Below are 275,049 nucleotides of genomic sequence, written 5' to 3' on the forward strand. Positions count from 1 at the left end.
AGGTACTCAGAGTAATCTGGAATCTTCCAAAGGCCAACAGTCCTGTAGGTGAGAAGGCTGCAAGTGTTCTCCCTTGCCTGAGGCTGTGTAAAGACAAGGGTGACAGGTACACAGGTAATGTCTTCCCAGGCTTGAAAGAGGATGATCAAACTAAAAGACACAGCAGAGATCACCACTTTCAAGGGTTTGAAATCTTCCCAGACATCACTTTCAAACATTTTACAATTTTAAAGAGCAAAGATCACAACTGCTGAATTCCACTTACACAGTATAATTTGACACTTGCATGACTTCTTTCAGGTGTTTTGACATATATTTTTCTACCATTAAAGGGAGCATTGCACTAATACGGAAAACCAGAAAAACACAAAAAAAATTGATGAAAATAAGAGTAATCCATAATTTCGTAAGGCAAAATAACTATTAATGTGTCACATTGTGTCGGAGATGGCCACAGTCATCCCTCCCCTTGTGCAGGCCCTTTTGTATTGACCTTGCCATTCTCCTCATCCAGAAGTGGAGTTTTAGTTTCCCTTCTATTGAATCTGGGCAGACATTGCAGCTTGTTTTGCAAAAAGAAAGTCACGGAATGACATGGTACAAATAATGATGCTAAGCTTTAGGAGGACTTACAGCTTTATTTTTGTCTGCTTAGAGCCCTGAGTCTCTGTATTTAAAAAAAAAAAAAAAATGCCTAAGGTACCCAGGAGGCTCAGCTGATTTAGTATCTGACTCTTGATCTCAGCTCAGGTCTTGATCTCAGTGTCATGAGTTCAAGACCTGCATAGGGCTCCTTAAAAAAAAAAAAAAAAAAGTCTTCTAAAATGAACTACTTAAATAAGACCCAGAGTCTTGTAACACTGCAGAAGTCCAAATTTCAACAGAAAATCAGGCATACCAAGAACAGAGAATATCTCAAATCAAATAAGAAAAGAAAATCAACAGACACCGACACCAAATGACACAAATGTTGGAATTATCTAACAAGGATTTTAGAGCAGTCATCATCAAAGCACTTCAATGAGCCTGTGAACATGCTTGAACCAAATGAAAATATAGGAAATCACAGAAGAGAAACAGGAGATATAAAGAAGAAGGAAATGGAAATTTTAGAACTAAAACACACGATAAATAAACAGTTCAGTGGATGGACTTCACAGCAGAATGGAGAGGATGAAGGGAGAATTGATAAAGTTGAAAATGAAACAATAGAAATTACCCATTCTGAACAACAGAGAGAAAACAGAGAGAAGAAAAAAAAAAAAAAAGATGAATAGAGCCTCCTCTGTGATGTGGAAGACTATAACAAAAGATTAACATTCATGTCATGGAAGTCTAGAAAAAGAGGAGAAAGAGAGCAGGTTGAAAAAATATTCTAAGAAATCATGGCTGAATAGTTCCCACACTTGGCAAGACATAAACCTACAGATACAAGAAGGTGAAAGAAACCCAAAGAGTATAAACCCAAAGAAATCTATGTCAAGATATATCATAGTTAAACATCTAAAAACTAAAGACAAAGGAAAAACAAAAAACAAAACCCTGAAAGTCTCCTGAGAGAAATGATGCATACCTGTAAGGAAAAAACAATTAGACAGAGTCCGACTTTTCCTCAGAATCCATGAAGGCCAGAAGGAATCAACACCACATTTTTCAGATGCTGAATGACAAGCATCAATCCAGAATTTTATAATTAGCAAAAAAATTCTTCACGAATGATGGAGAAATGAAGATATTTTCAGATGAAGAAACTAAACTTGGCTGCTAGCAGAGCAACTATATAAGAATGACTAACAGAAGCCCTCTAACCAGAAAGAAGATGATAAGGGAAGAAGTCTTTGAAAAGCAGGATGGAAGAAAGAACAGAGGAAAATAAAAAACATGGGTAAGTGCAGTAATATTTCCTTCTTAAGTTTTCTAAGTTCTGTTAGATGGTGGAAGCAAAATTGTACCAATGCATGCTGTGGTTCTCGATGTATATAAACGAAATATTTAAGACAAATGTAGTGGGAGAGAGAAAGGGGAGGTAAGGTTTCTGTGGTCCAGTCAAACTGATAAATGTGGACATGCATAGCCTGTGGTAAGTGATGTGTGCATCTACTGTAATACCCAGAGCAGTCACTGTAAAAACTATATATAAAGAAACACTCAAAAACACTATCAACAAATCAAAATTGGATTTAAGTAATTCCTAAAAAGGCAAGAAAAAAGGAAACAGAAAAATGAAAAATAAAACAAACAGCAAAATTGTTTAAATAAATAAATAAATAAATAAACACAATTATAGGGCTTCCAAGTATTCAGGTGCAAAGCCCTGTCCTCTGGAGTCAGACTCCAGGGCCAAATTCCTCATTCTGTCCCATTGGATAAATTGCCTAATCTACCTGTGCCTCAGATACTAAATCTATAAACTGAAGATAATGATATCCCCTTCATAGGATTTTGCTGAGGTTTAAACGAACTAATATTTACTTATAACAATGCCTGACAAATGATAAATATGATATCCCTATTTTTTAATTAAATAAATTAAATTGATTCCAATAAGTTAAATTGATTTCCCAACTCACAGTTTTATTCCTCTTTTTTCACCTCATAAATTTTTTATAAAGATTTATTTATTTATTTATTTATTTATTTGAGAGAGAGAGAGAGAGCAAGCCCATGAGTAGGGGAAGAGGTGTGGGAGTGATGAGCAGAGGGGGAGGGAGAGAGAGAATCTCCAGCAGACTTTCCACTGAGCACAGAGCCAGCTGCACAAGATCATGACCTGAGCCAAATTAAGAGCCTGAGCCTCAGCCAACTGAGCTACCCAGGCGCCCAAACCTCATAAATTAACACTGTGAAAGACAACCTTATACTTTTGTCTTATTCTATATTTCTGACTATTTTTAGGGTACCGGAATCCTCTGAAATGTTCTGATGTTCATGTGCAGTCCCACTCCTTTTTCCTGGCAGGATAAACTTCACAGACTTCTAGAAGAACTTGAATAACTAGAGCAGCTGCAGTTCTCACCAAATTTGTCTCGCCAGCCGGTGAAATAGAGAGTGGAGGTCTCTGTAGCAAGGAAACCCTATTAGCTTATGACATTACACTAAAGCAGTCTAATGTCTTGGTTAAGAGCATGGGCTCCGAAGTTTGGTTATCTCAGTTCAAATTCCAGCTCTTTTTGTTTGTTTGTTTTTAATTAATTTATTTGACAGACAGATCACAAGTGGGCAGAGAGGCAGGCAGAGACAGAGAGAGGGGGAAGCAGGCTCCCCGATGAGCAGGGAGGCTGAAGTGGGCTCGATCCCAGAACCCTGGGATCATGACCTGAGCTGAAGGCAGAGGCTTTAACCCACTGAGCCACCCAGGCGCCCCCAAATTCCGGCTCTTTATCATTCATGAGCTGTGCAACCTTGGGCACCTTGCTTAACCTGTCTGTGCTTCCACGGTGGTCTTTTTTTTTTTTTTTTTAATCTATAAATAGGGGGAAATAATGGTATCCTGAGGATGTTAGGAGGATGAAAAGAGTTAATACATCTGAAGTGCTCAGAGAAGTGCCTGCCATTAGACCACATAGAAAAGTTCAGCGAAGCATCCTTCCTGATGGCCGAAATCTGTCCTGCAAGCAAGCTGGTAAGAAATGGACCATGACCCTCCCTCCGGGTGAAACGGTGGCCTTCATTATTGGGCAATGTTGGCTGCCAGGAAGGTTGTGATGGGGTGCCTGGTTACGCGCCACAACTAGGATAGCCTACTGAACATCATCTCCGCCAGAAAACATCCCTAAAGAAGAAGGGAAACAAGTAATTTTCATAAAGTATTTTTTTCATCTGAGCTGACTCTAGCTGCTGGCACATGTGGGAGCTTAGCACAGTTACTGGATGACAAACAGATTGGCCTGTTCCATCGGGGTATCTGCAAGGCTTAATGTGTGGTTTGAAATCTTTGCAATTCTTGGTCTCCAGGAACTCCGTGACTCAAAAGGAGTATTCTTAGATTTCTTATGGCTATAAATCAAAGTATAAGATCGTGCTTTGGGAGATGTTGTTTATTGTGTTTTTAAATGGAGTTAAAAATAAACTGCTAAGATTCCCTCTTAAACTCTGAGCTTAGAGCAGATTCTATTCTGAGGTATTATTACTCAGTGTATAAACAGACTCTACAGAGATAAATTGTACGAAATTCCATAATTCCTTTCTGCCAAAGAATAGCAGCTGGTTGTTGCCAAAAAAATCAGCTTCCTATCTTTCCTTTCTCCTTTCCTCATTTTTAATGGCTGATTTTACTCTGGAATCCAGACAAGGGACAGACTACAAAAGCATTAATCCATCCATTGTATTTGAGTTTGCATCAGGATATTCAAGACCCAAAGCAATCACTCTCAGATTTCATGCATCATAGAAAAGGGAGAAGTTTGAGATTGATATATATGTCCCCAACTCATACTTAACTAGAATATTGACATAGATCCTGATTTCTTATCACGGTTCCAATGTGAAATATTCTGGCCTATTCTTAGCATAAGTTATCAAATTATCCTGAAATCCCAATAGCTAAGCATTCTTGTTTATGCCTCCTCTATAACCCTAAGGAGCCATGCGTCCTATTTTAAGGTATGAAAAATATGAAGACCATGAGCCCAGGCAGTTCCTCCTATTCATAACTGCTGATTATGGTCTGACCATTTCCAGGTTACAACGTTGGAGTCTGGACTCCATAAGTTGGAGAACTTGATCACTGTTCCAAAGCTTCAAAAGGAAAGCCTCTTACAATGTTTTTTTAAATTTTTTTAATTCACATAGAATGTATTATTTGCCCCAGGGGACAGGTCTGTGAATCATCAGTCTTACACAATTCACAGCACTCACTAGAGAACTTACCCTCCCCAATGTCCACAACCCAACTGCTCCAGTGTGTTTTGCAGGACTCACAGATTTTTTTTTTAAAGATTTTATTTATTTATTTGAGAGAGAGAGAGAAAGATCACCGGGGGTGGAAGTGGGGAGGAGTAGAGGGAGAGGAAGAAGCAGACTCCCTACCAAGCAGGGAGCCCTACAAGAGACTCCATCCCAGGACCCTGGAGTCATGACCTGAGTCAAAGGCAGACACTTATCAACTGAGCCACCCACGTGCCCCAGGCCTCACAGATTTAAAGGACCATTTGGTCTAAACAAGAAGACTCTGCTAGAGGATTTCCAGCTGGGGACTATCTGCATGCTGAGCCCTGTTCTCACAGGAGATAAGCTCAACGGAGCAAGGCCAAGGTAATTGGAACAGAACCCTAAGAGGCACTCTAGCCTCTCTTGCTTTAAGAGTGTGCACTCTGGAATCAGACAGCGTAGATCTGAATCTTGTCTCTACCACTTATTAGCTGTGTGACCTTAGATAAGCTAAACAAACTCTCTTTGGTGATAATAGTGCCATCCTGACAGGATTGTGGTGAGGAGTAAATGAGCAAAAACACGTAGACTAGTGCTTCTACAACAACATTTCCTATTTTAGTGTTCTTATCACTGATTATTAGCATTGTTACGTCCATATTGAGAGAGATTTACAATGGTTGCTTAGAAAACCAGAACCAATCAAATGTATTAAGCACCTACCATTCACTCAATCCTCAGCTAAGCACTCAGTCTTCAAGGGTATAAAAACATACGAGTAAATGGGGGAGAAGAGACAAATCAACCATGTAGAAGCATTTCAAATAATATATAGATACTCAGCAGAAACCACTCCTTGAGTGTGGGCTGCACACAATGACTCTTTCCAAAGAGCCATAAACAGAATGGACAGGGGTGGGAGGCCAGCCACTTCACAGTGAAGAAAGCTGACAAACACTAACTCAGCCAAACAATCAAGCTCATCGTAACACTGATAAATCATGTTAATTATATGCATTCCAGCACCGGGCGACTCCTGGGAAAAACCCGAGACAAATCACAACTGAGGGACGTTCAATACCTGGCCAGTTCTCAGAACTGCCAAGGTCATCAGAAACAAGGGACGTCTGAGAAGCTGTCACAGCCAGGAGGAGTCTAAGGAGATATGAACAACTACATGTAGTGTGGTTGGTCCTAGAACTAAAAAAAGACATTAGGTAAAAACCAAAGAAATCTAAATAAAGTATGGATCTAGTCAATAAGGTATCATAATGGTTCATCCATTACGGCAAATGTACTTTACCTAATGTAAGATGTTAGGCAAAGGAGAAACTGGCTGCTGGGGCATATGGGAACTCCCCGCACGGTCTTTGCAATTTTTCTATAGATCCAAAACTGTTCTGAAAAATTAAGGTTTAGGGCACCTGGGTGGCTCAGTCATTAAGTGTCTGCCTTCGTCTCAGGTCAGGATCTCTGGGTCCTGGGATCAAATACTGCATCAGGCTCTTCCTGCTCAGCGGGGAGTCTGCTTCTCCCTCTTCCCTGCCCATCCCCCACTGCTCTCAATCACAAAAATAAATAAAATCTTTAAAGTAATTATAATTAAAATTTATTTATAATAAAAAAGATATGGATTTGGCTCATAAGGATGTCCCAGATTAATGGGGAGACAAGTGATTAAGTCATGAATTACAAGGAGTGTGGTATGTGCACACAGCATGGAGAGGTTAACATCAATGTTGAAGGTGGTCAAGCATGGCATTAGGAGGGAGACCTTGTCTGAGCTGCAATTTTCAGGAATGAATCAGGCCTCCTAAGAAGAGGGAGTGCCTGAGTAAAGATCTGGAAACCATTGAGCCTTTTGGCGTTGTCAGGTGTCTAAGCATGAAGAGGAAGAGTCACAAAACAGGAGACTGACAAGGGAAAAGCCAGATCAGAAAGGACTAGAGTGTGTGCTTAGCTGGAGGGAGGCTGGCCCATCAGGACCATTCCAAAAGGGGATGACTGGAAGAGCAAAGCAGTGGGAAACACTCCTGACAGGCACCCCATTCTCTTAAAATTAAAATGTCCATCATCCCTCCACTGCCAGAAATAACAGCTATAAAGTACTGGACTTGACCTGTTTTAATCCCATTTGTCATTGGGCTCAATTTATTGATGGCTAATAGCTTCTTTCTAGGGGAAGATTCGTGACTCAAGAAAAAGAACTTACCGCTGTTAGTCTGAAGGCTTCTCCTGAAATGGACAGAAAAAATATCAAATAGGGGTTGACCTGGATGACCAGGTTTGGCCATCTCAGCCTGTGTGGTGGTCCATAGGAGCCAGCACCAAATCAGTGAGGGCAGGAAGGAGGCAGACATTGAGCAGGGGACAGGGATGGGAGTGGAAATGCCCTTTTATAGCAGGGTAGAATTCAAGGAAGTGCCCTGGGGATTGAGCTCCAACCTGGACAAAGACCAGCAGACTAGAAAGGCTATTAAAATAAAAACACAATTCCCCACCATTTTTTTGCAGAAGTCCGAGCATACTGCCACATCAATAAGAACAGGGAGTATGAGTTATGGGTTCAATGGTGCCAATTTAATTTCTAAATTATGAAATCCATGAAGAGCAAAATTTGTCCAATCAACTGTTCTGGTTGCCCCAATGATGGGAAGAGGCAGAAATGCCAGATATCCCACAACTCCTGGGACAGTTCCACCCAACAAACAACTGCCCTACTTTCCACAAACTTCACACATCACTTCACACAGAGGGCCATGAGGAATTATCAGAGCCAAGAACACAACTCTGTCTCACCTATAAATACAAAGTACCTTTTGCAAGATACTAATTTTGCAGAAACCCAACCACCATGTAAATCCAAAGAAAGAGTTACCATTGTTTGAAACTTCCCAGAGTTGTTCATTTTGGACGGTACCATGACTTATCTAATAACAGCACAAATGGTAGTTTTGGGTCCTAGATTCTGTGAGCCCATTTTTTTCAGCCTCTGCATTCACAGAGTTTCCAAATATGAATCCCAGTATGCAACACCTTCATGGAGGTTGTGTTTGAAAATTTACATATTGAAACACATCTCGTTTTAGTAGAAATTTCCTTCTTTTTATTTCTCACCTATATTACTGCTAAGATGCTAAATTAATGTTTTCATTGTGTGAACAGGAATTTCATTTTAGGATAGTACAGAGGACATGATAAGATGCTTGCTATAAGTAGGTGGTGGGTCTGGTAGGATTAAGAATCACAGTATTAGATTCAAGGGGGCTAAGAAATGGGCAGAAAGCCCCTCCCAGCAGCCTGCTCCTTCATTACATTTAGGAGGAAATTAAATGACTCTGGTGGGCTGTTAGTCCCCTACAAGGGATTCTGCCTAAGTAAATTCCTGGGGGGCAGAAGCCCAAGTGAGCTCCAGGGGTGTCTCAGAAGTTTAGAGCTGCTCCGAGACCCAATTAAATGCAATTAAATTAAACTCCAAACATGCTTCCAAAATGTCAGGGGAAGTTTAGTCTCCTGAGTGCTGAGACCAAGCCATGAATGGATTCTGATTTAAAAGAGTAGTATCTCACACACAGAGATAGAAGGAAGCCCCATTAAACTGTTTTCTATGAGGGGGCAGGGTGACCATATACCAGCTTCTCCCACACTGAGCGTCAGCACCTTAGCTGAAATCATTAAGCAAAACCCCTTGTTCCAATGAGGTTTTGTGTTGTTTTGTTCTATTTTGATCTGCCAGAGGATTTGGTGAAGAGGACAGTGTCAGTAAAGACAGAGCTGCTTGCTAGGATACGAGCTGGCACACTGGAAAGAGAGATGCTTAGTGTTCTGATGCTGGTCTCCAGGTCCTCCTCACCAAACAGCACAGAGATAGCCTTTAAGCCACAGAACCAAGGGGCCAGTTCTGACCCAGTCAGGCTCCCTTTTTGTGCACTGCATAGCATTCTTGATGCACACCACCTCGGGTCTTTGGTTCCTGCAGCAGGGTGAGGGGCACGGTGCTCAAGAAAGAAAAACTGGCAGACATCCAAATTCATGGTTTCTACCACAATGCCCCACCCAAGTTGCAGGAACAAGCTTCTTCAGTGTGCAATGCCTATTTCAGAAGATTTAAACATTAATACTAGATGAGAATTGGTGCCCTGAACAGAACTTCTCAGGGTACTTATGATTTTACTAAATTATCGGGAACACTACAACCCTTACCAATCTCCCAGGGTTTTATCTGACTCAAATACTGTTAATTTGTCTCCATTTCCCTTGGTAAAAATATTAAAATGTCATTGCTTGAACTAGCTGACGAAATCCATGTTGTACCCAAACAGTGGCATGCGTCCTCAACCCAGTGTGAGGGAGGACTGTCCACTGAAGTGCTTCCCACCAGACCCACATGGCTCATATGATCAGCACCAAAAGTCATTTGCAGAAAGCTATGGGACAGGTGTTGATCTCTTTAAGAATTTGGAACTTTGGGGGCAGGGTCCAAGGAATTCTCCTCTGAAGGCATTATAAAGAATAGCAAAATTAAAACACCAGTGCCAATCAAATGTTATTGGTTGGGTCCTAACCATATTTCAGATATCACACTAAGGGTGTGTGGCCTCTGCCCTCTCCTTCCTCCCAACTACCCTGCCATAGAAGCATTACCATCCCTTATTTCTAGATAAGCAAACTGAAGTTCACATATGCTAATTAGCTTTTCCAAGCAGTGTGGAAATAGATGTGAACCCAATATTAGTCCAAGGCTCTCATCTTCATCATGGCAGGAGAGGCAGCAGGGGTCATGGAGAGAATATGAACTCCAGCATAAAATATGTCCCCAGTCACTGGCTGTGTGATCCGGAAGAATCAATCTCTCAATCCTGGGCTTCTGTTTTTCTGAAATTCCATGGGCTGTATAAACTGACCCGTCAGAGGAGAGCATAGATGGGTGCAGACCATTGCCTGAGACCAGGCTGGCTTGTTGACTCTCTGAATCAGTGCCAGGAGTCAGCTGAAAGGTCACGCAGAGGATACTCCCAGGTGCACAATGACAGCGAGAGCAGGACCTTCACTTGAAGAAGAATGCTTGCAAATAATTTACAGATTTATGTTTTCAAGGCCAGTGCTTTGAAGCTTTTCATTTCCTGGTCAATCCCTTTGCATGAGGTGAGGAGTAGAGACAACTGTCCTCAGTTTTCTGTTGTCTTGAGTATTCTTAATCACTGCTATCCGAATACTGCTGAGATTTCCTTATCCTTCTGGATTTTGCTGCTATTGGATGCTGGAAACTGCTGAGAGCTAAACCAAAGGAAAAACATATAGACTTATTAGTCATACAGTATATAATATATAGGACAATATAGATAACATATATCATACACTTTATAATAAATAATATATATTTGACATTATATGTGTAATATATATATATATATCAGACCCCAATTACTGGATGCATGCACACCAAAGTACACAAAAGTTAAAACTATTCATATATGAAATCAATTATGCTATACCACATGATGGAACTAATACACGAAATACACATAAAATTCTCCAAAGCATATGTTTAAAAGGAATATAGATTTTATTTAATCATGAGGGGTGACATCATAACAAGAGCTTTGTTCCTTGTCCAGCTCAGCCACTGGCTAGCTCTGTAAACTCTGTAAGACACAACAAAGTCTGTAACAAGCTTAGAGGCCAGACAATTTAAATTCTGGTGTGGAAGGGCACTGATTTGCACAATATGATTGGATGTACAATACGAACAAAACAAGCAAAAGTTCTATTTGTTCCACAACTAACCCCATCGTTGTGAGGCTCTCATTCCCATGGTGGAAAGACCATAGGGGAAAATGAAATACTTAAATTTGACAAGTCAAAATGATCTAACCTCAAGTTTTAAAAAGTCTCCTTCAGTGTCACAATTTCATTTGAACAAACAGTCAGTTCAAACTCACATTCAGAGAAGTTTTTCCATCTTTTTTTAATTTCAATATTCTCCCTTTCCTTCCCTCTTCACAGTATAGTATCAGAGTAGAAGGGAAGTCTATTGTGTATCTGCTACTTGGTAGGGCTGAGCCATCTGGTCTACCTGCTTTTACTCACTCCCCTCACTGCTCTCCAGCATACATGTCATTGGCACAGACAGGTTCCTGGGCACTCTCTACTGGCATCTGTGAAGGTAGAGCTAATCCTGGAGATTCAGGGTGTTATGCTGGCCCCTGCTCCCTAGTGTCCTGAATTAAGCGGTCAAAACAAATTAAGAAATAAATGTCTAAAAAAGTATGGGAAGGACAATCTTACTCCAATTCCACCCACGATATCAATAACCATCTACAGTAGATGACTCAACATGTTTTATCTTTAGTCCTATTCCTTGAGCAGCTGACATATGCGGCCAACTACTACTTCATATCTCCATCTGGTGCTTGAAAGACACCTCAAATTGAATATATTCAACCAAATTCATCATCTTAATCCCCCAAAATATGGCCTTATTTTAGTTGTCCTTACAACAGTAAGGACATCTATCATCTACCAGTTATCTGAGCTAGAAATTTAGAGTTCATTCTTAAAAGCCTCTCTACTTCAGCCTCTCTATATAATCCATCATCAGGGGCAATTGTTTTAATCTTTTAATTACCACACAGATCTGACCCCTTCCTCTCAGTCTTCACTGCTCCCTGTTTCTCACTGACATCTTCGGTGGTCTCCTGACTGCTTTATCTGTACCCATTCTGGACTTCTAGTCTGCTTTCCACCTTAGCCAGAGAGGTGTTTGCTAAGGAAACACAGTGTCAGGAGCATCCACACCTCGTGTGTACACGTGCATGCACACACACACACACACACACACACACACTCTCTCTCTCTCTTCTCAAAACTCTAATTGGCATTCTATTATTCTAAAAGAAAGACCAAAATATTTCATATGAGTCTCAGAATCCTATGTCACCTGACCCCCCACTTACTTTGGCAGCTCCCCTGCTTGCCTTTACTCTCTCAGCTCCAGTGACACCGGCCCAATTTCAATTTCTCAGTCTGAAGGGCTTCTTTCCAACACAGGGCCTTTGTGTCTGCTGGTCCCTCTGTCTTGAAGCCTCCTCTCTCCACTTAACCCCACTTTGCCTGGCTAAGGGAAACTCTTCCTTCGAACCTCACCCTAGCATTATTTCCTCAGGGACCCTTTCTAACCTTCCTGACGATATCAAATCCCCTTGTCAGATGTACTTTCTCTCAACTCTCAGTTTACATGTATGCATATGATTTTTTGATTAATGGCCATCCCTTTCACTAGATTATAAGCTTCCCGAGAGCAGGAACCATATCTGCTTTTGCTCTCCATTTTATCCTCAGCATTCTGAGGCATGCAGGGCACACAATAAGGTGCTTTCATACTTATTTTTTTATTTCTACTCATTGAATGCATAACTGATTGAAAAAAATCCATCCAGAAACTCTTTGATGACTGTATTTTTTAAAAATATAATAAGTTATTGATACCTGTGGAATTGACTGTCAGCTGGAGAAATGGCTTTACTTCAGAGATTTTGACAGCTGTCTATGCTGCCTGTTAGCTCGGTAAGCTTTGGAAAATCATTTAACTCAGCAGGAGCATTAAAATAATAATACCTGTTTTCAGTCCCAAAGCTACAGATAAATAGTCAAGTATTATACAAATGTAAGGCATTATGATTTTATTAGCAAAGTTTAAAAGATTTCTATGAAAAGCTGCAACAAAAGCAAGAACACATAATTAATGTTGAAAAAAGCCTTGTGATTTCCCCCACAGACTTCATTTTTATATTAGTCAACATGATGTTTAATCAAATATTACCCTAAATATTTATGGAACATTCTTTAAGCACCCAATACCTTGCAAAAAGTATCTATTTCCTATCATGTAATCATTGTTATAGTTCAGTTCCATGGGTGGTAGCAGTTCCTTCCCCACAGATGAGGGACTTGAGCTTTAAACTGGTAACCACCTTGTCCAAAGTCATGAGCTAGGAAGGGATGAGGAGGATGCCAACACCTGGTGTCTGTGACTTCAAAACTCATCCACGCTTCTGGAGGTTTGGGCTAATTTAAAGGAGAAATTTTATCAAACAAAAGTAGCATTTCGCTTTTTTTGGTGGGGGAGGGGAAGATCATTATTGAAAGCCAGATTAGTAGCTTAGAAAATTGCCTGCAAGAAATATCTCAAAGACCTGAGAAAACAGTCTAGAAATAGAAATTAAGAAGGAAAAGTTTAGAGATTTAAAATCTCTATATCCAGAACACCTAACAAATGAGTAACAGATACTTGAGAAAGACAAAGGGAGATCGATAAGAGGAGGTAGTAGTTAGACAAATAAATAAATAAAATATTTGTGAGATAATGAAAGACTTAAGTCTACAAGATTGAAAGCCTCTCTGATTTCAAGCCTGGAGTATTTTTAGGCATGCTTCATAAAGTTTCTGATCTCTTAAGTAACGATAAAGAGAAAAAATCTTAAACACCACCAAGAAAAAAAAACTACCTCCATGGGAAGAAAACAAATCAGACTGGCACGTAGAACATTGGAAGTTAAACAATAGAATGAAATCTACTGATAAGAGCAAAGACTGCAACTGAATTCTATACCCTATGAACGTATGATCACCCTTCCATGGAGGTGTACAAGACTTCAGAGAGGGAATCATGCGTAGAGTCCATCTAAGGAAAATACTCAAGAACATTCACTTAAATAAAAAGTGAAACCAAAAGGAAACCTCGATGAAAAAAGAGTAAAATAAGAAAACAGTGAACAAATAAACCTGGTTGATTTGTCCATAAATCCTGGTACAGATACATGTAGAACTGAAGATATAGGTATAAAAAATTAGGGATAAATAATCTGATATTGTCCAACAGAAGGTTTAAGAGATATGCTTGAAATAGCAGAGGAGAACACCAACACATACAAATTCCCAGCAAAATCTAGACATTGAGAGTGACAAAGAGGGAAAGGACTCCAAAAGTTTTATGGTAGAAAGAGAGGAAAGAAAGGTGAAAGGTAAAGTAATTTAATAGTCTCATCCTGTAGGGTGTGGGCAGCTGCAGAAAAAGAACATCCCACAGTGAAAGCTTCATTTTCTTATAAATAGTTAGGGAAATTGTTTAATCTGCTGGGAGAGGATCATTAAGAAAAGGGAAAAATACAGGACCACTTCCAAATTAACAAAGGGAAAGAAACAGAATGAGTATCAACGAAAACCAGAAAAAGGAAACAGAGTAATGAAATGCAAAGACTGAAGAAATAAAGTCATTATACCTAACATGAATACACCAAAGTATCCTAGTCAAATACAAAGTCTGACAGCCTAGATTGTATTTATATTGCTAGTTGCAGAAAACACACTGTGATAAAGCATGATGGGAAATGAAAAGATCAGCAAGGAGATACAAGACAAATGCAAACAAAAAGAAAACAGATACGGCAATATGAATACCAGATAAGGTGAAATTTAAGGTTAAAACATTATAGAGAATTGAAAGAATCATTAAGTACTGATAAAAAGCACAGTTTAGGAATTCACTAAATCACTGTAGGGGCACCTGGGTGGCCCAGTCGGTTAAATGTCTGCCTTTGGTTCAGGTCATGATCTTGGGGTCCTGGGATCCAGCCTGAACTGGGCTCCCTGCTCAGCAGGAAGTTTGCTTCTCCCTCTCCCTCTTCCCATCCCTCCCCACTTGTTCTCTCTCTCTCTCTCTCACTATTTCAAATAAATAAAATCTTTAAAAAGGAAATAAATAAAAAGGAAATCAGTATAGACTATATGTACTAAAAAAAAAAAAATGGCAGCTAAACAGGTGGAGGAAAAACCACTATCTATATAAGGAAAACCAGACAAAAATGCAATTGTCATACAGTTGACTCAGAATCTAGTCATCAAGGGTATGTAAGGATAGAAGAATATAATAATACAGTCAATAAACTTGATTTAATAGACCTATGCAATGGGGCGCAGGAGTTGGATGGTACCAGCCTTGGAGAGCCAGTTGTAAGTCGGTCTACTGCCCCCACATACTGAGTGATGTCACATTGGTGGCTAGAATACAGGCTGTGGTGGCCATGGACATACCTGGAAACGCCAATGCTACCAATACTGCAAATGGTCATCTCCAGAGAGAGCTGGCTGTTCAACTTTATCAGTACACCACTGAGTCTATACATGAAAATTTATATTTAAGTAGAGAATATAGTTTTTCTCAGATACTCAGGGAACATTTTAAAAAAATAATCATGTACTTGACTCAAAGCCTTAACAGATTCTAAAACTGGAGATTTTTTACAAACTGCATTTTTCTGATCATATGCCAATGACACTTGAAATAAGTAATATAAAAGTGACAAGAATTACTACTGGCAATTTAGAAACATACTTCTAGTAAGTGCTAGATCAAAGGAGCATTACAATAAAAGGGAAATCAGAATCATCTAGAAAGCAAAGAAAAGGAGAACCATTCATGTAGAATCTATGGACAAATGTTAAGCTTTACTCCAAAGAAACTGCATGTTCTTAAATGTCTTTATTATTACAAAAGAAAGAGTAAGGACAAATAATGCAAAGAGTCTAAGAACTAATCTTAGAAACTGGAGAGGAAAAAAACACAACATGAGCCAAGAAACAATAGGAAGAGAACTAATAATAAAAAATGAAACTAATAAAGCAGAAAACACAGACTAGAGAGAATTAAAAAAAAAAAAGAAAGAAAGTTGAAACCCCTCTTTGGAGGGAAAAAAAATAGATAAATTTTTTCACCAGATCTTGAAAAAAAAAAAACAAGAGAGCAAACATAGAGCAATATTAAAATTAAGAAAAGAAATATAACCACAGATGTAGGAGCAATTACGATCATTTTTAAGAAAATGAAACTAAGGAGATACATTTAAAGAGGGTTTTCCTGCAAAACACAAATTCTTTAAACGGGTCTAAGAAGAAAAGGAAAGCTCAAATAAATATTCCAATGACCCTAAAATCAGAAAAGAAATTAAAAGTCCACCATTCAAAACAGCACAAGAACATCTGGGTTCATAGCTATGTTTTAGACATCTTTTAAAGAATAGACAAATATTTATTTAATCTATTCCATTTCTAGGAAGAAGATGAAAATGTCTCCAGTTAACTTTTGGAAGATAAAATTAGTCTAATATCAAATCTCATAAACAAACCTGATAGTCAGATTTTTCATTGAGAAAGAAAACTTTCTTCTAGATGTTGGCTCCATAAGAATGGGGATGTTTATGCTTAAATACTGTGGCCTCAACACCCAGACTACTACATGACAGAAAGCAGGTGCTCAATAAACAGCTTTTGAATGAATAATAGACCAATTTTCCTCATGGATATAGATGCCAAAACTAAAAACAAATGTTAGTAAATAGAATCTGACAATGCATCAAAATATTTATAGCATACTAACAGATGCTGAAAAGACATTTGTTATCCCAATGTCATAAAGTAGTTTAATTAAAATCAGACATTACAGATGGAATGATATATAATACCAAAATTTTTTTATTATTGCCATGAAAGTTCTAGCCAATTTGGAAATTTTAAAAAGGTAAAATAATGAATCTACACATCAAAAAAGAAAAAAGGAGTAATATGTTATTGTTGATAAATGCTCCTATACATTGAAAACCCAAATATCTTGGAGAAATTTCCATAGGAACCATTGAGTGACAAAAGCAAAATGCACAGAAGTGGGCATAATAGCTCATTTCTTAAAACAATAGCAAAAACCCCACAAATATCTAAGAGGGAGAGAGATTTGTAAGCATGGAAAGATATACAGAAGGTTATTTTGGATTATCATGTGTCAAAGAACTGGGTGAAGGAAGAAGAACAGGAAGGAAAAGCCAAGTAAAATTCAAAATGTATATACACATACACACATATGCAAAAATTATGTACTATATATGCATTTATGCAAAGTTATATATACATGCACATATGAAACATATAAAGAAATAAAGTTAAAATTTTATTTTTATTAACAATATAGTTTTTAAAGGATTCAATTTTTTTTTAAAGGTTCTGTTGCTTCAAAGGAAGGTACAGAATGAAATAATTCAGAGGTTAACTTTCTCAACTACAACTCAACGTGTTGAAAGGCAGATTGAGAACACAGAGCATAAACTCCAAGGCCATCTCCTTCTAGGGCACTGCCTTAGCACCGCTGGCCTGCTTTCTAACAAGGTCTTTCTCTGCAACTTTCCACAAGGAACGCCCTCTAACTGCTTGGTGATTTATTAGCCATAAGAGGGAATTAGCCAACAACGACGAGTGTGTCCAGCTCAACGCAATTTCTCCACCAATGGGCCCCATTAGAGGATCAGTTTCATTCCTTTATGTTCCTGCTCAAATAACTGCATGATTAAAATTTATAATTCTTTTCTCTAAGATTCTTCTAATCAATTATAAAATTATTTAACAATTATAAAACCAGGAGTAGATAAGACTGTCTCAAAGAGCCTTCCTTCTAAAGCAGCAGCCCCCTACCCCATTCATTTGACCATGGTTTTCTGGAAAGGGTAGCTTATTAAACATTCAGAGGGATACCCATGAGGTGTACTCCATAGTTGAATGAATGGTTCAAATGTGTTCAGTGATGCTAGAAATATTCAGTGTATTTTATCTTATAAAGTAACAAAAATATTGGAGAGTTTAAATCATCTTATTCATTAAGAGTAAAATAATACGTTTAATCTTACATTTTTGTTATAAAATTGGGATAAAAAATATTTTAATATAAAAAGTAAGGTTTTTATTCTTTATTACTTATCCTCTTAGGTATATTTTGGATCCTGGTACAGTACCAAGATTATTCTTATATTTGTTTACACTGTGGCATTATTTAAAAATCCCAGTTCACACAAGTCCATGAGAACAAAAGATGTACATACATGTTATGTCTTGAGATATTTGGATATTCTTTTTTTTTAATTTTTAATTTTTAATTTTTTATAAACATATATTTTTATCCCCAGGGGTACAGGTCTGTGAATCACCAGGTTTACACACTTCACAGCACTCACCAAAGCACATACCCTCCCCAATGTCCATAACCCCACCCTCCTTCTCCCAACTCCCCTCCCCCCAGCAACCCTCAGTTTGTTTTGTGAGATTAAGAGTCACTTATGGTTTGTCTCCCTCCCAATCCCATCTTGTTTCATTTATTCTTCTCCTACCTCCTTAAGCCCCTATGTTGCATAACCACTTCCTCATATCAGGGAGATCATATGATAGTTGTATTTCTCTGCTTGACTTATTTTGCTAAGCATGATACGCTCTAGTTCCATCCACGTTGTCGCAAATGGCAAGATCTCATTTCTTTTGATGGCTGCATAGTATTCCATTGTGTATATATACCACATCTTCTTGATCCATTCATCTGTTGATGGACATCTAGGTTCTTTCCATAGTTTGGCTATTGTGGACATTGCTGCTATAAACATTTGGGTGCACGTGCCCCTTCACATCACTACGTTTGTATCTTTAGGGTAAATACCCAGTAGTGCAATTGCTGGGTCATAGGGCAGTTCTATTTTCAACATTTTGAGGAACCTCCATGCTGTTTTCCAGAGTGGTTGCACCAGCTTGCATTCCCACCAACAGTGTAGGAGGGTTCCCCTTTCTCCGCATCCTCGCCAGCATCTGTCATTTCCTGATTTGTTAATTTTAGCCATTCTGACTGGTGTGAGGTGATATCTCATTGTGGTTTTGATTTGTATTTCCCTGATGCCGAGTGATATGGAGCACTGTTGGCCATCTGGATGTCTTCTTTGCAGAAATGTCTGTTCATGTCCTCTGCCCATTTCTTGATTGGATTATTTGTTCTTTGGGTGTTGAGTTTGCTAAGTTCTTTATAGATTTTGGACACTAGCCCTTTATCCGATATGTCGTTTGCAAATGTCTTCTCCCATTCTGTCAGTTGTCTTTTGGTTTTGTTAACTGTTTCCTTTGCTGTGCAAAAGCTTTTGACCTTGATAAAATCCCAATAGTTCATTTTTGCCCTTGCTTCCCTTGCCTTTGGTGATGTTCCTAGGAAGATGTTGCTGTGGCTGAGGTCGAATATTTGGATATTCTTAAATTGGACTAATCCAAAATGTATTGATTATTTCATTAGGAACAATTACCTTTTTCTTTTCTTTACTTTTTTTAAAAGAGAGAGAAAGAGAGAGCAAGTGGGGTGGGGGGTGACAGAGGAGGAGAGCAGAGGGAGAGGGACAGAGGGGGAAGGAGAGAATCTCTCTGTGAGCTCCACTGCTCAGTATGCAGCATGAGTTAGAATTTGATCTCAGGACCCTGAGATCATAACCTGAGCAGAAATCAATAGTCAGTCACAACTGATTGAGCCACCAAGGTGGCCCATTATCTTTTTCTTTTTAAAGAAACTATGGGCTTTGATTGTTCATCTTTAATTTTGCTATAGTCTTTTGTGTTTTTTAAATTAATATATAACTCTGTTTTTCTAGCTCAGAAGAGCAAAATGCTGAGTGAAAGTGTATAGTAGAAGAAAATTGGCCTTCTTCACAACCGAGTGAAGATGCTCTTTCTATGTTCTAACTCTTCTGATCTGGAAAACACAAAATTATGCTCTTTTGATAAAAACTCTTTAAGCTATACTAGGTTCATGACAAACTAGTTTGCTTAGTAAAAATATTTACCTTCAATAGCACAGTATCATTCATCATCTTTAACCACCCTCCCGAAATCAAGAGAGACCTATATGTAGATTACAGAGAAACTGAGTGGGAAACTGAGTCTAGAGCCATTTCTTGGCAGTTAGTGCATTACAGCAAAATAAAACTTACAGCTATAAAGTGGAATGTCTTTCTAGAGACACCTATAGCTTATCTACATATTTTTTAAAATTCCAATTTCTCCTGTTAATATGAATCTGGCCCGATTCCTCGCAAAATAATATCCAGGACATTTCACAGTAAAGATCCACTTGCCTTTCCTCATATCAAAAAGCAGCAATTCGTTGCACACTGAAATCACTCTTTTTCTAGTCCTCAAATTTCCCCTTTGTCCGCCAAAGGGGAAAGAGACCTCTCAGTCCATCCTGACACAACACATTACTGTCATTACTTGATGAATACCTACTTTTCCCCCACTAGAGTGTAAATTCTGTGCAATCAGTACCCTTGTCTATCTGGATCCCTAATATTATTTCTTGAGCTTTATATAGTTCCTGGAGCATAATAGGAACTCAGGATTTGTGGAACTAAGAGGAGGAGGAGTGGGGAGAGGAAAGAAGGATGTCAGAAAGCAAGCAGGCATATAATAATAAATTATAGCTTCTTGTTCAATAAGTGGTCATGATTTTTTTTTAAAGATTTTATTTATTTATTTATTTGACAGAGAGAAATCACAAGTAGATGGAGAGGCAGGCAGAGAGAGAGAGGGGGAAGCAGGCTCCCCGCTGAGCGGAGAGCCCGATGTGGGACTCGATCCCAGGACCCTGGGATCATGACCCGAGCCGAAGGCAGCAGCTTAACCCACTGAGCCACCCAGGCGCCCCAGTGGTCATGATTATTATTGCTGTCTCTACTCACATTTTAGGGATGGAATTCTAAGCCCAAAGACTTCATTAGTCCTTCAGACATTCTGTTGGGACTTCGTTATAATATAATCATATTTCCAGACTAACTTCTCTGAAAGAAATTTACTGGGGCTTCTGTTTTATTTCTAAGCAAAGCATAGGGTATTGACATTTTCCAACCCAACCAAACAAAAAAGTTTTTCTGAAGATATATGAACCAAGAAAAACAAGTTAGGTTTTCACAAGGAAATGGATTTTCTATTAAATGGCAAATCCCACTAAATGGTTGTTTCATAAGGTTCTCGGCAAAATGGTTTGTTTTTTTTTTTTAATTTACATGTTTAAATTTAGATCACTGAAAAGTCCATTTCAAGAATGTTTTCTGAACATAGAAAGAGCATCTTCACTCGGTTGTGAAGAAGGCCAATTTTCTTCTACTATACACTTTCACTCAGCATTTTGCTCTTCTGAGCTAGAAAAACAGGCAACGACACTCTGTTAGCCTTTAAAGTTTCTATTTCAGTCCACATCATCATCTCAAGAGCACTATTATATTTTAGCACTTTTCAGAAAGGTTATCATACTCAAAAAATATGGCTGTTTGTCAACATCCTCATTTATACCAAGATGAATTTTCCTTTCCCCTGCCTTTCTCACCTGGAATACTTTCTCAGTGTTTGAAGTAATTTTGAACTGAAAAAGTAATTCTCCATCTTTGTTGGTTTTATACAAAACATGGAAACGATGTGTCATTACTGTCCACACCCTCCGAGCCCTCACCCATGGCAGACATCACTAATTAATTATGGCAATTCCCGAGCCTAGATTTGAACACAGAGTTCATATAAACCTGGGTTTCCTGGCAGTTACCCACAATCATTTAGACTGATTGTGGCAAAATTAAACTTGTTTTGCCAGAGCTAGTCTAGAAGCTACCCGAAAGCAATTAGGGCAATTAGATTCCTTGAGATCCATTTCAGTTCTATTATTCATTCTTATCTACAAATCATTTTACCACCACCACCCCCCAAGTTGAGAGACAACTCAAGCAATCTTTCATACTCTAGAATAGTAAAATTCCAACATTTGTCATGTTGTTGTCAGGCATCAAGTAAGAGAGTAGCAACTAGGTATAGGTTTAATTAGTAGTGGTTGTGTCCCCTATGGAAAGTCTGTGGTTGTCTCTTTAGAGCTTATATAAATCAAAAAAAAGTAAACACATGAGAAGTTGGTAAGACACGTCTTTTTGGAAATGTGGAATAAAGTTGGTCTTGGACAAAGAGGAATGGAAAAGAGATCCCAAGATGAAAGGGAAAGAGTAGAAAACTAACCCTGCCCGTTCAGGTTGACAAAACATGGGACAAGAATTCTGCAGGATGGGAGGCCCAGAGTGTGAAAGAAGGTATGGCCACAATCAACTAGTCCAAAACTACCACATTTTACTTCAGAAAGTGTGGTGTCTGTGGCGCTTTTGTATCTGTGTTTGTATTTTGTGTTATGGTCCATCTGACTCACGGAAGTTTACATTTAGTGGTACAGCATGCTTTTACAATTGAAGCGATGGGATTGGGATGCCTCCTGATTATGAAGTAAACTGGGAGAAGGAGTGGGCAATTATTTGGGTTGATAACCTTCAGAGCCCAAACCTAAGCAATTATCACACATTCCCACCATTAGCTCCATGGAAGCTGCAAGAACGTACCATTGGCTAATAGCTTAATACTTTTAGCAGGCAAAATTTTACTAATTTATATGTTTAAAATGATTACATGCCCTTTATAAGATAAACACTCTTTATTGAACTACAATAGAATATTTGGGTACCAGAAACTAACTTCTATGTACATCTTTCTTTTTTTCAATCACCCAAGATCCATGATCAAGGCTGGTCTAAGAGTGGTAATACTAAAGGGAAGCATTACTTTTCTTGTACAGAAGGATGGTCTTCCCAACCCAAGATCTATGGAAAACATATCAGTGCTTTCCACAGCAATGGGAATAAGTCTATTCTGAGCCATCCATATCACTTCCCTGTGCCACATTACAGGCATATCTGTTAGGATAATTTGAGGTCATGGGCTCATTTATAAATTTTTTTTTTTTTGCAAAGCTGAGAATCAAATGTGTGAACTTGTTCTCATATGAATGTCATTTGTGGGAGCTCAGTGGAGATACATTGTCTTTCCTATTCTTCTGGAAATAATAATCCAGCTTCCAGCTACCTTAATATTATGTAAAGTTTTGGTTAAATAACTAACTAAATAAATAAATAGCCCTGCCCTGAGAACATGAGGCCCACCCTGACTCCTCTCATATAGGTCCCCTAGCTAATGCTAATAGCATAATACAATCTTTATAAAGATGGGGATGTGCCTTGGCATAAAATAAAATACAGTGTTATCAGAAGGAAGCCAGACGAGTTTATGAAGGTTCAAAATCTTCCCTGTATTTTTCTGTTTTGCTAAATATAGAACCACTGAATCATATGAATGGGTGTGCTCAGCATTCCTCTCCCCAGCTCCAAGCTCTTTTCCTTTTGGGAGGGGGCGGCTTGAAATGTGGAATACTGTCTCGGCTTGCTTTCAACCCTCTGATCTCCCATAAAGCAGTAGAAGTCTAGAAACTGTTACCAATTTCTCCCTGGTACAAGTGGAGACACAACTTGAGGAGAGAATGAAACACTCTGTATCAGGATTCCCCAGAGAAGCAGAAAGCTTCTAGTTATGAATATATATATATCCATAACAGATAGATGTAAGATATATATATATATCTAATATATAAATATATATTTATGTAAATATATTTATAATACATAAATATATAATATATAAAATAGGATATATACACATATATAAACACACACATACACATACATATATATACGTATATCTATGTATATGTATATATACACATAGTCTTGGGTCCAAAATCTACAGAGCAGACCAGCAGGCTGGAAGTTCAGATAGGATTTCTATGTTACAGTCTTGAGAGAAAATTCCTTCTTCTTCCTAAAAGCTCAGTTTCTGTCCCAAAGATGTTCAACTGATTGTATAAGTGCTACTCACATTGTCAAAGGCAATCTCTTTCATCTAAAATCAATCGTAACTGTAAATGTTAATCATGTCTACAAAATACCTTCACAACAACATCTAGGCTAGTGTTTGACCAAACAACTGGGCGTAATAGTCTAGCCAAGCTGACAACTAAAATTAACCATCATGCATCAGTCTTAGTGATATCTCAAATTGTTGATCTTCTAGAAATTAATTCTTTACCTCTCATTCTACCAGATTAATAAATATGTGATCTTTCTTGTTCTAAAGTAATTTCAAGAAATGTCAAAATGATGGCTTTATACAGAGCACAGAGCCTTCAGAAGTAGAGGGGGAAATTGTGTCACAAGCCTTAGAGTTGTTTAAGATAAAAGAAAAGCTCTAAGATATTGCAAGGTCTTTAAATATAGGAATAAATTATAGGAATAAATGTAAAAATAAATTGGAATTGGAAAGCATTCCAAGGATAGGTATCTGAGACTGTTATCACTTCAGAAGTTCACGACTTCCGGAACTGAAGCAACACAACTAAAGTCAACACACACTACATCAGAATCTGCAGGGCTTTTTCCTTTTATAGGAAAGAGAAGTACAACCTTTTGTAGGAGTTTACAGTCTCTCTCATTGCTTTCATTTCAGTAAATAAGATCAAGAACAAAATGAAGATGTTTTATTACCACCCAAATTCAACGATAAATAGACAAAATGTGGAACTGATTTAGTTTATGACATCATAAACTCAACATCCTATTGTACTAAAAGTGCCTCTCATTTGTTCATTAGTGTTGTTAACCAACATGAGTGCATGCCTGCTATATCCCAGGCTATTTCCAGCATCTGGGCAGTGGCCCTCAGAAGGAATTGCTTGTGTTTATAAAACACCGGTGAGGCAGAGAGATAACGTTTTTTTTCTGTGCATAAGTGCATAAACATTGCCTGAATGGCTATACCACCACCTGCCAGATAGGTGCATCAGCCAAGCTGGGTCAACGTTTGTGTATACTTAGTAACCATCCCTCTTGGAAGTATGCCTACCTCCCAACACACCTTTCACCCGTGCTCCCAAATCCATTATTTTTCTTTCTTTCCTGGCTCCTTTGTGTTTTTCCTCAATGTAGCAAGGATCATCATTTATTTGCTTGTATCTGTTTCTTGCTCATCATTATATCCCTTGTTCTTGGCACCATGCCTAGGAAAGGAAAAGAGATGAATGGTTATTTGTTGAGTGAATTAACAAATGACAATTCACAATTACATGAACTCTGCAACCTGCCCTGGGCCAGGGAATGAGGGAAATATATATCTTACTCCCCAACCAAACAGGCATTCCCACCCATGGGCTGTCCGTGTTACTATCTGTGAAAAGATACATCTTTAAGAATAGAAAAACCAGAAATGGACCCACAACTATATGGTCAACTAATCTTCAACAAAGCAGGAAACAATACCCTATGGGAAAAAAAGAGAGTCTCTTCAAAAAATGGTGTTGGGAAAATTGGACAGCAACAAGCTGAAGAATGAAACTGGACCACTTTCTTATACCATACACAAAAATACACTCAAAATGGATGAAAGACCAAAATATGAGACAGGAAACCATCAAAATCTGAGAGGCCAACCCACGCAGCAACCTCTTTGACCTTGGCCATAGCAGCTTCTCACTAGATATGTCTCCTGAGACAAGGAAAACAAAAGCAAAAATGAACTATTGGGATTTTATCAAGATAAAAATCTTCTGCGTAGTAAAGGGAACAATCAACAAAACTAAAAAGTAACCTTTGGAATGGGAGAAGACATTTGCAAATGACATATCTGATAAAGGGTTAGTATCCAAAATCTATAAAAAACTTATCAAATTCAACACCCTAAAACAAATAATCCAGTTAAGAAATGGGCAGAAGATATGAATAGACATCTTTCCAAAGAAGACATCCAGATGGCCAGCTGACACACGAAAAGACTCTCAATGTCACTCAACATCAATATCACTGATATCATAATATCACTCAACATCAACATCAACAATATATGTGTATGTCAGGGACATACAATATATACAAATCAAAATTTTTGATTTTGATTTGTACAAATCAAAACCACAATGAGATACCACCTCACACCTATCAGAAGGGCTACAATTAACAACACAGGAAACAAAGGGTGTTGGCAAGGATGCAGAGAAAGGGGAGCAAAGGGAGAAGAGGCTGCAAACTGCTGCAGCCGTTCTGGAAAACAGTTCCTCAAAAAGTTAAACCTACAACTACCCTACAATCCAGCAATTGCACTACTAAGTATTTCCTCAAAGGATGCAGAAATACTGAATCAAAGGGCCACCTGCACCCTGATGTTTATAGCAGCATTATCAACAATAGCCAACCTATGAAAAGAGCCCAAATGTCCATTGACTGATGAATAGATAAAGAAGATGTGGTCTATATACACAATGGAACACTACTCCGTGATTAAAAAAAGAAGAAGAAGAATGAAATCTTGTCATTTGCAATTACATAAATGGCAAGAGGAGCTAGAGGGTGTTATGCTAAACAAAGTAAGTCAGTCAAAGAAAAATACCATATGATTTCAATCGTATGTGGAATTTAAGAAACAAAACAGGTGGATGTGGGGGAAAGAGGGGGAAAAAGAGAGGGAAACCGTAAGAGAGACTCTTAACTATAGAGAACAGAGGATTGCTAGAGGGGAGGTGAGTGGAGGGATGGGCCAGATGGGTGATGGGGATGAGGAGGGCACTCGTGATGAGCACTGGGTGTTACATGTAAGTGAGGAATCACTGTATTCTACTCTTGGAACTAACATTACACTATATGTGAACTAACAAGAATTTAAATAAAAACTTGAAACACTAAAAAAAAAAGATACATCTTTGAAGTACAAAAATGATGGGGACCCTCTCTTAACCTGAGAGAATCAAGCTCTAATGCCCTGAAGCATCTACTCTACATCAAAAATGAACTTCTCTCTTATGCATCTAGAAGGTTCTATGTCATCATTAGGAAAACTGCAAAAATAGTCATCCAAATCATTTTCTGTGTTCAGATGAGAAATGTCGAGAGGAGGTATGCCCAAGTCTGAGTGGCAAATTTTCCATACTGTATCATTGCAAATATGCTGAGTAACTATATATAACTATATATATATATGTAACTATATATAACTATATATATATATGTATGTATGTATGTATGTATATATACATACATACAAACAACTAGATCACTCTTCTTTATTGGGTAGTTCCCTCTATTTCCCCCTCTTCTGATTAATCCTGACCAGTTTAAATCAGTTTAATTCTATATTGGTAGCAGGAACCTATATTTTGATGCTGTTATGTTAATGCATTGCTATTGGGTAACACTTCAGGTCCTATTTGTCAACTTTTGTACTGCACTAGCAGAGGGCCCCAGGTACAGGGAGTTCCATGCTTCTGGTCCCCCGTGTTCCTCATGCAGTGTCTGATATTCCTCAGCAGGCTACAGAATACAGTCAGTGCCAAGGATTTGGGGGAGATTGGGGCAGGGAACCCAGAATCCCACTGTCAAGTCTGTCGCAGAGCACAGAGCAATAGAAACTAATCCAGGGACAGCCAGAACAGCAGGTGGATGAGGGAGTGAGCAGGACTCAGCGTTCCCCATGCGCTGGATGCCTGCTGGCCTGCTGAATCACTGTCTTATTTCCCTCTCATCATTCTCCTGAGAAAAAGAGGACTCCCTCTCCCTATGCTTTGCTGCTCTTGGTAGGAGCCCAAACCTCAAAGCAGCTGGGAGAAGAAGGTGAAAACAAGGATTTTGGATCACATTGAGATAAGGAGAAAAGAGCCTACCTCTTTCTGTTTCCATGAAACAAAATATGGCTCAGCAGTTTGCTTAATCAGAATACATCTTGGCTTTTTTTTTTTTTTTTTTTTTTTTTTTGGCTCTTTTAGCACTTTAAGTCTGCCAACCATTCTTTTAAGACGAATGGTACAGGAACAGTGCAACCCATACGTCTCTCCAATAACAATAAGTAGAGAATTATTATAGATCCAGGAGAGGCATGCTTTTCATGTATCCTTATTGTGCTGCTGAATTTCTAAAGTTCAGACTCTCATCTAAAATTCCAGGTAGTATCTATAATAGCCTAAAATGGTTTTCTCATGTCCCTTGTGGGGATTAGTGATACTGATAAATGAAACAAGTCATTCAGCTAGGGTTTTTCTTTGTGTATGAAAGATGTTTGCTATCACTTAATGGGTTTAAAAATAAAAGATCAGCTCTACACAGACTATTCCCTTCCTCAAAGACCCAAGTTGGCTCTGGGTGTGTTGACCAGACCAAGAAGTTCTCATTTAGCATAAGTTGCTGAGGAAAATGAGATGAAGCATTTGTCCATGCTTCTTGATGGTTTTTCCCTCCAGAGAAACTATTAGAATAATAACACAGTACTCATGAAGCATAAGTATATAATGGAAATAAAAGCAGATACTGTTGACCTTGGAACAGCATGGGTTTGTACTAGGCAGTCCACTTAGATGCAGATTTTGTTCGATAAAAATGTATTTTTCTTTCTTGTGATTCCCTTAACAATTTCTTTTCTCTAGCTTATTTTGTTTAAGAATACAGCATTTAATAAATGTAACAGACAAAACTGTGCTCCTCGATGAATGATGTTATAGGTAAGGCTTCCTGTCCACAGTAGGATATCAGTAGTTAAGTTTTGGGGGGAGTGAAGGTTACAGTGGATTTTTGGAAGCTCAGGGATCAGTGCTTCTAACCCCACATTTTTCAAAGGTCAGCTCTACTAGACCACTTACTGGGAGGAAGCAGGTACTCTTCTAAGCATTTTGCATTTATCAGTTCATATAATCCTGATTAAAAACCCCATGCAAGACATGCCATTGTAATCTCATTTTACCTATTAGGAAACTAAGGCACTGAAGGAAAAGTAACCTTTGGTCGCATGGGAAGTAAGCTGAAATGATATTGAAATAAAAACATTTGGGAGAGAATGGTACTCTTGTCACTAAATTTTGTTTCTGTCACCACTTAATTAAAATTTAGCTTAGGGGCACCTATGTGGCTCAGTGGGTTAAAGCCTTTGCCTTTGGCTTAAGTCATAATCCCAGGGTCCTGGGATCCAGCCCCCCATAGGGCTCTCTGCTTAGTGGGGAGCCTGCTTCCTCCCTCCTCTCTCTCTGCCTGCCTCTCTGCCTACTTGTGATCTCTGTCTATCAAAGAAATAAATAAAATCTTAAAACAAAACAAACAAACAAATAAACAAAAACTTAGCTTAGAAAATTTTTCATTTCCTCAAACTAAGAAAATCAAACAAACAAACAAAACCTGGTTGTCTTAGCCCAGGCCTCCCCTCCTCGCTATTAGCAGCTTGCGTGTTATAACACATGGTGCCTCCTCCTGCTGACAGAGTTCAAGGGAGGCCAGTTCTCACTAAATATTCTTGCCGTGGGTAAAGCAAACCACTATCTGTCCATGGGGATCATGTTATCTATGGTGATATCATATTCTTTCTCTTTCTGCATCAGAATCAGAAGGACGGAGACTCCTGAAATCCCCCCGAGTCCCCAGAATGGTCATTCTAACCACTAGCAACTTGCTGCTGCAAAACTCATTAGGGAACCATGTCTCTGGTTCCTTCAAACAGCCATCCTCGCCTTGCCTGCAGAGCTTCTTGCTATGACACTGGAATGTCTCCGGCTAACTTGTGCTTAGCAAGGACGATTCCTTACTAGGGCCTTACTGAGCATTTAAAAAGAGCAGTAGGATTTTTTTGCTTTTTTGCTTTGTTTTAAAGATTTTATTTTATTTTGTTTTATTTGAGAGAGAGAGCATGTGAGGGGAGAAGTCAGAGCAAGAAGCAGACTCCTCACCGAGCAGGGAGCCCAATGTGGGACTTGATCCCGGGACTCCAGGATCCTGAACTGAGCTGAAGGCCATCGCTTAACCACTGAGCCACCCAGGCGCCTGAGCAGCATTTTTTAAATACAGTTACATACTGCTGCCTTAGTACCTTGTGCAAATATCTTGTGCATTTTAAATGAGCCTTTTTATCTAAACCCTACCTACAGAGACCTCAGACTTCAAAATAAGATTTGCCACATTTTAAATCCGAGGCAAATTCAAGGTAACAAATGGCCTCTGGTTCCGCTGTGTACAACACGGAAATTTTATAGTTCCTTAGGTTATGTTTTAGTTCCAGACTTTGCTCCCCAAATAATAAAGCTCATTTATTTAAGGATCTGGAAAAACAACCGCCCATTTAGTGCTGGAAACAGGAAACAGCGTATATCATTTCTGTCCCTTCCTGCATCCCCATCCGCCCTCGAACCTAGGGATGGGAGATACTCACAGAAAATTCCCTGTAGGTTTAAGAAACAGAGCCAGTCAGAGAATTCTCAGACTAATCTTAAGTGCATGTCTTACTGTAGGGACCCACAGGTACAAGTCTGAGAGGACACAGAGAGATAAGTCAGGCTGATCAAAGGCATCTCAGCCCAAGAAGCCCCAAGGTCAATGGCAGCTAACATTGGTTGAACACTCATCTCTGGCCAGGCACCATGCTAAATGCTTTCCATGTTTTTACTCATTTACCTTCACAGGGAAATGATGAAATGGGTACTATTCTTATCATCCATGTTTTACACATGAGAACCCTGAAGCACAGAGAAGTTAAGTGACTAACCAAAGTCACACAGCTAGTTAGAGGCAGAGGCAAATATTTGGATCCAAGCCTTCCAGCTTCAGAATCCCTGAGCTGAACTACTCTATTCCAACTGTTTCTCGGAAGAGAAGTTTAATGTTGACTGTCCTCCTCTTCCTGGCCTTGGAGATAAAGAAAGAAATGGTCAGCAAGTTACCTGAGGGTTCATGGAGAAAGTAGATTTCAGAAAACCCTGTGTTTGTGTTTCCCATTTGGTTTTTTTTTGGGGGGGGGGGTGTTGTTTTTTGATACTGGAAAAAAAGACTCCCTATAATAATTATCATAATGTTTGTCTAGCAGAGGACCTTTGGACACATTTGTCTGATTTTTCAAGGAGAGAGCAAACAACAGTGAAGGCCCCCATTTGTGCTTTTAGTTATAATGACTTAAGAATCCAGTGAATACCAAAAGCACCAACCAAGGTCATCAATAATACAAACAGAGCAGCATACCCAAAGGATGAGGGATGCCTGAGCACATTTTATTCCACAATATCCAATCAGTATGGTTTTGTTGATAGAAACATTCCAGTTTCAACTTTCAGTATTCCTGTAGACCCAAGGAACAAAGAGGAAATTTCACTGTAGTCTACAAAAGCAATCAAGTCATTGGATCATCTCCACTGCAGTGTTTCGAACTAATGAAAGCCATTTCTCTTTGGAGAGCTGGGATAATTCTAGAGCTTTCAGGGTCTAGAACTAACCCAGAATGTAAGGAGAGCTGGAGCCTTATTTACCTTGCACACTTAACGTGTTGCTAGTGCCTAGAAGCCCAGCATAGAGCAGGCACCGAACACACGGAGTGAAAGTTGGTCAGTGAATGACTTGGAACAACAGAGTTCGATGAGTCTGGTTCCATTCTGGTTTGAGGGAAACCTATAGCACCTTTATGCAAATTTATTCTGATATTCCTTCTGCAGGACTTGCAATCTGAAAACATAACAGAAAAGGGAAATGTTGGCTCAAACTTATACTTCGAAGATTGTTGTAGCTGCCCCTGGACTTGCTGACTGTAAAACCAGCATTTGATCACTGGTTGAAGGGGTCCATCCACCCAAAGTATGTACCTCAAAGTCATTTGCAAAATCATACAGTATAATGATTAAGAATTTGATCCTTGGGGTCAGATGTACATTCATATCTGAGCTCCACCATTAATAAGCTGCATTCTGAATATCCCTCAACCTCTGTTCCCTTGTGTTTGAAATCGAGGTAATAATGCACTCCAAATCTTCTTGTTGTAAGAATTATATGCACCAACATACAATAGGTACTAGCTGGATGCCTGGGTATAAGGAAATGCTGAAGAGATGGTTGGAAAGGGTGTAACGGAAACATGCTGAATACTCCTTCATACTGAGGTTCATTTTCATGTAATATTTTTATTGCTAAAAACACTCAGATTTGATGATCACCAGTTTTTCTTTTAAACAGTCTATGTCCCCCACAGGTCAGTGACCCTCTCAGAGAAGAATTCTGATATCTTTTAGCAATGTGCCACACAAACCCTGGCAAGAGTAGGGCTCATCTCCATGGCGTTGGAAAGTCAATTGAGCTATGCTCATGAAGAGAATACATGTCACTATATGAAAGAATGTATGCAGTTTCTAGAAATACTTAGCTTGGTACAGGGCCAAGGATCCTCATTTTTGTTATTCTCAGACTGCCTTTCCAAATAGCTTTAATGAAAAGAACTCTTGACTTTTCCATATCTTGAAGATTCCAATCGCTTGTGTTATTCTAATCTCAACACATTCAAGTGCCTCCTGGACTCCCTGTTCCACTCAGGAGTTTTCCTTCCTGTACTAAAGGAATCTTCCTTAGTCACAGAAAATATGTATGCTTATTTGGTGAAATAAGTCATAAAATATAAAAGATGTGTTGCAGATAAAAACATTTAATTGGCTTAAAATGATTATTACACACATTAGCAATGTCATCCTAAGAGGTAGAATATTGGATGCAAGGAGGAAAGGAAGGGAAATGAGGCAAATATTTTAAAATTCATACCATATACCAGAAGCCAGGATGCCAGCATTTACCGGGCTTAACAGGCACCAACCTCTACACTAGCACTTTTATGCCCACTTTCTCTCATATAATCATCACACATATTCTTTGACCTGGTAAAGCAGATCCCTTTTTTCCAAATGGGGAAACCTTATCAGAAAAGGGATAACCTGCCCAAGGTCCTTTATCTAAGAAGTGGTGAGTTCAGAACTTAAACTCCCAGATCAAGATTCCAAATCTAAGATTTCTTATGCTACCATTTCATGTGCCCCACTGTTGACTTAAGCAGAGGGTAGAGTCTTGACCTTTATAATTGGAAAGAGTAGGGGTGTGGAATACAATTTTTGACCAGTTTACAGCAACAGGTACTATTATGTATATAGGAGGACAACTTCATTGCCCCTCTATACCACTGAGATAAAGATGCACCCCGAGCTTCTCGTTCAAATGAAGAATAAGCTAGATCTTGATCTTGCTTGAACCAGAGATCAACAGGTTTTAACAGAACTCTGAAATTTTGGAGTCTCCACTTATAATGATTTTGATGTGCTTGTATCGTGGGTCCAATAGCAGCTCAACTGTTTACACAGAGCAAGTTTTCCTTACTCACTCACCATCATCTCCTAGCTCATGGCTTTTCCTCCAAAACCTTCTCTGGGTATTTTCATAAATAGGCTTCATAATCAGAAATATAGAGAGAATCACAGCAATGCTAATTCCACCCCCGGGACTGGTTCCTGAAGGCAAGTTTCAGACCCTTCACTTGCTTTTCAGACAAGAGTAGAAATAATTGGGCTGCACTAGGTCTATTTTTATGAAATAATTCTGAAGAACAGTCATTAGGTAGAGAAGATCCTACCTTCTCCATCTCCACGGGCCTGCTAAATGAGGACAGCAGTTTGTGAAAAGGCGGTTGTAAGCTTTTAAAACCACCACATTTCATGCGATAGTTGGTTTCTTACATATTTCAATGGGCATGACCTGGAAACCCAAACTAAAAAGAAAAATATCCATCGTTAGCTTTCATTTATTAACAGTTCTTCTCTACAATGTCCAGGACTAGGTGATATGCTCAGGGGAAAAAAAAAATACATACATATATGTATATGTATGTATGTATGTATGTATATACATATATAAATAAATTTGTACCATAAAAGCAAATGTCATGATTATTAAACTATGGGAGAGTCTGTCAGTTGGTGGGATATTTGTTTTTATGGTGGGTCCCCGGGGTGGCGGGGGAGGTGGACCTGAGCAGCACCCGGTTCCCAAACTGAGCTCTGTTTCCCGAGATTTGCACTTACCTCAGTGTCTCTCACTTACACAAGTGGTTTAGGATAACTGAAAATGTCCAGGCTAAAGACGCTGTCTCTAACTAATCCTGGTCCTGCTGGCAAAATTCACTCCATTTAATAAATTCCCTCAACTCAAAACCGTGTGGATAGGACTAGGTGATTTCCAAGTTTTTCCAGAAGCTTCAAATTCTGAAAGCTGCTTCTTCTACTCCCTTCACCTTATCTACACACAGGCTTCTTGGTCTCTTCCCCTTCCCATGCAAATGCCACTGGAGGGAGGGGTGACTGTCTGAACTGGTCTGGTTGTCAGACTCCAGGACACAGAGGGGGCCATTTTCACAATGAAGCAGGGTCACTGTAAGGGGAACGCTCACTTGGGAGTGGAATGCACTTAGAAGTGGCTTTCCTTTCCTGCTCTCAGGCATGCAGCTGGAGTGGGAAGTGGACCCCAGGCTTGTTTTCTGAGCCGCTCTACTTCCTCTTCTCTGGCAACAGCCAAGCCTGAGCCCACACCCCCAGATGCAGCTTTGAGGCCATCTCAGGCACCGGGATGGAAAAAACTGCATTTTTCCCATAGTCTGTTTTTCTGTCTCTCCCTGTCCTTCCGTTCCTGGGAAGCTGGCAGCTGATGGACTGGGGGTGACTAGCTGGGAGGGAACTGAGACACTGGGCTCATACAGTCCTGTTGACTCTACTGGAGATCTATGGACGGAGACCTCAAGCCCGAAACCAACTGCCGAACATGTAGTTTTGGCCATTTACTCTTCATGAGCTCCATTTGGGTATGCTTTCCCAGAGAAAATTCCAGGGAGGATGGGAGATGGGGCTGGATAGGTGGGAGGCAGATGTTGTGAATTCCTTGGCTCTAACACTACTGTCACCAAGAATAGCACAACTACCAGTAAGATGGTTTGGAGAACACTCTTTGATTCCAGAAACAAATATACACAACTTTATCAGAAGTTAGCTTAGACCCTAATTCATAGAGTTCGCAAAAAATATAAGCTCTTACCTGACAAATATATGGCAAAAATTCACCTGTCTGAATCTATTCACATATAGCCTAGACCTCTATCTTTCTCAGAGTATCTCTAGTTCTATCACGTTCTTTCCCCATCTGTTCCTCTCTCACTCACACACGTACACACACGCACGCGTGCACACACCCACTCTACCGTGTGACCATGCAGGTGTATCCCAGCATCACATGGAGAGGTACTAAGAATCTACTCTTTCCCAACAAGCCATCTGCAGCAGGAAGCCTCCTGAACCAGAGCCCAAGAAGAACTAATATACTTGGTCTCAGTTTTCCCTCTCCGGAGCCCACACACAAGCCCACCTCCTAACACACACAGCATGTGGCTTATCCACCCCAGCATTTTCCCACCCACTGGGAGCTCTGCACCTCAAACACGTTACTGCAACGATGGGGAGTGGATTCTCAAGAACATATCCTGGACCGAGAAAACGTGCGGGCAAGAGGCAGCTACCCTGTGTGTCCAGTGAGCGCACAGTGCCCTCCTCTCCGGCGAAGTCAAACCGAATGTCTATCCCGCTTTCCTGGAGGGCAGTGACCTACTGATAATGCAACTCTCCAGGTCCTTGGCCTCCCATCCTGTCCTGAGAATCCTGTCACTTCCACACCGTTGACTGGAGTCTAAAGGCTGCTTCGGGTACAGAAGAAAAGGAAATAAAGTTGAGAGAGTACGCAGCAGCCATCTCCTCAGGCAGTTACAAAAACTGAGCTGTAAGGATGATGTCTGGTTTCCCAGAGAAGAAAGGGGAAAGAGGAACGACAAAAACACTCAAGAGTCATCAAACTCCAGAGTTCTTTCCACAGTGATAACAAGTGCAGGCTACATCAAAGACTTTGCGCTTTTCCTAATACGCCCTGAGCAGCTCGCAAGCTGTTGCCATTAAGCGACTCTAATGTTTTCTAATGCACAAGCACATTGATAGTAATTAGACATGGGATACTTCTTTCTGTTCCAGAACCTTAATGCTGGAGCCTAGCAGAGGAAGTCTGGCTGAGTCTCCTCAGTTACAATGGCTACTCTCCTGTACCATTTCCTTTTTTAAAGGGGGGGGGGCGTATGTGATGTGGGGTAGAGTGACAGGCTGGTGCCAAACCCAGGGTGGTCCCCATGGAGCCCAGAGAGGGAAAGCTGTACCAGGGGGCACCCTCTGCACCATACCACAGCAGGGCAGGGCTGTGGTGAGGGAAAGGGAGGGAGAAGGAAAGATGGGAATAACTTTCCTTGGCGACTTTCCCATTTCCCCACGGGGCAGACCAAAGGTGCTCAGTGACACTGCATTCCTTAGGACCGCAAGGGGTAAAGAAGTCCTTTCCGGAATGATCACGTGTGCTCCTTACCCCATCTGGCTTCCTCAGCCTCCAAGGCAAAAACACAAACACCTACGTCTCCCACATATAATTTGCTGCCCTAGCCAAGATTGCTCCCAAAGATTACATTTGATATCTATTGTAAAAATATTACATAGTCAGAATAAAATCTTCCTTTATGCAGAGTAGTATGCTGTGAAAAGTAAAATTCCTCTCCCGCATACCCCCCACGACGTGCCCTGGCCACAAGTAACCACACTGCACCGTTTATCTTATATCCTTCAAGAAGTGATTTATGCATATGCAATTGAATCTGTATATAATACTTTTAAAAATATTCACAGGGAATCACACAGAGCTTACTGTTTCATCACTTGCTTTTTTAACTTAATATATTTGGACATTTTTCCATGTCCATATACTCAGCAAATCTACTCAGATCTAATTTATTCTTCATAAGAACTGAATATTGTTTGGGCAGACCATAATTTAATGAGTCCTCTCTTTAGTGGTCATTAGGTAACTTCCAGTTGCTTGTTATTACAAACCATGCTGCAGTTAAATTATTTGTATATATATCTTTGTGAACCTGAGCAAGCATATCTTAGAAGTGGAATCCTTGGCTTAAAAAGTATGCACGTTGTAAATTTAGACAGATGAAATCATATTGCTCTCTCAACAATAATAATGGAAAGTCAAATGTTGGCTTTTCCACATTCTTGCCAACACGCAGTATTCATCAGTAGCTGAAAGTTGTATTTTATCGTCTAACTAAATTTTCATTTCTTTAATTATGAAGAAAATTGGGAATATACCCACTCATTATAAATCCTCAGTGTGCATTTATAATGCCCTATTTGCACAAACACAGATACATACCCAGAAACACATTTCCTTCATGAATTTCTTATTCATGCCCTTCAGTCATTTTCTTAAGAACATATCTGTATCTATGAAATTATTATGTCTTTATCATATATATCCACATTTTTTTCCTACTTCATCCTTTGAATTGTTCATACTTGGTTTACAGTATGATTATAATACTGAAGTTTCCAATTTTTTTAAAACATAACATAACATCTGGGTTTTATGTCAGACCCCAAGGGCTGGCTACCCCACTCCAAATTCTTTTTTAAATTACTAGTATTTTCTTCCAACACTATTATTACTTAATTCTTTCAGTGTAAACGTTTTAATCTCTTGGAATTTATTTTGGTGTAAGACAGGAGGTAAAGAACCGACTATATATTATTCCCAAATACAATTTATTACATAATCTAATTTTGGTGTTTTAATTCCAAATACTAACCTACATGTCAAATTCAAAACATATGCAGGTTATTTCTAGAGTCTAATCTGTTTTATTGATTTGCTACTTCTACCTTGATTATAAGCTGATTTAATTACTCTAACTTTATTATGCATTTCAATATCTGGTAGAGCTAGTCTTTCTTCCTAGCTTTTCTTTAATATGTTTTATTTTCAAGCTAGAAAAGTTGCAGGCAGATTCTCTCTTCCAGGATGGTGGCTTGGGTTTGCTTTGAGGGGTCAATGCCCCTGTTCTGTGAAAAACCACTTGAGAGGGTCCGGGGTTAGGCGATATTCACCCATAGCTGCGAGAGAACAACTAGAATGTAAACCCACATGCACTCTGTTCCATTTGAAGCCAAAGGTTCTATTTAGAAATGTAAATGGGGTAGATTTTTTTAAAAAGAGATCTAGGGGGATGCCTGGGTGGCTCAGCTGGTTAAGCAGCTGCCTTCAGCTCAGGTCATGATCCCAGCATCCTGGGATCGAGTCCCACGTCGGGCTCCTTGCTCAGCAGGGAGCCTGCTTCTCCCTCTGCCTCTGCCTGCCTCTCTGTCTGCCTGTGCTCACTCTCTCTCTGAAAAATAAATAAATAAAATCTTTAAAATAAAAAAAGAGAGAGAGATCTAGGTTTCTATAGTTTATATAGCCAACAGAGAAATGTTCCTTCCTAAGTGTGGCATTTTAACGTCCCACTCATATACACGAGCACACGTGGCACAGAGATGGGATGGAAGAGCCAGCCTCAGAGAGGGGGCTGTGTGGGGTCCTGATGTCCCCTCACTCTCCCAGGCCACAGAGATCATAAACAAGGACAGTCTGAGATTGGCAGTCCATCCTGGGCCTGGGCGCTTTATGACACAATTAGTGTCATAGACAGTGAAACACCCTGAATTAGGAAAAGGTATGCTGTTAAACTTCAGAGTTCTGATGTATTCTAGAGCCGTCAGAGAAAATTTTAGGCTGCTTTTAAGGAAACAGTCTGGAGCCATGGAAACTTGACCAAGGTTAAAGGGCCCACAGCGACCACAGAGCGAAATGCAAACAGGCTCATGAAGCGACTCACCTTGAAATGGCCACAGGCCCTAACCGATTACAACCAGGCACAGTTCCTCAGATTACCAAAAAGGGAAAATTCCATACATTTCCCATATTCCTTCACTCTGCTTGTAACTATGGCCCCTCTTCACAGACACCACCCCCTCTTCATAGACAGTCTCTCGTTTGCTGTCCTGCCCACTGTTCCCTTGCAGTGTAGTCAATAAACTTGTATCTCCTTTGCTCTGCCTTGGGTGAGTCCTTTCACTGACCCTGCTACTCACTGGCTTGCACCCAACTGGGTGGGTTGCTCTCACCTTGGGGGCCCCATCTGATCAAGAAAGACACCACAAAAACCTTATTCCTGTGGCCTCTTCTCTTTTAGGGAATGAATATTCCTACTCTCCTTGAAGGAGATGGGGAAACATGGATTTGGGGGTGCTTTAGGTTTGGGGAGTAAAAAAAGATGTGCTTGAGAGCATGGCCCCGGGGTTGGTTAAGCAGCAAGCTGGGGGCTTCACTGGAAGGGGAGTTGGGGAAAGAGACATACCTGTGGATGAGCTCATGGAGGGGCTTTGAAGGCTCCCGTAACTAAAATTCTTTTTGCATTCTCTTTCTTATTATTTCCTTTCGAAACCCCCAGACCTTCATAAAGCTTCAGACCATCTAACAGGCAATTATGGAGGGATTAAGGGACGTGACTGTGCCCACCTAGAGAAGAATAGTCAAGAGGCATCCAGCTACAGATGGACAAGATCCATGGAAACAGTGGGATTCAGAGGAGTCGGCAGGCAATGACCTGGCAGAGGACAGAGAGCAGCAGTTAGGTGGCTGAAGTGGCAACAACTCTGACCGATTTCTGTACTACGAGCATTTCCTGGGGAATCCCAGAGAACACATAAGTATTCTGGAATTTCTACAGGCAGTGAATTTAGTTACTAAGGGGGGAATGTGGGGTGCCTGGGTGGCTCAGTGGGTTGAGCATCTGACTCTTGATTTCAGCTCAGGTCATGATCTCAGGATCCTGAGATTGAGCCCCTCTCCCCCAGCCAGCTGCAGAGCTCAGTGGGGAGTCTGCTTGAAATTCTCTCTCCCACTGACCTGCCCCTTCTCCCACTCGCAGGCCCTCTCCTTCTCAAAACAATATTGAAATTTAAAAAAAAAAAAAAAAAAAAAAAAAAAAAACTAAGGGGAAATGTGGCTTCATATCTATTGACAAAGGGTCATTTCTGCAACAAATATTTGATTTTTGTAACCCCTTAAGGTGAAGTATGCTTTTACTCACTAATTAAACTACGTTTTTCAGATAGGCCAGCTGGTGTCTCAGCCTCACCCAGCTGACACAGTTTTCAAATAGTCCAGTAAATCCTATCAAGGCGGGAAGATTCTCTATCCTAAACAAATGAACAAAAATTAAGATCTGACTTATCCAGGTAGTTACCCCAATCCTACTCTTAGCAGACTGAGGACTCTTGGTTGCAGCCTTTGCTGGTGAGCAGGGAGAGCCCCCGAAGGTGGACCTGGCCATTTCCTCAGGGGTCTGGCCTGGGGAAGACTTTGCTCTTCCAGGTACTGCTAAATAAAAATAATTACAGAACTGAGGCTCCTCTGAGCCCACACTACCCTTTCCCTCCGATCTCCCAACCTAGGTGAGCAGATCTACCCCTAGAGCCTTCCTTGGTGCCCTTAAACTGCCTTTTGAGTCCTTGTGTTTCAATACAAGCTTCCTTTGATATTCCTTTGAATTCAATTTAAACCAGATATAAATTTGGATGTGGGGAGATACCCGTACCCCCCTACAGACAACTTTTAATGTGATTCTCACTTACAGCTATGCAGTCTTTAAGCAGTCATGGAAGACCATATTTTGACTCAGGTGCCACTGGTCCTTAGGAGTTCACTGATATATTTAATATGCATTTATAAGCATGTATCTTTTGTATTCACAGCCCTATGCCATGGATAATAGAGATATAGATGATAATATTAGCTTCTATTTCAAGAGTATTTTTTTAAAAATAATTTCCAAATGCATTACCTCCTCTAATCCTAAATAGAAGAATTGTCTGTGCCTTGAAAGATACATAGACTCCTGGGGAACAATATATCCCACACCAATGCAAAAATATAATGAACTTTATACTTTATGTCATGTTTCATAAAATAACAAAATTAACATGAGGTCAACTTACTCTTAGAAAGATTCTTGGAGAGAGCTGACTCAGAGTAGTTTGTGCGGGTTTTTTTTCTTTCTTTTTTTTAAATCTTGGGATGAGCATGAATGAATTTTTTTGGGTGTTGGGGAATGGAGGGGCACAGGGAGAGGGAGAGAGAATCCCAAGTAAGCCCCATGACCAGTGTGGGGCCTGACACAGGGTTTAATCCCATGGCTCAGAGATCATGACCTGAGCTGAGATCAAGAGTCGAACACTCAACTGACTGAGCAAGCTATCCAGGTGTTCTGAACATGAATGAATTTTTTTTTAATTTATTCATTTTTTAAAAAAGATTTTATTTATTTACTTGACAGAGAGAGAGAGACAGCAAAAAAGGAACACAAGCACAGGGAGTGAGAGACGGAGATGGAGGCTTGCCACTGAGCTGGAAGCCCAATGCGGGACTCAATCCCAGGACCCTAGGATCATGACCTGAGCTAAAGGCAGACGCTCAATCACTGAGCCACCCACAGGCCCCTAAAATTTATTTTTCATATAATCACAGTATAGAAATTTTGGAAAATGAAGATTAAAACACCCCTATCCTAAGTGATATTATTAGCATGCATATGAAAATGAAAATAATGGCATGGAAGCATATACTGGAGTGTTTCTTTCCATTAATTTTTTTAATATGCTACCTATCCGTATCTACATATACATTTTTTAAAGACTTTTTTTTTTTAAGATTGTATTTATTTATTTGACAGAGAGAGAAAGATCACAAGTAGGCAGAAAGGCAGGCAAAGAGAGGGGGAAGCAGGCTCCCTGCTGAGCAGAGAGCCTGATGCGGGGCTCCATCCCAGGACACAGAGACCACGACCTAAGCTGAAGGCAGAAGCTTAACCCACTGAGCCACCCAGGTGCCCCTGTATCTACATATACATTTTAACTAACATTAAGGTATAAGTACTTACATGCTACTGCGAGTGTTCATAACCACCATTTTGATATTTTTATCCTATTAAAACCAGTGAATATATGACAAAGTATCATATAACCATGGCTCTAGTACTAGAACTACAAAGTTTTCCAACTTCTCAACTATTCTGACCAAAGTAGTCTTCCCATATCATTGTTTCTTTAAGGTAGTTATCCACAGGAAACTTATTTTAAACAAATCTGTCTTAAGTTTGAGCTTTCTTGTTGAAACTATGGTAAATTCTTGCAAAACTAAGATGATTAAAACCCTAAAGATTTTTGTTGCATCTCTTACTTATTTAAATCTATGTTCCTTTTTGAGTGACTAATCCTTCCCTATAATTTTTTCCTGACTGCTTTGTTCCTCTCAAGGCAAACAACATATTTTTCTGTCAACTTTTTGTTACACAAATGCAGAACCATTAACATCAACAAAACAATCTAAAATAAAAGTTGTACTTTCTTTAAGAACAAAACAGTAAACACACACACACACACAGATCAGTAGATATCAAGTGTTCTCTTTGGCTTGAATTAAAGAGTAAACCATCTTGGACTTGTGGAATCACTTCAGCACACTTAAGATAGAGTTAGGAATACATCTTCTTCAGTAATACAGTGGATTATTTGTTTCAGCTTCTATTTATTTTCTGTCTTTTTCCCCCCAAACCTGTTTGCATGAGAACAAGAAATGTTCCTGATTTCCCACCTGCCTCACACCATTCTGCTATTCCTTTAATTAGTCAGTCTTCTTGAAATCACCTTTTCCATTCCTCCCACATTGTTCTAATTCTATGCACTGATCCCGCCCTTGAGCTGTTCACAGGGCTTGCTAGCATCCCATTGGTGGTAGATTATACAAGGGAAAGCAAATCCACATGTTCTATTACATTTAAAGGTTCACATCCAGAAATGTTTACTGTGGATTCTCTGCAATAACTCCTAGACACTTTTTTCTTACAGGGAATTTCAGTGCAGATCATTTGAAAAGTGGAAATGTGTGCACTTATGGTAGAAACAAAAGCTGCAGGACCAAATTCCTCCAGCCAGAGAAAAGAAAAGATCCACAGGACACATGCATTTCCAAATGCCTCAGTATAAATTTCAGCACGTCAGATATAACTAGGAGAACTTCATAAGATTGCTTAGCTATTTAAGCCCTATATACAAAGAATATTGGGAAAATTACAAACAAAAAAATGTTAAAGTCTTTTTATGTTTATGTTGTTTCGAAAGAAATATGTCTTCACTATACAAATTCAAAATTCACTGAAAAGCACAAAGAAGAAAATAAAATCCACCAGGGATAATTTAATCCTTTATGTCCAGAGAACCATACTGTTCAAATGATAGGATTTTTTTTTAATAAAATTGGAATCAGGCTCCGCATCATGATCTCCAGTCATGCTTTTTTCAATTAACAGTATACCAGGAATAATTTTCTATGTTATTGGTGTTCTAAAACATTTTGGTCTCATTCTGTAGATGGATATGCCATAGATTGGCTAATTCTTGTTTTTTCTTTTAGCAGTTGTGGGGTTTTATTTTTCTATTACAAGTAACAATAATTGTGATGACATAAATTTTTTGCACATTTCTTATTATTTTCTTAGGCAAGATTTTTTAGAAAAACTAGTTTCACTGATCAAAAAACACAAACAATTGTAGAGACTCTTAGAAAAGGTTGTGAGTTGCCCATGAAGGATATTCCCTTCTTTTAATCTATGAAAATGTACCATACATATTCTTTTCTACTTTTAAATTTTTAAAAATCAAGTGTGATAGGGACGCCTGGGTGGCTCAGTTGGTTAAGCGGCTGCCTTCGGCTCAGGTCATGATCCCAGCGTCCTGGGATTGAGTCCCACATCCATCGGGCTCCTTGCTCGGCAGGGAGCCTGCTTCTCCCTCTGCCTCTGCCTGCCATTCTGTCTGCCTATGCTTACTCTCTCCCCCTCTCTCTCTCTGATAAATAAATAAAATCTTTAAAAAAAAATTAAGTGTGATATTGTTAACCAACTTCTAAAATAATGTAAGTGGGCCTATGTATCCACCCTTTAGTCCCTTCACACATTTAATCCTTTTATTTCTGCAAAAATTTTTAACCAGAAAAATAGCGTTTGTCCCACCCTGGTAGTACCTAGAAGATGACCATAGTTCCTTTCAACCTTATTCCTTAACCCCTTCAATCAAAGCTTTCCCAGAAAGAGAATCTTAAGATTGAAATAGAAAATTACTACGTCTGATTGAAAAAATAACTACAAAGACTTTGAGACTCCAAGGTGGTCACCTAATGTTCTAACGGTCCAGCACCCTTCTCTCTCTTGATCTATTCAATATTTTTGGTGGGGGTGGGGGTGGGGGTAACAACAGCTGCCTCATTTCACCTGTTTACAGTAAAGCTGCCAGTTAGCATCTTGCTCCTGTCGCAGTAAGTCATTCATCCCTTCGATAATTATTGAGCACCTTCTTTGCACTATGCACTAATCTAAGATCTTGAAATTCAGCAGTGAGCAAAAGTGAAAATGTTCCTGCTTTCCTGGAGCTTAGGTCTGTGTTGGGGAGAAACTTAACATGTCTGTCTTCATATTGCTTCTGTTTCCCTTGGTGCTGGACAGCTTAGAAGCTTCTGATGGGCCCTCCACATAGGCATGTAAATCACTGAAGGAATTTTGCTTACAGCCAAGATTTGTAAAGGCTGCTTTTTTGCCCTAAACCTTCCTCTCTTGGGGAGAGAAGGAAGTACATACAGATATGACTATGTTATATCTAAGATTTTACAGGAACAACATGACCAGATCCCTGTACCCAAAGATCAGCTGACCAAGGACAAAGAAGTCACGTGACCTTCCTTGGACGTCTACAGACGTCAGTCACCTATTGACTCAATCCTCTTCCACTTCTACTTTTTGCTGACATTAAAGAAGCTTTAGTTTCAGGCTGAGGGGAAATGGTTTTTGGGGATAATAGTCTCTAATCTCCTCGGTGTGCTGGCTTTCCACGCAAAATCACTTTCCTACCCCAACATCTTGCCTCTTGACTTACTGGCCTGTTGTGTCACAAGCAGAGGAGCTTGGACTGGTTCTAGACCCTAGTTGGAAGAGTTGGCCAAGTTAGACTAAATGGAGTTGCTTTCTAGAATTTTATATGCAGATGGTGAGAAAAATATGCTTTCTTTCCCCCTTGATTGAGAGTTGTAAAGGTACTATTTTTTAATTAATTAATTAATTAATTAATTTTAAGCTCTATGTCGAACATGGGGCTTGAACTCACCACCCCAAGATCAAGAGTCCCAAGTTCTACTGACTAAACCAGTCAGGTGCCCCTAAAGATACTACTGGAGAGCTCCCAGAAGCCATGTCCTCTGCTATGTGAGGACACCAGAAGAATGAAGCCAATAAGTACTGTAGAAGCTGAGAAAAAAAGCTGGAGAGCCACAGTTCTGGGGCTATTTATCATCCCCAGCCATAACCTTATGTTTCCCAGTTATGAGAGACCTTATAACATGCCCTCTGCCTTTTTGTCCTTAACCTATTTGTCTAACACAGACTCTGGTCCCACGTCTTAGAAGATGGGATCTGGGAGGACTAAAAAGCCAGCAGCAGAAGAGGAGATGCTAAGCTTCTATCTATGTGCTTCTTTTTCCTTTGCTTCTGGAGGACTTTAAGTATTTCACCTCCCCCCACATTTCATTCATTTAACAAACATTTTTTCAGCAATGACTGTGCATCGAGTAGTCTTCTAGGGACTACGGACGGACGCAGTGGTAAACAATACGTATGGAAATTCCTATCCTTATAGATTTCAGTTTCCAGTGGAGCCAGCTAGACAATAATTAAACTAAGAAAGAGAGTGGTGACACCAAATAAACGAGCAGGAAAGGAGACTCGAGTGCTGAGGAAGGGGAGGTAAGGGATTGTTCTTTTATGTAGAACAACTTGGGAGGGACTTGCTTTTAAGGAGTGGAGGGTGGAGTGGAGGAGACCAGAAGGCCAGGTGGGAACAAATAAATTGGGGGAGAGTTGAGGGAATGTGATTAGGAAATAGAGAGGAGCAGCTAGGAAATGCCTTGACCCCACACAGATAAGTCAGCTCTTAGTGCCCAGTCACTGGGAATAGTCTTGACTCTAAGACCAGAACTAATTTGAAGGGAAACAGAAAAAGGTGTTAAAGGATATCACAGACTTAGTTTGCCCTGTTCTTTTAATAAAGAGATGAAATGCTGTAATGAAGGATGGAGTGTCAAAATTATCCTTTTGAGCATACTTAATAAGGGATCCCCATCTAAGTCAGCCCTGGTATCCAATCGACCTGTACCCACCATTGTTCTTGCCTGAAGAGTCATGGTAGGGGGTCAGATTGAAATCTAGAGCAAGGAATCCTTAGCTAAGATTCCAGGAGACACAAATGCCATAAAATTAGGTAACAACGACAACTCTAGGGACAGACAGACACTTTTAGTACACACATACATACAACCACCATCTACCATACACACATACATATAGATACACACATCTATTATATATACAAACATCTATTTTATATATGTACACACACACACACACACACACACACACACTATCACTGAGACCCAAGATAAATTGAAATGAGGCACCTTTCTCTGTCAAGGAGAAACGATACCACTATTAGCTAAAACCTCAACCTCCTCTCTTTAAAAGATAAAGTAAGTCACGAACGTGCGGAGGATTGCTGCCCTTCTAAATCAGGGGCCCTCCCCTTCTCTATATCACTTGTTTGTGAAACAGGAGATCGAATTAAGGGGCTCAGAAAAGTGATAGATCACCTGGATTTAAAACCCAAGAATCTCAGAATCAGCATCTTGTGGGCCTACGGACCCCAGAGAAGCAAGCCTGGGAGGTTGGCTCATCAGAGAATCACAAAGACCTTGAAAGGTAACCTATCCCCTCCTCTTCCCACCTGGATGCCCCCCCCCGTCTATTCATAGGCACCTAATCCACCTTTATTCTGCCGTCTCATGCTTGGCCTTCCTTTCCTCACTTATAAAATATTATAAAGGTTAGATCAAATTTTCATTAAAGTCCTCTCAGCGTAAATTCATCCAGTCCTCAGTGTTAGGAACCAAAGGATCACCCGCGCAAGGACAACTACACTTCACAAATGCTCACTAAGTCACGTGTTGGCATCGATCCCAAGGGGATGAGACAAGTCATATAAAACTTCTGTCCCCAAAGGGCTCTCTCTCGTCTGTAAACAATACTTTTAAGAAAGTTTTCTACTTAATTTGAAGGCTTTATATAGTTAGAACACAATCCAGTCTCTTTAAGGGGGGAAAAAAAAAGATCCTTTAGTTAGAAGAAAGAGGAACCATTTTTTAACAGTACTGGGAAATTCTGTGGTAATAAAGGCTGTACTAAGTGATAAACTACCAGTTCCTTCTGTGGCGGCCTTTGTGGAAAAGGTGCTAGGAAATCCAGGGCCAGGCTACAAATAGCCCCAACCACAGAGGCTTAGAAAGGGACCAACGGCAGTTCCCAACAATATGACTAACTGGGACTGACCCTGAGCGGAAGTCCAAGGAGCTGTGCAGAAGATCAGTACCCTGTGGGGAGGGAGAACTGACTGAGACCTCAGGGCGCCATAGCCCCACCCCCAGACCTTTGTCTGGGCTTCTCTCAGATCTACTTGTGGTGGTTACTGTTTCTAAGTAGAGGGTCCATTTCAAGAGCCTCATTCTGTTCCTTTTACAAATAACTAACATTTCTATAAGAAGTACATCCCCGGCCCTCTCCAACATTCCCCTCTTATACAAGCCTAACTGACAGACCTCAGGTTACCCCACAGACTCATGCATGAGTTCCCTGAGAAAGGGAATGGCGGTGCTCTGATGAGCTTAGCCTTTCATCTCCTTCCTGCATCATGAAGCCCCAGAGGATGAGAAAGTGTGGTGATTCCCAAGTCTGCAGAGACCTGCTCGGAAGACCGAGGGTGGGGCCCAGGCAACTACATGGGGAACGCACGCAAAATTCCACACATGGGGAACTGAGAGTGACCTCGCTAACTGGTCATGGACTCACAGCCCAGGAAGCCTCAGAAACCACAAGCCAAGATCCCTGGGTTCCAGCCCAGCTGGAAACTGTATGGCCTAAGGGAAAGCTCCTTTGAGAAGGAGCCTCTGCTTCAGTTTCCTAAAGAAGGGATTTAAACCTCTTCCGGGCCACTTACACTTTTGTGGTATTTGGCATTTGAAGGTAACACCTTAATGGGATCAGGACTGTAGCGGGGAAATACCATACTCGGGCACAGTTCCAGGCATTTACAGCAGACGGAGGGAGAGGGAACTTGTTTGCCCCAGCATCAGATCACGTGGCTAGCCCCTCTGCACAAGCAGGCAGGAGCTGAGCCGGCCATCGGACCTGCACTGCCACAGCATCCTGCACTGTCCGAAAGTTCTCGAATCCCTTCAGCTTCTGGATGTGCGGCACTGTTATCCCTGATGAAGGCTTAAAGGAACTTGTCTGGGATACCGTGACACCTCAGACAATCTCTTTGTAAGTTATAAAACACTACAGCAACATCAGCTGGCTTATTATTACTCTTATTATTGCCATCAGATGAGGTGTTGGGCTACTCACCTGGCAGGTATGAGTAGTTTAGACCAAATCTGTCTTCATTACTGAGGTCAAGCCCCAAACCCTAACCACTCACTTAAGGTGAATTACTCTTGTGTGTCATCTTCATACTAGAAGGATATTGGTGGACGCCAATGAGAGCTTAGAACAATAATTTGTTCCAGTGCTCATTGTGCTTTGTTAACCTTGGATGGACATTAATGAACAAGTGTCAGTTTCATTCCAACTTGTAGAACAAGTGGAACAATGAATGCAGTGGGACCCTGTACTATAAACTTGACATGTCTCATTATTTAGAAACTGCCTGAAGAAAATTCTAGGAAGAAGCTTGGTTTATTCGTAAGAACTAATGTGTTCACTTCTATTTTTCTCCTAGTTTATGGCATTTCTCAATATGTTGGTAAATCACCTGATGTAATGGTCTGAAATTCCATGTGGGTAAAATGGGGTTAATAAATCATAACTGAAATCATCATTAGTGAGCTCCCTAACAACCCCAGATTAGTCTTCGGTTTCCAGGTTTTTCCTAATGCTCCAAAATAAAAAGCTCAGCAACATATCAGTGTAACTGGTCATACTAATGTTCTCTGCTACGTCATCCCATCCTCAAGAGAATATGCTAAGAAAGGAATTGATTATAATCAGAATTACATGCCACCATAGCTTAGCTGTCCTCTTATACTAACCTCTAGTTCTAAAATAATGCCTCCTATTTTTAAAATGTGGTTGGTATTTTTAAACAAAACATAGAGCAGCAATAAGATGACAAGAGTAGCCAAGACCAAAATGAATGAATAATTCTTCTATCTCAAAGAATAGCCACAAGTAAGGACATGCAGACTGTTGCTGTCTCAAAAGCACTGCACATCTATCTTAGTGACGGAAGAATCTAACAATTAACTAAATGTTTGATGTGGGTGCGCCTGCATGGCTCAGTGGGTTAAAGCCTCTGTCTTCGGCTCAGGTCATGATCTCAGGGTCCTGGAATCAAGCCCCGCATCGGGCTCCCTGCTCAGCAGGGAACGTGCTTCCTCCTCTCTCTCTGCCTGCTTTTCTGCCCAATAGTGATCTCTCTTTGTCTAATAAATAAATAAAATCTTTTTTAAAAATTCTGGAAAAAGAAAGAAAGAAAGAAAGAAAGAAAGAAAGAAAGAAATGTTTGATGAGTACAACGTACTAAACTTTCAGATCACGGCTGAATTTCCCCTCCTTTTAGTCAAAATGTATTGGACTCATGTCCACCTAGGCAAAGGCAGATAGGGAAGGGTAACGAATGTAACTGTAATATAATAGTCATTAATCAAGTCATTTTAGAATCACAAATTATAGTTGACGAGAGGGAGACATCCGTGTCAGCAATATGGTTGACTCGACTTGTACAGAAACTGCTCTAGGAACAGCCCTAACACTTAAAAATGCTGCATGAAATCATTTTAAACCCTTTTTAATTCATGGCTGGAGTCAGTGGGGAAAGAAGTATGTAAGAGCTAAAAGGCAGGCGTTAGCTTACCATTAACCCTAGGAGGTTTGGAGCCTGGGATTTAACAGACATAAGGGAGACTGGAAACAAATCTGTGAAAACAAGGGGAGAAGTCAGTCAGAGACTCTAATTGAAACTGAAACTCCTTCCCTTACCAAGGATTTTCATCCTTGAGGGAGACAATAAGAATACATGACTCTCTTGATCTTGGCTGTGGAAGGAGTTGGGAAAAAGGCTCCCCTTAGAATTCCAAGCTATGGAAGCAATCTAAGTGCCCATCAATAGATGAATAGATAAAGATGTGATATATACATAAAATGGAATATTATTCAGCCATTAAAAAAGAATGAGCTCTTGCCACTTGTGACAAAATGGATGGAGCTAGAGGGTATTACGCTAAGTGAAATAAACCAGAGAGATACAGACAAATACCGTATGATACCACTTACACGTGGAATCTAAAAAATAAAACAGACAAAGCAGAACCAGACCCATAAATACAGAAAACAAACTGGTGGTTGCCAGGAGAGGTGTGTAGGAGGATGGGCAAAATGGATGAAGGGGAGGGGGAGGTATCGGCTTCCAGTTATGGAATGAATAAGTCAGAGGGATGAAAGGTACAGCATAGGGAATATAGTCAACAGGATAGTGTTGTATGGTGACAGATGGTTGTTATACTTCTGGTGGGCATAGCATAATGTACAAACTTATCCAATCTTTATGCTGAACGTCTGAAATTAATGTACCATTATGAGTCAGCTATACTTCAGTAAAAAAATGGCATGTCAAAACTCACAAAACAACTAGAGACAAATGTATAATTTTAAAATGTCTTAGCAAATAAGACTAAAACTCAGTGAAATAAACATCCGTCTCAAGAAAGTCTAAACACATAGCAAATTAAAATAAAGTAAGAAAATGTAAGATAATGAAGAAAAGAAATTAATGAATTAGAAATAATACTTACAACAGAAAATATAAACCAGGCCAAAACCTGTGTTCTTAAAAAAACTAATACGATTTATCGATTCTTGAAGACACTAGCTGAAGAAAAAAGAAGAGATGAATTAGATAAATTCCTAGGAAAATAAAATGTACAAAAACAGATACAGAAGAAATAGTAAATCTGAACAGTCTATAACAATTTGAAAATCTAAGTCTATAATTAAAAACCTGTACAAAAAAAATCATAGTTTCCCAGAAAGTTGACTTTATAGGCTAAGATTACCAAAGAATGTACAAAGACTTCAACTGTACACACAGTATCCAACACAATTTATGAAGTCATAGTAACTTCACTATAAAGTTTGCTAACTACATTGCAACAAAAGAAAAGTTATAAAATAAACCTCACTCAAGAAGGTAAATGCAAGAAATCTTAATATATTAGCAAAACAAACCTGGTAATTTATTTGAGAAGGCAGGGAAGATTTATGCAAGAAACAAGGTAAAAGACTTTATTTATAAAGATTGAAAACTACATTAAATTAGATTGTGCCTAATAACAAAATAAACAATCCACACCAAAAAATAATTAAATAAATGACCCAATTAAAAAAAAAAATGGGACAAAGACCTTAATAGACACCTTGTCAAAGAAGACACACAAATGACAAACAAGCATATAAAAAGATACTCTATATCATAGACCATCAGGGAAATGTAAATTAAAACAATGAGATACCACTACACACCTATTAGAATGGCTGAAATCCAGGACACTGACAACACCAAATGCTGGCCAGTATGTGGGACAACAAGGGCTCCCATTCACTGCTAGTGGGAAGGTAAAATGGTACAGCTACTTTGGAAGACAATTTGTCTGTCTCTAACAAAACTAAAAATATCCCTATATGTGATTCAGCAATTGCACTCCTTGGTATTTACCCAAGGGAATGGAAAACTTTCGTGTGGTTTTGTTCACCCAAAAACTTGCACATGAATGTTTATAGCAGCTTTATTCCTAATTTGCCAGAACCTGGAAGCAACCAAGATGTCCTTCAGTACACAAATGGATAAATTATAGTACATTCAGAAAATGGAATATTATTCAGTGCTAAAAATAAAAGAGCTATCAAGCCATGAAAAGACATGGAGAAACCTTAAATGCATGCTGCTAAGTGAAAAAAGCCAGTCTCATAAGTCTGTATACTGCATGATTCCAACTATACCACATTCTTGCAAAGGCAAAACTATGGAGACAGCAAAATCATCAGTGGTTTCCAGGGGTCTGGAAGGATGAATAGGTAGAGCATAGAGAATTTTTAGAGCATTGAAACTACTCTGTCTGATACCATAATGGTGGTTACATGTCCTTACACATTTGGCAAACCCATGGGATATATAACACAGAATGAGCCCTCATGTAAACTATGGACTTCAATTAATAATAATTCATCAATTTTGGGTCATCAATTGTAACAAATATACGACTGTAATGAGTGATGTTGTCATCTGTAGTCATGTGACAAGAGAGATTTGATGAACCTGAAAGAAGTCTTCCGAGTTGATCAAGGTCTAATGCAATGGGGCATAGTAGCACACGTCCTGGGAACTGGGAGGACAGGTAAGCTTTAGAATCTAAAAAAGCAGCCTTTGATTTGCTTTTCCACCTCCTCCTAGGTACGTGTCAGGGAATTCATCCAACCACTAATAGCCACAACCTTCTTCAGCAAAAGGAAATGTTCATTAGGATAACATCTTATGAGTATTTAAATCATAAGACAAGATCCCCTCTGTCAATGGGAATTAGAAGTCTGAGACCAAATGAACCAGTAAAAATATCTTTTATGGTTCCTTTTCTGAAATCTGTTTAGCACATCTAACGACACTTTTGTAGGGAGACTTCTCTAAAAACCACTGAGGAAATGAGCTAGAGATGAATAGCCAATTGGTGAAATGCTTCTATTGGTTGAATTTTCATATTTTTATTCTTATCTTTTTATCTCTTAAACTAAGTAAACTGTAAACTAAGAACATAATTAAGACCTATGTCTAAACAGATGGCATTATAGACACTGTGAAGTTATTCCTGGTCAGAGCTTCTGCCTGGCAATTTGATACAGTGTTAAGACAATTTCAGTTTCTTAATTTCCTTCATATAGCAATCACTTAAATAATTGAAACAAATTTTCTAAGTCATATCCCTCCCTATTTATTCATAATTATCCAATCAATTGAAGTACTTTCCTGTAACTTCAACCATAATATAATAAGTGCTATAATCAGATAAGTTTAAAGTTTAATCAACTCAGACTTCTATGTCTATGGAAATGTTTTAGTAATCTAAATTAAAATCACCTACGATAATTCACTCACTCCTCTCAATGATATTTGGTAGTTCAAGGAGACACACATGTCGTGGGGTTAGCATTCAATGGCTCTGTATTGTATTAAGCAAAAGTCATTTTCTTTAAGTACAATGTAAATTGCATTTTAATATCTCTATAGATTTCCATGTTGGCAAGAGGAAAGCATAGCAAAATTTCTAAATAAATTTGAACAGAATTGCCCAGTGCTATTAATAATTTCATCTCCATATTTTAAAGATATGAATTTGCTTGCTTAAAAGCCATCTGATGAAACTTGTATTTTGAAGGGGAAGTAAGCTCAATTTCATTAAAGTCCATGGTGGCATAGGCAAAGTAAACATATGCAAGTTGTTTACGCTTTGGGAATACTTCACTCTGTTGTAAAACTCCGATTAGATTATATATATAACACATAATAGATTACACACATGCACAGAGGTCTATGGAGCTATTGGAGGCAAAAGTCTACAAAATCAGGAGGCCACTTCTGCATCTCTCAGTACACGGTGATATCAAATACTGTAAACTGCTGCTTTTTTCCAATTATATACTCTATTAACATTTTTAAAATGTAGGAAATTATAGGGAAAGAATAACAATAATTTATAAACCCACTATTAAAAATTTACTTATCTTTAACACTTTGAAAATATAGAAAAGTATAAAAAAGGAAATAATAAATAAATAAAATATTATTTTATTTATAATAGCTATATTTATAATAAACAAAACATAAGAATAAATAAAAGAATTTAAAAATAAATAAATAAATAAATCACCTGTAATGTCAATATCCAGAGATAATCACTTTTAACAGTTTGATATGCACACTTACACATATATGTACATATACATATATATATAAGAACTTACATATATCATTTTTTAAATTGTGATTTTATTACTATATATGCAGCTCCTTACCTGGAGTTTTTCCACTAGATATTGCACCATTAGTTTTCTTTTCATATTGTTAACTATATTTTCAAAACATGTTTGTTGTTGATGGCTGGAAAATATAACCCCTATGAGCACAGGGACTCTATCTTATTCATACAGCCTGTGCCAAGTATGCCATAATTTATTTAACCACTTTCCAATTTTTTAACATTTAGGCAGCTTCCAAATTTTCGCTGTCATAAATGTTACAATATTTTTTTATATATTTAATTTTTTTGTTAACATATAATGTTTCATTAGCCCCAGGGGCACAGGCCTGTGAATTCCCAGGTTTACACACTTCTCAGCACTCAGGGTAGCATATACCTTCCCCAGTGTCCATAACCCAACCACCCCTCCCCCCCCCTCCCCCACAACCCTCAGTTTGTTTTGTGAGATTAGGAGTCTCTTATGGTTTGTCTCCCTCCCAATCCTATCTTGTCTCCTTTATTCTTTTCCTGCGCCCCAAATCCTCCACATTGTATGAATTTTCCCACTATTTTCCTTTTGCCGAAAGCCGTTTAGTTTCTTTCTCTCTCCCACCCTCAGAGGAGAGTCCTATTTCGCCTAATGATTCTTTGAGATTTTGTGAGGCCGGTCTGGAAGGAAAGCAGTGAAGTTGAGGTTGAAGAGTAAGAGGCTGTGTGGGCTAGGACCGGAGGAGGACTCTTCCGAGATTTCGAAGATAAGATGCGGGAGAAGCTATGTGAGATAAAGCGACGGGAGAGGAGAGCTATTGCAGTGGTCTCTCTTAACCTCCTCACTGTGCTTTTAAAAATGCCAAGCATGAAAACAGAAGTGGAATCAGTTTTTTGTTTTGTTTTGTTTTGTTCTGTTTGCCTGCCCAACATTAATCTTTGACAATTAGGGCCCCCTAACTTCTGAAACAAACAACCCCCCAGATTTCATGGAAGCTTATTTCTTGCTCGTGTCACCGTCTAATGGGTGTTCAGTGGGTGGCCTTCATGAGATGATGTAGGAACTCAGCAACTTCCATGTGAGGGATTTGACATCCCCCAGGGCCTCTGAGTCCTACGCTTGTCCTTCTACATCCTGTGGGATGGAGAGCAAACAGAGAGAAACACCAGTCCTGCAGGAGCTTTAAGGGGCTGGAGTGATGGCATCCATCACTTTCACCCATTCCATTGCTGAAAATTCAGTTACTTAGTCCCCACTCAGCTGCAAGGGAAATCATGAATGTGGTCTATGCCATCCCTTCCGATTTTATGGATTTGTGGTAAAACCATAACAAAACAAAACAAACAAACAAAACTGCTACTTGGGGTGGCGGTGTTGTCTCGATCAAACGATGGACAAATAATGCTGTTCAGAATCTTCTTTCTAGGTATTTGAATATTGAGTAAAGTGACAAAAGGATAGGAAGCATGTGGGACTAGTTCATCCTGAGCTGGTGCCCTGCGGGGATCATTCATTGTTCCTTTGGCCCATCTTTTACCAGAACTAGATATCCAACGTTTCCTTCATATCCCACGGTTTATCCACATCCTTCCAACAAATACCCTTTTTTGCCTAAGTTAGCCACAGTTATTTTTTTGGTGCTTATAATCAAAGGACCTAATGAATACAGAACCTGAATTATTTTGAAATTGTGTCTGGTTGTTATTGTGATTAATCTGTGTTTCTTTGCTCATATAACCACTTTTGGATGGTGGCTCTATAAAGGTTACAGAAATAATGTTGAGATAAACTGATTTGTACACAAATCTTTACCTTATTTCTGATCATTTTCCCAAGCCAAATGCCTAGATCAACTCTATTTTTAAAAGCGTTTTAATACTAATTATATATTTCAGTCATTTAAATATCAATGCAAAATCTTTTCATATCATCAGCATTCCATTTCAACTTTAGAAAATTGTGTTTTCATCATTACGAGTAATAGCAAAGCACAAGAAAGCACTTACCACATAGTCTGACATTAAAGTTGGATTGCTGAATCTCATCATGAGTGAGCAATTCCTTACAGAAAGACTAGATCCTGTACAAGCTTTCCTGGAAGCTGTCCTGAGTTGCAAGAGGAAGCTGGGGAAATTGTGGCCAGATCAGTAGTGTGGGCTTCTGCAGCTTATTATTCTCTTATTCTTATCTCTTTTCCTCTAACCTGTGATGTCTCTTAGCATTCATGAAGCAACAGGGCACTAGCGGTTCTTCACCCAGAAGCCAGTCAGGTTGCCTGTGAGGTCTTGCTGTCGCATGACAACAAATTCTTTCAGAGAAGGTGGGCTTCTCTTCTTGGCTTAGGAAAGGGAATAAGAATTGTGAAATCAGATAACCATGTATCCCCAAAAGAGAAATAGGGAAAAGTTTTTTGTTGTTGTTGGTTTTAAGATTTATTTATCTGACGGGGAGAGAGAGAGAGAGAGAACAAGCAGGGAGAGTGGCAGGCAGAGGGGGAGGGAGAAGCAGGATTCCTGAGCAGGGGAGCAGGGAGCCTAAGGCAGGGTTTGATCCCAGGACCTGGGATCATGACCTGAAACAAAGGCAGACACTTAACCAACTGAGCCACCCAGGTGCCCCAAGGGAAAAAGCTTTAAAAAAAATATGTAAAAAGGAAAGGTTTTTTTGAGACTTACATACAGAGGGCAATTCTTATATAATAATACTCAACTTTGAAATGAGAATAACTGTCACCAGTTAAAATTTAACTCCATTATGGCCAACTCAGCCCTATATTTTGTTGTTAGAGTTATTGTGCTGCTTGAAAAATACACCCTTTATCAAAATATTAGCATAAAATATTTAATTAGTACTTAACCCAAAATATGATATAATAACTACTCAAAGAACAAGCACAAAATTAGCTAAAGATAGACATTTTTAACATGCAATACAAAGGTGTGGATCAAATACTTTAAATAAAATTTAAATTGGATAGTGTTTCTTTTTTTTTTTTTTAATATAATTTTTTATTTTTTATAAACATATATTTTTATCCCCAGGGGTACAGGTCTGTGAATCACCAGGTTTACACACTTCACATCACTCACCAAAACACATACCCTCCCCAATGTCCATAATACCACCCCCTTCTCCCAAACCCCCTCCCCCCAGCAACCCTCAGTTTGTTTTGTGAGATTAAGAGTCACTTCTGGTTTGTCTCCCTCCCAATCCCATCTTCTTTCATTTATTCTTCTCGTACCCACTTAAGCCCCCATGTTGCATCACCACTTCCTCATATCAGGGAGATCATATGATAGTTGTCTTTCTCTGCTTGACTTATTTCGCTAAGCATGATATGCTCTAGTTCCATCCATGTTGTCGCAAATGGCAAGATTTCATTTCTTTTGATGGCTGCATAGTATTCCATTGTGTATATATACCACATCTTCTTGATCCATTCATCTGTTGATGGACATCTAGGTTCTTTCCATAGTTTGGCTATTGTGGACATTGCTGCTATAAACATTCGAGTACACGTGCCCCTTTGGATCACTACGTTTGTATCTTTAGGGTAAATACCCAATAGTGCAATTGCTGGGTCATAGGGCAGTTCTATTTTCAACATTTTGAGGAACCTCCATGCTGTTTTCCAGAGAGGTTGCACCAGCTTGCATTCCCACCAACAGTGTAGGAGGGTTCCCCTTTCTCCGCATCCTCGCCAGCATCTGTCATTTCCTGACTTGTTGATTTTAGCCATTCTGACTGGTGTGAGGTGATATCGCATTGTGGTTTTGATTTGTATTTCCCTGATGCCAAGTGATATGGAGCATTTTTTCATGTGTCTGTTGGCCATCTGGATGTCTTCTTTGCAGAAATGTCTGTTCATGTCCTCTGCCCATTTCTTGATTGGATTATTTGTTCTTTGGGTGTTGAGTTTGCTAAGTTCTTTATAGATTCTGGACACTAGTCCTTTATCTGATATGTCGTTTGCAAATATCTTCTCCCATTCTGTCAGTTGTCTTTTGATTTTGTTAACTGTTTCCTTTGCTGTGCAAAAGCTTTTGATCTTGATGAAATCCCAATAGTTCATTTTTGCCCTTGCTTCCCTTGCCTTTGGCGTTGTTCCTAGGAAGATGTTGCTGCGGCTGAGGTCGAAGAGGTTGCTGCCTGTGTTCTCCTCAAGGATTTTGATGGATTCCTTTCGCACATTGAGGTCCTTCATCCATTTTGAGTCTATTTTTGTGTGTGGTGTAAGGAAATGGTCCAATTTCATTTTTCTGCATGTGGCTGTCCAATTTTCCCAGCACCATTTATTGAAGAGGCTGTCTTTTTTCCATTGGACATTCTTTCCTGCTTTGTCGAAGATTAGTTGACCATAGAGTTGAGAGTCTATTTCTGGGCTCTCTATTCTGTTCCATTGATCTATGGGTCTGTTTTTGTGCCAGTACCATGCTGTCTTGATGATGACAGCTTTGTAATAGAGCTTGAAGTCCGGGATTGTGATGCCACCAACGTTGGCTTTCTTTTTCAATATTCCTTTAGCTATTCGAGGTCTTTTCTGGTTCCATATAAATTTTAGAATTATTTGTTCCATTTCTTTGAAAAAGATGGATGGTACTTTGATAGGAATTGCATTAAATGTGTAGATTGCTTTAGGTAACATAGACATTTTCACAATATTTATTCTTCCAATCCAGGAGCATGGAACATTTTTCCATTTCTTTGTGTCTTCCTCAATTTCTTTCATGAGTACTTTATAGTTTTCTGAGTATAGATTCTGTGTCTCTTTGGTTAGGTTTATTCCTAGGTATCTTATGGTTTTGGGTGCAATTGTAAATGGGATTGACTCCTTAATTTCCCTTTCTTCTGTCTTGCTGTTGGTGTAGAGAAATGCAACTGATTTCTGTGCATTGATTTTATATCCTGACACTTTACTGAATTCCTGTATAAGTTCTAGCAGTTTTTGGATAGTGTTTCTTACCTTGAAAGCAAAGTCAGAAGAAAAAACAAAACCTTTTTTTTTAAGCCACCTATCAAAAAGATCCAGTATAATCATGTGAGCAAATCCTTTTCTTTTCTTTTCTTTTCTTTTTTTTAAGATTTTCTTTTTCTTTCTTTCTTTCAGAGAGTGAGAAAGAAAGTAGGAGTAGTGGGGAGAGGTGGAAGAGGCAGAGGGTGAGGGAGAAGCAAAGCAGACTCCTTGCAGAGAGTCTGATGTGGGACTCAACCCCAAGACTCTGGGATCTGAGCCAAAGGCAGACACTTAATTGACTGAGCCACTCAGGTGCCCAATCTTTAAGAGCCAAATAGGATAAACTTCTCTACTGAGCCCTGGAACAGTTTAAAGGAAAAGGATACATTCCAAATATATGTTAAAAGCAACATGATACTATTGCCAAACCTTAACAAAAAGAAAGCAACTAACCACGCTTATGTTGACCAAGAAAAACCTTAATAAAATATTAGAAGACATAACTGAATAGAATACTGAAAGCATAAGAGATCATGAGTAAGTGTAATTCATTCTAGACTGTAAGGATAATTTGATACTAGTAAATAAATTAATATACCATACTCTCTTAGCTGCCAAAAACATTTGTTTGATTCCAAATGTATTTGAGATTAAAAAAAAAAAAAAGAAATGTGACGTAGGATTGAATGGATATTGCGTGAATATTAAAAAATAATATACACTGTAACTGTAAAGCTGGCATTATGCTTAGTGGATAAATAATGGAAGTATTTCCTTTAAAGCCAGAAATCAGATATCTCAGACCAGTGCAATTGTTCAGTATCATTCTGAACATTGAAGAAAATGCAATTAATCAAGAAAATGAAATGAGGCATACATGTTTGAAGGGAGAATGCAAAATTATTAGTATTTCCAGTTAATATAATTTTCTACTTGTGTACTCCAGGAAAACAAACTGCAAAACTTTTAGAACTGTTAAGAGAATCAGTAAGAGAGCTAATTTCAAAATAAAGATACAAAAATGCAATTGCTCTTTTCACATATCAACCATAACTAGTGAGAAAATTGCCACATTTACAATAGCAACTAACAACAAAAACCCAAATAAAAAAATAAAAAAATATATATTCATCCCTATTGTATCCAGCAATAATAGTAAGGACAACCACAAGAACAATATGCATGATACTGGCACAGGAAAGACAGACAGACTGCCAAGGAGCAGAGTCAAAAATCCCAGAAACGCTCAAGTATCATGAGAATTTAGAGAATAAATGTGCCATTTCAAATCACAGGGGAAGGGATTGCTCACTAAAGTAATTTGGGACAACCAGCTAGCCAGCTTAGGGAAAAGTCCATTTCGTAAATTAAATTCCAGTTAATAAAGCATGTTAATAAATGGAAAAAAGAAAAAATGTATGAGAAAACACTCCCAAGAATAATAGACTGGAATGCTTCTTTTTTAACTTGACACCAAAGACAGAAACCATAGAAATTTACATAGAAGTTAAATATTTCCTGGCAGTGAAAACAAAAACAAAATACCACAATTATGTAAGTTTAAGAGACTTAGGAAAAACCATTTAGTAACACACATGTTGGACAAAGAATTACTACCACTCTATGAGGAGCTCTTACAAATCAATTATTTTTTTTAAATGGTCAAAGACTATAGCCAATTTACAAACAAAATAAATTACAATGGACCAAAAAAATGATACATACAGTTTATTTTCTGAAATGCAAGTGAAACTATTTTTATGGTAAACTGGCCCTCACCTCCCATTTTTTTGTTGTTGAGGCATAATTGACATACAACATTATATTAGTTTCAGATATAGGACTTGGTGATTTGATATTTGTATATATTGTGAAATAATCAATACAATAAGCCTAGTTAACATCCATCACCATACATAGTTATAGAATTATTTTTTCTTATGATGAGAGCTTTTAAGATTCACTCTCTTAGCAACTTTCAAATATGCAGAACAGTAATATTAATCATAGTTACCATGTTGTACATTACATTCCCAGGACTTATTTATTTATAACTGGAAGTTTGTATTTTTTGACCACCTTCACCCATTTCACTCATATCCCAACCTCTACCTCTGGAAACCACCAAGCTGTTCTCTACATCTGTGAGTTTGTCTGTTTTTAAGTTGTTTGCTTTTGTATTTAGATTCTACATATAAGTGATATTATATAGTATTTGTCTTTTTCTCTCTGACTTAATTCATTTAGCATAATGCCCTCAAGGTCCATCCACATTGTTGCAAATGGCAAGATCTCATTGCCCCCCACTTTCTTTTAAAAGATTTTATTTATTTACTTGACAGACAGAGATCACAAGTAGGCAGAGAGCAGGCAGACAGAGAGAGGGGGAAGCAGGCTCCATGCCAAGCAGAGAGCCTGATGCAGGGCTCAATCCCAGGACCCTGGGATCCTCATAACCCACTGAGCCACCCAGGCACCCCTCATTCCTTTTTTAAATGACAGAATAATATTCCATTGTATATATAGTCCACAGTGTCTTTATTCAGTCATCTGTCCATGGACATTTAGGTTGTTTCTGTATCTTGTCTATTGTAAATAATGTTGCAATAAACATAGGAGTACATGTATCTTTTTGAGTGTTTTTGTTTCTTGCAGATAAATATCCAGAAGTGGGGTTGCTGGATCAGATGATAGTTCTATTTTTAATTTCTTAAGGAACCTCCACTACTGTGTTCCATGATAATCATATCGATTTATGTTCTCACCTACAGTGCACAAGGGTTTCCCTTTCTCCACATCCTTGCCAATATGTGTTGTTTCTTACCTCTTTGACAGTAACTATTTGAACAGGTACATTTCCCTGATGATTAGTGATCAACATTTTTTTCACATATCTTTGTTCATATACCTATATGTCCTCTGTGGAAAAAAGTCTTCAGATCCTCTGCCCATTTTTTAACCATGTTTTCTTGCTTTTGAGTTGCAGGAGTTCTTTCTATATTTTGGATATTATCCCCTTCCCAAACTCATAATTTTGCAAATATTTTCTTCTACTCAGTAGTTTGCCTTTTCCTTTTGTTGATGGTTTCCTTCGCATGCAAAAGCTTTTTAGTTTGATGTAGTCCTACTTGTCTATTAGCTTTTGTTGCTTTTACTTTTGGTGTCAATCCAAAGTCATCATCTTCAAGACCTATTCAAGGAACTTATTGCTTGTATGTTCTCTAGGAGTTTTATAGGCCTTATGTTCAAGTCTTTACTGTTTTGAGTTTATATTTGTGTATGGTATAAGATAGTGGTCAGTTTCTTTCTTTTTGTGTATGTGACTGTCCAGTTTTCCCAACACCATTTACTGAAGACACTGTATATTCTTCACTCCTTTGTCATAAATTAATTGACCACACTGACATGGTCTATTTCTGGATACTCTATTGTGTCGAATGGATCTATGTGTTTTTTTATACTAAAACCATATTGTTTTGATTATTATAGCTTTGGAATATAGCTTGAAATTTAGGAAAGCACTGCCTTCAGCTCTATTCTTCTTTCTCAAGATTGTTTTTGCTATTTGGGGTCTTTTGTGGTTCCATACATATTTTAGGATTGTTTGTTCTTGCTCTGTGAAAAATGACATTAGAATTTTGATAGGGGTTGCATTAAATCTGAAGATTACTTTGGGTAATATGTACATTTTAACAATATTAATTATTCCAATCCATGAGCACAGAGTATATTTTCATTTCTTTGTGTCTTCTTCAGTTTCTTTCATTAATGTCTTATAATTTTCAGTTTATAGGTCTTTCACTTACTTGGTTAAATTTATTCCTAAGTATTTTGTTCTTTCTGATGCAACTATAAATGGGATTGTTTTCTTAATTTCTCTTTCTGATAGTTTGTTATTAATATAGAAACACAATGAATTTTTGTATCTTGATTTCGTATCCTACAATTTTTTAAAAGAAATCTTTTAAAACCATAATATTGGCATCAGATGAATGACAACCCAAACATTTTTGTAGGGGGGTAAATTTTTACCTCTATCCTCTTAGGGTTTTCCAGCCGGGCCTGAGAATTAAACTGACATAAGACATACTAACAGGAGAAAAACACACACATTTATGTTAAGTTTTACATGACATAGGAGCCTTCCTAAGGAATGAGGCCCAAAGAATTGGTAAAGCCTACAGGCTTTACAGTAGGTTGAACAAAGAGAGGCAAATGCAGAGAAGTAAGTGTATGGGGAGCCTAAGGGAAGATAAGATGTATTTTAACAAGGTCTGCTTGAACAGATTTCTTTCAACCTCAGTTCCCTGTCACTGGTGATAAGAATGTTTTCCTTCCTTCTGGTATACAGAGGACACCTTTCACATGGGAGGTTTATCTCCTACCTTCAGGAATAAAAAGGAGGGTCAGAGTGCCCATCTTGAAACTGCCATTTTTCAAGTGCCTTTAATTCAAAATAATCAACATATTAAAACAGCACACTTTGGGGTAATATGCTCTGCACTGCTCCTTTGGCAAAGGAGACAGAAAATGGACATTTTCAAAAGCTGTTGATAGGAATATGAATGGATACAACCTTTTTGGGAGGCATTTTTATCAACCACAATTATAACTGAGCAACCCATTCAATCTAAAAATCTTGTATCTAGAAATTCTCCACAAAGAGATAGTTACACAAGAGGGAAAACATATGTGCATAGATGTACCTGGCTGCATCATCATATAGGCAAAATTGAACAGATGAAGCAGAACAAAATCTCCATCATTAAATGATTGGTTAAGTAAATAAGATATTCTATCATTAAGAAGTAAGGTAGTATCTTATCTATTGAGGTAGAAACATGAAATCAACATGTTTTCAAGTGAGACAAAAACAGGCTGTCGTGTAGGATGAATTTATTTATAAAGCATGCATATGCCCACGTTTCTATATGTGTATTCATGTACATTTAGAAATCTAGGAGTTTATCTCTGGATGGTGAGATTTGGGTGATTTTACTGCCTTAGTAAATGTTTTTGCACTTGTTCCTATGTTTTGTTTTGTTATTTTTTGTTAATGAGCATGTATCATCTTAATGACAAAATATTAAGTTTTTTTCAAAATAATCCACCTTACCTACCAGTTGCCTCTTTTCACTGCCTTTGTCCCTCTGTTGCACCAATTTTACCACATTTTTTCAATGCTAAGTAGCATAGGCTTTTTCCACTGCCACGCATCTTAAAATAGATGGCATTTCACAACTGCTGTTGGCCAGGGGACCAACATGACATCGTTGTCATTGCCTGTGCACGTGCAAACTTGGCCATGGTTATTCATATTGCCATGACTTCCCTAATTATGCACATTATTGGTTCTACATCCGTTGAGTGTAATTGACATTTAAAATTGCTTTGGTTCATTGCTGTCGTATCACTTCATCACCTCAAAACTGGGTGGCTTAAAACAACAATCCCTTTGTTATTTCTCACAGTTTCTATGGGCCAGGAATTCAGCAAGGGCTTGGCTCGGTAGTTTTGGTTAAGAAATATTGCATGTGATCGCAGCTCCTTAGAAGCTGGAATGGACACAGCAGAGGTGGGGGAAGCAGGAGCAGCTGGAAACGGGCAAAGCTTCTTTCTCCCTTCATGCAGTGGGCTTTTCCATGTGATTCCTCAGGAGTTGGATGGGTTTGGGCTTCCTCTCAGCATGGCAGCCACAGACCACTGAGACTGTTAACACGGAGGTCCTGGGTTCCAGAACAAACATTCTAACAAGCCAAGTGGCACCTGCATCATCTTCTCAGACCTAGCTTCAGAAATCATTCCAGAGCTGATGCTTTCTATGCATTACAAGCAAGTCACAAACTCTCCCAGATACAAGCAGGAGGAAATAGGCTTTCCTTCTTCATGTGGAATTAGTAAGGTTCTAGAAGCCCATATGGGACAAGAACTATTATTGTGGCCACTGGAAAAAAAAAAAATAGCTGGCACAAAATATTTTTAGAATGATTAAACTATTATATGGCATTGACATGTAAAGTTATTTTATTTATTTAACTTTTTAAAAAGATTTTATCTTTTGAAATAAAGCGAGAGACAGTGAGAGAGGGAATACAAGAAGGGAGAGTAGGAGAAGCAGGCTTCCTACTGAGCAGGGAGCCCGAGGTTGGGCTTGATCCCAGGATCCCGGAATCATGACCTGAGCTGAAGGCAAATGCTTAATGACTGAGCCATCCAGGCGCCCTTGTAAAGTTATTTGAAATTCATAAATAAAATAAATCCCTTTCTTTATATGTCAAACAGCGTTCTTTAGTTCAGGAAGTATAAACTAAAAATCTAGGTGGTTAGGGAGCAGTGTCTCATAGTCTAACCGGCTTCCTAAAGGTCTTTTGTACTGACTTCTTAAAGGTCTCCTATTTGTCCATCCAGGTCCACCTTCCACATTTCTTGTGATCTTGACACCATGCAGACATGCTCCTGTGCCCTCTGCTTCAGCTCCAACAGGACCCATGGGTAGGCCTGGTGGGGGATGGGAAGAAGGAGGAGAGAGAGGGCAGAGCGCGCACTGCCTTGGTGTTTCCCTGGCCCGTACCTGACTCAGGCAGCCTGCTCTACCATTCTCTCTCCCTACGGGTTTCTGTAACATCTCCCACTTCTCATCCTTTTCTTGAGGTGGTGTCAGCTTCTCTGATGTTTGCCCTGGGTTTCTGAACTTGCCTTTGTTGCTCCCCGACACCTTTGTAATCAGCGCCTATGGAAACAAATCCCCGACCGGGCGAGAGGCCCGCCGAATAATCCACATCTTGTAACCAGGGGCATATTAGAATAGAAGAGGTAATAGGTACTGCTTCAGAACGGACTGATTTTCCTTCACATTACATGCCAGCAGGATGAACAGAGCCTGGCCTGTCCAAGGCCTTCCCACTGTGGGGAGAGGCCGGTGGCGCTGGGAGCTCGGGAAAATTCCCGGTGGTAGACAGGCATGGCCAGGGGACTGTGGGGCAGTGATCCACTGCCATATTTTCTATCTTGTAATTCCCTTGTTGACAGACACACATGCAATGTTTGCTTGGTGTGACAGCCTGATCTCACCTGTGACATAAGCCAAGGTCCAAACCCGCCTTTGCTGTGTAGCAGAAATAGAAGAGGAGGAAGAAGAAGATGGCTACCGAGCGTCAAGAAGCAACCTAAAAACAGTGGACAGTTGACTGAAGTGATGAGGAATGATCGACACGGGGTAAGGAGAGACGTGGATGGTTTTTCACTTTGGGCATGCTGTAGAGCTATTGGCCATCTACAGGTTTTTTGCACATGTACCCCCCATAACGTCATTTTGAAAAACTAAGCAGCCACTTGCAAATTTCTCAGATACCTGGGGAGGGAAAGATAATGAAGACAGGATTCCCTGATGCCCCATGTGACTCAGGGTGTCCAAGGAGAGAATCTGTGAAGACTGGGGACTCCTGGGTTTCATACAGTTTTAACCCTATTTAGGTGAACCTATTTCTTGAACACTGGGTGCATGAGGCCAATCTTAGAACACGCCTACAAGTCAGCAGTGAGAATCTTAGTACCTTCTTGCATGTCAGTGGTCAGAACCTCAGCACATTCCTGCATGTCAGTGGTGGGAAGCAAGCCAGAACTTCCCCAAATCATTAGAATCTGACTAACAATTTTCACGGTTTCAATTCTACCAGACACCGTAGAGACACACTGCATTGAAAACCAGGCATATTCTTTTCAAATAGGAATGGGTGAAGGGATATCCTTTTGCTTTCCTCTGATCAATTACGGATTCTTCTGAAAGTTATCAAAAAGGAGTGTGCTGACTCTAACTGGTTGTGGAAAAATTCAATTAAACTTTTTTTTAATAAAAACTTCATTTCAAAGATGTCTGCCAGGTGAATTTCAACAAAAAGAATCCTATTTTTCCCAATTATTGTAATTATTGAAATTTGTCAAGAAGGAAAAAAAAGTAGATTACCAAAAATAAAAGCGATTAAAAAGGATCACAAAGAGTCACTGCTTTGTACCCCATGTACTGTTTATACCGGAAAATCTCTAGCAACCCTCTCCTCTCTCAAACTCCCCTCCACTTCCCAGATTATAAGAACTGTTCTACGTGCAAAGATACCAGTTTCCAGGACTGTGGTAGTTGTTCTAGAACTTTCTCTCACCTGATTATCTGTAGTGTGCCCCTAAAGATCAGCTGTGATGGCATTTTGCCAAAGGTGCCCACCTCCCTCGAACAAGCACTTTACCAACATAATTCTTCAATATTTCAGAGTTAAAAATAAAATGCATTTAAAATGAGAATTGTCTGAAAAATAATCCCATTTTGAGGGTTTTCTACTTTCATTTGGTAATAGATTAATAAACATTGTTGTGGAAAATAAGAAACTATATTCATCTCTATATCATCCCCCCCACCACCACCCCAAATCGTTCAAGTCTAGAAAATCCCACTTACCTGCAATGGCAACCCTGGACAAATATTCCCAGAAATTTCTGTTGTCTGCATATGCAATGTTTGAGGCACACATTTTATGTCATACTTAGTAGGTAGAGTAGTATAAAGGTGCTTGCCCCAAAATAAGCGGCAAAAATCAACATGTTGTAAAAAACAAGTTCCCCATGTTACAAATATATACATTAACAATTAGAAAACAGTCAAAGATATGAGGAAGGCAGCAAACAGAAGAGGATATGACCGGTGGCCAAAACAAACACGATAAAGAAGTTCAACCCCACCAGTAATCAGGAAAGCACAAACCTAAAACCACAAAGTGATAGCATTTCACACCCTTCAGACTGGCAAAACCTTAAAAGTTGAGTATTTGTGAATGCCAAGTGTTTGAGAAAATGTGAAACTGTAAGAACTCTCATATACTGTTAGTGGGAGTGTAAAATGGGGCAAAGACTCAGAATTTGGCAAAATCTTGTTAAGGATATACACTGCCTCCTACACAGCAATCAGGCGAGCTATGGAGCTGTTGGGTTCCCACATTTTTTGCACATGTACTCCATAAGGTAATTCTGAAAAACTATACAGCCACTTGCAAATTTTGGACATGTAAAACTTTAAATCACAAATGTAAATAGTTGCAGAAGATGTAAGTTTGCAATTGTTAGAAATACTGACATTTAAAAAATAAAACAGTGATGTCATTCATTTAAATCTATTCAAAAGTGGTATCAGATAACAAATACTATCTATTTTAAAATTACACAAACTGCTCTTGTTTAACATTTGGAAAATTTAACTTTTTTTAAAAAACTTGTATTTCCATTGCACATCTTACTGAAGTTTATCTTAACATAATGTATTCTTATGTTTGAACATCTTATTTTGATCAACTTATCACCTGTTACAGATATGTGCAAAAAATTTTTATCTGCAAAAAATACACATAAAAATGTGCCTTTAAGACTCTGATAGTTAAGAATTTTTTTCCTCAAAAAAAATGTTTTTCTTGATTTCAAAAGTTATCAATAAATAACTATTTTAAGTAGTAATTCACATTACTAATTCTCATTATGTCTAATTACTATTACATGAGTTACTACTAAATTACTATTGGCCAAAACCAAAATGTATTGCACATATTGGTAAGTATTAAATGTAAAAGTGTAAATTTTGATTGGAAATGTTTATGATGGAATGAATGGACTATTTTTTTTCATTTAGTTCCTGTATCCAATTAAGAATATTGCTTATTGCTAAAATGAAACAGGACTCATGAAATTAACAACAAAATAAAAGTAATGGGGTTACTAGCAGTATGAAGCTTACCAATAGTATATTAATGATTAAGTGCATTTTTTATAATAAATTTCACTAAATATACCAAAGTTTCATAAATCTAGTAAGTACATGATAAAAATGAACAAATGAGCTGAGAATTGGTTAATTGGTGATAATGAGCAGGAAATTTAAGTCCAGATGAAGAGTGTATATGGATTTATAATGTCCAATAATATTTTTGTAAAAGTAATGGAAATATTTCTTCTACAAATCTGATTAAATGTTCGAAAAGATATAAAACACTAGCTTACTTGCAACATGAGTTTTTTCTACTCTATCTCACTCTGTCTGTCTGTCTCTCTGTCACACACACACAAACACACACACACACAGGATGCCCAATTAAATTTGAATTTCAGCAATTTTTTAATATAAATGTTCCCATGGCACTACTGAGACATATTATTTGAGAATATACTTGTACTAAAATAACACAAAACTACCTGCTGTTTATCTGAAATTCAAATTTAACTAGACATCCTGTCTTTTACCTGAATTTTAAATTTCACCCAAGTTTTTGCCTTTAACAGAAATATGTGCAAGGAAAGACATGAGGCTCTACTGCAGACTTATAGGCCCTTAATTAAAGCAGACTATGTGGGTCCCAAAATATTTTGAATTGTCCCTTTGAGGCACAGCACTATATTAAGTTCCTAGATAGGTAAAAGACCTTTCTTTCGGACAATGGAAAGAAGTGGTAGTGAATGAGGGGATAGACAATACAGGTGGCCCTCAGGCATGTCAAGTTTAGAATGTGGAAATCCATTATGCTAATAGCCATCATACTGGGGAAATTCCAGTGTGTGTGTGCGCGTGCGTGTGTGCCTATGTGCATATGAAGCCGAGACAGGGGTGGGGGGTTGGCATTGGTAATGGCACAGTGCCCATACCTTAATTTGAAGTCCAATATTCTGGGCAGGGTTTCCCAACACGTCTGCACTAAATGGGTAAATTGGGTTACGGTTGGGCCACAAGAGACTGACCTCTTCAGCTCTCAGGGTAGCCTTCATTTAGAGGCACAGTGACATCTGGCAGAGGGACCCAAGTGAAAAGGGCTGGGAAGCCCCATATAGCAGAAACATCCCCTAATATATGTAGCGTGGTACATCCATAAATGCTCATAGCAGCATTTTTTATAGTTACAAAAATCTAGACATACACTAAATGCCCATCAGAGCAAAAATGGAGGACTGAGTCCTCCACTGGCTATTCGACTAGCCAAGTGTTACAGTGCAATTAAAATGGATAAACCTGATCTGTAACTCCCAAGAGGAAGAGCCCTCAAAAACCTGGCACTGAGAAATAAGCAGGTTGCAGAAGGATGGTAGACACAGTGCGGCAAACGTGTAAAATAGATAGTTAAGGAAACTTTTAAAAAATGCAACCATCGTGTATTAAAAGCAGGCAAGCACTGATTAGAAGGATGTAGAAAGTACCTGCTTATGCCAGGGGAATAGGATGGAAGAGGATGGGTAAGAACAATGGCACAGGAGAGCACTCATGAAGCTCTGCTCCGTTCTCCATTCTTTACACTGTTAACTCATTCACGCCTTTCAACAACCCCAGAAGGTACTGGACAGTATTATCCCCATTTTACAGAGGAAAGGATGGAGGCACAGAAATACAGAGATTAGACAACTTTCCCAGTATCAGACACCTCTAATAATAAAAGGGACAAAAGGGGTCCTTTAGTATTACTAATTTTTTTATTAATAAGGACTTGAAAATGTGACAAAATGACAACATAATAGATGAAAGGGTGTTTATGACACTTCATTCTTTTCCACTTTTTTGAAATATCAAATCAAATTTAAAAGCGCTGCTTTATTTTTTCAGAAGCTCAGACTTGTCCAATAAGATCATTCTAAAACTCTGGTTATGAATTCTTTTCATGAAAACATAAGTCTTTTTCTCATCTGTCCTCACCAATGGTAGATAAATTACATAAACGGGTATCCTTTTTATTTCTGTGTGGTAATACGGAAGTGAAGACATTCTATCTCAGTCTAAATTACACAGTAGGGCCGTAAACTTGCGTGCCTCACTACAAATTATGTTATAATATTTAATATTTAAGGGATGGTTTCCATCCAAAAAGTCTGTGCTTTGCATGATCCAAATGGATGAATGGGAATTAGGTCCAATTTTCCCTTAACTGATTTAATTAACTAAATTTTTTTTTTTTTTGGTTGCAGATAAGTTAAAAGCCAATATTTAAAAGCCTGCTGCAATTACATTTCTAAGAGCCAGGAGAATAAACAGTATAAAGTGTAATCTTTGATTCATGTACCCAGAGTAGTGTCAGGTGGTAATTTTATCTCCACTTCCAAAATAGATTCCAACATTTCATACAGAGCCATTGATGAGGAAATTGATGGGAAAATGGGGATGACAGTAAACATTCTTCCCTGGAATTGCTCTCTTCCGGTGGAAGAGCAGCTGAAGCCTCCCAGGAGCATGTCTCCAGAGAGACCAGGCTGGGGGCAACTGGCCAAGCCTCCCTGACATAGCTCAGCTATTATTTAATTGCCCTCATTCATTTCCACTCTCAAAAGCTAATAGTCGTTGGGGTGCCTGGCTGGCTTAGTGGGTTGAGTGTGTGACTCTTAATCTCAGGGTTGTAAGTTCAAGCCCCATGCTGAGTGTAGAGGTTGCTTAAAAATACCATCTTTTTAAAAAATTATTTAATTAAATTACATTAAAAGCCAGTCGTTAGCTCCCTTGTGAGCAGAAGAAAGACCCGGCCCAAGTCACATGGATGGATCTGGAGAGCAGCAAGCTTTCAGGTGCAGGGGCCCCTGGGGTCTATAAGTAGCCATAGGATTGTGAATCCTAGACAATGAAGGAGGCACGCAGGTATGATGTGAGGGGCTACTGCCCCCACCAACTTGTCACGCCGTCTGAAGCTCCTACCCACACTCTCTCAGGTTCGGACACTGATCCAAGGAATTGCTTATCTCAACTCTGTACCTTGCAGGAAGGGGACATTGCCCCTGAATATGGATTCGTGTATTTGACTCATTGGCTTGACTGTTTAGAGACAGCAAAAGATAAAAGAGTTGGGCACAGAAGAGATAAGTTTTAATGAGCAGAATATATAAAGGCACATGTTATAGGGGCAATAGCAATTGGGGAAGCATATTAGGGCTCCTCAGACAAACAGAACCAGTGGGTTATTTTATATGTATTATACATAGGTTATTGATATGTCCCATATATGCTTTTATATAAATGTAAAACAATATTCTATTGATATAGTTATACATACACACATATAATCTACATAGAGAGTTTCATTGAGAGAGAGATTTATTATAAGAATTGCTCACGTGATTTCGGAGGCTGAGAAATCCCACAACGTGCTGGCTACAAGCTGGAGACCCAGGAGAAGCTGGTGGTGTAGTTTGGTCCAAGTCCAAAGGCCTGAGAATCAGAAGGCTGGTGGTCCCGGTCCAAAGGCAGGAGAAAACCAATATTCCGGCTCAGTCAGTCAGGCAGAGAGTTAATTCTCCCACTCTCCAATTTTTTGTTCTATTCAGACCCTCACGGCATTGGACATAGCCCACCCACACTAGGGAGGGTGATCTGCTTTACTCAGTCTATGGATTCAAATGCTAATTTCATCCAGAAACACCCTCACAGACACACCCAGAAATCATGCTTAGCCAAATCTCTGGGCACACTGTGATCCAGTCAAATTAACACATAAAATTAACCAACACAGGCAAGCTGCAATAGAATTACAAACCAGGAGAAAACACTGAGATGCTAGGTACCCAGATACGGAGGAAACCAAGAATAGGATTAGGAAGTAGGAATGACACCTTTGCCTTCTTCTCATTATCCAGGCTTTAACCTTGAACAACTACTATGGGGAATTCAGTGACCCAAGAGTTTCTCAGAGTTCAGATACATACTTCCAGTCCCACAAAACCAGTCGGTATCACTGGATGCATTTTGTGGAATGGAAGGAAGGATGTAAGGAAAAGTACACATCAGCCAGAGGGCTGTTCTGCTACTTACAGGTTAATGTCCTCGAATGCCATACGCATCAGGTCTCTCACAAAATGGAGATAAAAACCCCCTCTTAGGGCTGTTGTGAGGATTATCAGAATGACTGATGAGTAAGAAACACCCAACCTATGTGAGTTGTATTAGTCACTGACATTACACACACACACACATACACACACACACACGTAAAAGTGAGGACCGTGGTCAAGGTCAACGTCTCATTCTCAATGGCTAATATCCAACACATATTTTCAAAGATCTAGTCTTTGCTTTGTTGACAAACATTTGATCAGCTGCTTGGCATGGGGACAGAAAGGTGAGGCATTGATTCTCAGCTGATCTTGTGCTACCACCAATATTAATTAGTTAATTCCTGGAGTTACTCAATATTGTAAGAATTAATCAGGTCTGGACTTAAAAACAAAATCCATATGTCCCTACATATAACTGAAAACGATCTAAGGTGATCTGGGGGTTATTTTCTTCCACAAAACTGCTGGATTTCTGGTGCAGGGACTGAGAACCAAAGACTTTGTGAGGAATTTGTGTCCTGTGTGTTTCTCTGACAAGATGCTTGAACTTGTATACAAAAAATTTAGAAACGATTATTTCATATTCATTATGCTTTTCCACACTAACTGCACACAGAATCAGCTACATGATTCATTCTGCCAGCATGTTTGGGAATAGCAATTCTCAATGCTTAGAACCCAGCTCAGCTGTACCGGAATCACCCGGTAGGTTGGCTAATGGCCCTCTTCACCCTCCACTGCACCCCACGACATAATGAATCAGAATTTCTGAAAATGGGGCCCAGGAGTTTTCATGTTTAACAAGCTCCCTAGGGGTGCCTGGCTGGCTCAGTCAGGCAACTGAGTGACACGTAATGTTGGGGTCATGCGTTTAAGCCCCACATCGGTCACGGAGCTTCCTTCAAAAGAAAAAAAAAATCCTTAAAAAAAAACAAGCTCACTAGATAATTTTTACTTAGAGTAAAATTTTGACCATGGTAGGTTTAAGGCAGAAGGCAGAGTGGTTACTTCATATGAAACTTCACCTTTCCTTTATCACAAACTTTCACCTTCGAACTATTGTTGACACTGTCAAAATTTAGTCTCTATTTTTCTGGCCTATTTAAGCACAGTTTGGTTAATATAATCATTCTAAAACTTAAATACCTTTCGGTGTCTTCAGGGCAACATTCTGGGCTCAATTTAACTGGGGGATAATTAAAGAGGAGGAACATGCGTTGGTGGTATAGTGGTGAGCATAGCTGCCTTCCAAAGAGGAGGAACACAGGGGGAAAGCTGGGTTGTTTGCAGGCTCTGATTGGTTATTGCAGGCCACCCCTCTGCATGGCTCATAAGCCAGGCATTGTCCCCCCCTGGCTTGTCCGCACAGCACCTCTGCCTCACATACACCACAGCATGCTGGAGCAGAGCCTTGCGCACAGTGTCCTAAGCGTTTCATGATTGTGCTGGTCATTTCTTAGTCCAGGCATGGCTTGGTTTTCCCTAACTGTACATTTGCAGGAGACAATGGCCAGTGTTTGTGATTTTTTGTTTGTTTGTTTGTTTCTCCACGTTAGGTTTGTTCTGACCATATTTACTGAACTGTAATTTTAGGTCTACCAAACCTAGTAAGAAAAAAAATTGAACTTATATTTTGTATTTTTACCTCACTTCTCTTCTAATTCACTCTATTTTATTGTATTTTGCAAGCACACAGCTACACGACACCAAAGACAGCATGGCTTTCCACCACTCTCCTTTAAACAAATTCGGACAAAACCACAACTCTACTTCAGCACATTCTCACCTGCTAAACAGTAGGAGTTTACTCTAGATCATCCATGAGATTCTACAATTCTCTGTGGATATGGTTATATCTTTTTCCTAGAGGTGACAAACTTGTATGTTCACAACAGACTTTCTGCTCTCTTGTAGCTGCTCTGTGCCATCTCTCCCACTGTGAGACTGTGTGGATTAAGAGAACAAAGACCATTTTAATAATAGCCCAATCAAAATGTAATTAAGAAAGGTAATTTGGCATCATTAAAGTTATTACATAATATACATCAAAGATAAAGTCTAGATATTTCTTACCATCTGCTACTTTGGATGATCAGTTCTCTCCTCCAGTAAGATTGAAATGTTCTCATCAATATTTTGAAGTGTGCACTCCTTTCTGAACCTCCTTGTATTTGCCTTATCGTAATACATATCACACTGGATTAGAATCATTTGTGTAACATTAAGCTTCCTTTATAGATTTTTAGCTTCACAAGAATGGAAATCAGTTCTCTCTAATTCACCACTAGGTTTAGTGCTCCCTTTGTTCTATAATCTCTGAGCATAAATTTTATAGTTTGACTAGAACCTAAGCTTTCATGTGTGTTCTGAGAGCCATAGTTACAATATGTCTTAATTCTCTTCACTCAGCATTTTTTTAATGCCAAATACCCAATGTAATTGTTATCTTCAAGTCTACATCCAATGGCTGTCAACCTCTCATTTTCTGCTTCGGATTAGCGTAGTAAATTTTGCTTTTACGTTGTGTATTGATGATCACATCACATCTCTGTTGCTTGGATGGCATAAGCAATGTTTTTGTTTTTTGTTTTTTTAACTTATTTAGCCAGCAGGAGCTTAAAAGCAAAATTTTTTTAAGTAAAGAAATTACTTTCCTTCTCCAGAGAAGATGTAGATGAAGCAAGTTCAAAGAGATATCCAGTTAAACAAACTTTTGTCTCTGGGAACTGGATCCCCTGAGTTGGTTCTCAAGGTCTGCCTGTTTCACACTGATTGTCTGACCAGGTTTTCCTTTTGTGATCTACACTGCTTGAACTAAGGAAGGAATGACATCACAACATGCGTTTCTCCCAGTGCTTCCTAAATGCACTGACCCCTTGAAAATTTCAGAATGGTTTCTTTGTGCACTGGGAGGGACCATCTGGCTAGCTGTAGATAAACAAGTTTCAACATATGGGCCATAACACATACATGGCTCTGCTCTACTAGTGCAGAAAATTAAGAAAAGGTTGCTCTCTTGATATGAGAAGCTCATGCAAAAGGAGCAGCACCCTGTCGTGGAGGGCCTGCCCTACACTGCACACAGGAGAGCTTAATTCCAGCCCCTCCTGTCCCACTCATTGAACATGTCACTTGATCACACCAAGTTTCCTCGATAGTCTCCTCTGAAAATTAACAAGGATGCCAAGTAAACCCTGGCCTTCCTCTTTCCCTCCACCTCCTTCTTTCTTTCCCATTAAGAAATATTTTTTACATGCTTCCTACATATGTTGCAAGCACAGTGCAAAGTGTTGGACATATTGATGAGGGAAACAGACACTCTAATCACCCCTGAAGATGTACTAAACTATGATGGATATATACATTAAATAAATAATTGAAAACATGAAGAATATTCCAGACAGAAGGTGGAAAGCATGTGTGAAGGTCCTGAGATGGGAAGCATCGACTGTTGGAAAATGCAGGATTTTGTAAACATTTCTATCCCTTAAATGGAGGACTCTGCTGAGAGTCAAAATGCTGCGAGGAAAATGCCTGCCACCTCCAGATGGCAGTTCAAGCAATCAGTATATTAGCATAAACTATCTGAAAAATTGTCTGCATCTTCATTGATATTATGCCTATAATCAATGCATCTAATAAAACTACATGAAAATATGATCACTAAAAACATATACAAGCATGTCAAGCACATGACACTGTGGCAAAGGCTTTAAGAATGATGAAACCATTTCCAGAAAACGGGAACTCTATGCGTGCCCCTGCTTAATATGAACATAACAAAATCAAACACTAAGTAACCATCATTAAGTGACAGCTTACAAGTACTGTTTCCTAAGCACCATTTCCCAATACCCAGCCCTGCAGGCTGACAGTTGACACCCCTGAGTGAGAAGAGACGTGAGTCATCACAGCCATTCTTGCTGAACACTCATAAAATATGTGTAGAGTGTTTCTTTCAGTGATTTCCCCAATTCTGGGTTAAAACAAAAGCTGTACCTTTGGCACAAATTATGTCATGTGGGAAGCAGTATAAAGTGTCTGAGATTTCTCTCATTCTCTCTCAGTTTCTACTCCCTCCTTTCTTTTGGCAGCTATGCTCGTAAAGCACAGTGCACACTGGCCAGCCCCTGTAGCCAAGAAAGCAGAGTTCAATAACCAAGCATTCGAGTCAGGCATGATAAAGAGCCAATGTGAAGAACTAAGGTCATGACCAAAAAAAAAAAAATTAAACAAACTTATTTAAAAACCTGAGTCAACCCAATTAACCATAATGCCTTGTCTTCTACTACAGGAAAGAAACAGGACATTCCCTACACACTGCCACACCGTTCACTGTGTGATATGGCAACTATCTGAGAAACATATTTCTCTCTAATGGCACACTTCTTCAGAGTAAGGACCTGCTTTATCCATCTTTGCTCCCTTGATGTCCACAGTGCTGAATATGGCATAAGCCCAATAAATGCCCACTAATTAAGTCAAGGAATGAAGAGTCATTCTTTAAAAAAAAAAAAAAAAGTTACGAGCTGGATAAATCCTCATAGTGAAACGCAATAAATTATAGATGGTCTTAACTACGTGTTAGGATTTTAGCAAAACATACAAAACTTGGCCTTCTGCTGTTCTACGTAGAGCAATATTCAAGACAGCAGACCTTCCATTAAAAATCGTTACTTAATTTGCTTTATTACAGCTACAAATAAACTTTATTTGATGTAATGTAATAAAACATTTTTAAAATTTAACAACATTTATCTGACCAGAATTAATCATTTAAATTATGAATATAAGTATATACAGTCACTTTAGCAAATCCATGATTCAGGAATCTGTACAAGCTTTGTCTGAGAGGACAGCACCCACCTCCCCTCTAGACCCTTCCTTGTGTCTGGTGAGATGCAATGTTCAGTGAAAGCAGAAGATATCCAAAATCCACGTTGGAATTCCATAGTCTTCTGGAAGAGAACAGCTACCTTTCTTGTAGGAAAATAATTTTCTCTGTCAGTTCTCTTTTATCAAACGAAGCTTTGTGTTCACTTTCTCCCCTTGGAGGTACTCTTCCGATCCACCATCTTCCTGTCTTATTACATATTACTTGTACATTAAAAACAAAAACAAAACAAAACAAAAAAACCCAACAAACTATTTGCATCAGGGCCTTTTCTGGTTTACCTGCCTTCATGTCTACCACTTTGAGGAGGGAGAGGGAAGAAGAACAGAACTGGCCAGGCACACATTTGATTTAGGTTACAGAGAACACGAAAACAAATCCTCCTAAAGGAAGAGAATAGTGTTCTGAGTGTTTCCCAGTAGCAGCCCAGGTGACCTCCAAGTCACATGGTTCCCTTTAATACAATGCTGCCCAAGAATTAACAATGTTGATGCTCCATGTCTGAAAGCATCATAACTTCCCATGGAAACCTTTCTTATTCCCACACTTCCTCCCGCAAAACACATGGTTATTGTCCAGCCTGGGAGCCCACCACAGTTGTGTCAACCTCATATCTACACCTGAAGTTTTATGCCCACAGCCATGCTGGTAGACAGCACAGTTCAGTGGCCCCTGCTCTTCATCCAGGTAGGTACAAAGCCTACCGAAGGAACCCTCCTCCCCTCTCAGGACCCTTCAGAAGTGTGAGTACAAGAAAAAGCTTTATTTAGGTTTGATGATTCTCTCCATCCTGAGATCTGTTCCTGAGTGATACCATAACAATACAAGAGTTCACAAAGAAAAGTACATCGGTGGGGAAGTCACAGGGACCCTGCAAAAAAGCGAAACTATTTGACAGAAGCTTGAACCAGACACTGCTCTGGGACATCATTTGTATTAGCTGATGACGGGATTCTGTTTTCTAACACGGACATGCAACACATTCAACGCTACGCTTACCACAGTTTGCTTGGAAAAACACACCCTTCTGTCCTGCCACAAAATACATTCTGTCTCGTAAATGATTCCTGAATATTCACCACAATGCCTAGACTTGGAAGCATGGGAAGTGCGCATTGGAACTTTCTTCCATTTGTAGGGGCTTGGACGTATGCAAAGCACCAGAAACAGCTTCTTTTCTGGGACTCAGTTCTGTTTGTGTGCTTACCGCTGAGCTGATCTGGCCGTCTTAAACGGAAAACTATTTTCTTTGGCACACAACAGCACTGATCCACAGAAAAAGACAAGAGGTCACCATCTCTCTCACAACATGCTTTGTACAACAGATCACTCTGCTTGTCACGTCTCAGCCACCCCAGGAAAGGACAAGCCACGCTCCATTCCGCGGCCTCAGCAAATGGTTGAGTTCTGTTTCCACCTCTGTCTTGCCTTGTTGATTTCGATTTCATTATTCCACGTTTGATCATGAATCATGACTTTTTCTCCTACAGTAGTCAGAGTTTTGTCTATAAAGAGAGAGAAAGAGAGAGAGAAAGGGAGAGAGAGAAGACAAGAAAATGATTTAGCAGAACCGTAAGTGTGACTTTTCATTTTGTGGTGGGTAGATTTTATTTTGACAGCATTCAGTCATTTGAATCATGTGTGGTTTCTAAGGGGTTATATGAGCTTCTCTAAAAGGAAAGAAAGAGTGCTGTGGCTCTTTTCATAAATTTTATAGTGTCTCTAAGTTGCCAGGGCCTTAATATATTTGCAAATCAGCCCCCAGATAACCCATTTAGAAATTCACTTTTATAATACAGCTGTAGCCAAAAATGGCTCCACTCTCAAAAATCCTTGCAAAATACTACTGCACTTATCCCACATGAAAAGAATAATGACATCCACGTATGAGAAGTGTTCTTCCTTTCAGGCCCAGGAGGGTGCATCATAGAAAGACATGTGTGCCAAAACCAGAGAACCCCATCTCCCTCACTTCCTTCCTCCCAGATTCACAGAAGTGGCATGAATCCTGGAGAAGTCTTGGCCAACCACTGAGGGACAATCTCTTTCTCCTTGGTGCAGAGCCACATTCCCACCAGATCCACAGTCCCCTAACTCTGTACATTCATAGGACTTCACTTACCAAACACTATCCACAAGCTTGAGACTTAGGTCTGTTGAGGTTCCAGGGCCTGGCACCACCACACCCTCAGGCTTTGTCTCCCCAACCCAATAATAGTCCTACTCTCACTTGGCTCTCAGGACTGGATAGATGGGTTTTCCTGGTGAAAGGATCAGCTTCTCCATGAGACCCCAGCTCTCGTTTTCTTTGTCTGTCACTTCACAGAATGATGCCTAAAGAGAAGGACCATGCTTCGGCTCAAACCCCCTCCAGGCTCCTGGGTTTGTGGGAGTGGGCACCGGAAACAGCTGTATCCCCGATGATGCTCCCCAACTATTCTGAGGCTGGGGCCTCCACCGTCTCAGCACAGAGGAGACACTGCACTTCCCTGCAGCTCAGCGCCGCTCTACTTGGATTGGTTCATGAAATGCACTGAACCCCTTCACCATCCACCTGTGAGGACAACACTGAACGTTCAGACATCCTTGGCCTCTTTCCTGGTCTCAACGCCACCTTCCTTGTGTGGGCCCTCATGGCAGAAGACCTCATTTTCATATTGGCCTCCTAACCCATCTCCCTTCTCCTATTGTGAACTAGTCTACAACGCTGCCTTGGTCTCACCCCTGCTCCAAAGGCTTCATCTCTCTCTCCCCCACCCACACTGCCTAGCTGGCCCTCTGTGCTGACTCTAATCGGCCCAGATTCCAGGTACTGCTGAAGACCTGCCCCGCGTTCCTTATTTGCTCCAACCATATCTGTGCCCCTCTGTCCCTGCTGTCCCATCTGCTTTGAGTAGGTCCAACTCTACCTTTCCCCAAAGCTTATTTTTCTTATATACCTATCTATACTGCTTGATTTTTATTTATTTTTAAAGTTTTCATTTATTTATATTTATTTATTTGAGAGAGACAGAGACGGAGCATGAGCACCAGCAGGGGGAGGGGAGAGGAAGAGGGGCAGAGGGAGAGCAGTCTCCCCGAAGACGCAGGGAGCCAGACACAGGGCTCGATCCCAGAACCCTAAGACCACAATGTGAACCTAAGGCAAATGCATAACTGACTGAACCACCCGGACATCCCTGTGCTTCTTGATTTTACTTGGTGTTATCTGTATCTACTCAGAAAACAAAAAAGAAAAAGCACGTTCAAAGAAGCAAGAAAAGCCAATTGCCTGCCTTTCCTATTCTAAAGAGATATTGCAAAGTGAGAAAGTAGGCAACAGCAAAGCAAACAAGCTGTGATTATTACTCACTGATGATTTAATGAAAACAAGGAGTTGAATTACTGCTAGTTAATGAAGAGGAAAATAGAACGGGGCGTGGAGGGGGAACCCATGAAATAGCAAAGGTGTCATTTGTTTCTGGCTTTAAGGTGACATCCCAGCACAGATATTCAGAGCTTCAGGGCCTTGGTGCTTCCTCCCAGTTCCTACTAGGATCCGTTCCTTTTCTTTTCTTTTCTTTCTTTTTTTTTTTTTTTTAAAAAAACCACTGGTTTTCATAAAGAAAAGGTAGAATCACCCTGAACTCTAAAGCTTCAGCACAAAGCCAGGAGCAGCAGATTGACAGAACTCATAAAAGGAACCCAAGGTTACTCTGTCACAATTCACCACTGCAATCAACCGGGATTCTAAGAGGCTTTTTGAACAGAAAGGCAATACGATCACCAAGGAGAAGAAGGGAGAGGCGAAAGGAGAGCTACTTCAAAATAATTTCATAGAATTATTTTATATGGAAGTATTTCAAAAACGGCAACTTTTTCTTTTTAAAAAAAAATATTTGATTTATTTATTTAAGAGAGAGAGGGGAAAAGAAAGAAAGCTAGGGGAGGGGCAGAGGGAGAGGGAGAAGAAGACTCCCTGCTGAGCAGGGAGCCTGATGCGGGGCTCAATCCTAGCACCCCGAGATATGACCTGAGCTGAAGGCAGACGCTCAATCAACAGAGCCACGGAGGTGCGCCCAAAACTGCTTTTCTATATTGTTCACAATAACAGTGTCAAAGAACAAAAATCCTCACGATGTGACCCTTAAAAACAATTTATGGCAAATTGAAAGCAACTCCGTAAGAGAGGCTGTCAAATTAAAAAGAAAAACAGAAGAATCCCTGCTATATCACATTATCACACTTGGCTTTGTCTTACCAGATTCCGATACTTGCGAAAAGGTGAAAGAGGTTATAACTTAGAACAGACCAGGGAAGCAGGAACAGCTTTTCTCTCTGTCCACTGCCTAACCCAAGTGCCTGCTGGACTCCTGAGTCTCTCATTGTGCTGATCAAGAAAATGGGAAGACATGGGTAGATATTTGGAAGGAGCAATACACAGTCTAGTAGAGCATTTACGCAGAAAAGAAAGGAAACCATTATGCAGGGATAAAGCCAGGAAGGCGGAGTTAGGGGCATAAGTGAACAAAATTAGAACCCAAGCAGCCACAGAGGGAGGAAAGGGCTGGAGACACCGGAGGGAGGAGCGTCAAGTCTGTAGGCTGGCCAAGAAGCGTAGGCACAGGAGAGATGGGTCGGGGGCACAAAGGATCCTGAGAAGGTTTGCTGTGAGCTACGGGTTAGACACCAGTCACTCTTCCAGAGACTCCTGTAGAGTTACGAGTTGTTTGGGCTACCCAGCTGGTGTGTACTGAAATGCAAGTATGGGATATTCTTTTTTTTTAATTAATATACAATGTATTATTTGCTTCAGGGGTATAGGTCTGTGAATCATCAGTCTTATACAACTCACAGCGTTCACCGTAGCACATACCCTCCTCAATGTCCAGCCTCCCCAACCCCCTACCTCCCCAACCCCCAGCAACCCTCAGTTTGTTTCCTGAGATTAAGAGTCTCTTACGGTTGTCTCCCTCCCTGGTCCCATCTTGTTTCATATTTTCCCTCCCTACCCCTCACAACCCCGACCCTGCCTCTCAAATTCCTCATATCAGAGAGATCATATGATAATTGTCTTTCTCTGATTGACTTATTTCACTCAGCATAACACCCTCTAGTTCCATCCATGTTGTTGCAGGTGGCAGGATTTTGGGGTAGGTGGGCGTTGATGGCTGCATAGTATTCCATTGTGTATATACACCACATCTTCTTTATCCATTCATCTGTTGATGGACATCTAGGTTCTTCAGTATGGGATATTCTGATTACTAGTCTCTCACTAACTACGACTACCACATCATCCCCCCACCCAACGCACTGGATGAAAGCTTCCAGAAGCATAGACTGTCACCTCTTCATCTTTCCACCCCCTGACATGCCTGGCATTATACCTTGTACGTAGCAGGTCTCAAAGGTTTCTGGAAAAAAACAGCCACTGAAGAGACTACTTCCTGCCTCTGCCTTCTGATTCATCTCACCTGGAGCCCCTGGATCCATCTCCATCTCTTCAATGATTCCCATTCTCCTATTCACAGAGATCTAGTCAGAAGCTCTGTTCTGTCCACACTAGGGTTTTTCAACTTTAGCATTATAGAATATGTGGTGGGGTAATGCTTTGTTGTGGGGGAGCTGCCCTTGTGTTAGGCGATGTTGAGCTGTGTCCCACTGGATGCCGGTAGGTCCTCCCCTCTCCCAACTGTGACAACCAAACATGTCTCTAGACACCGCCAAATGTTCCCTGGCAGCAAAACCAACTCTGGCTGAGAACCACTTGTCTACACTAAAGTCCCAAAATCCTGGGGCTGGAAGGGGAGAGTCTTCACAATCTGATCTTATTTTACCTTCCCACTCTGATCCCCAAATCTTGCCCCACCCCAGAGCTTAGCGCCAGCCTGACTGTCCTCTGCAGAAGGCCCCCCACTGGTGCCTTTACATGGATGCTGTCTCTACTCTCCTTTAGCTACAAATGCTTGACTACTTTCAGAGACATACTAGAGCCCATATCCTCCAAGATCTTCCCTGATGAGGGTTAGGGTAAGCTCTGAGTTATTTTCCTCTGCTTTGAATCCTTTAGCTTTTATTTTTTCCAACTTTCCATTGCTCTCATTATGAAAAGGGTAGCTGTGCATATATGTGTGTTTACACTCAGACTGCCCAACAGAAATATATGCAGGACAGGAAAAACATCATGTATTTTCTGCGTCCTTCACAATGTCTGGCACAGTTAGGAGCAAGAATTTCAAAAGGAGTCCTCCCCTATGGAAAGTGAATAGAAAGCTACCTGGTGTCAAATTTTTTTAAAACAGCAGTTATTCCAACTCTCTTAATGGAAATTTCCTGAAGTTAATGGAGATTTAGACCAATCATTCCAAATGATTTTCATATTCTATTATTATTTTAAAAAATCAATAATTACAAATCAAACAGAGTGAGATGTAATGAGAGAACAGTCATTTTCTTACACCAGGGGCAGCAAACTATGACCTGTGGGCCAAATTCAACTGGCAGCCTGTTTTTGTAAATAAAGTTTTATTGGTACATGACCATCATCATTTGCTTACTTGTGTTGATGACTGCTTTCTCACTGAAAAGGCAGAGATGAGTAATTTCAAGTGACCCGCAGCTAGCAAAGCCTAACACACTTACTATGTGGCCCTCCAGAGTAAAATTTGCTGACCCCTGTCTTAGACTAACAGGAAAACAACACCTAAGCCTCCATACTAGCTAGCGGCCCAGAGGCAAATATACCTGGATGCTATGTTGGTGAAGTTAGAGAGCAGGTTGCGTTCCTAGAGGTATTCAGAGTCATTTGGGGGGTATCCTAGATTTGGAGCCTCTGGAGGCCATTGTGATCCATGAGGACACTTTGGCATTCACCTGAAGCAAGGCTGTTCTTCTGGGACAGCTAGAGGGAAGAAGGTGTCCTTTGACATGGTTGTTACTCATCAAGGAATCTAATATATGAAGAATTTACAGGGATAAGAGTCAGATGAGGTGGGATCTAGATCTAAGAGTGCTGCCTTAGTTCCCAGGTCTGTTACCTCTTCTGTCAAATGAAGGGCCTGGACAACATGGCTGACAGGCAACCCATGGTCCTCTGGCTGCTCCTGCCCACCAGGTCCAGTGAAGAGGAGTACCTCCCCCTCTCATGCCCGCCACTGCCCTCTCATCAGCACCTTCCATCTTCTCATTCCAGTTTCTTTGCCCTCAAACAGCTTTCAAACAGAAGGATGTTGCCTCTGCCTCATATTTAAAGCAAAATCAGGGGGCGGTGTGCTAACAACCCTAATTACTCTATTGTCTCCTTCCTTCTTCACCATGCCAAACTCACTAGTCAGTGGGTTGCATGTGACACCCCTATTCCTTATCACCACTGGCCCTCAGATCCCAGCCCCTGTTGCAACTGCTCCTGAGAAAGGCAGAGGCTTCCCAGACACACTCAGCAACCATGGGTTCCTTCCTCCTCCAAAATGGGCAGCGCCTCCTCAAAGCTCTGCAGCTTTCAAGACTTTAATTCTGGCTCCTCCCCGTGCTATCCACTCTCCTGTGTCCCAGGCTGCTTCCTGTTAGCTCGTGTGAATCTGCTTCCTTCCTCCAACGACTTGATCAGCAAAGGATGAGAGCATCACAAAAGCTTTACTGAATAGAAGAGTCACAGCAACAGAAAGCAATGGCGTTACAAGAATGGGAGCTGCGGGACACGGTTTGGACGCTATTTACGGTAAAGGGGTAGGAAACGCCACCTTCCTTGCCCATCACACCTGCTGCAGTCCCTAGACATACCAGTCCAGTCTCCCAGGCCCTCTAAGTACCTGACTTGGGCTCTGGGAACTCTGCTGGGTGGAGGGCTGGAGTCCAGAGTGTCCTGAATTCAAATCTGATCTGCTTAGTAGAAAGCTGGTTGGCTATGGATGCAGGGAGCCCTCTGGGACATGCTCAGAGAGGGTCCATAACAGGGGGAGAGGGGGCGGCGGTGGTGGTTGGAGATGGGGATAAAAGGAGAATAGTGATAAGTGACCTTACAGCACAAACTCAGGTCTCTCGGGCCTCTCGGCGAGCTTCAGGGCTTCGTGCATGCCTGCAGCCGACAGCTTGCGGTTGATGTTCCGGTACTGGCACTGGAGCAGGCTGCGGTAGGTGGTCCTCAGATCCCGGTTGAAGAAGGCATATATAAAAGGGTTAATGAGAGAGTTGGCGTAGCCCAGCCACAGAAAGGTCCTCTCCACCCACAGCGGGATGCAGCTGCAGGCCGTGCCGCAGATGAAGGGTCTGGCGGTGGAGAGAAGGAAGAACGGCAGCCAGCACACGGTGAAGGCCCCCACGATGATGCCCAAGGTGGTGGCCGCTTTCTGCTCCCGCTTGAAGATGGAGATGTTTTTCCTCTCGTGTTTGAGGAGTCTCGAAAGGTTGGCACACTCCTCTACCTCCTTCTGGAGCTTCACCATGCCGTTCAGGGAGATGCTGCTGTCTGGCTCCTCGGGCCGGGGGAAGCCGGGGAACTTGTGCTTGGCAGCGCTCTTCCGCGCGGCCTTGTAGATCTGGTAGTACATGAACAGCATGACGGACATGGGGATGTAAAACGCCACCGCCGTGGAGTAGATGGTGTAGCCAAAGTCCTGGCTGATCAGGCACACCTTGTCGTCGTTCACGTTCTGAGCCCAACCGAAGAGCGGGGGTAAGGTGATGGAGGCTGAAAGCAGCCAGACAGACAGAATCATTTTCGCCATGCACTTGCCGTTCTGCCTCACGGGGTACGTGAGCGGCCGCGTGATCCCGAGGTACCTGGAGGACAAGTAGAAAGAGAACACGTGACTCTGGGATCACTCCCGAGCACCAGAGGCCAAAAGCTGCTACCAGGCTTTCTACCTACTGAGCAGCTCCATTCCTCAGGACAGCCCTTCTAAGGAGATATCATAACGCCCATTTTACAGCGAGGTAAACTAAGGCTTAGGGATGTTATCTGCTTCCATCCAGGTCATAGGCTCAGCCAGAGGGACTGCTGCCCTCTGTCTGTAATGCCAGGCCATGCTTTTCTCGAACCTCGCAGGCTCTCCGATTCCCCACAGTCAGTGAACCAAAGGTTAAACATCCATTCCCCCCCATGACCACTGCCACTGAAATCAGCCAGGAACAAAATGTCAAGCTGAAGTGGGATGTGGTGACACATCCTCACACATTAACCAAGGTCTACCACACTCTAATATTACACACCCACTGATCTCCTGGGTTGTCTTAATTCAGACAGGCTTTTAATTCATTTTAACTTCCCTTTTGCACTGTGGTGAGAGCATTTCTTTAAGATCACAGAGATTTGTGAGATATTAAGGAAATTCTAGGGCTTTGGAATGGGAAGCAGCAAGTAATCATTTTTTTTTTTAACACCCAGAAAATTCTCACATAAGAGTAACGTCAGAAGAACAATTCTATAAAATAAAAACAGCCTACCTCGTCTCTCCTCTCCTGAGAAGGATCACAAAAAAAGGGCACAATTCTGAAAAATAGGAGGTGAAGCCAACATTTTTTCTGTGCTTAGTTCTATATAGAGAATAAATAGTTCTCCATCTCTGCCCATCAAGGATTTCCAAAGCAAAAGAGATTTAGCAAACAGAAAACATACACAGCAAGATGTTTTTGCTAAATATTTAATGGTTTTCAGCTTTCCAAATTTGTTTTCTTCTCTCTGTATTTAATGGTCTTAGCTTCTACTTTAGGAAGAATTCAAAGAGCCTGTAAGAAGCCAAGACAGGTAAAAGCTGTCATTTTGTTGGTTTCTTTAAATTCATGGATGTATATAAAAGATACAGTCTTAACACAGGAAAAGGAAAGGTAGAGAACCCCCAAATTACCAAAAGGTTATTTTCCAAAAGCCTCTCAGTTGGTGGGTTGGAACTTTAAAAATAATTATCTTGTGCTAGAAATAGCCTCACGTGTTTTGTCTAAATTATCCCACAAAAGTCAAAATAGGCATCACTGTAGCACTTACGAGAAGGCAAAACTGAAATATTAATAAAAAGCAATCGGCCATGTTTTCTTATTCACCAAGAATATTTACTTATTCCTTCAACAAATATTAATTGAGTTTCTTCTGTATGCCAGGTGCTATTTTAAAAGTTGGGAATGTGGCAGTGAATAAAGGAGATATAAATTTTGAAGGCAGGTGCTTGGGGAAATTGTGTTGGGTTGAATGGGAGAACTAGGGCTGATGCTTATGTGGGAGGGGCTCCTGATTCTTTCCAAGGATTCAGGTGTTAGTAGCACCTGAATTTTTTCACAACTGCTAGGTCCCTTTCCTCAATCAAGCCGACGCACAAGCACTATCCCTAGGCTTATCAGGTATAACTAGGATTAAGTCCTGGCTCCGGAACAGAATGAAGGATGAGAAAGAAGGCATTCTCCTGAGAACACTAGAATTAGAGCTGAAAGGGAAAGAAAAGAGAAAAGGAGGGAGGAAAAGGGGGACCAGGGAGGAAGAGGGGAAAGAGAAAGCAAGGAAGGTAAATGCAGAGTAGACTTTGCTGTTTGGGAATTTTTATCTGAGTTTTAAGTTATGGAAAAAATTGTAAGAAAATTAACACACACATACACAAAAATGGTAAATGAAGAAACCCCTGAAGCAAAGTGTTGGAACTGACTGAAGCATACAGTTAAGTTGATCCCTGCTCTGAGATGTTCCATTGCTTTTTTTTTTTTTTTTTTCCCAGTTCAGGCTTTTCCTGTTGGAAATGCTTTGCAGACCTCTCTTTTCACATATCGAATTTGCTCTTTAACAATTCCTGTGGATGCACACAGCCTTTTGGATTCTTCCTTGTTTCCAGCTCCCTCAGCAAGCCTTTTCCAGGACTTGGATTTTGATTATCTTCTCTCTTTGCCTGTAGCTACAGCTACAGCTGCTTGTTTCCAAGCCTAGATCTAGCTTCCCAGGTACCAACCCCAGCAAGAGGTCCAACGGGAAGAGACCAGTTCCTACAGTTCCCGAGGTGGCCACCAGATGGCATTGTGAGACCATCTTACATCTACTTATGGGGGGTTGGCATGTGGGTAGTTAGGGCAGTTGGTGTTTACTGGAAGGAGGAAGGAGGATCACTCTTGATGAGATAAGTTATATTTTATTTGCGGGATTATACAAAAAATTAGCATGGCTGGAATTCACAACCTCATAAACTCCTATTCTTGATTAACACAGTTCAGTTTTCCTTTCCATCCTTCAACAGACTCCTTACTCAAACAGGGAAATTCTATCTTCAGGCTTAATTAAATCCAGCCTTTCTACTGCTCCCATAAATAATATGGAATTCACAAAGATTAAGCCTGAGAGATTAATCGAGTACCCAAGGACATCTCACAATATTAAATAATCTCTTGAGCACAGCATGCTTATTCATATTCTAATATACTTAGTCTGACTTATATTGCATTTCAGTGATGTGGGTTGGCCCATATTTGGTCCTTCCTGGATGTATAAATTATAGTCCATAAACTCCTAATTTAGACTCCATTCTCTAGTGGCATCAAGTCATGTCCTACAGTAAGGCAGATACAGTTACTGGGTACCACCTGGTGAGACTTTCGGAGGCTAAAATCAACCGAGAGATGATTTTAAAAAATACGAGTGCTCATTAAAGTGTCTGGAAATAAAATAAATAAACAAAAGTCAACAGTTTTTTAAAAATCCATCAACTATTAGAAATATTATGAAAGGAAACATCTCTATTCATAGCAACCATCAAGGAATTAAAATATTTAGATAAATGTTTTAAATGCCAGAGCCTACATGAAGAACACATAAAATGCTACTGAAAGCATGAAGAGAATGCTTGAATCCATAAGGAAATTTTTTAAAAATACAACTCAGTATTATAAAAGTGCCAATTTCCCCTCAATTGATCTAAAAACAATATACAACTGTACTGGAAAATTCCAGCAGGACTTTTCCTCAATCAACCAAATGACTTTTTAGTTCATCAAGTAAATATGGAAAAAATAGAACGTCTGAAAAAGAAGAAAATTGAAGGGATACTTATTCTGTTAAAAAAAAAAAATAGTACAAAGCCACAGAAACAAAAACTCAGTAAGAATGACTCAGAAACAGACAGGTCAACTGAATAAAATAGAGCCCAGAAACAGATTCAAATATATAAGGGAATAATATAAGAAAATGCACCACTTTAAATCAGTAGTAAAATGGTGTATGTATTCTTGAAGTCTGACAACTGGCCAGCAACTGGGGTAAGTAAAAATAAAACTGGCTTAGGTTTCTCCTTATTCAAAAATAAATCCCAGATGGATCAAAGATTATCGTGTAAAAATGTTAAAATCTAAGGCTACTATGAGGAAATATGGGGGAGTGGTTCTGCAATCCTTGAAGGACAATGCTCATTCTTAACTATGATATAAAAGCTTAAAACTTTATATAAAATGATGTAATGATTAAATTTTTGATAATAATTTTACACACAAAAACAAATAAGTGATGTTTAGTTTAAATTAATAACCACTGTGTGCAGAGTTAAAAGTCAAATGACAAACTCCCAGCCCAAATAACAAAATCTCAATATTCACAGATCTCTTACAGGGCAATGAGAAAAAGACAAACGTTGTGATAAAAATACTGAAGCAATTAAACAAAGAAGAAATAAGCACTTGGAAATATGTGCAATTTCATTAATAATCAAAGAGATGCAAATTTTTAAGTGACTTTTGAGCATTTATCAATTTTTAAGAAAGACAAAAGCCAATATTAAGAAAGTATGAAAAAACAAGCACGCTTTTCTTATTTTGCTTAGTGGAAGCTGCAACTGGGACGACAGATCTGGAGCAGTTTGGTAAGGAATATACACGAACATTGACCTTTTGGCTCAGCAATCCAACTTCTAGGAATTTAAGAATATAACTGTACAAATGCAAAATGATTAATGTGCAAGGCTATTTAGGGGGGCGGGAGATGGAAGGATGGGTGAGCCTGGTGACGGGTATCAAGGCGGGCACAGATTGCATGGAGCACTGGGTGTTATACGCAAACCATGAATCAAGGAACAGTACATCAAAAACTGATGCTATACTGTACGGGGACTAACATAATAAAAAATGTGCAAGGATATTAATAAACATAATGGGGGGAGGGTGCAGTGTCAATGTCAATAGGAGGTTAGATAAAGTAGGGTATATATGCGTGTATATATATAGATACAGATATGGATATGAGTGTAGATACATAATGTAACCATTAAAAATTCTGACATATGTATCTATTTACTAGCATGAATACACAAAAAAAAGGGGATAGAAAACAATATCTAGTCCCAAAAGACAAATAGCAGAACGTCATATATTGTATTAATTTTTTTATGTAAAAGTAGGTGTTTGTGTGTGTGTGCTGAGATGTCTAGAAGGCTATCTACCAAATACGAATGGAACTTTTATCTGAGTTGGAGAGATTTGAGTAGTTTTAAATTTTTTCTTTGGACTTGGAATTTTCTATGCTTAATTTTTGTTAACTATAAAAAAGAAATGAACATCATTTTAATTTCATTTTAATTCTGAGAATAAAATAGAAGATTAAGGAGAATTCTGTAAATTCCTAAGCCACCTAAGTGATTTTGGCAATACAGATGATCTGGTTCATAAAACCTTTAAAAAGCTGATAATTAAATCTTAGGTTGGAGGAGTCAAGATGGCGGAGAAGTAGCAAGCTGAGACTGCTTCAGCTAGCCGGAGATCAGCTAGATAGCTTACCTAAAGATTGCAAACACCTGAAAATCCATCGGCAGATCGAAGAGAAGAAGAACAGCAATTCTGGAAACAGAAAAACAACCACTTTCTGAAAGGTAGGACCGGCGGAGAAGCGAATCCAAAGCGACGGGAAGATAGACCGCGGGGGGAGGGGCCGGCTCCCGGCAAGCGGCAGAGCAACCGCGCACAAAATCAGGACTTTTAAAAGTCTGTTCCGCTGAGGGACATCGCTCCAGAGGCTAAACCGGGGCGAAGCCCACGCGGGGTCAGCGTGGCCTCAGGTCCCGCAGGGTCACAGAAGGATCGGGGGTGTCTGAGTGTCGCAGAGCTTGCGGGTATTGGAACGGGAAAGCCGGCTACAGAAACAGAGCCGACAGTAAGCTCACAGCTCGGTGTTACCTTGAACGGATCGCAGGCTCGGTGAGCTCGGAGCGCGGCCGGAGGTCAGGCAGACGGGAATACCTGGGCGCTGTTCTCTGAGGGCGCACTGAGGAGTGGGGCCCTGGGCTCTCGGCTCCTCCGGGCCGGAGACCAGGAGGCCGCCATTTGTGTTCCCGTCCTCCGGAACTCTACGGAAAGCGCTCAGGGAACAAAAGCTCCTGAAAGCAAACCCGAGCGGATTACTCACCCCGGCCCCGGGTAAGGGAGGTGTAATTCCGCCTGGGGCAAAGACACTTGAGAATCACTACAACAGGCCCCTCCCCCAGAAGATCAACAAGAAATCCAGCCGAGACCAAGTTCACCTACCAAGGAGTGCGGTTTCAATACCAAGGAGAGCAGCAGAATTCCAGAGGAGGAGAAAGCCAAGCACGGAACTCATGGCTTTTTTCCTGTGATTTTTTTTAGTCTTGCAGTTAATTTAATTTTTTCTTTTTCATTTTTTTTTTTTTTTTTTCTTCTCGCCTTCGGGTAAAACTTTTTTTTCTTTTTTTTTAACTGTTACCTTTTTCTTTTTTAACGATTTTTTACTAGTTTATCTAATATATATATTTTTTCTTTTTTACATTTTTCCCAGGTGTTTTCTTTTTTAAAAAAAAAAAAAATTTTTTTTTTTTCTTTTCCTTTTTCTTTTTTTTTTCTTTCTTTCTTTTTGAACCTCTTTTTATCCCCTTTCTCCCCACTCACGATTTTGGATCTCTTCTAATTTGGTTAAAGCATATTTTCCTGGGGTTGTTGCCACCCTTTTAGTATTTTACTTGCCCCTTCATTTACTCTTATCTGGCCAAAATGACAAGACGTAAAAACTCAACGCAAAAAAAAGAACAAGAGGCAGTACCGAAGGCTAGGGACCTAATCAATACAGACATCAGTAATATGTCAGATCTAGAGTTCAGAATGACAATTCTCAAGGTTCTAGCCGGGCTCGAAAAAGGCATGGAAGATATTAGAGAAACCCTCTCGAGAGATATAAAAGCCCTTTCTGGAGAAATAAAAGAACTAAAATCTAACCAAGTTGAAATCCAAAAAGCTATTAATGAGGTGCAATCAAAAATGGAGGCTCTAACTGCTAGGATAAATGAGGCAGAAGAAAGAATTAGTGATATAGAAGACCAAATGACAGAGAATAAAGAAGCTGAGCAAAAGAGGGACAAACAGCTACTGGACCACGAGGGGAGAATTCGAGAATTAAGTGACACCATAAGACGAAACAACTTTAGAATAATTGGGATTCCAGAAGAAGAAGAAAGAGAGAGGGGAGCAGAAGGTATACTGGAGAAAATTATTGGGGAGAATTTCCCCAATATGGCAAAGGGAACGAGCATCAAAATTCAGGAGGTTCAGAGAACGCCCCTCAAAATCAATAAGAATAGGCCCACACCCCGTCACCTAATAGTAAAACTTACAAGTCTCAGTGACAAAGAGAAAATTCTGAAAGCAGCCCGGGAAAAGAAGACTGTAACATACAATGGTAAAAATATTAGATTGGCAGCTGACTTATCCACAGAGACCTGGCAGGCCAGAAAGAGCTGGCATGATATTTTTAGAGCACTAAACGAGAAAAACATGCAGCCCAGAATACTATATCCAGCTAGGCTAACATTGAAAATAGAAGGAGAGATTAAAAGCTTCCAGGACAAACAACAACTGAAAGAATTTGCAAATACCAAACCAGCTCTACAGGAAATATTGAAAGGGGTCCTCTAAGCAAAGAGAGAGCCTACAAGTGGTAGATCAGAAAGGAACAGAGACCATATACAATAACAGTCACCTTACAGGCAATACAATGGCCCTAAATTCATATCTCTCAATAGTTACCCTGAATGTGAATGGGCTAAATGCCCCTGTCAAAAGACACAGGATATCAGAATGGATAAAGAAACAAAACCCATCTATATGTTGCCTCCAAGAAACTCATTTTAAGCCCGAAGACACCTCCAGACTTAAAGTGAGGGGGTGGAAAAGAATTTACCACGCTAATGGACATCAGAAGAAAGCAGGAGTGGCAATCCTTATATCAGATCAATTAGATTTTAAGCCAAAGACTATAATAAGAGATGAGGAAGGACACTATATCATACTCAAAGGGTCTGTCCAACAAGAAGATTTAACAATTTTAAATATCTATGCCCCCAACGTGGGAGCAGCCAACTATATAAACCAATTAATAACAAAATCAAAGAAACACATCAACAACAATACAATAATAGTAGGGGACTTTAACACTCCCCTCACTGAAATGGACAGGTCATCCAAGCAAAAGATCAACAAGGAAATAAAGGCCTTAAACGACACACTGGACCAGATGGACATCACAGATATATTCAGAACATTTCATCCCAAAGCAACAGAATACACATTCTTCTCTAGTGCACATGGAACATTCTCCAGAATAGATCACATCCTCGGTCCTAAATCAGGACTCAACCGGTATCAAAAGATTGGGATCATTCCCTGCATATTTTCAGACCACAATGCTCTAAAGCTAGAACTCAACCACAAAAGGAAGTTTGGAAAGAACCAAAATACATGGAGACTAAACAGTATCCTTCTAAAGAATGAATGGGTCAACCGGGAAATTAAAGAAGAATTGAAAAAAATCATGGAAACAAATGATAATGAAAATACAACGGTTCAAAATCTGTGGGACACAATAAAGGCAGTCCTGAGAGGAAAATATATAGCGGTACAAGCCTTTCTCAAGAAACAAGAAAGGTCTCAGGTACACAACCTAACCCTACACCTAAAGGAGCTGGGGAAAGAACAAGAAAGAAACCCTAAGCCCAGCAGGAGAAGAGAAATCATAAAGATCAGAGCAGAAATCAATGAAATAGAAACCAAAAAAACAATAGAACAAATCAACGAAAGTAGGAGCTGGTTCTTTGAAAGAATTAATAAAATTGATAAACCCCTGGCCCGACTTATCAAAAAGAAAAGAGAAAGGACCCAAATAAATAAAATCATGAATGAAAGAGGAGAGATCACAACTAACACCAAAGAAATACAAACTATTATAAGAACATACTATGAGCAACTCTACGGCAATAAATTTGACAATCTGGAAGAAATGGATGCATTCCTAGAAACATATAAACTACCACAACTGAACCAGGAAGAAATAGAAAGCCTGAACAGACCCATAACCAGTAAGGAGATTGAAACAGTCATTAAAAATCTCCAAACAAACAAAAGCCCAGGGCCAGATGGCTTCCCGGGGGAATTCTACCAAACATTTAAAGAAGAACTAATTCCTATTCTCCTGAAACTGTTCCAAAAAATAGAAATAGAAGGAAAACTTCCAAACTCATTTTATGAGGCCAGCATCACCTTGATCCCAAAACCAGATAAGGATCCCACCAAAAAAGAGAGCTATAGACCAATATCCTTGATGAACACAGATGCGAAAATACTCAACAAAATACTAGCCAATAGGATTCAACAGTACATTAAAAAGATTATTCACCACGACCAAGTGGGATTTATTCCAGGGCTGCAAGGTTGGTTCAACATCCGCAAATCAGTCAATGTGATAGAACACATCAATAAAAGAAAGAACAAGAACCATATGATACTCTCAATAGATGCTGAAAAAGCATTTGACAAAGTACAGCATCCCTTCCTGATCAAAACTCTTCAAAGTGTAGGGATAGAGGGCACATACCTCAATATCATCAAAGCCATCTATGAAAAACCCACCGCAAATATCATTCTCAATGGAGAAAAACTGAAAGCTTTTCCGCTAAGGTCAGGAACACGGCAGGGATGTCCATTATCACCACTGCTATTCAACATAGTACTAGAGGTCCTAGCCTCAGCAATCAGACAACAAAAGGAAATTAAAGGCATCCAAATCGGCAAAGAAGAAGTCAAATTATCACTCTTCGCAGATGATATGATACTATATGTGGAAAACCCAAAAGACTCCACTCCAAAACTGCTAGAACTTATACAGGAATTCAGTAAAGTGTCAGGATATAAAATCAATGCACAGAAATCAGTTGCATTTCTCTACACCAACAGCAAGACAGAAGAAAGAGATATTAAGGAGTCAATCCCATTTACAATTGCATCCAAAACCATAAGATACCTAGGAATAAACCTAACCAAAGAGACACAGAATCTATACTCAGAAAACTATAAAGTACTCATGAAAGAAATTGAGGAAGACACAAAGAAATGGAAAAATGTTCCATGCTCCTGGATTGGAAGAATAAATATTGTGAAAATGTCTATGCTACCTAAAGCAATCTACACATTTAATGCAATTCCTATCAAAGTACCATCCATCTTTTTCAAAGAAATGGAACAAATAATGCTAAAATTTATATGGAACCAGAAAAGACCTCGAATAGCCAAAGGGATATTGAAAAAGAAAGCCAACGTTGGTGGCATCACAATTCCGGACTTCAAGCTCTATTACAAAGCTGTCATCATCAAGACAGCATGGTACTGGCACAAAAACAGACACATAGATCAATGGAACAGAATAGAGAGCCCAGAAATAGACCCTCAAATCTATGGTCAACTCATCTTCGACAAAGCAGGAAAGAATGTCCAATGGAAAAAAGACAGCCTCTTCAATAAATGGTGCTGGGAAAATTGGACAGCCACATGCAGAAAAATGAAATTGGACCATTTCCTTACACCACACACAAAAATAGACTCAAAATGGATGAAGGACCTCAATGTGCGAAAGGAATCCATCAAAATCCTTGAGAAAACAGGCAGCAACCTCTTCGACCTCTGCCGCAGCAACATCTTCCTAGGAACAACGCAAAAGGCAAGGGAAGCAAGGGAAAAAATGAACTACTGGGATTTCATCAAGATCAAAAGCTTTTGCACAGCAAAGGAAACAGTTAACAAAATCAAAAGACAACTGACAGAATGGGAGAAGATATTTGCAAACGACATATCAGATAAAGGACTAGTGTCCAGAATCTATAAAGAACTTAGCAAACTCAACACCCAAAGAACAAATAATCCAATCAAGAAATGGGCAGAGGACATGAACAGACATTTCTGCAAAGAAGACATCCAGATGGCCAACAGACACATGAAAAAGTGCTCCACATCACTCGGCATCAGGGAAATACAAATCAAAACCACAATGAGATATCACCTCACGCCAGTCAGAATGGCTAAAATCAACAAGTCAGGAAATGACAGATGCTGGCGAGGATGTGGAGAAAGGGGAACCCTCCTACACTGTTGGTGGGAATGCAAGCTGGTGCAGCCACTCTGGAAAACAGCGTGGAGGTTCCTCAAAATGTTGAAAATAGAACTGCCCTATGACCCAGCAATTGCACTATTGGGTATTTACCCTAAAGATACAAATGTAGTGATCCAAAGGGGCACATGCACCCGAATGTTTATAGCAGCAATGTCCACAATAGCCAAACTATGGAAAGAACCTAGATGTCCATCCACAGATGAATGGATCAAGAAGATGTGGTATATATACACAATGGAATACTATGCAGCCATCAAAAGAAATGAAATCTTGCCATTTGCAACAACATGGATGGAACTAGAGCGTATCATGCTTAGCGAAATAAGTCAAGCAGAGAAAGACAACTATCATATGATCTCCCTGATATGACGAAGTGGTGATGCAACATGGAGGCTTAAGTGGGTAGAAGAAGAAAAAATGAAACAAAATGGGATTGGGAGGGAGACTAAACATAAGTGACTCTTAATCTCACAAAACAAACTGAGGGTTGCTGGGGGGAGGGGGTTTGGGAGAAGGGGGTGGGATTATGGACATTGGGGAGGGTATGTGCTTTGGTGAGTGCTGTGAAGTGTGTAAACCTGGTGATTCACAGACCTGTACCCCTGGGGATAAAAATATATGTATATAAATCTTAGGTTGTTTCATTTGATAAGCTTTCCAAAAGTGTTTTATTAAATTCATAAATTCACACAAAGGAAACAGAACTCACTGGCATTTAAAATTCCATAATTAGTATATAAAGTAATATTGGTATTCAGGGAAGTGTTTGTTCAAATTATACACCCGTTCTCTTAAATAGTATAAATTCGTTCTCCTGTACAGTATAAATCTTACCTTTGAGGGGGGAGGAAATCTAGATTGATTCTGAAAATTCCCTAATATGCATGGTGAATATTTGTCACTCTACATTTTATGAACATTTATGCTCAGTGTTAATTAGAAAGCAGGGTGCTTATAAAGCCTTCAGAATTTAACTTTAAAATACATACAAATGTTACAATACAGTAAATCTCAGAGATAAAGGCACCAAAGTATTATATAATTGAGAAATGTATGCAACTCACAACAGGGGTTCTATTAAAAAAGGGGTTGTAGAAAAAGAGGGTTAGGGAGTTGTAATCTACATAAAGAGGGATTAGAAAGCAAAAGAATTCTGCTGCCTGCCTTCCATTCCAATTCTACAGAAATTACAGGTAATGGTTCTTCAATGAAATGGCTTCTCCTGAGTTTTGCTGCTATAGAATAATGATTTAAGAGGTAAAAGAACAAGGAGAGATTACTCTGGCAAGTGTTCGACTTGGAAAAGGTCTGCACACTTAGCACACCAATTTTCGTGAGAAATCTTCCCTCACAGGTGAAATCCACTGGACTCTCCAGCCCGAAGCTGTCAGAATATCGGAATCACAGAGACTCTTTGGAAACATACAGATTCCCAGACTGCCTTCCACATATTCTCTTTCAAGAAGTCTGGAGGCCCAGGACTTTGAATTTAGGGCTGTTCTGTTCCCTACCCGGTGTGCTGCTGTCAGAGTCACCTCCCCTTGCTCAGTTACAGAGACTTTACTCTTGTATGAAGACTTCACTTTTACTTTATATATTTCATCTTAATGGTTTGCTTACAGTTGGGCCCCGTAAAAGCATCATGAATCGTGTCTCTATTATGCCAGCTTATTACTCTGTCTTCCACTGCGCTAAATGCAAATGAAATAAGCATGGTTTTTTGTCCTAATCAAGTTGTAGATTTTTTTTTTTAACTCACAGAAGACAACAAGGCTTTGTAAACCTTTTTGAGAGTAAGAAATAAGAATACTTCCTTTTTTAAGATTTTATTTATTTATTAAAAAGAGAGAGAGGAAATGAGAGAGAAAGCATGAGAGCAGAGAAGTCAGAGGGAGAAGCAGATTCCCCGCGGAGCAGGCAGCCCGATAGGACTCCAGGATCATGACCTGAGCTGAAGGCAGTTGCTTAACCAACTGAGCCACCTAGGTTGCCCCAAGAACAAATATGTCTTATACTAAATTTCCACAGTCACTCAGTACACATATATTTATGATATAAATAAGAATTTAAGGCATATACATGTAGGTGTATAGATACAGGCATGCATATATTTATGTATTATGAAATGGAAATAAAGATTTCACAATACCAAGTTACCGTTATGATTTGCAATTTACTCTTTTCTATTCTACTTCAGATTTTTTTTTAAAGATTTTGTTTATTTATTTGACAGACAGAGATCACAAATAGGCAGAGAGGCAGTTAGAAAGAGAGAGAGGAGGAAGCAGGCTCCCCATGGAGGAGAGAGCCCGATGTGGGGCTCGATCCCAGGACCCTGGGATCATGACCTGAGCAGAAGGCAGAGGCTTTAACCCACTGAGTCACCCAGGCTCCCCTCTACTTCAGATTTTTAAAGTGTTGGTCTTACTGCAGGAAATTGATTTCATGACCTAATAATGGATCGTGACCCAAAGTTTAAAAAATTACTAGCCTTCAATGAACATATGGTAAGGTGTTGAATATTATGACTCATCAGGTGAAATGCAAATTAAAAGCACACTGAGATACCACCAATACCATCAGAAGGGTTACAACTAAAAAAGATAATGATTCAAACTGGTGCAGCCGCTCTGGAAAACAGTATCGAAGTTCCTCAAAAAGTTAAAAATAGAGCTACCCTACACCCCAGCAATTGCACTACTGGGTATTTATTCAAAGAATACACAGTGATTCAAAGGGGTACATGCTCCCCGATGTTTAGAGCAGCAAATGTCCACAATTGCCAAAACATGGAAAGAGCCCAGATGTCCACTAACAGATGAATGGATAAAGAAAAGGTGGTATATATATATATATATATATACAATGGAATATTATTCAGCCATCAAAACAGTGAAATTTTGCCATTTGCAATGACATGGATGGAACTAGAGGGTATTATGCTAAATGAAATATCAGAGAAAGACAAATACCATAGGATTTCACTCATAAGTGGAATTTAAGAGACAAAACATATGAACACAGGGGAAGGGAAGGAAAAATAAAATAAGAGGAAAGCAGAGAGGGAGGCAAACTATGGGGATCCGAGGACTGCTGGATGGGAGGTGGGTAAGGTGAAAGAGGGAACTGGCTGATGGGCATTGAAGTAATGAGGACTGGTGTTGTATGCAACTGATGAATCAATGAACTCTACCTCTGAAACTAGTAATACAGTATATGTTAATTAAGTTGAATTTAAATAAAATTTTAAAAACTAAAATGATGATGTTGTTGGGGAACCTGGGTGGCTCCATCATTTGAGCGTCTGACTCTTGATCTCAGCTCAGGTCTCGATCTTGGGATTGTGAATTCAAGCCCTGCATTGGCCATAAAGACTACTTTAAAAAACTCCAAGAAAAAATTAAAATGATGATGGTGGTGATGATGATGATGATGGTAAAAACTACAATGCTAAATGGTAGGTGAAGACAGGAAGCAACTGTCATTCTCATATACTACTGATGAGAGTATAAATTGATGCAATAACTTTGGGAAACTATTTTTTAACATCTATTAAACCTGATTATATATATATTTATTCTTTTTTTAAACATTTTTTTAAAGATTTATTTATTTACTTTAGAGACAGAGAAAAAGGGGGCGGAGGGGAAGGGCAGGGGCAAATGGAGACAGAATCCCAAGCAGACTCCATGCTGGGTGTGGAGCTGAACGTGGGGCTCAATCCCAGAAGTCTGAGATCATGACCGGAGCTGAAACCAAGAATCAGACACTTGACCAACTATGCCACTCAGGTGCCCCTATATTCTTCTAAATATATGATAAACATTTAACAAAATACCGAAATACATGTATCAGAATGCTCATAGCAGCATTACTGGTAATAGCCCCAAAGGAAACCAATCCATTCCACAAGAATAAAGTGCCTGCAGTTCCACAATAGAAGAATGGGTACATACATTGTGGTATATTCATGAAGTAAATTCTATAAAACAACAAGAGTGAACCAACTACTGCTCAACGCACCAACACAGATGATTCTCACAAACATAATATTGAACTAAAACAGCCAAAAAGAAAAAAAGAACACACACTTCCAAAACAAGTGAAACTAACCTATGGTGATAGACACCAGGATAGCGATTACCTTGAGAGGAGAGGGGACATTAATAAGTAGGAGGGACTCTCAGGAAAATTGAGAGCTCTGGAAATGTCTATTTCTTTATCTGGGTGTGTTGCATAAATACATTCCTTTGGTCAAAATTAAGTTAGCTGCGCAGTCATGATTTGGCAGTGGTTAGAATGTAAAGAAAGAAAGTTAATTTTAAAAATTAAAAGTAAATGTTTAAGAACACATCAAATTTACCATTTGCCATTAACCTATACATCTCTAAATCTACCACTAAAATGGGGTTCCATTATACTTTTAAACCATTTTCATCAATGTTTCCAGGCTGTAATTATAATTAGGACCAGCAAAAATTGAGATTCCCCATTCTGAGCCCCGTATTGAGGAAGAAACGTGGCCAGAGGAGAGGGGGGGAAAAGACAGCAACAAAACTCAACAAGATTTGGAAACAGAATAACAAAGGCTTCCTCTTTGAAAAACTAAATTAAAAAATAAGAAATTATAGTTTCCCTTTAGGGAGAAAATCAGGCTTAATTAAAATAAAGCAAATCACTTAAAGCCAAAAGTACTTGTTAAAAATTCATATACTGTTTTAGTTTACTGTTGTTACATAATTAATTACCACAATTTAGTGGCTTAAAACAACACCAGATCCGTAGGTGTCCTTACAGTTGTGTAGGTCAAAAGTCTGGACACAGTTCTACTGGGTTCTCTACTCAGGGTCTCACCAGGTTGAACTCAAGGTATTGGCTGGGGCTGAGGTATCACAGGAGGAGAACTCTGGCAAGAGTACATGGTTGCTGGCAGAATTCATTTCCTTGTAGCTGCAGAACCCATAAAGGTTGCATCTTCAAGGCCAGCAGGGGAACACCTGCTACACATCTCAAACCCTTGATCTTTAAATCCTCTTTGAAAAGCACTCACCTGATTTGATCAGGCCCACTAACATTGAAGAGGAAAGAATTATACCAGCATACACACAGGGAAAAGAGAATCTCAGGGCCATCTTAGAATCCTGCCTACTGGGGTGCCTGGGTGGCTCAGGGGGTTAAAGCCTCTGCCTTCAGCTCGGGTCATGATCCCAGGTCCTGGGATCGAGCCCCACATCAGGCTCTCTGCTTCACTCTCTCTGCTTACTTGTGATCTCTGTCTGTCAAATAAATAAATAAAATCTTTAAAAATAAAAAAAAGGAATCCTCCCTACCACTGACAGTGATAACAAAAGCTAAGGATACAGGAAACTTCCCACTAAGTGAGCTCAACAGAGACCTTTCTGCTACCTACTCAAGCTGAGACAAACCTTCCAATGAGACTATCTCATCTGGACTCTATCATAAGGCAATTGTTTTCTGCTGAATTTTTCCACCATTTAATGCAAAAAACAAAACAAAACAAACAAACCACAAAAAGACGATTAAAAAAACCCACAAAACAAAACAAAAACCCAAAACACAAATTTTCTCTTACTGCCAACTCAATTTTTAGCTACCTACTATGTAAAACTCTGTATCTACCAAAAACTATCAAAGAATTTTTTAGATAATTATAGGAAGTCATGCAAACAAATAATGTAAGAGATTAATAGTGACTCCTGAATTATACTTGGTGCTTACTTACTTCAGTTTTATCTGAACTTACAATACAGTCTGAATTTTCCCACCAAAGAATTTTATTCCTCAGAGAAAGAGAGAAATGAAAAGGCAAAGAGTAAGCCAAAATTTTACCAACAAAAACAAAACAAAGGAACAGCATAAAACTTTAGTTAAAATTTCAAAAGATTACAAGCAAGGAAAATATAGTACTAAGTGACTTCTAATCCCACATCACTCCGTAGAAGCACGTGAAGCAAAGGGTAAGTGAGTAAAATCGTTAAATTTCTGAGTAGTATTATTTGAAGTAAATTTGAGGTGATAAGGAACCAGTGTAAAGAAAAGCCATTAAAGCCATTAAGAAGAAAAGCCCCAAAGTATCATTTTAGCCAAGGTAAGAAGGAGCACCCAAATCTGTTATCTTTTAAGATACTGGCCTAAAAATGAGAGCTACACTGAGGTCCAGAAGGTGGGTAGTCCTTAGCTTAGTGGAATGTGCTCTGATACAGGACATTTAATGAAGATTTAGAATAAAGAACAGTCTTCCACTAAAGGCTTTCACTTAGTGGCAGTTACCCGCCCCCCAATCCTACACCTTCAGACTATGGAAAAGTAGATACTATGGAAAAGTACATAGAATAAATAGTACCTTAAAGCAGAAAAACAACTGCTATCAAAGAAGGAAGAATGACATGGAGAACTCAACCACACGATGTCAGAACAAACACTAACATTTAAATAACTCATATTAAGAATGAGCCAAATGGAAAAAAATAATGTTACAGCAACTATACAAACATATTACTATAATAACAGTGAAAGAAGAAAGCAACAGAACATGAATAAAACTATTGAAAAAAAAAAATCAAAATGAAAGCATGCCCTTAGGTTAGAAGGAGTTTTTTTACAAATAGTTTTCCCTGTAAAGGACCTCAACAAGTACATCTGACCCTTGAACAATGCAGGAATTAGGGGCTCTAACCCTCCATGCAGTCAAAAATCTGTATTAACTTTTGACTCCCCGAAAATAACTCCTAGCCTACTGTTGCCCAGAAGTCTTACTGGTAACATAAACAGTTGATTAGTGCATATTTTGTATGAAATATAATTATATACTCTATTCTTACAATAAAGCAAGCTAGAGAAAATAAAATTCTGAGAAAATCATGGAAAGAGAAAACACATTTACAGTACTGTATTAATTTTTAAAAATCCACATGGAAGTGGACCCATGCAGCTCAAACCAGTGTTGTTCAAGGGTAGAAATTTATGTAATCACTAAAGCAGGGACTCAAAGATGAGATGCTGAAACAGCGGAATGAGATAGAAAAAGAGACGTCAGAGTTAAGGAAATAAATTGAGGTCAAAACACTAGCAGTTCAGATCTAACAGATAAATTAGAAACAGGTAGGAATAGAATAACATACGTGAAAAGCAAATCAGTGGCATGAGGAGAAGGCTAGAGATAAAATAATGCAGAGGGGAAAACATATTCACATAATTAGAGGAGGACAGACAAGGAGGACACACGTGGATAATGCAACGTAGGTATGACTGGTGTTCCCGAAGAGATGAAAGAGCCCAACAAGGTAGCAACAACACAACATCACTTAGACGTGAAAAATGTAAAAAGTATACAGAGATATAACATAGAATATTTTCCCTAAATCCATCAAAGGGGTGAATGTCATGATCAGAAAAGGACATACTACACAGCTGGGAAAAGTGACCTAGAATTATCTATCATCAAGAAGACCTAACCAGGTAACATAACTGAAGTTCAAGACATGGAAAGACATATACAGGCATCTGGAATGAGAAAGATCAAGAAATGTCCAAGGGGGAAACAATCAGATACTCAGTGGCATCACTCCATGATGGAACATAACAGAAAAGTGTCTGAAGATGTGAGTGTGGAAGAACACGATACCCATTACTTAAGGTTATAAAATCAACAAAATTCTCAACAGGAAAGAATGTGGGGAATATACCAACCATAAACTCATTTGCAAGACAGGGGGACAAAATGCATCCAACCAAAAGATGAATGGAAATGAAGAATTTAGAAACAAAGAAGCCATGATTATCACTAAACCTGTTTAAATGCAGAACTAACACCTGTGGGTTATATTAGAAAAACAATATAAGTTTTACAAAGTAAAAATAGCATAAGCCACAAGAATCAGGAGCTGAGGTGTTAGAAGACTAATCACTTCAGGGCGCCTGGATGGCTCAGTGGGTTAAAGCTCTGCCCTTGGCTCAGGTCAGGATCTCAGGATGGAGCCCTGCATTGGGTTCTCTGCTTGGCGGAGAGCCTGCTTTCCCCCTCTCTCTCTGCCTGCCTCTCTGCCTGCTTGTGTCTCTGTCTCTCTGTCAAATAAATGAATAAAATCTAAAAAAAAAAAAAAGACTAATCACTTCAACTTTTTTTTTAATTAAAGATATTTATTTATTTATTTGACAGATCACAAGTAGGCAGAGAGGAAAGAGAGAGAGAGAGGAGGAGGAAGCAGGCTCCCTGCTGAGCAGAGAGCCCGATGCGGGGCTCCATCCCAGGACCCTGAGATCATGACCTGAGCGGAAGGCAAAGGCTTTAACCCGCTGAGCCACCCAGGCACCCCAATCACTTCAACTTTTATAGTAGGGAAGTACTAATATGGTCTATGAAATTTTAACATATAGTTTCTATAAATCCAACTTCTTGATGGTTGCATATTTTCCCCATAATTTTCATGCAATCTTTTAGGAAAGAATAGCATTAAAGTTAACAGCCCTTATTTTAAGTTTGTACTTCCTTCATTTTAATTTTATTTTTAATTTAAGTAAACATTGTTTTAATATTTTGTTAGAATAACAAGTATAATGTTATCTTATCTCCTTCTTTCAATTTTTCATCCATCAACTTTCTGTCTATCTATGTGTTGAGTCAGCCAACCAGAGAGCCAGCTGTCCTCCTAAGTGGACAGAAGCATAAAGAGATGTCTAAAATGGTCCTCACCGAATGTTAAGATTGTCATTTTTCCTCTTTGTACAGGAAGAGTTTAGACAATTTGTTACTTTCTTATTTATGTTTTTTATAATTGCTGGAAGTTTTTATGTGCACACGTATTTTTCAAGAAATTATTTCTCTAAAATAATGAAAGTCCCTTTTTAATAAAATAATGGTTTCAGGGGTACCTCGCTGTCTCAGCCCGTTAGTTAAGCATCCTGTTCATTTCAGCTCAGGTTTTGATCTCAACATCGTGAGTTCAGGTCCTGAGCTGGGGTCCATGCTGGGTGTGGAACCTACTTAAAAACAAAACAAAACAGGGGCGCCTGGGTGGCTCAGTGGGTAAAGCCGCTGCCTTCGGCTCAGGTCATGATCTCAGGGTCCTGGGATCGAGTCCCACATCGGGCTCTCTGCTCAGCAGGAAGCCTGCTTCCTCCTCTCTCTCTCTGCCTGCCTCTCTGCCTACTTGTGATCTCCCTCTGTCAAATAAATAAATAAAATATTTAAAAAAAAAAAAAAAAAAAAAACAAAACAAAACAAAACAAAAAAACTGGTTTCAACCAGTAATTTCATTCACCTTCCAGTTGGTTCCTCTTTACAGATCTATCAACCTGGCAAGTTTGGAATTAACTGCTGATTTAACCGTACTCAATTTATCAGAAAATTTTGCAAATTATCTTTGCACTCTAAATTCTCATTAACTTCTTGAATTGTGAAGTACCTCTTGGGAGGAAGCCAGTTCTAGGCATCCTAACAGTCTAATCTCCTAACGAGCGCTGGTGAACTAACAGGGGCTGCCCACTCTTTGCCTCCCTGTCTTTGAGAGGTAAACTCTCCCCCTTTCCTTTATTCTGGGCTAGGCTTGTGACTTGCTTTACCCACAGAAAGTGGGGTAAGCGTGTGTGACTTCTCAGGCCAAGCCTTAAGAGATCTGTAGCTTCTGCCTTCACAGCTTGGAAAACCCCCTCTTGGAAGCCCACCAGGCTGACAGGAAGCTCATGTTAAGCATGTTTACATATATATATTAAAAAAAAAAAAAAAAAAAAACAAAACAAAAACACCTCGTGAGGAACACTGAGCAGTCAGACAGGTGAGTAAAGCTTTCTTGAATCTGCCAGTCTGGCCCACACACCAGCTGAATGTGGCCAAATATGTAATCTCTTACGATGCCATTTGATGTTTTGATGTCAGTGGGCCACTCATGTGAACTCTGCCCAAATTCCTGACCACAGAATTTGGAACAATCATAAAGTTACTGGTGGTTTCTTCTGCAACAACAGATGACTGAGACAGTATACGGAGGCCATATTCTTTCTCCTCATTGACGTGTGATCTCAGACACTGCATTTGCTGACAATCACTTCACCTCACTCTTAGGAATAAATTACCACAAACCCCATGGCTTCATTTTGGCCTCTGCAGCCCCCAAAAGTGAGCCAGGAACACTCACTAGCTTGTTTGAAGCAACTCCAGATTTCACTCTTCGCTTTCTTTCACTTTGATTTTACCTTAATGGCTTCATTTATTCATTCAGAGAATATATCCTGAGTACTGGCAGTAGGGTAGGTCCTGTTTAAGGACAGGGGCTACAGCAGTGAACCTAATAGACCAACATCTGTGAAGCCTGAATGGAAACAACAAAACCAATGAACAAACAAAACCAGAAACAGAATGACAAATACAGAGAACAAACTGGGCGTGGTCCTGGGCGGGGAGGAGGTTGACAGGTGAAACAGGTAAAGGAGGTTAAGAGGTATAAACTTTATAACTTTTCAGTTATAAAATAAATAAGTCATGGGGATGAAAAGCACAGCAGGAGGAGCAGAGTCAATAATACTACAATAGTGTTGCACAGAAACATAGCAAATAGGGGTGAACACAGCCTAATGTACAGAATTGTGGAATCACTATGTATCATACCTGCAAATAATATAACTTTGGATGCCAACTATACTTCAATAAATAAATTATAAAGTTTTTAAAAAACCTATGAGGCTTACAGAGATCACAAATAAATAAATAAATAATGGACAGTAGGTCAGATCATTTTAAGTGCAATGGCGAAAAACAAGACAGCAGAGGGGAACAGAGAGTGGAGAACGGGCTGGGGATAACCTGCAGAACAGATGTACACTTTGGTCCCTGAAATGGGGTGGCAGGCTGGCCAGGATTTCTGGAAGGGCTCTCCACTCTCAACTTCCGTGGTCCGGTCTTCACCCACTTTTTTACCTTAGGCTGCACAGAGAAGCACCATCTTCATGGAGGGGCTTGACCATATTCAACATCTGGCTAAAATGAAAACCGCTGAAACCCTGCATCAGGCAGATCTGGCTTCAATTCTGGCTCTGTCCTTTTCACTAGCTCCAGCACTCTGAAAGGGATCCTCAGCCCTCCGAGCTTCTGCTGCCTCCCAGGACAGAACGGGGGCGGGTCGGGGTAGAGAATGGAGTCACTCTGATGGGGGAAATGGGATTGTGAATGTCAGGTTTTCACAGTGAATGTCAGGTTTTCACACCACCCGCTAAGTAGCAGACACTCAGAAACTAGAGATGACTTCCTGCCCCAGAACCCCATTTTAAAGAAAGGAACTGGCAAATAAGGCTGCCACCTGAGTCGATCCAATGGGAGAGCGAATGAGGGGACATATGAAGCATCTGGGAAAGGAAGAACGGAGGAGGGGGGTTATGCCCCACTCAGGAGAAACTGGCAGTGCCCAGCAGGTGTTTGTGGAATTTGTTGGTATAAGAGCTAGCTGGCCTTAAACTGGTGAAATGGCTGTATGAGGAGAGAAAAGACAGATTTAGAAGACATCGTCAGAACAGAGTAGATAGGGCTCAGAAATGATTTAGCAAAGACTGGGGGTAAAACGGGACAAAAGAGGAGGAGCTAAAGAAGCTCATCAGTTTTCAAGCCAGGCTGACTGGGAAGACGGTGGGGCCATTATCCGAAGCAATAATCGTCCTCAGTCTACCGTGATCCACCTTGCAGCCCGAGAGGCCTCTGGGGCAGATCCCGCTGACCTCTCCAGATCCAGAGGCCATCACTCCACCCTGGTCATACCTGGTGGCTCTGCAGCCTTCAGCATGCACTCCGTGCCTCCTTCTTGAAACTTTCCTTTTCCTTTTTTGTATTGACAGACTTCCCAAGCCCTCCCACACCTCTGGCCCACTCTTGCCCACTCTTCTTGGCCTTCTTGTCCTCCACTATGGGGCCTTCATGTTTTGGAACTCCTCCAGGCTGGGTCCCAACCCCACTGTCCTGACTCTGTATTCTCTAGCTGTTCCCCTCCATTACCAGTGCTTTAAAACCTTCTATTGACTGATGATCCGCAAATTTGAGTCCCTAGCCCAGACTCCCCCATGGAGCTCCAGACTCACAAATCCAACTGCCTCCTTCCCATCTCTACTTTGATATTTCTAAAGCATCTTATTCATTCCTTCATCCAACAGACTTTTGTGAAACACCTTATATGGGTCTGGCACCCTCTCAATGTGTCCAAACATATCATTCTCCACAAACTGAGTCTCCTTCTACTTCCCCAACTTAGTGAATCCATCCAAGGGTACATAGGAACCTGGGAGTCATTCTGGATTCCTCCTTCTCTAATTTACCTCCTCCATAGCTCTAAAACCTACCCACTTCTCTCTGCCTCCACTGCCACCATTCTAGAATCCTTATCTCACCATGGATTACTGCAGTGGCCTTTCAATTGGCCTCTCACATTTTATTCTTTTCCTTCCTAACCCATTCTCCTCATGCATCCAATATGACCTTTTCTTTTTTAAAATTTTTAATGTTAATGTATTTAATTGAATATGTAACATTTTTTCAGACTAAAAAATTAAATTATAAAAATTAAATTTAAAAAATCTTTTCAGACTACAAAATTAAAGTATAATAAAAGTGGATATTGAGAAGTCTCGTTTCAAATCTTGCCCCATCCTCCTACCCCTTACATTCTATATGTATCATTTTTATTAGAATCTTGTATACCCTTCCAGCTTTTCTTTGCACGAATGCAAGCATATAAAAATATATTTCTTCTCTTCAACTTCCTTATATATAAAATAGCATACTGGATATGCTGTGTTGTTCATTGTTTCTTTCACTTAAAAATATATCCTTGAGATACTTTTACATTGGTGCATCAAGAGTTCCCTCGTGCTTTTTTTAGAGCTGCCTAGCATTCTATTGTGGGGCTTTGCCATCATTTATTTATCCAGTTATAAATAAATAATGGTATAAATAAATGCTAATGGTATCCACACCATTTGTACTCTTCCGTCCACCAATCAAAGCCAAAAAGAAATCCACAGGTCAGATGCAAGCACCCAGGCAGCAAAATAATGAAACAATGCCTATGTCTTCCTTGTGATGTGAACTCTAAAACTTAGTGGCCACCTGCCTTCCATTGGCCTTTGAAGGAAAGGAAAGTTGTTGCTGGCCAAGGCTGGTACTCAGCTCCTACTGAAGATCCCACTGACACAGAGCTCAGAATGGATGTTTCTCTCTACTAGCCAACAATACTCCAATTAACTGAAGCCCGGAGTCTAGTTTGCAGAAATCCTACAATAGCTCAGGGTGTGTGTCTTTGAGCCATCCTTGCAGAAAGGACAAGAAGTCAGGTTTCTTCAATGACAAGTACCTCAAGTTGCTGCATTGTTTGAATGTAAACATTATTTTCCTCCTACTTTGAGAATATCATACACAGTAGTCTAAACCCACCAGTATTTGAGCTTCTAAAAAACATATACAAATATGGCACCTATAGCTTTGGGTAAGACATTTGTCTCTGTATTTAATATTTTGATAACATCACTTTCCTTTCTTAAGTGAATTATATGGAAAGTGATGAATTAAATTTACTCTATATTCTCTTTTCTATTTATTACTGTTATCTGGTAATTAATTTGCCCATTTCCATTAATCTTCCCCCAAAGCAATCAACTAGCAAATACATTTAATCTTGAAAAGCTTATTATGTATGCATAATTTCAATGTTTTCTTCATGAACTAAATGCTTATCTGATCTAGACCTATCACAAATGTTCATAAATTTTCACTGAAATAGAGTGGAATATAAATCAGCATATAGTTATCAAAATGTATTTTCTGGTTTAAGTTTTAACATAATAAGCTTTGGACAATATAAGCAACTATAGCCAAATATATATTTTAAAAGAATTAGAAGAACAAAAGAATTTTTAGGATTAGAAAACCAATTATATAATATATTCTAATCTGGAAACATGATTTAAAAGATTAGATTCTTAAAAAAAAAAAAAGATTAAACAAAAATTAAACCGTAACAGTTGGCAAAATAACCGACAGGAAGATTTAGTTGAACAAAATGAATAAAATCGAAAAGACCCTTTATAGACTGTTAATAAGAAAGAAATTAAAAGAGGAAAGAAATGAAAGAGAAAAATAGCATTTAAAAAGATCAATAGCTTTCAAAGTAAACTAAAACATAAAACAATATACTTTTTAAAAGCCATTGGTAAGAACTATAAATCACTGTATGTATAAAAAACAGTACTTAGGAAGACATCTCAATTGAAAACTGATAACAAAATTACTGTAAGATAATTCAATAACCTCCTAAATTCAGACAGTATTAAAACAAACTTCTAAAAACGAAACCCCACATCATAGTAGCATAGTTTTTGCTTTGATCGACATAATAATCTTACTATCTACTTATCTAAGCAAATAAGTATCAAGTATGGGGGTGGTTTACTCACCTCTAATTCGAATCCTTTATTCTCATATCCTTTGAGTATTTTTCCTTCAAATGTTATTATTCTACTGGTTTGAAAAGGTATTCGGTTCTAGTAGCAGGTATGAGTCAATATAGTCTAACCACTAAGCTGTCTTCCGCTTCTTCTTGGAAACACAAAATCTGTTGGTAAGACTTGGGAGATTTTCCTCCTCCTCTTTCTTACCCCTTTAGCCCATTAAACCATTAAAAAACTACCACAACTTGAGTCCAGAGGCTCCTGTTCCCTGTTGCCCTTTTTTCTTCCTTTTTCTCTTTCTTTTTTTTCTTTCTCTCTCAATCTCTCTCTCTCTCTTTTGGTACAAAATGGTGGTTTATTAAACCATGGGCACAGGACTCAAGGGCACAAAGAGCTATGGCACTGGGGTTTTGAGGGGTGGCTGATTATATGCTCTGGGATTGAGGAAGATGAGGGAAAAGGGATGTTTCTGAAAGAACTTTCATATGCTAAAGAAGACTCCCAGACTACCCTAGGCCTTGCTATTGTCAAGTCAAGGTTGTTTACCCCTCCAATAAGGCCTTAACAGTAAGATACTTGGGAGCTTCCTAGAGGAATGTTACATTCTTCCTATCACAGTCCTTAACAATGGGCTGCAGGTTTAAAAGAAATTAGTTTTATTTAGATTTCTTTCTGCCTCAGCTTCCCGCAATTTTATGGAGGTGAGGGCGATGTTAGGGCTTCCAGGTCCCTTAGCCCTTTTCCACGTGATGTATCTTTACACAGGGGCAAAACCTTTCCAGAGGGAAAATCGTAGCTGATAAACTTATTTTCTACTTGTATGGGGAAAAATTTACATTTCTTTTATGCACGTGTCTACCCAGAAACCCAACCTCCTTTGTGTGAGTTTAAAGAAATATGGCATGTATTTTTCCTTTTATCCCCAAAATGATCATGTTGAAAGAGTAAGAGCAAAAATAATTCTGCCTCATGTCTTCCTAGCATTTGAATACTACGAGCTAACATTTACTGAGCAAGCAAAATGCCAGGCCTTGTGATAAATGCGTAGACAGGGCATTGGACTCAGTCCTTGCAACCCTACGTGGTAGATACTAGCCACATTTCACCAATGAGGACAATGAGGCTCAACGAGGTTAACTTACTCTTCCACTGTCGCCCAGCTAACAGAGCTCAAAACTGGATGCCAATCAAGTTTTTTCTGACTTGGGAGTCTCCTCCTAACCAATACCCATTTTCTACCTCATCATTTACAAATCACATCCATATACATTTCTCTCATATACTCCCTCTTTTTCCATTTATGTTGGAGAATCACTGCAAGTCTAGCTGGGAAAAGCTCAGAAGCCCTGACTGAATATAGAAATTCCCATCTAGAACATTCCAAGCTTTGGGTTAAACTCATACATTGTCAGAGAAGTCAGAGCTGCCTAAAGCAAATAGCTACACTGTTGGATAGTGACCAGTGTTTATACTGAGTTCTACATCAGGTCTAAGACAAATGGGCCTTTTAATGTTTCCCCTCCCTGGGTGCCCTTCTTTTAGAGCAACCGAGAAGAATTCTCAAATCTTTTCCATACGGCAACTATTCAAATAGCTTCAGGCATTTATGATCCTTTCACTCTTCTGTTCGGTTAGGTCCTTTTTATTGGAGATGATGGAACCCTGAGCTCAAACAAGGAGAAGCAAGAGGACAAATGTCATGGCTTGTGATTAAAAAAAGTTAAGGTTCTGTTTCATGCATGTCTTGATCCAGGGGCTCACACGATGCCACTAGCATTTGGGTTCCGTGTGATTCTCATCTCTACACCCAACAGCACGGCTCCATTCTCAAGCTCAGTATCTGGCCATACTACTTCCAGCCCCTAGAGTTATATTTAGCAAGATTTAGTTTGATTCAAGACTGTGCTCTCTCCCAGCAAACCCAGGAAAAGTCTTTTCTTTCATTTTACTAGCTTTGATTGGTTCACAAATCCATCCCTGAGCCAGTCAAAGGGGCCAGGAAAACAATAACCCTTCTCACTCAGTGCCCCAGATGCGAGTAGCATCCACTCCTTTCAAACACACAGAGTAAAGCACAGGGTTTGGGTAGTTTTCCAGACTAAAATAATAGTTGTTCCAGGCAGCTTCCTTATTTTCAGGAGAATTTGTCCAAGATCTTACAACATGACTACCGAAGCGAAGTCAGGACTCCAAATGTGTCTACATCTGCAGAAATGACATGAAAAGGGGAATTGTTCTTTTTTTCCCCACATTTTTGTGTTATACTTATAATTCAAGTTTATATAATAATATTGATAATTGATAATATTGATAATTATATAATAAAATTGATAATTGATAATATGAAGATATTTCTTCTTTTTTGGAGTTGCTCTTCCCTTAAGTACTAAGCACTCTTGTGCTGTGTCCCTAGCTGGTTCCTTAGGGAGATGCTATTGTACAACAGCATCTCATTCGGACTTCTGCTCTTTTCTCTGACAGGCTTATACATGGGAGGCTGCTTCACTTAAATGTTGTTATAATACAGCATCAGGTAGGTACCTCTGGCTGGGAGAAACATTTTCAGAAAACCCAGCTCCACGTGACCTAAACAATGAGAATAATTTATCATCGCCCCAAACAAGAAGTCACAAAGTAGGACAGCTCTGAGATAGTTAATTTATCAGCCCGACAACATCATCAGGGACTGGGCTTCCTTCCAGCTGCTTAATCTGCCATTCTCTGGGTTCGGACTCAGCAGCTCCGTCTGGACCTAACGTGGCTGCTGCCACTTTGGAATGGCAGCACACACAAACCAAGACCAGCAGAACTATGACAGATCAGCCCTCCATCAGGATCTCTTTTTAAGCAGGGACCCCTTTCCCAGACGGCCTCTTTCTCAGAAGCCCTCTGCTCACAACTCACCAACAAGAAATCTATCACCTCCCTAGTCCTAAATCCAATCAGAGACAGAAATATGAGACCACCATGAGTGGTCCAATGAAGCAAGGAGAGGGAGTGCCTGGACAAAAGAAGGTTCTTTAACAATTGCTGGGTAGGTGGCAGAAATAACTGAAAATCATTCATCAGTTGGAAATAGACCTTATTTACATTTCGGTGTTATTTCCTTCCAAACTGTTCCCCACCCCCCTTTCTTGGTTGCTTCATTTAAACTGTTTTATTCATTTGTCTGACAAATATTTGTTGAGGACCTACTTTGTTTCAGTACTGTTTGAGGCAGTGGATTTGGTGGTGCTAGAGGCAAGGAAACAAATAATTTGCATGTTCTTTTCAGACCATGTTGATGCTATGTAGATGAATTTTGAAGGGTATAGGGCATATAGTGGGGAGAAATGACACAGTGAGTCATCACAGTGAGGAGGCCTATCTGAGCAGAGGTGAGAGAGTGAACCACCTGCACATCCAAAGACCGCACATCATATGTGCAAAGACCCTGAGAGCAGCACACAGCCATGCTCACAAACCAGCAAAAGGGCCAGAGTGGCATGGAACACTAGCAAGGAGGGGAGAGGCAAGGGATTGATTTGCAAAGTGGTCAGCAACCAAACTTTACGGCGCCTGGCCGGCCGTTATGGGACCTAGGGTTTTATTTTATTTTATTTTTATTTTTTTAAAGATTTTATTTATTTATTTGACAGAGAGAAATCACAAGTAGATGGAGAGGCAGGCAGAGAGAGAGAGGGAAGCAGGCTCTCTGCTCAGCAGAGAGCCTGATGCGGGACTCGATCCCAGGACTCTGAGATCATGACCTGAGCCGAAGGCAGCGGCTTAACCCACTGAGCCACCCAGGTGCCCGGGACCTAGGGTTTTAGTCCAAGTGAGGTGAAAAGTCCCCAGAGGGCTAAGCAGGGGACATGGGGCCTGAGTTACAATTTTAATGCTCACTAGGACTGCTATGTGAAGAGACTACGTAGAGACGAGATTCTAGGAAGCAGACGAGATTCTAGGAAGCAGATTTCTCCAGATTCTCTAACAGCTTTTTAAGTTCTCTTTGTCCTCACTTACAAGAACAATGCTTTTTATTCATTAGCTTTCTCCTAAATCTCTGGGAGTCTGTTTCAATCACTTCTTTTAGACCAGCACTGTCCAAGAGAAATATAATGTGAGATTCAAATGTAATTTAAAGTTTCTAGTAAAAAATTAAAAAATATATATACAGGTGAACTTAAATTTAATACTATGCTGCATTTAACCCATATATCTTAAATATTATCATTTATACACATGATATAAAAATTTTAATGAGTGATTTTACAGTCTTTCTCTTATATAAAGTCTTTGAAACCTAATGTCTATCTCCCATATAGGGCACATCATCATTCTTAACTAACTGTATGTCAAGCCCTCAGAATCCACATATGGCTTCTGCTACCACATTGGATGTGGAAGTTTGGGACAACAGTTTCCACCTGTTCTTTATTCCTTCAATTGCATCCCTTATGCTATTTCATGCCTTTAGTACTTGAGAGTTAATTTCATAAATATTTTAATTATAAAAGGTCTGACAGACTTTAATATCCAGTATCACTCAGATCTGTTGGATGGACATTGTCTTATTCTATTGCCTTTTTAGACTTTTTATTTTCAAATACTTTAATTCACACACAGACACACACATGAATGCTAGCCAGCTTCAGTTCAGAATATTTGTTTGAAAAGGCAAAATGTTGGAAATCTTAAACTTTTATTTTTTTTAAGATTTTATTTATTTATTTGACAGAGAGAAATCACAAGTAGATGGAGAGGCAGGCAGAGAGAGAGAGAGAGGGAAGCAGGCTCTCTGCTCGGCGGGAGAGCAGATGCGGGACCCGATCCCAGGACCCTGAGATCATGACCTGAGCCGAAGGCAGCAGCCTAAACCACTGAGCCACCCAGGTGCCCCCAAAATGTTGGAAATCTTAATATGCCATAAATAACTAGATAAACTCTATTAGTCTTAGAAAATATGGGAAACTTAACTATTTTTTCTTTCTCTTAAGTTTAGACCTAAATTTGATTTAATCATGTCAGAAATTTCATAAACTCCAAACCTCATACCTCACATAGGTTGAAAGGACATAACTTTTTAAAAATTTTAAAATCGACATTTAAGCAGAGTTAAATTAAATTATCAGGTATAAAAATGCTGATTAGTTAGAGTACTTAGGGAATAAGATGGTTTTGTTAATTGAATTCTAAAGTTAATGTTTGCTCCTTATTGTGAAAAATCTTCCTAAAATATATTAGGTAGATTTCCATTAATTAAGTTTAGTCTTCTGACTATAATAGATTCTCCTTTGATGATACCAGAAGTTATGCAGTCTCAGTGTTATTATTCTTAATACTAGCCATTGGAATACAGAGGTGCAAGGGAAAGAAAATCCAATTATTTAAGGTCTTAGTTTAGTTGAGGTCTGGCCAGAATTCCCTATAGCATGGCAAATGAGAATGATTACAGTTTTATAAAGTCAGTGAGGGTATACTAGGTAGGAATGCTTTTAGCTAAATATAATAACTTCTCAGGTTCAGGAGGAGTCCTAAACAGCTATGGTACCTCTACAATGCCATTAGCGCATTGTAAATTCCCAGTTTTAACAAACTTAATCTTGTGGCCTTAAGCTGGTGTCTACCAAAAAGTGGCATGCCATCCATGTTCTAGGCTAGAAGACAGGAGAAAGGCCAAAAGGCAAAAAAAAAAGTCAACATAGTCTGTCCAATTTTGAAGACTTCTCCAGGAGTCCCTCCCAAGAACTTTCATCTCAAGTCTCATCAGCCAAGACAGTGTAATCTGACCACCACAGCTCCAAGAGCGGCTGGGGGGTGAGTATTTCAACTGAAACCATGCCATCCTAAACAGAACCAGAGCCTAGTTAATAAAGAAAAATAAAAGAAGGGGTTTGGAAAGGGTAACCAGCAGTTTTACACATGGGAACTGGGGCATAACTGTGGGGGAAAGGGAATTGGTTCCCGAATTCCCTATGTCTCATGGCGGTGGGATGGGAAGTAAACAGATAGGATCTGAACATAATTTGTGTCAACAAATAATCTTGCCACTTCCTCACTCTCATCCCAAGCCATACGAGCCTCTTCATCTCTTCCTCCTCAAGCAGCACTGGACTCCAGGGACACTTTCAGGCATAAAATTTCCTACTGTTATTTCCTCTAAAGTGGAATCTAACAAGGTGACCCATAGATCCCAAGGGTAAGGATAATGACATGTGTCTCTCTGCTGGCCATTTGAGTCAGCAGGAGGAGACCACTGGACATGCTGAGTAATAATAAACTGAAAGAATCTAAATGAACATAAAAAAGGTTGCACTGTTTGGGCTATTCAAACAGGACTCCTTTAAATGAACTGGGGTCCCAAAGAAACACACACTGGATCCTTGGCCTCTATCTCTGTAATTAATCCAGGCCATTTCTATTTGCCGGCACCCACTGCCTCTCACACTGCGCTTTCCTGTTTCCTCTGCTGTCCGAAAATGGCTTCATACGTGGATGGCCACTGTCCATTGTCCTGGTGGTCTTTTTCTACCTGCCTCCCTCTACTCAATTCTCAACTTGATTTCTCAGCTTCAACTGCAATTACTGTCTCACCTACCAGACAGGAGACCAGGCACCCTCACTTTCAAACCAGCGTACTGACTGTAGAAGTCAATCAGCCCAAAGCGAGAGTTGCTGACCTGATTCTGGCCATGATGCTGGTGAAGGGCAAGTGGGAGGGAAGATACTAGACGTGCCACTTAATGGTGGTGCTGGCCTGCAGAGTCTCTGAGAGCAGTCCCTGAGGAAACGTGTATGCCTCTTGGAGATGTTTAAAAAGAATTCCAGCAAACGTAACCTCTCTTCCTCCTTCCCCGTCTTTGGAGCAGAAAATGCTACAACAGAGAAGTTAGGACAGACCAGAAGAAGAGGGACCAATACCATCATGAATGACAAGATGAAACTCTCCACATTTCTAAATCTGCTGAGAAAGAGATCTGATGTGATTGGAGGAAGCAGTCAGTGTTTTATCCCAAGAAGAAGAAACAAGAGACAATCAAGGTCCTTGGTGCTCTGACCCCTGCCTTTGGCTCCAACCTCATTGCAGGTCACTCCCTTCCTATACCTGCTTTCTATTCCTCACACATTGTGTCGGCTCAAAGAAGGCAGCTTCTGCCCTGATGAAAAACTCTGAAATTCCAACAAACATTCATTTTTCACTTGTGTCACATCTTCTGTGAGTTCAGGCAATTCCTCAGGCCAGCTCTACTCCTTAGTGACGGCTAAGCAGTACATCTCTGTCAAGCCATACTTCCACAAGCCCATAGCAGGGAAAGAGTGCTCTGGAGACACCACACCCACAGTTGAATCCCATCCAAAGAATAGTTGCCATTTCTACTCACATCCCATTGGCTAAAGCATCTTACAAAGTGGTGATTAACCCCAGTGGGACAAGGAAGTCAGTCCATCACAACTGCAGAAGGACAGACGGAAATACTGCTGGGCAATATAAAGAAGCAGTCACACTTTCCATGTTATCTTGGATCTCCACACTTTAGCTTCCCTGAGGGGCTGCTCTCCACAGGCTGCTCAGCCCCCAACCCCTTCCTTGGTTAACATCTATTCCTATCAGTTACTCCTCACTCTCCAGGCCTGCACCCAGGCTGTGAGAACTCTGTACTGTCATTTCATTTGTCACAGTATTTGCTTATCTTACTCACAAAATGACACACTTCTAACAGCCTATTACTTGTCTTTTGAAAATTCAAGTATGGAGACCATGTGTGGCACATGGTAACAGATTCCAAAATGTGTGAGAAATGATTAAATGAATAAGCATGTAGCAACCCAAGAAAAGCCAAGAGCAGCACGAGACACTGTGCCACAGGGAAATAAAACAGACAGACCCACATGCAGCATGAAGATCAGCCATCACCAAGAAGGACAAAATCAAACTCTCCACCTTTGTGAATCTGTAAAGAAATAAAATCCTGTGGAATGATGGGAAGTGATTTGTTTTTTTTCTCTTTGGTGTTGGGAGTGGGGGTTTGTTTTGTTTTGTTGTGTCTGGTCCCAGCAAGAGACAGATAGAGCCCAATGCCTGGAACACTGCAGAATTCCCTCTATCTTAGCTTTCTAGCCCACATAAGAATACCACCGGTTTGAGGAAGAACCAGAGAAAAACAAAATTCCTTTGAAAGAAATAAATATTCTATGATGGATGTGGCTTGAAATTTAAAGGTTTTCCTTGATGTATAATTAACATATAGTGTTCTACTAGTCTGAGGTATATAATATAATGATTCAACAATTCTATACATTATTCAGTGTTCATGACAAGTACTCTTTTTTCTAAAGATTTTATTTATCTATTTATTTATTTATTTATTTGAGAGAGAGAGAGAGAAAGAGAGGGAAGGTTTGCTCAATCTGGAGAGGAGCAGAGGAAGAGAAACAAGCAGACTCTGTGCTGACGGTGAAGCCTGACACAGGGCTTGATCTCAAGACCCCAAGATCATGACCTGAGTCAAAAATCAAGTCAAAGACGTTCAACCAACTGAGCCACCCAGGCACCTCAGGATAAGTAGCACTCTTAACCCCCTTCACCTATTTCACCTACCCTCCTAACTATCTTCTCTCTGGTAACCACCAGTTTGGTTTTTTGTCTCTTGTTTGTTCAATCGTTTTGTTTCTTAAATTCCATATATGAGTGAAATCATTTGGTATTTGTCTTTTTCTGACTTATTTGGTTTAGCCTTATACTCTCCAGCTCCACCAATGTTGTTGTAAATGAAAGACTTCATTCTTTATTTTGTGGCTGAGTAATGTTGTATATCCATTATATAATATATATTATATATACTGTATATATATATATATATATATATACACACAGTGAATAAAGAAGAATGGATAAAGTAGATATACATACAGTATATATACATACAGTATATATTCTTTATTCATTCATCTATCAATGGACACTTGGGTTGCTTCCATATCTTGGCTATAATAAATAATGCTACAATAAAATATGGGTGCATATATCTTTTTGAGTTAGTGTTTTTGTGTTATCTGGGTAAATACCCAGTAGTGGAATTACTGGATCATATGGTAATACCATTTTTAATTTTTTGAATCTCCATACTGTTTTCCAGAGTGGCTGTTCCATTTGGCATTTCCAACAGTCTAAGAAAGTTCTTTTCTCTCCACATCCTCACCAACACTTATTGTTTCCTGTGTTTTTGATTTCAGCCATTCTGACAGATATGAGGTGATATCTCATTGTAGTTTTGATATGTATTTCCCTGATGATGAATGATGTTGAGCATCTTTTCACATATCTATTGGCCATCTGCATGTAGTCTTTGAAAAAAAAGTCTATTCAGGTTCTCTGCCCATTTTTAATAGAATTATTTGTATAGTGTTGAGTTGTATGAGTTCGTCATATATTTTGCATATCACCTCCTTATCAGATATACAATTTGCAAATACCATCTTCCATTCAGTGGCATGTCCTTCAGTTTCATTGATACTTTCTTTTGCTATGCAAAGGAAACACAAAGAAAATTCCCTCACAAAGAATAAATGTTTACATCTATGACAAGTGTGGCTTGAAATCTGAAGTTTTTAAACTTTTCTCATTTTTTATTAGAAAATAGTATATGAGCCAAAACAAAAATTTCAAATAATGCAAAATGGTATGAATTTAAAAATGGAAGTGTCCTCCCCATTTCCACCGTAGCTCTCCAATGCCACTCTCAGAAGTAATCAGTGTTAGCAGTGTGTTCTTCCAGAAATCTCTATATGTATTATATTCCTACATGTTATTTAATCTTTTCACATAAATAAGATCATTTTCTATATATTCCACAACTTGTCCTTTTCCTGTGCAATTGGACATCTCTGAATCAGTGCATATAAACATACTTCATTCATCTTAAAGTTGAATAGTGAGAACAAGGAATTTGAACCAAACTCTTAACAAAGAGGCCAAAACCTTTTGGAGTTTTAAATATATCTTTCAAAAGAGTCTTAGGACAATGTCCTCATTGTCTCATTGGAAACAATGAGAAAAATGAGTTCATATTCTGCAGAAAATCTGAAAGACATCAGAAGGGTAATAAATGGTCAAACATTCATCTTTTAAGTGAAGATAAGAATCTGAGAAAGTAAATGTTTTCTTTTCCATAGAAAATATTGTGCGTGATTCTACCCCCCCCCCAAAAAAGGAATCTGATTTCTAATGTCCTTATTTCAAACATTCCATCCTGTTACATAACAAGGGTTCTTCTTTTATTTTTTCACAAGAAGAGAATCTGAATTAAAAGCCTTCCCTCATCAACTTAAAGAAATAATCATGTGTCAGATTTTCTGGATCAAAATCAGGATTTAACTGGGAAATAACCTCTCTTTGCCCTTCTTTGACCAGTATGGTGTTCCTGGCATAACTGGCCACCATGAGCGCAGGCAGCAGGAGGCTGCAATCAGCGCCTTACTCCAGAATTACTCCCACGGCCCTCTTCTGTGTTCTGGGCACATTTTCCTTTGGCTCCAGGCCTTAGCTCTCTCATGCCTCTCTCTGGGTTGGATCAAGCTGGACTCCAGGACCAAGCCATGACCTCTGGCTGTGCCCTGCTTCCCCCTGGAAAGCTGAATCCTGCCATTAATGGACATCACAAAAACAGGGAGGGGTGGTCCATCCCACAACCAGGAGAGTCTCCTAGACATTGCCAGAGCTGGGTCCACAGCACCTCCAATTCCACAGTCACAGGCAAGAAACAGTGCCCCCAGTATCCCCAGACTCTTCAGGATACCACACTGAGTGCTCTGCTTCTCTAAGAGGACACTGAACAGTTTCCAGAAGTGCCGAAGTTCAGGAATGTTAGCTCAGAAGTCAGGCTGACTGAGATCACACCCAACTTTAACTTTATTAGCTTGAGTAAGCCATTTTCCTAAGACTTCATTACCTCATTTGTGACAGAGGGCTAATAATAACACTTATACAATAAGATTAAAGTAAAATCTTATTTTGTAAGGTTAAATAATCCATGTCATGTACTCATCACAGAATGTGGCTTAAGCACACACAGAACATGCTTAATAAATGTTCACGGGGGTGCCAGTGATGATGCCAATGGTGAAGACAGCGACGTCTCCAAAAAGTGTTTGAAAGTCCTGACTTCCTTGAGCAACAGACCCCACCCCACCCCCCAACCTGAAATCATGTCCCATCACCTTTCCTATAGGAATGAGATGACCCAGATCCTTCCAGAGGAAAGGAACTCTGAAAAACCTATGACAGTGCCTTATATGGCCAACTAGACTTGGCCAACATCCTCAGAAACAAGGTAAACCCTTGCCCATGCCATGTTCCTGAGGCTCCTTAAGAATGTTTTTGAGGCCTGTATAATCATCTAGCACCCATCCCGCAGCCTTTCTTCTCCTTCCCACAAATCTGTCTGACCATCTTTGAGCATTTTTGTTCCCCATTCACACTTTTGATTCCACTTTTCTAAGCACAATAAACATGGGCATCTTATGTTCAATATTGAATAATGACATCTAAACTCTGCCGATCCAATTGTGCTGTGTGTAGTTTTTGCTGATAGTCACTGGTTTCCTGAGGAATTTTATAACGTGGTGATTATGAGCCCCTTCTTATTGGAACTTGAACTGTGGGAATTCTCCGAGGCCTGTGTGGAAGGTCTATTTCTCTAGAAACCATTTGCATCCGTTTCTGCCAGGCCGGGCAGCACTGCCAATCCAGGGCCCCTTTATGCCCAATTCTAGGTTGGAGATTCTGCTTGTTTGTTTTTTCAGGGCCTTCAGAGTAGTATGGGCATCCCCACTCCTCCACTAACTTCCATGCACATTTGCCTGTTAGGTCAGCCTTTCAATAGTCACTCTCTCAAAATTCTGGGTGGCAGCTTTGGTCTCACTCCCCACTTTGTAAAACTCCTGGGCTTACTTCTTGCCTCTGGGATGCACCCTTTATATTTAAGACTCTAGGTCAACAGAAATCAGCAGCTCTCCCCATGGGAGGCCGCCAGCTCCCGCACTGGTTTACCTCTCTGGCTGCTTGCTTCCCCTTTTGGCCTGAGGATTCATCTTACTTTCTTGGCAGCTCAGCCACACAATTAAAATGACATGTATTTTAAAAATTCTGTTCGGCATTTTTAGTGTTTTTCATTAAAAGGGTTTTATAGAATATCTAGTCCATCCATAATACTGCCAGAAATAGCTTGGATTTTCATGTGATTTTAAAAGTTACTCAGTTTTTTCTTCACCCTATTATTTGAATGGTTTATGTTTGCCTCTCCTTGTCATCTGCTTCAATAATCATGATGCTCCTGCTCGACTTTTGAGCCCCCACTAACTCACCTCTGAGTTTTTTCTTATTTTTCTTCTTGTTTTCCATTAAGTTGTGGCACTTTATCACGAATTTTTCCAACTAGGTCTGCCCATAGGAGAAAGGTTACTATATAATTATTATTTTTATACTGTGACTTCAAGCAAGATTTCTAGAAAATTTAGTTCCTGACAGGTACAATACAAGTACACAAATAAAGATGGAGATTAATTACATTCTTGCTAAGACAGAGCCTATTAAAGAGGCGATGTGGAATAGTATAGCATTTTATACATTATCTGTCACAAAACACACCACATACAAAACTGTCTAATCGTATTGCCAACCACCTCAGGAAATATTAATCATCTACCCACTAGAATCCTTCATTTTAAAATTAATCACAAAAGACTTTAGAAAGATCTGCTAATAATCTCTGTATTGCATACCAAATACCTCCATCTGGTTCCTTCCCTGAAGCTTAAGCAATGCAGTTCCATGTCCAGCCTCCGAGACAACCTGAGTTGAATCACCGCTCTAATCCTTACCAGGTCAGAGGGTAAGAACAGGTCACTTCATATCTCAGAGTCTCTAGTTCTCATCTGCACAGTGGGAATAACTGTTCCTCCCATTTCTGTATCAGGGTTTAAATATGAACGTCTGTAAAACCTTGGTCCAGGGCCTGACACACAGAACCATCTTTAATCATTGGCAGCTATAAGTATAAATTCTATTAATTAAAAAAAAAATTTCTAAATTATCCAACCAGCATTATCCCAACTAGAAGAGCGATCACTGCTGAGCCAGTATCAAAGTTTAGGAAGCCAAGAGGTTTGTTTAAGGAATTGGGATTAATGTGTGCTGACCCAACTACCTCCTCTACTTGGTACTCTGTGGGTAGGGCCAGCTCAGTCTCCAAGATGCTCAGTCAGGGTAAAGTCAATGGCACCCACCTTAATTTGGAATGTGTAAGTGCTAACTGTGTGACTCAGCAGCAATAAGCACAGTTCATACAGTTCTGTATTACTGCCCAGTTTGCTCATCAGCCATGACCACTCTGGGAAAGACTCAAGCTCCTGGCCACACACACACTGTTTCTCTGCCTGGAACACTCCAGTCTTCCTCGGGATAAGTCCTACTCATTCATTAGAGACTAACTTGGATGCCATTTCCTCCAGAAAGACTCTCCGATCTCACTGAACGCCCTGCTCGGCATTCCTGGGGCTTCTCCTCAACACACAATCAACCATCCTGGAATATGTTCTCCACTTATTTGTTTTGGATCATCAATAAGATAAGGTGCGTTGGGGTAGGAATCATGTTTTTCCTTGTTTAGCACTAAATCCAAATCCTAGTTCCGTGGCTCATATGATAGGCATTAAATAAATATTGATTGTATGAATGAAGGAAACATGCAGAGAACTGTAATCAAAGATGTATTTGTCCTCGGGACGCCTGGGTGGCTCAGTTGGTTAAGCAGCTGCCTTGGGCTCAGGTCATGATCCCAGTGTCCTGGGATCGAGTTCCACATCAGGCTCCTTGCTCGGCGGGGAGCCTGCTTCTCTCTCTGCCTCTGCCTGCCATTCTGTCTGCCTGTGCTCGCTCTCTCTCCCTCTCTCTCTCTCTCTGATAAATAAATAAAATCTTTAAAAAAAAAAAAAAGATGTATTTGTCCTGTAGACATCACTTAGAGGCATTCGGAGAGACCTAAGTATCTAATTGAGGTGATGGAATCGAAGAAGTGGCAGAACATACCCTTTGAACATTCTCTTCTTTGTGAAAGCCTAATAGAATCCAGGGGGTTTTGAAGTCCTAGAGGCAAATGCCTTTGTTAACTGTATAATGTCCCCCATCCATCTGTCTGTTCCTTACCCCCACACACACACTTGTCCATACAGTACATGGCTCAGTACCTGGTACATAAACCCTAAATAAATGCCACCTGAATAACTGAATGGAATCCCTGCCATGCTGTCCCTCACCCTCATTGATCCTAACATTTTGCCTGTAGCAACAAACACCAGAGCCAAGAGCCAGCGCTGAACTCCCGCAATCCACTTGGAGCCTCCGTTTTTGTGGTATATTTTAAATAACACTATGATTCACCTTGTTCTTTACGCAAACCTTAAAACTGTGTTTATTTTGGGGCGCCTGGGTGGCTCAGTAGGTTAAAGCCTCTGCCTTCGGCTCAGGTCATGATCCCAGGGTCCTGGGATCAAGCCCCGCATCAGGCTCTCTGCTTGGCGGGGAGCCTGCTTCCTCCTCTCTCTCTCTGCCTGCCTCTCTGCCTACTTGTGATCTCTGTCTGTAAAAATAAATAAATAAATAAATAAATAAATAAAATCTTTAAAAACAAAAACTGTGTTTATTTTCCCTCCAACACTTTTTGCTATTCCGCAAAGGGCGCCACAATGCCTGCTGACAAGGACTGAGCCCCAAACGCAACGACGCACAAGGTCCTAGAGCCCCGCGGAGCAGCTGCGCAGGAGAGCTTCAGGAAATAGTCACTGTGCTGCCTGCCGGCTGCCCAACGTCCAAATGAGTCTGCTTCTAGAGGGTGCTTTCTCACCCCAGAGCCCATGACCACAGGGATGTGGCCTTTCTGCAATGTGCTTCCACACCCTCTAACCTCTGTCTTCCATACGGCTGGTTCCAGGCATTTCTGCTGAGGGAACTTCCACAGGACACGGTGCCCAGGTTCATGTCTGACCTGTGTCAACCTTACGTTCTCACTAAAAACACAAAACCTACAACAGCAGGCAGGTTAACACCTGATCTTTGCTCAGCATTGGCCCACCCATCCAAGGAGGCTACCCTCCGTGGGAGGCCTTAGCACTTGGTAAAAGCTAAGTAGTGGCCAAGGCAGGCCGGGGCGAAAGAGGGTTCATCCGCTCCATCAGCAGGAAAATGCCTGTCACACTTGCCTGCTGCTAGGTACCCACTTCACGTTTCTTTATAAAGGTCAGTGATTCTTATTTATTTGTTTATTCACATGTTTACCACACGTGTTCTCCTGGGAACTTGGAAGCTAATGAGGTGGCCAGATGTGTCTGCTGGGTGATTTTTATTTATTTGCTTATTTATTTGTTTACTGCACATGTTCTCCTGGAAACTTGGAAGCTGATGAGGTGACCAAATGTGGTGCCTGGGTTCACATTTCTGTGTGTGTTTGTTCCTGATATTGGGGTACAGGCTAAGAAATGCTTAAACAGACGGAAAAGTTGATGAGACAAGCAAAGAGAGAAAAAACCTGACAGAGTTTAACTTCCCTTATTCTAGGTTATTACCTGAACTTTTATTTTTAAACTACAAAGCCTTGAAATTCATGAATAATACAGGAAATCTGTAAAATGCCACTTTTCTGGAATAAGCAGGACATTAAAATGCAAATTGCAGTTCCACACACAGCTGTACTCGATGTGACAAATTAAGCTCTTCTTATTCCTAGTCTTGACATTTGCCTTCAAGATGTTTGTTCAATGTAAAGAGAAAGAGCAAGGGAGAAGCAGACAAGAGGAGGGGCTACCACAATGCCCAGGAGGTTAGCCCCCCAATCAGAGGTCCTGAAGGGATGAAAGGTCACCCTGGGAGCTCCCCTCCTCTAGCACAAGACATGGAGAAAACCAACCTCTGCATTACTGCATTTTTCTCTATAGTGCATTTTTCCCTATAAAAATAGCATTCTTTAATAATACACGTACCTCTTTAGAACAAGCAGGTCAGAAATTGAAAACAAACTGAGTAAACAAAAAAGTTGGAGTCCCTTTTAGCCCTACAGTTGCATACTTCACTCACTCAGCTAGACCCACGAAGCTCATCCTCAAACCTCCCCTTATAATACATCATTAGGACAAGTGCCTACTCTGCCTGGTGCACTTAGGTTCGATCGGTAAGTAACTCGGACAGAGTTTACTGCCTTCACTGGGCTTACCTGTCACAGCTGTGTGTAAGAAGGACTAGCTAATGGTGCGATCAGCTGTAGTGCTAAATATGTATTTGGCTTACATAATGCCCACCGCGGCCCTGTGAGGGAGGTACTACTGTTACTCGCCTTTTACAAATGAGGACACCGAGAGGTTAAGTAATTTACCTAGCACACTAGCAAGTGGGCGAACTGGGATGTGAACCCCAGCACTCTGGCTCCAGAATCTGCCTACTTAACCCCTTCATTACATTGCCTCTCTCTTTTAACAGTCTCTCTCACTTGGCTACCCTGCTATCCGTGTACAACAGAGCGTACCCTCCCATGGGGAGGATCTGCACCCTAGGTATCTTTGGAACCCACCACTCACAATCCCTACCGAATTTTGTCCGTGAGTAATCATTACTATTTCTTGAATAAATGATTCATCTGTTATTACTCAGTGACCTTGGGCTAGAGTAGCAACAGCAAATATTAGCACCACCTGCTGGACAGAAGCCTGGCACAGAAAAGACCGCCGTTACTGAGGGCTTGACCGCGGAGATCAAAGCAATTTATCTTTGATCAGGTACTAGTCCTCATGCAGGGACCTTTCATCATTCCACAGACCTCTCACGCTCGATCTGATTAACCAAAAGCTAGTCACCTATTATATAAAGGTGCCAATATCCCAAACAGATCAATCGTTGGTATTCTTCAGGGATCAACAAAGCAGAAGTTTTTAAATAGAACTCTTCCAGAAAAGTCATGATCATGGTCATGAGGCGACAGGGAATATCTCAAACTCTTACAGGAAAGACCTACATATTTGTATCTACAAATAACTGCACTAATCTTGTTAAAGCAGATAAAACCAATCATTTGAAGACCAAGAATTAGATTGGGCCCAGATATAAAGCCTAAAAGATGATGATTGTTCCTGATCTCTGCTTCTACAGGAGCTCAACCCTTTACCCACTCTTTTACTAAATATTAGCAAATTTGTAAAAAAAAAAAAAAGTAATTATAATAAAAATGTATTAGTATTCAAATAAAGGGTCTACCTATATTTTGTTTCAAGTAAAACAGAACAAATAGAATTTCTTTTTTAAAAGACCTCTTAGCAAAACAGGAAAAATAAAAGAGTATTTTGTTATTTTCAGTCGCTTTCCCTCTTTGACCTAAAGTGAAGAAAAAGAAAGGAGAAAAAAGGTATGCAAAAAATGCAGGGAAACAGAGTTAGAGGCCAAAGCGGAAAAGTTTGGAAGACTTCAAATCCCCGCTTTGTAACTTGGCAGACTCCTATTCATCCCTCAAGACCTTGCTCAAGCGTCACCTCTGCTGTGTAGTTTCTCCTAGCTATGCCCCTCCTCCACTGCTTACTCTCATTATTGAGATCCCATAGCACTTGATATGTATATTACGATATAATATCACATCATAATTATGCACTGACCTGTCCTTGCCCCCTAGACACTATGAGGATTTTCTTATGATTTTCTTATGAAGTTTCTCAGTCAGCGAAATGACTACTGAAACCAGAAGTAAACAACGGTCATTTGAAACAAATATCACTTCCTTCTTTCTAAACTATACTTTGTATTACTACCCAACAAAAGCTCTTGAAAGTAGCTTAAAGACCCAGCAGTGCTCAAGGCTTTTGCTTTGACTCTTGTGATTTTGTGTGTGTGTGTGTGTATGTGTGTATGTGTGTGTGTGTATGTGTGTATGGTCTTCAACACTAGTCTTCCCAAACTACAAAATCGAAAATCATTGAAATATAAAGCAGGAAAAGTAACCAAGGGCTTTGGTTTCCAATGCTATTTTTGTCTGTTCTGCCTACGATAAAACTATGTCAGGAGGGACACCCCACACACATCAATGCATCTGCCTGAACTGAAAAGAATGTGGAAAGCCTCACTGGGAACATCAAACCAACTTTATATATCCAAGTGCCTGGACATGATCTGTTTATTTAAATGCTATTGGCAAATGGACTGCCGAAGGTTAACAGACAATTGAGAATCACTGTAGTTCTGTGAAAATGATAAATAAAACAGAAGGATCAACCTTACATAGTTTTATAAAATCAGCTACAATTTACACAAAAATAAATCACCAGGAAAAGCACTGTACTTGCTAAATGCATCTTACTGGTATAGTACAACGGTTAAAAAGTGTTTAGATTGAGGGATAACACAGAGCCAGAATTCAAATCCATGTTTGACTGTATATAACCTGGGTGACCTAAAACACATTACTCAATCTTTTTATGGCTCAGTTTTCTTATCTGTAAAATGGGAGTGATAATAGTACAATCCTGGGTCTGTTATGAGCACTTAGCAGAGCATCCGGCATATAGTAAACACTCAGCAGATACTGTATTTCTTTCTCTTTTCTCATTTATTTATTCACTGCTTCAAGAAAATAAACACTAAGTGAACACACTAGCTATTATGCTGGGGACTTCCACTCATATCTCTGCAGCTCCTAACTGGAAAAATGAAAGGGTCGGACACAATGAAAATTCCCCAGGCCAACATCTTTTATCCTAGTCATGCAAAGAGTCAAACTGTGCTCCCAGGCTTCTGCAAACATTTGATTCAAATTTCATTGTTAAGGTATATTAATTATTTTTACAACTTTAATGTGAAACATCAACCACACTCATTTATGTTCTCTATCAAAATTTCACGCAAAGGAGACCCCGAAGAACTTAATGTGCGCCCTCTGGTTGACTGCTTTATTCCAGAGTCCACACAATAAGCTTTTCTGTGAATATATTTGAACTTCCCAGGAATGTGACACTGATTGAGAAGACTGAAAGTCCTTTTTGGTTTGCTCTGTTTTGTTTTGTTAAAATTCAGACCTGCACGTGCCTACTCACATAAAATCATACAAGCAAATAGAATCCTACAACATATGTGTGCTCCACTCAATTAAATGACAAGACACATTCACATGGCATTTTCTGACAAATGCTGACTAATTAAAATGGCTGAGGAACCCATTAATTGATTCTTTAAGCTGAATACTTAATTAATAACCACATGCACTTGTTACTTGCTGTGATTTTAATTTGAGACAAGTATTTGCTACTTTTTTGAGTTACTGTATCCATTAAATTGAAGAGAACAATTTTTAAAAATACTGTCATTCACAACTACTCCTCAGTATGAGTCCACATTTTCTTGATACCATGCAAAGAGAGAAAGTATATGTGTGTGTGAGAGAGAAAGAGAGAGACACAGAGTGAAAGAGAAAGTTAAATTGGATGCTTAGATTGATGTGGCTGGAACTGTCTTCCATAAACAGAAATTTAATTACAAGTTTATTAAATGAGCCTCATTGCTCTTTTGGATGATTTTTTAAAAAATATTTTATTTATTTATTTGACAGAGAGGTAGAGAGAGAGCACAAGTAGGACAAGTAGGCAGAGCTGAAGGCAGAGGGAGAAGGAGAAGGAAGCTCTCCACTGAGCAGGGAGCCCAACACAGGGCTCGATCCCAGGACCCTGGGATCATGGCCTGAGCCGAAGACAGCTGCTTAACTGACTGAGTCATCCAGGCACCACTTTGGATGACTCTCTGATAACCAAATGTCACAAATTTGAAGTCACAAATGTATACTAATAAAATGTCCCCTTCATCTCATATTTGAATCCTACATGATATTTAAAAGGGGGGTTCAGAAAACTTTGTTCCGGATTATTCTCTTTAGTGAGCCATTATCATAGGCTAGTAACTATTAATGGTTTCTAGGTGGGTCACATGGAGAAGTATTACCAAATACCTGTCCACGGAAAGGTTAAAGTACCCATATTTAGAATAAGGCAGTATCTGTCAAGTGCCATCAAAGTGTGTAGATGTATCATTCATATATATATATATATATATATATATATATATATATATATATATATATATGGCTGTAGATTGGGGGATGATTCAATTCAACCAGGAAGTCAGAGGAAAGTTTCATAACTAATCAGTTTTTAAGTAGAACACTGAATACTGAATAGAATTTAATAGGAGAATTAAATAGAACATACCAAGGAAAGATAAAGAAGTAAAAGATTCAAGAAATGCTCTAGAAAGTTAAGTGGTCCAAGCATATGCATATACATTTTTGTTCATGTTCACTGAAGGAGGAGGTGGGGGAGAGAGTACAATATGAGATAATAAGGCTAGCCTAAACTGAAATAAGCTGTCACTCCCAAAATTGCACCTAGAATAAAGATGTACATTTTGCATTTACCCTAGGTCTAAAGAACCAAAGAGAATAATGTTTAAAGTGAGATCTGCTGATAGTCCCTTCCAGATTTTTCTGTCATTCAAGATACCCTTATCATTTCCAGTGAAGTGAGGTTTGATAATCCTCTTGTTTCTTGATCTTTCCTAACAATTTCTCACAAACATGAAAATATTATAATATTTGACAGAAGTTTTGGTTTTTTAAATTTGAACTATCTGGTCATAGTGGCTCCTTAGAGTTCTTTGTTATTTATCTGGGAAATCTCCAAATCTGTTTTCAGTAGAGTTTATAAAAAGATAGAATGAAATTAAAGAATTTTGAAGAGAAAAGGAACTGTAAAATTGTGTAACTCAAACTCCTCATTTTCATGGCATCTATGACCCATATAGCTCAGATGATTCTGAGGAAAGGATGAAATAAAACAGAACACAAAACCATTTTTTAACTCAAACACACTTAAAAATGCTTGTTTAAGTGTCACACAAGTTCCTCCTCCAAGCTCTCAGTGCTAGAAAGATAACCATGATATCGTGATCCAAATTTCCAAATTTCTTGACTTCTAACCCAAGCTTATCTTCATGCAGGGTACAGCGGGGGATCAAACCTAAGACATGGAGTCCCTAGTTCTAAGATTTCAGTGTCTAATTGGGGAGATAAAAGATAAAGTCTGTAAATAATAGGAGCTTTTTGTTTGTTTGTTTTGTGGTTTGTTTTGTTTTTGTTTTTTTACTACAGCCATACCAGATGGAAATTAATCATGACTCTTGGTTTACAACATATTGTCAACACTGCTCTAGGCATGACCCTCTTCTTATTTTATCTTTAAAAATAATATAATGAGCACCACAAACATACTATCTGTCCCAAGAATCAGAATACAGACAGCCATACCTACCCATGGGCCCCTTCCTGCTGGGTTTAGGAAAGACTCAGTGGAGCTGGTCAGATTTCATTCAGGGATGATCAGTACCATTTGGGTAGATAGAAAAGAATATCCAAACATGAATAAAATTTGAACAAAGGTCATACATAAAAATCTGTAAGGCAGGTTTGGGAAGGGACTAGGAAGAACACAAAGATGGATTCAGTTGGAATAACAACTTGTGTAAGGGCTTAATAAGAGCCAACAGAAGATACACCTATAGGTATCTATAAGTGCCACCTAAAGTATCTTAAGTGTATTCTGAAGACAATAGGGAGACTTTCAACAGAGAAAAGAATGATCAAAGGAGAGTTTTAGAAAAATCAGCAGGATGGAAATAGACAAAATAGACTGAAGGGGGGAAGCCAAAATCAGAAAGTTCAGTCCAGAATTAGCTGTACAACAAAATATCACTGAAAATGACATCTGGCCCACATGCCACTAGCAGCAACTCCCTGTTTTCCATAAAAAATATGGACTCCTTATGCAAACCAAAGACATAAAACTTATAAAAATCACTTAAGTGAATAGACTATTAACAAGTACCTTCGGATGATCTTTAAAAATATTCAACATGATAAAATTTAAAATACACACATTTTTAAAATCACAGAGTTAAAGGATAAACATCCATTGGGCAATTTTTAAAAAAGCACAGATGATAATAATAATTTCAGGTAAAGTAGGGAATATAATTAAGCTAACTTGAAACACATATGGGAAAATATAAATTTCCAAAGCTGATCCCCCCCAAAAAATGTAAACCAACAAATAATAATGAAGGAAACTGAAAGATTAAAGAAAATAAAAGTCTCCAGAACCAGATGTTATGAACCAGTGGATCATAAAAGATCCACTCATTTTATGAATCTAATATAATTCTAATATCAGAAAAAGAACTAGCACCAAGTAAGAACAAATTACTGAAATTAACTACAGACCAGTAGTTAATAGGGATTATACAGAACCTGTTATCTACCCTGCAATATGCTAAAACAGAAGAAAAAATGCATAGTCTCTGTCTTCCTGGTAATTATGGTTTAGCCATCAAGCAAGTAATTATAAGTGTAACGGGGTAGATATGCAATATGTGAAGATCACAATAAAATACAACATAATTTTATTTTAAAAGATTTATTTATTTATTTATTTGACAGACAGAGATCACAAGTAGGCAGAGAGGCAGGCAGAGAGAGAGGAGGAGGCAGGCTCCCTGCCGAGCAGAGAGCCCCACTCGGGCCTTGATCCCCGGACCCTGAGATCGTGACCTGAGCCGAAGGCAGAGGCTTTAACCCACTGATCCCTTTACTCCCTATTCCCTGGACAGCTGAGGAGTCACACCACAGTCGTGGTGACCCATCCCTCTGGTTAAAGGAGGAACACACTTAGACCTCCCTCTGCTTTGTCTCTCCAGGCCTACAGCTGCCCAGCTCACCTGTGCTCAGGGTTCCCAGGTGCAGGGGTGGGACAGGGCTGTGGCGTCTTGTTCAGAAATAAAGCAGCTGTCCGCTCCAAAAAAAAAAAAAAGAAAACAACAAACCCCACAACAGAATTTTAAAATAAACTAAAAGAAATCATTCATAATAACCACGGAGGAAGCAATCCCAGGAATACAAGCATAGTTGAATGTTAGGAAATTTATTTATATATTACTTAGTAGTATATCAACATATGTATATGTGGACTGTTTTGAATATATATATTCAGTAATATATAGATAATGAAAAAAATAATTATATTGAAAAAGAATTTTTTAAAAACTCAAAAGAAAACCCCCCAAAATAAGATCAGCTTAGATTACACAGCAGTATATGCTGCAGCCTCAGCCCTTACTCACCAATTCCTTATGTACAAAGAGAGCGTCTTAAAAATCTATAGTAGTATTGGAAAGCAAAAAGGGGTCCCTTCGGTGGACCAAAAATCGTAAGGAACCCCTTAAAGATAAAAAGTAGACTGGATCGGATTAAAAAAGGAACTGTAGTCCAACATGCTCAGAGACAAAGGCTGCTGAAATACAGGGGTAAGCCTCTGAAGGTACCAGGAAGTAGGACAGATACAGGAGGAAGCTCCAGGACAACCAACAATGTGGTCTGAGTAGGGACAGCAATCACAGCTGGGACAGATAGACAAGCCTGTCACTCTCCACTCACCCCCATGCTCAAACACTAACTAGCAGAACACACTATCTGGAAAGGCAAGATGAACCCACCATCAAGAACCACAAAACATCTGGGGACAACCAAAACCACCAAAATGAAGCCCCAAATTCAACCTTGAGAACTAACACCAGAGGAAGAAAAATTATTATAGCAAATACAGACTTTAAAAGAGCATAATTTTTCAAAATATAATTCATATCCCCAGAAGGATCAGATGAGATATTGAACCCATAAAAAAGTTAAACTTGATATAGTAAATTGTATCTTGGAAACACAACAGAGGGGTGCCTGGGTGGCTCAGTGGGTTAAAGCCTCTGCCTTTGGCTCAGGTCATGATCTCAGGGTCCTGGGATTGAGCCCTGCATCAGGCTCTCTTCTCAGCAGGGAGCCTGCTTCCCCCTCTCTCTCTGCCTGCCTCTCTGCCTACTTGTGATCTCTGTCTGTCAAATAAATAAATAAAATCCTTAAAATAAAAAGAAAAGAAAAGAAACACAACAACAGAGTATTTGTTTTCTTAGAATGAGTTGAGCAGTTCTAAAGCTCATCTAAAAGAATATTTAGATGATATTAGCCAAGGAGTTTTGAAAGCAAATAGTCTTAATTGTTAGATAATAAAAAATTAAAGCATCAAAATATTGGCATAAAAATTGATAATTAGGGGCGCCTGGGTGACTCAGTGGCTGAGAGCCTCTGCCTTTGGCTCAGGTCATGATCTCAGAGCCCTGTATCAGGCTCTCTGCTCAGCAGGGAGCCTGCTTTCCCCTCTCTCTCTGCCTGCTGCTCTGCCTACTTGTGCTCTCTCTCTCTGTCAAATAAATAAATAAAATCTTAAAAAAAAAAAAAATAGATAAGTAACCAGGCAGAGTAATAGCCCAGGAATAGATCTTAGTACAACAATGTATTTAGAGCAAAGTACAGCAAACCTTACTACAACAATGAAAATAACTCAAGAACAAAATGAAAAAACAAACAAAAAACCCATGAATTATCTAAAATAAATCACAAATATTTCAATTGTCAAAAGATAAAAAAGGTATTTTAAACAAAAAGGCAATATAAGAAATAAAAGATAGCTTTAACTATTAAAAATACAAAATTAAAAAGCAAATGATAACTCAGAAAATTATATCTACAATATCTATAACAAAAGAGGATTATTTTCAAATATAAAGAAGTCCAAAAAGTTAATCTCTAATTAATACAGATACTGAGATGCAAACAAAAAAGGTTATTTGAATATTCACCATTTTACTTTATTTTATTTTTTGCCATTTTAATGTGAATCATGTTTAATGTAATCACTAAGTGGTTAAAGTAAGAATTTTATTCCCTTTATATTTTTGAACACTCCAGATTTTCTACATGAACCCAGTACTGTCACAATCAGAACTAAAAATTATCTCTAAATCAGTAAAATGAAGATAAACACACTGGCAAAGACAATTAATTTTAAAAAAAGAAATATAAGGATGACAAATATATGATAAAAGCTAGACAACTCTAATCAAAAAGACAAACAAAAATAGGATGCCATGTTTGTTTCTTAAATTGTCAAAGTTTAAAAAAAAGTTGTTCTAATGATACTACCCAGGGTTAGCAAAAATGCAGGGAAACAGACACTTTATTTACATGGTCTTCTCGGGGTAGAACCTAAATTGGTAAATCTTTCTGAAGAATGTAACTACATATGCCATAAATATTAAAAATACACAAACTCTTATAATTTCCATTTATAAGAAATTACCCTGAGAAAATAATCAGAGCAGCATAAAAGCATTTTCATCTTATTCTTAATAACAGCTCAAAACTAGATACAACCTGAATATCAAAATATAGGAAAATTACCAAATAAGTTATGATAGATAATTATGCAATCATCAAAAGTCATAATTTTGAAAAATGACTTAAGGATGTGATGATTGTTCCCAACATAATTTTAAGTGACAAACAGTGAGATATAAACTTCTATCTAGAGTGGGGTTGTAAAATGATGCAGCTGTTGCAGGAAACAGTATGGTGGTTCCTCAAAAAATTAAAAATAGAATTAGCCTATGACCCAACACTTCCACTTCTCGATATATTCCCCAAAGAGCTAGAAATCAGGGTCTTGAAGAGGCAGTTGTATACCCATGTTTATATGCCCATGTTCATTTGCCCATGCTCACACAGCAGGATTCAAAACAGCCAAAAGGTGAAAGGAACCCAAGTGTCCATGGACACATGAGTGGATAAACAAGATGCCATCTATCCATAGAATGTAGTATTATTCCACCTTTGAAAGGAAGGAAATTCTGACACATGTCGCGACATGGATGAACCTTGAAGGCACTATGCTAAGTGAAAAACACAAAAGTGTGGTATGATTCCACTTCTATGAGGTACCTAGAGTAGTCAAATTCACACAGACAGAAGATAGAATGGTGGTAGCCAAGAGCTGAGATGAGGGGAATGGGAAGTTGTTTAATGTCTATAATCTCAGTTTTGCAGGGTGAAAAGAATTCTACAGATTGGTTGTACAATATGTGAATGTATGTAACAGTACTGCACCATACTTGAAAATGGTTAAGGTTGTAAATTTTATCACGATTTTTTAAATGGGGAAAAAAAACTAGGTATGAACCCATTTTTGAAAGACATTTATAAAAAACAATCACATCCTTCTACACCTCCACCATCACTATCTTCTAAGGAGAACCTAGATAGAGCACAAAGTTTTAAAGGCTCTTTGAATAGCAAACAATAAAGGTCACAAGATAGTAGAAGTCTAGGAAATGACTAAGAGAGAGAAGGTAGGAGCTGGCAAGATGGTAGTCCACAGAAGAGAGAAGGAAAGTAAAAGAGGAAGCCAAAACTCCATTGTCAAAGAAAATTTACAATATACTACAAATTGCTTATAAATGCTTTTACGCAAGTGGATTTTTCCAGGGAAGCTCAGAGAGGCAAGGCTGGTGGCAGCTGACAATTGGGTTATATGAAAAATGTCTACGGAAAAAGACTGGAAAGATACACCCTAAAATGTCAGTGATGGTTATTTCTAGACAGTGAGATTCCTGGCAGCTTTTTTCTTCTTCTCATGTGTACTCCTTTATGTGTTTTCTAAATTTTCTTTAACAAGCACAGGGGCATTTATTTTTTAGTGGTTGTCTTGGGTAGTGGTGATGGGAATGAGAAGAAGGTAAGCAACAGACATAGCCTTAGGAACGATGGATCGACAGGATTTAGCAACAGGACCACTGAGGGACTGCCTTCTCCTGTAGTTCATTCACTTACCAATTCACTGACCTGAGCATCTAACAGACTCATTATCAGTCGACCAGAGAATCATGTGAGAAGCCCACACGGACTTCGTACTAAGGATACACTCTAAGAAAAATGACCAGTCTAGTCAGAGTACTCACTGGAATCTAGGATGGTTGAAAAATGCTTTGAATTATGTAAAACAACAGATGAATGCCAGATACTGTCCCAATTACCTGAATTATTCTATCAAGGAACAAAAGCTCCATAAAACAATGAAGAATGTATCAAGGAAAGTGTTCTACAAAGCAAAATTTCCGAACTGTGTGTGCATCTTTATGAAGCATTTTGATAAGCACTGTTGAATGAAATCTTTGGTAAAGAATGTGTGTCCTGTTTTGCATGATGAAACAGCATCTACAGAACATCTAATGTTTTCCTGATGATTCAGTGTCATCATCAAAAGCATCAAGCCCAGCGCTGTCTATGTCACAGTTATGCCCTCAGGAGCTACCAAGTTCTCCAAGACTACTTCCCACTCTGGTCCAGATTTCTAGGTTTTTTCCATTCTTGTGTGTTTTTCTATAGCTTTTTATAGCTCTTATCTTAAACACATTGAGGTTTGAAGCTGGAAGTGACCTCAGAGATTACCTAATATGACCTACTCATCTCACAGAGGAGCAAACTATTTTCCTCCTCCACTCTGAGGCTCTTCTTCCAACGTTTAGCTGTGTCAATGTGCCTACCGTGAGCAACACCTCTCCGGTTTCCAATGTTCTGCTTCTAATCTGACAACTGGGAAAGCAGATAAGCAACCTTATTAGAATTATGCCAAAAATAACCATGATCTAAATGGAAAACTATTCTTAGAACACAAAGTAGGAGTTTTAATGTTGTTCTCTTGGGTCATACATTTCTTTGTGGGAATTTGGAGGCCTGTTTTCCATCCCTCAGGTTTGGGGAATGTGTTTACAATACAATACTACAGGCTTCTAGGACTATATATAGAGAACGCTAATCCTCTGAGAAGAAACCTTTCCTCTCATGAACTATGTGAGCTCAAGTCAACTGTTGTCATTCTGAGCCTCAGTGTGCTCACATGTATAATGGGAATGATGTCTACCTGGGATAATAATGAATGGATTAAGTGAGGTCAGGTGCTTTAAACAGTGCTCAAAAATGAGAGTTGATATTGCTGTTCCTCTTCACATTCCCTCAAGCACTACAAGAAGGCATGTTCACAAAAATTAACACAGTACCTTCAGCTCCTTCAGGACTGGGTACAATCTCACACAAAGCAAGAGTGGGAGCCTTACTTGCAGATACTCTGATTCAACCGGTCTGAGTTGGCACCTCAGAATAGAGATCCTCAAATGATTCCCATAGGAGCTCAGGTTGCAAATTAATGCTCCAGACAAAAACCTTGAACCCTGCTGAGGCTCCATACCTGCCTACATCAGATCAGGACCCCTAGAAGCCCTACTGTCTGCTGGTGAGACTCTAGCTTGGTTTACTCTTGGTACTGTCACACTGATCCCCCGGGGACCCTGCCTTGACTCAACTCCTATTTCCCTCAAATTGCTTGATAGTATATGGTGTAAGTCTCATCACATATTGGGTACATGAACTGATATGACTGTAACAATTGTTAAAATGTTATAATACTTCCATCCTAGCTGGCATAGAGTTGTTGCCCCAAATTCCCTGAGTGGCCTCACTTCTCCATCATCCAGTCCTGTGATCTACATCCACTCTGGCTGGTTAGTAACAATAATCAACTATTTTTAATACCATTCCTGATTTTCATGACCTAGGGCTTTGTACCAGGGCACTGAAACTTAGAGAATGAAAACACTGTAGCTAATGATATTTTTAACTTTATGGGTGAAAGAACGAAACAGCAGAAAAAGAAATCAAGGAATTGTTCCCATTTACAATTGCACCAAAAACTGTAAGGTACCTAGGAATAAACCTAACCAAAGAGATAAAAGATCTGTTCTGTGAAAACTATAAAACACTGATGAAAGAAATTGGAGATGATGGGGCACCTGGGTGGCTCAGTGGGTTGGGCCTCTGCCTTCAGCTCAGGTCATGATCCCGGGGTCCTGGGACTGAGCCCCTCATTGGGCTCCCTGCTTGGCGGGGAGCCTGCTTTCCCCTCTCTCTATGCCTGCCTCTCTGCCTACTTGTAATCTCTCTCTCTCTCTTTCTGTCAAATAAATAAATAAAATCTTTAAAAAAAAAAAAAAAGGAAGAAAGAAATTGGAGATGACACAAATAAGTAGAAAGATATTCTATGCCCATGGATTAGAAGAACAAATATTGTTAAAATGTCTATACTACCCAAAACAATCTACACATTGAATGCAATCCCTATCAAAATACTACCAGCATTTTTCACAGAGCGAAAACAAATAATCCTAAAATGTGTATGGAACTACAAAAGACTCCAAATAGCCAAAACAATCTTAAAAAGAAAAACAAGGAGGCATCATAATTCTGAACTTCAAGTTATATTACAAAGCAGTAGTGGTCAAGATAGAATGGTTCTGGCACAAAAACAGACATATAGGTCAGTGGAACAGAACAGAAAATCCATAAATGGACCCACAACTCTATGGTCAACTAATCTTCAACAAAGCAGGAAAGAATTTCCAATGGATAAAAGTTAGTATCGTCAACAAATGGTGTTGAGAAACCTGGACAGCCCCCATGCAAAAGGATGAAATTGGACCACTTTCTTACACCATACACAAAGACAAATTCAAAATGGATGAAAGACCTACATGTAAGACAAGAAACCATCAAAATCCTAAAAGTAACCTCTTTGCAAGTTCTTGCTAGACATGTCACTGGAGGGAAGGGAAACAAAAGCAAAAATGAACTATTGGGACTTTATCAATCAAGATAAAAAGCTTCTGCATAGCAAAGGAAACAACAACTAAAAGGCAACCTTCAGAATGGGAGATATTTGCAAACAGCACATCTGATAAAGGGTTAGTATCCGAGATCTTAAAGAAGATATTTAAGCCAACATCCCCAAAACACCCAAAAAAACAAATAATGCACTCACGAAATGGGCTAGAAGACATGAATAAACATTTTTCCAAAAGAAGACATCAGATGGCAAACAGACACGTGAAAAGATGCTCAACATCACCCAGCATCAGGGAAATAAAGATCAAAACTACAATGAGGTATCACCTCATACCTTTCAGAATGGTTAAAATTAACATCACAGGAAACAATAGATGTTGGCATGGACGGAGAGAAAGGGGAACCCTCTCGCACTATTGGTGGGAATGCAAACTGGTGCAGTCACTGTGAAAGACAGTACTGACATTCCTCAAAATGTTAAAAATACAACTACCCTCTAACCCAGCAATTACACTACTAGGTATTTACCCAAAGGACACAAAAATAGCGATTCAAAGGAGCACAAGCACCCCAATGTTTTTGCAAGCATTAACAACAATATGGAAAGAACCCAAACATCCACTGACTGATGAATGGGTAAAGAAGATGTAGTATATATGTATACAATACAATACTATTCAACCATAAAAAAAGAATAAAATCTTGCCATTTGCCACAATGTGGATGGAGCTAGAGAGTATAATGCTACAGAAAATAAGTCAGTTAGAGAAAGACAAATACCATATGATTTCACTCATATGTGGAATTTAAGAAACAAAACAGAAGCGGAGGTGGAGGGAAAAAGGCAAACCATAAAACAGACTCTTAACTAAGGAGAACAAACTGAGGGTTGCTAGAGGGGAGGTGGATGGGGTGGGGGGATGAGTTAAATGGGTGATGGGGATTAAAGAAGGCACTTGTGATGAACCTTCGATGTTGTCTCTAAATGATGAATCACTGAATTCTATTTTTGAAACTAATATTACACTGTATGTTAACTAACTGAAATTTAAATAAAAACTTCAAACTACAAAAAAATAAAAATAAAAAGATAACTTTTATGGGTGAGCACGTTCACATAGACAGTGACACAACTGGCCTCCTAACTTTATTCAGGTCTTTGTTCACCAAATGTCATACCACAGAGAATGTCCCACACCACTCCATCTAAAGCGGCACAGCTCTGTCTAACGTTTCCATGTTTTATTTGTTGCACAGCGCAAATTATTTTCAATTATATTTTTTGTTTTGTTTTGTTTTAATCTATACGTTAACTCTCTCTACTAGATCCAAGGTTCTGTGAGAGCGAGGACTGGTCTGGTTTGTTTGCTCTCTAATTCCCAATGTGTTGAACATTATCTATTCTACAGTAAGTACTAATAGAGATTTGCCAACAATAAATGAATAACATAATTCATATACCACTAAAAAAAGATTATGGATGGGAGGAAATATCTGCAAATCTTCTATCTGATAAAGAACTTGTATCCAAAATACACAAGAACCCCTACAACTAATAATAAAATCATAAACAACTCAATTAAAAAGTGGGGAGACTGAATAGACATCTCACCAAATAAAATACCCAATTGGCTAATAAGATGCTCAACGTAATTGATCAGTAGGAAAACACAAATTTAATGACAACAAAATTCCACTACACACCCACTGGAGTGGCTAGAATCAGAAATACTGGGGTGCACATGAAGAAACTGGACTTCTCTACATTGCTTTTGGGAATGTACAACTGCTTTGGAAAATAGTTGGAGAGTTTCTTAGAAAGTTAAACAGGGGCACCTGGGTGGTGCAGTGGGTTAAGCATCTGACTCTTGGTGGCAGCTCAGGTCTTCATTTCAAGATCATGAGATCAAGTTCTGCAACGGGCTCCATGCTCAGTGCAGAGTCGGCTTGAGATTCTCTCTTCCTCTGCCTCTCCCTCTCATGCTCTCTCTCTCTCTCTCTCAAATAAGTCTTTTAAAAAGAAAAGTTACTAGCAGTTCCACTTAGTTATCTGCCCAAGAGAAATAAGAATAATGTCCACACAAAGACTTGTCTACAAATGTTCATAACAGATTTATGACGGCCAAAAAGTAGAACAGCCTAGATGTTCTTCAACTGGTGAATAGATAAACAAAATGCAGTATAGCCATACAACAGAATGCTGTTCTGCAAGATATACACATACATTTTGGCGGGGGGTGGGGGAGAGGTATTGGAAATATTCCAGGACTGGACTGTGGTGAGAAATATACAACTCTATACATTTATTCAAAATCGCGGATCTGGGTACTTACAATGGTGAATTTTATGGTATGTAAATTATATCTCACTAAAGCTCTTAAACAACACACACACACACACACACACACACACACACACACACAAATTGATGCAATAAAAACCACTATGGAAATCTAAGAATTCATTTTTAGCCCTTCCCAGAAAATCTCTCCTACTCCCTTTTCACTAATACTGCCTCTTTATTCACAATGATAGGCAGATATGCCTCAGGCTGGGGACCCAAGGCCAACAGGAATCTGCTAGTTTTGGTGCCCTGTGACTGAACAATGTATCCTATTTCCCCTTAATCTCTCCTACATGTTCACGTGGATAACTTTTAGAGTTACAACCCCAGATTGCCCCATGAGGGCTTAGCCTAGTATGGGGTTTCTACTTCTGTAGTCTACCCACTTCCAACTATCCTCTTGGTTCCCAAGCTCGCTTTTGTCCTGGAACACTGATTTTAGTCCAGCCTTATTCCTCAATGCATAAACTTGAAACAAAAGCCCTAAAGGCCATCTACTACCCTGGGCCAAGAACCTCATTTTGACTGATATCAGCTAGCTTCCCCCTAGTTCTGGGGTGGGATAGAATTCAGGCAGTGGCTCATAATCTGAAGGGTATATCCCAGGGATTCCCATCCTTCTTCAAAAATGAGGACCCCTTTAGAATGTCAAAACATTTTTCAAACCCACACTTAGTAGTAATTGCACTTTTAGTATCAGTTGACTAAAAAAGTACAGAATGACAAAACGCTATGCTAGCTTAAATGCTCTTAAGTAAATTTGCATTTTATTAATCATAATCACATCTACATTTACCGGGAAGGAAAATCTTCTCTATTTTAAAAGGGAGAAATATTAGCTCTAGCTGCTTCTGTATCCTGAGAAAGTGTAGAATTCCCATTGGAGGGTGGGGGGAGAAGAGGTCATCTTTTCCCCTTAGGATGAGGCAGCCCTGAGTCATGAAAGGGAAGCCAGCCTCTAGACTGATCTGATGAAAGAGATAGAGGCTATTGGGAAATAACTTGGTTTGCATAATAAAATAATAAAGATCTTTCAAGTAGCTCTCAGGCAGCTAACAGGAGTGGTGGTGGCTTTTAGTATTGTTTTTGGTATGGGGGGCAGCAAAGGTGAGGAAGAAACCCAACATACTGAAAGAGATGTTGAGGGGAAAGGTGTCAATGGGAAGAGGAGCATAACACAAGGACCTGGATGTTGTCAGAATGCCCCAGCCCACAACATGAGAAATCCCCTATAGGAAATGGGGTTTCTAATCATTTCTTGAGTAATCTCTTTAGAATCATCAGAATCACAAGTGAGCATCACAGATACTGAGGGAAGATCACATCTGAATTAGTGAAGCACACAGATCAGAACACCAGCTTAGGACCCACAGTCCTACTAAGTCTGTCATTTCAAATACCTGTAACACCCTACAGGAAAAGCAGTACTCCACTTACAAAAAACACTCTTGTACATACAGTCTTACTTTTACCATCAAAACATCCTATGAGAAAGGTTTAATCAACCCAACTTTACAATATGGGAAATTGAGGCTCAAAGAGAATAAAATGATGTCTTACATCTGATAAGGAAGTCACCCAATGAGACCCAAAAGCGAGGCGTTTGGATTCCAAATGCAGTGTGTTTTGTACATCATGGGTATGGAAAATGAACAGAAAAAATAAAAAGAAGTCAGGGCAACTGAATTCTACGTAATAACAGACTTCAACAGCCAACAGAGACTGCCTCAGAAGTCAAAGAATTAAGCAGTGCTCTAAAAAGATTAGGTGCTCCTGCTAACTTTACTATTTCCCACTCATCAACATTATGAATATTCATTCATTAAATCATTCAACAAGTATTGATTGACTGTTTATCTTGAGCCAGTGCATCGGCAAAAGCCAAATTTCAGTAATTGCAACTTGAATACCATTCAATAATGGTATCGATAAACAGTGTGACAATATCCTTCCCTTGATGGTAAGAACCTGATTCGCTGCCATCGTGGTTTGTGGGTGTTATTAAGCTCATGAAAACCCCGTATTTCCCAAAGAACAAAAAACCGTTTGCCCCAAAAGATGCTAATTACACTCACACACAAACCATCAGCCTATACTGCTTTTAAATGTATAACCAGATAAACACAGAAGTCCATTCCTGGCATTTTTTATTCTGGAGCACCCAAAATAAGGCAAAAGTCATAGCCAACAAGTTGCCCAAGTACAGTTGAGCAATAACCTGGGTCAAAGTGATAACAGAAAGATGTGACTCAGTTAAGTTATTCTACAAGGAAAGGAAATAAAATAAACAACTATCTCAGCTACTAGAGTACTATTCACAGTTCTGTCCTCACTGTGGTGTATGTGTGCATCACTGGATAGGAAGTCAGTCCCATGTGCCTTCTAAGTTCTGGTCTTGTCACTTAGCAGTCAGTGGCTTCAAGCAGGCACTTCTTTTCTCTGTGCTTTGATTTTCTCTTTATAAAATGTGAAGGTTAGACTACATAAGCTTCAGAAGTTCATATCAATTCAAAATCTCAGCAAGAAATAAATTGCACCCTTAAATTAGGATAGTGAAGGAAACTGTGTACAGAGGTATGAGCAAGAGGCAAGGGAACGACAAAGGACAGTGGGGCAACAGAACAATTACCACATGCAAAGGGAGGAGGGCAAGAGGCAGTTAAAAGACCCACTGGGAAAGAGTCAGGCTGCAGGAGCCACCTGCAGAGGAACTGTGACTTCCGGTCAAGGGGCAGTCAGTGCAAGTTAATGTTCAGGAAGGGTAGGATCTCTCTTTGATATCCTTCCAGAACCCAACAAGAAGCTGGAGAGTGTATCAGTTTCCCAGGGAAGAAAACAGAGTGGAGAAAAGTAGAGGGAAGACCTAGAGATGTCAATTAGCACAGGTCTCGTCCAGTTTTCACATTCTCTGATTCTGTTCATCTGGTAATTTGTGGAGGATAATTTGACCTCACTTGACCTCTGGCATGTCAAACTTGGAACTCAGGACAATCAGGGATAAGTAGACCCTAGAACACACACCAAGGTCAACACCTATCTTATCATTCACTGTACGGAATATTTCAAGGTGCTGATATCATGCTCCTAGGTTAACCTCCCAGGTCTAGATATATTATTTGATTTTTATCTTTAAAAGAAGACCCATGATCTACCAGGAATAGACCATACTTTCCATTCCTTTCTTTGAGAAACGTGACAGTTAAGACACCAGCCTGGAATCAGATTCTGACCCTGAGTAACGTGATTAAATTCTTTAAGACTTTCCAGGTTTGTAAAATGGGGATAATAGAACCTACCGCACAGAGCTGGTTGGAAAGAGTGCATGAAATGGTCAGCATGTAGCACAAAGTCCTACAGATACCAGGTAACATTTAATCCTTCACTGGGTACTTATTTTAAAAAAATTTCTTAGGAGTTGCTAATGATTTTTACCTAGGTTACCTTTCTCTGCCTTCATTCCAACTCTAAAGGAATCCTTGACACAACTTTCTAGGGTTCCCGAAATGCCAACAATTGATCAGGGATTTTTATTGAAGCTACACATGAAATGAATTTGTTTGGAGATTCATCACCTCAGACAAGATTAAATTAACAGTTTTCAGTGGAAAAATGTTCATTTTGAAAATACAAATCCTACACACTGAAAATCAAATCAAATGTAAATAAAAAAAATCAATCATCGCATAATGCCATTGGAAAAATATAATCTAGAAAGAGAAAACTTGGATTCTTATCAAAAAGTTTCTTTTGACCAGTGTCTTCTGTCAGTACATAATCCTATTCTCTAAAAACTTGGGGGAGACTTTGCTATTACCTATAGACATACTAAGAAATTATAAGGATGGGTAAGAGACCACCATAACTTTAAAAGACAATGTGGAAATACAAAATGTCAAGAGTAGAATAAACATCAAGTGTTGAATACCCAGGGAAGTGGGGAAGAAAGAAGTAAAGAGGCTTCTGGTGAAGCAGAAGCCAATATTCAAAGACACTGCAGTTGAACTGCACATATTCATCTGGCCTGTCCACACTTCTGAAGTATATTCTTGGTCCCTGGCCCTGGGATAGTCCTTAGGTCAGCAAACCCTACCAGTCCTCCAGACACTGCTTCTGCTCTTGAAGTATACAAGGTCTCCTGGGGAGGCAGACTCATAAAAAGCCATTCAGAGAACATGATGGACACTGAACTGTAATATGAACAAATCAATATGGGAACATAAATTCAGGGAAAGAGGAGGATCAAGTCACTAATGGCTTGCTATCAGTTAGCTTCTGCTGTGTAACAAAGTACACTAAAACCTTGAGATTTAAACACCAGCTATATATTCAGTTTGCTGCTCTGCGGGTCAGCTGCACTGTTCTGGTCTAGGTTGGTTCAGTTCATCTCAGGTGGTTTTCTTATGTCTGTGGTCAGGCGAGAGATCTGCTGGTGCCTGCGTGGCTTATGAAAACCTCATTTGCCTGAGTGGGCACTGGGAAATAGGAGGACTAAGTCATGAGTCTCTCATCACCCGGTCTAGGCTTCTTCACGTGGAAGTAGTCACAGTGCCCCCCAAATTAACAAAGGCTGGCAAATACCAATGCATAGGCTCTTTTCAAGTCTCTGTCTGCATCATGTTTGCTAAAGTCCCATTAGGCAAAGCAAGGTAAAAGGCCACGCCTAGAGTCAGCATGGGAAGGGCTGTAAAGTCACACATGGAAGGCATGTATATACAGGAATGGGAAGAATTTGAGGCCATTTTTATAATCTATCACAAGGTTGCACACAAGTGACATTTGAGGGGAATGTAACAGCCTCCTAGGAATTTAGCAGAATAGGAGCTATTCCCTGGAAGAAGAATCAAGACAGGAACCAACATGTAAGTGTCAACATGTCTCTGACTCACCCAGGATAGAGCAAGGAGAGATTCTGAAGGGAGGTTTACACTTTATCATGGGATTTTCCATTTTGTGCAGGGGTATTTGAAATATCTGTAGCTGTAGTGGATCCCATTATATGATTTCTAGCATCTCATCTTGCCTCTGGGGCTCGGAAGCTAACCCAATAAGGCTGGCAGGGTTGTTCATGTAATGCACATAACAGGTAAAAATCCTGTTATACTGGCCGCCCTTACAAAGAGACCTTAAAGACAGAACATCTTGACAATGAAATCCACAGTGACTTCATAAACCATGGGAAGCAGAGCTGTGGCATCAGAGTCAGAAAAACAAATGCCCTGGCAACTATGATGATGTCCCCACTCAGGGAGAAAGGAAACAAGGCCCACCAAAGCAGAACTGGATCATAAATGGTGTGGCTTCTATGTCCCTCATTTCCCCTGCCTACTTGTTCCAAACCCAAGATCCAATTAAATAGTCAAGATTTGCTTGCTTCATTCATTCATTTATTCATTTACTTATCCATCAAATATTTATTGGGCACCTTCCACATGCCAAGAGAAGCTGGGAACAAACAGAGATGAGTAAGTGCCCCTGTCCCCAAGGACTCTCAACATTTGCTGGGGTGGCGGAAGAAATAGAAACAAGTACATTTCAGCATGATGATAATTGAGAAGGAATCTCAGGTGCTAAGGGAAAGCCTGGAAGGAGAACCCAATCCAGATCAAGGGTCAGGGACAGCTTCCTGGAGACCAAAATATGTTAGCTGAATGCTAAAGAATGTTTAGGCAATAGGCAGGAAAGTGGAGGGCATTCCAGACAGAGGAAACAATAGGTACTAGGACACAGGAGGAAGGATATGGTATAATCGGGAAAAATGAAAACAGCCCCTATACTTTCTGACACACAGGAAGCCGACAGAGAAAAGGCACAAGCAGGAGACAGCTAGGATGTCATCTGACAAGGGACAATGCCCCACAAGCTCTCCGCTCCCCAATATCTAGAACACTGTATCAGGTACCAGTTAGTCACCCTTCCTGACAAACTGAGCAGAACCCATCATGAAGGAACTCAAGTCCCTGACTTGCCTCAAGCAGTGTCTATACTGAATCATGAAATAGACTTTGGCCCCTATTTTTAGCATCACTGGATAGTTATGGTGATTTGGGGGCAGGATGCAATTCCCTGAAGCCTCATCAAGCCCCCATACAGGCTTTTTCTGCAGGCAAACTTGATTTACTTCTTCTTTTCAGGATGAAAGAAGACAGGAGAGTGAAGAAGGACACCAGGGAGTCCTCCCATCCAAACAGCTCTAATTCCAGAATGCTGCCTTGATTGGCTGGCAGAACTCAAGGCCACAGTGCAGCTCAGAGTTGAACAATATTAACAACAGTAATAATAACACGGGCATTTTATAAGAGACAAGCCCTTGGCTAAATTCCTCTTGGATATAATCTCATTTATTCTTCATATTAACTCTGTGGAGATATTTCTATCATAATGAGCCATGAAACTTAGAGATAAAGCATGATGACTTATGTCAGGTCACAGGAGTCACAGAGACAGAATTTGTGTCCTCTCCCATCTCTGCTATTTCCTAACCCAGGCTCCCCTATTTGACACCCAATTTTATCAGATAACGTTTATTCATTCAGGGATCTTTCTGCATCCCACCTGGTGTACTGAGCCTGCAGAGGATGAATCAGACATGGTCTTGAGCCTAAAGTTCTTCTGCCCTTATAGGATATTCCTGAATTCAATCATCCATTAATTTAATCAATATGATTAAGCACCTACTGTGTGCCAGGAACTCTGTAAGCGCTAGGAAATAGAAGTGAAAAATGAAGTCAAATTTCTTATCTATTGTAATGGGATTCAAGACATGTACCTAAGTAACTATCATCAGGGTACCATGCCACAGGGGCTAGAAGCTCACATTCCTGACTCCCAGCTAAGGAGTTATCAGCAAAACTTCTCGAAAGAGCTGTTTCTAGTCACCATCTCCACTTCTTTCTTCTTGTCTCTCTCATCTCACTCCATCTGGGCTTCTGATTCACTGCTCCACTGAAGCTGCTCTTCTCAAGACAACTAGAGTTCAAGGTCACCAAGCTGACTGGTTGCTTTTCTAGCCTTTTCTTACAATACCATTTCACAGAGTTGATAGTCTGTCTTTATCAAAATACGTTTCCCTTGATTTCCTTGATAGCACATTCTCTAGGTGTTCCTCATGTTTCACTGACCGTCCCTTTTTGAACTTTGCTAGCTTGTCCTCCCCACTTAACCTCTAAATATTTTATCTCCTTAAGGATTGGTATCCAGGCCCCTTTTCCTATCTATTCTTTCCTACCCTATGGCTTTAAATATCATTTATACTGGCACCCAAATGTGTATCTCTAGTCCTGACTTCTCTCGGGAACTCTAGACACTTAAATCCAAATGTCCACGGACACCAAACTCAACATTCAAAACAGAAACTCATGATTTTTACTACCAGTCCTACTACTTTCTCATTCAGTAAACAGCATCACCATCTGCTGGGTAGCTTGAGCCAAAAGTATGTCCTCCTTTATTCTTCTCTGTCCCTCACTCCCCACTTCCAACCTTCAGTGCTGCTGATGCACCTCCAAGGCATATCTTGATCCCTTCACTTCTCTCCATCTTCACTATTCCATTATTTCTTATCTTAATGACTACAGAAGCCTTTGGGTTGGTCTCCTGGCTCTGCCGTGTTATTTATATCTCAGTGTATATGTCACCACCTCAGAAGGGGCTTCCATGATTACCCACTCTAATTAATTCATTGCTCTGTTTTAATTCTCCATATGGTACATATTACCAATGAATGTACAAAAGTATATCTGTTTCCAGCCCATTTATTATCACTAGAATGTAAGATTCAAGAAAGTGAAGAGCTTATTTTTGCCTTGTTTAGGATACTGAGGAGTAACTAATGAAAATGGAGTAACCAGTAAAGGCTGAAGAAATGAAAAGATGAATTCCTAGGACTCCTGTAATAAGAAAAGATCATTCTGATACGTGAAGAAGTTGCTAATAAAGGTCTATCACTTTTGTGATCCAGGAAGGAAGCCAGAGGGTCAGGACCTGCAGCAGCCCCAAAACTATGAGGGATGGAACCACAAGGCAAACCATTTGTCAAAACGGAAGAATGGACAAAGACTTTTATTGAGACTATCAGAGACTTTTTCACACCAAACACACAGAGTATGTATTTCCCAAAATACAATTCTGAAATATTCAGGCAGCTGGACCAGATTGATTATAGCTAAACTAGAGCATGCCACTGAAGTCTCCCAGGTTGAAGCATTACAACTCATAGGTGCCTGTAAGTGGATAGTTCTGGCAGATGTTTGGGATGAATGAACCATTTAGAAAGAAGAAAGCCATCCAGCTGCCATTCTTTGAGAGTAGAAAATTCTATCAGAAGGCCCAGAAATACCGAATGCTCGGGAATTTGAGTCAGAACAGAGCCCATGATGACAGTGAGAATTCAAACTGGGTAAATGAGCAAAACCAAAGCTCCCCATATAAATGCACCATGAGGACTCCCCCCAAGGCCCACAGCTGCTCCGCCCACAGATGCTGGTGTCCAGCGTCTCACTACAATGCCGGAAGACTGAGCACATGGGTCGGACCCACAAGCCATCACTGTGCAGCAGTCCTTAGCAAAAACTCAGGCACAGAAAGGCTGTTCAAAAACAGACCACAGAGTACCTGAGTTTTTATTGATGGAAGCACTCAAACAACCCAATTGTTTGCAACCAGAAGCTAAATGACTCATAATCTCCTCCAGAAAGGTCATAGCACACAGGGATTGACTGCAGAGCAATATGGATAAGCTAGTTTTTTAAAGGTCCAAATTTTCTGATATGTGAATAAATCAACTTAATGGATGCTCAACCAGATAACTTCTTGAAGACGTGGGTATGTCTTTGTCCACCTTTGTATCATCACAGTACTTCAATATCTAGAGGACAAGAAACAAGGGTTTGTCTATTAAAGAAATCTCAGCTCCGTCGTCTCCTCTAACTTGCTCATGCATCCTCTCTCTCTCTCCTCACTGCCTCTCTTCCTCTCCCTCTTCATCCTCTCTTTCTACACACACACAGCCTCTCTACTAGGGCCTGGTGCTCAAGAGTCCTTAAACCGGTGGAGAATTGGATCATACTATTCCATAATGACTTACCCTAACCCTAACCCAAAAGCTAACAGATGGACAAGAGTGGAGGTGCCCTGGACCAACAATGGAGGAGAGGCTGCCAAAACACATCTGGCTCTTAGGATATTAGGTAAGGGACTATGGACTTCTGCTAACATAATTACTATCACAGTCACATCATCTCTGTCCTCTCTGAAAGGCAGAAGAAAATATCTAGTGTGGAATGTGGTTCACAAATGATGTTCACCAAGTCAAAACCCCTCTGGATCTCAAAACACCTGAAGTCAGACATTTCCCCAGCCAAATGTGACTCCACTACTTTCTTCCTAAACACCCTTGGGCAAGTTATTTAAGCTCTAACAGGCTCCCTTTGCTCATCACACAGGTGGCCATGATGAGAGTGCCCACAGAGTGGTTGTGGAAATAAAGTGAGATGAATTACATAAAGCCCTTGGCAATGGGCCTGGCACAAAATATGCACTCAACAAATGACATTGCAAATGCCATTTACTGTGCTCCCCTACTTGGCTCTCACCTTCATGCCTGACACCTGTGCCTCTCCTTTTGGGATGTGTGAACTTGGTCAAAAATATGTTTCTTCACCGAAAGAAAAAGCCTCTGGGATTGTCATTCAGTTTTGCCTGCATTTTCCCCCCTGTTCCATGGCACAACAGTGATGATAAGAAAGATCCAATCCCTGTCTCTAAACTGCTAAGCTTTTAATATCCCTAGGCCTTTAAAGTCAGTGTTCTGCCTATGTATGGAGAGCAGAAAGTGACTCAGCAGCCTACTATGCCTATGGATAGATGGGACAATCCCTTGGGGCTATCCCACTGCCTCCATGCTGTTTCTGTTCCATCAATCCTCAAATGCTAATTTGGTTTAATTCAAGGATACTTCTATGTTGTCTCAAGAAAGAATGTTGCACAGAAAGCTGGAAAATAAGAAGTCACAGCTAGACCTTTGGGAATCTGAGGGACCCACCGTCCTTCCTCAAATCAACCTACAACGATTAGCTAAACACCTACTATGTGCCAAGAACTACGCTGGGGATGGGGATATAGTCTCTGACAAGACAGACTCCTGCCATGAAGAATATATGGAAGATTCCATGCAGAATGTACAGGACCTGCTATGCAGAATATATGGATGATTGAGCCAACAAATCATGCATTCATTACAATTAATTTCACAAACTGTCAATTACACATTGCAGTGAGTGTTACTAAGAAAAAATGCAGTGAGTTTTAAGACTCCTTAAGGTGGTCTGGAGATTCTAGGATTGCTTGCATAAGACAGTAATATCTAATCAAGGACCTGTCTAGAGAGTGATAAGAATTAGCCAACCAAAGAGGTTGAAAGGGGGAGGGGGCAATAAAAAGACTTGTGAAAGCCCAGAACATCAAAAATGTCAAGGAACTAAAAAAAAAAAAAAGAATAAGATTTCCAGAATACTGGGGGCTTGGAGGAGATGGGGGGACTGACCAACAGACCAACAGAGGACTGAATTGAATTGAACTGAGCTGAATCGAATCGAATCGAAGCGAAGCGAAGCGAATTGAAACTTCGGCAAAAGTTGGCAAACTCCAGCAGGGTCAAATCTGGCCTGCTGATTTTTGTCTAGTACCCCCAGCTAAGAATGTTTTTTTATGTTTTAAAATAGTTTAACAAATAAAAAGAATATTTAATGAGATGTAAAAAATGACATGAAATTCAAACTGCAGTATTCATAAATGAAGTTTTACGGAACACAGCCACTCCCATATATCCACATAATGCCCATGGCTGCTTTCAAGCTACAGTGGCAAGTAGTCACAACAGAGACCACATGGCACACAAACCTAAAGTATACACTAAAATACTTACCTAGCTCTTTACAGAAAAAGGTTTGCCAACCCCCAATCTAGTGAGGTAGGCAGAGGTCAGATTATATAATCTTTTAGGTCACAATGAACATTTAGGATCTCATCCCAAGAAATGGGGAACTCATTAACTCATTCAAGAAGCAGGAGAACAGCATAATCTAGCACACTGGACTAACCCAGGAGCTTCCAAAGTTCGGATGCATGAGTCCTAGCCCCAAAGGCTATCTATGCATTAGTTGGCCTTGTGTGTGGCCTGGGTGTGGACTGTGGAATTTTTTTAAGATTCCTAGGTGATTCTAATGCGCAGATAAGTTTAGGAACTATGAATAAAATCACATTTGCACTTTTAAAAGAACATCGGAACTCCATCAGGTTACACATTAAAATCACCTGGAGGGTATTTTCAAACAAACTGATGCCCAGGCCCAACCAGGTTAATTAAATCAGGATCTCTCTAGAGCTGGGCTCCAAGACGGGCATTAAGAAAGGCAACCTGCAGCATCTGTCACAAGGGGAAAAGTCTGACAGACTTGGGCTTTTCCTGTGCTATTCCCTTACCCGGGATGCCTTCTGGCTCCCTCTCTGTACGTTTGCTCACAGACTGATTCACTGCCTCCAGACTCTTGGCATCTCTGTTCCCCTTGCCTGGAAACTCTCCTGCCTTTCCATCACCAGTCTAATTCAACATTTCATCTGAGACCTCGATCAGGATTTAACTCCATCATGGTCATACCCAAACTCCTATTTTCTTTAAATACATACACATTAATACATGACACTTGAACCAGCTTTGAACCCAGGTTTTACTCATACAAACTGTGTCTTTGGACAAGTCACTTTCTCCCTCCAGTTCCTCCCACACGGAGTGAGATAATAATGCCCACCCCACAATGTTGTCGGAAGGATCAAAGGAGATTTCTGTGGGTGGAAAGTGGTCTGTGAACAATAAAGCACTGAACACCGATTAGCTGCCAGCATTTCTACACAGCCAGCTAACTCATAAGAAGGAACAAAAGTAGTTTGTGGAAAGCGTCACTCACAAAAGTGCAAAAGATCTCTTTATTCTCCTCCCTCTCGCCTTCCCATAGCAAAGCTGGAAGAGGATTCTAGCAAGCCTTAAAGTATACCTACCAGCTGCAAATTAATTTAGTGATGAGTGAGGATGACTTCTTCAAAGAGAAAGGCGATCCAGAGAAGCCAGAAGGCTCCCTGCACTGCTGATCACAGTGGAATGAAAGCCAAGAGCACAGCTCAGATCATCGAAGAGAATGAGTCACAGCACCTGGCGAAGAGGCAAGACTTCAGCCAGACGCCAGTCAGAGCTAAGGAGCACGGCTCTTGCAAATAACTCAGACGAGTTCCTGTAACTGTTAACAACCCCAAGATGACCCCTGCCCTCATGCATGAAGCTAAAAATGAATGGTGGCGGACGGCACTGAAACAGTAAGTGTACCTGGTCAGACTGACCATCCATCTGATGTGAATCCTCACAGGATGTCATCAGATAAAGACTTCCGTCCTTTTGATGATAAAACAAAATGCAGAAGCAGGAAAGTGTCTAAAATATACATGGATGCTTTGGCGGTAATTTAAAAAGGGAACATTCTTGTAATTATCACTACAGTCAAGAGATAAAACATGACAGCACTTTAGAAGCCAGCCCAGAGGTAATCACTCTCCTTGTTCTCATGATCTGTATCTCTTCCCTTTTCTTTCTAAAATTTCCACTTACCTAAGTCTCTAAACAAATTTGTTTGTTTCAGACTTCTATGAATGGAATCACACTGTATGTGTTCTTTGGGATTCTGCTTCTTCTGCCCAGCACTACGTTTGTGACCCCAAAGTATTTATGTGAAATGACATGACATCTGAAATTTGATTTAAAATACTGTGAAGATGGAGGAGTCACAATGTTGAATAAATGGGCCATAAACTGATCACTATTGAACCTAGGCAATGGATACATTAGGTTCTTCATACTATACTCCTGACTTTTAGATATGTTTCAAACTTTTTGGAACAAAAAATTGTTTAAATTACTCTGAGATTCATTTTGACCACAGTTTCTTCATTTTTATTGTTGTATAGCAGTAGTTCTCTAGGAAAGGTCCCCAAACCAGGAGCGTCAGAATCATCTGGGAATCTGAAATGCAAATTATTTGGCTCCACCCCACACTTACTGAATCAGAAACTTGGGGTGGGACCCAGCAATCTGTATTTTAATATGCTCTCCAGATAGTCCTGATACATGTTCAAATTAGATAACCACTATTGAATAGTACTCTATTATCCAAATATACCACAATTATGTATTCATTCTACTACTGATGCACTGTGTATTATTTCAAGTTTTAGGATTCCAACTCTGTGGATATTATAAATATTCTTTTTTTTTTAAAGATCTTATTTTATTTATTTGTCAGAGAGAGAGAGAGCACAAGCAGGGGGAGCGGCAGGCAGAGGAAGAAACAGAAGCAGGCTCCCAGCTGAGCAGGGAGTCCTGATGTGGGGCTCGATCCTAGGACCCTGGGATCATGACCCGAGCGGAAGGCAGAGGTTTAACTGACTGAGCCACCCAGGTGTCCCCATATTATAAATATTCTTATACAAGACTTCTGGTGACAAGAGTCTCTCTGACACATACCTAATGGTAAGATAACAAAATCATAGGTTGAATTATCTTCAACAGTACACAATAATGCCAAACTATTTTCAGAGAGATTCACCAATTCACAACCCTATTGGTAAAGTAGGAAAGTACCCTTTGCTCTACATTCTTGTTAATACTTCGTATTTTTCAGATATTTTAATTGTTTCCATTCTAGAGCATTATGCACTATCAGGCTTTCCAACTTGGGATCAAAAAAATATACACTAGGGAATAGATATATTAGGGGATAGAACTCTAGACATGAAATCATAGTTTTGCAAATATGTTAGTTGATGGGTTTGCATGAAATGGGCCTGATTTCAGAAAGAATCTGGAATGATGGAGAAACTGCGAAGGTCATTGGGATTATATACTTTGGAAAGCAAGAGGGAATGTGGTATAAAATGTTATTGAGAAGTGAAGCAAGGACAAATCAGGGACCTTACAGATGTGCTAAACACTTTCAATTTTATTCCAAGTGAAATGAAAAGCCAATGAAAGGTTTTCAGAAGAGTAATTTACATAATTATACTTCTGTATTTGTATATATTTAAAATATTTCAGGCGCACATCCACTTGTAGCTATGATGAGGATGCATGATGCTTCAGACCAATGCTTCTGCTGAAACAACGAAAAAAGCTGGACAAAGCACAGAGAGGCACACACACACACACACACACACACACACACACACACACACCTGCTTGGAGCCATCAGAGTTACTGAGACAACCGGGAGATAAGAGGACAAAATAATCCTGGAGAAGAGAGAACCACAGAGAGGTAAGCCAAAATTCTGCTGCCACTCTTTCCCTTGGGACATTGGCCATAACTAGGTGAGGGGAAGGGGCAGAGGATCCAGGCAAAGAGCCTCCGCAGAACTACTTATGAAGAGGCAACAATACCAGAAGAAATTTTGGCAGTCTCTTGAAGATAGAAAGACAGAAATTAAAGACTTAAGAGGCCAAGATCCCAGTAAGAAGGAAGGAGCAGAAAACTAAGCCCAACACTTGGCTGGTACTCCCCTTAAGACGTTGGTTGACTTCTGAAGTTTTGCAGGGCAGGGGACTGAGAGGTCCAGGAGAAAGCTCCCAAAAGGCTTTCAGTAGGAGTTTTAGCAGTCTTACAGTGCTGAGGAGAGAACAGTTACAGTACTGAACAAGCCAGCAGGAGAAGACATTGAGAATAGCTCATGCTCTTAGCTGAAATCCCACGAAAAGCTACACCCCGGGAGGAGGCATTGGCCAGCAGCAGACAGAGCCCTATCAAAATTAAAACATCACCTATAGTTAAGCACAACTCCTAAATGGATTACAATAATAAGTCCACCAATATGCCTGCCTAGAAGCTATTTTCTCTCGAGAAAAATAACATCATCTACAACATCTATAATTTTGCATACAAAATGTTGAGCATATAGTCAAATGTACTAGGCTTGCCAAGATGTAGACCCAAAACCCAGAGGAAAACAAACAGATCACACACAAAGAAACCACTAGTGATTCAGATATTGAAATTTGTATAAAAAGAGCCTAGGTATACTCAAGAATATAATATCAAGAAGGAGAAATTACATGCATAAGGCAGAGAATTCAAATCAATGAAAAGGAACAAATCAGGAAAAAAAGGATCAATTGGAACTTCTAGGAGTGTGAAATTAATAATCAATAGATAAGGCTGAACAACAGATTAGACATAGCAGAAGAGAGGATTAATAAATTGGAAGGCAGGTAAAAAATTTTTCAAAACTGAATCACAGCATAAAATGGAAAATAAAAAGTATAAGAGACATGTGTGACAGAGTAAAAGTTCTAAATTATATAAATTTGAGACACAGAAGTAAGAAAGAATGGGACAGTAAAATTATTTAAAGAGATAACAGCAAACTGATCAGAGACATCAATGCACAAATACAAAAATTAAGAATCCCAGCAAGGTTGACAGCAAATAGACAGTAAAAAATAATCAATAACGCCACACCTGGGGACATCTTAGAAAAATTGATAAAAACCAAAGACAAAGAGAAAATCTTAAAAGCAACCAGAAGAAAAAAAAACACACATTATCTTCAACAGCATAATAATAATGTTGGTGAATGGCTGATTTTTCTCCAGAAATGACAGAAACATGAAGACAATGGAAGAATGTTTTAGAGTGCTGAAAATCCCTCAAACATAGAATTACATACTCAGAGAAAATGTCATTCAAAAATGATGGCAAAATTGGGACACCTGGGTGGCTCAGTTGGTTGGACGACTGCCTTCGGCTCAGGTCATGATCCTGGAGTCCCAGGATCAAGTCCCGCATCGGACTCCCAGCTCCATGGGGAGTCTGCTTCTCTCTCTGACCTTCTCCTCGTTCATGCTCTCTCTCACTGTCTCTCTCTCAAGTAAATAAATAAAATCTTTAAAAATAAATAAATAAATAAAATCTTAAAAAAAAATGATGGCAAAATTAAGACAGTTTCAGATAAACACAAACTGACAGTAATTGTTACTAACAAACACTCACTTAAAAAAAAATTTTTAAAGAAAGTTTAACTGGGCAGAAGAAAATAATCCCAGATGAAAACATGGTAATGTAGAAAAAAAATAAAGAGCAATAAAAAGATAAACATGGGGGAAATAAGAATGAATACTGACTGTCTAAAGTAACAAAAATAATATGATAGATTTTCTTTTTTTTTAAGTTTTATTTATTTATTTGACAGAGATCACAAGTAGGCAGAAAGGCAAGCAGAGATGGGGGGAGCAGGCTCCCTGCTGAGCAGAGAGCCCAATGCATGCGGGGCTTGATCCCAGAACCCTGGGATCATGACCTGAGCCAAAGGCAGAGGCCTTAACCCACAGAGCCACCCAGGCACCTCTCGATTTTCTAAATATGTAGATTAAAATGCATGACAACAGTAACAGAAAGGATGTACGGGGGTAAACAGAATTAAAATACAATAAGGAACCTTACTATACAGTATTGTACTAAATAAATAAATAAACAAAACAAAATAAAATACCGACAGACTATAAACTATGGGTCAATCACAGAAATATTATATTGAGCAAAAGAAGCCAGAATTAAGAGTACATACTATACTGTTACATTTATATGATGTTCTAACCAAGTGAAACTAATTCATGATGCAAAAAGTCAGGATAAGTTATCCTTGGAGTATCAGAAACTAGAAAGGTCCAGAAGGGGACCTCTGGGAGGTTGGTAATATTCAATTTCTTGATCTAGTGGCAGATTACATCAAAGTGTTTGCTTTATGGAAATTTATCAAACTCTATACTTAGGATTGTTTGTTTTCTATATGTATTTCCAAAAGACATTAAAAATATATTTCAGACTAACAGAAAGTTATACAAAAAATAACAAGACTGTATCAACCATCAAAAGTAGAAATAAAACATTACTGGTATAGTTGGTATGTGTGTTACTCCCTCATTATAACTGCCGCCCCCAGAGATAACCACTCCCATGAGTGAGGCGTTCATCATTCCTCTGCACTCTTATTCCCTTTACTCCTTGGACTCAACTAAACAATGTATAGAGCTCTTTTATATGTTTTAAACTACATATAAAATATAACTTGATCTCTATTTTTATTTTTTTAAAACTTATTTATTTAGAGAGAGAGGGAGAGAGCAAGTGGGGAAAGGGACAAAGGGGAAGAATCTCAAGCAGACTCCCTGCTGAGCACAGAGCCCACCTGGGGTTCAAAGATCTCAGGACCCTGAGATCATGACCAAGCCAAAATCAAGAGCCAGACACTGAACCGATTGAGCCACCAAAGTGCCCCAGTTTCTATTTTTAAAAGATCATTCTGAAAGGGGCACAAGGCAACTTTCTAATATTATAAAAAATATGCTATATCCTGATAGGAATATTGCTTACATGGGTACAAACATTTGTCAAACACATCAAGCTATGCATTTAATATCTGTGCATTTTGCTGTAGATAAATGTTATCTCACTTAAAACAAAAATTTTTAAGAGACCATTCTAGCTACTTCATTGGCAATGGACTTGCCAGAAAAGAAACCAACAAGGCCAGTTCAAATACTCCAGTAGACCTGATAGTGCCAAACTCATCTACTCATCTATCCAAGGAGGAAGGACATAAAGACAGCTTGTGGGCACAGTTCTTTGAGCGGTTTAACTGGGAAGTGGAGCAGTAACTGGAGAAGTAAGGCCAAAGGAAAATAAAAGATCAAGCTTGACCCAGTTGAGAGGAAACACTGAAGACAAAGAAGAGAAGTAGGATCAAGGACGAGCAAAATCCTTGAGATAAGAGGGGATGGGATATGAAGCGCAGGTGGTTTGGTCTTTCCCAGGACACAATGTCTTTTCGCCCTCTAACTGGGCAGAAATAAAAAGGGAACAGATGTAAGAAAAATGTAAAGAAAAGATGTAAGAAAGATTGTTTGGTAGTGGAAAGATAACGAAGCTCCCACAATACTCAAAAGCAGGAATACTATTATTTACCCTTGATTATACTTCACCTTGTACTCAAGAGGGGATGAATAAGTGAAGATTAAAATGTTTCATATTTTCTTAGTACATTTGTATGTCATTGGTCATAGTCTACAATGGGACTGAAAAAAAACAGTCTCTTCAGAAATAATTCACCTTAGATATCAAAAGCATTTTCCTTTTTCTCATTTTTATTTTTGTGTGTTCTTGGAAGAAAAGCAATCTGCATCTTCCAGTGTTATCAGCTCTTCATTTTATCAGAAAAAAAAAAATAAAACCTATGTTCATCCTCCAAAATAATTTTGAAGCAGAATTCACCAATGGAACAATTCTCATAGGAAATAAAGAGAGAGAGTCTATACCCCTATATTACCACAATTTGTAACAATCGTGAGGATATACTGGATAAAGAAACTGGAAGCTCTTGCCAAGAAGGATTAACCTCTGTCATGGAAACATTCCTGCTGCTTGTTGGTAAGTCACATGTATACCCTGAGTGACAAGCCTTTAGCTCATATACAGGAATCTCAGGGTGGTCCCAAGCCAAACCTGAATGCGCCCAGCAGGACAGAAGCACCTCCTGTGTTAGGAGATGAGTCAGTATACTGTGCTGTTTACATATCACTAATCAATTATGAAAGGAAGAAAAATTATAAATGCATTTCTTGCACCATAAATTGGCATGTGTTGTACTACACCAAGTTCCATTTAAAAGGACTCCATTCATGCAAGAAGTGCCGATTTGGTTGGCTTAGCAGTTCAATTTTTATGCTTACAATTCATTTATATACTCACTATGTATATTGAGTGCACGCTCATATTTCCTGTTGCCACAGCCAGACTGTGAGTGCATATGTTTTTGTCATTCTTCACTACAGTAATTCAGAACTTCAGCTGTCAAGTTTGGAGCTAATATTCTCGTATATGCCATTCGTGCACTACTCTTAAAAATAATTCCTTGTTTGCTCTCAGAGGCTCCAACCTGACATGATATATGAAATGGCAGGATCAATTCTTTAAAAATAACCTAGATCTTTATATGCAGCTACAATATATTTTTTTTTCCTTGAAAATATCCCCTTTCCTATCATTCCCTTTATTCAGTAATTATAAACCCTGGTCAAGCAGTAAAATAGGACAACATGTTAAACATCAACAAACCACAAAGAGCAGTGTTTACAGGGAGGAAAAGGAAGAAAATCTCAGCTTCCTGCTACACTATCCTTTGAGGCACTGTCATTTTAAGTGTGGAAGCATCAATTATTTCTTCTATGCTGAAGGATTTATACATTTAAAGGTTCCATAGGTCCACAAAGAAAATAAGCAATCGTTTCTCTGTATCATTAAACACAACAGGATACCAGTCCTGTGCGGGTTTTAAAACACCAGAAGAATTACGTGGGTGAACACTAAGGTTTAATATTTCACTTTCAAGAGAAACAGAGTTATTAGGTGGCCAAAGGACATCAGGACCATCCTTCAAGTTGTCAGTTGCACTGTGTTTCGGGGACCAAAGACTAGCTCCATTGCAGCATCTTGTAGTCCTAGAGTCTGAAGAAACCTCAGGGTCTCCTAGCCCAATCTGTCACCCAAGAATTTTACCGAAATTTTCCCCTCAATATCTCTGACAGATGGTCAGCCTCTGTTGCAATTACTCCACTGGGGAGTTCGTAAGAGAAGATTCTCAAGGGATGTGATGAAAGACTAGAACCAACCATTCAGACAGGGAGTAAGGCTCCAGTCAGCAAGGCTGCAGGATACAGACAGCGTTGCCAAACGCTAAAATCAGACTTCCAGGAGAATGAGATTTGAAATCAGCAATGATAGGGGTTCAGATATGTAGAACCCCAATTCTGGAACCCTCCTCAGTCCCCTCACTGGCCTGGGGAGGAGCTCCCACAATCTGGAAGCAAGGAGCCTTTTCAACGACTGATTTCTTAAAGTAAGAAATGACACTTTCAGACTCACAGCAAGGGTTTATCAAGCTCAGAAAGGATCAGATCCTTTCCTTCTAAAAACCAAGCCCAGGGACCCCCTGCTGGAACTGCTAATGTTTAAAATCTTAAACTTTGGTCTTAAAACCCTTACTAAAACATTTCGGGCTCTTCTTTTCAAGGTGCATATAGGCTCTGCTCTAACTGAAGTTGCTCGGTTGGTGTAGGGTTGATGTGTGGGGGTTGATGTTTTCGGCGCAGCCCTTCATCCCGCCTAGGAGTCTGGCTTATCCTCCCAAGAAAGGCGGGCGCTAGCGGTGGAGCGGTCAGCACATACCCAGCCGGACCCAGGACGGGGCGGCCCGGCCCTTACCTGTCGATGCTGATCACGCATAAGGTCATGATCGAGGCCGTGCAGCACATGACGTCCATGGCGATGAAGACGTTGCAGAAGAAGTGGCCAAAGATCCACTTGCCCCCGATGAGGTCGGTGACGCTGACGAAGGGCATGACCGCCACGGCCACCGAGAGGTCGGCCAGCGCCAGGGACACGATCAGGTAGTTGGAGGGCTGGCGGAGCTTCTTGACGAAGCACACCGAGATCACCACCAGGCAGTTGCCTGCGATCGTCAGCAGCGTGATGAGCGTCAGGATGGAGCCGATCACAACTTTCTCGGCTCTGCCATAGTTGATCTGCTCCCCGCAGCCGGAGGCATTGTCCGGCGGCGCGTCCCAGGTGGGCACCGGGCTGGCCGTCACCTCTGGGACCCCGCGCAGCAGGTGCGGCGCCCAGGAGCCCGAGACCGGGCCGGCGCCGTCGGGGCTCAGGTCCGGCAGCCCGCGCCCCACCTCCGGCAGGAGCAAAGAGCGGAGGTGCCCGTAGAGGTCCGGGCGGCCGCTGCTGTTAACGTCCATCATCGTGCCGCTGTGCGCTGCTGCCCATGGAGCCGGCGCCCCCGCCACGCGCTCCGGCCTCCGGCCCGGGGGCTTCACCTCGCCGGTTCCGCTCCGCCCGGCCCAGCCATGGGACCCGCGCCGGCCGCTGGGGGGCGCCTCGGCTCGGCCCCGCGGCCCCGCACGTCCCGGGGCCCCAGCCGCTGCGGACCACGCGGGAGCACGGCCGCGCCGAGACTCCCCGCGGGAGGCGCCCCCGACACAGACCGACGCCCGCGACGCGCGGCTCACGGGCCTGCGGGCGCCGCTCGGCTGGCCGCCCCGCAGCCCGCAGCCGCCGCGCGCCTCGGCCGAGCGCGCCCGGCAGGCAGCGGCAGAAGTTGCGGAGTGCGCCCCGCCCCTCGCGCCCGCCGCCGCCGCTCCCCTGCGGCAGCGGCGCCGCGTCCCCGCTGCCGCCGCCGCCGCTGCCCGCGCCCCTCCGGCTCCCGGGACGGGCTTCCCCGGCTGGGCCGGGCCGCCGCCTCTCCCGCACCTCCCCGCCGGGCGGGGGGCGGTGCTCCCCGCGCCTCTCGGGATCCGGAGCCGGTTTGCTCCCAGATCCCTCTGTGCGGCTGGAGGCGCAGACCCCCTCCGACAGACTCGAGCCTCCTCACAGAATGAACGACACTTGGATGGGGGAGGACAAGGGGACCGGCGGACGCTCGGACTCACTGCAAAATGAAGAACCTCAAGAGGATTTTTTTTTTTTTTCTTAATTAAAAAACCTTTTCGAGCACCACACCAAGCAACAAATAGATACTTCCGTTTCCCATTTTGACCACTTCTGGGAGAAAGCGAAGATGGAAAAGGAGAAGCAGCCGACTGGGGTGGGGGTGGGAGCTCAGAAGAAAGCAGGGAGAGGGTGGGCTGCCTTCAGGAGGAGCTGGGGGCTCTGGGGAAGAGACCACCACGGGGCTTAAACCCATTGTGACTAACCCTCCAGCGTCTAGAAACAGGCCTTTCGGGCTCTGCAAATAGATCCGGGGAGCTTTTCTATTCCGACTTCGAAGCCTAATATACTGAAATAAGGGTTAATTTTTCCCATGGTATTCTGGAAATCTTGCCCATAAGCGAAGAAATGACCGGTTATGGTGTTCTGCAAAAGAACCCTGGAGGTGTATGTTGACTTAGTGCCTATTGCCTAAAACCCCCTTGATATTCAAAGCCTGTCAGAGTGGCTGATTTTTACTATTTGACACTTACTTCACTCCATTTTGTATAAAGGTTTTATTGTAAACCAGCAATGATTTCTTTAAAGACTCTAAAAATAATCAAATCTGTTTTCTTTTCTAGATGGCCCTAGCAGATTATAAATAGGAAGAAAGGGAACACAAACCTCAAAATGTATTGATCTGAGAGCTGAATAATACTCTCATTCTTCAAGGTGGGTATTAGCCCTATTTTTCCAGATAAGGAAACACAGTTGCTACTGCAGCTGGAAAGGCACAGTTAGGTTTCAAACCGAGGTTTATGTGATTAGTATGTCCATATTCTTCTCTCTACACTTAAAAACAGAATATTTTTAAGTAAAAAAAAAAAAAAATACCCACATGGTGGGCTAATGGTCACTATTTATGACCATTTCAAGGTCTCTCTCACTGAGATAAGCAGATCAATACATTGAGTCAGAGGAAGAGTGAAAGCTACATATGCCACAAAGCAATATCATTTAGTAGTTAAGAATATGGATGAGGAAATGTCTTCAATCTTATGGTAGTATTAAACATAATTTCAGACAAAAGAAAACTAGTTTGGTGCTGGAAGGCATCGAAGAAACCATTTGTTTACCTTTCAAGACAGGGGAACAGAGGTTGAGAAACCGTTAATGACTGAACCAAGATCTTATACGACTTGGTTTAATTCTCCGGTTTTGAGTTTAGAATTGTCTCAAGGACTCTTGAAAATTCTCTAAGGTGGTAATTTCACAAGCTACGTTTGACTTTTCTTATTTTAACTCTTTAATCATTTTAACTTATCTTTTTTTAAAAATTAAGATTATTTATTTATTTATTTGACAGACAGAGATCACAAGTAGGCAGAGAGGCAGGCAGAGAGAGAGGAGGAAGCAGGCTCCCCGCTGAGCAGAGAGCCTGATGCGGGGCTCGATCCCTAGACCCTGAGATCATGACCTGAGCTGAAGGCAGAGGCTTTAACCCACTGAGACACCCAGGCGCCCCTCATTTTAACTTATCTTGACTTTCCTCTTTTTCCCCCTGAGTAATCAGGCCAACTTACATTACATTGTCTTGGCTCTCATAAACAATAGCCCACACTAATGAATTATACGAAGAATTTAAAAGCAATAGTTGTATTATTTGAATCTACAGTTAATATAATTTGCCGCCTATACTCCTACCAGCTCTTATCAGGCCTACTTATTTCATAACACCTTCTGATGTTTTTAGCCTTCATTTTTTCATTGTAGGATGCCAGATAATCAGTAAAGTACTACTTTCAAATTGACTTCCTCTTCCATTTTCTATACAGCATCAGGTCCAAACTCCCCTTTTTATAGAGCCGTCACCTCTATTACATTATCCTGGGTGATGGCTGGGTATATTTCCTTAGAGTTGCTAGGTTTTTAATTTATAAGCTGTCACAATGCATAAACATAGTTATTGAAAATCTCAGCTTCTGCAACATTACCTTGCTTATGTTGAGTTTAAATTTCATCTATCATTATTTCGAGATCCTGACAGAACTACCTGGAATTCTTTGTTTCTCTCTAACCTTGACTAACAAATAATCCTCTCGCCATAAAAACGCTAAAAATCTCATGTATACATTTCCATAATTTTCTTGTAATGAAAAGCTAAAGGTAGAGCTTTAAAAATCCACAAAATCCCTAAACACTCACCTAAATTTGATATTTGTTTTGTCCTTGATTTCCTAGTGTTTAAAATCCATACCAAGGTGTTGCTTCCTTCACCCTCCCCCAGCCCACCTACTCTTTGGCAGTTACACTGGAGAGAATAAGAGAAGTGTTGGCATTTAAATCAAATCGTGTTGTTCGTTTTCATCCCTTTTATTTCTTTCATTTAAAAAATAACTCTGCTGCTTTAAGAAGTATGAAACCTTGTTTAGACTCTCATTTCCTATAACAACGGTCTCATAAAATTGTCAGTGAGGGTACTTGAGACTACAGCTTTCTGATGCTTCCAACTGGTAATCTTCCTCTCTCAAAACTGCTCTGGGGTAGTAGAAAAGAGCCGCCGAGTTCTACAACAGGAATTATCGTCTTTTTATAAGCTCTTTCTCCCCCTAGGTACTCATAGCTCATCCAAAGCATATGCTTAATCATATCTATGCAGACACACACATACCCATCCATAGGACATAAACTTAAAGAGAGTTTTTTCCCCTAAAACCAGCATATTCTGGCAATCTAGATTTACTTTAAGAAACACAAGTAAGGGGCGCCTGGGTGGCTCAGTGGTTTGGGCTGCTGCCTTTGGCTCGGGTCATGATCTCAGGGTCCTGGGATCGAGCCCCGCATCGGGCTCCCTGCTCCGCAGGAAGCCTGCTTCCCTCTCTCTCTCTCTCTGCCTGCCTCTCTGCCTACTTGTGATCTCCGTCTTTCAAATAAATAAATAAAATTAAAAAAAAAAAAAAGAAAGAAACACAAGTAAAATAAAGCTTTCTAAGTCATAGGACCCACTGGCGACTCACCGGTCAGTTAAGCATACTAATGTCATGCTGACTGGGATTCCAGTAATTTCCAATGTCCAATGCTGCTGACTTCCTACAGAGTTACTCTTACTTTTCCAAAGTTTTTCAGTTCCTCAATTTAATACCCCATTGCCTCACTCAACTAAAATATTCACTGGGGTTTCCCTTGATCCCAATTACCAAATACTACCCTACCCTATGACTACCAGTTGGGCTGTGGGGCAGTAGCACAGGGACAGAATTCAGAACACTCATCCTCATGACAATGAAATCTGTCAACAGACATTGGGGAGGCTCAGTTTGGGATAAGAGCAGCTAGCTAAGCTGGAACCAGGAATACCCCTCTCTCTGTGACCCCTTTTACCATAGCTAGTTTTATCCTTTCTAGATTCCTGAAGCATTTTTTCCCCTATCTTTATTCTAGCATCTACCAGTGCAATATGCTTTAGATCTTATTTATTTATTTGACAGAGAGATCACAAGTAAGCAGAGGGGGGGGGGGGGACCAGAAGCAGGCTCTCTGCTGAGCAGAGAGCCCCATGTGGGGCTCCATCCATGGACCCTGAGATCATGACTTGAGCCAAAGACAGAGGCTTAACCCCCTGAGCCACCCATGTGCTCCCACATATGCTTTATATATACCTGACTATCCTCCCATTAAACTGTGAACTCCCCAAAGACAAGGATATTTTCTTATTTCTTCCACGTGTTAGGTGTTCAATAAACATTTGTCAAATGAACTGAGTGTATGTATGTATGTTATATGTATGCCTATAACCAAGTGTCATTCATGGTATAAAAGAATTCCTCAGCTTAAAAGTGAATTGTGAGTTTGGTTTTCTTTTAGAATATACATCCTTTAATTATGCTACCTTTGTTTGTATTAGCTCCCAAGGATGACGACAAAAAATGTACTTTTTTTTCTTTGGTTCCTTCCATTTAGAAAACTTCCATTCTCTTTACAAAATAAATGTAACCTTTAAAAATTGTCATAAGAAAAGATAAATAGAAAATCAAAGAACAGATAGATCCAAGAACGCTTATTTTTAAATTACTCATTTTTTTCCATACTAGGACTGTTTTTGAAATATAAGTGGTACGTGCGCGCCGCCTAGTGGGAAATCTGTTCCTCAGTATAAATTCCACAAAGAAAAACTGCCATGGAGAGCTTTTATCAGGGAACAAATTCAGTAATGTTGGCTTTCGATCTCTGAACCTGAAGGACGAATTAAAAGAAAAATTAAATTCTTCAATTTAGAGAAATGTAAAGAAAAACTGATAAAAGCAGCATTTCCTCATTGATTGAGCCAATGTTTACTGAGTCTAATAATACAAGTTGGAGTACAATGTGCAAATAGGTATGAGCTAAGGTTAAGTCCACAGGAAAGAGGCATTGGACCTGACTGGGGAAACCAAAGAATTCACAGAGCTAACATTTCAGTTAGGCTGCTAGAAAGAGGACAGGGTTCCATAAATATGGGGGATATTTTTAAATAAATATGTTTAGATTCTAATAGTTTAAATTAGATTTATTTTTTTAAAGAATTTATTTATTTGAGAGAGAGAGAGCACAAGCAGAGGGAGAGGAAGAGGGAGAAGCAGACTCCTGGCTGAGCAGGGACCTTGACATGGGGCTCAATCCCAGGACCCTGGAATCATGACCTGAGCTGAAGGCAGACCCTTAACCCACTGAGCCCCACTAAATTTAGACTTAAATTAACTAACTGAAAATTGTCAGTATTTCTAATTTACATGTACTATTTGTAAGTAAAGGCTAAATATATATACTTGCTTTTTTAACATGTATTAGATTTTATTTTTAAGATGATATACATATATGTATGTCGATAAAGGTAATTGCATATGTGTGTGTCACCATAAACGTGAGGGCTACAAATGCAGAGTGATGCAGGGGTGCTGTATTGTCAACCCAAATAACAGCAGCACTATTATTGCAATGACATGATATTTGAAATGAGGAACAACTCTTCTAGTTTTCTTGCAGTTCTAACCAACTCATAATTCCAAGCAAAGCAAAGCACAGGCCTCCCTCTGTTTACTCAATAGTTACATTCCTGGAAACTTCTGTGCATATAAAAAAAATTTTTTTAAAAGAAATTGCTGTGCATTTATATATAAAACCTGTTTAGGTTCTAGATTAAAAAAAAGAAAGAAAGAAAGAAAGAAAAAAAGATAAACAAGCTTTACCCATGCCGGACAAGGAGCGAGTGTTCATTCTACAAGATTTTCTCACACATTGCAGGATTGTTAGCATCCCTGGGCACTTCTTGCCAAAGCTAGTATCAGCCATCTCACCTCTCAATTATTGTGACAACAATAAGTCTAAAAAAATACTCACATAAATTTTCAAGTGCCCCCCACCCAGGGTTGGCTGGAAGGTGGAAGAGAGGGCAACAATACTGTTGTGGAACATTGTTTTAAAGAATGGTTCATGAGATATTTTCTGTAAAGTATGATATATGTATTTTATGTTTTCCAGGCTAAGATGCAAGATTGAGGCTATTATGTAGGTCCTTAAAGAGCAAAACTTCCTTGTGTAATTTTCATTCACAGTAATGACATAAATCGGAAAGGACAAGTTAAGCAGTATTATCATAACGTTTAAATACTTAAATCAGAGTACCTTTTTTGGATCATAGTTTTGATGCTAAGTATGAGGTTAGACCATAATTTTCATAGCTGGAAACCAGTTTCTGTGCAGAAAACGACCTGGGTTATCCCTAGCCAGATGAGTTTCCCAAAGACACAATTTTGCTATCTATGAACAAATCAGTTTATGTGAATTTTTTTTTTTTTTTTTTTAAGAGCCTGATGCGGGGCTTGATCCCAGGACCCTGGGATCATGACCTGGGCCAAAGGCAGAGGCTTTAACCCACTGAGCCACCCAGGCGCCCTGATGTGAATTTTTCTTTTAAAGGGAGATGGGGGATATCAGAATATTTAAAGGCGATATACCATCAACCAAAAAGACTATATCTGACCCAGTCTTCCCTGATAAGCCAAGGTAAACATATTTTCCTTGATAACATTAGCAAGGAAAGCTCTTTCTGCAATTCAAGATGTTTTCAACAACCACTATATCCATTTACAGCTATTTGGAGCATGAACTGCGTGGTTAACTACTACGACTATTATTTTTGTATAGTGTTTAAGTTTAGAGCTCAAAATGGTTTCTAGTCAATGGTACAATAAATTGACTAAGACTCTGTGTCTTGACAAAATCTTGTCACATTGTGCTTATGATCCATAAGTCTGATGTTAAAAATGACCCCTGCAGGAATCCCATCTGTAGTCATGGTTACCAGTTCTGACAAATCTACTTTAATATTTTCAAAATTCTTCTCCATACACGCAAAAAAAAGCCACTTCCTAATGATGTGCCTTTTGGGAGTAACTTTTCCAGATGATATTTAGTCATATCGAAATTTCAACAACACAAATAGCTTTTATATATCTACTTGATTATCAACTGCAATAGAAAATGCCCCAAAATAACTTGATTTTTAAAGGTCAATTTATTCCGCAAGTTCCAAGCTGTATTTCCAACATCCTGAGCAATAGCATTTATAGTTACCATGTTTGTAAACGCTAATTTCTGTTTAGGATCTGTTCTTTCTTTTGCTTTCAATAAACATTTTTTGTAAGCTTGCCTTCAGTTAAGAAGTTGTAGTTGCCTGAGCAATTTTTGTTTTCACTTAATATGCTCTAATTCCAAGGCAGCATCATGGTGATGAGTAATTTTATCTATCAACTTGACCAGTCCACAGAGTACCCAGATATTTGATCAAACATTGTTTGCTTGTTTGTTTTCCTGAATGAGATTAGCATTTGAATCAGTTGGCTGAGTAAAGCAGAATTAACCTCCCTAATATGGGGAGGGGGGGCTTCATCCCTAGTTGGAGGCCTGAATAGAACAAAAGGTCTGATCCTTCTTTAAGTAAGGAAGGATTCCTCCCCCCTGACTGCCTTCAAGCTGGGACAGTGTTTGGGGGGTTTTGTTTTGTGTTTTTTTCTGTCACTGGACTCAAGCTGAAAGATCAGCCTTTTCTGGGGCTTGAGCTTGCTGGCCTTCAGAATGGAAGCTACATCAGCTCTCCTGAGTCTCCAGAGGGCTAGATCTGCAGATCTGGGGACTTGTCAGCCTCCATAATCCCCTGAGCCAATCACTCATATGATAGACACACTTTTTGGCTTCACCAGCTCTGTGGCAAATGGGGGCAAATACAAGTCTGCCTAGAGGAAGGGTGCCATTTTCCAATCTGCACAAGGGCTCCTTTAAGTGCTCCATCATTGGGAATCAAAGAGGGGGTGCTTTGGGGGTTGCTGGTGTATCATGCCAGCATACCATACACACAGTTCAGTGAACTTCTGGCCGTGTGTTTAAATAAATGAATACGATCCAACAGCTACAGTTGTGATGATGTGGGTATGAAGGTGAACAAGAGCTCATGGGTTCATTGATTAAATCTGCAAATTTTGACTGAGCACTATCTACTTTGTGCCCATTGTGGATAAACCCCAGACTTCTGCATCTTGTTACTTTTTAATTCCATCCATCAAAATTTAAATCAAGCATTCCCTCCTCCAGGAAAACATCCTTTATCTCCTCCAAATCCCCCCAACCCCCCCCCCCCAATCTGGGACAGAAGACTCTGCCAGATGTACCTGACACACCTGTGCAAATGGTGTTATAATACTGCTTTCTTGCCTTGCCCCCCACCTCAACCATAAGCTGCCAGAGGACAGGGGCCCACAGGAGCACTCATTTACGAAAGGAGAACCAAGTGAAAAGAGGATAAGGCCAAAGATTAGCTGAACACACACTGACTTTTGGGAACAAGCTCAAGAAAGATAGGCCTTTGGGGAGAACAAGAAGGGCTTAAGGGTTGCTTTGGATACCAAAAGGCACCCTTTCTAAACTCCCCAAGGAAGAGGAAATGACTAAAGAGCCATCCATCTTCTCTGACCTCAGATATAATAGGAATAACAGTATCTCCTTCATTGGCTGGTTGTGATGATTATTCAGATAATGAATACAACGTGGATACAAAAATGGATAAACCAGATAATGGACACAAAGTACACAGAGTAATTATGCAGTACTATTATTTTCCAGGCAGATATTTTCAGGGTGTCCTTCAAACTCCAGATCCTTGCTGCCTCAGCTTCCCTTGCAGGCCAACTTCTGACCCTTCTTCCTTGTTCTTCTCCCCTATCACCATCCCATCCTATCCCTCCCTCCTCCTTTCCCAACCACCAAACTCTCTCCACTGCTTATTTTGTCCAGGAGACAATACAGGAAGGGAAAACTGAGCCAAACTGCCTGGATGTATATATAGATCTATCCCTATTACTTGAGCCATATGTTTCTCAGATGTAAAATGCAGATGTTGCTAAACAAAAACAAAAAGCCAGTACTTAACTCACGGTTGCTTTGAAAATTAAATAAGATATCCAAGTAAGTACTCACCAATTAGCTGGCCCTCAATAAAGTGTTCAGTGACTTTTCTCTATTCATTTTTTTTCTCCCCCTTTCGTTTCCTCCTCATCTAGGCCTGGGGGTGAAAATGGGAAAAGAAGTCTAAATGTACAGTTCACAAGAAAAGCACAATGACTTTCAAAGAGAGAAGCCCTCTTTCGTCTAATGCTGACATCAAAAATCAGTTATTTTATTCACCTTCACCACACCTTGGTCCTATTTCTGATCATTCTAGAACTGTGGTCATAGGTGAAGATGCCTGTATGATCTTGCAAAATTAGCCCTAGGTTTCCCCATGAAAAGCAGAGTTTGCTTTGCATGACCTTGTTCTATTTACAGAAGTAAAAAAAAAAAAAAAAATTGTTCTCACTTAAGAAATATCAAGTACTGGAAGAAGGCAAAATATTTCTTCTTTATTAAATTTAACCAAAAGGAGAATTGCATGCTTTCACATGGAACAGAACCCTCTTAAAATTGCCTTCCGAAATCAGGAAAGAAAGCATTTATAGAAGGACCAATCATGACGGTGTGGCCCATAGACCAGAGACTATCTAGGTACTGTTTGTTTTAAGTACAGAAATTGAAACTGTTTAGAAACGTTTACAGCACTTTGTTATTGTCGGGAAATTTAAGCCCCCAGTCAGTGGGCTCTTCTTATTTCGCGGAGTAGAGGTCGATCCGGTTGTTGTCAAACCAGTTTTATGCGGCCAGAGCCCCTGCTCACCGGTAACGCGGCCAGAGCCCCTGCTCACCGGTAACGCACAGGAGACCACGTACGGCGTCTCCGAACTCGAGGCGGGGGAGGGGACCGGAGGATACGGTAGAGGTGAGACTCCCGGTCCAGTTTGAGAAGCCCCGATGTAAACTGTAGTTCCACAATTTTACGTTGTCGGATAATTTATCAATCTTCGAGAGCTCATTAAAATGAAGTCCCAAAATGTGGAAACATCCAATGTGTGTGGGATATGTACCACTTTGTTCACTTCTCAGCTGGAAAACGGACAGATTTCAATTTTGCATCTCCCCTGTCGAACCTGTCTGGCTAACCCAGTCCTGGGCTCCCCGCTCGACCGAGAGAGAGCCCTGCCATCTCGTGGCCGCAGACGGGGACCGCAAGACGGAGCCGCGCGCCGGGGACCGCCCGTTCTGACTGGACCGAGAGACCCTAGACCTGAGGTCTTCTGCTCAGTTCTACGTCTTCCGGATCAGCCCGTTTCAAAGAACAGAATGGACTTCAGAAGGCGGAGGGACAAGGGTTTCTTAGGACTGTTTCAAAAGCCCTTCCAGCTCTTGGCAAAAGTGTCCGGTTCGCGAACGAATCACTTTCCACAGTATTTTCTGGACGAATGGTGGGAGATGAGAACGCCTCCGAGGGAAACCAAACATTCTCATTCAGAAGGCGGCAACGAAGGGCTGAAGTGAGGCCGTGGCTTTCAACACACTAACTTTTGCTGCTACTCTAGGCGAGGCAAGTGCCTTCGAACTTTAAAGCGAATACTTATCTAAGTGGAGAGAGGGGCGGGCGGCGCAGGTAAACTACAATTCCCAGCATGCCAGAGGGGGCGAGCCCTGCGGCTGCGCAGACGGACGCGCGACGGTCACGTGACTTCAGCATGGCGGTGTTCGCAGATTTGGACCTGCGAGCGGGTTCCGACCAAAAGGCGCTTCGCGGGCTGGTGGAGAACGCCGCTCACCGTGAGTCTCCCCGGCTTTGCGGGCCGCGGTGCCTGCCCACTCTCGCTGTTTCCCAGACCATCGGGCCAAGTTCAAGAGGGACTCGAGGGCCTGTCCTCGTCCAGGTCTCCTGAGATCTCTGGGATGTCCCTGGTAGCTGATGCCGCCGCGGTGTTGCTCTGATCCCGGGCGCGGGAAACTCGAAGGCACCTGGGAGTTATTACCCGGTCCAGCTCCTTCTTGCCTGCCAGTTGAAAAAACTGAGGCTCTGAGAGGATGGGAGACGTGCAGAGAACCCCACAGCTGAGGGATTGCAGAAGCCTGGGCTTCCGAGTGTACAAGTCACCTACGCCACTGCTTTTGGTATCACCCCTTTCCCCCTCACGGCACTATCAGAGCATTTCGGGGAATTGAGCACAGGCGGGTAAAGCTGTGGAAATTCAAAGAAAACGGGGGAGGGACGTGAGGGTGACATTGTGGGAACAATATTAAGAAGAGGAGGAGGTAGGGGGAGGAGGGAAGACGTACTAGGCGGGTGGGAGGGGGGCAGCATGGCCAGAATGCAAGAATGTTAGGCATATTTGAATCCAAGGGAAGCCAGAGCCCTGAGAGATCCTTTTTAATGGTTGTAGTTAATCATGAGTGTTGTCTTCTCAACACTCCACTGTAAAGTGCGAGGATAGAGAAGTTTAAAAATGAGGAAGTTTCTCTGGAGCCTGTCGAATAATGGATGCTCATTAACAATTTAAGGGAGAGGAAGGAAAGAAGGAAATCAAACAGATGAGAGAGAGAGAGAGAGAGCCATTCTTCTGGTATTAATATGCATGATCTCTTAATACTAGTATCCTGTCGTCCCCATTGGTATTTAAGTAACTTAAAAATAGGAGTCATGATCCAGACATATTTTCGGTAGTCCGAATGTCCAGAAAAATGCTGTGTTGAGCTGATACAGCAGGGCCCTGGCCTCCAGAGAGTTCCCAATCTACTGATGGTGGGCAGCTGGAAAGAGGAGGTGAGCAGTGGTGTGAAGGAGTGATTACTCCATTTTTTCCTAGGAAAAGGGCCTCTGAGGGAAGTAGAGAGGGTCAAAAGCAAAAGAAATGAGTGAGAAAAAAAAGTATCGTGCTAATAATACATCACAGAAGTCAAACAGAGCCCTGTCTCTGTGCCACACACTGCTCTCAATCATCCTGTGCTTATTATCTTGTTTTCTCATGACAGTTGTGTGAGGTTAAGTTCTGTTAACACCATTTGATAGTTGAAGACCTGAAGCTTGAAGTTAAGTAACTTGTAAGTGGTAACCCATAGATTTGAAGGCAGGTGGTCTGACACCAGAGCCCATATCCACAACCACTGTTCCTACTGACCCCTAATCTTGACATGAATTGAGTCTAGCCTGTGCATACAGGGAAAAGGTTGTCCCATTTAACAAGAATGTTCGATTTTTCTTTTCAGTTGGCTATTCAGTTGTTGCCATCAATCATGTTGTTGAATTCAAGGAAAAGAAACAGGTAAAAAACAATTTCTGAAGTTAATAACCAGCATTTACAATTGTCTTTGTTTATATTGGTAATATGGAAGCTACAGATGAGCATATTTCTTAAATGCACCCTCTTGTGTACTATCTTATTTTACATGTTAACAGTTGAGTCAGTGCAAAGTTTTTGTGAAGTATTAGGGCATGGTAGAAAGATTCTTAAAGTTGAAGTGATGTTAATTAAACAACTTTAAGTAATTTTTAAAAGTACGTTGTCATTGACTGAATTGTAATCCCAGTATTACTCCTTTTTATTTTACTGACATGGACTCATTATTAATTCCGCTCTTACACGTGCATGTAAATGCGTATATTTCTCGTCAGGCCCAACAACTGTACCTTTTAGATTTTTTCAGTCTAAAAACTGTTTTTCATCTCTCCTCTCCATTGATGTTTCAACCACTTCTCTGATTTCCAGCTTTCTTCCTTTTACTTTTTTTTTAAACTTAAGTGTTTCTCTATACCAGAAATTAACTTTTCTGAAAACCCCCTATAAGTTTTCCATTATGCTTCATTTCTTTAACATGTATGATCTAGGGTGACTGTTTATTGTTTTTTATAGGAAATTGAAAAACCAGTAGCTGTTTCTGAACTCTTTACAACTTTGCCAATTGTACAGGTGGGTCTTCTGTTGTTTAAGAACTATAATACTATTCAAATATGCCCAATTTTATGTAGGGTTTTCTAACGGGCACTGTTCCTTCCTCTGCCAGTCTTACTTTTCCACAAAACTCAGCTCTTCCCTGAAGTATTCACTTACTATGAATTCAGTACTTCTTTGATTATCTTTTTTCCTGAAGTCCTATAACCTTTAATCTCTTTATGTAGTTTAACACATGTACATCTTTATTTTACTAATTATATTATAAATTCCTTGGTATTGAAGACTAGCTTTTACTGATCGTCACTATCTTTTATTGCTGGTATCTTTTAATGACTACTTCCCACTGGTAAAGAGGAAAGTCACTCATTGGCATTTGAACTTTTTTTGATAGAATGTTTTTGATTATAGGGAAAATCAAGACCCATCAAAGTTTTAACTAGATTGACGATTATCGTTTCAGATCCATCTCACTGTAATGTTTTGGTAAGTTAATTTTTCTTCTTTTTGGCCTTTTAAGTTATACTGGTTCATGTTGAACCTCACTTCCTACTCTTTTTTTTTTTTTAAGGTTTTATTTATTTACTTGACAGAGGGAACACAAGCATGGGGAGCAGCAGGCAGAGGGAGATGGAGAAGCAGGCTCCCCACAGAGCAGGAAGCCCAATATGGGGGTCGATCCCAGGACCCTGGGATCATGACTTGAGCTGAAGGCAGATGTTTAACCCACTGAGCCACCGAGGCAGCCTGAACCTCACCACCTTCTGAATCCCTGAATCCCCTGCCCCCGGTTAGGATACCTGCCTACTCTCCTTATCCTCAGAATTCATATAACATAACAGTCCTTCTACTCTTGTCACAGATAGAGGGGTACCACAGTTAACAAATCCTTTGACAACTGTTCTTCATTGAACTCACATGAACCAGACATACAGTGGGTGCCAGAGATATTGCTGTGAATAAGACAGACAGGATTGTTGAACTTAGGAAGGTTATAGTTTAATTGACAAGACAAGCACCAAACAGATAATTAAGAATGTGAGGAATATTTGAAGAGTTGGAGGTAGTAAATAAAAGATACTCTGAGGAAGGTGATGTTCCACCTGGGACCAGAAGAATCAGTAAGTGTTATGTAGGTGCTGCGCGCATGAGAGAGTGTTCCCACAGACAGGATGGATTAGGCACAGGTTCTGGGCCCCAAGAAAACATGGCGTTTTCTAGGAAATGAAACAACACCAGTAGGGCTCACCCTTGTGAGCTGGCTAACCTGGGATGAGGTTAGGGAGCTAATCTGAGTAAGCAGTTGGAAGCTTTTGAAAGTTTTAAATGAGGGAGTGAAATTATGATGTTTCCATTATAGAGACTGGATCAGAGGGGTTGAGGGGATTTAAGAGGCTTAGCAGGGGCTGAGGATTGACAGGATTCCATGGTTGATTGGGTGTAATGTGGTGGCTCCCAGCACTGCCTGATCAGCCCGCTAGTAGATGGTGGTACCTTTTCCTGAGAAAGGACATGAAAAGAGAAGCAGATTTGAAGGCATTGTGTTAGGGACATGATGGGTTATTGTAAGGATTCCAGTGGCGTTTGTAAAATGGGTAGTTGGAAAAAGGGACGTGACCCTCAGAAGAGGGATCTGATTAAAGATACTGATTTGGAAGCGGTCGCTCTGTAGAGAGTAAATGAAGTCATGGAAATGGATGAGAATCCCTGGTTCACGTGTGGACCTGTGAAGAAGTTCTCGGACAGAGTCCTGAGGAACTTCAGCATTTAATGGTGGAGTAGAGAAGGGGAGCTAGAACTGGAGACTGAGGCGGGACTGTGAGAAATATGAAGACAATGGGCAAAGTGAGAAGGGAAATGTGAGGAAAGGTCAGCAGCATCTTCGAGCCCGAATAGTCCAGCAAGAGAGGGGCTCAGACATGTCTTGGAATATTGACAAGAAGTCATTGGTTGCCTTAGCAAAAAACCACCTCCATGGAAGTGATAGAGATGGGAGGAAATGCAGACAGTGTGTGATGCTGACTTCGCTTGCAAAGTTGACTCCATAGGGGAACAGAAGGCACAGGGAGGTTGGCAGACAAGAACCTGCTATCTCTGGGTTTTAGTAGCTGGGAGAGAGGAGTATGCCTGCTGATGGGAAGGATCTAATGAAGGAGAGAGAAAGACATCCTGAAAATGTGAGCAGTTTTATCTTGAGCTGGAGTGGACTCCTCTGCCATAGAACAAGAGTCATCAAGGAAGGGCTGGCCTCTTTTATAATGATTAACATTGCTTAAAAACAAAAGTTGAAAGCCAAGTTCTGATTCTCTGGGCCCAAGTAGACCTAAAGGGAGTTGACTTGATGGATCACAAAGATGTTCCTTCTCTCTTGTTATCATGAGCATTCTGGTAACCCCTTTTTGTCCCTTTTCAATTGGGAGTGGGCAAGCAGAGGGCACAGAATCCTAGGTCCTAACTTTTCTAAGACATGGGGTCTGCCCTGTGTCAGCATGTCTGCCCAGCAGCCCTTCGTGCCTGCTTCTGCTTCTCTTCACCCCTCCCTTTCCTGCTCTGATTTTTAGAATGCCTTTTCTTTCTACAAAATCAGAGGTAAAAGCTTTAAAGGTACAAACAGGCAAAGAAGAAATATCACATATTATCCTGTCATTCAGAAACCGTATTTGAACATACAGTTGAGCCTTGAACAATGCCAAGGATGAGGGCACAGACCCCCATTACTCCTACCCCACATAGTTAAATATACATGTATAAATTTTGACTCCCCCAGAACTTCACTACTAATGGCATCCTACTGCCAACCAGAAGCCTTACTAATAACATAACAGCAACATTATAGTAACAGTAATAACATTTACAGTACTGTACTAGATTTATTAAAAAAAAAAAAAAAAAGAATGTATGGGTGGACCTGTGTAGTGTGAACCCATGTTCAGGGCTCAGCTGCATAGTTTTCCAACCTCTTCAGAGACATACACATATGGTGTTAAGTTTGAGATTTTCATTTTTAAGCAATAACTGTTTAACTGATCTATCCCTTCCTATTCCTGTTTTCTTGCACATCTAGCATTTTAATTTATATTTAACAGTATTATTATTGTGAGCCTAATTGTATCATGTTTAGTGTGTGTATTTCTTGTCTCATAAAAAAATGGTAAGTTCCACTGAGAGCCCAGACATGCCTTGAATGAGTTCATATCCCCAGTGCCCTGCACACAGTAGGTGCTCAGAAATATCTGGTAACCTTCTTCACTCATGTGTAAGAGCACCAGCTATCCAGTTTGATTTTTATATCACAAGCACAATTTGGTATGCAGTTAAAGGGTTACAATGTGGGAAGGAGGGTGATGGGTGGGGTCTAAAACCTCGTATACAAAGCAAAGCAGAAATGGCATGTAAGAAATACTACGTGATTAAAATAAACGTAGCTAGACTACAAGTCAGAATTCCATGTGTACACTCTTGATTATTATACAATAATATTCTTTTTGTACTGCTAGAGAGCAACATCTTCAAGGGTCCGGCTGTATGATATCGTTGCAGTTTTTCCAAAGACAGAAAAACTTTTTCATGTGAGTACGTAAGTAATAAATAGTGAGAGAACATAGTATTTATTATTTTACGTAAGAAGTCTGATGTTCTGCTTTTGCAGGTGATCTGTTTCACTCCATCTGGAAACTTCTGAGATTTTTCATGTATGCCTGGGATTCTGAAATTTCACAAAGGGGTGCTTAGGTGGCATGTGTTGTTTTGTTCATCTTGCTGGATATTTGCTGGGCTCAAATTGAAAGAGTCTCTCAAGGTTTTTTCTGTTTATCTCTGCTTCATTCACTTATTCATTCATTCATCTGAAATGTCTCTTAGGTGAATGTTGTTCTGTCTCATTCAAAGCTCTGAAACCACCTCATTTTCTGCCCTTTGTACCATGCATTGCTACCCATGAGGGAAGAAAGGAGCAGAGTTCCGCTGTGGCATAAGAGATCTCCTCTCTGGTTTGGCTTTCTCCTTTGCATGCTCTGAGGTGTGGTCCATATGCTAGCAAGATCATGTCGGCCTTTAGTCTTAGAGAAGTTCTTCAGAATCAGCCATCTGCTGATTCTATTGCCCTTTGTGTTCTTTGTGCCTTTATGAATTTAATTCCTTTTGTATTTTTAAAATTGCCGTTTCTGTGACTTTTCAAGAGGCAACATTGTTGAGCATGCATGGTCATTTTGTCAAGTTGAAACAGAGCACACTGGGTATTTTGTTTTTTTCACTCTGCACATTTTAAATGATTATAGGAAAGAACAAAAATCAGCTGTAATAGTTTTTCAGGAATGTTTTACTGTGTAAAATAGGCATAGCTACTTTTAGGAAGTTCTTTTATCTAGATTGAAGAAAATAGCTTATACACTTCACAGCACTCACTGGTTTATCCAGTAGAGGGAGCTGTTAACTAAGGAGGCTGATGTGTGATTAAATTTAGTTTTTAGGGCAACTATCAATTCTTAATTGTTTATATTACTTCAAGGAAATAGCAAAAATTGTGGTGTTTTTTTTTTTTTTTTTTTACTTTGGTGATGCCCTTTATAAAATGCTCAACTATAGTAATTATCAAGAATTTTGTTTCAGAAAAAGGTGAGTGGGATTAAGTGGTTCTTATTTATCAGAAGCCCCTGTGGAACTAGTGAAAACCAGGCACTTTCAGATCTCCCCCACTGGAGATTCAGATCCATTAGGTTTAGGGTTAGAATATCTGGGGTTTTTTGTTTTTTTTTTGTTTGTTTGTTTTTTCCAAGTCCCATAGGAGATTCTCATTCAGTATTGAAACCCCAAGGAGGAATATGAGCATATCCAAGTTCATTGAATAGCAGCTTAGTTTTCTGACTAAGTAATAGCAACTCTAGACTGAAAGTTGGCAGTGTACCTAATTTTTTGTTGCCCATTTATTTTTTTAATTGATTCTGAAGTGCACATAATTTATATTTTTGATAGTTATATAACATGGTAGAGAAGCATATGTTTAAATATCTTCCCAGAAACTTCTGCATATTTATTTCTTTAACACAATAATCCTGGGAATAAATAGAACATATATACTTTATTATCCTCATTTTTTAGAAGAGAAAGTTGAGACTTAGGCTAAATGATTTGCTTTAAATCTTGGATAGTATATAACAGAGCCAGGACTTTTGGGTTTTAGAACACATTAAAATTTCATTTAGCAATTTTATCTTATTACAGTTGACCCTTGAACAGCATGGGCTTGAACTGCACGGGTCCACTTTTGTGCAGATTTTTTTCAATAAATGCAGTACTATAAATGTATTTTCCTAATGTTTTTCTTAGTAATATTTATTCTAGCTTACTTTGTTGTAAGAACACAGTATATAATATACAAATGTGTGCATTAGCTATTTATGTTTTCAGTAAGGCTTCTGGTCAACAGAAGTTAAATTTGGGTGGGAATCAGAAGTTATACGTAGATTTTCTGAGGGGATGGCACCCCTCAATCCTAGGTTGCTAATGAGTCAGCTGTACTTGTTTTTCTCCGATTGTGTGAATTCAAAAGCATGAGCACATGCTTTGTATGGTGGGTAGAACTGTCAGAAATACCCCTGAAGATAGAATAAAGCTATAAGTAACATACAAGGTATTTGTTTGGAACAGACTATGCAGAGAGTTACATGAAAAGTTACATGAAAACAGATTCTAAAATTGGAACATCTTCCTTTTATCTGTTCACATCTTCCCCATTCATTAAGGAGCAGTTAAAGTTAGCATTCTCCCTGTTTTCTATAGAAAATCAATTTTAAGAGACATTTTTCTTTTAATCCTAAAGGTTTTACAAGTATATCATGGTTTGGAACTGGGTCAGATGCAAGCAATGTGTTGCTTAGCAGGTTGTATTCTCTAAGTGATTTTATTTGTTTGGTTTTTAAGTAGATTATCTAGAATTTAAGCAAGCATCCCTGTAGATGTGATATTCTAAAACTAAGGTCTCTAAAATGAGTCACAAAAACAAATACACACACACACATGTGTTAACACGTAGTAGTTTAAAATCTAACCACCTTAAATAGCATTGTTTCCGTGGGAAATAACATGATTTTCCATTCGGAGTATCTGGAAGATATCTCATGGATAAATCCTCCCTCTCCAGGGTTACCCTAGGGGCTAAGGCAGAAGTGAAAGACTGTAAGGGGAGTCCATGACCACAGAATTTGGTAGGCGGCATTACATAGAAGCTTCGGGAACTTCTGAGTTACTCCCATTTAGGATTTAAAGCAACTGAACAGGATGAGGAAAATTCAAGTTATTTAGTACAGTGCGCTTTGAAGTAAGTACTTTGATTTTGTACTCCATCAGTTTTAAAAAAAAAAAAATGAGTCTTCATCCCCAGTACCTTGTTTATTTTCTTATAAATTATGTGTATGTTTCATTATGTCAGTGTGATTTTTTAAACAATACATGCACACAAAACAAGTTTTAAGAGAATGAATTGAAAAATAAAGGGAAATAGAAGGTCTGTTTTTTTCCTTCCGAAATCCATGCGGTAGCCTTCAGAGTGTTGTCGGAGACCATGTGTGCAACACCGGAGGCTCCTCAGGAGAGGGAGTACCTTCCAGGCAGTGCTCCTCAAGCTGGCTCCACCAGCTTCAGAACTGACAGGGCTGTTTGTTAAAAAGCAGGTTATTAGGCCCTACTTATTACTGAGTTTATTACTGGGAGTAAGACCTGCTAATTTCCAGTTTAGTTAAATTCTTCAGAGGAGTTTATATACACACACTTGAGACTGAGAGTCACCCTTGCTGGACGTCTCGCTTTTCTCTGGGTAAGTCTGGCTCTCCCTTACATCTTATTTCTCATAAAGTACCAACATGTATTAACCTGACACCCATGTAGGGGATTTGTGGGAGACTGAACCCCTACCCTCCCATTCTCCCAGTTCTGTTGAATCAAAAGTAAATGTATTTGTGGGTATGTGCAGTTTGGAGACTCTGCCTTTCTTAAATCCTCATAGGAGTCCCTGAAAGGTGAAAAGAGCCGAGATGGCTTGATACGCAACTTGGCAAAACCACTATAATCAGGTTCTCAACTGCAAATAGTATTTGAACATAATCTGTTTTAGTGATTTTGGAAGTATAACATTATAATGTAAAATGAGCTGTTATTTTATAATGTCCTGAGTGTATCAGTTAAACACTTGGATTAATAGAAAGTTAAATAACAAAAGAATTCAGTTTGAAACATTTTAAGTTTGAGGTGTCAGAGGGAGCCAAGTGGAGCTGTCCTTTGTAAATGAAGTTTATTAGAATATGTGTACTTACACCAACACAAGGGATTGTTTTTAATTAGCTGCCATTATGTAAGAGGAGGAAAATGAGCAATAGATCTGTTAAAAAAGAACCCAATTTAGCCTTATTCTGAGGAAGAATCCTTGATGGGCTTTTAAAAAAATGAATCCGCTTTTTTTTAGATGAAAAACAATGATAAGTTCAAACAGGACAAAAGGCCATGTATTGAAATGGACACTTTTCTTCCCAGCTGAAACGCTCCCTTTTCTCCTTAGGCAACCACTACTAACAGTGTTTGTGTATCTTCTCAGCAGTAATTACATACGTACTCCTTCCTTCCTTAATTCCCCTCTTCCTCCTTCCACCCTTCCGTCCTTTCTAACACCATGCTTTTTTTTTTCACCTAACAGTATATATGGTTCCATAATATCAATCACAGATGTACTTCATTCCCTTGGAGTCTTCATACTCGGTTGCATAAAGGGACTGTATTTTATTGAAGTAAAATAAAGGAATATCAAGTTGTGTCTAGTCTTTGGTGATTGGTATTGCTATGACTCTCCTCGCACTAATATTCTTGAGCATTTGTTGGGTATAAGGCTGTAGAATATATTTCCACAGGCTCTCTACAGGATGCATTCCTACAGGTGAATTGCTGGTGTGTGCGTTTAAAATTTTGACACCTGTTTTAAAATCCTTTTCAAGGTCCTGTACTGATTCAAAGACCCTGTGAGTGCTTGTTTATTTATTCTCTTGTTAGCAGTGGATTACTAAACTTGTGGATCTTTGCTATTCTGATAGCTTAAAAATGGTGACCAGAAGCTGAATTTGTTATATCTTCTATTCAGAGCTTTTCATCCATTCTTATCAAATTCTCAGTGAGTCTTTTATGAGGTGGACAGCTGTAGCAGTTGGGATGGGGCAGATTGTTTATGAGCCAAGTGTTTCTGCCAGAACAGTGTTACTTCCCAGGCTTACTAAGTTACTATGACCGTCTAAAGCCAGGCAGCCTCTATCATTGCTTGCTTCTTCCTAAAGCCCTGGAGTGGGGGTAGGGATGACCAAAGTGGGAATTCTGAAGAAGAGAGGCAAGATGTGACATTCCTGTCACTGCTAAAAGTCCAAGCTGATCATATGGGGGATATTATGACCTGCTCTTTACCCCTCTTCCTTACTCTGCCCTTCCCCTCTGGCCAGAGCTCTGGTGTTAGTTTGCCAGCATAGCCAACCTCGCATTTTGAATTTGTTCATCAAGCCTGTCTACACCAGCATTGTCAGTAAGGCTTGTTTTCAGTACACTACAAAACAGACAATTCTTTCTGTCACTGTAAATCAAGTAAAGGCCAAATCAGAGCCAGATATGCATCTTCTAGCTGTGGTTTTGGCATATACTCTTATGCTCGTAATTTTTTCCCAGCTTTATTTTGCTCCTCTGATTTTCTTTTCATTCTGTTTTCCTTATCTATTTTCTTTTGTATGTTTTTGTTTTGTTTTTTTGAAAGCTATTTCAAACCTCTTTTGGAGGTAAATGCAAAGTACTGATCAATAAGCAAGAACAAAAATTGGAACAAAGGAAAGGGAACTTAGAAGTTGAAAAATACATTCAGCATCATTTGATTTGAAACAACTGTGCTTTGACCACCACCACCCTCCTTCTCCATCTCCTCCTCCTCCCCCTGCTGCTTACCATCTTTCCCCTCTATGGAGACAGCTTATGCATTACACCCATTACGTAGACTATTTCTCTTCTAGTTGGAACAAAATGCCATCAGCAGGGCCATGCTAGTATCCTAGCCCCTCAGTAGTCTGATAGAAGCCACAGTTCTAGGATAGTTCCTGGCAGAAAAATAATCTGTGGAATAAATGGACCATGCTCATATTCCTTTGGCTTGTTTTTCTTCCTGGATTTCGGAACAGTTAGTTACCACTTTCTGGAACAATCTGATGTAGCCTTCCGGAAACTGAGCCTCTCTTAGCATCCCACCCTTCTGTAGCAACCATGAGTTACAGAGTCTCCAAGCTCTGTCTGGTGAGATGATCCGTGGACATACCACTGTGCTCCAGTTCAGTTACAGTTAAACCACTCAAACCGAATGTGAAGGAGTGGCTACTCATTGACAGGTACATTTCAACACCATTATGATGCCTGTGGACTGAACCATATATAATTTATATTTCCTTAAATCAGATTTGACTATGTCTCCCATTCTTAATGTGTGCCATTTCTTTCTTTCGTCTTTACCTGTTGTTTTTGTTTTTGTTTTTTTCTTGACAGGTCGCTTGTACACATTTAGATGTGGATTTAGTCTGCATAACTGTAACAGAGAAACTACCATTTTACTTCAAAAGACCACCTATTAATGTGGTGAGTGTTGTACTTTCTCTTTTATATGTGAGTCTGTACAAACCCACGTTAACGAACCGGAAAAGGGACAGAAGGACCTAGTATTCTTTAGAAGGAAAAACCTAAGGCTGATGATAAATAGGCAGTTTAGGAAAGAAGATTTTCATTTTTGAAAGCTGACTAGAGGTAGGAAGGGAACTTGAAACAAAAATTATCCAATAAATTATTAAGATGTGTTTAAAAGACCTTAGAAGCCAGAGTTAATGAAGGATATTTCTTATAAGGATAGCCATAATCACAGACACTTAGAGCCTGAGCATTGAACAGTAAGGGGATAGGGCAATCTAGAAAAGAAGAGGTAGGGGGTAAAAAACAGAGAAGGGTTCCTGAGGTACCAGCGAGCTTGGGCGGGTGTGTAGAGGAGGGAGCCGGGTGCAGAACGCCCAGCGGACGAGGTCCAAGCAGGATGATCTACCCTGAAGCTCGCTGGTTGACGCAAAAGCCCAGGATCACTTTTATAATAATCTTAGAAGGTGGCCATGTGTTCGGGAAAGTTTTGTTCCTGCTTCTGCAATGGAATTCTCCTTACCTTTCTACGTAGTTTCTCTTGTTTCTCCCAACCCTTTATCTTCCATCTGTCACACCTTGCCAGTCTTCATCAGAAAGGTGGTAGAGCTTGACCTCCATGGCTGTCGGGTCAGCACGGCGGTCAGCTGTTTGCGCGGGCAGCCGGGTCCTGGGGAAGGGTTAGAATGCTGTTTCAGAAGAGCAGCTTCCAAACCTGTCTCCCCTTCTCAAGAATTCCTCTCGAAGGAGACCGAGGGTGTCACAGGCAGTCCACATTTCATACCTTGTCCTGTCAGAATTGGAAAATTAAAAACTTAGGCACTTTTTCAAGATCGATAACTCCCCTCTTCTTCTGTCTCTGTGGAATCACAACTTCCTCGAGCTTTCTTTCGCTGTCGCCGCTGCTAAGGAATTGGCTCGAGGCCAAGAGTAGGGGGAGACAGTGAAAGGAGAACATTGATCTATGTGGTGTGCAGAAATTGAATCCGTGTGGAAAAATTTAAGTTGGCTTATGTTCCAGCCCTAAAAATATGCTACTAAAGAACTTGAAAAGGACTCAAAATTTTAAAGTCTTATATGTAAGAGGAAAACTATAAACCAGCTCTTTTCTGATAAATACAGAGAGTGCTACTGAACATAAAACAGTATTTACTAAGCTCAAATCATGTTTCCTGTCTTCTTGCTGGTACTTAAAAAAATAAACCCTAAAAACAATCCTGAATCATCACATGTTCAGGTTGGAGATCTGTGTTGTTTTTAGCAGCTCACCTGTGCAGTGTGGTAAATGCAGGCTAGCAAAGAGAAGCCATTCAACCCGACAGTCCCAGGATGGGGAAAGTTCTGGTTGGTACCCTATCAAAAGAGAACTCTGAGATGCTCCAGCTACCCGCGATAAAAGGCACAAACAAATACAGTACCCGAGATGATGACAGTCTCATTGGCCTCACATATTGTTCCTCTTCAGAGGTAGCAAGCTCTGTCTCTAGAAGGCTTTTTACTAGCCTCCAACTACCCATCCAATTTCTGCAGTTAGGTGGTGCAGCCACTCTGTAAATTGGTATTCAGCTTACATTTTTTTTTTAACCTCTCTCTTTGTCTTAATAAATAAGGAAGGCCATTTTCTAGACTTCTTTGCCTGAGTGAACCCACTTACGGTACTGTGCCCTTGACTGGGAGGAGATAGTAGCATGGGATGCTAAGGCCAAGTCCATGGAACAGATGGACAGCAGTGCACAGCACATAACTCCTCATGTCCTTCAACAGTGGTAGGCTTCTCAATGGCTGTTTTGGCAAGGGCTTTCAGTTAGTTCCTTATGAATGTGCCCTACTGTTCAACCCAGATTGTAAGCTTATAGAGTGTACCAGCTGTGGGCTGGGTCTTTTTAATTATCGGCAAAATCTTGCCTGCAATGGATGCTCCTTAGAATTTGTCAGTCGAATGAATATATGTCAAATTTAGCCTATCAAGGTGCAGCTTGGGGAACATGGCCAAATCGTCCTTGTCATCAGTCTTTATCTGGCTGTCAGGGTCTGGCAGGAAGTGTGGGCATAGAGGGAAGTGGGGCACTGGGGCAGCATGAGGAGGATGGCAGTGGGGACAGTGGCAGTAGGACCGCCCACCCTCCAGTTCCATCTGTAGGTACAGGAAAACTGCTGTTTGATGGATATTTTTGGCTCAATGCCCATGTATTTCAATTTAAGAATTCTGAAAAGTAAAAATTTGACAAGCGAGAGGGATATGCAGTATTTAACACAGTGTCTGCTTTTTTAAAAATCTGGTGTGAACATTTTACATATGTTGTTTAATAAAAACTAGATGATGGAGTGGAAGGAAGGGCTGTGCAGGATTATTTTTAGTCTTCATCTAGTGTAGAAGTAGGCTGTGGTGTGAATTGGTCAGGAAGCACAAAAGTCCATATTTATTCACCACCCATTTTTTTTCATTTGAAAGAGTAAGCTGGAAACATATAATAAGAGGTAGCTAGCTTATTGTTCAGGGTAACTAAGAGTTGTATGATATGTATGTATTATTTGTATCTAATAATATCTATTCTAGATATGGAGCTGTAAGATTTTACATTAAAATACGGAAATATGTTCACCATGAAAGGATAGAAAATGTGGTAAATGAGAGTAATAATTAATCTTAGGTCCCGGTCCTTGCATGCTCCTTTGGACTTGTTAGTAAACTTGTCTTTGGCCATGAAAAGTTGATAGGCTGACTTTATAAGGATCACCATATTGGGCACAGATCTTAATTTAGAAAGGATTAATGTATCCCTTTATTTTGTGGTGGTAAAAAGCAGGAACATTAAAATACTTAATTCATTAGTCTTCTTCCCAGAGGCCTTAAGCCATGTGACAGTTATCAGCTCAAAAGGTTGGCATGATAGGTTGGAGGGTACAAATTTCCAGTTACAAGAAGAATAACTTTGGAGACTCTAATGTACTCGCATGACTGTAGTTCATAGTACAGTGTTGTGTACTTGAAAGTTGTTGAGAATAGACCTGAAGCATTCTCACCAAAAAAAAAGGTTACATTAACTATGTCAGGTGATAGATGTGCCAGTTGTGTGGATCTTAGTAATCATTCCACAATGTATATGCGTATCAGATCATTGTATTATATACTTTAAATATGTATAGTTGTATTTGTCAGTTATTCCTCAGTAAAGTTAGAAGACGACGACAGCTGGGGTCATGAAAGTGGCCCAGGAGCTGGAGCAGCACACCAGAGCATTCCTTTGTACAACTTAGAGCTCGCATCCCCCTTAGTTATCTTCAACACATGCTTGGGGCACCATAATGTCAGTTATGTAATTCCCTCTAAAATCTCCTACAGACCTCTTCTGGAGTCTAACCTGTATGGAAATCACAACTTCATCATGTGATAGTTGGATTTCAAAAAGTTAAATTCAGCTTGTCTTCTTAGACAGTCAGGTGACTTCTCATTACTTATCTTATGGTTTAGGCACTTTCTCAGCTGCTCCAGCCCAGCAGCCATAGGGCATGTGGATGTGAAGTACCTCCATTATGCAGATAAGATCGGACTCAGGTAGTTTGTGGCTCACACTTCTCTCACAAGTTGACTTCGGAATTGTACTCGAGCTCTGATTTTAAATCTGCTGTCATTTCCCACTGGGAAATGCTATTTAAAATTACTTTACAGCACAACTCTTTGTTAAGCATAGAATAATCTTATATTTTAGAACATGATCTTTAGGAATTCAGGTTTCAAGAACAATTTTTTTAGCAACACATATCTTTACCTTCCTTTGATTTTTCCCTTTAATTTTTTTTTTTCCCCAGTGTTCTTGCCATTCAACAATGACTTCAAGTTTATGGAGTTATTTCAGTGCTTATATGTGTTATGTTCCCTGATGTTTTCCTCTCAGCACTCCCTTTAACTATAATCTATTTCTGTCTTCATGGTCCAATTAGTCCCCACTGAGAAGTGTCCAGCAAATAGTGTCTGAAGCAGTGAAGTTGTTCCAGGAATGATGCCATATATACTTGAGTTGGGTGTGAGAGCTCTATAAACTTTATTTTTCATCACACATATTGTGAACCTAAATGTATTGAGTGCTTTATCGATCCAGGGCTTAGACCAGTGCTAGCAAACTTGCCAGTATCAACAATTTTGTGTGGCAAAAAAAAAAACAGAAAGAAGGTTAAAAGACTGGTGAAAATATTTTCACATATTTCAAAGCTAAAAGGCTAATGAGAAGCTAAAAAGCACAGATGAACAGCCCCCCAAAATGGATTAAGAATGTGAAGACATTTCACTGGAAAGGAAATACAAATGGCCCTCAAAAATGAAAGATACTTAAATTCCTCATTATAGGAAAAATTTACATGAAAAACACCTAACTGATTGGCACAAGCCTGAGAGTTTGATGTACACTCTGCCGTAAGGTTGCGGGAAAGCAGGCATTCTCGTACATTGCTGGAACAGTGTAAATTGGAACGATCCCTATGGGGAAGTGGGTGATTTGGCAACAACCATCCGAATTACAATTGCTTTCCCTTTCTGACCTGGTGTATTAGTTTCCTAGGGCTGCCAAAACAAAGCACCACAAACTGGGTGGCTTAAAACAACAGCGATTTATTGTCTCATGCTCCTGGAGGCTAGAAGTCTGAAATCAGGATATCATCGGGATCACGCTCCCTATAGGAGCTGTAGGATAATCAATCCTTCTCTGCCCCTTCTTTGCTTCTGATTTGTCAGTAAATAATCTTTAGGGATCCTTGGTGTACAGCTGTGTGACTCCACAGTCTTCTGGCTTCGTCTCAGTATGTTCTACCTCTGTGTCTGTGTCTTTATGTAGTTGTCATGTTGTAAGGACCCCAGTCTTGGGATCCGGGGTGTATCTTAGACCAATGACCTCATCTTAACTAATTACATCTACAACAACCTTGTTTCCAAGTAAGGTCACATTCTGATGCACTGAGGGTTAGGACTTTAGCATACCTTTCAGGTGGGTGGGGAGGGGGGACACAGTTCAGCCCGTAATACCCAGCTTGAGTGTTTATTCTACAGATAGATTGAAATAGCCCAAAGTCTCTTGATGGAGGTATGGTTAATTACACGCCGCTGTATCTTTCCAGTGAAATACTGTGCCGCTATAAAACAGAATTCAGGAGTTAGGAGCTGACATAGAAAAGCCCTCGAGTCAGAGCAAGAATATGGTGTGCTACCTTTTGGGTAAGAAAGAGGAAAAATAATATGTATTCATATTTACTTATGTTTGTATGAAGACACTCTGGAAGAAGACACAAATTAATAGAAGTAATTATAAGAGGTGGGAATGGGGCAGATGGGAGCAGACATACAAGTAAAACTTCTTATTGCTTTTTTATGTGACTTTCATTAGTGAATTAGATGAACAAATTACCTTAAATAATGTTACACCAGAGGGTGTTGAATCTTTTTGAACTCAGTAAAGAATTTTTATGAAATTACCAGAGAATCTGTATATTGGCCTGGTAATCAACTCTCTGTTTTCTTCCTGTCATCTTCAGCTTTGCTTAGTTTTTGGAATTTTACCACCAGTTTTTTCTTGATCACGTATCACACACCTGCCCTTTGTAGCGTCATTATGACTGTTACTTCTCATTAGTAAAGAAATCTGATCATCTGCCTATTCCAGAACCTTGGTCAGAGATGTGAACAAAAGCCAATCAGGCAGGCACTGTCATGCTTTATGAAGAGGCTGTTAAGAACAATCATTTGACAAGCTTAAGGCAATTTACATTAGAATGGTCTTAGAAACAGGCCCAGGTAATGAGTCTATATTTTATCCATTGAAAAATTTAAAGTATAGCATTATGAAAGAAATATTCACAACCGTCAGTAGCACATTATGTGTAATTTCTCTGTCTCGGACTTTTCTTAGCTGTTTAAAAGTGAACTTGATTAATGTACTAAGAGCAAAATCAGAACATTTTTCTTTAAGACTAATTAAACTGATTATTGTCTTCGCTCCCTCCCTCTGTGAAAGAGAGTTTTTATTTTGATCTCATCCCCAGAAGGGGTTAAAATTTTAGATACAGTTAGGGATACTTTATGACCTGGTCCCCCAGGTCTGTGTATCATCCACATCTTCTCCCCTTCTCCATCCTCCTGCCTTGTGTTTTAGTTCAGCAAATAGCAGGATGAAGAAAAAATGTCAGCTTCTTTGACTAATTAGTAATTTTGGTAAGAGAAGTAGCCAAAGAAATAGTTGAGAATCTGGCTAAAGGAAGTGTTGTGGTTTAACTGTTGAATAAGTCGCCAGTTTTATCCTGGTTCCTTTTACATGAATAATCTGTGGTGAGCAGCATTATTACATAACCTCTTTCCTATAAGGTACTATTTATCTACTCAGAATATAAATACATTTAACACTTTTTGCATAAAAGGCAGTTATGTCTTACAAAGAAATATCATGACGCTGCTCTCCAGCTGTGTACAAGATAGGCAGGGAGACCGAGGTGCACATTTAACTTTGGCACAAAGAATATTATCACAGACACCATTCCCAGAAATAATCAACACAAGCCCAAGGTTTAGAGGTGGGAAGAAATTGTCAGGGAAGGTTGCAATATGGAAAATCCCATGTAAATTTTAACTAAACTAATATCAGATATGTAAGGAATTCTACAGTAAAATCTCAGAACCTTAAGGCAAGAGGAAAAGTTAATGAAGGGAGGATTAGGGGATAGGAAAAAGGGAGTCTCGGTTCAGGGAGAGAAAGTAGGGGCCTTCCATGTGCACCTGAGTTAGTTTAAGGTGGGCTGCCAGTTCTGGAAGACCAGTTTTTCCATTCCTTGTGAACATTAAGAAGTAGACCTCCTGTGGCCACACGGGAGGGTAATAGAAACTCACTTGCCAGGTGCTGCCCAGTTTGTGCCTGCCGTCCTTCCTTTGTTCGTTCAGAAGAGCACTGCCACCAACTAGGGACTTCCCCTGCCATGGCAGCATCCTTCAGATGCTTCCCACTGCTGAGATCAGTGTGTCTGCAGTCCTAAAGACTGGCCCTTCCCACCCTCCTTAGCCTCCATTCCCACCACAGGGGGCCCCCTCACTCTTGTCCCCAGCCATGACCTCCTCCCTGTGCTCCCACACTCCCTCCAACCCCAGAGCCTTTCCGTGTACTCCTCCCTTTGAAAATGCCTGTTTACTCAGTTCCTTCATCATCTACTCTTAAAGTTCTTGATAGCACTTTCCACAATTGAAGTATTAGGGTTTTGGTAGTTATTTGGTAGTCCCCTTAGAGTAAAAGCTCTGAAAAGGGAGGAACCGTGTCAGCGTTTGCTCACCATTCCCACACATAGTTGGCTGAACACATACCTGTCATGAATGGATGAAGACACAGAGCTGGTCATCAGAAAAGATGGACAGTGTGGTGGTGGATTTCAGTTCTGTTTCCACCCCTTCCAGACTGTTTTCTTACTTCTGGATGCCCAGCTATTAAGAATGCTGTAAGTAGGAAAGAAGTTTCTTTTTCTCATGTAAAAGACTAAGCTTGTCTGGTGAGGTGAGCTGGGCGAAATAGTTAATTAAGAGGCCAGGCTTCTTTCATGCCTGAGCCCAGCCAGAACTCAAGACTCTAGTAGGAAAGGACAAGGGGAGAACAGATACTGGGGTCAGTTAGCAGTCTCTGTCACAGTGCCTCATAAAGGTGTCATTAGGGTTAAATACACACATAAGACTCTTAGCATGCACTTGACACGATACTTCCTTCATTCAACATATGTAATAATTGACTCATCTGAGGGGCCTTCCCACCCCTGTTCTTCAAGCATTTTTCAGCTCTTCATTTCTTTGTCTCTTACATTGTTAGGTCCAATTAATTTTTGTTGTTGTTGTTTCTTTGCAGTTTACTGGAAGTGTAGGGAGCACATCTCCATCTTCCTTTTAATAGTTCGTGGAGGAATAACCCATTTGCCACCCCACTGCAACTTTGCTCTCTGTAGCTGCCTCATGATTCCTATTTATATAAAGTCAGCTTCCCCACAGCTAAGATCCACTATTGATCAGATAGAGCCAAACATCGGCCTTCCCCTGCGGATGGTGCCATTCAGGCATGAATCTGTCTTTGTTCAGGCTGTACCTTGACATGTGGGAGGTCTAAGGTGGGGTTGAAGAGGGAGGTGAGGGAGATTCTTAGTGAAAAGAAAGTAGGACAGTGTGTGTTTCTCCTTGACAGTTTATTTCCTTTATCTCCTGTGAAGGCAATTGACCGAGGCGTGGGCTTTGAACTCATCTACAGCCCTGCTATCAAAGATTCCACAATGAGAAGGTACACAATTTCCAATGCCCTCAACTTGATGCAGGTCTGCAAAGGAAAGGTATGGTTCCCAGATTTCAAGGTGTTTTTCAAATCCAGCAGTTTATGCTTATTATTAATATACTGGAAATGTTTATCTGCTTCCTTTTCCCTAAAGCAGAAAGTTCTCAAAGCTGGGAAACAAATTCTCCCATGTCAATGAACCCTGCAAGTTCTAAGGGAAGGAGCAATATCAAAGGAAGAAGAATGGCAGGGTGGGGGAGGAACATGTGTGGAAACCCTTTATAAGGAATTTGAAGTTCACCTACTTTGAAAAGAATGGTCTGGATAACAATTGTTTGTCATCAGTTAGTTGAATTAAGATTATAGGACTTTTTCAAGTAGTTTTTTAAATGAATTCACCTTTTGTAAGATCTAGTGGGAAGGCTTACTGTATTTCTTGTCTTGTAGGCTGCTCTTGATCCTAAGGTCTTTCTCTTTGATTCTTTACCTTATCTTTAGAAGAATGGTATTTGTAGAAACTTAAATGTTATCAAGTGATAACTGGTTATGTGTATTAGAAGACTTTTCCTTTTTTTTTTTTTCATTTATCTGAAATTAATACTGAACACTTTCTCTTTGGCAGAATGTGATTCTGTCTAGTGCTGCAGAAAGGGTAAGTCTGGCGTGAGTACTTTGTTTTCACTTTTCAAGTTATAAAACTTTGAAACGTGTTTCTAGAGGATAAATTAATAGTAATGTAATGAATGCTTATTGCATATTTGCATTTTGAATTGCCTGTGCCCATTGCGGTTGCTGAGAATAAAATGTATCCCCATTTCTTCTGGGATGCACGTTTTGTTTATGTGAAGTTTTTTTCTTTATGCTGTTACAGAATGCTTTCAGGGTTCTTTTAGAAACTTGGAAACTTAAGAAAATCATCAAAATTGTAAGGACTTAAATTGATGTGGTTAACTCCTTTAGTTTTTGGATATTTAAGCATCCTATTAATTTACTGCAAATGAAATCATTGAAATACTATGAATAACTTCTCTCCTGTCTTTTTTTGTTCACTTTATTTTAGCCTTTAGAAATAAGAGGCCCATACGATGTGGCAAACTTGTATCCTTTTCTGAGTTGGAAGCTGTTGAAATGTAGGAAATTTGGAAGTTGATGTGGTATTATAGTTTAAGGGTTTTTTTTAACCTTTTACTGTGAGTTTACCAATGTAAAATTTCAAAAATAAATTACATACGTTGTAGAGAGCTTCATCCTTTTGTTTCCTGTGTTAAGGGTGAAATAGAAAAAGGGGAAGAAGGGACTCTATATTATAAAAGCTTAGATTCAGTCTCTTCACAGATGCCCATTGCATTCAGGCTAGAACTACTAGAGAGTGAAAATCCCTCTTGGTGTGGCCAGGGGAGCGGGGTTGGCAGTTGGGTTTCTGGTAGTCCCCTGTCCTTGGCTGACGCTATGTTGAAAGCTTTAATGGCCCCACCAGAGGACTACTGTTTGGGCTGTCTGAAAGTGATGCCAAGGCCGCCGTGTCCACCAACTGCCGAGCGGTGCTTCTGCACGGAGGTGAGCAAGTTCTTCCAATAAAAACACCAAATGCTCATGTTAGGAGGCAGTATTTTTTAATTTTTTTATTTTTTAAAGATTTTAATTAATTAACTAATTAATTAGAATATTTATTTATTTATTTATTTATTTGTCAGAGAGAGAGAGAGAGAGTGTGGGAGAACACAAGCAGGCAGGGCGTCAGGCAGAGGCAGAGAGAGAGAAGCAGGCTCCTCACTCAGCAAGGAGCCCGATGCAGGACTCGATCCCAGGACCCTAGGATCATGACCTGAGCCGGAGGCAGCGGCTTAACCAACTGAGCCACCCAGGCGTCCCAAAGATTTTTATTTATTTGACAGAGATTACAAGTAGGCAGAGAGGCACGGGGAAGCAGGCTCCCTGCTAAGCAGAGAGCCTGATGCGGGGCTCCATCCCAGGACTCTGAGATCATGACCTGAGCTGAAGGCAGAGGCCCAACCCACTGAGCCACCCAGGCGCCCCAAGCCAGTCTTTTTTAATCAGACAATGGAGCCTATTTACTTTTACTATCCTGCTCTGCACACCTCCTTTAGGCTCATCTTTGCTCAGCCTGTTTTAACCTTACCCCCCAATGCTTCTCACCCTTTGCTCCAGACTTGACTTAGTGTCCTCTGTGGACTGAACGTGGTCTGTGTTACAAAGCTGAGTACTGAATGTGTCTTCCAAGCTCCACATGTTTGGGCCCGTCTACCTTCCTCCTCCCTCCTCTCCAGGGAGGCATGCTTCCCCTGTTGAAGTCATCATTTGCAAGAACTGAAATGTGAAAAAATTGATGTCAAACCATTTATTAGGAACACAGAAACAGCAAATACATTTTAAAAACCCAACTAAAAAACTCAAAATAGTGTCTTTTCATATTTAATACAACTCATGATCCTTTTTCTCATTTTTTTTTCATGCTTAACTATGGGCAGACTGTGTATCTTTTACTCACGTTTCATTTACATAAACTTACATCCTCACCTTAATTCCACTACTTGAAGCCACTGAACTTCATATTCACCAGATGATAAAAATTAAACCAGAAATATTTGCTATGCCAAGACTTTAGAGAATGAAGATGAGGGGTTTTTTGTTTTTTTTTGTTTCTTTATAAAGATTTTTTTTTCTTTTTTTTTGACAGAGATCTCAGGTAGGCAGAGAGGCAGGCAGAGAGAGGGGGGAAGCAAGCTCCCCGCTGAGCAGAGAGCCCGATGCAGGGTTCGATCCCAGGACCCTGAGATCATGACCGGAGCCGAAGGCAGAGGCTTAACCTGCTGAGCCACCCAGGTGCCCCGAAGATGAGGTTTTTTAAAAAGAAAAAAATTTAGAAGCGCCTGGGTGGTTCAGTCAGTTAAGTGTCCCAACTCTTGATTTTGGCTCAGGTCTTGATCCCAGGGTTGTGGGATCGAGCCCCACATTAGGCGTTGTGCTCAGCACAGAGTCAGTTTGTCCACCTCCCTCTGCCCCTCGTGTGCACACGTGTGCTCTCAAGTAAATAAACTTTTCAAAACATACTGTCTCTCTTCCTTCCCTTTAAAAAAAAAAATAAGAAAAATTTATACTTTCGATCTCTTTTATCTTTGTTCTCTCTGTGATTTTTAGCACTAGTAATAGTGGTCACGAAGCAGTTCGCTTGATATCACCTACATAAATTTAAACTTCAGAATAAGGCTACATGTAGACTAGGTTATTTGACATATGAATAGGTGAGTTATTGAGGCCATGTATGTTTTATCTAGATTTTCTAGATTTAATGATCTGATCCCCACTTGGGAGAATTGATTTCTGTATTGACTTACTGTAAATTAGATGATTTTGCTTCTGTTTTCAACATTTTTAGTTTGAGATAACTGTATTATGTAGGCTAACTGTATTATGTAGGCTAGGCCCTATCACATAAGCTCTGGGAATGGCCAGATTCATTAGGACTTTATCAAGATTGTCTTGAAATTAAGAAATGTAGGTTTGTGCTTTGGTTGTTCTGCCATTATTTTTGTCTGTTTTAAATGAACATAAGGAGTCATCAAGATTTTGGATAACAATTGGTGTTCCAAAGTAGACTAAAATATGAAAAGGAAGCTAATAAGAAAATATAATTGGAAAGATATGAAGCTCTGCCCTTAAAAAAACTCAGCTGTTCAGCAGAGGGTATGTATAAAGCTAGGCTTTTATGAAGCTAAACTAAAGGAGACCTTATGGACTCTAGGTAGCATTACCCTCCCACTGTGTGAGAGTCCTGGTTTATGGCTGCTGTCCCTGCAGAATTAATAGCACATCTGGAGGATACATTACAGTTACCCTGCTTTTAGTTGACATTGGGATCAATATTAGACTGCAGTGTGATGGGTTCCTAAGATTGTGAATTCAGCCTCAGGTTACACTAGAAGAAATAAAGGAATCTGAAGCAAGGGGATTCAGAGTCTCACTATTACTACCTTCTGCGTTGATGAAGTCTCAACTGGCGTGTGTATTATCCCGAGTGCCCCTTTTCAAAGGACAGCAGTGCACTGGAGCACTACCAGAAGACAGTTACTAGGTTCTTAGAGGGTCTGGAAACCTTATCATGAAATGGTTGAAAGTAGTGTTGGATATCTGGAAACAGAAGACTTAGGACACATAGTAGCTGCCATTCAACACTGGAAGGCTCTCTATGGGGAATCAGGATTAGGTGGGCCATTCAGGGTTCCAGAAACCAGTGAATAGCAATTCTAAGGAGGTTGTAGAGAAGGGACAGAGGAAGTTGGCATTCTAATGATCTTGACAGAAGTTTGTCCCTTTTACAAATTAGAACACTTCAGATAATTGGCAAAGATTCAGTAGACTTGGTGAATTAATCCTGATAAGTGAGAAGGTCATGCCTAGGTAACTCTAGAATTGACTTGACTTTTATTACTTGAAACAAGAAATCTTAACTGAATTTATGTTCATCGAAGTTCTTTTGATTCTGTCTTCTTTGTAGCCAGTGGATCTCTCCTTCTCTCTCCTCCCTAGTCCTTATTTCATAAGAACTAAATTTGGATCTTTTCAAGGCGTTACGGCCTTAAGCTTACCCATCAAGCCCCATTTCCCCATAAATTTTTCACATTCCCCCTTCACACCAGCTTATTGTCCCCTAAAGATACTAGGTTCTTCTTCCCTTTTCCTGCATGCCTTTGCAAAGGAGTCCCATCTTTTTTTTTTTCTGTATTCCTAGTGTTACTTCTGTTATGATACCTTCCTGATTCATCCAGGCAGAGTTTCTTCTTATGGATGCCTCCATTCCCGTTACATTTGCCCCTCACGTTCTTTTATCTCTGTGGTAGGCATCTCAGTACCCTTTATAGATGACACAGGGCCTGGCCCAGTAGTACATTTTTAGCTAAAATTGGATAGATTTAAGTTGAACTCTGCTGCCAGCCTGACCTAGTATCTCACAATTCCCATTCTTTATCCATTGTCACCAGTATATGAGAGATCAGTAAATGTGTGAGTTTGATTTTTTTTCATTCACTCAACAGGTATTTATTGAACACCTGTTAGATAACCAGGCATTGCTGGGTGTTAATACAATACGACTGATTCTTCAGAGGTACATAGATGACCTAGTGAGGGACCCAGATACAGTATGTGCTGTAAAGTGAAGTAAGCTCATGTCATCACCATGGGAGGAACACAGTTGACTGTTGATCAGGCTCTCTTGATTCGTGTGCCTTTCTACCATACTTAAAACATCTGCTGCACCAAAGTCTGGGACTTGGGCCCTGGCTGCCAAAGGTACCATGGACAGACCATTGGAGAGAACCTGTCCTGCAGTTTTACCCTTGAGTAATCCCTTTAGAATGAATTAGATATAAATAATATACTGGTATTTGTATCCATTGGGGATGACAAGGTACTGACAGTGAATGACATCAGTATCCATAGCAGTTATTCTGGCTTTATTATTTACTAATGTTGTTAAATCAAAGTAACATGATGATACTTGTTAAACCACATCTTTTTAAATCAGGTCTTAAGGGCTATGGTTTCCCTGTTTGTTTTATAGAAACTAGAAAAACTGCTTTTGGAATTATTTCCACAGTGAAGAAACCTCGACCATCAGAAGCAGATGATGATTCTCTTCCAGCTTGCAAGAAAGCCAAGTGTGAGAGCTGAAAAGAATCCCCAGTCTCTGTCAACACTCCCTTCTTCCCTTTGATAGTCCATCAGCCGCAATAGAAATAAAACCTTTATGATTTACTGTTTTCATTTGGAACTAGAAATCAGTAATCTATAAAAACAGTTCTATATTCAAGCCATTAAAGTAACAAAACCTAGTGGAGCAGTAAAAAAAAAAAAAAAAAAAGACTGCCCACTTAATGAATTTAGATATACTTTAAGAGAAAAATCAGAGACGAGTTTATTTATTTTTTGTGTTAAGTAATAAAACAGCAGGTATAATTGAATAAGATGTTTCCGTATTTCAGGAGACTCTTTAAAAAGTTTCTTCTTCCTTTAAAAATACATGTTTTGCTGCTTTGCTGGATATACATGGCTTATTATTTTTTAATCTTACTCTTCAAAAAGGGGTCATTTTGAGGCCTATTAAGGCATACCAAGGGATTGGCCTTTAGGTGATTTATTTTTGTTGTAAACCTCTCTCTTTGTATTCATCAAGTCAAAGTTCTTTCTGAAAGGAATTGCTATAAATTTTGTGGAAGGAGAGAGAAAGTGCATGTAAAATTACATGTGGCCTCTTCCTTTGCTGCTTACCTTCATGATATTCTTGAAATAGAATTTCCTCCTTTGAGGTGGAAGTCCCTGAAAACCTACTACTGATTTTCCTAATAGCTGTATTAAAAATATCAAACCATTGTACTCAACCAACTTTGGAAATGATTTTTTTTAAAGTAGCAGAATCATTAAAATAAATGGAAGTGGACTTTTTTGCAAATGTCTGTATTCATGTTATGTTTTATTGATATAAAGAATCATTTCCGTGAGAAAAAGGATATTCTGAGAGAGAAAAGATGATTTTTTAAAAGAGCTGTATATCAGTCTCACTTATGGATACAGATGCTTAGGTAAAATATTGGTAAAGTGAGACCATTAAAACATGCCTGACAAATGAGATTTATTCTAGGATTGTAAGGATATTTCAGTTATTTTTAATGTACTGTACTTTATCATATTTATTTATCAATCAAATTAGAAAAATCAGAATCATTTTAATGGATAAGACATTTGATAAAACTTAAAATCCACTCCTGGTCTTAAAAATGATAAAAACCCATGGCAAACGTTTACAAATAGAATATATCACATATATACACACGTATGTTTATATACTGTATGTATTGAACATGGTGGCTCTAAAAGCATTCTTGTCTGACTTCTACTTGAGCAGTTTGATGGATTAGCCAACCCCATTCCCTCCGTAAAATGATGCTGATGCCACCGTTGCTCCAGGCCTACACAGGAGTCCACCACTCCCTCAAGTGCCGGCTTGCTTCTGCCCTCACCCCACTTGGATTCACCAATGGTTAATGTATGTTTGTTCACCAGTCTGTTGATGCCATTGTGGTTAGCATTGTAAAGTTATATATATATTAACTAAATATTATGAAAACTGTTGCACTATGAAGCACAAAAAAGGAATTCCCAGGAAAACTTGGATTTCTTTCAAGCTTTTGAAAGGCTTGAAAAGATGAGCCATTAAAAAAAAAAAAAACCTGTCACAATAGGTGTGAACAGGACAACTAAGATTTGGGGGGATCCAGTAAAAATTCCACACTTGGATTGCTTCACTCAAGTCTTAAGTTGTTTTTCTTCTTTAAAGAGACAGGAAATCAAAGACAACCGTAGGTGTCCCATCAGAGGGTCCATAATCCCAAGAACAGATGTGATCCTTACAGATTGGCACAGGAGTGTGCATTTATAGATTTTAAACTCAAAATACTTAAGGGGGCATATGGTCATCTTTTTTTGAGGTCCCACTTTGTTCTACTATTTCAATCAACTGGTTATATTACGTGTATATTTGCCTCACTTGCAGCGGATATAATAGCGAGGGCCTCTTACATTAGGAAGTAAAGTTACTGCAGATGAGTCTGGCCTCTTCAAAAAGGAAGCAACTGGGAAAAGCTTAGAAATACAGGTGCTCCTTCGTTTATGTACCTTTGCTACATATTTGCAGATGTGCCTTCTTCCAGTTTATGAACAGACGCTTATCCTGTTCAGAATAGGTGGGCATTATGGCTGGTCCTCAGTGGAGAGTGGCAGGCAGGTTTCCTTCTAATATTTATCTTTGTTAAAACATGATGCATTACTGACTTTCTGCAACAAAATGTCAGTACCTTAGAGAAAAGTTCGGCAAGATGGTCAGTTACAAGCTAAAGACACAAAAGGTAATCGTTTGGTTAATAGTAAGTTGCTATAAAATGTCACTTTTTTTTCAGTGTCATTTTAAAAGGTGGTACTATTCCAAAAATATAAATTAAGAAACACATAGGTCCTCTATGAAGAAAATTCTTTAATAGGGAAATTAAAGACGACTGGAAGACACTCTGGTTTTGGGGTTTTTTTCTTTCTTTCTTTCTTTTTTTTTTTTGATGAGACATTGTTCATCAAATTTTCCCCCAAATTATAAATTTAACAAAATTTAAAACCATCCACATATGTTGGTTTCCTTGTATATATGTTGGGATTTGAAAGAATAAATAGAATACCTACAAAAATTCATAGAAAAATAATGGGAGGGGGGTACCTGAGTGGCTCAGGCAGTTAACCATCTGCCTTTGGCTCAGATTGTGATCCCAGGGTCCTGGGATCGAGCCCCCATCTGGACTCTCTGTGCAATGGGGAGTCTGTGTCTCCCTTTCCCTCTGCCCCTCCTCACTATTCATGCCCTCTGTCTCTCTCTCTGCTCTCTCAAATAAATAAATACAGTCTTCAAGCAAAAAACACCAGTGGAAGGGACTTGTACACCCAGTATTACAGAGTACAACAGGACTCTGGGAACTAAAACTGTGTAACTGGTGCAGAAATTCATAGAGATGAGTGAAAGACTTCGGAGTCCAGAACAACTCCATTTACAGGAAGTTGTGGACTTCTCAATTCCGTGATGTTGGAATAACTGGTTAGCTATGCAGGAAAGGCAGTACAGCAAACAAAGTTAAGTGGAAAGACTAAAGACTCTGCATATTAAAATCTGAACCTGCCAGTACTCCGTACCTGTGACCTTGTGCAAATTTCATAATCACTCCGTGACTCACTTTCTTCTTTTCTCCCTACCGATGGCTCTACTGCAAGGGTTAAGCAGATTCATATTTGTAGGAGGCTCAAAGAAGGACCAGTCCTACAGAATATACCTACTAAGCATTAGCTATTGTTCTATCATTTAGGAAAAAAAAAAGTCTAATCCTTATCTTCTACCCAATGTACACCACACTAAATTCAAATGGATTAAAGAATTAAATTTTTTTTAAAGTTTGTAAAATACTAAAGAAAAGGTAGGTACATTTTTTGTCTAAAATAACCTTGGGTTGGAAAAAACCTAAATGTGGTCATCAAAGCCAGAAAACATGAAAATTAACTTGCCTCTATAAAACTAATGTTCTGTTAGAAAAGTACAACTAAAAAAGTAGATTAATGAGGCATCTTATAGAGCAGAGGAGTTTAGCATCCTTAGTAAAAGCTTTAAAAAATTATTTTTTAAAAACATATGCAATTTGAGGGGTGCAATTTGAGGGCTCAGTCAGTTGGGTGTTCCACTCTTGATTTCGGCTCAGGTCGTGATCTCAAGGTGGTGAGCTTGAGCCCCTCGTCAGGCTCCACACTGGACGTGGAGCCTGCTTGAGATTCTTTCCTCACTTTGTCCTCCCCCCCCCCCCCACCGATCTAAAAAACAAATAAAAACATGCAATTTGATAAATGCTGTTAGTGTCCACCAAATCCCTTTCACCAGGCTGGTGTACCCTCTCTCCAGCTGATTCAAATTTGAGCACTCATGGTTTCTCTTCACTCTCCCCAGAGCACTGCCCTGGGCTGATGGAACTCACCTTACCCAAAGAGGCCTGGGAAGCTTTACCTCACCACCCCCTACCCCCAACCCAGTTCGGCCTGTGGCTTGTGCCTGATGCAGGACATTATCACCCGGCCTTCTGGCCTCCACAGCGTGACTGATACTCCGGAGCTGGGATAAGGCTGAGGAGAGACTCTTCCTGAAAGCACATCTTTGCCTGTTTCTCCTGCCCTGTCCTGTTTTCCTCATCGCTTTAAAGAGCACGTTCAATAAATCACTAACACAAGAATCCTCATTTCAGGTTCTGCTTCCAAGGAACCTGACATAATAGAAACTGGGCAATAAAGATGGATCCAAAAAATGCTCCATAAACAAAGATGGTGAGCTTTCTCAGTAATTAGGAAAATTCACCACAGGTGAATCAGGTGAATCAGGTTGGAAGAGAAAAGATTTATAAGATGAGAATTCTCATAATTTTGGGGAAAATCAATAACATAATGGAAGGGGATTAATTTGATACTAATCTTACAGAGTCTTTTGTGAATGTGTTTCTTCAGAAATAGCTGGTTAGGTATGAAGGGTAGTGGATAAGGATATTCACTGCAACAATGTCTAGAATAACAGGAAAATGGAAACAACTTAAACAATAATAGGACTAAATGGTCCATTATAAACTGAAACATAAGAATACCTGGATTTTTTAAGGAACTGAAAAGTACACAGAGTTGAAATTCAGTTTAGTGAAGAGAGTGATAAGAAATAGATGAGAATAGAGAGTTAGGGACACCTGGGTGGCTCAGTTGGTTAAGCAGCTGCCTTTTGCTCAGGTCATGATCCCAGCGTCCTGGGATCGAGTCCCACATCGGGCTCCTTGCTCCGCAGGGAGCCTGCTTCTCCCTCTGCCTCTGCCTTCCACTCTGTCTGCCTGTGCTCGCTCTCACTCTCTCTCTCTCTGACAAATAAATAAAAAAAATCTTAAAAAAAAAAAGAATAGAGAGTTAAAGGCAGTCAGATTTCAAGGATTTTTGAAAAATGTTGAGTTTTCATTTCATCCTGAGGGCAATGGGAAGCCACTGAAGAATTTTTTTTTATTTTTATTTTTTTAAGATTATATTTATTTATTTATCTGACAGAGATCACAAGTAGGCAGAGAGGCAGGCAGAGAGAGAGAAGAGGAAGCAGGCTCCCCGCTGAGCAGAGAGCGCTATGTGGGGCTCCATCCCAGGACCCTGGGATCATGACCTGAGCTGAAGGCAGAGGCTTTAACCCACTAAGCCAGCCAGGCACCCTGCCACTGAAGAATTTGAAAGAGGTGAATGGCTTGACCAGATTTGCAGTTTAGAAAAATCACTCTGTAATAACACATTATATGTTTAAAAAAAAAAAAAAAAAAAAAAACAACCTGCAACTTAACAGACTGGCGGGAAAAGAGCCCAAGGCCAGGATCCCAGCAAGGGTCATTTGAGTAACGGAGGACATTGTGGCCATCTGAGCTAGAGCAGTGGCCCCTGGAATGCAAGAAGTGGACAGACTGCAGAGCCACTTAGAGAGGATACTTGGTAAGAAGACTTGGAGGTTGATGGGGATAAAGGAGTGAGGAAAAGAGAAGCAAGAAAAACCACCAGGCATCTGTTGGTCAATGGGACGTTCTCTTTACTGAGGAAGAGCCAAGATGAGAGACAGATTGTGGGCAAAGAGTTGGCTCAGGTGGCAAGACAAAGAGCTTTAAAGTTGACCACCTGTGAGACAGGTGAAAGCTTTGCCTGAAGTGTTTATCTTCTCCATTAGCAGAGGTGACGGAGTTGGCCTTATTCAAATGGGACTTACCCCATGTTGTCTTTCATGGGGTACCTTCGCCCTTTACCTTTGTGCTGGTGGAAATCTCATGTGGTGACTCAGAAGTGTCTTCTGTACCCTCCCAGCTGTTGTGGGGAGGGGGGTTTGAGAAAGCCATCATAAAGAGAGAGCTCGGTCACTTAATAACCTGCCAAGTTATGCTGTGGGAGACACCAATACCAGCAAGAAAAATGTGACTTGTGTTGTGGGTGCTTTAAGAGGAAGAAGTGGGAGGACCCAAGCCTTAAGGACGTGACTGGTTAGAGCCAGGACCCTAGCAGGAGGGAAAAAATGGAGGGACTGAAGTTCCCGATGCCCTTGGGAGGTTAGGAGACTAGATACAAAAGGCTCAAAGATGTCTCAAACCATCCTCACAACTTAGGTGTCTGGGAGTAGCTGACTAGAACACCTTCTGCTTAGGGACCTTGCCTGCGCACGCTTTCAGTGTTAGAGGCATAGCCAAAAGGCTGTGTGTGTTCTTCCACCCAGAGAGAGTTTTGGAGCTAGGGACCCCAATGCTACTGTTTTATATTGGCCTTCATACATTTCCTAAAGTGCCAGACTTTCCCCATGATTGTGCCCTTTCCGGTGGCCTCTCTGCTGTCTGGAATAACTCCAGCTCATCCTTCAGGCTGCCTCAAAAAGTCAGCACCTCAGTGAAGTCTTTGTAGAATTCCCCACCTTGTCTCTCCCCTTCAAATGAGTGTGCTTTCGCGTCTGAGACTCACAGCACTCTTGTTTTTTTCCCTTCATTGGACTTACCACAGATCATTACTGTGTATTAACTTTGGACATTATTTCTTTAATATTCATCTGTTCCCGGAAAGCAGGGCAGGGACAATCTGGTTTTCTCATCACAGGTCTTAGCACCTGGCCTAGCACCCGGCAACAAAATGGCTCCCCTTGGAGGTCAGAAATCATTAACCAGGTGTATTTTCTCGTGGGCAGCCTCTGACACACAGCCGGTGTCCACAATAATCGTTAAGCCTCTGATTAGCGCTGATGGGAATGTCCACGATCATTTGTTTAACGTGCAGTAATCATTCTTCCCACCAGGGGTCTCTTTCTCCCCACCACTGGGGCCAAAAGAACTTGAACTCCTCTATCTTGGTGATGGTTTTCCCAGCCTTGCTGCTCAAAGTGTGCTTCTGGTGTACCACCACCTCTGCATCATCAGGGAGCTTCTCAGAAATGCAGTCTGCCTCTCCCCACCCCCCACCCCTGCAACGAATGGGAGGGATCAGAAACTGCATTTTAGCAAGATCCTCAGGGGGTCTGCATACATGGTCAATACTGTTGAGAGGTACTATTTTACAGGACATTTCCAATCCTCAAAACTTGGAAGACAAAAAACTCCATCTAAATGGCCTTTTTCACATGGTTCTTTCCCACCATACTTATAGAAGCACTTCGAAAGAGGTTTAGAATTTGCTTTTATTATGAATATAAAATAGACAGACAACATAATATACATGTACACATTTACACTTTGCGGTCACTTTCATCTTTTTTTCAGCAAATTCACTTCATCATGGCCCAGTGGCCTGCACCTGCCACGAACATGCCATTTACACTCACGACATTCTCTTCACCTTGGGACAACATGTGACTTGGTAAGGAATACCAGGCCCGGGCGTCTGACGGCTTGGCTTCACCGTCCTCCTCACAGAATCCCTCTCATTCTACAGTTTCTCCTCCTGTCTCTACACGCCTCCCACTGCCCCAAATTTCAGTATTAAAAATTCAGGAGAAAAGAAGGCTGTAATAATCACCCTTGTCCTTTAAAAAAAAAAAAAACACCTTGAAATATCATCCACCAATGAGGTGCACATGATTAGGCACGAGCAGCATTGCTCGTTAACATGGTTTAAGAGCAAATCTACGGGGAGGCTCTGAAGTGTTATATACAAATGAAGATTTGCTCACCAAGTGGGTCATTGTGAAGGATCAGAATTTCCAGTGGCATCACAGTAAATAAATAAATAAATAAATGGAAATAAATTAAAATAAATAGAGTGAGATTCACTAAGGGAAATTCCCCTAACTATATGCCTGTGCTTTCTCCAGACTTCACTGGGTGCAGCTGTACAACAGGTGGATAGGAGCTGGGTGTTAGGACTCGTTGCTCTTCCTTGGGGCCTTGCCTTCAAAATGCCGGTGAAGAACAACGGGATGCGAGCGGCGCCATTTCCCTCAGAAGGAGGCTATGCGAGAGGTTTTGTAGGAGTTCTCCTTCAGGCTGTCAAATATCGCTTTGGTTCCATTCTGCCAGTGCAGGACCAGATCCATTGGGGTCTTCCCAGCCTAATCAAAGTGCAGGAGGAAATGTGACTTTCATATGGAAGGCATCTATAAATTCTACACATCCTCTGTGTGTGTGTGTGTGTGTGTGTGTGTGTGTTTAATGAGGTAATGGATGGGTCTATGTTGTTGACCTGTTTTATGCTTTCCACTATGAGTGATTTGCAGTTTATATTCAAATCAGCCCTTCAGTGTTTCTCACAGGAATGCTTTATGGCATTTCACATGAGCAATGTTTGGGGGTTTTGTTGTTGATTTTTTTTTCCCCTGCCCTGTGGGACTGCCCCAGGTATTTAAAAAAAAAAAAAAAAAAAAATTCAATCCCCAGTTCCTAGACAGTAAATGGGAAGAGCATTCCAAGTCACTTTGAAATTTAAAAAATGCCTCTCTATATATCCAGTATCCTGTAGAAGAGGCCTGGGGAGAAAGTGGTCAAGAACCAGTTCCTATCAATTTGGAAAATGATTCCTGATAAAACATGATGGTAAACGAGCTATTTGGACACCTTGGCGAAGTCCTCAGGTGCTGTGCAGAACTAATACTGCTCCGAGAGGGCTAGTTTTCAACTGGGATCTCCTGGGAAATTTCCTTTTTCTTGGGGGGACATCAACAATGTGTAAATAATTTTTGAGACCAAAATGCTTTTCCACTTATGCGTAGGTCTCCAGACAATTACGAAAATGCATACCATGTCACCTCTCAATTCTTGTCTTTAAATATGAGAAGTCTTAAAATTTCCCACCCCTGTTCTTTTGGAAGTCTCTTTAACTCAGAGACTGTGAACTGGCAGCTTTAAGATGCAAATCAGTCTAGAGACCTCTTTTGTTTGGGCCCACACAGAACTCAGATTTCTTAAAAGTTGGAATTAATTGGCAACAGTCGGAAATTAGGAGATTTCCCAACTGAATCCATGAACTCTCTGAGAAAATCGGAAGAGTTGGCCAGCATGATACCTAGGACTTCACAGAGCAACAATGGACTGGGGTGGGGAGGAGCCACCACCTTTAAAAGTTATGTGCACAGACCCCCTGCAGCCAACATTTATGTAATTTAGGTGATCTGCCTGGCCCCTGTGCTTATTTGAAGTAGTGGCCCTGTAACCCTCATTTTGGAACTCCCCACCTCTGTAGCATGTTCCTTGAGAAACACTCATCGGTACACATGGTGACAGAGCTTTGGACAACAGAATAATGTACTGTGTGTTGCTTCCAGTCCCCCTCAAGATGGTGTCCAGTGGCTTTGTGGTCTTTTGGGGAATATCCAGCCATTGGATCAATGACATTAATAGTTCTAGGACCCTTATGTTGGACTCTAACTGATAATTCAAAGCCATGAGCCCCATTGGTATATTTTGGGCTATTCTTCCATGAATTCCTTTACCTCATCTCTATTAGAATTTATCTCCTGATTTTCTGGCTACTTACACTGTCTCCCCCAAATCTGTAGGCTAGTTCTCTGGGCTGGTAATGTCTTACTGCCTAAAAATAATTGTCATAGTTTCTGCAGTTTTGGAGATTTCATTAAATCTACTTTTTTCCCGCTAATTTATTTAAATTATTAGATAAGACCAATCCCAATATGAAGGATAAGGGGATCCTACTATTAACACTTTCCCATCCAAGCAACCTCTGTTTAATGCTTCTATCCTTTGTTCCTAACACCAAGACAGTTTTGAGGTTTTTTTTTTTTTTATGATAAAATATTCCTCTCAGTCTCACAGTAACACAATAAGGGGAGGAAATTATTCACAATAGAAGATGACTGGGGTTTTCCTTCTTTGTGAAGTGATTCTCTACCAAATCTTTCCAATTATTTCTTTGGTAATTTCTATCCATTCCTCCCAGTGATATTTTTAAAGCTTATATTAGATGATGTTTGTCTGGGAATTGGGACCATGAGGAAAAGTTGGCTCTCTTCCCTGGCTTGCAGATGAAGCTAAATTAACACGTACTTGTAGAAGGGACTTATATGAGCATTTTCAGGGCCTAAATATAGGAAATTATTTTGAGGGATATGCAGATAAACCACACTGGAGAATGGATAGAAATTATCTCAAAAAATATAGGCAAAAGCATGGCTAACCCTGGAAGAAAGTGGTAGCATGTCCTGCTGTTGTAAGGAGGGGAGGACTACTCAGAATTACTCGGATGTGATATTGATTAATTTCAGTTCATTGGCTCTTGGCCCCATTGACTGCTGTGGAATTTAATCCTTTCAAGAATGGTGCCTGTCTTTATTCCTGACAACCCCAGGCCTTGCTCAGCCACGGGTGTCCAGGGAAGACAGTGCTTAGGTTTGTGAAGGTGAGCAATTTGACTGTCTCATATTTTCAAGAGGAAATCTTAAAAGAATTGCCGGACACTGTGATTGTGTCATGATGGCTCCACCCATCTCTGACCAGGTGACCCGAGTCCTTGCCAAGGACTAGCAATGTCATTAGGGGAATAGACAGGGGCATTTAAAGCATCACAAGACCACCCCCTAAACCCTGAAATCCTACCACCATGGGGCCATTTTCAAGTCGAGCAGAGATGCTTTCGTGCATCAGAAAGCCCACAAGCGGGGCTGCTTATTTCGGGTACTTACACAATTCTTGATGTTGAGGTCGGCCCCATACATAATCAGGAGTCTGATCATTTTGTAACGGTTCAGCCTCACAGCATCATGCAGAGGGGTATCTCCTTCCTAGAGAAGCAGAGACCACAGGCTAAAGTGGGGCCTGAGGCCAGGAAGTGGGTCACACAAGAGCCCAGGCTTGGGGAGTGATTCCAGGTAAGTGAGGCTGGAGCTGCTGGAGGTGGAACTTGGCCCAGGGACTCACTCGGTCTTTGGCGTTGAGGTCAGCCTCACAGGCGATGAGATGCTCTGCGCACTCGTAGTGGCCAGTCCTCACGGCTACGTGCAGCGCTGTGCTGAGCAACTGGGAAATTAAAGAATGCGACTGATTTGCGGGGCTCAGGGACAGAGGTTGTCCCAGACCCCTAAGGCATGTGCAAGGGGGACAAGTGGCCACTATGGTGCCCCACACAGCATAAGCTTCCCGCTGACCCAAACGGTGAGGTGGCTTTGGGAGAGGAGCGGGGAGGGGAGAGGGGCCCAGGAATGGGGGAGGGGGAAATAAATACCTTATCCCGAGCACTGATTTTTGCTCCTTTATTCAGTAGCAATTTTAAGACATCGAGGTTTCCTCCACGGCTTGCCCAGTGGAGGGCTGTAGATTCAAGCTATACCAGAAGGTAAAAAGACATGAGTTAATGTAAAGAACTGGTCCGAGGAGTTAATACTTGGTTTCTGAGACCTGGGAACACCAGACTGGCTGAAGCATCCATGATAGCAGTAGGCTGTCCCCCTCTGGATTACGACTACAATGACTGAGAACTACAGTTTATTGAGAATTTCAGCATGCCGACAAGGTGCTGTGCACTTTCGATGGACTGGTCCTCCCAGCAACGTTATGAGGTAAGTGTGACTGCACTCATTTGGCAGATGAGAAAAACAAGTCTCCAAAATAGTCAAGTTTCTTGCCCAAGGAAGAACAGCTAGTAAGTATCAGAATAGATATCCAAACCCACATCTGCCTGGAACTTTTAGCCACTTTTGCCAAATATACTCAGAAGTTCTAGAGAAACGCATTTTAAAATTCTGGCAGAATAAAAGTACTCCCTTCCAAGAGATTTTAATCTGGATCTGCCCCCTCTTTCTGTGTCCCGTGCTTTTTTCCTCATCTCTTGTTGGTTCTGTGCTGTCGTTTATGCCAACACAACCAGTGTCCCTCAAGTGTCCCCACTCAAAGTCATCACACACTGCCCTGACTCTTGGGAGATGCCCTCTTCCCCTCTCTGACATGTTCCTGGCCTTCCAAATCATGCATTCATGAATGTTAGTGTCTTTTCATGCAAACCTTTTTTTTTTTTTTTTATTGCTTTCCTATGTGTTTGTCTTCAGGGTTCAATTTTGTTCAAATTCTTTGGACTTTTTTAATATCCCTCTTCCACTTTGCTATAAAGTCAAATTGAGCTGCATTTAAATAAATAAAGCATTTTCCCAGCCCAATCTTCAGTCCATAAAATATGCTGTGTGCTGGTCTTTGTAGAACTCACAGTAGTTGAATTCTTGAAGTCTGAATAGCAGCTACTTTCCATGGATGCAGTTCATTCCGTATGCAGTTTAGCCCCTGATCTCACTGATGGCATCTATCATACAAGGTGTACAGCTAGAGAATTCTGACACATCTCTGGCTGCCAAGGGGCCACGAGCAGACTGTCGTGTATAATGGAAGGACAGGGACACCGAGAGGCAAGTGCTGACTGTATTACTTCTCAGTAATGCTACTGACTTGATACTGACCCAACTCTCTGATGGGGATATTGAATTGCATGCAGTGGCTTTCACTTCCTTCTTTTCCCTGGAACACTCGTCTCCTCTTCAGTATGTATGGAAAATACTTTCCACATGACCTAGCCCCCTCTCCCAACTTCCTTTTGTATGGAGAAATGAGCTTTTGCCTGGTTTTCTCAGATCAATTTTCAATCCAATCAGCCCCATTTTTCATCGTAGGTTTTCTCAAGCTTCATATGGATTCCTTATTTTGGCTCATTTCCAAACAAAGAAATATATTTACCATATCACGGAATTCGATCTGAGCTCCAGCTTCCATTAACTTCTCCACAATTGCCAAATGTCCTTCTAAGCACGCTCTGTGAAGAGCTGTCCGTTTATACTGTCAGAAGAGAGATTTAAAAAGAGAGAGATAGCGATGCATATAAAAATGAGCAGAAATCCTTTCTAAGAGGCAGGAAGCTGAGGACTCCTACAACCTCACTGATAGAAACTCGAGTACTTTTTGAATTAGAAATGTCAAATTCACTAATATTTCAGAACTAGAACAGTGATCCTGCAACTGAGGCTTGAGTTTCCTGCAGGTACATTTTTCTAAGTGCTCAGTGGTCCTCATGGAGGGATGTGAACTTCAAGCTCACAACTACCTCAACGCTGACATTTCCCTTTCTTAAATTTTGTGCCTTCATTGTTTGTGTAGAATTTGCCATGCAGACCAGAAGGTTTTCTCCCATCTGGGACCGTTGCTGGGTTGAATATCAAAAAGTATTCAATTCTTCTTTAAGAGAATGGGGGACTTATTTTTAGTTCAACTTCAGAAATGATTCTCCATTCAGTTCAGGGGGAGAAAGGATACAAAAAGGATTAGTGCTTCTGGTAAAAAGACTTCATATTAATGGGTTGACTATTTGGCCTAGAACAACTGTTGCCATTGTTCACTCCAGTGTCCTCTATTTACAGACGAGGAAACAGAGGTCTAGGAAATGCAAAGTAGCTGCTAAAATCAAATAGTCACATAGTGATAGAGCCAGCACTTGAACTCAAGTCACAGAGTCCCTGAGTAGTGGTGATGTGTTTAGGTCCAATCAAGGATGATGTTATTGGGGCACCTGGGTGGCTCGGTCGGTTAAGCATCTCCTTTCAGTTCAGGTCATGATCCCAGGGTCCTGGGATCAAACCCTGCATCATGCTCCCTGCTCAGGCCCTCCCCCTGTCTAATAAATAAAATCTTTTTTTTTTTTTTCTTTTAAAGGATGCTGCTATTGTATGTCTGTCTAAAAGGGACTTGTTGGTCCTGCCTTATTAAAAGTCTACCCCAAGAACATGAAAAGCTAAAGACAAACTAAAAAGTCAGCTGGAAGAATATGAGAGTGCAAAAAATGCTGCAATTCTCAGCTCGAATCCAGCGTCTTTGTTCTGGACCACTGCACTACCCTAATATGCTAGTGGCATCTGGGACAACAGCTGGAGAGACTGTTCCAGGTGGAGTGCTTGTTGGCACCGTGTTAGCAAGGCAGAAGTTAAGCAGAAACAGCACAAAATGAATGAGCTGGATTTTGCAGCGCTTTGTAGAAGTTACCTCATCACAGACATCTGGATTGTTCTTGTCCAACAAGAATTTTTCTACTACTGGCAGTTTATTCTCCAGGGCAGCCTTCAGGAACCTCGGCACATCCACAGGTTCCGTCTAAAGCCAAGAGCAAAGTGCGGGAGTTACTGTGAGCTTTCCGACATCCGATCAAACCCTCCACAGATATTTATTCCCCAGCAGCCTAATGTCAGACATGTTATACTAGCAAAGCAAACCATCCTTACAATAATTTCAGGTTCAGGTTCCTTTATAGCTGGGACTTTAGTCTTCTTGTATTTTTTCCTTTTCTTCAGCTGAATGATGACTTCAAGGTCTTCTAAATTTTCAAGCTTTGATCTTTGTTCTAGTTTTTTCTTCTTGAGCTAAAAAAGAAATCCATATTTCAAAACATGGTGACCAGCATTCTGGTTGTGTCTAAACAAAATCTGCAAGGTCTGTGATAAGTATGGGGGAAACAGCTGGAGCAAAACAGTAAAAAAAAAAAAAAAAGTAAAATACAAAAAAAAAAAAACAAAAAAGAAAAGCAACAGCAACCTTTAAAACTAATCATGGACTTTGACTTAGTAACTTCTTATTCAAGAATTTGGGGCATCTACATTTTCATCTTCACTTCCCTTGCCTGTAGCATCAGCCTTTGACTCATTGGAGTTAGGATGTAGTCGGTAACTGAGCATCGAGTCATCATTTCCATAAACAAACCCTGGGTTTCTGTCGAATTTTTTTATTTAACTCAAAAGAATCCAACAATAAGGGTTAAGTTCTGAAATATCAATGCCAGTCTCTTTCAGGCAGCCTACAGGGCAGGGCTCATGAAGCAGGCTTTCCTGAGACTACTGCTAACTAAGGCATGTTTTATCTGCAATTAGTAAGGAATGTAAATTCACACGGCACCACGGATTGTCAGCACAGATAATGAACACAGCCAAAGCCATGTGATTGAGAAAAAGTCTCTCTTGCCTTGGATTAACTAGACAGTGTATGACATCAGAAATTCACTGGTCATGTTTCTCTTTCCAAGTCTTAAAATCAGAACGTAGTCGTAGAACCTTCAATCATTGATTTAGAATCCAGAAGTCATTGTCTTGCTACAGAATTAGTTCCTACAACCTGTCCTATAGAAGTTGTCTCTTTTATGAGTTTGAATTTGGCAAAGAAACACCTTTGGATGGTTGCATTTATTTTGTTTCCTCCCTTTTCTCCTTCCTGCCTGGCACCTCCTTCTCTCACCCCATCCCTGACTTCCCACACTAGTGGATTCCAAGAAGGGTCCTTACCTCCGCCTCTCGCTCTTTCTCAATTTTCCACTGTTGCTCCCCCAGGCTCAGGGAGTGGGCTGGAAGTGTCTTCAGGTCCTCTTGCTTCTCTAAAGTAACAGCAGCTTCATACTGCCCATCTCTGAAATCCTCAGGTAGGAACTCCCCAGTCTCCTCGCTGCCATTCTTCTTCCCTGTGACCTAGGAGGAAATAAAATTGTAGGTCAGAAGTAGCAGGGCCTGTCCTGGGATCATTCTCCAGAGACAATGCTGCAGGGGGGCCCTGGTCCTCCCTGCCTGATGATAGCCACTTCCGTGGGCTGTGCTCTCAGATCCCAGGCTGGGACACGCTGCTGCCGCTGCTGCAGGAGACCAGGAAGGCCATCAGACGATGGTCCTCCTCTCTTGGTAAAGCAAGGTTGAGTTTAAGCTGATACATTTAAATGCACTTTTAATCCACCTAATCACACTTCACCTAAGAAAACTACAACCCCTCCATGATTATTTAAAACTCTTCCATTTTGGGTACTTTTGACTGACTCTTGGCCTTGAGTTGTGTAAGTTTCCAGACATCTATTCTTGCCATAGAACTTCTTCCCGAAGGCATCCTCATAACTACCTGTGAATCCACGCTTTCGTAAGAAAACCAAAGGAGAATAAATACGAAATACAGAGAACATTCATGACGGCCAGATTTGTTTTCCCAGTTTCACTTATTTTATCACTTAGGCCAAACCTGCTCTGTGGACGACATCAGAGTACCTATGCATTATGCCTGAAGAAGAAGGACATTTCGGGGTTCATATAAAAACCAAGACTACACTGGTTTTCACGGCGAGACAACAACGTGTCTTACATACCAACTCTTCCACTTTCATCACCATCATGTCAGCCTGAGGTTGGTTCGTCTGCGTGTTTGCTGCTGTGGAACGAGTGCCTCGTGTCAGCCCTGCGGAGCCCCTCCACACCGGTCGCCTTATATAGTGAGGGCCGGGTGAGGTCATCTCCCAACCTGGGAACCCAAGTAACACCCCTGCCCCCACCCGCGGCCAACTCAGAGGCAGGTGAATTTTCATTCCAGACTCTGTGTCTGGGAAGCAGAGGAGGGAGGGGCTGCTAAGTAACCCCCCTGAATGTGTGAATCAGGGAGAAATGTGAGAGGGCCATTCCTTGGGCGGTGACCACACCGCTCAGCAATGCAAGTCATCCTATTTATCGAGAAGCCAGGGGACAGCTGTCTGTTGATGCCGCACCACAGGCTGCTCCTTTTCCTTCTTTGCCAGCTTTCATATGACTAACCCTATCAAGAAAATGTAAATACCCTGCATAGCATACTGCCAGTAATATCTTGCTGATAACCAGACTTATCAACACTTCACTTGGGGGAAGTGTTGCTTTAGGACATCCTATTCCTATCGGTAAACAGTCTGAGAGGAAAGGATCCGGGTCCTAATGACCCTTGTCTATATCAGTTTGGAATTCTCTGGAGTGATGTCTAGGACTAAAAAGGCCCCATGACATGCCACCTTACCCTCGTTATAAGAAACTGAAAGCATTCAGTAATGCACTTTTATTTTATGGTGTCACTGGCCATAATTAGCACATGACACGCTTCCTGTCATCTAAAAGGACATACTTACTGGGGCCTCTTTGATACAAATGGTCCCCACCAAGATTAGAGGAGATCAGTTATTTAGAAATGGCATGGTGTTGCTTGGGTCATAGAGCCAAGGTTCTCAGAGGCTATCGCTAAAACACTCAGCTGTGCGAGCTTATCAAAAATGCAGATCTCCTGGGCCCACGCCAGGGCATTCTGAATCCATTTATGGTGGGTCCTAGGAATCTGTATTTTTCAAAGCACTCAGAAAATTCTGATGCATAGAGGTTTGAGACACATTGCTAGAGGGGCAGAAGGCTTTGCTCTGGGGAGGGGTGAAGACTACCCCAGTTTCTGGTTTCTCATTCAGAGCTGTTAAATTATCTAAAAATATTTAGGCTTTTTTTTTTTTAAGATTTTATTTATTTATTTGACAGAGAGAGAGAGATCACAAGTAGAGAGGCAGGCAGAGAGAGAGGGAGAAGCAGACTCCCCGCTGAGCAGAGAGCCTAATATAGGGGTTGATCCCAGGACCCCAAGACCATGACCTGATCCAAAGGCAGAGGCTAAACCCATTGAGACACCCAAGAGCTCCAATATTTAGGTCTTTTTATGGTTCAGGAAGAGACTAGGATTATACCTTCAAAGCCATTTATAACCTTCATTTCTCAGTAAGAGAAACAAAGGGGAGAATGAGAGGGAGTATTTATGGAGGGGACTGTTAGGATGTTATGTTGAATTTATGTATCTGTAACCCCTCAAGACTACTCTGCCCCACCAACATGGCTGCCATCCTCTTCTCCCCTCAAACTGATCAGCTCCTGGACATCTTCTGGAACCGCCAGAATGAGACATTGACTACCTACCCTGGCGGAGAAGAACCCTTCTAATAACTCCTTTATCTGTTCTGGTCTCCTACTGTTCTTTCCTAAAAAGGGTTTTACTTAAAACAAATTTCCTGGTGTTCTCTTTGAGGCAGACACAACTCTTAGGTCTTCCTTGGTTTTTCCATCCAAGTGAGAAATGGCCATTTTAGCTTTTCCTACCATTTCTCAGGACTTTTTGTTCCAGGCTTGACCCACACCAAGAAGAGGGTTAGGAGACATCTTTGGGGAAGGGACACAGGTTAAGGATCTTGAATATGGAATCCCACCACCATCAGTGCCCTGAAAGTTCAAGCAAGACCCACATGCTTTCATTTTACACAGGGGGTTGCAGCCCAGAAACAGTGAGTAACTTGCTGCAGATACACAGCAGGTTGGTGGATACTCGGTTGAAGAGTTTCGATTCCATCCAACAAAAGCTAAAGCTCACAGAGCACAGAGGAGATTTTCAAGGGCAAGCCCCAACCAAAACTGATAAAAGGCGCTCATTGTTTAGATCACCTCAAACAATGCAAGCAGAAGTGGGTGGAAGTCGGCACATCAAGCTTTAATCTTCCCTTAGTCCCTGAGTTTTTCCTCTCAAACCTGACTGATTCTGTACTGGACGCTCCAGGAAGTCTTTCTTTCTTTTCTTTTCTTTTTTTTTGAGACAGAGAGAGAGAGAGAGAGAGAGAAGGGGTCAAAGGGAAAGGAAGATGGAGAATCTTTCAAAATCTCGAGCAGACTCTATACCCAGCTTGATCTCACGACCCCAAAATCAAGACCTAAGTCAAAATCAAAAGTCAGCCACCCCTGACTGACTGAGCCCCCCAGGTGCCCCTCCAGGAAGTCTTGAAGGGAACTTCGCAGAGGGTGAGAGGGGAGGACAGTTCATGGAATGGGCTGAACTGAGAGTAAAGGAGCCAACCAGGCAGGTCAGCCATGATTGTCAGGTCAGCAAAATCCCTGCCAGGCCTCTCCGCGCCCCTGTCCCCATGTTGGGCCAGTAGGCATGACAACATAGGACAGGATCTGTGCTTCAAAAAGCAATTCTAGGTGCATTTGGCTCCCTGACAACGCAGAAGACAAAATTGTATTTTCGAATCATTCTTGTCAAAATTGAGAATAGAACTTCTCAACTAGAGGGGAGTTCTGTCTCTTCTGTTTTTTTTGTTTTGTTTTGTTTTAAAAACTTCCCTCCTGTAAAAGCACTTCATGGGGGAAGTTCTGAAACATATATTTGGCTGGATCTTACTCTCACACTAGGTACAACCCTGCCTTACCGAGATGAGTTCAGAGGAAAAAAGCTTCTCAGTGGTTCTACCATTCTTTACGCAGCATCAGCCGTCTGTGGACAGAGAGAGCAGGGAAATGGTTCCTGGGTTTTATTGGCGTTGCCTCATGAGCCTTTCACCCAATTTCCACAGCATGTCTGCATTTCGGTGGGACCAGAATTAGCACCCTGTTTCCAGCTGGAGAGAGTGAGAGGCAGAGGAACAGAGCCCCCAGCACTGTTGTCACCCCAAGTTCCAAAGACGTGCCCAGACCCCACCCCGGGAATTGTGCCGCAGCTCCACTCCAAGGGCAATCTTGTCTTTCCACATTTGGGGACCTTGTACTTCACTGTACTTCTACTAAGATATTTCTCTTATTATATTTTCTTAAGTACGTAAGTAATCTGTGCATGTCATTGTTAAAAAGACCCAGAATGTTGCTTATTTGCAATCTTACCAAGTGTTGATTTGATACTTGATTTTTTTTCACCCGATAACGTGTCTGAGCACTCGTCTTCTACCAGCACAGACCAATCTATTTCGTTATCTTAATCAACAGCATGGATTTCCACGTGTGGACAGACCATTGCTTATTTACCTACTCTCCCATCTGTGGATATTTAGGCTGTTTTTTCGAAACAGGCCCCTTTATTTGCTCCAATCAAAGACATCTTATAGCGCATAACATTTGATTGTTATTAACACTCCGTGTCCTTAGAACACCCACCTCCATACTAAAAGGAATGACTCCAAGGACCGTAGCCAGATTCTGACTCAGAAGACACCTTGTTCCGCGGTTGTACTTACAATTGCTCATTTTGCCATCCCTCTTCATAACCTTCCCGGAGCCAGCAGCTACTCACCTCGCTTGGCTCAGAGAAGAGGCTGACTCTGCCTGACTAGGAATCCAAGTAGCCTTACGGCCAAGCCATGGCTCAGTTTACACACTTGAAAATGCCAAAGGCAGGTCATAAAATGAAGCAAAGAAGGCTCAAGGTTGTTTCCCCACCCCCACCAACCAGGAATGGAATAACCTGTATTTGAAAAGCTGAACACACTGGGGACATATTTGAGCAGGATGGTGGTATCTGCCTTCATCTCCTCTCAAGAGACAAAGGTAAGACTCAAGTCCTTTTCTGCCCAGGGCTCTGGAATCAAAGCACATGCACACTGCCTAGAAGCAATGGGGCACAAGCTTTCTTTTTGCAGGTATTGGTGGCCCCCAGAGGGAGAGGTAGGTGAGAGGGTAGGTCTTACCTCCACACCTTATGGCGTGTGCCTTGTAATTTACATGTCTCAACCTGAATTTTGCCATACATATGAACCCATGTCAGCATTAGGCAAACACAGCCACATGTTCTCTTCTACAAACTCAATGAAACTGGCCCCATCTTAGGCCCTCATACAACAAACAGCATAAAAGGTTCAGTTGAGGCCAATGAAACCACATCTTAGTAGCAAATTTTAGCTAAGTTTCTGGTCTAATCAGGTGACAGAACATTCCATGTATGGCCCAACACGAGATCTGACAAAGTCCTTGTACTCACTACAGACCTAGGTCTCTAACAGGCATAGCAAAATGTCTAACATACAGTAGAGCTTAATACTTAAGTAACACCTGACTGTATAGTTATATGCTTTTCTAGCCACACCACATATCTTGAATCCTCCTTTCAATGGTAAATAATTTGTAATATTGTTAATGCTAATTAACAAAGAATGCTTTAGTACTAGTAAGAGTTAAAGATGGTTAAAGGGCTTGTGGTAGTCTCTTCCAGAACATTCTGGAAACTGATAGACTTCTTATAAACCCTAAGTAACCACAAGTGTACTGTGCCCAGTTATGTCAGGTCAGAGGTGAATTAACCTTTCCCAAGGCAGTGGTTCTCAAGGCTGGGTGCATCTTCAAATTGGCTATGAAGCTTTTAAAAGATGCTAATACTCCAGCCTCCCCCTAAGTAAATGAAATCTGAACCTTTGCTGTAAGTTCCAGGTATTGGCATTTAAAAAAAATTCTCTAGCTGATTCTAATCTCCACCCAGCTTTGAGAATACCAACACAGGATCTAGATTTAAGTGACTATGTATATAAATAAATGTACATATATTCTTGAAGGTATAGGAGGCAGTCAAGCTATTCTTACCCCAGTTTCTGAATTTTGATTGTTAAAGATTCTGTCTTTATGATGATTATGGAAAATACACACACACACACATACACACACACACACACACACTTTATTTATTCAATATTTGGCCTTACTATGTGTCAGGCATTTTTATAGAGCTGAGATAAAGAAAGAGGGAGCCTGGCTTTTAATCCTCACCCTGCCCTGTGTCTGGTTGAATAAGTCCTCTCACATCTTAGGACCTCAAATCTTCCAGATATCCAAGGAGAGTTTTGAATGAAATGATCTCTGGGGCCCTAAAATTTTACAGAGGTCTTCAAACCACTGAATCAAAAGGTAGAAATAAATATTCCTGAATGCAGCATTACATGCAGATGGCAGAGGTGATTCTCCAAAGCCTCTAAAAGAGGAAATGGTCCATAAAGCCTCCACTAGCCCAGACATTTTAAAGACACACCCCCATTTGATAACCATGAAAATCTCACACCTTCTGTTAACATGAATAGGAATGTCAAGAGGAAATTGAGGCCAAAACCAAATCAAAGCAATAGTCATTTTGAATATGCTTTTCCAAAGCCTCCCCAGACCTTAGAGATCTTGATAAGGCTTCTTCCCTCCTCCTTCCCCTGTGAGAATCTCTGCCCCAATTCTGGCCTTTGCTGGAATCCATGTAGAAAAAGGACTGATCAATGGACAGGAAGGGCTGTCAGGGACTTTATATTAAAAGTCGTATTTCTCCAAACAGTGGATTCTATTTTAGGCCCCTGCATTAATTTCCATAGTCTTAGTAAGACAGAGCCCTCAACAATCAACATTCTGAGCCAGTGATAAGGTTGAGGGGACTGTCTCTTACTACGGGAAGAACAGGTGTGCAGGAGAATCAGCTAATGTGAATGCATAACGATTCCCCTTCCTGCCCCTAACGTTTCTGAAAAGCTAAACTTACTTCATAAAATGAAATTTCACTGAATGGACAAGGGCATGGGAGAGAGTTTGCATTGAAGCAGTTTGGGGGAAAAAAAAAAAAGTCCAATTGTCATAGTAACGCTCTGAAAAGATTTTGAAGCAACTTTGGAAATAACTTCACATTCAATTACATAGGACATCCACTTGGGGTGAGAGATAAGTGCTTCTATGACTGCAAACATAGAAGGAAAATGCATTTAACCTCTTTAGTCAATTTATTAGAGCAGGGAAGAATTATTTTTTAAATGCAATTTCTGACTTCAGGTAAGGGGTATTGGAAAAAAATGTCTCGGTATAGTTTGGAGTTTCCTAATAAAAAAGAAAGTGCTGCAAGACATCTTAAGTATGGGTTCTTTGGGAAGCAGAGAAATTTAGTAAAAATCAGTAAAAGCACTGAGTGGTCACTGAGTCACTGGCCTTTAGGAAGGGCCAAGCTGAGGCAGCCAGGACCCTTCTACTTTGAAGACTAAAACCTCCCTTTGTAAACATCCTGATGCGTGAAATCTCACCGCAACATTGCTTCTCGTGGCTCACCTAAGTCTTGACAGTTTAGTCAGTTTGTCTCATTCTAGCTTCAGAAAAGGCCATCCACAACAAAAACATCAACTGAGCATGTTTTACTGTGAGTCTTCCTAGATCAAGGGAGACCGAGCTGAAAGATCAAGTTCTAGCCACTGAAATCCTCCTGCAACTACCCCCTTCTGCTGGCTCAAAACCCTTCTTATCACTAGGTATTTTCAAGTTCTTTTGAATACTGGATTTTGGAAAGTAGAAAAGCCTTCAATATTGTCTAGCCCAGTCCCCTAACTAAACACCCTGGAGCAAGTGACACCTGAACAGGTCAAGGGGCTTTTCCCAAATCGCAGACAGGGCCGGGGTTCAAATCCAGCTCTCTAGGAGGTACAGGGCCGGGGTTCAAATTCAGCTCTCTAGGAGGTACAGGGCCGGGGTTCAAATCCAGCTCTCTAGGAGGTACAGGGCCGGGGTTCAAATCCAGCTCTCTAGGAGGTACAGGGCCGGGGTTCAAATCCAGCTCTCTAGGAGGTACAGGGCCGGGGTTCAAATCCAGCTCTCTAGGAGGTACAGGGCCGGGGTTCAAATCCAGCTCTCTAGGAGGTACAGGGCCGGGGTTCAAATCCAGCTCTCTAGGAGGTACAGGGCCGGGGTACAAATCCAGCTCCCTAGGCCCATCCTTCATGCCCAGATGAGGATGGGAAAAAATACTTTTTCTTCACAAAGATAGGTTAGCTGATATCTGGTGCTCCATTCCCTTCAAAGTAAATGCCCACACAGGTACTATTTCATGTTTTCTATCTCCTTGTATACAGAGGGTTATAGCTCACTTAAAAAATACATACAGCCTCTTATCCCTTGGGGAAATTGCTGATTCCAGGTTTGGAACAAAGAAGGTATAAGATGAGCTTAGAATATTCTGTGTCAGAAAGCAAGCAGGTGCTCATGACTAATGTATGCTGAGTGTGAAAAAGAATAATGACGGTAACTTACGAATGAAACAATCTGTTGGGTCCATAGTGATACTCAATAAATAAATAAATAATATAAATATGGGGCTCCTGGGCGGCTCAGTTGGTTGGGCCTCTGACCCTTGGTTTCTGCTGAGATATGCATGATGCCATGAGTGGTGGGATCTGGCTCCCTGATCAGTGGGGAGCCTGCTGGAAGATTCTTTCCCTCCGCCCCTCCCCACTCATGCTTATGTGCATGCAGCGCACTCTCTCTCTCTCTAAAATAAATTTTTAAAAAACCTTGTAAAGTTTATAATAAAATAAGATAAATATGTAAGCAAGTAAACAGAGAATGGAAGGGAAAGGGAAGCTCTTCTTTATAGAAGAATGCCAGCTAATTAATGTAGAGAGAAGGTAAAATTAGAAAGTTCATCCCAGCAAAATAATTGACCCAAGCAAAAATTATCAATGAATGCTAAAACTATTTTATGAAGGGTCTCTGGGCATCAGGATATTCTCATAGTACTAAAGGATCACACAGAGATTATTTATTAGACAGTAAGGGGCAAAAAGCACCTTTAAAATGGAGAGACCCAGCAGGCACCATTTTCAGGAGTGACCAAACTTATTATCAAAAGAAGCACTAGGGCTCAGGTCTCAGTAGTTTTTAAAACTTTCCATCTGTTCAAATTTCCATGTAGAGTTGAGAAGACCATCCTAGGGCTGAGATTTATGTGAATATGTATGTAAATATACATATATATGTATTTTTGAAGTTGTAGTGAACAATTAAGCCACCCTTGTCACAGTCTCAGAGTTGTGACTATAAGACCTTGGGAAAAAATACATCTTATATGTAAATTATTCACTCAATGTTTATTTAGCCTGTTCCTGAAGGACAACCTGACATGTATTTCCTAAAGTGTTGCGATAAGAAGTGGGCATCATCACTTATGCAATATCCTTAACAAAAATAATTAACCTGAGTCCAATCATGAGGCAACATTTAGACAAATCCAGAATGTCAGACCCTCAACAAAACAACCAGTTGGGCTCTTCAAATAGGTCAATGACTTGAAAAGCCAAACAAAAAACGAATGGGATTTTCTAGATTAAAAGAAACTTAAAGAGACATAACAATCAAACAAAATACATGGATTTTGGTTGGATCCTGTAATTTAAAAAACAAGAACCATAGAATATATTTTGGGAACAATTAAATTTGAATACAAATTAAATTTTAAACACTATTAACAATAGTTTTCTTATGTTTTATAATGGTTTTAAGGTACTGCAGGAGGATGTCCTTAATATATTCTGAATTATTTTGGGGTGGGATGTCATGATACCTGCTTTCAAATGGTTCAACAGAAAAACTCTATGTGTGTATCTGTATCTGGAGAGAAAAGACTGAGAAAGAAAAAGCATAACTATAAAATATTAACAATTGACTCTAGGTGAAGAGTATAGGGATTCTCACTGACTGCTGTTCTTTCCATTTTTCTGTACCTTTTCAAACTTTAAAATAAGTACAACTTGGGGCATCTGGGTGGCTCAGTCAGTTAAGCATCTGCCTTCGTCTCAGGTCAGATCCCAGGGTCCTCGAATCAAGCTCCGCACTGGGCTCTCTGCTCAGCGGGGAGTCTGCTTCTCCCTTTGCCTCTGCCCCTGTATCCAGTCATAGTCTCTCTCTCTCTCTCTCTGTCTGTCTCAAATAAATAAAAACTTAAAAAAAAATAAAATACCCACAACTTTTTCGTAAAATAGGAACCCTAGAACATAAGCTTCATGAAGCAGGAGAGGTTTGCCTGCTTGTCTCACTGATGTGCGCTGGGCACATAGTAGGCACTCAGTAAACCTGGGTCTAATGCAAAGCGAACATGAAGAAGGCGGTGGGCTTGGGGCTGGAGGGAAGGGCCGGAAGCGGGGAGCCTGCAGGTGTTGTGCCTGTCCCTCTGAGGTTTGCAGACCCCCGCAGCAGGAACGCCCGCACCGGGGCTCCTCTGGCCAAGCCCTCTGTCTGCATTGCCTCTGAGCTGCCAGAGAGGCAGCAGGTTGGGGAGAGAGTCCCTCAGCCTGAAGGGCTTACCTGCCAGCACCACCTGTGGAGCTGGAAATGGCATGGAGAGGTTTCTAGTGAGAGGAGAAAACAGGGGCTTCCGTCCTCACGCAACTGCTCAGGCACACCCCATGGATCCCAGGGGAAATGTGAGCATGTGTGGACCCTCCGGGGTCGTGAGGTCCCAGAGCCCCCCATGCAAATGGTGAAATTGAAAGTCTTATGGTCAGGGGGCAGCTGCCTTCTTTCTCTATTAAATCTCCTTTCCTGCCACCAAAAGAGTGTATTGCTTTCAAAAGTTGTCTAACATCGAGGACTTCTGATGACTTCTTATGTCATTTCCAAATTCTTTTTGAATGTGTACTAATGGCTAAAAGATGTATAGAACAAAAATGGCCCTGGAGGCTAATGGAGGAGGAGAGTCCCTGGGGGTGGTGGGGGACTCAGGTGTTATGCAGACTAGAGAGGGGCTCAGCCCAAGGGCGACCACCTAAAGGTTTCTTTCTTTCCTTTCTTCATCCCTCCTTTCCCTTCCTTTCTTCCTCTTTTCTCTACCCCCAAGCCACCTCAAAAACCAGAGGGACTGAAACCAAAGTCAGGTGAAGGTTGAAGGACCCCAGCCTTCATCGTCCCTAAAACTTGGTAAGTGGGGCCATCCATCCTATGAAGTGACTATTTCAGAAAGAGGCTCAGACCCTTTAACTAGAAATACCCGCCTCCAACTTCTTCCCGCCCTCAGGCATGTCATCCCTTTCCTGTGTCAACCTGCAAGTGAAGGTGTTCTTACCCCTCCCCCTCAGAAGGAGCCTGGCAGGGTTTTCTGAACTGAATTCACCTAAGAAAGGGAAGAGCCTGTTTGGAAAAACATACTCTTCTACTGCCAACACAAGCAGACCTTTTAGGGAGGAGGGAAACTGTAACCCCTCCAAGCTCTTTGCTCTCCTTCGGAGCCGGAGCCGGGGCTCTCAGGTTTCACAAAGGAATTTATAGAGCAGACTGACGCCTCTGGGGTTGGAATCAGCTCAGTACTAAGTGGAGAGCCAGGAAGAGGGCTAGGCACCCTTCTCTGCTTTGTGCAGGCTGGGGATTGTTTACAGGGAATGAAAATGTCCTCTCACTGAAAAGGAATGTTTGGCAAGGAAATGACCTCTGGAGGCACAAACTGGTCACTCCCTGGGGACTCAGTTTGGGATAGTAACCATCAGAACCATCAACCTGGACAAAGCCCTATTCGGTGGGGTGGGGGAGGGGGCTGAGGGTTAGGGGAGCTTGGTGATGCTTAAAGCAACTCCTGCCTTTGAAGGACAGCTATTCTCTTTTCTAGGTAGGTTATGTATGGCAAATGAAGGAAAAGGAGAAAAAATGAGAGGTTGGAAATCACTTAGGGAGAAATAAGAGGAATGCTTGACTTGTTGGTGTATGTGTTCCCTACTTAGCTAAGAGCTTGACCTAGGTCTTCTCAAACCTGTGTTTAGGGGGCACTGGATGATGTGGGGTGAGTAGCTCTGGTGGCTGACATTTAGCAGAGAGAGATGATGTCCTTCCTTATTTGGTGGCTTGAGAAGCCAAGTTCCCTCCTCATCTCTCATTGCACGAGGACTGGGCCCTGGTCAGCAAAAGCCCAGACATTCAGCGCCCCCCTCTCACCTCTCCCCAGCCCCCTGTCTTATCTCAGAGTCTTCACTGAGGAATTCTGAGGCCCACCCTAGTCTCCGGAAGTGCTCCAACCCATGGCCTGCCACTTGGCTCCTCTTGTGATGACAAGCAGATAACATAGCTCACATGCCTCTCCTTTCCCTGCATACCAACCAGACCCCAGCTCTGAAAAGGGAACGCACCACAAACCAAGAGAGATGGAGGTTTATTTTTATAGAGACATTGTTAAGACATTGCAGTAAGCCTAGAATTATGGAATGTGCTTCCCCGTGTTCCTCCAGGGTCTCTCCTCAGTCAGTGTAAGATTTTTATGATGGGGAAATTAGTGGGTGCAGAGGTCACATAGCAAGCACGTATGTGCTTGTGCGTGTTGGGGGGCGGGGAGAGTTCAAATCCAAAGCCCAGGCTGACTCCATGTCCAGAGGCCCTTTATTGCAGTTAAATCCCATCAGAACTGAGCATACCCCTGATGGCAGTCACCACGAGAAGATTTGCCAAGTTCGGGTATCCTTAACTTCAAGACAAGCATTCCTTCTTCAAGGCATGGTATCAAAAGGTACATTTGCATGTCCATCAACATCCACTGGGGTAACAACCCCAACTCAGATGCAATGGACAAAGTTTCTATATCTGAGAAACAACAAGAAAGCAGAGAAAATATTTGCTAAACACATCAGCAGATGAATGGATATAAATACAAAACAAAGTGGCAGGATATACATCCAAATCGATACATATGAATGAGTTCTCTTTTAAAAGACAAATGCTCTTATATGGGGTGAAATAATATAAACCAAGCTATCAGCTATTTATGAGAGACACACTTGTGCTAGCACAAGATTGAGAGGAAGAAAATAAAGGGAGGGACAGAGGGATGCCATGTAAAGGCTACCAAAGTATGCAGAAGGGGCAATATTAGTACCAGACACAATAAATGAGGCAAAAAGCGCCAAATGGGAGAAAGAGAGATGAACAACATCCAAGAAGAAGTTCTGCACATCATTACCGTGCATGTATTCAACAACATAGCATTGGAAACATCGAAAGACCAAATCTGTATACTCAGGCATGCTAAAAACAGGTACACATAATAAAAAGTACTGTTTGGACCCAACAGAAACGTGCTGTCTCTTCCAATGGATAAATTGTCTGCAGTATATTTAAGGCAGGGAGCTTAAGCTCAGACTTACAGATTGAAAAGATCCAAAGTATTTCAGGGAGAGCTTATTTATGCCGTATGAGTATTTTACGTCAGGGAAGCATTATGACAAATAGACCGTGAAAATCACACTACATCCTAAGGAAAAACAAAAAGCCACAGAAGATTCTTGGAGTGTCTCTTCAGGAAATCCTCAAGCACTCAAGGCCCTTGCCAGTTAAGGTAATGTGTTCATAAATTTCCCCGAACAAACTCATTCCAGCATCAGAAAATGACAAATCAATCAAACTTTAGAGAATTGATGGCTAAACTCTTCCAGAGCTGTGGGCATGAATCCAGGAAAGGAATTTATGCCAGGATATTGAACCCCTTCCTGCCAAAAATGGAAAGAAAGACGAAAAGAAAACCAGTTACTTCAATTCATATCTACCACATTCTGGGCAAGAGAGTGAAGATTCGCTTAGAGCTCCTAATAGGGGACATGAAATTCCTAGCAAAAATGTGGAACTGAAGCAATTAGTTCTTAAACAGATCTCATCTTCTCCAGCAGTGAGGGGAGGGGGAGCAAGAAGCTAATGAGGAAAAACGTTGTCCGTGGACAACCTTGGGCATCTAGGATTCTAAATGATATCTTGTAAAGGGAAGAAAATTGAGTGGATATTGAAGGAAAACCTAAGAACTAGTACATGCTAATCTAGAGTTTATTCTAGTGTAAATTAGACAATGAATTGGTTAGACATGCTGATAGCTTTCCAAGAGAAGAGGACCTTTTCTTCCTGATCCTGTGTCAGGTACTTAGGTGAATTCTCACCTGAAGAGGATTTGATGTAGTTGAGGTCACTAGTGCCTTAAGTTCTACATTCAAACTGTGGAAACATGGACTGGAGACCCTACTAGGTCATTAACAAGGTTGGCTGGTGTGTGAAAGGGTTAGCCACACACACATACACACACATATACATATATGTAACACATGTATATATCTCTATATATTTAACTGCAGAGAGAAAGAGAGATGAACTTGGGTCTCTTTCTGCCTCTTTGTCATTCCTTGTAGTCTCTTTTCTCTTTCTCCTCTACATTCTAACACCACTTCATTCCCTGTGTGTTTGCCAGTGGGTAGGTCTTATCTCTGCGTTTCTCTGTGTGGGGTTCAGTGTATTCCTCAGTCATCGGCTGCCCACCCCTCTCTCTTCCTCTCTCTGTCCCCCTCCCTTCCTTACTCCTGCCTTTTGCTTTGGCTCTGGCTGCTGCCCCTGCTGCTATGATGCATTTTCTATTGATGGAGTGAGCATTAAGGATGCCCAAATATGGTAAGGGTTTCAGTCAGGGTTGAGATCATGGTAGACAAGCAATGCTCACACCCTGCACCATACTCAGGAAACTCAGCCTGTCACAAACACTGACCCACCTTATATCCATCCTCCTGAGATCAGAGGAAACGGAGTGATGCAGCCAGACCCTGGTTTATAAAAGGCAGCAGAGACTCTCTGTTGGCAGCTGCCACTTGTTACAGTTCCGTCGATTTCCCATCCCAAAGCAATTTACATTCATGTCTCTGTTATGATCACTTTGCTGTGCCCTTAGTGGAGGGGAAACTGTCTTCCCAGGAATCAATTTAGATAATTAGAGTAAATCCACTGGATAAAGAATGCTCAGATACAAAAATGCAACTATTGAAAGATTTTTTTTTTTCTTTTTAAATTCACCCTCCTTTTAAAAGAATATTCAAAGAATTGCCCCATCAGAGCTCTGAAATATCAAGAATTTCTCTCATTTCTTGCTGTGGTTAATGCCAGAAACATTCTAGAACACTGCAATTACTCATTCCTTAGAACGAAGGATAGCGAATGATTTTGTTTGCCTGAGATTTAACCCCCTGAGAAGTATTTTTCCAAGGTGCTCCTTGAGCTAAAGCCTGGCTAAAAACCTTTCAAACCAATCTATGGGAAAATATCTTTTTTATTAAAGAGCTTTGCTTAATCAAGCATTCCTCCATGGCATTTTAGGGATTTTATTTTTACTGAATTCTTCTAGAACCTGCAGGAAATCTTCAAAATGGACGACACCAATTTCAGCTGCAGAAAACAGCTGCAGTGAAGGTCAGGGGAGACAGACAGGCAAAAGTGAAGAATGTAAAGGGTATAGACCGTTGATTTTTTTTTTTTTTTAAAGGGGATTCTAAGCCAGAAAGGCTGGGAAACCTATCCCTTAAATTCATGGTTCATGAAATTGATTAGAAATGGCTTTTAAAGTCTTGTGGAAGGGTTATATAGGGTATGAAATTTTCCACCTAGGACAAATTCTGAACTGTAATGGGACTCTCCCTCAATCTAACCTATTTATTACCATTTACTGAGCACTCACCATATGCTACCCTTGGGGACAAATGTTTGATTTGTTCATAGAAATCTCATAGTCATTTTTAAAAGATATGATTATTTTCTCTCTTTTACAGATGGACAAATAGAGCCTGATGGGTTAAAGCAATTCGTTTGCACAGCTAAGAAGAAAGAGATCTGAGATTCAAACCCACAATTGCTGATCTTACAGTCTATGTTTTTAGATACCTGTCGTATGGCCAGACTTGCCACCAAGGAGTCCAGATCCAGAGAGAAAATTGGCTCTGAGCACCAGTGACAACAAATGTCCCAGATGGGGATCCTGCTAAGCCTCCCCTGGGCCTAATCAGTAAATCTCAGAATGTTATGGAGATCATCATGGAAAGAGTACTCAGGTTCATCAAGTCCTATGCCATTTGCAGTTTGGTATCTATGATCTCAGATGATCTTCTCTAGAACTCTATGACTTAAGGATTGGTATTCCCATTGTAACAGAAAAAGAGACTAAGACCAGTGAGGTTAAGTACTTTCTCAAGGTCACATATTTGGTAACTTCAGAGCCGTTGCCTGGGCCAAGTCTACCTGAATCTTTGTCCAGGGTCCTTTAAGCTGCTTTTGCTGGGCCATCTCCAATCCATTGATCATGACTACTCTGAAGTCTTTCAAAAAATAGTCTTAGGATGGATCAAGACTTGGTGAGAAAAAGGATCATGATTGATTAACCATGTCAGCACAGACACTAGAATGAGGAGTGGCAGCACACTTGCCATAATTATGTCGTTTCTGATAGATTTTGTGCAAACTCAGATTTTCCAGAAGAAGGAATGAAGGCAGATCTCAGAAATTCTGAGAATACTCAAAATTCTAATTGAGTCAATTCCAGCTGAGCTGAAACAGAATTGAATAAATTGAAGTGAAAAACTAATGTTTAATATAAATAAAAGGGAGGTAATTTGTAATTAAAGTACTATCTGCTTTAGTAATTATTTCCTGGGGCACAACGACACTAGAAGTCATAACAAAGTAGCCGATCGCTTGGCCTGCTTATAATGAATAAATTTGGATTTAAAAAAAAGAGAAGCCAACATCAAGTTGAATATTGTTAATGCTTTGTCTTTATAGTTAACATATTGAAATAAGGCCTAAATAAGTAAATTTCTTTTTTCCCCATATACTTTAAATAAGTAAATTTCTTTTTTTTCCCACATGTAAGGTTTTAATTTTTTAAATTATTTTTATTAACATATAATGTATTATTTTCCCCAGGGGTACAGGTCTGTGAATCATTAGGCTTACACATTTCATAGCTTTCACCATAGCACATACCCTCCCCAATGTCCCTAACCCAACCACCCTCTCCATAACCCACCTCCCCCCAGCAACACTGTTTTGTGAGATTAAGAGTCTCCTATGGTTTGTCTCCCTCCCAATCCCATCATTTCATTTTTTCCTTCCCTACCCCGAAAACCCCCCACTCTGCTTCTCAAATTCCTCATATCAGGGAGATCATATGATAATTGTCTTTCTCTGATGGACTTATTCCACTCAGCATAATACCCTCTAGTTCCATCCACATAGTTGCCAATGGCAAGATTTCATTTCTTTTGATGGCTGCATAGTATTCCATTATATATATATGTGTGTGTGTGTGTGTGTGTGTGTGTGTGTGTGTGTGTTATATATATATATATATATATATATATATATATATATATATATATATATATCTCACATCTTCTTTATCCATTCATCTGTTGACAGACATCTAGGTTCTTCCCATAGTTTAGCTATTGTGGACATTGCTGCTATGAACATTTGGGTGCACATGCCCCTCTGGATCACTACACTTGTATCTTTAGGGTAAATACCCAGTAGTGCGATTGCTGGGTTGTAGGGTACCTCCATTTTCAACTTTTTGAAGAACCTCCATGCTGTTTTCTAGAATGGCTGCCCCAGTTTGCATTCCCACCAACAGTGTAGGAGGGTTCCCCTTTCTCCGAGTCCTCGCCAGCATCTGTCATTTCCTGACTTGTTAATTTTAGCCATTCTGCCTGGTGTGAGATGGTACTTCATTGTGGTTTTGATTTGTAGTTCGCTGATGCCAAGTGATGTGGAGCACTTTTTCATGAGTCTGTTGGCCATCTGGATGTCTTCTTTGCAGAAATGTCTGCTCATGGCATCTGCCCATTTCTTGATTGGATTATTTGTTCTTTGGGCATTGAGTTTGATAGGTTCTTTATAGATTTTTGATACTAGCCCTTTATCTGACATGTCTTTGCAACTATCTTCTCCCATTCTGTCAGTTGTCTTTTGATTTTGTTGACTGTTTCCTTTGCTGTGCAAAAGCTTTTGATCTTGATGAAGTCCCAATAGTTCATTTTTGCCCTTGCTTCCCTGGCCTTCGGTGATGCTTCTAGGAAGAAGTTGCTGCAGCTGAGGTCAGAAAGGTTGCTGCCTATGTTCTCCTCAAGGATTTTGATGGATTCCTGTCTCACACTACCACCACTGCTATTCAACATAGTACTAGAAATCCTAGTCTCAGCAATCAGACAACAAAAAGAAATTAGAGGCATCAGAATCAGCAAAGAAGAAGTCAAACTCTCACTCTTTGCAGATGTCTTTCATCCAATTTGAGTCTTTCATCCAATTTGAGTCTATTTTTGTGTGTGGTGTAAGAAAATGGTCCAGTTTCATTTTTCTGCATGTAGCTACCCAACTTTCCCAACACCATTTTTTGAAGAGACTGTCTTTTTTCCATTGGACATTCTTTCCTGCTTTGTCAAAGATTAGTTGACTATAAAATTGAGGGTCCCTTTCTGGCCTCTCTATTCTGTTCCATTGATCTATGTGTCTGTTTTTGTGCCAGTATCACACTGTCTTGATGATTATAGCTTTGTAGTAGTAGTTTGAAGTCTGGAATTGTGATGCCACCAACTTTGGCTTTCTTTTTCAACATACCTCTGGCTATTCAGGGTCTTTTCTGGTTCCCTATAAATTTTAAGATTATTTGTCCCATTTCTTTGAAAAAAATTGATGGTATTTTGATAGGGATTGCATTAAATGTGTAGCTTGCTTTAGGTACCATAGACATTTTCACAAAATTTGTTCTTCCAATCCATGAATATGGAACATTGTTCCATTTCTTTGTGTTGTCCTCAATTTCTTTCATGAGTACTTTATAGTTTTCTTAGTACAGATTCTTTGCCTCTTTGGTTATGTTTATTCCTAACCAAAGTTATTTTAAGGTTTTGGGTGCAATTGTAAATGGGATCTACTCCTTAGTTTCTCTTTCTTCTGTCTTGTTGTTGGGGTATAGAAATGCAACTGATTTCTTTGCATTGATTTTATATCCTGGCACTTTACTGAATTCCTGTATGAGTTCCTACAGTTTTGGAGTGGAATCTTTTGGGTTTTCCACATAAAGTATCATCTCATCTGCAAAGAGTGAGAATTTGACTTCCTCTTTACCGATTAGATGCATTTAATTTCTTTTTGTTGTCTGATTGCTGAGGCCAGGACTTCTAGTATTATGTTGAATAGCAGTGGTGATAGTGGACATCCCTGCCATGTTCCTGATCTTAGCTGAAAAGCTCTCAGTTTTTCCCAATTGAGAATGATATTCATTGTGGGTTTTTCATACAAGGCTTTGATGATATTGAGGTATGTACCCTCTATCCCTACACTTTGAAGAGTTTTGATCAAGAAAGGATGCTATACTTTGTCAAATGCTTTTTCAGCATCTATTGAGGCTATCATATGGTTCGTGTTCTTTCTTTTATTAATGTATTCTATCACATTGATTGATTTGTGGATGTTGAACCAACCTTGCAGCTTGGGTATAAATCCCACTTGGTTGTGGTGAATAATCCTTTTAATATACTGTTGGATGCTATTGGCTAGTATTTCGGTGAGAATTTTTGCACCTGTGTTCATTAAGGATATTGGTCTGTAATTCTTTTTGATGAGATCTTTGTCTGGTTTTGGGATCAAGATAATGCTGGCCTCATAAAATGAGTTTGGAAGTCTTCCTTCCATTTCTATTTTTTGGAACAGTTTCAGAATAGGAATTAATTCTTCTTTGACTGTTTGGTAGAATTCCCCTGGGAAGCTGTCTGGCCCTGGGCTCCTGTTTGTTGGGAGATTTTTGATGACTGCTTCAATCTCCTTACTGTTTATGGGTCTATTCAGGTTTTCTATTTCTTCCTGGTTCAGTTTTGGTAGTTTAGATGTCTCTAGGAATGCACCCATTTCTTCCAGATTGTCAAATTTGCTGGTGTATAGTTGCTCATAATATGTTCTTGTAATTGTTTGTATTTCTTTGGTGTTGGCTGTGATCTCTCCTCTTTCATTCATGATTTTATTAATTTGGGTCCTTTTTCTTTGCTTTTTGATAAGTCTGGCCAGGGGTTTAGCAATCTTATTAATTCTTTCAAAGAACTAGCTCCTACTTTTATTTATTTGTTCTACTGTTCTTTTGGTTTCTATTTCATAGATTTCTGCTCTCATATTTATTATTTCTCTTCTCCTGCTGGGTTTAGGCTTTCTTTGTTGTTCTTTCTCCAGCTCCTTTAGGTGTAGGGTTAGGTTGTATATTTGTGACCTTTCTTGTTTCTTGAGAAAGGTTTGTATTGCTATATACTTTCTTCTCAGGACTGCCTTTACTGTGCCCCAAAGATTTTGAACAGATGTGTTTTCATTTTCATTTGTTTCCATGAATTTTTTCAGTTCTTTAATTTCCTGGTTGACCCATTCATTCTTTAGTAAGATGCTCTTTAGCCTCCATGTATTTGAGTTCTTTCCAACTTTGCTCTTGTGATTGAGTTCTAGCTTCAGAGCACTGTGGTCTGAAAATATGCAGGGAATGATCTTTTGGTACCAGTTGAGACCTGATTTGTGACCCAGGGTGTGATCTATTCTTGAAAATGTTCCATGTGCACTGGAGAAGAATGTGTATTCTGTTGCTTTGAGATGGAATGTTTTGAATAGATCTTTGATGTCCTTCTGGTCCAGTAGGTCATTTAAAGACTTTATTTCCTTGTTGATCTTTTGATTAGATGATCTGTCCATTTCAGTGAGGGGAGTGTTAAAGCTCCCTACTATTATTGTGTTATTGTCTATGTGTTTCCTTGATTTTGTTATTAATTGATTTATATAATTTTTATTAACTCTAATAGATCAAAATATGCCCTCCCAAATACCTCCCAAAATTTTAAAGAAAGAAAAACATATTATACATAAAAATAAGAGTAAACATGATGAAGGGATGGAATATGACTGCAAAGATGAAAATTTAAAAAGATTCTAAAAGAGGAATTGATAAGTTGGTTGGAAAAAGAAAAAAAAAAGAGGAAAAAATGTAATCAGGCTGGAGACTAGAACAAAGCCACACACTAGATTTAGGGTATATTTTGATCTATTAAAAGAAATTGTATCTCAAAAATTTAAAGAAAAAAAAAACCCTATCTGTTTACAAAAAAATAAGGTTAAATAAAATGAAGGGATATAATATGACTATAATAATGAAAATTTAAAAAGATTTTTTAAAAAAGGTATTGATAAGATAAAATAGTTAAAAGTGTTAAAAGAGGGAAGAGGAAACGTTAAAAAAATGAATAAGAATAAAATAAAATTTAAAAAATTTAACTTTGCAAGACTAAAGGATCATTGTAAAAAAGCCATGAATTCTATATGTTGCTTTCCCCTACCTCTGGAGTTCCATCCACAGTTCTCATTGATGGGTAAACTTGGTTTTGGCCAGATGTTCTTGCTGATCTTCTGGGGGAGGGGCCTGTTGCAGTGACTCTTAATGTCTTTGCCCAAGGCGGAATTGCACTGCCCTTGCCAGGGGCTGGGTTCAGCAATCTGCTCCGGTTAGCGCTTGAAGCTTTTGATCCCTGAACGCTTTCCCTACAGCTTTGGAGGATGGGAATGAAAATGGCGGCCTCCCAATCTCCGGCTGGGAGGAGCTGGGAGCTCGTAGACCCATTCCTCAGTGCCCTCAGCACACAATCTCTCCCGTCTCCCTGGTCTCTGGCCTCACTCTGCTCATTCCGGCTGTGACTGAGTGTTTCTATCTCTGGCACACAGTCCCGTTTGCAGTCTCCAAACCCAGCAGATTCCTGCAGTGTGCTCCCGCCGCTTCTCTTGGAGGAAAAAGGAGGGGGTCTTTCCGGATCTGCCACTTGTGGCAGTGGCCTGACTGTGCCTCAGATCATGGTTTAAGGTAACCCTGAGCTGAAAGCCCCCACCTTGGCTCCGTTTCTGCAGCCAGCTTCCCTGCTCCAATATCTGGGAGCTTTACCACCCTCAGACACTCCTGGTCTTTCTGTAACTCCGCAGGTCTGGAGACCACACTGTCCCTGCGAGGGCTCCACCCCCACTTATCCCCTGGAGTGACATCCCTCAGTGGAGCAGACTTCTAAAAGTTTTTATTTTTGTGCTCTGCTGCTGCACCACTTGCCGGGAACCAGTCCCTTCCCCAGCAGTCTATCTACCCATCACCTCAGATTCACTCCTCCACACGTCCTACCTTCTAGAAAGTGGTCAATTTTCTAATTCCTGCTCTTCTTCTCTTCTGTCTCCTGTTGAGTTTGTAGGTGTTCAGAATGGTTTGATAACTATCTAGCTGTGCTGCTGGGACCTGATGATATTTCAGTCTCTTACTCATCTGCCATCTTGATTTCTCCCCTAAGTAAATTTCTTTTTACATGTAGATTTATTATCAATAGAACAGGTAGCATGTGGATCGATAGATTGGCAGCTTAAGCAGCATAGTTGACCTTGCCATCAATGGTGTGATTGTCCAAAATCATTAATGTTTCTTAGGAAAATTAAAAAAAAAAGAAGAAGAAGAAGAAGAAGAAGAGCTGTATAATCTTCCCTTGATTCACATGTATTTTCCAGAAACATGTAGTTCTGTTTCTGGAAAAATAAGGTCGATTAAAGCTATAAAAAATACCTTTTATTTTTTATGTATAATGGAATTAGGTTCTAAGCTCAGATAATTATAAATTATCTTGCATGGCACTGGAAAGACATGCTGGATATGAGACCATCCTTTTTTTTTTATCTTTTTTTTTTTTTAAAGATTTTATTTATTTTTTTGACAGAGAGAAATTACAAGTACACTGAGAGGCAGGCAGAGAGAGAGAGAGAGAAGGAAGCAGGCTCCCTGCCAAGCAGAGAGCCCGATGCGGGACTCGATCCCAGGACCCTGAGATCATGACCTGAGCCGAAGGCAGTGGCTTAACCCACTGAGCCACCCAGGTGCCCCAAGAGACCATTCTTGGTATAGAGTCATCCCATGCATTCCTGGCAGTCTGAAATTCCTGGCCTTGCCCATTAAGTGTCAGTGCAGTCTCCCAGTCACCGTGTCAACCAATAACAGCTTCACATATTTCCAAAGTGCCCCTAGGAGATGGTGTCACACTTTTTGCAGACATTGTCCTCTATAGAGAAGACCAAGAAAGGAATGAAAGTCTAAGAGAGTGTCATCAGGCATGGCTACAACTGCATTTCCCCAGTTGAGGTTGAGGAAGAAGCTTTCCACCTAAGCCAAGTAAAGGGAGATGGGAGCATCAGTAAGAGACTTGGGTATAGAGATTGGGGCTTCTGCCATGAAAAGGAGACTGGCATCTCCTTCCTCTGGTTGGATATTCACAGCAGATTAGTTCTTCCTCATCTGTGTCAAGGAGGATTGGAGAAACGTGGAGAGGACAGGGGGGTTGTCTACCACTTGGAGTAGCTGGATGCTCTCATGCCACTGGGCCTGGCAAAGAGCTTGAGTTTCCTAAGGGAAAACTGGACACAGTGGATTTCAGGGATTTGGGCTTTGAGCCATCTTGCTGTTCTCCCCTCAAAGAGGATTGTCTGTTGTGCAGATACCCAACAATAAGTGGATATTGCGTAAGCCACCCTTGGAGGGAACTGAAGTGGAAGGAGAGCCCATGATTAGAAGTGGGACTGGAGCCACATCTTCCAGTCAGGGAATTATAAAGTAGGAGGAAGAAGAAGGGGCTTTCAGGAGCCTCAAAGAACCTTTGCATGAATATCCGTCATAGAAGAGGTGTGGTCATTGACTGGCACGAGCTAGATAATTAACAATACAGCATGGGAAGGCCTCAACCAGTTAAGTAAAAACAAGTTTGCCCTTTCTCCTTCTCTCTTCCCCCACTTGTGATGGTTAATTTTATAATGTCAACTGTAATGGACAGGGTGCCCAGATATTTGGTGATTGAAACATTCTGGCTATATCTCTGAGGGTGTTTCTGGGTGAGATTAACCTTTGAGTCAGTGGACTTGAGTAGAGCAGATTGCCCTCCCCAGTGTGGATGGGCCTCATTCAGTTCGTTTGTTGATGGTCTGAATAGAATAAAAGGCTGAGTAAGAGAGAAATTGAACTCTGCCTGATTGTCTCTGAGACGGAGCATTAGTCTCTTGTTTCCAGACTCAGACTCAGGCTGGAACTCACACCATTGGCTCTCGTGGTTGTCAGGCCTTTGGACTTGGACTGGAACTTGAACTGAGAACATCATCTCTCTTGGGTTTCCAGCTTCCAACTGCAGATCCTGGGACTTCTCAGGGTCTGTAATCACATGAGCCAATTCCTTATAATAAATCTCTATTTACCTATTTATCTGTCTCTATAACTATTTCTATATATTGAATATAATATCCTACTGGTTCTGTTTCTCTGGAGAGGCCTGGGTAATACATCACCCTAACCCACTGCAGGAGCTAGGACCATGATGAGTGGATAGGAAAGGTAAAGAGCTTTGAAGTACATAGGAGATTGGAGTTTATATTGTACCAGACTATATTTTAACAACTGAAAGTGAAGAGAAGGCTATGGACTCTTATCTAAGAGACTGTGAAAGCATATGGAATGATTTTATAAAAGATAATTGGGACTTGGGAGCAACTATTGAAAGAAACAAAAATGTTTCATGTTTATCTTCCAACCGGTTACAGGTCCTCAGGAACCTAGTGACCTACCTGACTTTGCTCCACAGAAGACTTAAAATAATTTATAAGAAGGCATTTATATACAATGGGAAATAAAAACTAGGATAAGAAAAAAATATAAATGGAATAGAATGCTATTTAAGAAAAGGAAACTTCAGGTCAAAGATTCATAGGGCTTCTAGTTCTGTACTGTCATTAGGGTTGAGCAGCCAGTTTGGTTCTGATCTTTCAACAGCTAAAGCAGAAGGAGGAACATGATCCAGCAGATGAGAACAGAGATAAAATACACTAATAATTTTCAGAACAAAAGTACATTGGGAGGTGTACAGTCTGATCAAGGAACAAACACCAATGGCTATCACTGTCCAGTGTCTGTCCCCCATTGCCTCGATGGCTTGGATATGCCTTCCAATTAATGAGATGCTTCACATTAATACTACTGATGACTAAAATTGAGAAACACTACATATTAGTGCAGTGCTAGCACTTCTAGTCATCATCCCCGTTTTATAGATGGAGACCCTGAGGCATTTTAAAGTTACTCAAAGGCACTGAGTAATTGAACAACATCGACCCAGCTAGCAAATGGCAGAGCCAGAACCTGAAGTCAAGTCTTCTGGTTTCTAGCCCCACACTCTTCACTAAACCAACTCATAGTGCTGTTATCAGAAATGAGAGAATGCTGACAGTGCTGCCTTAGCCCGAGTGCCCAGGGATAGGAGCACTCTGCTTACCTGAGGCACGAACATGTTGGTGGCATCCTATAGTTTTGTAAAGGCAACAATAGTTAACAGTGTTTGAAAACCCCACTTGGCAAGGGTGATGCTCAACACTAGCTGGTCTTTTACAAAATGAAATGAAAATTCACACCATTCTCACCATATTTGGGTCAGGTCTTTGAAAAATGTATATGTATTAGTTTTTGAAGAAAGCACAATATGGGTTTAAAAAACCAGTGATGCATAGAACTTTTATAGTGAAGCTTTAGTTTCACCACTTAAGGCCAGATCTGATTTCCCTGATTATGTGAACCAACTGGCTTTGAGTTCTGATGCCTTTGTTTAGTGTTAGGGAGGCAGCTGAACTGTAATGAAAAGTGGATTGAATTTGGAATCTAAACACCAGGGTTCAGGTTCTGTCCACCTGACTTAGTTATCTTGAATGATCTTGAGTTCCCATTCTGTCATCTATGAAACTAATATAACAAATTCTGCCATTTAGGACAAAGATGGTGGGGGGGGGGGGATGTGTGTGTGTGTGTGTGTGTATGAAAAAACTTTAAAACCCCTAAACTGAAATTATACAGTATGATATTTCTGTGTTGAATTCAAAAGGAGGGAGATAGCTCAGTGGCTGAAAGAACATTTGGTTAAGAATAAAGAGATCACAGTATTTACAAAGTGGGTCTGAGTAAGTGACCTAGCACTCTAACTTCTTGAATTTAGATAAAGCATATATTAAAACAAAACACAACAACAACAAAACAAAACTTAAATTTTTCTCAAAAAACCCTAATTTTTCTCAACTATTAACTGAAATTAGTTAAATGCCTCTTTTTATCCCTAAATATTTTGGTTTTTGATCATTGGTTTCCTTCAATTTATGTTTCCATATTTGTGTAGGAATATAAATTAGGATCAGGAATATTATTGCCTGGATTTCTATTTTGAAAAAGTGTGAAATGTGAAGACTTTCAAACCTTGGTATTTGTAACTAACACATGTAAAATCACTCACAGTGACTTTTGGAATATTTTTATCTGTCAGAGATTTGGGTAGAGGCATCCGAGTGCTGAACTTCAGATCTTTAATGTGTTATAACCTCCCATTGATTTCCAGTTGCAGTTTTAGCTCTTGGAAAACTGCTTTTTACTTACGGTTCCCATACTTGTTTCCTAGGTCTGCCAAAGCAAAGGTCCACAGACAGGGAGCTGTAAGCAACAGAGTTGGCTCCTTCTGAGGGATACGAGGACAAATCTGTTTCAGACCTATCTCCTAGCCTCTGGTCATTTTCTGGCTCTTATGTGTTGAATTATATTCCCTCAAAATTTGTATGTTGAGGTCCTAACCCTCAGTTTTCCAACTGTGACCTTATTTAGAGATAAGTCCTTTAATCAAAATAAAGGAGATCGTTAGGGTGCATCTTAATCCATTATGACTGGCATTTTTATAAGAAGGGGAGGTTTTGACACAGACTCATATGGACGGAAGGCGATGTGGAGACATAGGGGAAAGATGTCTGTCTCCAAGTCAAGGAGAGAGGCCTGGAACAGAATGTTCCCTCAGACCTCAGAAAGAACCAAACTTGCCAACATGTTGATCTAGGACTTCCACCATCCAGGACTGTGAGACAATACATTTCTTTTGTTTAAGCCACCCAGTGTGTGGTACTTTGTTATGGTAGCCCTAGGAAACTAGTAAACTCATAATGTTGCCATTTGCTGGCTTGTAGAGGCAAAACCCCAATCTCTGCCTTCATGTTCACATGGCATACTTCGTGTGTGTGTGTGTGTGTGTGTGTGTGTGTGTGTGTCTACCTGTCTGTCTCCAAATTTCCCCTTTTGATAAAGGACAGCAGTTATATCAGATTAGGGCCCATCCCCTCCTCCATCATGACTTCATCTTAACTAATTATATCTACTACAACCCTATATCAAGGAAGGTCACATTCTAAGGTACTTGGTTTAAGATTTCAACCTGTGAATTTGGAGGAGATACAATTCAACCAGGAACAGTTACTTACTGTGGTAGATTGAAAAACATGACCAAAATATTTTACAGCTCCTCCCCTCAAGAGGTAAAGTTTAATCTATCATTCCTTGAATCTAGATAGCACTGATGACGTACTCTTTCTCGGAGAATATAACAGTAATGACTGCACGGAAAGTGTGGAGCTTAGGTAGGCCTCCAGAGTCCTTGCAGCCCCTGTCATCTGGACTGCTCCCCTGAGACTGCACAACCAGAAGCTGGACCAGCCCCTTCGAGGATAAGAAGCCTTGTGGAGGGAAACCAAGGTGCCCCTGACAACAGCCAACAACAACGGCCAGACATTGAGTGAGACCATCCCAGACCTTTTAAATAGGAGCTGGCAAACTAGCCCATGGGCAAAATCCAGTCTGGCTATATTTATATAGCCTATGAACTAAGAATAGTTTCAGCCATTTTAATAGTTGGAAAATATCAAAGGAAGAATACTGCTTTATGGCACATGGAAATTATGTGAAATCCAAATTTTAGAGTCCACAAATAAAACTGTGTTAGGACATAGCCACCCTCGTTTATATATTGCCTGTGGTTGCTTTTTGTGTTCTAATGGCAGACTCAAGTATTTGTGACACAGGCCATATGACCATGAACGTCTAAAATATTTAATATTTGGCCCTTTGTAGAAGAAGTTTTCTGAGCACTGTGTTAAGTACAGCTGAGTTTCCAGCCAAATACTGCTGTGTGAGTGAGCCCAGTGAAGCAAGCAGAAGATCTCTCCTGATCCCATAGGGATCAGGAGAACAAATCCTTGTTTTAAACCACAAAGTTTGAGGGTGGCTAGTTATGAAGCAACAGATAACCAACATACTTACACATCAGACTTCCAGTTAAGTGGAAAACAATATTACTATGAAGCCAAACAGAACATGCCTGTCTTTGCAAAAACGACAACAAAAAACAATCTCCGAATACTTTGAGAACATGAACCAAACCTCCCAAACCTTTTTTTTCCACATGCACGGTTGTAATTTTTCAGGTAATTATTTTTTAAACCAACAGTGCAGAGAGCAAATAATTAGTCGAAACAAAACTCTTCACAAAACTGTATTAAATGTCCTCAGTTTACATTGGATTTCACCCTAAACCAATTTTTTGAATTTCATGCTATCTGACTAGTAGCATATGATTCTGACAAAAGAACAGACAAAAGCTCCCCCTGCCTTTGTGTACTCATCACTGCTAATGGAATTGAACAGCCAAACCCGGAAGGAACTGTTACCAGTTTGCTCTCTGAGCTCTGCCATGGTTAGCTGACTTCCTGTGCAGGAGATACAGCCATAGCCTAACCACAGAAGCTTGCAGTTTCCGGCCTCTAACAATGAAAGCTGGGACATGTGTGATCTGGGAAAACCTGGGTCTGAATCTAACCACTTAACCTAGAGCTCCTGCCTTGACTGTAGCCGCCAAGTTCCCACACAGTTATCAGAGACATCACTGAATTAAAAGACCTAAGACATTTGGAGTTCAGAGTTGTCATCCATTCTGGAGATTTACTTGAGAGTTATCAGTATAGAGATTGTAAGTCATAAAATTGGCTGCAGTGTTGAGCTGGTTATTACTGTAGGCAATTGAGCACTAATTGTGCTGAAGGTACTTGGAGGAGCTATGTAGAATATGCCTCAGAATTGTCTGTCAGAGATGTGGATAGAGGAGAAACCACTAGATGTCAGGTGCTCCACGGGTGTCGCCTCCCTCAAACTTCCAGATTTGTGTGTGTCTCTGAATGTCGCAGCAGATTCCCTTAGGCATTATAGTATGATGTTGGTTATAGACAAAGATATCTCTGGAACATGCAAATGTGCCTTATATGGCAAAATGGGACTTTGCAAATGTGATTAAGTTAAAGATCTTGAGATGGGGAGATCATCCTGGATTGTCTAGGTGAGCCTTAGGTGCAAGCTAAGAGTCCCTCTAAGAGGGACACTTGACCACACGCTGGAAAAGAAAGCCATGTGAGGCACACAGGATCAGAGAGAGAAGGGGCTGCATGGCTGGCTTGGAAGATGGAGGAAAGGGCTGTGAGCCAAGGAATACAAAGAATGCTCTTCTAGAGCCAGAAATAACAACCACACAGATTTGCAGTAATATGTGATGGTGGCTCAAGGAAAGACAAGGAAGACAATAGTGTTTGGGGGTTATACCTGCAGATTCCAGCACCAATGACCGGAGTATAAAGGTTGGCCAACAGGATGTGAGACAAGGAGCAAATCTGGGCTTCCCACTGCTTGGATCTGTTGTGGCCTATGCTCAGTGCAGCCCATCAGAGAGCTTAGATGGTGGTGACCAGTCTCCACCCAATCCAGGAAGATTAAATGGAACAAGCTATAGATTCTGCTTCTGCTTCTGGAATAAGCTACAGTCTCTGGTCCTCTTCTGTGACTGATGGTTATCCTTTACCTCCTCTACCATCCTTTTTACATGTCTCTCACCTTCATCTGCTCTTCAGTAGGTATGGTGGGCTGCCTGGTGGGGTGACCCAGGACTTCATTTCTGAGGGACTAAAACTCTTAGTTGTTTATCCCGGTTGGATCCTGAATCCTGTAGTTGCCCATTTATGCTTATCACTGGACACGGAGTCACTAAGAAACACTTCTGATCAAGACACACTCCTTCTTGCCTTGATGATATAACAGTAATCACAGAACCTCAGGATAATCTGGGAAATGAGTTAACATGGTGATTCCATCCTCTGCCTTTTGGTTAATTGGCTTAAGAAACCAAAATAACTAGATGCCCATGGAAGTTTCTGGTTCAGTGGGGCAATTAGTGGGTCCTCTTGTGAAAATATACCATCCAGGTCAGGGGAGAATGGGAAGACTTCTAATCCAACACAACCTAAGATTAAAGGGATAGGAAGGACAAATTTTACACCTGGGTCCTTGGGAATTATGAGGAAAGGGGACGATCCTACTTCCATCCTATTGGTTCCTAGAATCATGTATTCTAGCTATTGAGGACACAGCACCATATATCAGTGATTGGAGCAGAGTCTACACTGCATCCTGGAAGATAGTCCCCTAATTCTGCTGGGTGTTTTTCCTGAGATGAGGCCATAGTGGAGTCTTTAATTGACCATTCCATCATTATATCATGCTGCTGCCTTCCAGGTGATTTGATATATAGTTGGAAGAATGAGTGCCATAGTTATATGCCAAATGTCACCACTATAAAATAGATCTATTGATCTGATACAAATTTATGTAGGAATCTCCTGTCAGTAAATCAGACACTTTATACGACCTTGGAGATGGTGCAGGAAGAGGCTTTACAGGCACAGAATGCAAACCCATATGGCAGATGGAAGAGATACACAGATATGGGGAAAGGACACAGAGCTTCTATGCCCATTCTGAGCATACCACCCTCCCAGCACCTCTGTGTGTTCACCAACCCAGTCACTCCCTGAGCCCCACTCTTGTAAGTTTTTGTGGAAGCTTCATTATATAGGCATGATTGATTAAACCATTGTCCACTAGTGTTTTACTCAGCCTCCAGCCCGTGTCCCCTCCCTGGAGGTCAGGAGGGTGGGATTGGAAGTACTAATCCTCCAAACATAAGGTTGGTTGCCCTGACAACCAGCTCTCATCCTTTCCAAATGTCACCTCATTAACATAATCTCAGGTGTGGTTGAAATGTTTTTTTTTTGTAAATCAAGATGCTTTTATCACTCTTATCACTTAGGAAATTGCAAGGATTTTAGGAGCTCTGTGCCAGGAATAGGATGAAGACCAAATATATATTTCTTATTATAAATCATGAGATCGCACCCCTGGTTTTTTCCCATGTGGCCTGGCTGCCAGCAAGTTTAGTCCAAGAACCAGAAGAACCCAATGTTTGTAAACATTTCCTTAAATATAAACATATAGATGTAAGTACCAGTTTTTCCCGAATAGTAATACAATCCCAGGTTCAGAAGGACAACGGCAGAGCAAGCAGTGAGACTCTCAGATCTGTTAAGACTTTGCTTTGCATGGATACTGTCACCAGAAGTTCAAACCTCTTACTGGGGGGGGGGGGGCAAGCAAGTCTACCTGTATAAACTGTATCTGTTCCTCCCCTGTGGAGCTACCTGCTTCTCAAGGGTTCTGGATCCTTGGCTTGATATATCAGGCACATACTAGAGAAACAGTTAGTAGTCTTGAGCCTATTTTTTCTTTGCCCACCAATCCATGACACACTGCAACCCATAAAATACTTAGTGCAAAGTCCATGAAGAGCCCTCCAGAAATGGAAGCTCCTTCCATCCCTCCTTTCCATCCAGGTAAGAATATCCTTTGATTCTATACCTTTCCATCACTTTCCATTATTCAAACACCCTCATTAGGCTGGTCCTTGAAACTTGTGCTTATTAACTTTAAAACATCCATCCATTTTCAATTTAAGACTCTCTTCCCCCAACCTGTTGCTCAGCACAGGCTACTCTGGGATCTCTGGTTGCCTGGAATGGGGCAGGGAGTGCAGTGAGGGGGTGATCGCCTTCTTACCTTCTCCACACTTGCTTCTCTAGTTTTGGAATGTGGCACAGGGAGATGAAAGACCCTTCAATTGTGGCTGCTCTGGCAACATCTTCCCTGCATCTGGGCTCTTTCTCCATGAGCTAGTGGAGTGGTGGGCACAAGGATGCCCTCAACGGGCAGTTATTCGGTCCCAAGGAGCAACCCCAGGTGTGAGCAGCCCCTTGCAAAAATCCATTTCTTCCACCAGCTAGAGACCTCAGGCCCCATTTCTCTGAGGCAAGCTCCTCTGTCCCTTTGACTGTGGTGGCCCCTGGCTATGAGCACAGCTCTGCTCTTTGTCTCTGCCTAATCTTACTTGTCCTTTAGAGACTTTGGGAACAAAAACTCATTTTATGTACCTTTAGGAAAATGAGGACTCAAGGGTGATGTCCTTCCTTGCCTCCCCACCAACCTCTGTTCTCTCCCCAGGGCTCAGATCCCCTGGCATGGATCTGCAAGTCAAGAAGCTGAGCAGACGTTGGGGTAGGGATCAAAATGACAACCTACCCACCAGAATTTACAAGACAGGTCTCTTGGGCATCTCTACCACAGTTCTAGGGAGGGACTAGTTAGTGGCCTTCTCCCTGAATGAAGGGCAGTTTCTTTGAAAATGATGGATTTCCTCAAAGGCAACCTCCCTCCAGATTCCTGTCCCCTCTTATATCTCTTCTCTCCAGGGCTCTCGGGTGGCCTCTCTTGCACAGATGGTAGGTGGTGGCAGGTGAGAGGGGCTATAGGATTTATAGCTAGAGTGGGGCTTTCTTTGAGTTCTAGAAGTTCTGAGGACTAATTAAGGTATCGGTAGTATATTATATCTGTGCCATAAAGCAAAGGAGCAAGAAAAAGGCCTTCATCAATTCTTTACAATTACCATTACATAAATACAGATTGAGTTGTTACCAAAGAGAGGTCACTGAGTGTCCCCAAAGACTTGTCTCACAGATGAGGGCACTGCCTAAGGGAGCTAGGGAAATTCCTACCAATAAAAGAGATGTGGAAATATCTGTTTCCCACTCATGTCAAGGCCAGAAATGGAAATTGTGGCCTGAAATAACCTTTTCTGGGCCAACCATCATAATGGGACATCTAACCTAAGACTCAGTTTCCTGACCTGTAAAGTTAACGTTGAACTAGCCTGCATGGTTTTCCTAGCTCAGATTTTTAAGAGTTAAGATGATGGAATGTGCTGGTGTTGTACAAATAAAAGAGACAAGTTTTTTGTTGTTGTTGTTTGGTTTTTTTGGTTAGCTATTTGGAAATCCCCTGTGCAATTTGTGACCATAGATAGAATTCAGATTTATAAACTAAAATAATCTTTTCCTATCTCAAATATCCCCAATTTACTCCCTGGCTTACTGTTATATTTCATTGTGAGTTAAGTCAGATATATTTTGTCCTGATTAAATAAAAACAAAATCAAGTAACTACTTCAGGCCAGCCAGTAAACTCATAAAATTAGAAAGGCATGGCAAAGATGTCAACTAACATTCATAGCATATGTTAAAGGAGTTTAGTGACAAATGGATAAGGAACAAGCGAGGGTGTCTGTGTTCAGGACAATTAAAATGATCTGAAGACAAGGAGGTGGGTTTGTTGGAAGGACACATGGGGACCTACTGGAACCCAAGGGCAGGTAGGGCAGCAGGCTCCCCAGGGACCGGCTCCTCCTCACCAGCTCTCCAGGCAAGTGGTCTCTTATCTTGGCTTTTTTCTGCATATCTACTTCCCTCTCACTGAGAAGGAGGTCTGGGTGGGGTTGCCAATTAGATTAAAAAGCCTGCTTCAAAGTGCAAATATCTCCATGAGACATTTTTCTAAGAAAACGGAGTCTTCAGTTTTAGTTATTGTGCATTTAGTTTTAATGGCCTTCGTTGCTGGGGTGCCCAAGAAACTTAAAGTTGGGGGTGCTTTAGGATCAACTAGTAAGGGGGAAAAAAGCAATAAAGCACTGGATAACAAGAGAGGGAGAGCTGATTGAAAACCGTCAACTCCCTGAAAGATCTAAACAAGGGAAGAAGCTTTCCATGTCCTTAGTTCGTGATTCTGGAGACAGCTGACCTGTTGACTTATAGATATCATTAAAAAGCCTCTGTTAGAAATAGTGACAGTGTCAGAACCTGTTCTCCACATTAAGATCTGACAAAGAGTTACTTTCAATAAGAAAATCTGAACCTTTGTTTATTACTCTAACATCAGACATCTTTACCCCCCCCTCCCTTTTGGGAAATAATTTCCAGATCTCACAATAATTTGAACCAAAAGTTAGAGTCAAATCCAGGCTTTGACACTAATTTTTCAGAAACTGTTTTCCTGGAGCCTGGAGTTTAATGAATGGCAGTGAATTCCTTCCCTGCTGCCCTCGGTGGCTGAACACTTTGACATCTTAGAAAAGGCTAGAATGGTGGTTCCATCACTTACCAGCTATGTACCCTTGGGAACGCACTTAACCTAAGTATTTCTCATAAAGACTTGAATTGTTAGCTTTCTTGTGATTTGTCATTTTCGTTCTATCTTTCTCTCTTCCAAGGCAGCGTCTCTCTCCTACAATCCTTTGTGCTGTCCCCTGTGCCACTGCTGGCAGGGTGCTGAGCTGAGTGCCCACGCTCAATAAATGGTTCATGTTTATCATTTTCTTGATTTTGGCAAAATACTAATAATCATTTATTACATAAGGGGGCAAAACATTGAGTCTGGTTACTTTGGTGGGGGAGCTGCAAATTTACCTGGAAGTTCTCTCTTCTTCTCTCTCACAGCATGGGACTCTAGGAAGCTGTTTGGGAGTAGAAACTGTTGCGGGCAGAGCTGTTGTCTTGATGGACAGCCCAGGCTTTTGGTGACCCAGAGACACAGACAGGGAGCTGCTGCTCATTCGATGCCCCTCTTTTCTAAAACAAATACATAGAGGACATGAAAGAAGCAATACAATTCTTTTCTAGAAGTTTCCATTATTGGCTCAGGGAAGATTCATTTAATTGAGGCCAGGACTTCTGTGGGTTCTCTCTCCTCCTCAGCCATTTCTTCTCTGCCAGTTCTCTCTGGTCTTCCTGGATGGGAGGTGGAGGTTGGAGGAGCATGAGTTTTGTTCCTATCGCTGAAGAGAAGGGGATGCAGTGGAAAAGGGTCAGATGGAAGTGGAGAAAAGGAAAAGTGGGCTTTCTTCATGTTGCCATTAATTTCCCCCTTAATAATCTAAAATCTAAAATCACTCGCTATTTGTGGCCAAAGGACTAGCTTTCTTCTGATAATATCCAGCCTGATGTGGTGTGTGTGAGGAGTTCCTTCATCTCCTCTAAATAGAACTTTGGTTCTGTTTCTGGCAAAATAACAAATCTGGCCTTACCAAGCTGAGGGAGTCCTTGTCCCGTCCATATTCTGGGTAACTGCGAAGCTTCCTGGCATTAATTGGCAATGACGAATGCCTGCTATCCCTGATTCCCCTCTTCCTGGGTGGGAGAATGAGAGGCCCAGCCAACCTCACAACAATGAAATACAAGCACTAATGTCAATTTAAGCAGAACCTTCTGAAGGAGTCCAAGGTAGTGCTTGTCCCCTGAAAAATTGCACTGCCTTCTCCATGATTTCTAGAGAAACTGCTGGAGGTACTCTTTCCTATATACTGAGAGTACTGCACACAACCCATTGTAATTTTTTTATTCATTTCTACCACTCTTCACTGTAGGCTGTGAGCCATCTGATAGCAAAGGCTACCCCCACCCCACCAACAACCAAGGGCATGGTCCCTGCCTCCTCCTCCATCACCCCTTGTGCACAACATTTTGTGAGAAGAAAAGAGGAAATCTTCTGCCTCCCATGTAAATATTTAGTAGATTCAACATCTCCCCAAGCTCTGAAAGTTGTGGTCTAATGTCAGCTCATAATTCATGTGTTGAGAAATATACAGATAGGACAAGGTGGATTGGCTTCCAGGCCTAAAGCAGGAAGGCCAGAAATTCTAGATCCATTGACTTGTCCAAAGCTGCATGGAGGGCATTGCATTGCCATACCCAAGAAGGTTCAGGATGGTTGGACAACCGCAGCTCTACGAAGGGAGACAAGGAAGAAAGCACCTGTCATGTGTCTCCAGACAGTGGCCTGTCTGTTCTTGGTTGTGCAGACAGATGATTCAGCTCTCAGAGAATGGAGCTAAAAAATATTTGTATCACACATGTGATTCCCCTTGTTCTGATTTCATGCTTGCTAAGCAACTGACAAATTACAAGTTGATCACACATGTATTTATTAATACCCTACTTTGTTCTAGAAAGGACATTAGGGGGCTTACAAAGATGCACATGCTTCAATTTAAAAGATAAATTTGATTTAAATGGATAGAGTGGGTTTTTGGTTGGGTCTGTTTCATATCCATTTTACCTGTATTATTTCCCATTTTCTTTGAGGGAACAAGCTGCCTGTTGGGGGAACTGGCACCATCTCCTCACAGGTTGAAGACTGTGTGTGGCCCACCCTTAGCCAATCTGAGAATTCCATCCACTTGGTCTCAGAGGCTTGGTCAAGTCTTCCATGGAAATTCAATCTTGGGAACTTTGGCAGAATTCTTCTCTTTGGGAAAGAGAAGCTCTTCTTCCCCTGGTACTGCTCTCTGTAGGATGCTACAAGCCTGGGGCTGCCACAAACTTGAGGTGGGGAGGCAGGGACCTGAGAAAGGAGGCCACAGACAAGAGAGCAAAGCTGAGGGACGAAGGGTTACTGAGCACGGATGGGGCAATTCCTAGACGCAGCCATGGCTGAGGTTAGACCTCTGGGCTGTGTTTTAATAGTCATAACGTTCTTTTTTCTTTAATTGAGTTTCTCGCCAATCTCAACAGAAGGTCCTAATTAAAATTCAGTATGTAAGAAAAGTGTAGAGAGGGCAAAGTAAGCATAGAGAAGAAAAAACTGAGACTAGTAGTAAAGTGAGCATCACTCCTGTCCCCTGCCGCAAATGTTTGCTGTGAATTCAGGGCACTTGATAGCACTAGGCCACAAACTCAACCCAAACCTCATAGCAGTCAACTCAGGGTGAAAGCAGCTCTGTTAATTAATTAGGGGACCCAGAAGATTCAAACTAAGTAAGATGCTCAGGAGAAATATTGCTATTCTTGATTATAAAAATTGAAAGGGATTTCTACCTTGAACTCCTCATTAAAAAAGAGCTGCATAGAACAGTGAATCACGCACAACAGACAACAATATTCCTCAAGAAGTACAATAATGAGTTAATGAATTTCATAGGACTGTTTCTTGTAACATCCTGCAGAGTGGGCCGTGACCTCATACTGAGCACAGTTCCATGAGAGCAGCTTTAAAGTGGGGGAAATGGTGCGAGTCCCACACGCAGCCCTCTGTTGGAATGGCTTCATCAGAACCCCACCAGAATGAGCAAGCTGCAAGCTGTACCCCTCAGTGAATGGTTGGGGAGCCATAGACCAGTTAAAAATCTTTGCTTTGAGAAGTTAATCTAAGCCTTTTATTCTATGCTCGTAAGACAGATGAATGGTTGTCTATTAAAGCTATTTTTACTGAGTCCGCGAACCCCTGTCATATGTAAAGTGAGAACGTTCATCTTTTTCCTCTTTCTGAGGATGTGGGCCATGTGAGTGGAGATTCCAACCTCGATTTCCTAGAAGGAATCCCTTTCTGGATGAAAGCAGCCTTCCTACCTGCGATCTGACAAAGACATGCGTTGGGATTTTAGGGACTTGTTTTTTAATCTAATGAATTTCAGCACTGAAGGAGGCACGCTGGAGTTATAAGGCCTTCAGACAGTTCCAGCTTGCTCACAGAAGGTTGTTCTAAACACATGTGAGTTGAATGTGTGATAATTGCACACTGCAAGTATGTCTGTAAAGATTTTCTGTTCCTATTGAGATGGATACGTCCCTAAATTCCTTAATAACACTTTCTCTCTGGATGTAACCTGGGAAGCCAGATTTCTAGCATTTTGTTTGTCGAACCAACTCATTTTATTTACATGGCCATTATCCTTTTAAAAAATGTATGGGCAAGTTCATCCCTAAAAGTCACAAATTTTAATTCACGTCTTTCCTCCATGGACTTGTATTTCTATTCCATTTCTTCCATAGAATTTCATTCTAGTATAACATATTTTCATATTTGAAAGTCCTTTAAGGATTTTTATCTTGAGCAAATATACTTTTGTAAATTAAAATTAATTCTTTTTATTCTTGTGACTATAAAGTTCTTATTGTTAAAATTTTCATCTAGATTCAGAAGCTGCCTCTCTGCTGATATCCTGCCCATAGTATTATTGAAGATCAGTTAGCCTAGAAAGTAGCATTATTAGACTATTGTATCCTCTGAAGCAACCAGAAAAAATTCTATAACAGCCGATGATGGTCAAAGTCATAGTTTGGCAATTTAATGAAAAATTGGGGGTTAAACAGGTTATGATAAATCAATCCCTTATCCCCCCTCTGAATTTGGAGCTGATAGAGATTTTGACACAGGAGTCTAAAGATGAAAATATCTGTTTTATTAATGACCAGACCACAGGCACACTGGCTCTACTAGGGCAAAGACAGGAACAGTGGCAGGTGTGTGGATCCCCACTCCCCACCTTTCTGAGGCAGAACAAAGTAATCAGTGGGGCGGAGAGCAGATTCTAGGAAATGGACCCTGACCCTTGGGCTGTGAAGTTTTAAAGCTGCATTATTAAAGAATCATCAAGCCTTCCTCTATAGCAGTTATGGTCAGGGCACAACAATGAGCAGAGCATGGCAAAACCTTGACTCCAGCCCTATGCCCTCTGCTCTTGGTTTGTGGCTGGGGAGATGGCTGGCCCCTCCCCCTTGTGTAAGCAGGAAGCAGGAGCCTTGCCTTTGCAGGTGCATAAGCAACCCCCTCCCCCAACCCACACCCCCATTCATAATTGGGGAAGTACCGCCTTTCTCCTGGACTCTTTCAGAGGCTGGGTCAAGCCTAGAGGTTAACTTGGATTGGCTGCCTTCAACCTTGAGCTATAATTCACTTCCTTAGAGCTTTGCAGCCAATGTCTTTTCTAGAAGTCTGAGGATAGAGTCAGTCTTGGACAAATTAAGGCATGCCTTTCTGAGCCTCACTCAAAAGAGCTTCCTACTCCTTCTTTCCAAGTTGATCTTACTACCCTAGAGCTATAGGCCTTCCCATGCAGGGGCAGGGTCTGCCTGAATTTACCAGTTGGAGGAGCAGAATGTATGTGTGTCCTGAGGCAGAATGCTATAAAAGAGAAAACCCAGAAAAAACTCAACTTCAGACTTCCTCCCAAATCATCAATCAGCTTTGTCATTCACCTACACTTGGGGTGGAGGAGTGAAGGGTTGAGGAGCCTTCAGAAAAACCCTCCACTGATACTTTTCCCTCCTCAGGAGGGATACACCGGTTTCTTGTCCTTTATGGAAATGCATGGCACCTCTGAATCATGAATGAACTGCACCTACATTCCTGGCAAGAGATAGTGATAGTTCTACAACCACATGAATGTATTTGATGCTACTTCAAAAGGGTTAAAATGATAAATTTCCTTTAGGCTTATTCTACTACAACTAAAAACAGACTGGATCTAATCTTGTTTTGGGTTTTATTTTCCTTGGTTTTCAAGAGCTAATGCATGCACATGGTTTTAAATTTTACAAACTCAATGGCCTCCCCCCAGTCTATTCCCTAGCCAATCTGAATTCTTTTCTACAGGCAAACAGTAACACCAGTGTTTTGGTAGATGTCTCATGCATACATGAACAAACACATTTTAAAAAATATTGACACAAACAGTACCAAATTTTACATGCTTTTCTGTAATATGCTTTTTTTTTTTTTTTTTTTTTAGCTTAATGAAATTTCCTGGGAGGAATGTTCCATATCAGTATGTCAGAGTTCTAGCATTCCTATCTACCTATTTTTCTAGCACATGGATGGTCCACAGTTGACTTAACCAATTCCCCTTATGGTACAAATCAAGATGTTTCTAATCTTTTGCTCCTCTAAACAGTGAATAGCTTTGAGTATGTGTCATTTCTCTTATCTACCTACACAAAGGATAAATTCCCAAATGCAAACTTCTCTAACCATCGTTTTAATAGTTTTCCACACAGGCATAGTTAACCCTAATACTGTTGAGTAGACATTGGAAATGAACAAGATCACTAATCTGACAAGCTAACCAGAAAAGTGCATGTATCCCTCTCATAAACCATCATGTCACACTCTGGTATGTGTGCTAAAGGAGGAAAACCATTGAATGAACCCTAAGAAAACAGCGTCCATTTTCAAAGAGCGACACTTTCTGGCGGAGATCTGGCCAGCCCCTAACGCATAACTACCTGGCTAGAAGTGAATTTTCTTTACATAATTCCTTCTATTTCCTCAGTGTAATTTTCCCATGTTTCTACCCATAATACCTTTTTTATAATGTGACAATTAAAGACCCCAGCAGGTTAGCCAGAGAAAGTGATATTATCTGCATATGACAGGTGAGGAAACAGGAACAAAGGCCATGAGAAGTTGCAGCTCATTTGACCTGTAAGTTAGTGAAAGAGTCTGGATTAAGATCCAGATCAATAACCTAATCTTGTGCTTTCCCCATTAATCTATATTGTCCTTTCTCTCCAGCTCAAAAATAAACGAACTGTTCCTAAATCTTCCAGGCCCAGGAGAGGTCACAGTTTGTGGACAGCCAATGACTGCCTTATTCCTTGGAATTTGTCCTGATGCTCGACAGATGTTGAAGATAAACACAGGGGATTCTTCAGGCACTGAAAATATCTTCAAACAAGGGAGATCCAGGAAGTCTGATGACTTCCAGGCTTGCCTACAGCCTTACGTGGCTCACATGTCAAGATGGGAAGAGGTAAGTCTGAGCTTTAAGACTGCTACTGCTCCCCGGGAAGAGCCAGAGGGCAATGGGTTTTGTACAGTGGGGAACACTTTTTCGTATTGTGGGAACCAAAGCGCTATGAACCCTTTAAAAGGTCTCCCATGAAATGCAACTCTGGGTGGCACAGAACAGGAGAAAGTGCTCCAGCGTTGCACACGGAAGCCGCAGTGGGAAGGACAAGCAACAACCATGCTGCTGAAGAGGGTGACCCTGGCTATATGCACAGTTAACAAGAAATTTACACAAAGCCTGGACTGGGAGCCATAGTAGAATTCAAGAATTCTTGAAAGCTAGTACTTCTAGCCTCTATCACTGGGAGAGTCAGTCCTGAGTGCTGTAGCAAAGAACCCTCGAATATCACTGGAGGAACACACTGAAGGTCTGTTTCTCACCCGTGTCACCATCAGGAGGTGGGGGTCTGGGGAAGGGGCAAGGGGTCCTGTGTTCCATGTGGTCACAGAAATGGCATCTGTCACCTCTGCCCAAAGTCCCCTGGCCTGGACTCAGAGGATTCCTATTGCTTGGGAGGCTGGGAAGTGAGCCTTCCTCCACGTTCTGGAGAAAAAGAAGGGTCTGGGTGAATATACAGGAGTCTCTCTGCTCCATCAAAATAAATAAACAGACTCAGAACCTGAATGGTAAGGGACACAGAAGAGAGCCGCTAGTACATGATGACAGGGACAGTGAAAGGAGAAAAGATCTGAACAGGATCAGATAGAGACCTTTGCCTCTAGAAAGGTCTTTGATACAAAAGGCTGTGGGCCTGGATTCTAGAACTATAATGTCTATTACTAATGGCTTGTGGGGCATAGAAATGTATTAAGATTAACTGTGTAAGAAACTGTACATGATTCTCATTTCATACCTGGAATCAATCATTCCCAGTTGGCCTCTTTTTGCTGTATTTATAAAGCCATGGGTTAAAGAACCCTAGGGGTACTTCTAACATGAGATGTCTGGGCAGAGAGAGTCTTACTGACAGCTGAGGTCAAGATTCTTGGTCTGGGGACACAAGGCATGAAAGGGTTCACCTTGAGACTGGCCACCCTGGACAGGCATGTCCCTGACTGGTGTGCTACACATTTCTCTTACAGCCTGGAAAAAATGAGGGAAAGAGCCAATGTCGACCTCAGGGTCCCTGGCAGGGTTTTTTGGAAACCACACACCATGACAAATCTCAAGGAAGTTAAACAAACAATCCTAACCAAGGCAGCCTTGCTATTTTTAAAAGAGCCGGGGCTTCATTACTTTAAACCCAAATTCCTGTGAGCTTGGCAACCATCCTACTCTAAAATGAACATCCCTTTTCCAGCCATGGTGTTTAAAAACACAGCTAAGCTCTCTCAGTGGAAGGCTAAGCTTTTTCAACCTCAGGAATGTGAGTGTCTACTCTGGAGGGCCCAGGAGGGCTGGTTAAGAGGATGTGTCTGTGTTAGTGGATGTCTAGGTTACTGTAGGTATCTGTGTTACCCCATGTGAGTGTGTGTGTGTGTGTGTGTGTGTGAGAGAGAAATTCAAAGCAAGACAGAGGAAAGCCACTCAAGTAAACCCACGTTTTACCTTCCGGTATGTGAAACTGCAGTTAATTGGCTGAGGAGAAACGGGAACCCACAAGGAACTGACACGAGGACTGTTAAGAAACTCCCGGAAGACCGAACTCTCGCTGGCTGTGTAATCACAAGCACCTGCAAAGCTCTCCCTCACTGAGGAGAGAGCAAGGTGCACCTGCCAGCCAGCATCTGCCTGGAGGAAGGAAAGACAGGGCTTCAACCCCGAGCAGGAAAGTGCCAGCCCCTCTCCTGTGCTCGGCTGTCATGCTCAGTTGCACTGCGTGCAGGTCTGCATGTCAGCGTGTGCTGAATCCTACGGCCCCGTTCCAGGTCTTACTATTTGCACTGTGTTCTGGATGACTTGTTGCCCCTACCTGTGTGCACCCAGAAAGGCTCTGGTTTCTATAACAACAGACCCCATCCCCCTGGAGTCTCCACGCTTCGTGCCAAGGCCACATGCGGAGCCCGGCCTTCTGCCTGGCCCCTCTAGACGGCCATGCCTGTTCCCTCCCAGACACCAGTACTGAGCGTCAGTAGTTCCCAAAAGTGGAAAGAGGAAATGGAGACTCAGTAAAGAAGTACATAGAAGCAGAGCTCTCGTCAGCCATTCTGGTCTGGAAGCAGTCTGGATTCTCCTTCCCTGGGCTTCATCTAGGTTCTTTTAAGCCCGTAGCAAGAACAAGAAATCAGCTATCAGTGGGCTTACTAGGGTATTTTCTCAATAATCTTTTGGAAGAGCAGTGGATGTCAAGATTTTTTTTTTAAATCTAGAGGCTGAAGCATGCTGCATTTATGGCAATGCTACCATTCGGGCAGGAGGGCAGAGAGATGGGTCTTTGTCAAGTTTTCTTTTTTCTTAGAGACCAAATGTCTGGGAGAGAGGATGGGCGAGGCATTGCTCTTTGGGCTTGCTGCAATCTGGAAAGAATAAAGTTTGCACGGTAGAAATGAGAGAGTCTTCAGGATTGTGATTTTGTGTTGTGACTGGATTCACATTTGCAGTCATCCTTGCAACCAGAAGGATCACGTGACTAGCGTGTGCTCAGAAGGAGCCAGAATAGAACTGTCTATTCTAATGCAGAAACGGGGATCTCAGGGCTCTGCAGGCTGCCTGAGCAATTGCCCTTTGCCTGTTGTAGGGCCCTGTGTGAGCGTCAATCCTCTAGGTGGCTTCTGGGCTCGTTCCTTCTCAACCAATCGTGGCTGCTAAGAGCAGGTGACCTCACAAACTGTTTAAGCAACTTTTACTGCTGCGAATCATTCTCTTGGGAGCCTCAGAAGCTGGCAAAATAAATCTTTGTGTTCACTCCGTTTGTATTCTGACAGCACAGAAAACCTCTGCTCTGAAAAGGAAAGCTTTTCCTGAGCAAATGCAATGGAGGGAACAGATTCCCCGTGTGTGGCTTTGAAGGTGTTAACATAACAATAATTGTTTTCATTTTGATAAGCTCTACAGATTCCAGAGTTCTCTCAAGAGTTCCATTTCATTTGATATTTGCAGTTACCACGTGAAGTAGGCAGGGCTGACCTTGACCGGCATCTCTATCAGAAGCTCGGTGGCATTAAATGGCTTGCCAATGTCACAAGGTGAGTAGTTGGCACAAATTGCAATGCAGATGTCCTGACAAGTCAGTAGGCCTTCTCTTCTGCCTTCCACTAAACTTCTAAAATAACCCTATGGATTTAAAAAATATATAATCGCCACTTGTATGCAAGCCCCAGAAAATTCCCAGGCTGCTGAAAGGGGTCTATTTTGGTGATGCAAGTGAATATCGAGCTGCTGATTTTGAGCGAAAGCAGCCAATGCAAATAAGCATGATATATTCATATATTCATCCATTTGAAAGAAATCTGATGGCAAGAATTTGCTCTAACAAAGCAGATTCTCGGATGTGCCAGCATCTGTACAAATACGTGTCATTCTCTGCAACCTCCATGCGCAGGGGAGGGCCACAGATTCCCTGAACAGGAAGAGGGCACAGAGTCTTAGAGGTCATTTTATCAACCCCGTTTTCCAGGGGGAGAAAAGCAGATTCACAGAGCGGTGCCTTGCCCCACATCACACCGTTAAAGGTGTCATAGCCCAGAGCTTCAGACACCACAGTCGGTTCAGAGAGAGGCTTCTGAGACTCTGGATGGTTCCAAGTCACGAAAGCAGCACTAAATCAGGCTCTGCGCAGTATTTAAGCAGATGAGCGCAATAAGACCTCTTAGCAGGATTTAGAGCAACAAAAGACTGGAATCAAAGTCTTGCGGCTTGTGTAAGGTTGTTCTTCTGACAGTGGGTCTCTCCAGAGTGCGGGCTCCCTTGGAAGTCACTTTCAACTCGGCTTCGCCCTTGAGCCTCAGCCTGGGAGTGTGAAGCCAGGATTGCTGGCTGCCTGGTGTGGTGTGATGGTGGGGACAGGGTTTGGCTCAGGGCTCCCCTGTGCTTTCCACATATCCTCAGTTACCGGCCAGGGCCCAGTGTGAGGCCCAGGAAACCACGCCAAAACAAGCCCAAGTGATGGTGCAGAGGGCTATGGTATTTATTCAGGGGCTTTCTCAGAAGGCTTTCCAAATGTTCCATTGGGAGGTTTATTTTCAAACCTCAGTCCAAGACCAAACCACTTACGGTTATGTCAGCCTCTTTGCCCAAGGTGTCTCTGAGCTGCTTTCAGCAGGCTCTAAAAGAATCCCGGAGGCCTCTAAAAGAATCTCGGAGACTTGGACCGTGCCTCTGAAAGAATGGCCTGACACCAGGGTCACTCAGAAACTTTCCCTTATGTCTTGGAGGGAAGGATGTAAACAGACAAAATTCTGGGAGGGGTTGCCGCCATCGTGGGGCAGATGCTGCGGGCGCTGCTCCGAACCCCCTTGGGTCCAAGGCCCACAGCCTCCTGGCGGCCCCCAGGGCTGTCCGCTGCCAGACCCTGGCTGAGTCCCTCCCCTGAAGTTGCCTTTTGATACAGGTGATTGCCTCCCTTGAGATTAGAACTCCTTCCTCAGAAAAATCTGCATCTGATGATGGGTCAATGTAGGGGCAAAAAGGAATGACCCCTAGCTTCATTCAGGACATCTTTGCAGGGGCCTCCCCAACTCCGATTAGTTGGGGTCTCTGTGCTGCTCCATCAACGTGCAGGTTCGCCCTCTGCCTGGACACCCATCCTCCTCGCCGTTACGATGGTGCCCCCAAGCACCCCCACCAGAGTGCTACATTCGTTAGCAGTGATGAACCTGCTCCAGCCCGTCATCCTCATCCCAAGTCCACAGCACACCGCAGGGCTCATGCTTGGTGTTGTGCACTCTGCGAGTTTCAATCGATGTACAATGACACGTGTCCATCATTATAGTAGCATTTGGAGAAGTTTCACTGCCCTAAAGATCCTGTGTTTTGTTTGTTTGTGCTACTGCCTATACCCCCTTCCCTGCTCGCTCACTGGCCGCCACTGATCTTTCCATTGTCTCCACAGTGAGCTCCATTCTCATCTTTTTATCCCAATAAATGAGCTATCCAAGGTCATCCTGGGTGAGCTGCGGCTGGTGCAGACGGACCCTGCTACCTGCGGTCTGTAAGGTGGCTTCATGCCACATGCACAAAGATAGGTGCCACCATCGGATGACATTTTGGCAGCCAAAGGGAACTTGTGACTGCCATCGGTAAGCATGACAGCCAAGCATGTGGTCCCTGGGGAAAGCCCTTCACATGGGTCTTTCCTTGCTGCATTTATATTTAGCTCAAATGCCAAACTGCAGTTGTTTTCCTCAGCGACAGGCACCAAACAATAACCAAAAAGAATAAGGAATCGTTGTGACCTTTCTTCCCTGTGGGACGTGTAGTCTGTCCTCAAATTTGGGACTGCACCCTCAACAACCAGCTCTCCCATGCCCGCCCATGAGATGTACACCCGTATTTATTGTATCAAAGGAGTTTCAAAAGGAAAGGACTTGAATTCTTGTTCTATGGCTTTTAAACAATGTTTCTATGTTCATTTTTAGTTGAGAAATATTTCAGGGGGTGCCTGGGGTGGCTCAGGCAGTTAAGCATCTGCGTTCCAATCCAGTAGTGATCCCAGAGTGCTGGGATCAAGCCCCGCTTCGGGCTCCTTGCTCAGTGGGGAGTCTGCTTCTCCTTCTCCCTCAGCCCCCCGGCTCATGCATGCTCTCTCTCTCAAATAAATTAAATCTTAAAAAAGAAAAGAAAAGAAATATTTCAAACCTATAGAAGGGTGCAGAAAGCAAAATACACAGCTAATCTGCCTACCATCTACATTAAATAGCTGTTAACATTTTCTCATTTTTACTTACACGCCCTCGGAACAAAAGGGAAAAAAAACTATAGCGGGCCCCACACCCCTGCTCTTACTCTCTTCTTCCTCCCCCTGCAGAGGCATCTCTGCCTGAAGCTGCTATGTGGGATTCCCATGCCTGCTCCTGTTCTCTCCCTACCATTTGTGTGTCCGAAACATTTACTATCATTTCTGTGCCTTCAGAATTTACTGAAATGTCATCCTATTGTGTATATGATTTTGAGATTGGCTTTTTGTCAGGTACCATCTATTTTAGGTGGTTATTTGAACACAGCGTAGGCCTCGTTCATTCATTTAACAGCAGCCCGGGACACCACGGTGTTTTTGTCTCCCTATGGATGAAAGTTAGTGGTTTGCTTTTGTGGTTGTTGCGGCGGTGAGCGTGCTCGTGCCCGCGCCTCCATGGGGTGAGCGTGCTCGTGCCCGCGTCTCTGTGCACGTGTATGTGGTTTCTTTAGCATAGGCACTTGGAAGCGGGATTACTAAGTGGCAAGGCGTGGACCTCCTCATGCTCCCGGGTATTGGCTAATTGCTCTCCCAAGTGGCTGTACCGGCTCACATTCCTACCAGATCTGAAAGTCCTGGTTTCCTGCATCCTCACCATCCCTTGTGAAGCTTCCAAAATTTTCCAACAGGATAGGTGCGAAAGGCATTTTGTCGTCTTAATTTACGTTTCCTTGATGACTCATAAGCTTAAACCTTGGTCTATGTTTACAAGCCAGTTTTATGTGTGTATGTGTGTGAGGGAGGGAACAGGAGGGAAAGAGGAGGAGAGAGAAGGGGAGAGCCCCATGGGAAACAGGAGAGGAGGAAGGGAAGGGGACAGGAGGGGGACCCGGTTCCAATCCTTTGTTCCTCTGAAAAAATGGCTGACCCTTCCCTTATCCATTTGTAACTATGCTGCCTTTACTCTAAAGTATTTCAACTGCAAATGCCTTCTGCTAAACTGTATCTAGTTTTTTTTTTTTTTTAAGATTTTATTTATTTATTTGACAGAGAGAGATCACAGTAGGAGAGAGGAAGGGAAGAGATCACAGAGAGAGGAAGGGAAGCAGGCACCCTGCTGAGCAGAGAGCCCGATGTGGGACTCGATCCCAGGACCCTGAGATCATGACCTGAGCTGAAGGCAGTGGCTTAACCCACTGAGCCACCCAGGCGCCCTGTATCTAGTTTTTAAAATCATGTTTATGTTACCCTCTGTTATAAACGAGTTTAGGACTCTGACATAGTCAAATTCATCAATCTTAAGATTTGTGGGTATTGGTTCTTTAATAAATCTGCTCATAACTGCATTTGAGATAGTCTCCCATATTGTTTTCTAAAAATTCTAAATTTCTGCTCTTCACATTTAAATTTTTGTCCATCTGGAATTTACTTTTGCTTATGTGGTGAAGTAGAAATCTAATTTTATCTTTTCCAAATAGAAAGCTAAATGTTTCAGCACCTCACAAGGATAGTCCAGCTTTTCCCAGTGTTTGAAATGCCATTTCTGTCAAATACACATTTCCATGTACAAGGGGCTCACTCCCTTGACTGTCCAAACCATCCTGCTGGCCCATTAGCCTGTCCTTGCCCCACGCTGTCATGTGAACATTATTACAGCTAATGGCAATATTTAGCGGCTGGTGCACTGAGTCACCTCATTCTTTGTCCTCACATTTTTTCATTTGTTTTCTGGTTTTAATGAGATACAACAGACAAATAACACTTCTAAGTCTAAAGTGTACAATGTGATGATTTGATATATTCATATACTGTGAACAATTAGCATAATAATGTTCGTTTACACACCTCAGCAGTTACCATTTGTGTATGTGTGTTGAAGACATTTAAGATTTCCTCTTAGCAAATTCCAAGTATGCAATAAAGTATTGTTGTCTATAGATTCAAATTTATTCTGACTTTCTTTAGTTCTTACCTTTCCAAAATTTTAGGCTTAGCTAATTGATTGCCTGTGAAAAACGCTATCAAATTGATAAAGGAAATGTGTCTAATGGAATAATTTGGTAACTTTTTGCCATTTGTAAAATTGAGTCTTCCCAGTGAGAAATGTGGTACATCTTTCAACCTAGGCCTTCTTGATAATTATGCATTTATATTATTTAATATAGATTTATACTTCTACCTGTAAAGATTTTACTTGTTTTTATTAGCTATCTTAGGAGGTTTTCATAACTCTTACTACAACTGTAAATAGTGTCTTTTTTAAAAATTATATTTTCTAATAATTTGTTGCAGGTGTTCGGAAACCATTTTTAAAAATCAGTTTTAAATGAGGCAACTTGTGTATTTCCTTATTTCTTCTAATAGTTGCTGATTACTTCTCTTCTCTTGGATTTTTAAAAATAGATAATCACAGCATCCATAAATAATGATACTTCCATACTTCAATTTTGAATATTCATTTTATTTCTTTTTCTTGTCATTACTTCATTGGCTAAGACTTACAAAGCAATTTTGAGTAAGGGCTGTTGATATTAGTCATCCTTGCCTTGTTCCTGAACTTCAGTGAAATTAAACTTCAGTGAAATTTTAGAGATGCATTGAGTATGACTTTAACTGTAGATGGATAGTAGACAAATTTTATTGGGTTGTTCTTATTTCTGGTATGCTAAAAGAATTGGTTATAAATGGGTATCAAATTTTATCAAATGAATTTTTTGCATCTTTTAAGGTAATTACATGTTTTTTTCTTTATCGTGTATGTGGCAAATTATTTGCAACCCTACTAGATGCAGTGTGCCAATGTTTGTTTCAAAACTTTATGTATTTCTTCATAAATGAAATTCATCCATAGTTTCCTTTTTTGTAATGTCTTTTCCAGTTTTTGTTGTCAAGGTTATATAATGAGTTGTAAAGTTTTCTCCCTTTTTCTTGTTTCTGGAACAGATTGCATAAGATAGGAATTGAATTTCCCTTGAAAGCTGAGAAAAACCTGCCTGTAAATCTCTCTGAGCTGTGCATTCTTTTTGTGAATAGATTTTGAGTTACTGATTATTTTATTTTTAAATTTTTAAAAAGATTTTTATTGTTATTTATTTATCTGACAGAGAGAGAGAGAGAGAGAGGGAGAAAGCATAAGCAGGGGGAGCGGCAGGCAGAGGGAGAGGGAGAAGCGGACTCCCACTGAGCAGGAAGCCCAATTTTGGGCTCCATCCCAGGACCCTGGGATCATGACCAGAGCTGAAGGCAGGTACTTAACTGACTGAGCCACCCAGGCGCCCCTGATTAAGTATTTTAAAGGCCATAAATCTATTCAGCTATTTCTTTTTGAACTGCATTTTCTTGGAGTGTTTCCATTTTATCTAAAATTTCAGTATTGCAACAAAGTCATACATAGTCTCATGACTTTGTGAATGTATATTGTATCCATAATTACATCTTTTTCTTTCCCAGTGCAGCTCATTTGTACCATCTTCCTTTTTCTGCTCTTTTGCCTTTCTCTCTCTCTCTCTTTTTTAAAAGATTTATTTACTTATTTGAGAACGAGAGAGAGCAAATGGAAGGAGGAGCAGAGAGGCTTGCGAGGGAGGAAGAATCCTCAAGCAGACTCTCTGCTGAGCACAGAGCCCCTCAAGGGGCTCAATCCCAGGATATGAGATCATGACCTGAGCCAAAATCAAGAGTCAGCAACTTAACCAACTGAGCCACCCAGCTGCCCCTCTTTTGCCTTTGTTAATCATTTCAGTTGTCTTCTATTTCATTCATTTTGCTGTTAATCTGTATCTTTTTTCCTTCCCTTTTTTCTTTGTCTTTTCTTGAGCTCTCATTGGTATTTTTTTTCTAGCTTCTTTAATTAGATGCATTCATTCATCCTCAAAATTTCTTCTTTTTTGGGTGTATGTGCATGTGTGTATGCCTACCCGTCATTTCCTCTCCAAAGCACTGCGTTAGTCACGTCTCACAATTGTGATATGCACTTTTCCCCTCCTCATTCAGCTCTAGATATTTTTAAATTTCCATTATCATTTCTATTTTGACTCATTAATAATTCAGAAATGTTTTTATATTTCCAAACATATGGTTCCTTTTCTGTAGTTACATTTTGTAATTTGCTTCCAATTTAATGGCCTTTTGGAAGGGGCTGTGATCTGTAGGATATTGATTCATGTGTTACTTTTAGATACTTGCTTTGTGGCCAAGTGTGTGGTCATTCAATAATAAGTACAATGCATACTCGCTAATTGTTAGATACAGGAAATTCTTATATTCAGGTTCTTAAATGTGTTGCTTTAATCATTTGTATGTTTACTAATTATTTGGTTTGCTTAATCTCCTTAATATGGAGCATTGCGTTAAACTAGCTCCCTACGATTGTGAATTTCTTCATTTTTTTGTGATTCTGGTCATTTGTCTTTCATAAATTTTAAGACTACATTCTTAAAAGTTGGCGACTTCAGAATTTTTAAGTCCTTTTGGTGGTTAGTTTCTGGCCTAGCTGTAAGATGATTCTTTCTTTGCTCTACTTCTCCCTCTTAGAACTAAAACACAGCCAGGACTTTCGGCCATCATTGTCCATACCACATCCCCACTGCTCTTGCATTAAGATTTATAACCTTCTTTTGAGACACAGGTTTTCCTAAACTTTTCTGAGATTTGCAACCATCACAAGATCATCTCTAACCCCTGCGCCTCCTTTCCTGATGTCGACTATGTTGGGGGAGCATTTCCCCTAATTTTATGATTCAACTTTTAGTTGTCTCCTGGTGTTGCTAAAATTGAAGACTGAATTTTATTTTCCATTCCTCTTGTTGCTTTTGGATGCTTTCCAGGCAATCCCAATTTTTACTGCCATCTTCACACTGACATTTTTACATAGTGAAGCCTAAGGTTAATCAACATCTTTACTTGTCTCCTGAACATTACCTTACCCATATCCATTTGATCCTTCTTTCTCATACCATGTGCTCTCCTTGTCTACTATTTTAGGTACACCTTGGGATTCTGATCCCAAACAGATCATCATTATATCGTTCTGTGATCAGTGCTCATTTAGATTTGCCCGTGTCTTTCTTTCTCTGTCTCTCCGTGAGACTTTTCTTCTTGCTTCTCATGGCTTCTCCCAGAGACGTAGAGCTTCTGGAATTCTTTCCATGGGGGGCTGCGAATTGTAGATTATTTCGATCTTTGCTTGCCTATTGATGTCTCTAGCTTACTTTCACTTTTGAATTTTACTTTAGCTGAGAATAGAATTCTATTCCATTATTTTCTCCGAAGATATTGTTTCATTACCAGTGTCTATTATGCTACAAAGAAATTAGCTGGCAGTTTAAGTAATAATAGCAAAAACCAAAAAATCTGGCTACTTCACAAAGACATGAGGATATAAATGAGAACAACTTGGAGGAAGGCTAAGTCACGATCTTCGTTTTTCAACCCCACTTTTCAATTACACATGCTTTGTTTAAATTCGACTATTATATTTTTATTTCCCCTGATGTCAATCAATTATTCCTACAAACTCTTTGGAATCTGTTGCACGTTTACATATTTAACACATATGTTCAACCCATGAAAACTCTTCCTTTGAAAGAGCTGTAAACAGGTCTGGAATTTCTGTTTCCAAATTTTGTTTTTGTTCTTTCTCTGTACATGTGCAGCTATGAGATGTTTTTCTTTTCAGAGGTGACACCCTTACATTGTTTTGGTGACAAAAAAAAATCACCTAATTATGGGAAATGTCTTGACATCCCTAACAGCTGGAACCACTCTTGCTAGCTGTCTGTGTCACTTCAGGCAAAACACTTCCATTCTCTGCACCCCCCCCATTCCCCCAGCCCCTGAGGGGCTCCAGCACATTCCTAATCCACCCTGGATGGGGCTGGCAGAAAATCCAGGCCTTTGGGTAGAGTGGTTCCTTAAGTCCAAGTGCTAATCTCCATGGATTTCCAACATAGCATTTTAAAAAAGCAAGGGGAAGAAGCATGTCTAAAATGTGATTCCTTTTGTATGAATTTTTTTAAAAAAGATAGATAGTTGGTAGTATAATACAAATAATTCTGAGGCAAGGAGAATCAGTGGTTAATTGCTTACAGTGGTAAACAGTTATGGAAAGAGAAACTAGGGAGTGGAAAACCACTCTTTCTTTAGCACTTTTTTGAAGTATTTAAATCACGTAACTCAGCAGATATTATATACATAGGTGTATTTTGTATATTTATGAGTATATGTGTATGCTTGAGTATGTATACATAATACATATACTGTCTATGTGATATTGAGATCATATATGTAATATATACTATATATTATATATAACAGAAAATTATATATTATATGATAATATATATTACATATAACAGGAGTTCAGAAAACTACTGTTACATGTATAATTTATATAATTCTATATAATATACAATGAAAATATATATATTTGTGTAAGTGCATGTGTTTACATACATATATATTAACAGCAGGAATATTCTGAGCAAGAAGACTATACACTACCATTCTTTTTGGCTTATTTTCTTCTTTATACTTTTCTGTCGATAAAACTTAAAGGAAAAAAATGCAGAAAATAAAAGGCCTCAAATTATCCCTGTGCTAGCTTGCTAGGGTTGCCTTCACATAATACCCCAAGTTAGGTGTTCAAATGACAGAAATTGAGTGTCTAACACTTCCAGAGGTTCTAAGTGTGACACGGAGGTTGGCTCTGCAGGAAGGGTCTGTTCCGGGCCCCTCTCTTTGGCTTGTGGACAGCGCCTTCATCTTGGGTTTCTTCACATCATTTTTTTTTTTTTTTTTTTGACAGACAGAGATCACAAGGAGGCAGAGAGGCAGGCAGAGAGAGAGGGAGGAGGAAGCAGGCTCCCCACTGAGCAGAGAGCCTGACGAAGGGCTCGATCCCAGGACCCTGGGATCATGACCTGAGCCGAAGGCAGAGACTTTAACCCACTGAGCCACCCAGGCGCCCCTTCACATCATCTTCTTCTAGGTGTGTCTCTGTATCCAAATTTCCCTTTTTAATAGTTCATTAATCACATTGGATTAGGGCCCACCTTAAAATACCTCACTTCACTTGATTACCTCTGTACAGACTATCTCCAGATGAGGTCTTGTTCTGAGGTACTGGAGGTTAGGATTCCAACACATCTTTTTTTGGGAGGGGGCATAATTGAACCATAACTGTACTTAATATGATAGGAATTCACAGAAGTGGAGAAAATAAAGAAAGCCAATGAAGACACTTTCTGCAGGAGGTGACATTAGACCACATTCTTTTTTTTTTTTTTTAAGATTTTATTTATTATTTATTGGACGGACAGAGATCACAAGTAGGCAGAGAGGCAGGCAGAGAGAGAGGAGGAAGCAGGCTCCCTGCTGAGCAGAGAGCCCGGTGCGGGGCTTGATCCCAGGACCCTCGGATCATGACCTGAGCCGAAGGCAGAGGCCTTAACCCACTGAGCCAAACAGGCGCCCCCCTAGACCGCATTCTTGAAGGATAAATCATCCTCTGTCCTTTGACAGGGAGAAGGAGTGGATTTCACACTCTCCTCCCCTCTTTGGCTGGAACGAGATGGGGAAATGAATGTTGGGACTGAGGATGACAAATGAGCAGGACATTCATGAGGTCCATATGCCTAGAAATAAATGTTCCATTCCATGTGGTGAACGTAAACTGGGATTGTACTGATGAGGCCAGAGTGAGGGAGGAGAGCTAAGTGGAACTCAAGGAAGAATTTGCCAATACCCAGAGTTATCCTCTAACGGAAATGGGCTACTCCACAGGTGAGGGCATGCCTGGGGGAAATTGAGGCAGAAGCTATAGAAGGGTTCTTACAGGTAGGCAGCTGGATTCAACCAATTCCAGTCTTCCTGTGAAGCCCCGCCCAGCATATGTGTGCAGGGAGAAGTTTGTGAGTGGAGTGGGAAGGGGGGAGGGTTATAAATGAGAACATTCCCACTGGGGGAGAAAGGAGACCCCAAACATGAGAAGGAAAGCTCCTTTTGAAAACCTGAATCAGAGACAGCAGGGGGGACAGGGGGAGGAGGGGGAGGAGACACTTACTCCAGCGGGGAGGGTCAGACTCGCCAGAGCCACACATCACAGCCAAATTTTCTCGGAGCCACAAAGTCCAGGCCCAAAACATGGGGTCAAGAGTATGAGAATTTTGGCCCAAGATGAATGAATCTGGTTTCCCCAGCTGCCTCCACTCTGGAAATATGCATGTTGAAAGAATGTGAGCACCTGAGACTATTTCTAGTTCCAGCTGCTCTTCGGTATTAATAAAGGTCTAATTGCTAAAACCTTGTGCAGAGGACATGGGGTTCATTTTCCTGACACATGGAAAGTGTGGTTTGGAGGCCGAGCTGTCAGACCCAAATCACCTCCAGACCCGGCCTATGGCAAGCACGTTTCATCCCCGCGCAGGACTTGGGAAGCTTGGTCGATAGCCTCTTTACAGCTATTTGTATCCAAACAGGGGAGCCGCCGTGACAGGTTGGAATTCCTGTTGAAGAAGTGTGGCACCAAGCTTCCTTCCAGCCCATTTCCCAGGTAACAGGGTATGGAGAACGACCCCCACATTGTCATGCCTGCCAATGACGGAGCCCCTTGTCCAGCATTCAGATCAAGTTTATGAGGTGTCCCCCAGCTCTCACCAGGTAGCTCAAGAAAGAAGACCACCACCACATAACTTGGAGGCTCTCTGAGGGCAGGCTTCCTCTGTAAAAGGAGGGGGGTGAGGGCGCTCGGGGCTGCAGCCCTGTTCTTGGCCTCTCTTCGGGGAGAGACACAAAGAGGCCCCGTGGGGGTGAGGGGAAGCTCCACCCTCCCTTTCCCCACCCACAAATACTGGTTGCTGTATCCCCTCCAAATCTAAACATAATTGACTCACTTTTTGCTTCATGGAAGCGCAATCTGTATTCACAAAAGCTACTCAAATGTTGTCCCAAACATCAAAGATCGAAGTCCATGCATTTGTACTTGAACGCTAGTTCCAATTTTTTAAGGGAATCCCCCTCCCTAAGTTCACTCACTTTTAATTCATCTTTCCGGCTTGTGAGCAGAGTTCCCAGATCAGTCTTCATTCCTTATTGGGCTTTTCATGCACAATATTGGAGTACATTAAATGACCCTTGTGAGAAGTTCCAGGAAACTATGCCTTGCTGATTTATGGGCCTGCCTCCCAGAAACCCGAGTTTTAAGAAACCCTTGATGCTGACAGGCAGTGCAACATAGTGACTAAGTGCCTGGACTCCACAGTCAGAGTCCCTGGGCTTCAACACTGGTCCCACCATTTACACTTCATGTGACCTTGGGCAAGTGTCCTTGGTTTTCTTATATGTAAAGTAGGAAAAATGATAGTAATTCTGCAGAGGACAGTTGTGACAAGTAAGTTATCATGTGTAAAGTGCTTTACAATCGATGCCAGCCATTATTACTGCTTCCACAGAAAGAGTGCTGTTGGAGTGGGGTCCCAGGAGACCCAATGAAAAAACGCAAGATTTGCACGGATGCTCCTCATAGGGTCATGCTGTGTGCTGTGTCACCCATGTGGAGTGGGCATGACATGGTTCCACAGGAAAACCAAGTACGGTTTGTATTATTGGAGGAGTGGGTGTTTGCTAATGCTCAACACCCTGAAAGAGGCCATTTAGCTTGAGGAGTCCTGGCCCACTTAGCCAGAGGCAGACTAAGGAGACACAGTAAGCCCAGCAAAGACCCAGTGCAGATGGAGAGAGGCTGTCCCTTGGTGAAGTGGGCAGCAGGAATTTTGCACAATGTTCTTTGGGGGTTCGGCAGAGCTTAAATCTGTGCAGTAGCCAGCAGGGACAGCTAGAACAGTTAGGGATGAAGAATGTGCTTTACAAGCGAGCCTAGGGGAACGGCAGACAACTGGTGTGGTTCCCAGGTCAGGCAGGGGATTAGTTTACAGCCTGGATGATGAAAGAGGATTTAAATATGGTCTGTGCCGAGACATCTGCTTGGAAGAGGCTCTCGTGCTCACCAGAGGGGTGCAGCGCTAAGCCCCTCAGCCCTCGTCTGGGCTGTGAGCATGGCTTACTCCCAACCGCCTGTCCTCTCTGGAATCACCTGGGGGGAGCTACCTCGCTCAGCATCATGGCCCTTCCCAGGACAGCCTGATCCAGTGACCAGCCAACACAGAGTTACAAAGGCCTGGGCCTTGTGCCCCAGCTCAGGACAGCCCTGAAATTATCTTGTCTTCAGAAACTCCCCCCACCCCCTAAAGTCAGCTAAGTCTGCTCAGGATACTGCGCGGAGGCTTAACCCTTCACTCTGTCCAATCCTGCTTCTCGCCATAGATGTGGACCCCAAGAGCAGCCCCTCAGGGTTGCCTCCCATGGTAACCACCACCTCAGAATCTCCTTCCCTGCAGAGCCCTGATTTCCCCCCTCATGACCCACGCATCCCTCTCGTTTCCTAGCCTGTCATTTGGGGCCACGTGACAGGATCCTGGCCAATGGGAAGTAGGCTGAGTGGAGGGGCCCAGGGTCTCCCAGTGCCCTCAGAGGCCACACATGTGAGGGGGCACAGACACCACTTGGAGGAAACTTGCAAGTGTGGCAAATAAGACTTTGTCACATTAGAGCTCTGAGATTTTGGATTTGTTTTTGTGGGTGTATTTCCTTCCCTTTCCTTTTTTTTTTTTTTTTAAGATTTTATTTATTTATTTGACAGAGATTACAAGGAGGCAGAGAGGCAGGTAGAGAGAGAGAGAAAGGGTGAAGCAGGCTCCCTGCTGAGCAGAGAGCCCAATGCAGGGCTCAATCCCAGGACACTGAGATCATGACTTGAGCCGAAGGCAGAGGCCTTAACCCAGGTGCCACTGTATTTGTTTTCTTAACAAACCCTATCTTACCTTGTCTTAGCTAACATATCAGCCCTACTTCTTAAAAACTTTTCTAATTCCAGAGAGAGAAGGAACTACAAGTTAATATCCGAACACACTGTGAAATATTTGTTGCTTGTTTTACATCTACTTAAGTTAACCCTTAGAGAAGCATAACATAATTAGTCCCACATTGTAGATTTAGCTACTCTCAGTACTAATACTGCTAATGCATCCTTTTGTTGTGTTTATGAATTTTGCATATTCTCAGTGGCAGTATTTCTGGGGAATCCTTGTGTGTGTGTGTGTGTATTTCCCAGGGCCCAAGCTAAATAAACCATTTAGGCATTTTGACAAATAAATCTAACCCAAGCGCCTCCAACTGAGGATTACGGTCAATATTCTGGCGGCCTAAATAGAAAAACCAAGTAAATGTAAATAAATATATGTGCACATACTGATTGATTCTTTTAACCAGAATCTTTTAACTAACTAAGCAGCTCGTATGTGTATCATGGGCTTGGAAGCTTGCTACCTAGTAAAGTCTTCCTAGTCTCACGGCACTTATTGGTCAGTGGGAGAGGCAGACCTGTGCCCAACTGCCTTTGGGGTTCAGTGCAGTAAGGACGTGTCAGGGCGCACTGGGGGCCAGGGGGAAGGAGGGGATACTCAGCTCTGCCTGTGGAGGGCCAGGGAAGGCAGCAAACACACAGCTGACTCTTAAGCTACAACTTGATTGAAGAACTGGGGTTCATCTGGCCCATGAAGTGAGGTTGGGGAAGGAATTCCAGGCAGAGACCATAGAAACAGTGAGATGCATCTGGGACGCGACCCAGCTAGAGAGTTGACCTGGCAAGTGTGACAGGGCCATGGAAGGCAAGAGATGAGATCAGAAAGAAAGCACAGGCCAGATTCTGGGAGGTCGATATGCAATGCTGTGGGACTTGGCCTTTTCCATTTATTCTTTCTTTTATTGCCAAGTTTATTTGACCCGCTTAATTGTTGCTGTTCTGGGCTCTCATGCAGACACAATTTTATTCTGAGGGGTAGGGTTTGTGGAATCATAATCTTCAGGCATCATTAAAACTGATTTCCCATGGTTCATACCAGTAAAAATAAGATCCCAGCAGTACATCAGACAGTGGAATATTATTCAGTGCTAAAAAGAAATGAGCTATCAAACCGGGAAAAGACATGGAGGAAACTTAAATGCATATTACTAAGTGAAAGAAGCCAGTCTGAAAAGACTGCATACCATATGATTCCGACTACATGACATTCTGGAAAAGGCAAAACTATGGAGACAGCAAAAAGATCAGTGGTTGCCAGGGGCTGGATGTGGGGAGGGACAACTAGGATTTCTAGGGCAGTGAAACTACTCCATATGATACTATAATGATGGCTACATTGGTCCAAACTCACAGAAGATACACCGCCCAAAATGGTCCCTAGTGTAAACTGTGGACTTTGGCTGATTATGATGTGTCAGCATAGATTCATCAATTGTAACAAATGTTCTCTCTGGTTAGGAGGGTTAATGATGGGGGAGACTGTGCATGCGTGGTATCAGGAGGTGTACGGGCAATTTCTGTATCTTCCTCTCAATTTTGCTGTGTACCTAAAACTGCTCTAAGAAATAAACTATATTAATAAAAGAAAAAACCCTCTCCGAAGCACATGTCACAGAGCTATTCTCACCTGGTACCTGTCCTTGGCTCCACGAGGCAGAGTCCACCTCACACCTGCCCCTAGGAAGTTCAGGCCCAGCTGCCAAGTGGCTTTGAGGGGGAAAACACTTCTCTGCCCCTCCCGGTTCAGGCCTGCTTCCCAAACAGGAGGCAGTCCTGCTGCCCTCAAGAGCTACTCTCCTGCCTCTGTAGTAATAGCATCCCCATTCGTTTAGGGTGGCAAAGTGCCCAGGCAAGAGACTTTCTCAGCCCTCAGCCAGCTTTGGAACTGTTCAGGACACTTCAGAAACACTATTTAAAAGAGAATCAGCTGGGAGGCC

General features: G+C 40.7%; 3 protein-coding genes and 3 long non-coding RNA genes across 15 annotated transcripts; 1 reads left to right on the forward strand and 5 right to left on the reverse strand.

Annotated features, from left to right (window-relative positions):
• Positions 1-7,952: 7,952 nt before the first annotated feature.
• LOC309860213 lies at positions 7,953-24,644 on the reverse strand. Its single transcript, XR_014309258.1, has 2 exons — positions 24,526-24,644; positions 7,953-10,146 (listed from the first exon to the last, which is right to left on the reverse strand). It is a non-coding gene; the product is annotated as an uncharacterized lncRNA (long non-coding RNA).
• An 8,432-nt stretch (positions 24,645-33,076) lies between these two features.
• On the reverse strand, positions 33,077-55,935 carry LOC309860211. The gene is made up of 5 exons (XR_014309256.1): positions 55,605-55,935; positions 50,397-50,473; positions 49,460-49,521; positions 38,913-39,000; positions 33,077-33,204 (listed from the first exon to the last, which is right to left on the reverse strand). It is a non-coding gene; the product is annotated as an uncharacterized lncRNA (long non-coding RNA).
• Positions 55,936-65,629: 9,694 nt separating this feature from the next.
• On the reverse strand, positions 65,630-74,320 carry LOC309860214. The gene is made up of 3 exons (XR_014309259.1): positions 74,169-74,320; positions 71,666-71,774; positions 65,630-65,718 (listed from the first exon to the last, which is right to left on the reverse strand). It is a non-coding gene; the product is annotated as an uncharacterized lncRNA (long non-coding RNA).
• A 2,720-nt stretch (positions 74,321-77,040) lies between these two features.
• Positions 77,041-187,564, reverse strand: HTR7 (5-hydroxytryptamine receptor 7; the record flags this gene model as incomplete). Of its 6 annotated transcripts, none has more annotated exons than XR_014309247.1 (4): positions 77,041-78,781; positions 85,273-86,036; positions 86,700-86,745; positions 163,448-164,064. XR_014309247.1 is itself a non-coding variant. In XM_082721914.1 (4 exons), the coding sequence occupies 2 exons, from the start codon at positions 85,979-85,981 to the stop codon at positions 78,739-78,741; spliced, it is 747 nt and encodes a 248-aa protein (XP_082578040.1). In that variant the 3' UTR covers positions 77,041-78,738. The 6 variants fall into 6 exon arrangements, 5 of the variants coding, with proteins under 5 accessions (XP_082578040.1, XP_082578041.1, XP_082578038.1 ...); XM_082721914.1 differs by lacking the exons at positions 86,700-86,745; positions 163,448-164,064 and adding exons at positions 173,168-173,252; positions 187,196-187,564 and having other exon boundaries at positions 85,278-86,036; XM_082721915.1 differs by lacking the exons at positions 86,700-86,745; positions 163,448-164,064 and adding an exon at positions 173,168-173,286 and having other exon boundaries at positions 85,278-86,036.
• RPP30 (ribonuclease P/MRP subunit p30) lies at positions 174,736-204,862 on the forward strand. 5 transcript variants are annotated; one of them, XM_082721920.1, is made up of 11 exons: positions 174,736-174,871; positions 176,306-176,361; positions 176,950-177,006; positions 177,400-177,474; positions 180,486-180,557; positions 186,538-186,627; positions 194,890-195,006; positions 195,571-195,600; positions 196,009-196,046; positions 196,426-196,505; positions 204,496-204,862. In XM_082721920.1, the coding sequence occupies exons 1-11, from the start codon at positions 174,790-174,792 to the stop codon at positions 204,645-204,647; spliced, it is 849 nt and encodes a 282-aa protein (XP_082578046.1). In that variant the 5' UTR covers positions 174,736-174,789; the 3' UTR covers positions 204,648-204,862. The 5 variants fall into 5 exon arrangements, with proteins under 5 accessions (XP_082578046.1, XP_082578047.1, XP_082578048.1 ...); XM_082721921.1 differs by lacking the exon at positions 204,496-204,862 and adding an exon at positions 200,530-201,417; XM_082721922.1 differs by lacking the exon at positions 204,496-204,862 and adding an exon at positions 200,566-201,417.
• Positions 204,863-207,738: 2,876 nt separating this feature from the next.
• Positions 207,739-216,988, reverse strand: ANKRD1 (ankyrin repeat domain 1). Its single transcript, XM_082721919.1, has 9 exons — positions 216,666-216,988; positions 215,827-216,006; positions 214,777-214,914; positions 214,541-214,648; positions 213,245-213,343; positions 211,749-211,847; positions 211,445-211,543; positions 211,210-211,308; positions 207,739-208,626 (listed from the first exon to the last, which is right to left on the reverse strand). The coding sequence occupies exons 1-9, from the start codon at positions 216,879-216,881 to the stop codon at positions 208,516-208,518; spliced, it is 1,149 nt and encodes a 382-aa protein (XP_082578045.1). The 5' UTR covers positions 216,882-216,988; the 3' UTR covers positions 207,739-208,515.
• Positions 216,989-275,049: the final 58,061 nt, after the last annotated feature.

Source organism: Mustela nivalis, assembly GCF_964662115.1.
Source record: "Mustela nivalis genome assembly, chromosome: 2".
NCBI classification, from domain to species: domain Eukaryota; kingdom Metazoa; phylum Chordata; class Mammalia; order Carnivora; family Mustelidae; genus Mustela; species Mustela nivalis.

Bases quoted from the DNA above. Each gene is read 5' to 3' on its own strand.
- RPP30 (XM_082721920.1), top strand. From the start codon at position 174,790: ATGGCGGTGTTCGCAGATTTGGACCTGCGAGCGGGTTCCGACCAAAAG. The intron at 177,475-180,485 runs GTAAGTTAATTT...TTGTACTGCTAG, and splicing joins CATCTCACTGTAATGTTTTG to AGAGCAACATCTTCAAGGGT. The intron at 180,558-186,537 runs GTGAGTACGTAA...TTTTCTTGACAG, and splicing joins AGACAGAAAAACTTTTTCAT to GTCGCTTGTACACATTTAGA.
- ANKRD1 (XM_082721919.1), bottom strand. From the start codon at position 216,881: ATGAAAATTCACCTGCCTCTGAGTTGGCCGCGGGTGGGGGCAGGGGTG. The intron at 211,544-211,748 runs GTATTTATTTCC...TTAATTTCCCAG, and splicing joins AAATCAGTGCTCGGGATAAG to TTGCTCAGCACAGCGCTGCA. The intron at 208,627-211,209 runs GTAAGTACCCGA...CACTTTGATTAG, and splicing joins ACCTCAACATCAAGAATTGT to GCTGGGAAGACCCCAATGGA.